This window comes from Pinus tabuliformis, chromosome 8 (genome assembly GCF_031772625.1).
Source record: "Pinus tabuliformis cultivar Carrire ecotype Pingquan chromosome 8, CPIR1, whole genome shotgun sequence".
Classification (NCBI taxonomy): domain Eukaryota; kingdom Viridiplantae; phylum Streptophyta; class Pinopsida; order Pinales; family Pinaceae; genus Pinus; species Pinus tabuliformis.
Genome location: NC_142294.1, coordinates 1496982316 through 1497270673, shown reverse-complemented (window position 1 = coordinate 1497270673; position 288358 = coordinate 1496982316). Strand labels below are relative to the sequence as shown.

Sequence of the window (288358 nt, the reverse complement as noted above, 5' to 3'; positions counted from 1 at the left end):
ACAGCCAGAGTGCCATACATCTTGTAAATAACTCTGCATTTCATTCCAAGACTAAGCATATACAGCTCAAGTACCATTTCATATGGTCAACGTTGGAAGATGGACAATTGAAGTTGGAAAATATACACCCTAGCCAGAATCCTGCAGAGATGTTAACAAAAGTTGTAACCAGGGAGAAAATGAGAATATTCTTAGTTTCAATTGCTCTTCAAGTATGATGAAGAAGATGAGAAACAACCAGGTCCAAAATGTAGTCATTGTCTAGCAAATGAAGTAGCGGTGGAGTTGCTATAATCAATCTCCAAGTGGGAGATTGTTGGGTGTGGAACCTGATTATCTTCTGTATTCAAAGGTTTCAGCCGGATATAGACAATGTCTAGGCACTTTTTCAGTTGTAATCATCTATCTAGCGACTCTATTGAAGGACGAACCTCTTGGCAACTCCACTTCATAGTTTTGGCTCAGTTTGTGAGGCATACTTGGAGAAATCCTCAGAAGTCACAAGCTGACCCAGTACCTGACCATGAAAAAATCATCAAAGAAATAAAGGTATTGTAGAAAGGAGCATGAGGGTCAGGTAAGCATAAAAAATATTCCATATCTCTTCAAGAAAATCCTGCAATAGAATAAATACATGTTGAGAGCATAGCATCTAATACTAGCAGTGAAGAAAAACTCTTAGAGATTCATAAAGCTCCTTATTCTTTAGGTTCTCCTTTTGTTGTAAGCCCAAAGGAAACCTCACCTCCTTTCCATCATACTCCTTTAGTCTTGTCAATCACTCCTCAACCCTCTGTAGTTTAGATTGCCAATACCCTTATAGCCACCACAACTATGGCAGGTCCACAAGCACCTACCAAAATGGAAAGAATCATAGCTGCTAAGTATTCACCTCTAGTACTACACACTCCTTTGAATGCCATGCCTACTGGAGAATATCTGAAATATAGGCCCAAGTTCATTGGGACTGAAGGTGTTACAGCCGAGGAACATCTTGAGGCATTCTATAGCTATGCTGATAACCTAGACATTAGTGAAGATGATGTGTGGGTGAGAATATTTATCCAAAGCCTAGATGGAGAGGCTAGAAAATGGTTCAGAGAACTGACCCCAAGATCCGGAGCAGATATTGGGGCTTTAGATGATGCATTCCTAAAGCATTGGGGGGATAGAAAGGATCTCCTCTACTACCACACTGAGTTTGGGAACTTAAAGAGGGAAAGTGGTGAGTTGTTGTCTGATTTTAATAAGATATTTAACTGCATGTACAACAAGATACCAACTGAAGTAAAACCCACCACTACCTCTGTTAAACTCACATATGCCAGTGCTTTTGATTTTGACTTCTGCCTACTGTTGAGGGAGAGGCGATGTGCTACTTTGGCTGATATGCAGGATGCAGCTTTGGAAGTAGAATAAAACATCATGGCTGTAGAAAAGCTCAAAGGTAATGTTGATAGAAGGAGACAGAGGGGCGAGTCTTCATCATCTTCAGATCCCAAGATCGATAAAATGACTAAGATGATAGAGTCATTAGCCTCTGAAATCTCCAAATTAAAAGTTGAGAAACACTCTGGGAAAGGAAGAGTTCCTAATACCTTTGCTCCTAGAAATCCAAATCCATATAGAAGAGCAAATGAGCAGTTGCAGATTCTGCAAAGAAGCAAAGATGCCAATGAAGACCAAAGGGTAAAGACCCCTTTTCAAAACGCAGTCATGGAGGAAGAGCAGTTTGAAGAAGATGATGAGATCCATTGTCTTGAAGACAAAGGCAATGCCTCCTTTTTGACCTTAGTTGCCTATGAAAAGTCATTATTCAATGACCAGATTAACCAAGAATGGGATGGTGAAGCTATTCTGCAAATTGAAGATCAGCACAGATATAATCTGAGGTCGAAGATGAATAATGCCAAGGAAACAACTGTTCAAAGAGCTGTGTCCATGCAGTACAACAAGCTAATAAGCAGAGGTGACTGACAGTTGATCCCATCATCCTCAAAGAGGTAAGAGGTCTTGACAACTATCCTTCTCCTTTTAGTTTTCAATTAGAAATTCAGAAGCTAAGAATACCTATACCTCTAATTGAACTAGTGAAGAATGAGTCCTTCAAGAAATCTATCATCGAGACCCTTGAGCCTAATGCCATCCAAGCCTCCACCGACTATGTAAATCTGCAAGATGACAAACCAGCGGTTGTTCTCAGCCCAATGATTGAAAACTATGAGGACAACTCCCCATAATTCTATGTCTCTTTGACTATTCATGATAAAATCCTTCACAACTGCCTTCTAGACACTAGAGCCAGCCATAATCTAATGCCCAAGGTTGTCATGGATGAGTTGGGTCTTGACATTACCAAGCCTTATCATGACCTATTTTCTTTTGACTCTAGAAAAGTGAAATGTCTAGGATTAATCAAGGACCTAGCCATCACTTTGTCTTAGCTGCCCATGAAAATCATGATGATGGATATTGTGGTAGCAGATGTACCCCCCAAGTTTGGCATGTTACTTTCTAGAGGTTGGATCAAGAGATTAGGTGGGTCATTACAAAATGATCTGTCCTACGCTACTATCACAGTTTTTGGAGGTGAGAGCAGGAGATTATACAAAGAAGCTCAGTTGGCTTATATCATTAGCAATGAAAGGAATCCCACTAATCATCCCATCTATGTTGTCGAAACTAATTTTGGAGCTTGTATTCTTCAGTTTGAAGAATCTCAGTTGGCCTCCATGCAGCTTAAGAAACTAGTTTACCAGATCACAAAGGAAGAAGGCCCACAAATTTGGGACATGTTCTTTAATGGAGCTTTCTCTAAGGAAATGCGAATCAAAGGCTTGAAAGTGTTTGGAGACGCAGACCTTATCATTCAGCAGGTCAATAAAAATTTCCAAGAAAAGCATCCAAGGCTGAAAGCATACAGAGATGAGATATGGAAGCTCAAGGATTCTTTTAATAATTTCAGCATTTCTTAAATCCCGAGAATGAAGAACCAGCTTGTTGATTCCCTTGATATGTCTACTAGAACGTTTATTCCTCCTTTTCCTCCTAAATTGATGTATGAAGTTCAGGTGAAATATAAACCGTCTCTGCCTGACAATGTCAAATACTGGAAAGTTTTTGATGAAATTAATAGGTTTTTACAAGTCATTGAGGAATTTTCTAAAATGCACATCGACCAAGAAAATGAAACCATGGAAGAATGTGGCCAGTCCAAGCTAAAGGACGACATTGGCCGAGGAAGCATTGTTTAATTGCCTAGTAACCGTATACCCAAAGGATTTGTGCCTCTAGAGAAGTTGTTCAATCATAACGATGTGCCTTATAAGCCTGCCGAAAAAGAAAATGAGTCTGTTGTTCGTAAACATAATATAGGGAGCCTAGCCCATCTGAAATACATAAATATGTCCACTCATTTGTCTTCTCCCTAGTATTCCGAGTATTGCACCCTCATGAAGCAATTCAATGATATTTTTGCCTGGGAATATAGTGATCTTAAAACATATGACACAAACATCATTCAGCATAAGATTCCACTGGAAGAGAACACCATCCCTTTTAAGCAGAAATTAAGACCTATCAGCCCTCTCTTATTTCCTTTGATTGAGAAAGAAATCAAGAAGCTGTTGGATGCCAAAATCATAGTTCCCCTAAGGTATTCAAAGTGGATAGCTAACCTTGTGGTAGTAAGAAAGAAAAATGGAGAAATCAGGAATTGTGTTGACCTCAGAAATCTGAAAAAATGCTCCAAAAAAGATAACTACCCCCTGCCTAAGACAGAACAATTACTGCAAAAAGTTTCAGGGGCTAGACTCATGTCTTTCTTAGATGGATTTTTAGGTTACAATCAGATTGTTGTACATCTAGAATATCAGGAAAAGACCGCCTTCACTACTCCTTGGGGCACTTTCATGTACTCCAAGATGCCCTTTGGACTGATGAAAGCTGGGGCTACTTTTCAGATGGCTATGGACATAGCCTTTGTGGGAGAGAAGGACAAGTTTGTCCTTATTTACCTTGATGACATAATAGTCTTCTCCAGCAATCACAAGGACCATTTTGCAACACTTGAAGAAGGTCTTTCTAAAGTGCAAACAGTTTGGAATTTCGGTGAACCCAAAGAAGTCACAGTTTACTCTAGAAGAAGGTAAACTTTTGGGACATATTGTTTCTGCTGAAGGTGTGAAGATTTATCCAACAAGAGTTCAAGCAATTCAGACATTGTCCATCCCAAGGTCAAAAAGGGACATTCAATCCTTCTTGGGTAAGATTAAATTTGTAAGGAGGTTCATTCCAAACTTTGCAGAGCTAGTGAAGCACATCACTTCCATGCTGAAGAAAGGATCAGAAATAAAATGGACAGATGCTGCAAGAAGCTCTTTTGAAGCCATCAAACAAGCTATCATGGAGGCTCCCACTCTAATCGACCCAGATTACACTAAGGAGTTTTGTATTTTCTCTTTTACCTCTTATGATACACTTTCAGCGGTCCTGTTGCAGAAAAATGATGAAGGCATAGAGCACCCCGTGGCCTTTTTCAGCAAAACTCTAAGGGATGTTTAACTAAGGTATGACCTTATTGAAAAACAATTTTATGCACTCATAAAATCTTTAAAGGCATTCAAAATTCATATTTTGCATTCCAAAGTGGTTGCATATGTACCTTCAGCCTTAGTAAAAGATGTCTTAACTCAGCCAGATATTGATTGAAAGAGAGCTAAATGGATTGCAAAACTCATAGAGTTTAACATAGAGTTGAAGCCCACTAAGCTTGTTAAAGGCCAAGGCTTGGCTAAACTTATGGCTGAGGAAAATTACAATTTGTTAGACATAAATTGCATGGGTCCAAATTCAGATGATGAGGAGACAGAGGAAGCAACAAAAGGGCAAAAGCAAAATCAGTCTTTAGCTGAAAATCTACCCACATGTGAATAGTATTCCAGCATAGTTCATTTTTTGCAGAAGCTAGAAGTCCCTCCAGGGCTTAGCTCAAGTCAAGCCTGAGCCATTAAACTCAAATTAGCCAAATTCTTCATTAATAAAAATCTGCTTTATTGGAAAGACCCATCCGGAATCCTCGTGAGATGTCTAGATGAAGGACAATTTGTGGAAGTCATGCACCAGTTCCATTGTAGCATCTGTGGAGGGCATCATTATTGGAAAACCACAGCCCAAAAAATCCTGAGGGCTAGGTATTATTGGCTTACTCTGTTCTCTAATGCATTTTCTTTTGTGAAATCTTGTGACAAATGTCAGAGGTTTGCAGGAAGACATCAACTAAAATCTCTGCCCTTGAAGCCAATACATGTCAATGGTCCCTTCTAGCAATGGGGCTTGGACTTTATAGGTGAGATCAACCCACATTCCAGTGGCCAACACAAATGGATCTTGGTAGCCATTGATTATTTCACCAAGTGGATTGAGGCCATACCCACTAAGAATGCCAATCATCAAGTTGTCATAAAGTTCTTGAATGAGAATATTTTCACTAGATTTGGTTGCCCAACCAAACTAGTCATTGATAATGCAACAACTTTCAAGGCAAAAGAATTGGTGGACATGACTGAATCCATGGGCATTCGATTGGTGCATTCTACCTCATATTATCATCAAGGCAATGGCCTGGAAAAATCATCTAACAAGAGTCTAGTAAGGGTAATCCAAAAATTGTTAGAGGACAAAAAAAAGTGTTGGGATTCCAAGTTGAAGTTTGCACTATGGGTTGACAGAGTTACCATCAAAAAGTCCATAGGAAATTCTCCATTTAAGCTGGTTTATGGCGCTGATGTTGTTTTCCCTATCCAGTTGATTCTCCCTATGGCCAAATTCTTGCAAGAAGAACAAGATGAAGAGAATGAAATGATAAGGAGAATGAATAACCTGGTTGAACTACAACAGATCAAAGAGCAGATGGTTGAGAAGTTGAAAGCTCATCAGAAGAAAATCAAAGAAACCTTTGATAGGAAGGCAAAAGTGGACAATTTCCAAGTTGGTGACTAGGTTCTCAAATGGGACGCGTTGAAGGAAAAGAAGGGCAACCATGGTAAGTTTGACTCCTTATGGACAGGTCTGTTTTTCATCGCTCAAATTCAGCAGAACAATACCTTTATTCTGCACAGTCTGGAAGGAGGAGATGTTTTTGGTAGCTCAGTCAATGGGCAGTTCTTGAAACTTTATTTCATTTAAGGCTTTAAAGATTTGGTATTGTAAGTATTTTTTTTCCAGTTTTTTATTTTCATTACAAAATAGACTCCATGCCCAATGAAACACTAGGAGGAAGATTCGATTTTGTTTTTACAGGAAAGGCATTGTTCTGCAGTTCCTGAAAACTCACAAGAAGGCTTTCATCCCCAAAAGGAGCCAGTGTTAGCCTTGTTGGAAAATGGCCCAAAAATGAATCCAAATATTCTCTTTAAAGTCTTTGAAAGCTAGTAAAATCATGCCAAGGATAAAAACCAACGCAGGAGAAGAACCCTTAGCATGGTGGAAATCCACTATAGGAAGGTAGGAACACATAAAAATAGTGAAAAACCATGTATCGCAGGCATAAACATTGAAACGCATAGCAGCCGTCAGATCTGGTCGATCAACGACACAGATCTAATTGGAAAATCACAAATCGGCCAACACAGAGGAGGACTTAAGGTTGGGCGGAAGACACCCCTGATCAGCGATCTTCGATAGTTGCAATCGGTAGTCGCAATCGATGGAGGAAGCTAGCAGATTAAGGGCAGATGAGTGGAACTTGCGATGGCGATCAATGATGCAATGTGGACTGTTGATCAAGCGTGCAGATTGATAGCCCACATCACATCGTAGGATCGCTATTGGGGATTACAAGGAGCGCTAACCATGGGCCTGGGGCATGAGTGATATGCGATTGCGGTCAATCACATCGGTGGATCACAATCGGGGAAACATTATGGAGTAGGCCCGTTATACAGGCATATGTGCGATGAGATTAACCGGACCTGACAATTATATAAATGATATTGCATAAAATTTCAAGTCCACAGAAAGGCCATTTTTAATGCTTTTTAGCAGTTTTTTGTTATTTAATGAAATACAAAGGGAACCTTGGAGCAGCGTCGATGCAATAAGACCTGGACCCAAAAGGGTTCCGGAATGAAAATATATAATTTTTCAGGTCCGCCAAAGCAAATTTCTCATGATTTTCAGTGTTTTTTTAACATATCCAAAATACAAAGGGAAGCAAGGGAACAGGCCACTAACGACTTGTGATAGCAACCCAGAGGGCAAACCCATTAGAGGAATAGGCCATATTTAAGGACTTTTTAAGTCTGAAATGAATAAAGATGGGCGAGATTTCTCATTGTTGCAGTGTTTTCTATTTAAAACATAAAACAATCATGGTTATCATTTGAAAGGGGCCATTGCAGGGATTTCAGAAGCTCGATAGCCATTCCATTGCAGGTACAGGTGGCCAACACATCCTTAGAAGCATCTAGCCATGATTGCTAACACCGGAATAAGAATTTGGCTGGGAGGCAGCGGCCGGCAGACAGAGGCCGGAAGAGGAAAAAGCCCAGCACAATGTAACCGAATCAACCCAAAGAGATCATGGAGCATCGCTGGCACGAGCGAGCTCCCTGATAGTGCAACAAATTACCAGCAATCGGTTACCCTGTTGTTGGGAAATAAACCTCCGAGCTCATGCGTGCTTGGTCATGGCATCAAGTTGTTGAAAAGACAAAGAGGATAGATTAAGACATTCCGAGCCTTTAAGAGCTCAGGAGAATTGTAAAGGGCCTATAAATGGCTGAAAGTTAAATGTATGAAGGGTTAAACTTTTGGGGATTGTGGATACTTTTCTACTCAAACTTCTCATCTTCATTCTAGCAATATAAGCTTCTTTTGTTGTTACATGTTCAATTTTCCATTTTCTCTTCTGTTCTAAGCTTGCACTTGAACAAGTTGTTCATGTTTTCTTTTGTGTCTAATGCCAGATAATTGTCATCTTATCTCTACATTGATAAATTAGATTTGCAAACTTCATTTACTTCCTGTAGCTAGCCATTCATATGTGTTTATATATGCATCTGCTGGTATAGTCGGTATTCTCCATCTATCCATTGAATCTACAAACTATTGAGCATTGGTGGTCTAAAGCCTTGTAAAGTTGAGGGTGTTCATGCATGTCTTGAGTAAAAACAAAGTTGAAACAGTCATATGACTTGATCCAAACCATCATCCATTCCAATAGTTCAGAGAAATATATTGAAGATTATATGTTACCAGGCATCTCCGAGCTGCAACCTAGGAGAGCTTCCTAGAGTGATACGGTACATGGAAATAAAATGTGCAAAGGGTTATTAACAATTTTCTCGTTGTCCATGGAGTTGGCACTTCAACTCGAGGATGACCCGTGGTTGAGCGTGATGAACCATGAGGTCTATGGCTGGGTGGAATGTGGAAAGCTTGTAGCCAGTTGGTTAACTTAACTAGATAAGTATCCCATCTTATGTGTCATACTATTTATATGGTTTTGTTGTTAAAACCTTAGCTTTGTGGTCTGTGTGCAAATGCTTACAATGTGAATAATTCCATTGTGCTTTTCATTTATGAGTCAAATTTTCTATAAATGAATATTTACTTGTGTACATTGAGTCACCTTATGTCAAAATTGCTTGGTCGTAAGCCTTAATTAGGTTTTTGTGCTAATATGTTCTATGCTTCCAATAAAATGATATTTCCGCTATGGAACATTATAACTTCTAGTTCATATGTGTTAAAAATAACATTATAAAAATTTTGCAACTACAATCATAGAAACCCAGAATCTATCGGGCATAGAAATGGTTGTATAAGGATTATGGTTTTTCGTTCCTACGAAGAGAATTGCGAGATTAAGTGTAATGATGGCGGTAGCATTTCCTAGCACGAGGTTGGGGATGTTACAAATGGTATCAGAGCCAAGTTTACAAAATTAGGCCTGAATTGGGCTAAATTTACATGTTGATCACACTGTGTTTGACAAATGTAGCCATGGTGGAAATACCATTAATTCCATAAATTCAAGAGCATATACCATAGAAAGATATTTGGTAGAATTGAATGGAATGACAGGTTGGAATTTGATAGATTTTGGGCTAGATTTGGCCATATTTGGGACAAAATTAAAGAATTACTGGTTTCATTTTAATTGTTTAACAAAATTACAATGTTAAGAATGGTAAAACTTCATCATAGAATTAGGTTGCAGGTGCCAAGAAAGGCCCAAAGATGGTCAATTTAGTTTAATTACAAGATCAGTTGGAGGAAATTGACTAATTTTAGCCTTAGAGGGCTAAAGTTTAAAAAATGGATATATATATATATATATATATATAAACAAAAATTAACGTTTAAAATTTATATATATATATATATATATATATATATATATATATATATTAATAAATTTTAAACGTTAATTTTTGTTTATATATATATATATATATATATATATATATATATATATATATATATATATGCCAAAGACATTAAGTGGAAGGTCCATCATGGGATGACATTCATACTAAGCTATTATATATGAAAAATGTTTTGTATATCTTGGTGGTATACAAATTTTATTTATGGTCTTATATATGGTTTTAGTTTTATAGATGACTTTTAAATATGTTGCATATGGTGCTAAAGTGTGTATGCGTGTGTGTGTCTATATATATAGACAAGGGTTACATAGTAGCTAGTACTTGCCCCTTAGCTTAAATATAGCTTAATTAAACTAAGAAAATAATAAAAACAAAATTTCATCGCAAAAATAAAACAACTAATAAAACATTGTATTGTTGAATGTCATTACCAAAAATTAACAAATATGATTAACTAATATTGTTCATCTTAACACATATACACTTTAATATATATATATATATATATATATGTATGTAATTTTTTTTAATATATATAATTTTGTATAATTAAATTTATTACAATATATTTTTAATATAATAATAAGTCATCATAGTAGCTAGTAAATGTCGCTTAGCTTAAATATAGCTTAATTAAACTAAAAAATAATAAAGACAAAGAATTCATCACAAAAATAAAACAATTAATAAAATATATATAGATGCTTTCGGATTAATCACATAATCATGAATTGGTTGAGGTTTCGAACCAGCTAATGTGGTCCATCCTCAGGACAAGGTGAAGAATTAGTCGATCTTAAGGTATAAATAGTAAGGATGCATCATAGCCCAGAATATGCTGTCAAAAACTAGGCGTAAACGCCTAGTGTTTGACAGGATATTTTGGCTTATGATGCATCCTTACTATTTATACCTTAAGATCGATTGATTCTTCACCTTGTCCTGAGGATGGACCACATTAGCTGGTTCGAAACCTCGACCAATTCATGATTGTGATTAATTAGAAAGACATCTATATACATTATGGATCACAAAAGTCTTCGATCTAAAATTAATAAAATGTTGTATTATTGAATTTCATCACCAAAAATTAAGAAATTTAATCAACTAATATTATTTATATTAACACATATACACCTTTTTTATAAATATGGCTAAAATCTATTACTGTAGCAAGATGATACATGGAGGCATTGGCCTCTGTAGTTCTTAGCTGAGGTTCATGGCATATTGCATCCAAAACATAATGAAGACTTCCCAAAAGAGGGAAACCAGTCCAATCCAAAATGGATTTGCTGCCCTCGCAGGGGAAACCACCGTGTGTACATAGACTGATATTCTATTAAAAATAGTTTCATAACTAACTATTTTTTTCAACTAAGCAAAAATAAACCCATAGGATTGGGTGTCGAGAACCTGAAACTTGAAGACACGTGCTGGTTTAATCGTCATTTGGTGTCGACGAGTGTTCTTCAAGAATTAGACATTTGTAGGCATCGAGGTCATCCGCATCTTTTGGCTATTCACCCGTGTCGTCGTTCGCAAGTTTTTCTTGCTTCTGCTCTAGTACAAAAGGCTCACCCTATGCATTATCCTTCTTCTCCATTGCACTAGTGGGACATGCTGCTGAAGGCTCGCCCTGAACAAAATTCTTCTTCTCCGTTGCGTTAGCGGGACGTCCTTCCTCGATGGAGGGTTCCTCCTGAAACATGACTGTAATGGTGGCCTTGATCAGCGGTCAATCTCGAGAGCATTGGTAAGTGAATTGAGCTGTATAATTGGATTGTTGAGGGCTGGGAGGGAGAGTAGTAGCTGGAGGATAGGTTTGCAAGGGTTGGGAGTTAATAGCGCCTGTGTGACCTCTGCCACTGCGTGTATCAGGATGACGGGCCAAGAAGTAAGTTGACGAGGGGGAGGATGAGTCAGAGACCATTGAGGGCAAAGAATGGGGCATTCTGCCTCTGCTACTGCCCCTCCTGCTATGCATTCGTTGGCGCAGCCAAGGCATATTTGCGTAGGGAGCAATGGACTGGCTGAGAGGAGTAGGCACTGAGTAGAAAGGGTCAATTTGGGTGGTGTTTTCAAAGGCGGAAGGCTCAGAAGCGATGGTCAGGTCACATAGCAGGCTCTGCGAATAGTGGTTGCCCTTCCTGAAATCTATACAGCAAAGAATATTGCATCTCTTGCCTATTGTCGTGAGAGTGCTTGGCTCCACTACAACCAGGGGGCACTTGCAATTCAAAGGCAGAGGAGCATGAAAAGGTGAGGATGTGGGCTGAAGAGCATCTGAGGCTTCCATTTTGCAGAGCCAAGGCGGGATGGCGTTGGTAGGTTGGTGTGTGTGCCTCATTAAATTGCATTTATGAATGTTGTATACGATTTTTATTATTCTGTGTGTGGGCTTACGGGTGGCCTTGTGGTTATGCCACTTGCCGTCCCTTATCCCAGCCGTCACTTCATTCGTTGTGAACACCCACATCCGGGAAACACATATACACTTTAATATATATATATATATATATATATATATATATATATATATAATTCATGAAAATAGAAATAATAGAAAAATGAAAAAAAATTAAAACAAAAAATTGATAACTAAATTGGAAGTTACTAAAGAGCTCATAATAAGACTTAACCAATCACTTTACAAATAAATAAATTTAAATAATATTAAAAATTAACAAAAATTGAATTCTTAATGTTAAATTATAGTAGAAAATTTTAAGTCAAAAACCAAAAACAAACTAATATCCAAATCAAAACAAAACTGAATGCCTAATAAAATCAAATATGAATCACAATTGGTTAATTTTGATGCGTGCATTCGATTGGTTGTATATATATATATATATATGGTGAATACTCACACCAATATACAGCTTTGAACCCCGCTGAACGCATATATTTCTTTTCATATATTAAAATGATATGTGGAAAAATGCATGCGACATTCCAAGGCATGTTAAGCTCGAATGGAGGTTGATATTTTATGTTAGTTAATGCATATGTAAAGTGTTTCACATGTGCTTTGTATACCTATGCAGTGCATATATGCTTATAATTTTATAAAATTTATGTGTTGAGGGTGGTATCTGCATGTCCCATATGGAGTTTTATATGTACGAGTTAAGTTTATGAAGCTTTAACAAATACGTGTGCATATGTTGTATGGTGCGCATATAAAGTTTTTAGGTTGATAGGCTTTCTTTTGAATCACGTCGACCGTCTACATTTTTAATGTCCATTTGACATCTGTTAACAGATTTTTAAGCCATCAAAAAACTCTCCACTTGACATCTGTGTGCACCTTCTGGTCGTGGAGGTTATGGCACTGAACATAAAACTTATGGTGCACGATTGGATTGCATTACAGCGCATACTAGGGTCTCTCATAGACAAACATGTAGGCAGGTCTCTGGAAGCACCAGTTTGTTTCTTTTCAGGATTTACGGTGGCGTTGGTTCCTCGTACATATTTTTTTAATATGGCTCGGTTTGCTTTCAGATAGTGAATTCTGTGTCAGGAAGGTAGCGCACAATAACATTCAATGGAAAAGTCTTCCAATTCAGAAGAGACGGGACCTGAATTTGGAAGCAATGTCTTTGAATTCAGTGTTTTGTGTGGGGCTAATGCAACGCATTAAACACTTTGTTAACCCCGAAATCTGAGGTCTTCCTAGGTTTCCTTTTCATCTGGTGTGGGCACTGGTTGATCCTCATATCTATTTCAATAGACACTTTTGAGATACAAGAAGTGCATGACATAGGTATTGTGGCACCTCCTATATTGTAATAGCAGTGGCAGTTAAGAAGAGAAATAGCGCGTATGCTGTCAAGTGGGCGCTGGACCATTTAATGTGTCCGGGCCAAACTCTGATTCTCTTACATGTCAGGGTGCACCTTCTCACCATTCCAACTCCAAGTATGAATTCTACCTTAGGTTGTACTGTACTTTACATGTTTAGTTGGTATCGCTGCTAAACATACTCTCAATGTTTTGAGCAAGCATCTTAGCAATTCTCAGTAGACAAGGAAATATATTATAACCCACAGTTGATTTTTCTTAGTTTTCTTCTTTGGAACAAGTTTCTTGTGCATGTGCATGCCTCGCTCTTAGCCCTTCGTTGTTGATTGTATATGCATCTGTAATTTTAATATTTCATTCATTTATTGGGTTGTATTTCAGAGATTGCCCAAATGTTTATTCCCATCAGTTAGCTTGGTTGTCCTGAGTTGTTTTTCATACATGGGAATATGAACTTTTAAATCCCAATCATAATAGGTAAGACTCCAAAGAACCTTCAGGTATAGTCTTTATATTCAGTTCATAACTAGATTGTTAAACAAAATTCTTACCAACACGTTATGAAATTCATAACTTAACAGACCAATAAAATTGATCCATGTAATTTTTTCAAACAAACAATCAAGTAAGAAAGTATATTTTCAAACAAATAGCCTGTAAATTGTTATGGGCATGGCTACCAATTTCGTAAAAAATAGATTCTTTGCTCAATTTCATGTCATTTGCTAAAATTTGCAAGAATATGGATAATTGATAATATGTTGTTTCAAAAAAAATTAATGTCTTTATTATATATAATTTGGTAATACAGAACATAATGCTTTGACAACTATACCAATTGGTGCTTAATACCAACTTATTTTAGAGGAAGCAAATTTAAAGTGTTTATCCATCTGCCAAGCAATAACTTCTGAAATTATTGTTCAGTGACAAGCAATGTTGACTTGCAGATTTTGTAGTTTGTAAATATATTTGTTGGCGTGTTTGAAAGTACTCGTTGTTTACAAGTTTTTCACATGGAAACATGGAACTTTGGTTGGGCATGTCTAGTGAAAATAATTTGAGTTTGAATATTATATCATGAGATAAAATAGTTGCATTATTTAATGTTTAAATGGTGCTTTTCAATAGTTATATAATTTAAATAATTATATATAAATATATACAAATTATTATATATAATAAAACTAAAATATCATCTCTTACAATATTTATATAAAATTTAAAATTTTCAATACATATGGTATACATATTTACAAATGGATTCTTCATATTATTTTTTCAATTTAAAAAATCTATCAGCCTCTTTTTGCACCTTTTGGGGCAACTGCTAGTATATTTTTATAAAACCAATTAAATAGAATTTATTACGTGTTGAAAGTATGCAAAATTTTTGGTATATTTATGGGGTTGAGTTGAATTGATATGAGAATCTAATGAAGGTCTTATTTCAAATGGGGCATAATTTTATGTAACAGTTATTATCGTTTTAACCATATTATCTTTGCGCTGAAGGCATAGCATGAGGTTTTGTAGGCTAGCATGTTGCAGGCCCCAAGCCAAGAGACCAAATTTGTAAAGCCAAATGGTGGCCGACCTTCGTGGAAGCAAGCTAGAGTGTCTTAGTGTGCCAAAAGCCTAGAACCTTTTCTTACAATGAAACCCTGAGCCCATCGGGTGGTGAGTAGCCCGTTAATGGGCTAGCAAGTTGTGACCTAATGGTGATCTCAGCCATTGGATTGAAGCGATCTATATCGTTGGATCCCATTGGAGCTTTAAGTTGCAGTAAACCTCGTGCTAATTGGTTACTCCATGGAATTGTGATTTTTTAAATTCTTCAGATCAGTTGTCGATCTTGTAATGGGCGTTACTAGTTTAAGTTTGAGTTGTTTTTAGTGTGATTTTTTGGAATTTTTTTCGACGAGTTTTCTGGTCTAGTTTTTTGGTTTTCTCTAAAAAAATTTAGGGCACTAAATCCATATATACAGTGAAAAAACTAGTTTAAATAACACAAATCAAAATTTCACCTCAAAATTTTCCATCTAATTCTAACACTAAAAAGTCCAAAAAATCACACTAAAACAACTCCAACTCCATTTAAGTCCCTTTCTTAAATGCGGAAACATAAATAATATATTTATAAGTGGGCACACATGTATATATTGTTTTGTTTTTATTCTATATGAGAGTGGCCCCACAACTATTTGACCAAGGCATTAACTTTTGTTGGCACCTATCGTAATTGTTGACTAATATAAATGTTATCTTATAAACGGTTAGTCTAACGAGGCAGAGGAGTTGCCCGAAAAGTTATGGAAATTTCGGTCATATTTAGAGAAAATTCAACAAGGATTTTTATAAATCTAAGTTATAGTTGTTAAACTTCAAAATTTTAGGTGTCATAGATATTTTGGATGGTGTTGAATCCATTTCCACCATCAAAAACACAATTCAAACACTGCCTCTACAAGATTTTTTTGAATTTTTTTTGCCCAGATTCTAGCTACTTTTGGCTGTCCAAGCAATTCTTCTACCTCATTACATGACTCCTCTTATAAATGTAATCACGCCCAAAAATAAATTTAAAGTATATATGTGTGTGTGTATATATATATATATAGATATATATATGTTACGAATTCGTTCTATTTATTTTGGTAGACTTGTTATGTCATTGATTCCATGTGTTCACTCTGACACTAGGAAGGATAAATTTCTTCATAATTATAGGTTATATGGTGTGCGGGTAAAAGGACCCCACACTTACTTGGTTGCCAATTGTTTTATTTTATATTTCACACTAACGCATATGGTTAACCTGAAGAGGTACACGATTCATGTAATAAAAATATGTAGTTTATATAAATATAACGTTTATACATACGTTTTGCATGTTATTGGTTATATATATATATATATATATATATATATTTATATATTTATATATTTATATTTATATTTATATTGTTTAAAATATTGTTGGTTGTGATTCAAGCATGTTAAGTATGGAGCTGAGTTGGCATGCAAAAGGTTTGTATGTCGCTGTATTTTATATATATACATCTATATATAAATTTTATAAAATGTTTTAATATATATTTATCTTCCTACACTATATATATATAAGTGTGTTAGGTTCAATTTTAGATGGCCAAAGGTATTTTTTTATCTAAGGTTGGTTTACACATGCATTGTAGTTTGTTGGTGATAAAAAAAATAGTTTATTAATTAAAATTGTTTATGCGATATTATTTTTTCTTGGTCACGTGTGTGTATAAGTCTTACAAAGTCCAATGTATGTATAAATTTATAAATAATTTTTGGATTTTAATATATATCTTTAATAGAGTGTGTATGATGCAGATTTGGATAACTCCTATATAGGTATAGTGATGATATATATTTGCTCATGATAAATGACGATAGATTGGGGGTGAAAAATTAAACAAGTGTTGTTATAGGCCATTTTTTCACATCATCCTAAAAGGCTTAAAAACAGGATCAATCAACATCCATGAACATTTTGTCGTAATCCCTTTACAAAGCCCTAAGCATCAATTCTCCAAAAAGTTTGAGCTTGTGGGTTTATCTATTGAAAAACCATACTTTTAGGCCCAACACACCCTGTGTTCTTGCCCACCAGTGTTAGGTGCAGGTTGCTCCATTATGCATCAATGTTGATCAACACCAATTGATCCCTTCTGCAGGTGCGCTTATTCTAGAAATTCAAGAAAAAAAGAATCGAAGGCTCTTCTTCTAGAAGCTTCTAAGGTGGTTTTAACTATTTACCAAGGATAGAGATCTCGAATTCCAATCTGATCCTATATTGGATACCTTATCTCTTATCCCTTTAGCTCACCCTCCCCTCATATGTGGATCTCAAGCCTAGATTGGTAAATCCTAAACTACCATGTTTACCCTATTTATTTACTGCCTCCCATAGAGTCTAGGTTGGATTTTGGAGATTGCTAGTACCCTTATGTTGTTGCTTTGAGCTTCAGGAATCATCATCCATTTGAATTAGGGTTGAGTGTGAAGGTTTTCTTTGTGACAAGGAATGACAAGTCAAGTGGTGAGACACATCTACAAAGTCAGCTTATATATATGGTTGTAACTCTCTCCTTTATTTATTAATACAAAAAGCATAATGTTTTCTTATACTTGTGTTATGCTTATGCTCTTATATTTCAATCCATGTTGACTCAATGAATAGAGATATTGGATTATGCTATGTGGATATTGTATTTCCTTTGCTTGTTTTAGTCATTGCTGCAGGTTCCATGTATAGCGTGTGGAGTTAGGATCGGAGCTTACAAGCAAAGCGAAGAGAAGGAATTGTTACATATCAAAGGTAGGTTCCTTTTCCATATTTCAATCTCTCTAAGGAAACCATTGATTTTTTTTGTCATTTTTTGTTCTAAACCAGACCACTAGAGTAAGGGAATTCATTCTTGTCCACAAAAGTGAAATTCCATATATCAAATTAGTGACTCCACTGGGGAACGATATTTCCCTTAGTGGTTTCCTTGGCCTTAATATCTTTTCACCTCTCAAAGCAACCTTAATCGACTTATTTAGACAGTGATTGGCCTTAGGAAAATGATTTTTGAGCTTCATCAAGTTTCTTGTGTCATGTTTTGACCAAAATAGCCCCAACGCTTTCTTTGTTCTAATACAGAGCACCCGAGTGCACCTGTTTCTTCTTTGTACTTGTGTTGTAGTGCACTGGTTCTTGTTACGCACCTGTGTTGATCCTATAGAATGAAAAAAATTTCATTCCTTTTCCTTGCTCTTCATTCTGATTTGGTCCAAAAAGTTTTCCTTAAGTCTTTGACTTTGCCTATGTCCCTATAAAGCCAATCCATTGAGTGAAATTGCATGTTTTTTCTCGTATTTTGTAAAAAGAACCCCCCTCAATCACTGGTTGGTGGGGTGGGGCGCTAAAACTATGTATGAGTGTTAATTGACTTTGAATGACATCTCTCTTGGTCATTGGAATTTTCACCAAATTTAAGTTTGAGTTCTCTGTTAATAAAATCTCAGATCACATTTGATTTCATTGGGTTGCATAATTTTTGTGAAATTTCCTTTACTTACACTTGAATGGTTCTTTTATTGCATTAGTGAAAGAAGGTATTGATGTTCATAAGTAGTCTTGTTATATTGTTCTTTCGCTAATTTTACATCATCTTGTATTTGTTTTGAAGAATTCTCTTGCATAGATTACATTTGCATAGTTAGAATTCTCAATTTTACAAAAGGAAAGGAATTGTGCATGGTTTGACATCTTTTAGGGCTTTGAAGATCTAGTTAGGAAGCTCTTGTTTGTTGCATTATTGTTTGAATCTCTTCCTTCTTGTAGATAGATCTTCATCGAATATAAAGATTTATCTTTATCATGCTAGTTGCATTATAGGTGAGTTCAAGTGAATTTGTTCTATAAGCCTTGAAACTAAAACATAATTCAAGATAAACTCTAAAATTCACTCAATTAACCTAAGGAGCATTTGAAACTTAATGAAACACACATAGGTCTAGGCTAGAGATGTGTTTCAATGTCTTTAAACAAAGGAGTTGCCATTACTTGTAAACATTACATTCCAGGGTTGATATCTCATTCCACATACATCTGGTATATCAGATCGTTCTCCACGTACCTTTGGGTATATTAGACAATGCTCCACGTACTCTGAGTATATTAGAATGTTCTCATCAAAGGGTTACACATTAGACAATAGTGACACAAATTTCGCTTCCATGTACCTCTGGGTATATTTTGGAAGTCTTGTATAGGTTGTTATTCCACCATAGGTAACTGAGTCGACCGCCTTGCATACTGTGATACACTGAACACAACATTCGGGGAGATTTCTTGCACATATGTAAATCCTTGGTTTACCAAGGTGGTATATCACAGTTCACAGTGACTTGGTAATCTTTTTTTCCTAGTTACCCCTTTTGTTTTTTATATTTTGTCTTTAATTTCTAAAATCAATTAACTGCGGAACAACATCCTCACTATGGAATAACTCCTTAGTAGTTCTCAGGTTGAATCTCATGGAAATAGTTCTTGAGGCTACTAGTCAACGAAACCCATCTAATGGGAATCCTGGTACTTTTCCTCCTTTTGTGAATATTGGTGCTCTTTATATGGAAACGTTGCCACTTCCCAAATTTACCATTAGTTTGCAAGTTTGGTTGTTTTCGAACCCTATGGTTTCGAATGTTCAAACTGCTCCTCAAACAAGTTCTCCTCCACATGAACAAAATTGACCTCAATTTGATCCTAAAGTTGACCCTTTTCCTTCTTCACATATTGTTGCTTCGTCCCTTTCTTCCTCCTTACCTGATGAAAGTATTGATTCTAGTAACTAGGAAGCTAAAAAGAAGAAGAAGCCAAATAAGCATCAGGGCAACCAAGAACCCATTGCTACCAATGCAACTAGTATGGAGAAACCTTCCAATCAACCCCACAAAGTTAAATTCTCTTGCAAGTTATGTAAGGGTAACCATCGTCTTAGATATTGTCCCCGTATTCCCAAGATATTAGAAGTGTGGTCCATAGTTTCACATCGGCCTTTGTCGTCAGCTTCGGAAGATCATGCTATTGATAAACCATCGACTAATGATCATAAGGTTCATGGGAATAAGGGTAAAGTTAAGTTTCCCTATAAATTATGTGAAGGGAATCATTCAATTCACCTTTTCTGTTATATGGATGAAGCATCAAAATTGTTGGGAAATATTACTGTTTCTCAACTGCAACTTCTGGTTGGCTACCATAAGCTTTCCCCTACTCCTCCACTAATTGATGAAGTGATTGATCAAAATCTGTCTCCAGTCAATCCCACTCTTTGAACGTGAATCCCATGAGTCCGTTCCCAACCAACCATTGGTTGAGAAAATGGTTGACTTGATTCCACCTTCAATTTATCGTACCTTTCTTGTAGAGAGTGAAGTTCATACTGCTCAGGTTCTTCTCATTTATTCAGGTTCCAATGAAATGGGGGGGAATCCTCTCATTTCAATGGTATAGGGGAACAATCCTCTCATTCCCACGGAACAGAGGGGAAATCCTCCCATTCCCACAACACAAGGGAGCAGTTTTCCCGTTCCCATTGCACAAGGGGGCAGTTCTCCCATTCCCATGACACCCCCTCCAAGTAGTATGGTCACTTCCTTTGATTGGAGTCGACTGGAAAAATATCATCTTCCTCCTTACATTCCTTTTTATATCATAGTACAAACTTATAATATGGTCGTACCTGGCATAGTCATAGATGAAGGCATGCATGTTAGTATTCTGTCCTCAACTGCCTGGAAAGATTTCAGTTCTTTGTAGCTTGTGCCCGTTGCCCATAATATGTTGTCTTTTAATAGAGGAACCAGTCAACCATTAGGGATCCTTCCTCAATTGCCTATTACTTTGGTAGGAAAGACTATTTATATCAATGTGATGGTAGTCCAAGGCCCTTTGGATTTTAATTTACTCCTTGGGCGTGACTATGTTCATGACATGGGAGCTCTTGTCTCTTCACGCTTTCATGTGATGTATTTCCCGCATGAAGGAAGAATCATGACCATTGACAAAATTTCGTTCATTAGTCCTAATTTGACTCCCAATCAACTATCTTCCCTAAATGGTCCTTATATGCAAGTTGTATCTCCCCCACGACAAGTTAATTATGTGGAAACCTATTCCATGCCCACGTCTATTGATGATCTAGTAGGTGATGTAGTACATCATGTAATAGGAGCACTAACGCCTAATCTTTCCATTGGATCCTTTGATATGTATCCATTCCAAAACATTGTTCTCCCATCTGATGAGAGCCTCCTGGAAGCCATGGTCTCTTGGGAGCCATGATTAATATAACTAGAGATCCCAGAGAAAAGTTTCTTTCCTTGTGTTAAGCTCCTTAAAAAATGAAACAAGGTGTCATGAGCAGAGTTCCTTTTCTTGTGTCAAGCTCATGAAAAAATGAAACAAGGTCTATAGGCATAATTCTTTTATTGTGTAAAAATCATTAAAATATGAAACAGATCCCATTTCAATTCGAGTATTTGATTATATCCATAAATTCCTAGTCGAGTCTTTCACTTAATCTCATAAATGAACCTTCTGTAACAGCCTTGGTGAAAATTCCATGTAATAAAAGTTAATAAAGGAAAAAGCAATAACCATGGTTGGTGGGACACTTATTCCAAGCTGAATGTTGGGCAAGACATCCTAGTGTGGGCATTCATTTTCTTATTAATGGCTAAGTAAATTGGTAAAGGCAATGGCTAAGGCTTTAGAAAGACAAATGACATTTTATCACATTTATATATGAAATAATGGAAATTAGGAGAAAAGGGAGGTGAAAGGTCACAGGTTGAATGTGAGGAGGAAAATGAAGGAAAATATTGGAAAACAAAGAAAATAGAGGCCTCATTCATAAAAAGGCTTCTAAGGATTAGTTGGTAACCTTTTTTCAGTTCAGTTTTGGAGCTCTCTCATTATTTTCTCTCTCTCATACTCTTGGATACTTAGAGTTTCTTGGAGCACTCTTGGAGGAGTGTGGCATACTCGGATTTTTGGAGCAAGAAGGCAAGGGAAGAGCAGGAAAGTGCAAGAGGACATCATGATCAACAACTACAATGAGTTTTTCTTGAAGGTACCGAGTTGCATGTATGTTTTCCTCATTAGTTTTGGCATGCATGGCATATGCATGTGGTTGTTGGTTGTGATTTTTCATTGACATGGAGGATGGCCAAGTTTGACAGTGGATTTCCTAGCCTTTCCATTTCCTGGATAGCCATGGTGATTGTGGATTTGTCTTCCTTGTTTTATTTTTGTTGGTTCTCATGTTTCCTTAGCTTGGATTGAATTATTAGTCCTTGAAGCCCTGGTTGGAAAAATTCTTTGGGAGCCTTGTAACAACTTGGGTTGAGTTACTAGTCATGGAAGCCTTGGTTGGGAAAATTATCTGGAAGCCCTTGGTGGGTTGAGTTACTAGTCCTGGAAGCTTTGGTTGGACAAACGCTCTGGAAGCCCAATGAAATTTGTGGGTTGAGTTACTAGTCCTGGAAGCTTTGGTTGGACAGATGCTCTAGAAGACATGGAAGGCTTGGATAGAGATCAATCTGATGATGGTTTTGTGATGTCCGACCATGAGGTGGAATCACTGTTTGATGGTTTGAGGTGTGTTATGTGGAATTTTGCATCTATGGATAAATACAATTTCCGCAGGTGTGTAGCTACACCTAGAACAAAAGATTTAAAGTGTTTATCCTTTTTCTATAGAAGATAAATAAGACATGGGACCTACTTGTTATCTTTCGCTTTCCCTTTGTCTCCTTTGTATTGCTTTCGTCGCTCTTTCTCGAACTTAATTCGTTCGACAAGTACCTGCAATCATAAACAGAGGACAAAAACCAATCAAAGCAAGAGATCTATCTACTATAAGAAAATGGAATCGAAAGCATTTACACATATAATCATCATACATAAAGACAAGAATATGGGAAAAGGTGTAAACATATTTATTAAGTAGAAAGGAAGAGTACAACCATGAAGTCCAATCCAATGTCACTCCTCTAGCTTGGGTTCCAACCAACATCACATCAAAAGCACAACACTCCGGCAACATAACAATACTTGCTTACAATCTCAAACCTCACACCAATAGTACCTCCTTACAAATTCTCAAAGTCCAGCCCCTGATCACTTAGGTGAGTGCTCAATTTATAGGAAAATGGAGGAGGTTTGGTCATAAATGAGGGTATTGAATGGCCTTCTAAACTTAGAGTTAGTTTCCATGGAGGAAGGGATGAGAGGACAGGTTGCTTAACTAATTCCCTATCCAATTTCAAATTCACCCTATAATGGGCCTACCTTCACTGAAGGGCACTTACCCTTGACCAAGGCTGCGCTGCTCCCTCAAGGAGGCATTTCTGGTGGGCTTCAGGCCAAGAAACTCTCAGGGAAAGAGGCATTCAAAGTGATGATTTGTCTAGGGCATGTAGCAACTGAATTATGGTTTGATGAGCCCCAATAGTACTAATCTAAATGATGGGAGTGATGTGTCCAAATGGATCTGTAACAACTGCCCCCTAAAGCATGAAGTCAAAAATGATAATGTCGAGTTATATGATTTACGATGTGATGAGGAGGTTCCGAAGAGGAAGGTGGCCTGCATCAATTACAATACATAATATCATGATATTTTGGATTTTTCATGAAATTTCTAAGGGAAAACATACCCATGCTCAACATATAAACTTTTCATTACATGTACATAGATAGTCATCTACAAATATAGAACCATCATGGGATGACCATCAGTGTAAATCTATCGTAAGGATGATTTGGTGCTTTCCTGAAATTGCAGTCTGGATGGATGAAACTAGATCTGGGGTCTTCTATCTCATTCAAATGTTCACTCAAGTACAAGTCTAACCATGTGAATATGTGATCTGAAGTCAAACATGGGAAGACACCATCTGATTACCAGCCAATGATGTAAGCTATTAACAAACGCGAGAGAAATCATTGATAATGCTAATTATCCTCAAGGTACTGCAGTACATTCTTCATGGTGTGAATGAATGTTTTGATGTCGAACACCATACGAAGTCTTTCGGTCGAAGGCCAATGATGTCAACCTATCGTCGGAAGAGAGAAACTTTCCATTGATGTATGCAAGCCTCAAGGTATTGAAAGGGTGTTTCTAAGTCAACTTTTTGGATAATGTGCTGATGTCGACAAGAAGTGACTCGTTGCAAGAGGGCCTTCATGTATCCCACATCAATGACATGAAACAAGTGTAATGATTTTTGGAGATGGAATGTGACTAACGAGACAAGATTAAGGAATGGCGGTCATGAAAATGAAGGTTTATGAGTATTGCAAAGGATGAATTTCACTGAGTGAATTCTCTTGAACATGCCAGCGACAAAGAATGAATTGGCAGCATTGACCCAAAACCAATGTAATGGATGGTATGATAGATCAAGGTATGATTAACATCAAGAAGATAACCCAACCCATGTAGTCACAGTGATGAAGTGAAAGTGTCATGTTCAAGAGTGACCTACTACCATAAATTAGTTTAACCCTTTTCCCATTTTCCCTAGTCATTTTTGACCAGTACCTCTTTATTTTTATCAAGCTTGAGGAGGATAACATATTCTTTTTGTATTATTACACCCTTCGGGTGAATCCATCACTATGTGATGTTTTAACGAGTCTAGCGAAGGTGAAACTCGATCTTGTCATGATGGACAAGTTTGTCGCTATTTGATGTTTTAACGAGTTTAACGACGATGATAACTCGGTCCTTTTCATGTTTAGAGAGTTTGAAAAGGGACAAAAATAAAAATCCACAAATTATTTTCTGTAAATTTGTTTCTCAAGTCCGAAAAAGCATAAAACAATATGAGAGAGAACCTATTGACCATGTTCAATCAAGGTATTCCTTTTTCGTAAATAATCTATCTCAGTCCGGAAAAGGGTTAAACTTATACTAAGTAGATGTCATTTCTAATCCGTTAACAAGATGAAAAGGACAAGCGCTCGACAATCTTTTCATATTTGAAGAGTCTAGAAAGAGTTTAAAGAGGACTCCAAGGGGGTTCCTTTTTTGATGTTTAACAGAGATCGAAAAAGAGATAAAAGTATGCCTTGCGCCATTCACAATCGTGCACATCAAATTCTGTAAGTCAGTTGTAAATCTGTTCAAAGCAACACCAAATGGATCAAACATACCTATTTCATTGGTAAAAATAGGTAAATACTAAAGTTTACTCATTTAATGATCATGAAATAAACATAAAACAAGAATTTACCATGTTATTTTCACCATTTGATATTTACCATTCAGTTTGTGCTCTGGACCAGTTTTTTACATTGATCTTCAGCAGATGATTGCGAGAGATTCTGTGGATCATTTCTCATGCTATCCGGACCAGGTAGAAGATCTACCCCTCCTCTTTCTTTTCATGTCATTATTTTACAGTTTCATGCAAGTTTTTAGGGTTTTTTAGGACCCATGGGGTTAGAATATTTCTCCCTAGGATTAGTGTAGCCTTCCATGTCGAAAAATACACTACAGAGCACCCAAACAGAAGGGTAGCTACACTGCAGTGCATTGTCTCCTTACCTGGGCTGTGCTGGGCGAGTTTCACAAACTTGTTTCACCTGTTTGGCCCAAAATTTCTCTAGTTTTTTGCATGAAATGGATCCTAACTAAGCTTATGGTTTGATTTCAGGCTTTCATTAGATCATAATGTCTATTACTTGGTGAGAAAGAGAGCATGAAGAATAAGACATGGTTTCCCTAAATGATCTGGGTACAGTTGAGGCCCTCAGAAACTGTGGGTTACTCAAATACTTTAGGTTGTCTGGGATGAGGCAACAATTAGAACTATTGCAGTTCCTAATTCATGCATTGGATCCAGCAAATCAGGATTTTCACATAAGGGAAAAATTGGTCCCTCTTTCAGGTTCTTCCCATGGAGGGGAATCAGTGAGGGACTATGTTCGACAATTCTATCAGCCAGGTACACAGCCTAGAAAAGACATAAAGATAATCATCAAAGATATTGGTGATTTTCCTTTGAGAACAATCCTTTTCACTATCACAAAGTTGGCAGGTAGTGTGACACTTCATCTGGCGAACAGATCATACTTACAGTATGCACTTGAGTGTCTTAAGCCAAATTTATTCAACTGGTGTGAGGCCATACTTTCTTCACTGAAAGAGCAGTTGAAAAAGTTAAAGAGTAGTAAGATGAAAAATTCTAGCTATGGATCACTCTTAATCGCTTTTACCTTAGAGAGAATTCCATTGATGCAACCTCAGCATGTAACACTGGGTGTAGCTGGTCCTAGAGATCCACAGATGCAAAGGTGGGTTGAATTGATGGCTAGACATGCTGGTTAGTCATTGATTACATTTTCTACTTCATTCTTCAGTTGGCTCAATCGAAAACACATTGTCATCGACGAGAATCCATATGTACGTATGGATTTTCATGGGGATCCAGAGTTGAGTTTACTATTAGGCGCTCAATGGGGTGCTATAGGTAAAACAAAATTGACCAAATGTTTTTTTTTTTAAGTTTCTACATGTTTTTGTGTTTTTGATGTTTCCAAGACTACTAAAATTTTTCTCATGTATACAGATGTTGGTACTATTCGACCTATGAGACATCAATAGGAGGTAGGTGGACCAACGTGGATAAATGTCAGGAGGGTAGTTCTCCGGGACTTGGATTTGACCGAGACACTAGTAGAGTTGCAGGATCATGTGGAGGGGTTAACCCTTGGTATTCCAAATATCCAAATCGAGGAGTTACCTATGAGGCTTCAACGCCATACTATTGGTGTTCCTGGCCATTGGATGCGGCGATTGCACATGATAGCTCAGGCTGTGACCTGTTATCATGAGCATCACTAGGTCTACTTAGGATGCTTTTTGTATGCATTTTGAGTTCTTAGGTCAGATGACCAAACATGTCTTGGGCACAAATTTTGTAAAAACTTTTAAAACATCTACCTATTTTTACTTTCAGAGTTTTATATATGGTTATGTGCAATCCTATTCAACTAATGATGTGAATTAAAAATTTACTTTTACATGTGTCACAAATGTCTGTTTAACACATAGTTTGATAATGAATCAGTTAACGTGTTAAAGTTTCTAGAAATATGTTGATATTTAATATACTCAAAATTTCTTTCCAAAATATGAACTCTAAAGAACATATGAAGAATTTTTGGGTTTCGGACGGTATAAATGTTTGTTAGTTGCAGTATGACGAGTTGTGAGTCCAGCATAACGATGATTCAGTGAATGCCAAGTGAAATGGCATCAGAGTGAAGTTCGATAAACATGCTATAATCAGCAATATTGTTCGTAGAACGACTGATACAAATCCCTTGAAAACTCACTAACTCACCACTTGGAGCAAAAATGGCCCATGCTACAGAATATAGGTTCTACGTACTACGACTAGCACCATCAGTGTAACCAACAAATGGTTCCAAAGATTTCGACATCTGCAACAAATGCAAAGCGAATTGCTTAACCACATAAAAAATCTAAAATACACACTCAAACACACACACATGAAATTAAAGCATATATACAATGATTTTACTACACTCAATTAAGCATAGTAACGTTTGAGGTACAACCCATTTTGGGGCTGCGACAATGGAATTCCATCATAATCCACCAAATAGTAGGCACCTTTTTCCAAAACACGCTTGACAATGTAAGGGCCCATCCATAGTGGTTCAAATTTCCCTGCTCCTAGTTTATCAGCTTCCTGATCATAAAGCAAGACCATGTCTCCTTCTGAGAAAAACGCAAGGCTTATTTCTGTCGTATTGCACCTTGATTCATTTCTTATGTGATTTGTTAGCCAATGCGGCTTCACGACAGGTTTCATCCAGATGGATGAGTTCTAAGAAACACGCTTCTTCATTAGAGGTATCGAGTAAGAGGTCAATTATGAGTTTAAGAGATGAAATTTCAAATTGTGTCAGCAAGACTGCCTCCAAAACATACACCAATTGAAAGGATGTGAATCCAGTTGCATTCCTAACCAAGGTTCGATATTCCCACAAAGCAGAGTATAGGATTAAATTACAGTTTCATTTATGAACCCCTATCATTCTTCGAAGAATTCACTTCAAGACTTTGTTGATGGCCTTAACTTGTCCATTATCTTGCTAATAATAAGGAGTAGAACTATCATGTGAAGTCCTAACTTGGCAGTTAACTCAGTCATCATGTGATTATGAAAATGTGACCCATGATCTATAACTATAGCCTATGGTACACCAAACCCGACACCCACGTGGTTGAAAAAGAAAAGTGTAGCCTTCACACCAATGTTGTTTAATTTAGGCATCACCTCAGCCCATTTTTTGAAATAGTCAATGACGACTATAATGTACCCATGCCCCCCGACTGAGGTGGGGTTACATGTCATGAAGTCAATGCCCCATTCAACGAATGGTCCAACAATGACGACATGATGCAATGGTGCAGGTGGTAATATAGCATTACGATCATAGATTTGGCATGCATGACATATTCTGATGGCAATAATGCAATCTTTGAATATGGTAGGCTAGAAGTAACCAGCACGAAGAATTCTCTGTGTGCTAGCATATCTGGATAAGTGTCCACCACAAGTACCTGAATGGAAATCATTCAAAATTTTCTCGGCTTCCTCATGTGTGAGGCACCTTTGTAAAATCGTATCAATACCATGACGGTAAAGTGTGTCGCCAATGATCAGATAATCTTTAGCTTGGTATTGGATACATTGTTATTGCAAGCGAGAGGTATCGGTTCAAAAAGTTTGGGTCTGGAGATAAATCAGTATATCTCCATACCATGGGTCAGATGACGAAATCAGGAATAGAGACTCATCCAGAATTGATGGTTCTAATGTTGAATCAATGGTATTCGAGGGAAGGTCACAAAGAAGCTTGGCGAAAACTAGAGATTTCTTTAATTTGGATTTGATGAATTCCAAATCGAGTTACTGCAAAATCACGATCCATTTTGAGTATTTTCCCCCCAGCAATTGGCGTGACAAAATATATGTCATAGAGTTGCAATCTGAAATGACAGTGGTCTTTGAGAGTAGGATATAGTGGAAAAATCTCTGTACTACTTAAACAACAGTGAGAGCTAACTTTTCGATGTAAAAGTACTTAAATTTTGTATCATTGAGATTGTGGCTCAAATAATATATCAAATGTTCAATCTCATCTTCTTCTTTGACTAAAACAATTCCAATGGTTGTATCTATAGCAGCGAGATATAGAGTAGTCTTTTTGATAATTTGGGGAATACATTAATGAGGCTCTAATCAAGGTATCTTTAAGAGCATCAAAGGAAGCTTGTGCAACCTGATCCCAATGGAAGGGTATCCCCTTTTTCAATAGACGAGTAAATCCTTTAGCGATTTCACCATAATTGGGAATGAACCTCCTCAGAATGTTAGCCTTCCCTTGGAGTCTCTATAACTGTAGTAAATTTGAAGGTGGAGGCAAGTCAAGAATTTCCTGAACCTTAAGTGGGTCGAGTCGAATTCCTTCCTTAGACAATACGAAACCAAGAAAACGACTAGAATTGACAAAAAACACACATTTGTGTGGATTGATTTGCATTTTGTAGTGTCGCCACCGTAAAAATATAGCTCTCAAATGCTATAGGTGATCAGTCTGCTTTCGTGAATGATCAGGTTAATCATCAATGTATGGTTGAACAATATGTTTGATGTCATGGAATGCATAGTTCATTGCCCTCTGAAAATTTCCCTATGCGCTCTTCAAACCAAAAGGGAGTTTCCTATAAGAGAAAGTGCCCTATGGACAAATAAAATCAGTTTTACATTAGTCCATTGGACGGATATTGGTTTGATTATAGCTAGAAAAATCATCCATCAATGAGAATATCTCATATCCGGCACATTCATCAATAATCTGGTCGATAAAGGGAGTGGGATAATTATCTTTTGGACAATCCTGATTAACATCCCTATAATCGACGCACACTCGTATTCTCCCTTGTTTATTCATGATAGGAACAATATTGGAAACCCAATCAGTAAGAGAAACATGGTATATGAAACTAGTATGCAAAAGTTTTTCAACTTCTGTTTTAATGGCATCAGCCTTCTTTGGATGAATAGGATGGAGGCGTTGTCACACTGGTTTGACATCAGGATACATTTTGATTTCATGTTCAACTATACTAGAGTCAATACTTGGCATATCCTCAATTGACCATGCAAATATATCTAATAATTCACAAAAGAGAGCACGATAAATATCAAGTTTTGATGGACAACAAGATTTGCCAACATGAATGTTTTCTACAACTTTAGGTTCGGTCGAAATATTGATAGAAATTGTTTCTTCGATATTTGACAGGTTTCACCAAAACTTCAATTTTAGGCTTAGAGGTGGATAATATAAGCACTTGGGAAGTGGAAGCATGGTCAGTAGCAACCATATTTGTCTTCGGTTTTGGAAAAGGATCAGTCAACACCCTAGATGTATTAGAAGTCTTAAGAAGCTTTGAGACTTCAGATTAGTGAGGAAAATCTTGCATAAAGTGCTCATCGTTATAGATTAAACGTGGGTAACGAGGTTTCCTAGCCGAAATGGAGGAATCACATGATTTCTGTTGAGGGGAATTATTTTGTTTCTTCTTGTTTTTCCGCTTCTTCTTGCTTCTTGGTTGATTTTCATTCTTTCCTTTGTTAGATGACATGAAATTAATTTTGGAAGTAAGAGTGTTATCATATGCATTTGAAGTTTGATTGGAAATGGCAAGTGTTTGACAAGATGGTCTACTTTCCATTTGTGCGCTCGAAGAACCAATCACATCGTCATCGGCATGAGAGTCCTTACTCAATGGTGGTGGAGGAACAGTGAAAGCTGGTCGGGGTGCATTCAGAATCTTGTCATAGAGTTTGCCAGACTGTGTGTAAATAAAGTCCAAATATTGGGCACGAGAAATTACTTTCTCTTCAGTGACAACACCACCTTTCATCACATCCTCAGTGATAGATGGTAAAAAGGAGTTTATAAACCACTTGGCTAAAATCTGATCAAGAACATAAGTTTTAACCATTCGACGATGACGATTACACTCATGAATATGATCAGAGATATGAGTAGTAGTAGTCTATTTAAAGTTGGTTAATAGTTCTGTTCCATTTTCATATTGTATGGGTAACTAGAAGTGGGTTAAAAATGTGGTAGCTAAGGTGGTAAGTTATCAAAAGAAGCTCGTGGTAACTCAATGTACCACTTCCCAGCCCAACCATTAAGCATTCTCTAGAAAATACGTAGTCTAACTGAATCATGATTTAAGGAGTTTGATGAATAACATAAATGAAAAGTCATGACATGGTTGGACAGGTCTTCTTCAGGGTTTCCATTGAATTTCAGAATATCGGAAGGTAATTTATGAGGAATCACTGACCACCAAGGTGCATAAAGAATTGGATCATTGGTGAGCCGATTTAGATCTAGTAATTCAAGTGTTGCAATGAAAGGAAACTATCTATTGAGGTCAGGTTGAGCATATCCAGGGTAAGATGGGATTGCCTAGGCAATAGGCCTTTTCATACTAGCATAGGGCATCTGCTATTGGTAACCTTGATAAGGGTAAGTTTGTTGAGAAAATGCGGTGTAAGGTTGTTGTTGAGCACCGGGATACATTTACTGTTGTCCAAACCCAGCATAAGCTTGTTGTGAGGGCCTGGGTAAACTTGTTGTTGACCAAAACCAACATAGGCTTGTTGACCAAGTCAAGGGTGAGGTTGATATTGCTGGAATTACTGCTATTGATATTGGGGCTGCCAAGGCTGTTGAAGCAACTATTGTTTTTTTTGACACAACGATTGTTGATTTAATGGTTGTTGCCCACCAATGTAAGCTTGACCAGGTTTTGAATACACTAAACCAGTGTAAGTATGAGTCATTCTAGTAGAAGGTAAATTGGCCTGAGGTTGTTGGATTCCAGGCACAAGTGGTTGTTGTAAAACTTCCTGAGAAGGTTGAATCTGTAAACCTGAAACTTGGGGGTCTGAGGTTGAAGGACTAGCATGCATAGGTTGAGATACAACAATCTGAGCTTGTGACTGGGTAGAGCTGTAACAACAAGCGTTGTAGGTATGGATGAGATAGATTGCATAGGTTATGATGGATACACAAGCCTAGGTTGAACGGGCATTATTGGCTGCCACTGACAGACAGTCATTCCAGGATGACCTAAAGACAATGGCATACCGACATATGGTTTCCCCCTAGAAAATGGAGGATAAGGAGAATGTGCATATTGCTCTCTGTATGGGGGTAGTCCAGTGTAAAGCAAATACATAGGATGGTAACCGAATGAACCAACTTGATATTGACTTGATGGGTCTTGCTATTCAGTATCCGTTAATGAAGAACCAGATAAAATTCTAGTAGAGGACATTGGTGAAGACTAAGGGCTAGAAGTGACACCTGAGTGGGTTCCAGATAAAGATTGGTAACCTGATGGGACAGACAGAACACCATATAAATGTGACTCAAGTGTCGTAGTAAACATCGAAGAGGTTGCGACAGAAGATTCTGCCATAGCCGTAACAGATGGTACGATCTGGGATGTTGACTCTCCCATAGTCAAATGTCCAATTAAATTTCCTAATGAATCAACAGGTGTCTGAAATTAATCAAGATCAAAAGGGGCAGTAAAATGAGGAGAATGAGGATACAAATAAAGTCCATTTCCAAAATGGAATGGAGTTCTGGGTGTTTCTACCTCAGGTTCCTCTTATATAGAAACCAAACCAGGTGGAAGGATTTCACCGTCATGACCGTAATAATTTCTGGTATTTATTCTTGAGGTAAAGAGGAAGTCTCAATAGTTACAGATGTCTGAGGATGTACCGGTCGATCTTCTTTCGATATGTTAACAACTTCTAATTGTTCAACCTCCAGATCCAAGTGTTCTGGTAAAAGAACAAGTTCAGGTTGGGCTTCTTGAACAACTTCTAGTTCAGAAGTAAATTCTAATTGAACAATGATAGGTTTAGGATCAACTTCTGGTTGAAAAGATTCAGGTTCAGAAGTAATTTCTTGTTGAACAACTTCAGGTTGAGAATCAACTTGTTGTTGAACAACTTGGGTTACCGTTTCACCAGATTCAGTTCTAGTACCCTCAGGTAATTGTGGAGATTCCACTTCAGTGACAGATGTACCAATAAATATAGGAGTAACTGGGGTCACAATACTTATCGGTACAGGTGTTTCTGGTAATTCAGATGAAGAACCAGAAGTTTGTGAAGTACTACATTCAGTCAAACAAGATAGCTTTGACCGGATAGGTGTAGCTTCGGGTGGTAAAGGTGATTTAATCGCTGTCCTCTGCAAATGACAAGGTAAGGGTTGATGTTCCTCCACGATTGCTGATTGATTTTATTACCAAAAAAAAAAAAACAAAAAGCGGTAAGCTAGGAAGAAGGTTTACCAAGCAACTGTGAATTGCAAAATACCTCTTGACGAACCAAGAAGTATGGGCAAGCAATCTCCCCGAATTTTGTGTTCGGTGTATCATAATGTACAAGGCAACTGACTCAGTTACCTAAGGATGGATAGAAACCTAGTGTTTTCCTCCCATATATACCTGAAAGTACGTGGAGGCCCAATCTGTATTAGTGTTGTCTAATGCGAAACCGCACAGTGAGAGAATTCCTTTATACTTTATGTACTATAACTCCGCCCTATATACCCGAAGGTACGTGGACGAGCTACGATATACTCATGCATGTGGAATGAGGTATCACACTCGGAATGTATCACAGACAAGTTACTGACAACAGGTATGTTTTACGACGCTGGAACACATCCCTAGCCTAGAACCTCTAAATATTTTGCTTTAGGTGATAATGCTCCATTAGGTTAACTGAGATTAATTTTAAGCTAATACTGATTAAGAATTTTCCTTTCAAGGTTCACCACGTGATGTCTTTGAAATTCCTAGAATGCAACTAATATGATAAGAATTCGTTTCATTCAATTTGAATAATGAAAACCTTAGCTAGTAGGGATAGAGGATTAAATGTTGCTTCACGTGCAACTCCCTTAGGTGGTTTCATTGTTAACTCTGGTGCAATAGGTGGTGGAATAGGATCAGACGAAGTCGAAGTTGAAGGATTAGGTTGATCAACCTGGTTATTCGATGACGACGGTTGATTTCCATAATATTTACTTCGTGTTCATACCAAAACTTCAATTTTAGGCTTAGAGGCGGATAACATAAGCACTTGGGAAGTGGAAGCATGGTCAGTAGCAACCATATTTGTCTCTGGTTTTGGAAAATAACCAATCAACACCACAGATGTATTAGAAGTCTTAAGAAGCTTTGAGACTTCAGATCGGTGAGGACAATCTTGCATAAAGTGCTCATTGTTAGAGATTAAACATTGGTAACAAGGTTTCCTAGCCGAAGTAAAGGAATCAGATGATTTGTCTTGAGGGGAATTATTTTGTTTCTTCTTGCTTCCTAGTTGCTTTTCATTATTGCATTTTTCAGATGACACGACACTGATTTTGGAAGCAAGAGTGTTATCAAATGAATTTGAAGTTTGATTGGAAATAGCAAGTGTTTGACCAGATGGTCTACTTGTCGTTTATGTGCTCGAAGAACGAATCACATTGTCACTGACATGAGAGTCCTTACTCGATCGTGTGTTGGGTTGTGTTATGTTCTTTCCATGACTAGCCCACATAGTTAACCGGGGGGTTAGAAGGGGCACGAAGCCCCCCTTTTGTTGCGCCGATTGCGTAGCGGGGGGGGGTCACAGGGGGTTTGAGGGGTGCAAGTAACCCCAATCTATGGGGCCCAAGGCAGCGACCCAGAAAAATTTGTTTTTGGACCCTATAATAGGTTGGGCGGACCTACCTATGGTTTTGTGCATGATTTTTGCACATGGTTTTGGACGCGATGGTTTTCGGTCCATGATATTGGATGCTTTTGCATGTATAAATACGTATTGTAACATTGAAAGGAACATAATGAAAAATCAAGCTGGTAGTCCTGGTTTTGGGATCCAGGGGAAAATCTTTGTGTATATGTGTTTTATGTGTTATGCTCTCACATGGTTTATTTTCTGTGTTTTAGAATTCGTATGCAGGTAATTTATGTACGGGGTTAAAACCTACATTTGGTATCAAAGTTGTTTTGGCTTCAAAGGGACACCTTTGTTGCTGAGGGATTTCGCTCAAGCCTGTGGTAGACCCTGTTCAGTGGGAGATCTGCAAGATCAATTCTGGTGGTGAAAGAAGATGGCGAGTAGTGGAAAGATAGATATCAAGAAATTTAATGGTCAAAGTTTTGAGTTATGGAAACTCAAGATGGAGGATCTGTTGGTGGATAAAGATCAGTGGACCACAGTAGATCCATGTACTAAACCAATGGGAGTGTCTGATGAAGAATGGAAGAAGTTGGATAGTAAGGTAAAGAGCACAATACGATTATGTGTCTCAGATTCAGTATTGCTGAATGTATCAGTGGAAGCTACGATGAAGGATTTGTGGGACAAGTTAGGGACTTTGTACCAATCTAAGTCTCTGGTGAATAAACTGTTCCTATGAAAAAAATTTTATAACCTGAGGATGAAATATGGAGACTCGGTGACAGAACATCTGAATGCATTTAATACTATGGTAAGTCAGTTATTATCTATTGATATTAAAATTTCAGATGAAGATAAGTGCATTGGTTTGTTGTGTTCTCTACCAGATTCGTGGGATAGTCTGGTTACTGCAATAGGTAGCAATGTAACTGCCTTACAATTTGATGAAATAGTCTCATCCTTGCTGACAGAGGAGATGAGACGGGAGAATATGGAGAGCCAGAATGGTGATGCCTTGTTTGTATGAGGATGGTCCCAGAACAGAAACAAAAATAATTCATCGAGTGGGAGGTCTAAATCTAGAGGGAGATATGAATCTCTAGGAAATCATGTAAAGGTGGTGTGCTAGAAATGCAGAAAGGAAGGGCACTACAAAAGGGACTGTAAATCTAAAGCTCCTGATAAAGAAAAGGGATTTGATGATGCTCCTTCTGCAGAGGTGAAAACCACCTCAAATGAAGGTGGGGATGTGTACTTGGCTTCTTCAAGTACACATGTACATCATGAGGCATGGTTGATTGACTCAGGTGCATCCTTTCACTTCACTCCCCATAGAGAGTGGTTCTGAGAGTATGAGAAATACGATGGTGGTGATGTCTTCTTGGGGATGATAGGAAGACTATAATCATTGGTTTTGGAAAAGTAAAGTTGAAGTTGCAAGATGGAAGGGTTGGAACACTTCCAGGTGTTCTGCATATTCATGCATTGGCCAGAAATCTAATTTTTTTAAGCAAGATGGGCGATCCAGGTGTAAAAATAGTGTTCGAGAAGGCTACTTGCCAGATGGTTCAGGGAGCAGTGTTATTGATGTGGGGAGTTTGTATTGGAACTCTATACCAGCTGCAAGGTAGCACTGTTGTTGATGGGTGCAATATTTTTGTGGTTCGTGAAAGTGGAGAAGAAAATCTAGTGGTCTCTGGAGAGAAGACCATGTTGTGGCATCAAAGGCTTGGACATATTGGAGAGAAAGGTCTTCGAATACTTCATGGTAAAGGTATGGTAGAAGGTATGAGTAATAACTCTCTGGATTTGATTTATTTGAAAATTGTGTATATGGGAAGCAAAATCGGGTGAGTTTCCCCTCTGGTGGCAAGAGGGCGAAACATATATTAGATCTTTTTCACAGTGATGTGTTTGCACCTATGAAGGTTCCATCACTGGGTAAGTCTATGTACTATGTATCATTTATAGATGAATTCTCAAGGAATACATGGATATATTTCCTTAAGAAGAAATCTGAAGTCTTTGACAAGTTTAAAGAATTTAAGGCTCTAGTGGAAAACCAGACAGAGAAGAAGATAAAGGTGCTGAGAATAGATAACGGTGGAGAGTTTTTCAGTAAGGAATTTGAAGAATTATATAAGAAGTGTGGTATAACACAACAAAAGACTACTCCATATACACCTCATCAAAATGGAGTTGCAGAAAGAATGAACAAGATGTTGATGGAAAGCGAAAGAGGCATGCTCAGTGGTGTCAGGTTAGGACAATAATTCTAGGCACAAGCGATGGAGACTGCATGTTACCTGGTCAATAGATCACCTTCATCGACATTGGAAGATAAGACTCCATAAGAGGTATGGACTGGTAAGAAACCTTATCTTTCACATCTGAGGGTATTTGGATGTGATGCATATGTACATGTTCCAAAAGATAAAAGAACCAAGTTGGAGAGTAAATCTGAAAAGTACATATTTATTGGGTATAAGGATGGTTTAAAGAGTTATAATATTTGGAACCCAGTAACAAGGAAGGTTGTGTCCAACTGAGATGTGGTATTCAGAGAGGTGAAATATGTCATTAAACATGAAGTCTAACCAAAGTAACCTGAGAAGATAGAGTTTGAGCTAAAGGAGGAAGAATCAAACTCTACAACGGAGGAGGAATCAGAAGATGAAGAGCCACAAACTCCAGGTGTGAGAAGATCAGTTCGAGAAAGAGGGCAGCCAAAAATGTATAGTCCATCTGCTTTTTGTTCAAATTTTTCTTTATCTATTACTGATGATGATCCCAGAACTGTGAAGAAAGAAATAGATTCAGAGGATGGAAAACTCTAGAAAGAGGCCATGGTTGATGGAATGGCATCTTTGCACAAAAATGAGGCTTGGGATCTGGTGGAGTTGCCGGCTAGAAGGAAACCCATTGGCAGAAAATGGGTGTTCAAGAAGAAGACAAATGCAGAAGGAAAGGTGGAGAAATACAAATCTCGGTTGGTAGTAAAAGGTTATTCCCAGGTGCCAGGAATTGATTTTGGTGATATTTTTTGTCCTGTTGCCAAGGTAACTTCTATTAGATTACTTTTATCTATTGCTGCTGCTTTTGATTTTGAGGTAGAATAAATGGATGTGAAGACAACATTTCTTCATGGGGTTCTAGAAGAGGAGATATACATGAAGGAACCTGAAGGTTTTGCGGTGAAGGGTAAGAAAGAACTAGTATGCAAGTTAAATAAGTCTATGTATGGGTTAAAACAGTCACCAAGGATGTGGCATCAAAAATTTGTTACATTTATATGGGGACTTGGCTTCACCAGAAGCAAAGTAGATCACTATGTGTATTTTAAATTAATTGGTGACTGTGTTATTTATCGAGTCTTGTATGTGGATGATATGTTGCTGGTTGGAAATGACAAAGAATTATCTAGGATTTGAAGACCCATTTTTCCTCCAAATTTGATATGAAAGATCTTGGTGTTGCAAACTATATTTTGGGTATGAAAATTAAAAGAGATCGAACAAAGAGGAAGCTTTGGTTAAACAAGAGGAAGTATGTTTAGACAATGTTGCATAGGTTTAATATGTAGGATAGTAAACCGATCAAGGTTCCTATTCCTGTAAGTGTAAATTTATCTACTGAATAGTATCCCAAGACACAAGAAGAGGAAGGGGACATGTCTCATGTTCCATACGCAAGTGTAGTCGGTAGCTTGATGTATGCGATGGTATGTACTAGACTAGACATTGCACATGCAGTGGGAGTGTTGAGCAGGTTTATGTCAAAACCAGGGAGGGAGCACTGGACAACAGTGAAGCAGGTTTTTAGGTATTTGCGTGGCACTATTGATTATGGTTTGTGCTACCAAGGAAGACTAGGATTGGACAGAGTGTTGGATATTCATGGCTTTGTTGATGTAGACTGGGCTGGAGATCTGGATCAAAGAAGATCTACAAGTGGGTATGTGTTTAACCTATTTGGAGGTGTAGTTAGTTGGATGAGTAAGAAACAATCTGTAGTGGCACTATCAACTACAGAGGCAGAATGCATGGTAGCCACTCATGCAAGTAAGGAAGCAGTTTGGTTGCAAATATTGTGTTCAAGTATGGGGTTAGTACAGGGAGCTATAAGGATAGACAGTGATAGCCAAAGTGCAATTTTCTTGGCAAAGAACCCTATATATCATTCAAAGACAAAGCACATTGATGTTTAGTATCACTTTGTTAGGGATATGATAGAAGAAAAAATGGTGTTGCTGGTAAAGGTGGTCACTTTGAAGAATACTACAGATGCATTGACAAAATTTGTGAGCTCTGAGAAGTTCTCTTGGTGTAGAGAAACAATGGGCATTGCAGGGCTAGATAAATGACTAAGCTCTCTTGTGGTCCCCTGTGGAAAGAAAACAACAAGTGGGAGAATGTTGGGTTGCGTTATATTCTTTCCACGACTAGCCCACATAGTTAACGGGGGGTTAGAAGGGGGGTAGAGCCCCCCCCTCTGTTGCGCTGATTGCGTAGCGGGGGTGGTCACAAGGGGTTTGAGGGGTGCAGGTAACCCTACTCTATGGGGTCCGAGGCAGCGGCCTGGAAAATTTTGTTTTTGAACCCTATATTAGGTTGGGCAGACCTACCTACGGTTTTGTGCATGATTTTTGCAGATGGTTTTGGATGCAATGGTTTTCAGTCCATGGTTTTGGACGCGATGGTTTTCGGTCAATGGTATTGGATGCTTCGACATGTATAAATATGTATTGTAACATTGAAAGGAACATGGTTGGACAGGTCTTCTCTAGGGTTTCCATTGAATTTCAAAATATCGGAAGTTAATTTATGAGGAATCACTGGCCACCAAGGTGCATAAAGAATTGGATCATTGGTGAGCCGATTTAGATCTGGTAATTCAAGTGTTGAAATGAAAGGCAACTATCTATTGAGGTTAGGTTGAGCATATCCAGGGTAAGATGGGATTGCATAGGAAATAGACCTTTACATACTAGCATAAGGCACCTGCTGCTGGTAACCTTGATAAGGGTAAGTTTGTTGAGAAAATCCGGTGTAAGGTTGTTGTTGAGCATTAGGATACATTTGCTTTTGTCCAAACCCAACATAGGCTTGTTGACGAGGACCTCAGTAAACATGTTATTGACCAAACCCAGCATAGGCTTGTTGATCAAGTTCAGGGTGAGGTTGGTATTGTTGGAATTGTTGCTGTTGATATTGGGGCTGCTAAGGTTGTTGAAGCAACTGTTGTTGTTGTTGATACAATGGTTTTTTATTTAATGGTTGTTGCCCACCAATGTAAGCTTGACCAGGATGTGAATACACTAAACTAGTGTAAGTCTAAGTCATTCCAGTAAAAGGTAAATTGGCCTGACGTTGTTGGATTCTAGGCACAAGTGGTTGTTGTAAAACTACCTAGGAAGGTTGAATCTGTAAACCTAAAACTTGGGGGTCTGAGGTTGAAGGACTAGCTTGCACAGGTTGAGATACAACAATCTGAGCTTGTGACTGTCGTAGAGCTATAACAATAGGTGTTGTAGCTATGGATGAGATAGATTGCATAGGTTGTGATAGATACACAAGCCTAGGTTGAACAGGCATCGTTGGCTGCCACTGACAGACAATCATTCCAGGTTGACCTAAAGACGATGGCATACCGACATATGGTTGTCCCCTATAAAATGGTGGATAAGGAGAATGTGCATATTGCTCTCCATATGCGGGTAGTCCATTGTAAAGCGGATACATAGGACGGTAACCAGATGAACCAACTTCATATTGACTTGATGGGTCTAGTTGTTCAGTATCTGTTAATGAAGAACTAGATAAAATTCCAGTAGAGGACATTAGTGAAGACCAAGGGCTAGAAGCAACACCTAAGTGGGTTCCAGATAAATATTGGTAACCCGATGGGATGGGCAGAACACCATACAAGTGTGACTCAGGTGTCATAGTAAACATCGAAGAGGTTGCGATAGAATATTCTACTGTAGCCGCAACAAATGGTACGGTTTAGGATGTTGACTCTACCATAGTCAAATGTCCAAATAAATTTCCTAACGAATCAACTGGTGTCTAAAAGTAATCAAGATCAAAAGGAGCAATAAAATGAGGAGTAGGAGGATACAGATAAAGTCAAGTTCCAAAATGGAATGGATTTCTGGGTGTTTCTACCTTAGGTTCCTCTTCTATCAAAATCAAACTAGGTGGAAGGATTTCACCATCAGGTCCGTAGTATATTTATAGTATTTGTTCTTGAGGTAAAGAGGAAGTCTCGACAATTACAGATGTCTGAAGATGTACTGGTCGATCTTCTTCCGGTATGGTAACAACTTATGATTGTTCAACCTCCAGATCCAAGTGTTTTGGTAAAAGAACAAGTTCAGGTTGGGCTTCTTGAACAACTTCTAATTTAGAAGTAGCTTTTGATTGAATAGTGATAGGTTCAGGATCAACTTCTGGTTGAACAGATTCAGGTTCAGAAGTAATTTCTTGTTTAACAACTTCGGGTTGAGAATCAACTTGTTGTTGAACAACTTGGGTTACTGTTTCACTAGATTCAATTCTAGTATCCTCAAGTAATTGTGGAGATTCCACTTCAGTAACAGATGTACCAATAACTGTAGGAGTAACTGAGGTCACAATAATTACTGGTATAGGTGTTTCTGGTTATTCAGATGAAGAACCAAAAGTTTGTGAAGTACTAGATTCAGTCAAACGAGACCACTTTGACCGGATAGGTGTAGCTTCGAGCAGTAAAGGTGGTTTACTCGCTGTCCTTCGTGAATGACGGGGTAAGGTTTGATGTTCCTCCATGATTGCTGATTGATTTTATTACAAAAAGAAATAAACAAAGAGGGGTAAGCTAGCAAAAGGTTTACCAAACAACTGTAAACTGCAAAATACCTCTCGACGAATGGGCAAGCAATCTCTTTGAATGCTATGTTCGTTGTATCACAGTGTATAAGGCATCTAACTCGGTTACCTATGGATGAATAGCAACCTAGTGTTGTCTTCCCATATATACCTGAAAGTATGTGGAGGCCCAATCTGCATTAGTGTTGTCTAATGCGAAACCACATAGTGAGAGCATTCCTTTATACTTTATGTACTATAACACCGTCCTATTTACCCGAAGATACGTGGACAAACTACGATATACTCACATATGTGGAATGAGGTATCACATTTGGAATGTATCGTAGACAAGTTAGCGGCAACTGCTATGTTTTACAACACCGGAACATGTCTCTAGCCTAGAACCTCTAAATGTTTTGCGTTATGTGACAATGCTCCATTAGGTTAATTGACATTAAGAATTTTCCTTTCAAGGTTCACCACATGATGTCTTTGAAATTCCTAGAATTCAACTAATTTGATAAGCATTATTTTCATTCAATTTGAACAATGAAAACCTTAGCTAGTAGGGATAGAGCAATTAGATTCTTTTAATCAAATAACAAAGAACAACGAACACATCTAATGCAATTTCCCTAAACTATTCCTATGAGCACACACAAACGTTTTCAATGCACAATGTAAGTTTTTCTTTTAAATTCCCTTAATGTTAAGATGAACAAAAAGAAACTAATGCACATACAATCCATAATTTTTTTTGCAAGAATGAAGACTTTACGACAGTTCCATTTCGAAAGAAATGAAGACTTTTACGACACTTTCTTTTGAACAAAGATTAATCGACTATAAACTAACTTTGACAAAGAATTGATAGTGATAAAGAAATAATTTAAGAAACAATAAACAATCAAGGCCAAAGTAGGGCTAGGAGAGGAAACATAAGTTGATTTTAGAAGTACAACAATCATTGATCTTTCAGCAAGTAGAACTAGAAGGAAATTTGGGAAAAATAAAGTCAAAGGTGGGATTTTGACCTAAGGATGATCAACATAGACCTGAATGGGAGACAATGCACTTTAGAGCACTGTCCTCAAGACAAGGATTCTCTACAATGCTCTGTCTCTTGACCAAACCTGCGCTGGTGTCAGAGAGGCCATCCTAGGTGCTTTCAAGCACAATTTTTACCAAAAAAGACTTCAAAAAGGCTAAAACAAGATCAATGGAAGCAAGTAAAGTCTACTAGGGTGTACTACGATGAAGGTAAACTACTTGGAACAATGATCGTTCCCTATTGGAGTCACCAATTTGTTATGTGGAATTTTGCATCTATGGATAAATACAATTTTCCTAGGTGGGTAGCTACACCTAAAAGAATAGATTTAAAGTGTTAATCCTTTTTCTATAGAAGATAAATAAGACAAGGGACCTACTTGTTATCTTTCACTTTCCCTTTGTCTATTTTGTATGGCTTCTATAGCTCCTTCTCAAACTTAATCCGCTCGACAAGTACCTACAATCATAAACAGAGGACAAAAACCAATCAAAGCAAGAGATCTATCTACTAGAAGAAAATGGAATCGAAAGCATTTACACATATAATCATCATACATAAAGACAAGAATATGGGAAAATGTGTAAATAGTTTTATTAAGTAGAAGGAAGAGTTACAACCATGAATTCTGATCTAATGTCGCTCCTCCAGCTTGGGTTCCAACCAACATCACATCAAAAGCACAACACTCTAGCAGCATAAAAATACTTTCTTACAATCTCAAACCTCACACCAATAGTATCTCCTTACAAATTCTCAAATTCCAGCCCCTGATCACTTAGATGAGTGCTCAATTTATAGGAAAATGGAGGAGGTTTGGTCATAAATGAGGGTATTGAATGGCCTTCCAAACTTAGAATTAGTTTCCATGGAGGAAGGGATGAGAGGATAGGAGGTTACTTAACTCATTCCCTATCCAATTTCGAGCTCATAGGAGATGATAAGTGTGGGAATATTCTAGAAATCTCCAGAAGATAAGAATATTCCCAGAACCCTATGTGGATTTCGCTCAATCTCACCCAGTGCAGGTCAAAGTGGGCCTAAGTGCTTTGAAATGCACCCTGTCATGGGCCTACCTGCATTGAAGTGCACTTGCCCCTAACTAAGGCTACACTGGTCCCTCAAGGAGGCATTTTTGGAGGGCTTCAAGCCAAGAAACTCTCAGAGAAGGAGGCATTCAAAGTGATGACTTGTCTAGGGCATGTAGCAACTAAATTAGGGTTTCATGAGCCCCAACAATACTGATCTAAATGATGGGAGTGATGTGCTAAAATGGATCTGTAACAAGGTGGATGGCCTCTAGAAGCCCTGGATGGTTTTTAATTGATGTGTTCTATGAGATCCCACATTCATTCTTGGAATATGGCACAGGAGTGAATGGTTGAAGAGAGATTTGGCTCAGCCATTATACGGTCGCGTGGAACATGGAAGTCCCATCTCGGGTTTGAATTTTTCATCATCAATATGAGGTTATTTATCCTTGTAATTCTATGAGTATTATACTGGTTATATGTGGTTCATATGGTTGTGCTTTCATTGGTATTTATGTTGCTATTATGCAGGTTATATATATGTTTTATGATAGGTTGTCATTTCATTGGTATTTCTGCTGCTATTATGCTGGTTATATATATGTTTTATGAGAGAAGCTATGTATGGATCTCATCATTTTTTTACTAGTAAATTAATGAAAAATGTATCTATAACCTAATGGATGAAATGATAGTTGATGTGTTGAGGAATCAATGTTTCTTAGCAATTCTCAACTAAATCTGAGACCCCTATGCTCAGATTTGTTATTTACACCTGTAGATTACATATTCCTGATATCTTTGACGAAATTCCTGTCGTGGCTAGTAGGGGTCCAGTCAAGGTCTTATTTAAGTAATTGCATTTGTATTCTCATTTCTCTGTTTTTTTACTGTTTTGAAAGTGTCATTAAATTTTGGGCAGTGACCTAGGCTTCAGGCCTAAAAAAGTGGCTCAAATCCCGAGGATGTTGGCACAACACTGTGCAAAATAGTCCATTGACACTGGCTTGCAAGCCTATGAGAGCGTCCAAAGGTCCTTGGATGCTGGCATGCCCATAACATGAGAGCGTCCAAAGTTCAAATGGTCTAACATATCAGTGGGACCTAGGGGCTGGTTGGCAGAAAGGTTGGATTGGTTCCTGAGGGTCTTAATGTTGATGTTGAATGTCTTTATGGTGTGTTTCCATCAGTTCCACTTCTTTAACGTGACTTAGGAGGTTGAATCATATCATAGTGTCCTCTCGTTGCATGTTGACCCCAGTTGGACAGTTGCTTGGGTAGATGTGGAAGGAGGGTGTTACAGAGTGGTATCAGAGCATGGTTCACCTTTCAGACTGGATGGGTTGTGTGTTGGTCATGCATGCATGTCGGTTGCATGTGTGTATCTTATGCTTTCATTCCATGTGCTTGTTGCATTTGCATGATGTTGATTGTGGTTGTTGTGATGTCGTCATGTGGAGGTTGATGTTGTTATTGTGGAGTGCATCATCATAAGTGTATGACTGGTTACATGTTGTTATATGTCTCTTACATGTATCATTTTGTATTCTTGGTTACATTCTCATATGTTTGGTTACATTCTTTTATGATTGGTTACATGTATCATTCTTATAGGGTTGGTTACAATTATTGTTCGTTTTATGCTTAATTACACGTGTTTATGCATGTGTGTGATTTGTTACGCATTGCTTATGCATGCTAATGTTTACATGTGGTCAAGTGTACAATGATGTAATGGATGGCGTCATGCATGAGTTCATGGTATGCATTGCTGATAAGGTCATACATTGATGACCAGACCCTAGCTAGAATGATGGTTGCATGGTTATATACTTATGTGTTATGTTTCTATATGTTGTCATGATTATGTTATGCATGTATCACGCTGATACTAAGGTATGTTGGTTTATTGTGATTTGGTTTAGCTTACATGATATACATTGCAGGAAGAAATATCAAATGCTATCAAGATGGTAGACTACAAAGACTCTACCTATGAATCATATGAGTAGTATGGTGTTGGGAACTCTTCCGATTTGGCAGATACACTGAGAAGCTTAAAGGAAGAAATAAGGAGTTGTAAGGAAAATAATGATAGAATCATACAGGCACAAGAGAATCTAGCATAGGTAAATGTAGTGATACTTCAGAGCTTGTCAGATTTGCAGCAACAGGGACCACTTCAGATCAGTCATGAGCAGGAGGAAAAACTAACAGGGCATATGGTAGTAGGTTGCATGGAGGTCACAGGTCATATACAGATGACACGATTAGAGAAGGTAGACTGTTGGACCCTCTGGATAGGAGAGGGGATAGACACAAGTACCATTCTAGTTCTGGTTATCACAGGCATGATGATCAATATTGTTATCATTCATACATGAGGAGTGATAGGGGATACTTTCTAGATGAGTTTAAGAAAGAAAAGCCACCAACATTTGATGGAGAGATGAAGAAATCATAGGATGCAAAGGAATGCTTGCTTGGTATGAATAAGTTTTTCAGGTTGCATGACTATTCAGAGAACATGAAAGCCAATGTAGCTACATTTAGTCTCAAAGATAAAGCAGACATTTGGTGGGAAGATGTGAAGAATGTCAGAGGTATACAGGAGGAGGAATTGACTTGGAATGAGTTTGAGCATCTATTAAAAAGGAAGTACCTATCAGAGAGATACTTTGATGACAGGGCAAAGGAATTCTATGAACTAAAGATGGGATCTATGACAGATGATGAGTACACTAGTGAGGTCTTATAGCTACTAAGGTATGTGCCTTATCTCAAGGAGGAGAAGGCGAAGATTAAGATATTCACTAATGGGTTACCAATGACATTCAAAGATAGGATTGAGTTCGATGAGCCTAAATCATTGGAGGAGACCATCCGAAAGCTAAAGCATTGCTATGAACAATCGAAGTGTAGACCTTAGACTATGCCAGACTAGAAAGGAAATGAAAAGAATAAAGGGAAATGGGACAAGAAGCGAGTAATACCAAAATATTTAGGTAATAAGGAGAATGTTGCACCACCTAAGAGGTTCAATTCATCTGATGGAGGATAGGGACATTGATTGGAGGAGCATAAATGGGATGTAGGTTGGAAGCCTATAAAGTGTTGGACTTGTGGCAATGATCACCGCAAGAGAGATTGTCCACAAAATCAAGGTGGTAGGCCTCAGATATATAGTGCATAGGACACACAGACTATTGGGGATGTTGGTGAGAGAGTTCCTTGTATTTATGCAGCATTGGATAGCAAACAGGCAGACCATCAGGCATCTGTCATTGAGATGGACGGTAAGCTTTGTGATCAAGTTATTTCTATTTTGATTGACCCTCGATCTACTTATAGCTATGTTAATCTTGACTTGGTGGATAAGTGTGGTTTGAGTAAGGAATTGCATGCAGAATCTTGGTTAGTGCAATTGGCTACAGATACAAAGAAGTGAGTTCATCACTGGGTAAGATCTTGTGCATTTGATTTGAATGGTATGCCTACCAGAACACATTTGAATGTATTGCCATTGGGATCATATAGTATGTTGTTAGACATGGATTGGTTGTACCTTCATAGAACATAGGTGGATTTATATGACAAGGCCATTGAGTGCTTAGATGACAATGGGGAACCAAGAGTTTTACAAGGAAAGAAGAAATCCACATCAGTTAGGATGGTGAAAACTATGCAGGAAAAGCACAGTCGCAGAAAAGTGTGTGTGTTATTTGTAGTACACATTTCTAGTAACAAGGGTAAGGAAGTCGAGGATGTAGATGTTTTAAGCAGGTACCCAGTTCTACAACAGTTCAAGGATGTATTTCCTAAGGATATTTCAGAGTTTCTACCTCACAAGGAGGTATACTTTTCTATTGAGTTGGTGCCAGGGCTAGGTCCGACATCAAAAGCACCTTACAGGATGAGCACACCTGAGTTGGTAGAGTTGAAGCTACAGTTGAAGGAAATGTTGGACAAGGTATACATTAGGCCAAGTGCATCACCATGGGGCACACTGGTATTGTTTGTGAAGAAGAAGGATGGTACTCTCAAATCATGCATTGACTACAGGAAGTTGAACAAAGTGACCATCAAGAATAGGTATCCGTTACTGAGGATTGATGACTTGTTCAATCAGTTGAAGGGAGAAACAATATTCTCAAAGATTGATCTGAGATCTGGATATCATCAGGTACACATCAAAGAGGAGGAAATTTACAAGACAACCTTTCGGACTAGGTATGGGCATTATGAGTTTGTTGTAGTTCCATTTGGCTTAAATAATGCTACAGCTACATTTATGTGCTTGATGAATAATGTGTTTCATCTGTATTTGGATAAGTTTGTTATTGTGTTCATTGATGACATATTGGTATATTCTAAAAATGAGGAAGAGAATGTCAAGCATTTAGCAGCAGTGTTGAGGTTGTTGAGAGAGCATCGGTTGCATGCTAAGATCAACAAGTGTAGTTTCTTTTAGATTGAGGTACACTACTTGGGGCATGTTGTCTCCAAGGAGGGCATTGCAGTAGATCCAGAAAAGATAAGGGCCATCATGGAGTGGGTATCTCTTAGGAATGTAGATGAGGTGAGATATTTCATGGGGTTGGCAGGCTATTATAGATGGTTCATCAAAAACTTCTCACAGATTGCTTATCCTATCACATTGTTGGAGAGGAAAGATAATAAGTTCGAATGGACAGAGGAGCGTGAAGCTATTTTTGAGTGGCTTAAGTAGTTGTTGACACATGCATCAATGTTAAAGATTGCAGATATGGACAAAGAGTTTGTAGCATGCATGGATGCTTGCAAGAAAGGACTTGGTTGAGTCCTTATGCAGGATGGACAGGTGGTATGCTATGAGTCATAAAAATTGAATGAGCACGAGCATAACTACCCAACACATGATCTTGAGTTGGCAGCGATTATACATGCATTGAAGATGTGGAGACACTATCTCCTAGGAAGGAGGTTTACATTGATGAGTGATCATAGTTGTTTGTGGTATCTATTTGACCAACTGAATCTGAATGGTAGGCAGGCTTGGTTGTTGGCTACGATTAGTGAGTTTTATTTTGAGATCAGGTACATCAAAGGCAAAGAGAATAGAGTGGCATATGCTCTTAGCAGGCAAATATAGGTAAATCACTTAGCAACTATGAGCTCTTATGAGACAGACTTATAGGATAAGATCTTACAGGTAGGTCAACAGGATGTCAGATACATGAATTTATGCATAGGTTGCAGCAGAGTACTGGTATAGGTACAAGTACAGGTGATAGTACAAGTACATGTACATGTAGAGGTACATGTACATGTACATATACAGGTACATGTACATGTACAGGTATAGGTACATGTATAGGTACATGTACATGTACATGTAGAGGTACATGTACATGTACATATACAGGTACATGTACATGTACAGGTATAGGTACAGGTACATGTACATGTATAGGTGCAGGTGCACATGATGTGGACTATTGCCTTACAACAGATGGATTAGTTAGGTTCAGAGACAAGATATATGTGCCAAATAGTAGTGAGCTCAAGAAGGTGATCTTGTGGAAGTTTCACGCAAAACCATATATATTCGGGTCACCCAGATTATCAGAAGACACTGACATCAGTGAAGATATTTTATTATTGGCCGAACCTGAAGAGGGATGTAGCAGAGTTTGTGGCTAGGTGTTTTGATTGTTAGCGTGTGAAGGCAGAATGTAAACATCCAGGTGGACTGCTACAACTGCTTACGATTCCAAAGTGGAAATGGGAAGTCATTTCCATGGACTTCATCATATGTTTTCTGAGGACAGTGAAACAACATGATTCCATCATAGTTATTTTGGACAGGTTGACAAAGGTTGCACATTTCATTCCAGTGAAGTCTAAATTCTCAACTAGTGATGTAGCATTGGTATTATTTAGAGATGTGGTTAGATTGCATGCTATTCTGAACAAGATTGTGTCAGATAGGGATGCAAATTTCACTTCCAAATTTTGGAAGGAGTTATTTGTAGGTTTGGGTGCAAAGTTGGCCTTCAGTACAACTTATCATCCTCAGAAAGATGGACAGATAGAGATGGTCAACATGATATTGGAGGACATGTTGAGGATGTATGCGATGCATCAACAGTGAAAGTGGGATGAGTATCTTCCACTGGTAGAGTTCGCTTACAACAATGGGTATTGGGAATATTTGAGGATGAGTTCATTTGAGGCATTGTATGGGCAGAGTTATAATACTCCTATAAATTGGAGTGATCCAGTTAACAAGGTGTTGATTGGACCAGACATGTTGGCAGACATGGAATAGGAAATGCAGGTGATCAAGAAGAATTTAAAGGTGACACAGAATAGGCAGAAGATCTATGCAAATTAGAACAGGTTGTTTAAGGAGTTCCAGGTTGGGGAACATGTGTACATGTGCATAAAATCAAAGAAGAGCTCCTTGCGGATTAGATCATGTGCCAAGATGGCACCATCGTTTTGTGGACCCTTTAATATTATTGAGAGGATTGTGCCAATCAACTATCGACTTGCACTACCTCCGGCAGTGAAAGTCCATGATATTTTCCATGTGTCATTGCTTAAGAAGTATGTTAGAGATGTTGATCATGTGATTGACATGTCTATATTGTAGGTGGAACCAAATGGAGAATTTCAATTGGAGCCTCAGTGTATATAACATAAAAAGGTGCTCATGCTCCAAAACCGAGCAATCGAGTAGGTTAAGTTGCAATGGAAGCACTTTGGGCCCAATGAAGCTACAAGGGAGATGGCAGATCAAATGTGGGATATGTATCCTTCCTTGTTTACCAGTTGAGGCAAAGCAGTTTTGGTATGGTGTTTTGGTAAATGTCTTGGTATATGTTTTGGTGATGTTGCTATATGTACATATGTATATGGAATGTAAATACTGCCATGAGCTATGTTATAAATCTCCAATAAGTGGTATGGGTGTTGTGTCATTATAATGTTATGTCTTCATGTTGGTTTGCTTCTCAGCACGTTGATCAATGTTAATATTGCATCGAGCTAAGTTATAAAGCTCCATCGGTAGTATATTTTTCTTACAACATTTTTGTGGTAATAGGTGTTGTTGAACACCAAGGATGATGTTCCCCCAAGGGAGAGGGTTTTGTCACAGCCCTGGTGAAAATTCCATGTAATAAAAGTTAATAAAGACGAAAATAATAACCACAGTTGACGGGACACTTATTCCAAGCTGAAAGTTGGGCAAGACATCCTAGTGTGGGTGTTCATTTGTTATTAATGGATAAGGAAATTGGCAAAGGAAATCAATAAGGATTTGGAAAGGCAAATGGCATTTTGACACATTTATTTATGAAAATAATGGAAATGAAGAAAAATAATGGAAAATGAAGAAAACAAAGGCCTCATTCATAAAAAGGCTTCCGAGGATCAGTTGGTAACCTTTTTTTAGTTCAGTTTTGGAGCTCTCTCATTATTCTCTATCTCTCATACTCTTGGATACTTAGAGTTTCTTCCAACACTATTGGAGGAGTGTGGAATACTTTGAGTTTTGGAGCAAGAAGGTAAAGGAAGATAAGGAAAGTGCAAGAGTACATCGAGATCAACAACTACAACGTATTTTTCTTGTAGGTACCAAGTTGCATGTATGTTTTCCTCACCAGTTTTTGCATGCAAATATGCATGTGGTTTGTTGGTTTGGATATGTTATTGGCATGGAAGATGGTTAGGATTGACAATGGATTTCCTAGTCTTGCCATTTCCTGGATAGCCATGGTGATTGTGGATTTGTTTACCTTGTTTTGTTTTGGTTGGTTCTCATGTTTCCTTAGCTTGGGTTGAGTTATTAGTTCTGGAAGCACTGGTTGGAAAAATGCTCTGGAAGCCTTGTAACAACTTGGGTTGAGGTACTAGTCCTAGAAGCCTTGGTTGGACAAACACTCTAGAAGACCTTGGTGGGTTGAGTTACTAGTCCAGGAATCCCTAGTTGGAAAAACTCACTGGAAGCCTGGTAAAAGATGTGGGTTGAGTTACTAGTCCTAGAAGCCTTAGTTGGACAAACACTCTAGAAGCCCTAGAAGGATTGGATAAAGACCAATCTGATGATGGTTTTGTGATGCCTAATCATGAGGTGGAGTCACTATTTGATGGGTTGAGGTGGATGGCCTCTGGAAGCAATGGCTGGTTTTTTATTGTTTTGTTCTATGAGATCCCACATTCATGCTTGGAATATGGCATGGGGGTGAATGACTGAAGAGAGACTTGGCTCAGCCATTCTATGGTCAGGTGGAATGTGGAAGTCGCTTCCCAGGTTTGGATTTTTCATCATTAATATGTGGTTATTTCTCCTTAAAATTCTATGAGTATTATATTGGTTATATGTGGTTCATATGGTTGTGATTTCATTGGTATTTCTGTTGCTATTATGTTGGTTATATATATGTTTTATGATAGTAGCTATGTATGGATCTCATCATGTTTTTACTGGTAAATGAATGAATAATGTATCTATGACCTAATGGATGAAATGGTAGTTGATGTGTTGAGGCATCAATGTTTCTTAGTGATTCTCAGCTAAGTATGAGACCCCTATGCTCAGATATGTTATTTACACCTATAGATTACATATTCATGATATGTTTGAAAAAATTGTTGTCATGGCTAGTAGGGGTCCAATCAAGGTCTTATTCAAGTAATTGCATTTGTACTGTCATTTCTCTATTATTTTACTATTCTAAAGATGTCATTCAATTCTGGGCAATGTGTGGGCTTTGGACCTGAAAAATTGGCTCAAATCTCGAGGACACTGGCACAACATTGTGCAAAAGAGTCCCTGGACACTACCTTGCAGGCCTATGAGAGCATCCAGAGTTCCCTGGACACTAGCATGCCCATAAAATGAGAGTGTCCAGAGGTCAAATGGTCAAAAATCTTAGTGGGACCCAGGGGATGGTTGGAAAAAAGGTTGGATTGGTTCTTGAGGGTCCTAATGCTAATGATGAATGTCTGTATGGCGTGTTTCTGTCGGTTCCACTCCCTTAACGTGACTTAGGAGGTCGAATCATATCATAGTGGCCTCTCATCGCATGTTTACCTCGACTAACTGATTGCTTGGGTAAATGTGGGAGGAGGGTGTTACACCTTCATTCCATCCACCCAGTAGCTAGTAGTATACTTAGGTGAATGAAATGAATCTTGTGGGGCATGTCCCTAGAAATGAGTCATTATGTTGGGGGCATCCGAACTTATTTCAAGCATAGTTTCCACATATTTCAAGATTGTGTAACAATGAAACCATTTTCATCCTACTTCTCATGATTGCCATTTTTATCATCATATTTATGCAAGATGAACCTTGGTTTTCTCATTCCATCCTCACCATCCGCCTGACCGATCATTCACTTTCACTTGGTGTTTACCATTTCATGAGGAACCGATGTAATTAATGGTATTATCAGCCTGCCTCTTAACCTATATATGTTTTGAGAAGTTCCATCATGATTAGAACAGGTTGCTACCCTTTATACCACTCGTTCCTCTAGGTGGAATCCTCTTTTAGCTCTTTTCAAACTCCCTAAACATGAAAAGTTTGTCGAGCATTTGTATTTTCAAACTCGTTAAAGTAAATGGAAAGATGTCTACCTAGTATAAGTTTAGTACTTTTCCATGTTGGGATAGACTATTTACAAAAAAGGTATACCTTGGTCGAACATGACTAAAAGGTTTTCTTGAGTATCATTTTATGCCTTTCGGACTCAAGAAACTAAATTTACGAAGATGAACATTTGGAATTTTCTTTTTTGCCTCTTTTTCAACATCTCTAAACATGAAAAAGGAGATGAGTTACACCTTCGTTGGACTCATAAAATCATCAAATAGTGTTGGACTCATCAAACATGATGAGATAGAACCACTCCTTCTCAAGGCTCATTAAAAATATTCAGAGGGATTCATTTGAAGGATGAATTTATAGATCAAGCATATGTTATCCTCCTCAAGCTTGTTAAAAATAAAGAGGTACTAACCATAAATGGTTGGGGAAATTGGGAAAATGGCATACTTAACCTATTAATCGCAATGAGTTTCTCTTGAACATGACACTATTCCACTTCATCTCCATGGCTGTTGTGTTGGGAAATCTTCTTTCCTCTCTGATTCATCATACATGTTAAAATCCTCCACATTCAGTTTTGGGTCATTGCCTCCAACTCCATGACGTGTCGTTGATATGTTCAAGAGAAGTACTTCAATTAATATCTACTAAAATACCTTTAAGTCTTCATTCATGTCTATCATTCTTGAACTAATTCTGCATCAGCATCAATTTGTCTCAAATATTGATACTTCTTTCGTGTCATTGATAGGGGATATATCAAGGCCCTCCTGTGATGATTCGCTTCCTGTCAACATCAACTCATTATTAGGAAGTTGACTTAGAAACTCCCTTTGGTACCTTGGGACTTACATACATCAATGGCAAGTTTCCTTGCTCTCAATGACAAGTCCTCCTCACTGGCCTTCGACCAGAAGATTCTATGTGGTGTTCAACTTCAAATCACCCATTCACACCGCATAGATTGTACTCAAGTACCTTAAGAGCCATTAACATCATCAATGGTTTCTCTCACATTTGTTAATGTCTTACATCTTTGGCCAGTAATCAGATGGTGTCTACCATGTTTGACTTCAACTCATTTTTTCACATGGTTAGACTCCTATTATCGAATAAACAAGATAGAAGTACCCAAATCTAGTTTAATCCATCCAGGCTGCATTTCAGGAATCATACAAGATCACAAATTATGATGGCTATGATCATTGAGACAATCATATAAGCATGGGTCCACACTCTGCCATCAATAGACAAGAATTATTAATCATTGTACATGTAATATTGGATTATATTTTGAGCATGGGTATGCCTCCCTCAACAATGATTTCATGATGATAATATGTATTGTAACAGATGATTGATCTCAACCAACTTGTTCTTGATCCAAACTTGTCACAAGGTAATGAACTTCAGTACTCAACCATTGCTTCTGACTTTGTACTTTAGGGGGAATCTGTTACAAGTCATTTAGTCACATCAACCTAAAAGGCCTAAAAACTGGATCAATCAACATCCATGAACACTTTGTCATAATCCCTTTGCAAAGTACTAAGCATCAATTCTCCAAAATGTCTAAGTTTTTGGGCCTATCTGCTGAAAAACCACATTTTTAGGCCCAACACACCCTGTGTACTTGCTAACCAGCGTTGGGTGTAAGTTGCTTCATTCAGCATCACCGCTAACCAGTGTGAGTTGGTCCCTTCTGCAAGTGCGCTGATTCTAGAAATTTGGGAAAATTAAAAATATTTTAGAAGTCTCTTCTTCTAGAAACTTCTAAGGTGGTTTTAAATATTTACCATGGACATAGATCTTGAATTCCTATCTGATCCTATCTTGGGGACCTTATCTCTTATCCCTTGATCTCATCCTCCCCTCATATGTGGATCTCAAGCCTAGATTGGTAAATCCTAAACTACCATGTTTACCTTATATATTAAATACCTCCCATAGAGTCTAGGTTGGCTTTTGGAGATTGCTAGTACCCTCATATTGTTGCCTTGAGCTTAAGGAATCATCATCCATTTTCATTAGGGTTGATTTTAAAGGTTTTCTTTTTGACAAGGAAGGACAAGTCAAGTGGGCAGACACATCTACAAAATCAACTTCTATATATGGTTGTAAGTCTCTCCTTTATTTATTAATACAAAATGCATCATGTTTTCCTATACTTTTGTTATGCTTACGCTCTTGTATTTCAATGCCATGTTGACTCATTGAATAGAGATATTGGATTATTCTATGTGGATATAATAGTTCCTTTGCTTGTTTTAGTCATTGTTGCAAGTTCCATTTATAGCGCATGGAGCTAGGATAGGAGCTTACAAGTAAAGCAAAGAGAAGGAATTACTACAGATCCGAGGTAGGTTCATTTTCCATATTTCAATCTCTCTAAGGAAAACATTGATTCTTTTTGTCATTTGTTGTTCTAGATCAAACCACTAGATCTAGGGAATTCATTTTTATTCGCAGAAGTGAAATTCCATATAACAAGTGTTTATATTAAATTGAAACTTGTTACTTATAATATGAGTAGCATATACACATTTGTAGTTACTCATGTAAGTACATGCTTGTTTATATAAATTCGTTCGTAGTAGATGTAAAAATGTATATATACATTCATTATAATTAAATTGAATTTAAATTAAATTTGTTATATATGTTTAATAAAAGATATGAATAGAATTTTGTCATATTCATTTGCTTATAGGAATTTGTAATCATTTATATATTTTTTATGAATTAGTTTATATTCACTCATATACTTGACCGATAGACTATATGTATATATGTGTGTGTGTGTGTGTGTGTGTGTGTGTGTGTTATGAGTTTGTGCATACCATGAACTATATATAAATATTGAGTAATTTGTTTTGGTGTAGAGAAGAGTATGATAGATTCCTTGCAAGTATAGTTGTGTGGTGCCACATGAGAGTTGATGAAGAGAGAGCCCATATGACGGGCATGGAATTGGATAATGCATATTGGCTAGGTTCCTAAAAGCATGAGTTTCCACCCAATAAGAATAGAGTGGGCATGGTGATGAAAGATTTAGTTTCATATTGGAAATATAATGAATAATTTGACAGTATAAAAAACTGAGAAAGGAGAAGGGAGGGAAGCAAAACTTCGGATGATCATAACTTTGCGCCCATAAATCAGAATTTGGCTCATGAGTATTCAAATGAAAAAGGATTCTAAGAAGAATGCATCTGACATGTAAAAAATAGGATTATGGGGAAGAAAATTCCTAGAAACTAAGAAGAGAGCTACAGGAGTTTGGGAAGGAGGAAGTTGTGTTTAATTAAAAATTTCGTAGGACGTAACATCTCGCTTAGGTGTCATATTTTCACAAATAGATAGTTAATAGAAATTCTTTGGCGAGGAGAAAATTCCGACAAACCCAAAATTTGAATCTGGGTGAGAATTTCATGATATAATCTCACTAGAAGCTACAAGGCTAAAAGAGTTATAAATTAGCCATTAAGTACAAAAAAAGTAAGAAATACAGGACAAGATCCCTGAGTGTTAATTTTAGTAAGCGTAAGGAAGTTAAATTAATTTCCTTGGCATTATAAGCATGAATCAATCTGACTAGTAAATGATGGGTAAAGATAAATGTGAGTATGTTTAGTAGAAGGGGTTGTGGTATAATTGTTGGGAAGACTACGAGGCAACAAGATCTAATATGCCTTGCATAGAGAAAATTTGTAGCTACATCAATTCAAGTTATTTCCTTGATTACAAAGCAATACTATTTGTTTTACTATCTCTAGAAAATAGATCAGGTTTAGTAGTTACAAATCTCTACCCATATGAGAAAATTCATGATATGAATACTATCTGGAGTGATTATAAGATTACAGGTGAATATGTTTTTTTGAAGGTGAAATTTCATGAGTTGGCTAGATTGGTTAGATATTTGATGATTACATTTTAGGAATAATGATACCCTACAAGAATTTTATATTTAAGCTCCTAACATGGGTATTATTATGGATAACTTCAAGGTAACCCTAGAAAGTATAGGAAATTGAAGAAAATAAACAGAAGAAAAGTAATAAAGGTTGTAGGGATACATAACTCATTAGAAGAGATGCCTTTAAGCATGGAAGGAGGGTGTGTGACATAAATCTTCGGGACTAACACAAGACAATTGAGGCATATACAGGTTGCATATTTTCTAAGGAATAGGGACAATAATATAAGATATAGATCACTCATATAGTAAGAGGAAAATCCTGAGGAAGAATAGATACGTTATTGGGCTCCACGAAATGAAAATATTGAGGAGGAACACACTATAAACCTTCTCGTGATGATGAATATGCATGTGTTGATGTGTGCATGATCTGGAAAGTGCGATGTGAGTAGATGCATATGGTGGTTGCAACATGCATATGTTGCATATGTTGATCATCAATAATAAACTGAGTTATACAATGATTTTTCTTCCCATAGAATGAAGTAAAAGGAAAATAAACAATGTATTAAAATCACATTGAAAGGACTAAATGGAATATCCAAAATGTTGCAGACTGCTGACATGTCTGATTTCCTGTGAGTGCATATAATTACAATTTGACATTAGATTATCTTTTGGGCCATTCCCTTACTATGATAATCTGCATGGATGTTGATTGTTATAGATGTAATATTTGATGCATGTAATATTTATGATTACTAGAAGGGCTAGAGGTTAAATATGGATGAAACCCACATGCATTAGTATGCATACAAGAGTAATGTAGTGTGTATATGCATAGGGGGTCTAGAGCATCTGCTTACTATTGCATGTTGTTTAAAGAAGGAAGGGGACAAGTGAGTCTTGCCTGTAACTTGGGAGACAAGGGATAACATTAGGGTTTATCCAGGTTGGATGTTGAGTAAAATGAAAATGTATGTTTTTGATATTATCTTTTAAGTAAAACATGGAATAATAATGCTCTTTATATGCCCTTGTTGATAAGAAGATTAACAACCTTAAAATTCTATCAGGATGCAAATGATTTGGGAATTAAGTAACAAGAAAATATCCATAATAGTATATCAAGACACACAACAACACCGTAATGGGTATTATATATTCTTTTTTTACAACACTAAAAATAATGCTTAAGGGGACAGGTTGATACTATTTTGAAGCAGGTGATTTTACATTTGTGAAAATTATAGAGAAGGAAGAGTAATGGTATCCAAATTTTCATAAAACAGTAAGAAAGGAAATTTATGGTGTACATGAACAATAGGTGTAGTTCTTCATTGGTGAAGCATGTAAATGCCAATATTGATTGAATGTAGCATAATTATTTGTGGATTGTATTTGGTATTTTTACTGATAAATGCCACTTCTATCTAGTTTCTATTTCCCTTAAAGGAAAAGTATATGTGTGTGTGTGTGTGTGTCCTTATATGATATATACTTGTAAATGTGATGAGGAGGCATGCAATTTAAGGATAATGTGTGTAACAATTGCATATTGAGTGAAATCAATGTATTGTGGTATCTGTAAAAGTATATGATATGAGGACTAATCATGATTATTGTGTTGTTGATGACGCAGATACTAAGGACAACAACCTTATGGAGAATAGGCCTTATAGGTTTGTGTTATTCTTTCATATGATAGTGTTGGAAAGATGGATCACTCGAGGGAGTGTCAATCATTGAAGGGGATCCCTAAGATGGGAAGGGTAAGTTTGACAAAAGGATAAGTGTTCGAGTGTAGTAAACTTCCCTAGAGGTGGTGGCATGAAACCCGAGGGACTGCTAGGTGTAGTGAAGGGGGTGAGCCACTTGGGAATAATCAATGGATATTGGGTATATGACTAATGGTGGTAAAATAGATGCCCATTGAATTCGACATTCCATATCCTCATACATATAAGTACACATTTCGTGTGCATGCTTTAATTTTGTTAGGAATGCATAAGTATATGTTGACATCTTTAAAAATAGAATATTCGTGGATAAAATGCTTGATTTATATACATGGATATAATATGTTCATTTTTATATAAGATATTATAGGTGTATATTGAACAATTATAACCATGGATATATATCTCACAACAATGGAAGAAATTAGGGAATGTGAATGGGTTGATTACAAATCTTGCATTTAATAATAAGCCTCCCCCCTGCTCCTTTCAGAGTCTAATTGGGTTATAAAATCCATTTGCTAGGTGATTGTTATCCCTTAACACATAATTAAACTTAACATGAGTGATTTTTGTTGCTTATTATTTTACCCTAATTAGCATTAATTCTAATAGTTTATTATCCAAGCTAGTATTCTTTGCCATTTGGATTAGGTTGGCCTTTCCCCCACCAAAATCATTGTCTCAATGCAATATTTGATGGTAATCTTCAAGGCTTGCAATAATGCATAGGTTTTTTATTTGTTGTTAGTTGAGATACGAAGAACCCATGTGAAAGAATTTTCAATTATTCCTCCAAGGCTCGTGTCAACCCCTCCCGCACCTACCACCTAATATTCCATGTATCACCTTAATGAAAATCACAAATATGTTATGGAATGAAATAGTATATACACTAAACAATAAGATAAGAAAATTTATTATTCTATTGTCATATCTCTTACATACAATGACCTCCTTTATATAGGTGCACAAAATTGGTACATTACATTTGCTTATGCCTCTTGTTTTATTTTAATATATATTATAGTTAACTACTTAATGACTAATCACTAATAACACTATTATTAAGATATTCCACTTCTTCTTCTCTTATTTCCACACCATTTCCTTCCAATTTAGATGGAAATAATCCATGCTCTCCTCCTAGTTTAGGAAGTATGCTAATTAATGTGAAATTTGTATGTCAATGCCATGGTGATAAAATTTAATTTTCTAATGCACTTTAGGAATGAAGAGAGCGATCTTTCAAATATTTTGTCACCATCTTGCTTCCATCTTCTTTATGATCATCTATAAGGAACTTTTTTATAGATGGTTCAAGCTAGTTTGAATTGGTTTCCTTTAGTGAATTTGAGGGAAACATACATTGTGTTCTTACTTGGAAATTGGGATCCTATATAAAATGGCAAAGAGTCAAAATATTCCAATGGCCCCAATGAACAATTGTAATGAAAACACATTGATTAGATACAATATATTTTAATTTTCCTCCTATCAAGATATTGAAGGATAATTCCTCTTCTAGGTACATCAAAAACCAGAAACAATCTAAAAGAGTAAATGATTTCTATTTGCATTTAGGAAGTTTCTTCCATAACTATTACTTGTATCCATCAATTATGTTTATATCACCACAGTACTAGTCCAACTTTGTTATGACATTTCAACATAATGATTGGATTTATTTATTTTTGGTGCTTTCTTAGGATACCACCTTCTATAAGTTTTTTTTATTTAACAAAGTGTTAGAAATACAATTACAAGATCCTATTATTCACAACTAACATCAATACTTTTCTTTGACCTAATTACACTACAAAGCATTGAGGATTACATTATAAAATAACAAACAATTTTACAATTATTGGTCAAATTCCCTTCATCCAAATCCAACACAATAAAATTTCATCAATATGATAATTCTTGGACTCAATATGATTGATGGCATCATAGAGTTTTTTTATCCCCTATATATTTAAAGGAATTATCTAACCTTTATTTTTATATGTAGCTCCCTCACAATCGGGGATTTGAAAAATGTTCCACCTAGGGTTCAAGGAACCTTCTTCTAATGTTAAATTAACTTTGAAAGCAATAGATTTTCATGGAGTAACATTGAGTGAATGAGTAGAGTTAAAACCTTCATTGTTGGAGAGAGGTACTAGAAAAAGTATGGTCGAGGAATGTAGGCCATATGGAGGTGCTATTTTGAAATGACTAGTCATAAATATTCTATCTCCTTGGTCAACCCATTGATAGATTGAATATGTTTCTAAAAGAATTATTGTTCCTCGGAAATTGAATCTAGAGATATGTGAAAGGGATATTTTTAATCATAAATAAATTAATAAAATTCCTTATGACAATAAGAAAATTGCTCAATAATATATAATAAAAGAACATAAAAACTTAACATTTAAAAAAATTATTACTGCATTGACCTGGATTTAAACTAGAACACAACAAATTACATATATAACCATAAATACAAAGATGCAACAGAAATAACACTTCATTTCATTAATAGAAAAATAATGAAGTATGCTTACAAACAGAATGGAAATAAGGCTAGCTCGGGCGATGGTAGCTTATCTTTGAGAAAAGATGTGGTGGCCACATGCCTCAGAATTGAGTTACATTGAGGCTCAAAGGCATATTTATTATTGAGAAACAATGGAAAACCCTAAACATCCAAAAACCTAACCCTAGGAGATGAAGTGCCAAAACTATGGGCCCCGTTTGGGTAAATTGGTACATCAACTTCTCGGGGTCATAACTTTGGCATACGATCTCTGTTTTGCTATCATAATACCTCTTTTTGAATATCTCAAAGAGAAGGCTGAAAACAAAGTAGCAAGCTAGTTTTGAACATTTTCAGTCTCTCCATTTTCCCTAAAAACGTTGTTTAGGGCCTCAAAATGGCTTTGGAAGTTCAGGACCTGAAAAACTGCCAAAAATAGTAAACTGTGCTACAATTAAGGAAATCAAAAAACTGAAAGACATAGTGTTGGGGGTCCAAGTGGAATAGGCGGGTGGCCACCAATGTCCACCTGGATCATTCATAATTAAATATGATATATTTTTCATAAAATGATATATATATATATATATATATATATATATATATATATATATATATATATATATATATATATAAGAGTTAGTTTAGAAATTGGTTTTTACTTCCTAATATTGGAAGACTTGAAGTAATATTGAAGGGGATTGAATCACCTCTTCGTGATGTAATTGTGGTCTATAAAGTCTATGTAAACAAGGACCGCTACTGCAAGCCATGAGAGAGAAGTAGAGTGGTAGGTCTATTTGCGTTGAAGGGGCTAATAAAATATGTTTCAACACATGTGAATCATTTTTGTATTCATTCGCTCTCCCTTTAATAAAAAAATGCTACCTCTACGAATAGAACATTGGTGCCAATTTTCTTATTGTCCAGTTGTGTTTTAGAGCTTGGTCATGGAACATGAGAGAAAATTAGCCTTCGATTAACACCATGGTATTAGAGAAACACCAATGATGTCATGTTCAAAATGAACATGAAATATGAAAACCTAGGAAATGGTGGTAACAACAAATTTTTTCACTTTAGATCCAACAAGACTCCACAAATTTTACCACAATGCAATCTCAGATTATGTGTGAGAATATGAACCCATAACTTCTCATGATATTTCATGATCTCCCATGCTCTATATTGGAATCCATACATCTCTTTGTATATTATTTATGTAAAGTCTACGATTAAGGTGTATAACATGTGGTTGAATCATTGGTGGATTCCCAATGTTAAATAGTTGGTGATCATTAGGGGAATTTTGAGGTCTAAAATGGGCCTCCTAAGGAAATTATAAAATAATAGTTGAAATAATAAAATAATATTAGATTACATTATAAAATTTTAGAGGGAAAAAGAAAAAAAAAAAAATTCAACTCGTATTTTCAACTTGTATCACTATGGGTTTACTCAAATTTTGAGCGGAAACACTCGTTCGATGAGATATTTGATTCCTCATCCAAGAAGTACCCATGTTTCATACTTTTGATGGAGTCTGCGACATGAAAAATGAGAAATACATGAAAAAACATGATTGCAATCACGTTTTTCATGTATTTCTCAGTTTTCGTGTAGTAGGGTCCATCGAAAGTATGCAACATGGGTACTCCTTGGATGAGGAATTAAAATTTTCATCGAACGAGTACTCCCACTTGAAATTTTATTAAAACCTTTGGGAGATAAGTTGAAAATACGAGTTGAAAAAGTACTTTTATTATTTTTTAATATTTTTACTTTTTTTACTCCAAAAATGGCGAATCATCCCCATGGTTGACATCATCATCTTGAATCCTATTGGTTCTTATAAAGTTTATTTTGATTGAACATTTTTCTTAGGAGGCCCATTTTAGACCTCAAAATTCCCCTAAAGTTAGTGGGAATTTATTTGTGCTAATTATTTATTGAATGAATGTTTAGTCACAAAGAAAGATGTATAAATAAACCCCTATAGATAGTGGGTATTGGGTCATTGACCAATTGACAAAATATTTGGGCATTCTATTTACAATTTTTCTAGAAATTCCAATTGACAAGTATATGGTTATTAATATGTGTGTATGATAGAGAGGTAGCATCAAATCAAGCAATAGGGTCACCTTTCATATTACCTAGTGTTGAAAAAAATAAATATCCTACCTACAAAAAGGGAGGTATTAACATTATGATACAATAAAAACTTCTTCAAGAATGATTTTGCCAACCAAATTTCAATTGAGTTATCAAAATTAAGTTGAAAATCTATTACTGATTATGAAAATTCCATGGATGAAAAATATAACTAGTAATAATTATGTGAAGAAATTTCAAGTACTGGAGCTTGTGGAAGATTATTAAAGTTGATGATATTATTGATCTTGAAAGACGAAGCAAGATGATTAGGCATAATAGTTGTTTGAAATTGGAATGCTTTAATTTCTTGATAAATTCTCTCGAGCACATATTTTAAATTTCCATGAATTAAAGGAAACTTAAATGGATCAAATAATGTATATTCCTCCACTAATTCATAAGGTAAAACATCAGTACTAGAATACCAACATAAACTATTAAATATATGAAGTATTATAGTCACATATACATCATAAATAATTAATAAAAAATGAAGAACATGTAAACCAAAAATGTTTGAAAATAAATTTACATTGTTATTTACACCAAATATAATATTATTACAAGGCAATGGAAGCTTATTCATAAAACAATATTCCAAGCAAGTATCAATAAAAATATTGATATCAAATTATATATCGTTACATACTTGTGAAGAGTTTTCAAGATCATCACATACCTTACCAGGTTCTTGATTTGTAAGTTCATAATTATATTTGGGAATGGATGTTTGTTATAAAAAATCGAAACCATTTTGAATTTTAGAAGAAACAAGATGAGAATTCATTATAAAATTTTATGTATTGGTATATATCTCATCTCGTACTATAGATTTCCACTTAAATTGATGACATGAGAACCTAACATAACCATCATCATAAGGTGAAGTGCCTCACTGTCATTAATATGTAGAGGTTCATCAATAATGATTCCCCTATCTTCCTTACTATATGACATGTCAAAAAATATAAGTATCATTAGATGCAATAAACATACATGTCTGTGTTTTTTAAAAGTTATCAATAGAATGATCATTTGTTTCATCATCATAAACATGGTTGAAAGAAAATTCATAATTACTCTGATCCATAATAGTTTTCTTATATTCTAAAAATGGATTTGTATGTGAAGGAACCAATAAATGAACAAAGTTATTGTAATATGAATTACAATAAGGTAACAAGTTAGAATATATTGAAAATTGGTTGTTAGAGCATATATAATTGAATGTTTCTCTATTACTAAAATGATAATTACTATTAGGGTCTAACATTTGAGTTATCGGTTTTAATTATTCATTATTCCCTTCTTCACAAACATGAAGTTCATTACAATTGAAATAACTTCCGAAGTAGAACTAATATGATTGGATACATTTTCACATCCCTGAAATTGAGTATTAAAATGTTCTAAATCGTGTGATTGAACAACATACTCATTATTATTAGTAAACTCAAAACAAGGTTGGATGTTGCTGAATTGAAATACCTTTAGAGGTTGGATGCTCCATAAAGCCTCCCTTTGTACCCTTCATTTGTGGAAATGTGTCATTTTTCAGGGTTGGAGGCCCTTTTCATTGTACATGTGGTGCAAATGCCCCTAAAAATATGTAATTTAGAATAATTTGTTCTTGAAGAGCATGTTTTTCTCATCCATAGGATAGGATCAGATATTTTGAGCTTAGAAAATTAACATTTTATTGTGAGAAAAGCTTAGCACCTTTAAAAATAAAGGGGCACTTCCTCTCATTTTCTCATTGTTAGATTTGAGAGATAAATCCCTTAGGAGGTTTGAAATTTCTATGAGTTTTGTCTCTTATAATTTTCCTAAGGATGGAGGAGTTGAATGAATTTACTTGCATGAAATTGAAATTTGATGTGATCCCTTTTCATGAAAGCTTTCGGGGGATATTGGACAATGCATTGTGAAGTAATTTTTTTTTTTTTGCATTATGTTTATTGTGATGAATGTCCATGTGCTAAGTTAATTAAGTTGGTACTTGCTTCATAGTTCCTTGTTAAGATAAACCTTTATTCCAAGTATTTGAGGAATACAAATTACTTTTTATTTTCCTTAATCATCTCGAAAATTTGAGAACCTAGATATCAAAACCTGGGTAAGTTAGTTTATTTTCCCTAGATTGTTTGTACCTAATTATCACTCCCAGAAAACCCTATAATTGTTTGATTCATTGACTCCATATGCCCTAATATATATATATGTGTGTGTGTGTGTGTGTGTGTGTGTGTGTGTGTGTGTGTGTGTGTGTGTGTGTGGGGAAACTAAGACACTAATATTCTATCTTCCATATGCCTTAAAACACATAAATATTTATTTATATATTGGCAAACTAAGGTAGTGATATTTTATACTCCATTGCCCATTTTCCTTGTAATCCTTTAAACCATTTTGTTAGGGCTTCCTCTCCATGATCATTTAGAATTCCCTTGATTGTGTGTTTGGGAACCCATGTTATCCATTATTGGTTGTTCTAAACCTTTAGACTAAGTCATAAGAGCATTTGAACTCAAATCTTTTGGAACTACCAAGCACTAGAGATTCTATCCTAGGGGGAATCTTTGTTGAGCTAGCTAAATAAATAAGGTTGGTAAGGTGACACAATGGTTCCCTTTAAAGTGTAGTGGGTTTCACACTTGAAATTTCAGACTTTCTCTCAGTGTGAGATTGTACTATAATAAATACCATGGTCGATCATAATCAACCATGGTCAAATATCATTAACCTTAGTTAGTAATAGCCAACCATGGCCAATCATGGTAAATAATGGTCATGTTTGGTTAACCATAGTCACTATAATCAATTATGGATCATAGTTTCGATGGTCAATCCATACTCAATCATGCTCAACATGGCCAACCATGGTCAAAATGGTCTCCATGGTTAACCATGGCCATACATTGTTAACATGGTCAACCAGGGTCAAAGTGATTAAACCATGTTTATACACCATAAATATGGTCAAACCCTTGTCAACATGCCCAACCATGGTTAATAATACTCAAACATGGACAATCATTGTCAACCATGTTATCACTCAGGTTGTCCTTAAAGCTCGAGGAAATGATACGGCCGAGGTAACCACAAACCAACTTTGAACTGCAGGTTCTAGCCTGCCTGCAATCAGAGAGGGCTCTCTCTTTTAGGTTTAGCTTTGTTTAATGGATGATTTTAGGCTAGATATGATGCACAAGGGTTTTGTATTGTTTTTGGTGGGAAGGAAGACGTTTCAAGTAGAGAGGCAAGACATAGTCTGGTAAGTTTTCAAACCATTGGGCTTGGAGTCAAGGAGTGGGATGGCTGGTGCGTTTTCTTGGTCACAAGATAAATAAGGAGCAAGGTAGCTGCTCATGAAACAACACTGAAAGCTTATAAGGATGGGATGAGGGATAAGGAATGAAAGGCAACAAAGAATCTCTCATTAAGCTTAAAAGGGGGAAAGTGAATGAACTCTATCTAGGAGCAATTAAGAATTCCTAGACAACTGTCAAAGATGAATGGATTAGGGGAAATATGAGCCGAAGGGAATTAATATTCATGACTGATCCAGAGACAAACATAAATAAATAGCAGAAAATGAGCATAGAGGGCAGTTAACCAATTCTAGACTATTCTTTCTTTCTACTATTTAGACAGTATATCAATGAAAAAACAGAGATAGGAAAACTTATTGAGTCATGTTGCAGCACAAGAATTCCAAATTCACTTCTTCAAACCATTAGAGACTGAGCAGACAGTCTTTCCTCCAAGCTTTTCAACAGTCTTTGATTACAGAAAACATGTCAGGTATACAGTGCGAGTCTCTACTGAAAAACTATCAACCAACCAACCCTTAAAACAATACAGAGGGTGGTATATATAGGGAATATTTATCCGAAATTATTGATTACAGCCGACCTAACAGGTACGGAAAAAAATTGATTACTTTAACCTAATCTTATCCAGAAATAAATTCCAAAAAATATCTTTGAGCTATGCTGGGGGCAGTTGTATCAAAATGAGTTAATATCTGTCCAGGTGGCTCTGTGCTTTTCATCTGTCATAACTGTGCATTGGTCTTTGCACCATTGTTGTTCGGCGGTATTGAATGCTTTTGACTGTGATTTGAGAGCTAGGATGGGCTTACTCCTCTTGATTTGACTTTCTGGGGGGCTCATCAATGTTCAAGTGCTTCGAGCCCATAAAAATCTTCGACGGATACTCTTTGGCTCTCCTTCCTCCTCTGGTACTCTTTGGCAATAAATTGATGCTGTTCTGTCGTGTTGTGGGTCTTATTCACAATTTAATGGCCATTGTTCGACCTCTGTTTCCTTTAAAACTATTTTCTGCTCCTTTCGGCAAGCTTCATGAAGAAAAATGGGTCATTCGGCGCCTTTCCGGCTTGCTGGGGGCCGTAGAATAAAAAGATTCCCTGAAGATTCCCCATTTAGGCCCAAAAAATCTAGCGATGAGCGATTTGCGCTCATCAAAAACTGCCTCAGAATTGGATTCCGGGGCTCCGAAGTGCGATTTTCGCCTCTGTGCGCAAAAAAGCTGATGATGATGTCATCATGATGTGACGCTGTATGGCGGGTGACGTCAGCATGACGTCGGCAGGACGACGTGGCGAGATGACGTCAGCATGACGTCATCATATACGGATGATGACGTGGTAGGGACACGTGGCAGGAGGCCACGCAGGCAAGTGAATCGACATGGTGACTGGGCAAAGGGGGTGACGCAAGCAGTGACTGGGCAGAGGGTGACGTGGGATGTGACATCATGGGCGGTAAGTGGTTTTGTGGTGCATCGCTTTTTGAGGATGGTGGTTTCATGAGGGGGCGCTCCGCCACAGCCCAGAGCTTGACATGTGGCGGGAGTATGGCGGCAATACCGCCCATCTCCCGGACACTAAAGCTCGGGCGTTTCGGGGGTGGGGCGGCCCGCCCACCATTGATCTGCGGAGTGGGTGATCCAACGGTTGGCGGTAGGTGCGAGGCAGCGGGAGGTTAGGACGGGAATATACGCAATATATTCCATTTTTAATAAAGCGCGACGGGGGTAAAAACTATAAATTTAGTGGGTTATGGGATTATAAACAGGCGGAGTATGTTTTTTGCGCTCAGGGCTTAGGGTAAGGGGTAAAGTATGGGTTTTGAGCGTGGGTTTTTAGCAATTTACGCCCGAAATCTTAGGATATGGGCAAAAGTGGCTTTTTGAGGGTTTTAGGGCTAGGTGAGAGGTTATTAATCTGGCCAGGTGTCAGATTAATCCCTGTTATGACTCGGATGGGCTAAAGACAGCCCTAGATGGACTGTTATTCCCTGGACTTATAGGAAATATGGCTATTTTACCAGGGAGGGGGTATTTGCATAGCGGAGTTTTATATACATGATTTTAATAGGGAAAGGGAAAAACTGATAGGGAGTTATATAATAAAGTTAATAGTTAATATGGAGATGAAAAGATGGCACTAAGGTATGAGACCTTAGGCTTTGCTGGGGAAAAGAAGGCTCGCAGATGATGAGTGAGCAGTCCTTGAGTAAAGCAAATCCTTACCAAGGCGAATGTCATGGAAATGATGAAACTGAGAGGCTCAAGCAGATCTTGACATCTTGGGGAATGTTAGTAAGTGACTTGGGGGAAATGAGAAGAAGGGGAGGTTAGTGAATTCCAGCTTGAGTACCTCCTTTGAATTCAAAACTGCCTGATAACTGTGATAAAAAATGGAATACAGCAGTGGCATTTGGACCAGGATACTTTCATGGCATCTTCATTGACCTGTTCTGGAAATATGGAACACTGCAACCTGCAAAGTATGACATATTTGGCATGTGAAAATGTCAATCATGAAAAATGAATACCTGCTGCAGTAGGAGGCTAACAGTGGCTCCACTTGGGGATGGCTTTTCCTTGTGAAAAGCCAAGAACAGCAGGTCAGACTGCCTTGTATTCAATTGCTGCTGTATTCTGCAAAATTTGCTTGGCCGGTTGCCTTATTAATCCTACCTACCTACCCTAACCAATACTTTCTTTACCGTTAGGTGAAATGAAACAGCTAATGCAGCCACTTAAGCATTATAAATATGAATGGCCCCTGCTGCTTATGCTTGCTGTTACCTGAAATGGAGATCTTGCAATCTGATATGACTTTATTAATCTTTGAGAAGATCAGGAAGTTGCTGACCTTCTTTGCTGAAACAAGAAACTGTACAAAAGGGTCCTGTAGCATATATACATTATTGCTAGACTGACTTGAAGAACTGTACAAAAGTTTGGGATAGCTATCATTCTTTGAAATTGGTGAATCATCAACAACTTGATTTTGAGATTTGCAGCCTGCTAGCGGAGAAGAGAAGTGATTTACCTCATCACACAACTTGCCCTCAGATGGGTTGTGCAACAAATGGAATGGAACTTGTAATTCTTTGAAAGCCTGCTCAGATGGCACCTGACATATTTGTGCTAATTGTTCTTTTTCTTCTTCAAATATCCGAGATGGCTGAAAATTAACAGGCAGGGAATCCAGTTGGATTTTTTAGTCACATTTTGCCGCTTCTGAGTCTTCTACAATCTGAATCTCACTCGCACTTTGGGGTTGCAAATATAGTGTTAATGCATTAAGAGCGGGGCCTGGACTCTCCTCTAGCCGGTCAACATCAAAATATGGTGACACTTAATTATAAATGGCATGATGATCTCCCCTAATAAACTGAAAAGACTTGAAACAAAATGGTAAAGTTCCTTCGCTGAACTCAACACCCTCTGTGTTTTCCTCCTTTTCTTCATAGCTAAACTGGGCCTGTTGATCATTGGGTTCAAGCAAATCAGCCTGAACAGTGCTTTCTGCCAAAATAGGCTCTGATCCCTCTGCGAAGCTGATTTGGTCATTAGGTTCATAATCATCGTCATACTGATCATATTTGGGCAGATAGTTGAAAGAAGAGAAGCTATTATATTCATATATTATATCAGGAGATTGCTCCATCATGTATGGCTGCATGAATAAGTCATCTGTTTTGTAGTAGGTTTGTTCAGGAATACCATTACTTTCCCTTTGCAAAACAGATCTTTTGTGGTGCTCTAAACCTTCAACTTCTATTGTGAATGTCTGCTTTAATTCCTCTGCTTTCTTTACCAAGGTATCCAGTTTACCCTCTTTTTCTGCTTTTAACTTCCTCTCCTTAACTTCCTGATTAACCTCTACATCTACTGCCATGTTCTGCATCTGTTGCATAGTACAGGGACTCCTTTCTCTCAGATGAAATTCTATTTCGTGATCAAATGCTGATGGATAATGTAGTAGAGCCAAATCAGGGGGAGCTCTTATATTCAATGGTATAGAGTGATAAACCTGATTGAATCGCTCAGAAAATTGTTGAATAGATTCAGATGGGATCCGTTTTAACTGTTGATATTCTTCTATGAGCATGAGAAAATTGACTTTGGTCATCCATCTATCAAGGAAGAGTTTGAATAGCTGTTGGAGATTTGAGATGCTTGCCTCAGGCAATGCTTTAAACCAAGTCCTAACTTCACTTTGCAGAGAAAGGGCAAACAGCCTAACACTAACATCCTCATCTTCTACCTCGAAAATGCTTAAATAATCTTCAAAAGCCTGGATATGCTTTTGAGCAGTAACTCCATTCTCTCCATCAAATTTTGGGAGTTTCATGGGATGATTTTTGGGTAAAGGATTGAGCACGGGAGGCAGAATGAGTGGCTTATATCTATCAGGAACCTTACGAGGCACGAGATTGTGTACAGGGGCTAAATGATTGGGTTCGGTATGAACAGGGATAGGATGATTTTATTTGACAGAAGTGTACCCCTTGACCATGAGGTGAGCATCAGCAGCATTTAGAGGTTGTTGTTCTAATGTGCAAGGAGGGCTTTCTTCAACATTTTCTAAAGGAAAAGCATAAAAGTTAAATTTAAACAATATGTACAACAAAATTTTATGGAAGAGAAAGAACATGACCTCTTGGATCAAAATCCAGGTCAAAAGCGTGATCTGCTCATACATTTCTTTTGGGTTCCTTCCTCCAGTGGAGCCTTTATTATCAGGATGATGTGGAGTCGCCAGGTGGGTATATTAACTTTGAGTGCCTGATCTCTGTCCACCATCAAAGATCAGAACTAGATTTGAAGAATGGCTGTGAAGGTTTGGTTCCTCATAGTGGAGCTTTCCAACTTTCTTCGTGAAACTTTGTGAAATTATCTGAGGAAGGTCCCCAGTCGAGTCGCCATTATGTTATCAATCAGGTTGTCCTTAAAGCTCCAGAAAAGGATACGGCCGAGGTAACCACAACTCAACTTTGGACTGCAGGTTCTAGCCTGCCTACAGTCAGAGAGGGCTCTCTCTTTTAGGTTTAGCTTTGTTTAATGGATGATTTTAGGCTAGATATGATGCACAAGGGTTTTGTATTGTTTTTGGTGGGAAGGAAGACGTTTCAAGTAGAGAGGCAAGACATAGTCTGGTAAGTTTTCAAACCATTGGGCGTGGAGTCAAGGAGTGGGACAGCTGGTGCGTTTTCTTGGTCACAAGAGAAATAAGGAGCGAGGTAGCTGCTCATGAAACAACACTGAAAGCTTATAAGGATGGGATGAGAGATAAGGAATGAGAGGCAACAAAGAATCTCTCATTAAGCTTAAAAGGGGGAAAGTGAATGAACTCTATCTAGGAGCAATTAAGAATTCCTAGACAACTGTCAAAGATGAATGGATTAGGGGAAATATGAGCCAAAGGGAATTCATATTCATGACTAATCCAGAGGAAAACATAAAGAAACAGCAGAAAATGAGCATAGAGGGCAGTTAACGAATTCTAGAATATTCTTTCTTTCTGCTATTTAGACGATATATCAATGAAAAAGCAGAGATAGGAAAACTTATTGAGTCATGTTGCAACACAAGAATTCCAAATTCACTTCTTCAAACCATTAGACACAGAGCAGATAGTCTTTCCTCCAAGCTTTTTAGCGGTCTTTGTTTACAGAAAACATGTCAGGTATACAGTGAGAGTCTCTACTGAAAAACTATCAACCAACCAACCCTTAAAACAATACAGAGGGTGGTATATATAGGGAATATTTATCCGAAATTATCTATTAAAGCTGACCTAACAGGTCCGACAGAAAATTGATTACTTTAACCTAATCTTATCCAGAAATAAATGCCAGAAAATATCTTTGAGCTATGCTGGGGGCAGCTGTATCAAAATGAGTTAATATTTGTCCAGGTGGCTCTGTGCTTTTCATCTGTCATAACTGTGCATTGGTCTTTGCACCATTGTTGTTCGGCGGTATTGAATGCTTTTGACTGTGATTTGAGAGCTAGGATGGGCTTACTCCTCTTGATTTGACTTTCTCGGGGGCTCATCAATGTTCAAGTGCTTCGAGCCCCTAAAAATCTTCAGCGGATACTCTTTGGCTCTCCTTCCTCCTCTGATACTCTTTGGCAATAAATTGATGCTACTCTGTCGTGCTGTGGGTCTTATTCACAATTTAATGGCTACTGTTCGGCCTCTATTTCCTTTAAAACCGTTTTCTTCTCCTTCTGGCAAGCTTCATGAAGAAAAATGGGTCATTCAATGCCTTTCGGGCTTGCTGGGGGCCGTAGAATAAAAAGGTTCCCTGAAGATTCCCCATTCAGGCACAAAAAATGTAGCGATGAGCGATTTGTGCTCATCAAAAACTGCCTGAGAATTGGATTCCGGGGCTCCGAAGTGCGATTTTTGCCTCTGCGCGCAAAAAAGCTGATGATGATGTCAACATGACGTCATCATGATGTGACGATGTACGGCGGGTGACGTCAGCAGGACGACGTGGCGATATGACATCAGCATGATGTCATCATATACGGATGATGACGTAGCAGGGACACATGGCAGGAGGCCACGCAGGCAGGTGACTCGACATGGCGACTGGGAAAAGGGGGTGACGCAAGCGGTGACTGGGCAGAGGGTGGCGTGGGATGTGACATCACGGGCGGTAAGTGGTTTTGTGGCGCACCGCTTTTTGGGGATGGTGGTTTCGTGAGGGGGCGCTCTGCCACAGCCCGGAGCTTGACGCGTGGTGGGAGTACGGCGGCAATACCGCCCATCTCCCGGACACTAAAGCTCCGGGGCTTCAGGGGTGGAGCGACCCGCCCACCGTTGATCTGCGAGGTGGGCGATCCAACGGTTGGCGGTAGGTGCGAGGCGACGGGAGGGTAGGACGGGAATATACGCAGTATATTCCGTTTTTAATATAGCGCGACGGGGGTTAAAACTATAAATTTAATGGGTTATGGGATTATAAACAGGCGGAGTATGTTTTTTGCGCTCAGGGCTTAGGGTAAGGGGTAAAGTATGGGTTTTTAACATGGGTTTTTAGCAATTTACGCCCGAAATCTTAGGATATGGGCAAAAGTGGCTTTTTGAGGGATTTAGGATTAGGGGAGTGGTTATTAATCTGGACAGGTGTCAGATTAATCCCTGTTATGACTCGGATGGGCTAAAGACAACCCCAGATGGACTGTGATTCCCCGGAATTATAGGAAATATGGCTATTTTGCCAGGGAGGGGGTATTTGCACAGGGGAGTTTTATATACATGATTTTAATAGGGAAAGGGAAAAACTGATAGGGAGTTATATAATAAAGTTAATAGTTAATATGGAGATGAAAAGAGGGCACTAAGGTATGAGACCTTAGGCTTTGTTGGGGAAAAGAAGGCTCACAGATGATGAGTGAGCATTCTTTGAGTAAAGCAAATCCTTACCAAGGCGAATGTCATGGAAATGATGAAACTGAGAGGCTCAAGCAGATCTTGACCTCTTGGGGAATGTTAGTAAGTGACTTGGGGGAAATGAGAAGAAGGGGAGGTTAGTGAATTTCAGCTTGAGTACCTCCTTTGAATGCAAAACTGCCTGATAACTGTGATAAAAAATGGAATACAGCAGTGGCATTTGGACGAGGATACTTTCATGGCATCTTCATTGGCCTGTTCTGGAAATATGGAACACTGCAACCTGCAAAGTATGACATATTTGGCATGTGAAAATGTCAATCATGAAAAATGAATACCTGCTGCAGCAGGAGGCTAACAGTGGCTCCACTTGGGGATGGCTTTTCCTTGTGAAAAGCCAAGAACAGTAGGTCAGACTGCCTTGTATTCAATTGCTGCTGTATTCTGCAAAATTTTCTTGGCCGGTTGCCTTATTAATCCTACCTACCTACCCTAACCAATACTTTATTTGCCGTTAGGTGAAATGAAACAGCCACTTAAGCATTATAAATATGAATGGCCCCTGCTGCTTATGCTTGTTGTTACCTGAAATGGAGATCTTGCAATCTGATATGGCTCTATTAATCTTTGAGAAGATCAGGAAGCTGTTGACCTTCTTTGCTGAAACAAGAAACTGTACAAAAGGGTCTTGTAGCATATATACATTATTGCTAGACTGACTTGAAGAACTGTACAAAAGTTTGGGATAGCTATCATGCTTTGAAATTGGTGAATCATCAACAACTTGATTTTGAGCTTTGCAGCCTGCTAGCGGAGAAGAGCAGTGATTTACCTCATCACACAACTTTCCCTCAGATGGGTTGTGCAACACATGGAATGGAACCTGTAATTCTTTGAAAGCCTGCTCAGATGGCACTTGACAGATTTGTGCTCACTGTTCTTTTTCTTCTTCAAATATCCGAGATGACTGAAAATTAACAGGCAAGGAATCCAGTTGGATTTTTTGGTCACATGTTGCCGCTTCTAAGTCTTCTGCAATTTTACACTCACTGGCACTTTGGGGTTGCAAATCTAGTGTTAATGCATTAAGAGCGGGGCCTGGACTCTCCTCTAGCCGGTCAACATCAAAATATGGTGACACTTGATTATAAATGCCATGATGATCTCCCCTAATAAACTGAAAAGACTTGAAACAAAATGGTAAAGTTCCTTCGCTGAACTCAACGCCCTCTGCGTTTTCCTCCTTTTCTTCACAGCTAAACTGGGCCTGCTAATCATTGGGTTCAAGCAAATGAGCCTGAACAGTGCTTTTTGCCAAAATAGGCTCTGATCCCTCTGCGAAGCTGATTTGGTCGTTAGGTTCATAATCATCGTCATACGTATCATATTTGGGCAGACAGTTGAAAGAAGAGAAGCTATTATATTCATATATTATATCAAGAGATTGCTCCATCATGTATGGCTGCATGAATAAGTCATCTGTTTTGTAGTAGGTTTGTTCAGGAATACCATTACTTTCCCTTTGCAAAAAAAATCTTTTGTGGTGCTCTAAACCTTCAACTTCTATTGTGAATGTCTGCTTTAATTCCTCTGCTTTCTTTACCAAGGTATCCAGTTTACCCTCTTTTTCTGCTTTTAACTTCCTCTCCCTAACTTCCAGATTAACCTCTACATCTACTGCCATGTTCTGCATCTGTTGCATAGTAGAGGGGCTCCTTTCTCTCAGATGAAATTCTATTTCAGGATCAAATACTGATGGATAATGTAGTAGAGCCAAATCAGGGGGAGGTCTTATATTCAATGTTATAGAGTGATAAACCTGATTGAATCGCTCAGAAAATTGCTGAACAGATTCAGATGGGATCCTTTTTAACTATTGATATTCTTCTATGAGCATAAGAAAATTGACTTTGGTCATCCATCTATCAAGGAAGAGTTTGAATAGCTGCTGGAGATTTGAGATGCTTGCCTCAGGCAATGCCTTAAACCAAGTCCTAACTTCAATTTGCAGAGAAAGGGCAAACGGCCCAACACTAACATCCACATCTTCTACCTCGAAAATGCTTAAATAATCATCAAAAGCCTGGATATGCTTTTGAGCAGTAACTCCATTCTCTCCATCAAATTTTGGGAGTTTCATAGGATAATTTTTGGGTAAAGGATTGAGCACGGGAGGCAGAATGAGTGGCTTATATCTATCAGGAACCTTTCGAGGCACGAGATTGTGTACAGGGGCTAAATGATTGGGTTCGGTATGAACAGGGATAGGATGATTTGATTTGACAGGAGTGTCCCCCTTGACCATGAGGTGAGCATCAGCAGCATTTAGAGGTTGTTGTTCTAATGTGCAAGGAGGGCTTTCTTCAACATTTTCTAAAGGAAAAGCATAAAAGTTAAATTTAAACAATATGTACAGCAAAATTTTATGGAAGAGAAAGAACATGACCTCTTGGATCAAAATCCAGGTCAAAAACCTGATCTGCCCATACATTTCTTTTGGGTTCCTTCCTCCAGTGGAGCCTTTATTATGAGGATGATGTGGAGTCGCCAGGTGGATATATTAACTTTGAGTGCCTGATCTCTGTCCACCATCAAAGATCAGAACTAGATTTGAAGAATGGCTGTGAAGGTTTGGTTCCTCATAGCGGAGCTTTCCAACTTTCTTCGTGAAACTTTGTGAAATTATCTGAGGAAGGTCCCCAGTGGAGTCGCCATTATGTTATCACTTAGGTTGTCCTTAAAGCTCCAGAAAAGGATACGACCGAGGTAACCACAAACCAACTTTGGACTGCAGGTTCTAGCCTGCCTACAGTCAGAGAGGGCTCTCTCTTTTAGGTTTAGCTTTGTTTAATGGATGATTTTAGGCTAGATATGATGCACAGGGGTTTTGTATTGTTTTTGGTGGGAAGCAAGACGTTTCAAGTAGAGAGGCAAGACATAGTCTGGTAAGTTTGCAAACCATTGGGCGTGGAGTCAAGGAGTGGGACGGCTGGTGCGTTTTCTTGGTCACAAGAGAAATAAGGAGCAAGGTAGCTGCTCATGAAACAACACTGAAAGCTTATAAGGATGGGATGAGGGATAAGGAATGAGAGGCAACAAAGAATCTCTCATTAAGCTTAAAAGGGGGAAAGTGAATGAACTCTATCTAGGAGCAATTAAGAATTCCTAGACAACTGTCAAAGATGAATGGATTAGGGGAAATATGAGCCAAAGGGAATTCATATTCATGACCGATCCAGAGAAAAACATAAAGAAACAACAGAAAATGAGCATAGAGGGCAGTTAACAAATTCTAGAATATTCTTTCTTTCTACTATTTAGACGGTATATCAATGAAAAAACAGAGATAGGAAAACTTATTGAGTCATGTTGCAACACAAGAATTCCAAATTCACTTCTTCAAACCATTACACACAAAGCAGACACTCTTTCCTCCAAGCTTTTCAGCAGTCTTTGATTACAGAAAACATGTCAGGTATACAGTGCGAGTCTCTACTGAAAAACTATCAACCAACCAACCCTTAAAACAATACGGAGGGTGGTATATATAGGAAATATTTATCTGAAATTATCTATTACAACCGACCTAATAGGTCCAATAGAAAATTGATTACTTTAACCTAATCTTATCCAGAAATAAATGCCAGAAAATATCTTTGAGCTATGCTGGGGGCAGCTGTATCAAAATGAGTTAATATCTGTCCAGGTGGCTCTGTGCTTTTCATCTGTCATAACTGCGCATTGGTCTTTGCACCATTGTTGTTCGGCGGTATTGAATGCTTTTGACTGTGATTTGAGAGCTAGGATGGGCTTACTCCTCTTGATTTGACTTTCTGGGGGGCTCATCAATGTTCAAGTGCTTCGAGCCCCTAAAAATCTTCGGCGGATACTCTTTGGCTCTCCTTCCTCCTCTGATACTCTTTGGCAATAAATTGATGCTATTCTGTCGTGCTGTGGGTCTTATTCACAATTTAATGGCTACTGTTCGGCCTCTGTTTCCTTTAAAACTGTTTTTTGCTCCTTCCGGCAAGCTTCATGAAGAAAAATGGGTCATTCAATTCCTTTCGGGCTTGCTGGGGGCCGTAGAATAAAAAGGTTCCCTGAAGATTCCCCATTCAGGCACAAAAAATCTAGCGATGAGCGATTTGTGCTCATCAAAAACTGCCTGAGAATTGGATTCCGGGGCTCCGAAGTGCGATTTTCACCTCTGCGTGCAAAAAAGCTGATGATGATGTCAGCATGACGTCATCATGATGTGACGATGTACGACGGGTGACGTCAGCAGGACGACGTGGCGATATGACGTCAGCATGATGTCATCATATACGGATGATGACGTGGCAGGGACACGTGGCAGGAGGCCACGCAGGCAGGTGACTCGACATGGTGACTGGGCAAAGGGGGTGATGCAAGTGGTGACTGGGCAAAGGGTGGCGTGGGATGTGACATCACGGGCGGTAAGTGGTTTTGTGGCGCACCGCTTTTTGGGGATGGTGGTTTCGTGAGGGGGCGCTCCGCCACAGCCCGAAGCTTGACGTGTGGTGGGAGTACGGCGGCAATACCACCCATCTCCCGGACACTAAAGCTCGGGCAGTTCAGGGGTGGAGCGGCCCGCCCACCGTTGATCTGCGGGGTGGGCGATCCAACGGTTGGCGGTAGGTGCGAGGCGACGGGAGGTTAGGACGGGAATATACGCAGTATATTCCGTTTTTAATATAGCGCGACAAGGGTTAAAACTATAAATTTAATGGGTTATGGGATTATAAACAGGAGGAGTATGTTTTTTGGGCTCAGGGCTTAGGGTAAGGGGTAAAGTATGGGTTTTGAGCATGGGTTTTTAGCAATTTACGCCCGAAATCTTAGGATATGGGCAAAAGTGGCTTTTTGAGGGATTTAGGATTAGGGGAGAGGTTATTAATCTGGCCAGGTGTCAGATTAATCCCTGTTATGACTCGGATGGGCTAAAGACAACCCCAGATGGACTGTGATTCCCCGGACTTATAGGAAATATGGCTATTTTGCCAGGGAGGGGGTATTTGCATAGGGGAGTTTTATATACATGATTTTAATAGGGAAAGGGAAAAACTGATAGGGAGTTATATAATAAAGTTAATAGTTAATATGGAGATGAAAAGAGGGCACTAAGGTATGAGACCTTAGGCTTTGTTGGGGAAAAGAAGGCTCACAGATGATGAGTGAGCAGTCTTTGAGTAAAGCAAATCCTTACCAAGGCGAATGTCATGGAAATGATGAAACTGAGAGGCTCAAGCAGATCTTGACCTCTTGGGGAATGTTAGTAAGTGACTTGGGGGAAATGAGAAGAAGGGGAGGTTAGTGAATTTCAGCTTGAGTACCTCCTTTGAATGCAAAACTGCCTGATAACTGTGATAAAAAATGGAATACAGCAGTGGCATTTGGACGAGGATACTTTCATGGCATCTTCATTGGCCTGTTCTGGAAATACGGAACACTGCAACCTGCAAAGTATGACATATTTGGCATGTGAAAATGTCAATCATGAAAAATGAATACCTGCTGCAGCAGGAGGCTAACAGTGGCTCCACTTGGGGATGACTTTTCCTTGTGAAAAGCCAAGAACAGTAGGTCAGACTGCCTTGTATTCAATTGCTGCTGTATTCTGCAAAATTTTCTTGGCCGGTTGCCTTATTAATCCTACCTACCTACCCTAACCAATACTTTATTTGCCGTTAGGTGAAATGAAACAGCCAATGCAGCCACTTAAGCATTATAAATATGAATGGCCCCTGCTGCTTATGCTTGCTGTTACCTGAAATGGAGATCTTGCAATCTGATATGGCTTTATTAATATTTGAGAAGATCAGGAAGCTGTTGACCTTCTTTGCTGAAACAAGAAACTGTACAAAAGGGTCCTGTAGCATATATACATTATTGCTAGACTGACTTGAAGAACTGTACAAAAGTTTGGGATAGCTATCATGCTTTGAAATTGGTGAATCATCAACAACTTGATTTTGAGCTTTGCAGCCTGCTAGCGGAGAAGAGCAGTGATTTACCTCACCACACAAATTGCCCTTAGATGGGTTGTGCAACACATGGAATGGAACCTGTAATTCTTTGAAAGCCTGCTCAGATGGCACTTGACAGATTTGTGCTCACTGTTCTTTTTCTTCATCAAATATCCGAGATGGCTGAAAATTAACAGGTAGGGAATCCAGTTGGATTGTTTGGTCACATGTTGCTGCTTCTGAGTCTTCTGCAATCTTACACTCACTCGCACTTTGGGGTTGAAAATATAGTGTTAATGCATTAAGAGCGGGGCCTGGACTCTCCTCTAGCTGGTCAACATCAAAATATGGTGACACTTGATTATAAATGGCATGATGATCTCCCCTAATAAACTGAAAATACTTGAAACAAAATGGTAAAGTTCCTTCGCTGAACTCAATGCCCTCTGCGTTTTCCTCCTTTTCTTCACAGCTAAACTGGGCCTTCTGATCATTGGGTTCAAGCAAATCAGCCTGAACAGTGCTTTCTGCCAAAATAGGCTCTGATCCCTGTGCGAAGCTGATTTGGTCGTTAGGTTCATAATCATCGTCATACTGATCATATTTGGGCAGATAGTTGAAAGAAGAGAAGCTATTATATTCATATATTATATCAGGCGATTGCTCCATCATGTATGGCTGCATGAAGAAGTCATCTGTTTTGTAGTAGGTTTGTTCAGGAATACCATAACTTTCCCTTTGCAAAACAGATCTTTTGTGGTGCTCTAAACCTTCAAATTCTATTGTGAATGTCTGCTTTAATTCCTCTGCTTTCTTTACCAAGGTATCCAGTTTACCCTCTTTTTCTACTTTTAAATTCCTCTCCCTAACTTCCAGATTAACCTCTACATCTACTACCATGTTCTGCATCTGTTGCATAGTAGAGGGGCTCCTTTCTCTCAGATGAAATTCTATTTCGGGATCAAATGCTGCTAGATAATGTAGTAGAGCCAAATCAGGGGGAGGTCTTATATTCAATGGTATAGAGTGATAAACCTGATTGAATCGCTCAGAAAATTGTTGAACAGATTCAGATGGGATCCTTTTTAACTGTTGATATTCTTCTATGAGCATGAGAAAATTGACTTTGGTCATCCATCTATCAAGGAAGAGTTTGAATAGCTGCTGGAGATTTGAGATGCTTGCCTCAGGCAATGCTTTAAACCAAGTCCTAACTTCACTTTGCAGAGAAAGGGCAAACAGCCTAACACTAACATCCTCATCTTCTACCTTGAAAATGTTTAAATAATCTTCAAAAGCCTGGATATTCTTTTGAGCAGTAACTTCATTCTCTCCATCAAATTTTGGGAGTTTCATGGGATGATTTTTGGGTAAAGGATTGAGCACAGGAGGCAGAATGAGTGGCTTATATCTATCAGGAACCTTACAAGGCACGGGATTGTGTACAGGGGCTAAATGATTGGGTTCGGTATGAACAGGGATATGATGATTTGATTTGACAGAAGTGTCCCCCTTGACCATGAGGTGAGCATCAACAGCATTTAGAGGTTGTTGTTCTAATGTGCAAGGAGGGCTTTCTTCAACATTTTCTAAAGGAAAAGCATAAAAGTTAAATTTAAACAATATGTACAACAAAATTTTATGGAAGAGAAAGAACATGACCACTTGGATCAAAATCCAGGTTAAAAGCTTGATCTGCTCATACATTTCTTTTGGGTTCCTTCCTCTAGTGGAGCCTTTATTATGAGGATGATGTGGAGTCGCCAGGTGGATATATTAACTTTGAGTGCCTGATCTCTGTCCACCATCAAAGATCAGAACTAGATTTGAAGAATGGCTATGAAGGTTTGGTTCCTCATAGCGGAGCTTTCCAACTTTCTTCGTGAAACTTTGTGAAATTATCTGAGGAAGGTCCCCAGTGGAGTCGCCATTATGTTATCACTCAGGTTGTCCTTAAAGCTTCAGAAAAGGATGCGGCCGAGGTAACCACAAACCAACTTTGGACTGCAGGTTCTAGCCTGCCTGCAGTCAGAGAGGGCTCTCTCTTTTAGGTTTAGCTTTGTTTAATGGATGATTTTAGGCTAGATATGATGCACAGGGGTTTTGTATTGTTTTTGGTGGGAAGCAAGAAGTTTCAAGTAGAGAGGCAAGACATAGTCTGGTAAGTTTGCAAACCATTGGCCGTGGAGTCAAGGAGTGGGACGGCTGGTGCGTTTTCTTGGTCACAAGAGAAATAAGGAGCAAGGTAGCTGCTCATGAAACAACACTGAAAGCTTATAAGGATGGGATGAGGGATAAGGAATGAGAGGCAACAAAGAATCTCTCATTAAGCTTAAAAGGGGGAAAGTGAATGAACTCTATCTAGGAGCAATTAAGAATTCCTAGACAACTGTCAAAGATGAATGGATTAGGGAAAATATGAGCCGAAGGGAATTCATATTCATGACTGATCCAGAGGAAAACATAAAGAAACAGCAGAAAATGAGCATAGAGGGTAGTTAACCAATTCTAGAATATTCTTTCTTTCTGCTATTTAGACGGTATATCAATGAAAAAACAGAGATAGGAAAAATTATTGAGTCATGTTGCAGCACAAGAATTCCAAATTCACTTCTTCAAACCATTAGACACAGAGTAGACAGTCTTTCCTCCAAGCTTTTCAACAGTCTTTGATTACAGAAAACATGTCAGGTATACAATGCGAGTCTCTACTGAAAAACTATCAACCAACCAACCCTTAAAACAATACAGAGGGTGGTATATATAGGGAATATTTATCCCAAATTATCTATTACAGCCGACCTAACAGGTCTGGTAGAAAATTGATTACTTTAACCTAATCTTATCCAGAAATAAATGCCAGAAAATATCTTTGAGCTATGCTGGGGGCAGCTGTATCAAAATGAGTTAATATTTTGCCAGGTGGCTCTGTGCTTTTCATCTGTCATAACTGTGCATTAGTCTTTGCACCATTGCTGTTCGGCGGTATTGAATGCTTTTGACTGTGATTTGAGAGCTAGGATGGGCTTACTCCTCTTGATTTGACTTTCTCGGGGGCTCATCAATGTTCAAGTGCTTCGAGCCCCTAACAATCTTCGGCGAATACTCTTTGGCTCTCCTTCCTCCTCTGATACTCTTTGGCAATAAATTGATGTTGTTCTGCCGTGTTGTGGGTCTTATTCACAATTTAATGGCCACTGTTCGGCCTCTGTTTCCTTTAAAACTGTTTTCTGCTCCTTCCGGCAAGCTTCATGAAGAAAAATGGGTCATTCGGCGCCTTTCGGGCTTGCTGGGGGCCGCAGAATAAAAAGATTCCTTGAAGATTCCCCATTCAGGCCCAAAAAATCTAGCGATGAGCGAGGCGCAAATCGCTCATCAAAAACTGCCTCAGAATCGGATTCCGGGGCTCCGAAGTGCGATTTTCGCCTCTGCGGGCAAAAAGATGATGATGACGTCAGCATGACATCAGCATGATGTGATTCTGTACGGCGGGTGACGTTAGCATGACGTCAACAGGACGACATGGTGAGATGACGTCAACATGACGTCATCATATACGGATGATGACGTGGCAGGGACACGTGGCAGGAGGCCACGCAGGCAGGTGACTCGACATGTTGACTAGGCAAAGGGGGTGACAGAAGCGGTGACTGAGTAGAGGGTGACGTGGGATGTGACGTCACGGGCGGTAAGTGGTTTTGTGGCATACCGCTTTTTGAGGGTGGTGGTTTCGTGAGGGGGCGCTCCGCCACAGCCCGGAGCTTGACGCGTGGCGGGAGTACGGCGACAATACCGCCCATCTCCTGGACACTAAAGCTCGGGCGGTTCGGGGGTGGGGTGGCCCGCCCACCGTTGATCTGCGGGGCGGGCGATCCAACGGTTGGTGGTAGGTGCGAGGCGGCGGGAGGTTAGGATGGGAATATACGCATTATATTCCGTTTTTAATATAGCGCGACGGGGGTAAAAACTATAAGTTTAGTGGGTTATGGGATTATAAACAGGCGGAGTATGTTTTTTGCGCTCAGGGCTTAGGGTAAGGGGTAAAGTATGGGTTTTGAGCGTGGGTTTTTAGCAATTTACGCCCGAAATCTTAGGATATGGGAAAAAGTGGCTTTTTGAGGGTTTTAGGGCTAGGGGAGAGGTTTTTAATCTGGCCAGGTGTCAGATTAATCCCTATTATGACTCGGATGGGCTAAAGACAGCCCCAGATGGACTGTGATTCCCCGGACTTATAAGAAATATGGTTATTTTGCCAGGGAGGGGGTATTTGCATAGGGGAGTTTTATATACATGATTTTAATAGGGAAAGGGAAAAACTGATAGGGAGTTATATAATAAAGTTAATAGTTAATATGGAGATGAAAAGAGGGCGCTAAGGTATGAGACCTTAGGCTTTGTTGGGGAAAAGAAGGCTCACAATGATGAGTGAGCAGTCCTTGAGTAAAGCAAATCCTTACCAAGGCGAATGTCATGGAAATGATGAAACTGAGAGGCTCAAGTAGATCTTGACATCTTGGGGAATGTTAGTAAGTGACTTGGGGGAAATGAGAAGAATGGGAGGTTAGTGAATTCCAGCTTGAGTACCTCCTTTGAATGCAAAACTGCATGATAACTGTGATCAAAAATGGAATACAGCAGTGGCATTTGGACCAGGATACTTTCATGGCATCTTCATTGGCCTGTTTTGGAAATATGGAACACTGTAGCCTGCAAAGTATGACATATTTGGCATGTGAAAATGTCAATCATGAAAAATGAATACCTGCTGCAGCAGGAGGCTAACAAACCATAACAAACATGGTCAACAATAGTTAATCATAACCTATGATAGTCAAATATAATTAAATGTGCACAATCATGGCCACCCATAATCAATTATATGTTGATCATAATAAATCCTCAACCATAATTTCACCATATTTAGCCATAGTGAACCACATTCAACCATTGTTTCCTAATCCTCCCCACTCATTTCTACTATCAACTAACACAACCATATTAATAAAAGTGATTGATATATGTGGATAGATACTATTTTTCACCTTTCATACACCAATCTACATATAAAAATGGTGTTGATTGACATATATAACTATTTTTATTAATATGACTATGATAGTTACCTAAATACCTACATATTCAAACCAACTTAAAAAAAATACATATTTAATAAAATTTAGAAAAACCAAACTCTGAACATACCAATGAAAATGTTTCATCTTAAAGACAAATAGATTTGAACATGCCAATGCAAATGTTTAATCTTGATAGTAAAGGTAGAGGATAAAATGAAGACTGCATAGAAAAAATAAAACAAATTTCATGTAACATCTCTAGGTTAAGTTTCCTTATAAATAAAAATAAGACCAAGGTCTTGGAACACGTATTCCAAGCTGAATAGTGGGCATATATTATAGTGGGGATCAGTTTTAGTTATTTATGGCTAAGGAAATTGGAAAAGGCATTGGCAAAGGCAAAGAGGCATTAATTGGAATTTATTTTTGAGAAATAAAGGAAAATATGAGAAAAGGAAGGTGAAGAGACACAAACTTGCATGAGAGGGAATTAGAGGAAAATGAAGAAAATAGAGATCTCAAAGATAGAAAGGCACTTGAGAATCAGTTGATGGCTTTTGCTCATTCTTTGATCAAGTTCAGAAAAGGAAAGAGAATGAGCACTTGGAAGAGAAAGAAGAGGAAGAAAAATGACAAGCAAAGGGAAGTGAATGAAAGAAAGTAGAAGGTTGGACCAACAACTTCAGTAGGAAGATTTTGCAGGTAATAGGTTGCATGTGTGATTTCCTAGTTGAGGTGTGAATGCATGGTACATGCATTTTTATTTGGTTTATTTTCTGTCATTGTCATGGGTTTTTGCTAGGTTTGGTAGTGGTTTCATCCTTGCCTTGTCATTTCCTAGATAGCCATGGTGTGATGGGATGCATTCCTTTGTTGAGCTTTACATTGCTGGAAGGTTTGGGAATTGGGTAAGGTGGCATCAAGAAAAATACCAAGGGTTGGGGGTGGGGATGGTTTTCTATGGGAAACTCTCGACAGGTGGGTGGAGACAAAAAAATTCTTGAAGGTATGGTGAAGAAATTCTGATGCATCCAAACTTGTTTTGGTTTTGTGATCTCTTGATCTATTTTGGTGAGATTGCAGAAGTTTGAGGGTGGAGGCGGTTTAACCTCTGGATTCCATTGGTTGTTTATGTCTTGGTTTATCCCATGAGATCCCACATTCATGTTTGGAATATGGCATGGGGGTGAATTGATGAAAGAAATATTTGGTTCAACTCAATCTATGGTGAGGTGGTATGTGGAAATCACTAACTTTGTTGGCTTTTGCATAAGTTAGTAAGAGTTATTTTCCTATTGTTATCTATGAGCACTTGTACTTGTTATTATGATGATTTTATGGAATAATTTTCATGGTTTTTATTTTTATATGTTGGTTATAGGCACGGTTCTATGATGTGCTCTAGCTATGTCTCTTGTCCATGATTTGATAAGTATATGAATGGTTGATGAATGCATGGGTTAACAAGTTTTTTTGTGGATACTTGAGAGGGAATTAGACCTTCTTGGTGATTCTTAGATGAAGTTCAAACTCTTAAGATTATATATGCATTCATGACCTGTAGCTTCTATGTTTGTCATATGTTTGACGGAATGCATGTCATGGCTAGGCATGGTTAGGTTAAGTTATTGATCAAATTATGAATTATTAGCATTGTTAGCATCTTATTTATGCTTATGGAGATTTATACACAATTATAGGCAATGATCTGGAGGCTAGCTTAAAAAGTGGCTTAGATCCGGGAACTACAGGCTAATTGGAGATGTTTGGCCATAACTGCATGGAGGTAAGCTTGTGATTGCGGCTATAGCCTCATAACCACATGGAAGCAGTATCATGGGTGCGATTTTGGGTCTAGATCAGTGAAACAAGGTTCCAGATCAGGGATTGACCACCTGGGATGTTTCTTTAGCTTCTCAGTGAACTGTAGTCCCCGTAGGATGTTAGTTTGTGGTCAGTTTGTAGGCCGCAATTCCTTAACTGAAATTGGGAGGTCGGGTCATGTAATAGTAGAACTTCACTTCACATTTACTCAAACAGATTGTAAAAGCGGGTAAATGTGGAGAGGGGCGTGTTACATTTCATGTGTCAATAAAAGCACAGAGTTTAAAACTCAGAGTAATGCATAGTTAAAAACATAGTATTCTGCAATAAAAACTATAAATAAAATTTCAAAAGAGCACACCAAAATATACTTTGATTATAATTTCATGAGAGTAGAAATACATTTACAAAACAAAACATAGTATTGTGCAATAAAAACTATAAATAAAATTTCAAAATGAGAGCACACCAAAATGTACTTTGATTATAATTTCATGAGAGTATAAATACATTTGCAAAACAAAACAAAGTTTGCAACTCCATTCACCGACTCTAAAACCAAGATTTATAGAGATTTACAAATGCTGTGGTTTTACACAATAAAAGCATTGTTTTCACATGCCCACCAATATTTTAGCTCCAAACACTCAGGAAAAAAAATAAAACTACACAACTTCACGTAAACATACATTGATCTATATTTTAAGACATGACAACTAATAAAATAAAACAGGCAAACATACACAAATTAATTTCTAGTATTTAAGACAATGTATAGTACAAACTCCTATTGCACAATAAAACCTTGCATTCAATGATCATACCAACCACACAAGATATTTCCAATGATTTATTTGATGGATGCATATTTCTTGTTATAGGTGTGTTGGAAAGATGAGAAACAAAGGTATGCTAATCAGAAACTTCATTTATGCTCATGTCACTTCAACCTGGGAAAATCTGAAACATGATTTGTCATGTACTCTAGGGATGGTGCACTATCATGTTAAATTTCTTGAGGTAGTTGGGATATCCTTCAACACTCAACCTTAATCACAACTACTGATATTCAAAATTCCCAAGTTGTCTCTTAGAAGAACAACAATTTCCTTTTCCAATGGTTTGGTGAAAATGTCTTCAAACTACTCATGTGACTTGCAATGCTCCAAAATGATTTCTTGTTGTTGATTAGCTCCCTAATAAAATGATACCTTGTATCAATATGTTTGCTTCCTTTGTGAAAAAGTAAATTTTTAGACAATGCAATTGCAGAATTGTTGTGACAACGAATATTTGGTGTTTCTTCTTGTTCATGCCATAAATCCTTTAACATTATTCTCATCCAAATTTCTTGACATGTTGCCCCCATTGTTGCGACATATTTAGCTTCAGATATGGAAAGAGAAACAATTGGTTATTTCTTGGAAGCCCATGAAGTGACTCTCGAACCCATATGAAAAACATAACTTGATGTGCTCTTTCTATCATCTACACTTCCTACCCAATCACTGTGATCAGTATATCCAACCAATGACATAAAATCATTTACTGTAATATACAAGATGTCATAATCCTTAGCTCCATTTACATACCTTAGAATTCTTTTAGCTACTTGTCAATGTGTCTCCTTTGGTCTCTCCATGAATCTTGAAACCAAACTCACTGCATATATTAAATCAGGTCTAGTTGCAGTCAAATACATCAAACTGCCAACCATACTTTTGTATAGTGTTGGATTTACATTCCTGCTACAATATTATTTTCTCTATTTCAAACCCATGGCTATTGGAGTTGGCGTAGGCTTTCTATTTTTCATTTTAAACCTCTTCAAGATGTATGATGCATACCTTGTTTGAGAAATAAAAATTACATGTTCGGTTTGTTTCACTTCTATGCCTAGAAAATACTTTAAAAATCCCAAACATGACATTTCAAATTCACTTTTCATGAACTCTTTGAAGGCAACAGTTAGAAGATCATCACTCCTTGTGAAAATTAGATCATCCATATATTAAACAACAATTAAGAGCTTACCATCAGTTTCTTTGATGTAGAGTGTAGGTTGATCATCACATTTGCTAAAGCCATTGTCCAACAAATATGAATCTATCCTACTATACCATGTGCATGGTGCTTTCTTCAGCCCATAGAGGGCTTTGTTTAGCCTATACATTTTCTTTTTGGCCTTGAAACTCATGACCAGGTGGTTGCTCCACATACACTTCCTCTTTCACCACTCCATTAAAGAAGGTTGATTTCACGTCCATTTGATATACCTTCCATTTATGTTGTGCTACTATTGCCAAAATTTTCCTCACTATCTCCATTCTTGCAAATGGCATGAATGTTTCAACATAATCTCTTTCACATTGTCATTTGTATCTCTTAACAACTAGCCTTGCTTTATGTCTTTCTATTCTTCCTTCCACTTTGCATTGGGTCTTATAGACCCACTTTACACCTATGACTTATTTTCCTTGTGGAAAATTCACTAACTCCCATGTATCATTATTTTCTATTGCATCTATTTCTTCATCCATTCTTGTTATCCATTTCTCCTCCTTAATTGCATATTCAAATTTAATTGGATCATCTACATGAGAAAATAAAGCAAATAGAGAATTCAGACTGATGTTGCTTTCACCTTCATTTTTCTCATAAATATCACTCAAATATATGAATTTTTGTCTTCTCAAGCTTGCCAAAGTTGGATTTGATGTGTCACTTGAAGTTGACTAGCTTGGAGAATGTCGAGTTGTTGATATTTGTTGCACACTTGGAGGATTATTTGCATGAATGTATGAGGTTATCCTATTTCTTGTTGAAGGTGTCACTTGAGGACTACTTTGTTGAGTTTGAATAGGTGTAAGATGAGTCAACATTGAAGAATTACTTTCTGCTACTAATTCTTCTTTTCCTTCTTATGGTACACTTGCTGCCACATTAATTATTTTCTCCCAACTTCCATCCCATGCTTCCTCTTCTATGAATTGTACATCTCTTTTGATTATGAAATTTTTGGTTATTATATTGTATATCTTGTATGCCTTAGATTCATCACTGTATCCAATAAATGTGCATTTCTCCCCCTTCTTGTGCAATTTCTTCCTTAATTCATCAGGGACATGTGCATATGCCACCACACATCCAAACACTTCCATGTGAGTGAAACTATGTTTTTTTCCACTCCATGCTTCCTCTAGAATCATGTTCTTTACACTTTGGTTAAACATCTATTTATGATGTAAGTCGTGCAAGCTACAACTTGAGCCCAATACTCATTTGGCAAATTCTTTTCCTTCATCATACTCCTTGCCATTTCCATAATTGTTTTATTTTTCCTCTCAGGGACACCATTTTGTTGAGGTGTATACCTTGTTGTAAATTGTTTATGAATTCCATGCTCCTTGCAAAAACGTAGGAAGTCATTTGAGATATATTCACCACCTCTATCAGTTCTCAAATCTTTGATGCAGTGTCTGCTTTTCTTTTCAGTAAGAGCCTTGAATTATCGAAAGCACTCAAACACTTCATTTTTATGTCTCAGAAAGTAGACCCATGTATTTCTTGTGTAGTTATATATGATTGTCAAGAAATAATAACTTCCTCAAATTGATGGTGTATGCATTGATCCACATAAATATGAATGGACAATTTCCAAAGGTGCCTTTGCCCTTATTGACTTTCCTGCTAAAAATTATTCTCTATGTTGTTTTCCCAAGATGCATCCTTCACATAATTTCTTTGGTTTTTCTATAAGTGGAAAACCCTTTACCATGCATTTCCTGTGTAGTAAGTTTAAACCTCCAAAGTTAAGATGCCCAAATCTTAGATGCTATATCCAACTTTCATCTTTTATTTATTCTTGAAAGTTTGTTTTTGTGCATGCTGCAACTTTTATTTCATCTTCTTGTGAGTTCATTGAGAGTTGTGCATGAGCACCGTATGCCTTCAAATCCATTTTTATCTTTAGGGGAAACATTCTATTGCTTTTCATTTGAACTTTTGCAATCAACTGCTTGGAAATTTATCCAAGATTGCACATTCTCCATTTTTAAAAAAGACTTTGTATCCATTTTGCACAAGCTATCCAATACTTATTAGATTTTGTTTTAAACTAGGAACAAAATATACATCTGAAATATACTTCTTCTCCCCCTTCTTAGTTAGAATATTGACTTTTCCTTTACCCATGACTAACACTTTGTTATCAGTCCCTAATGTAACTTCAGATTTTACACTTTTATCCAAATTAGAAAACATTTCTATGTTCCCTATCATGTGATTGCTACAACCTGAGTCTAGAAACCCTACATCATTTTACTTCTCTCGTGCTACATCACAAGATAAAAACATATTGTCTTGGTTTTGATTTTCCTTTGTGAAATTTTCATTTGGTTTACTAAGATCATATTGTTTCTTTCTACATTCACTTGCATAATGCCCATGCTTCTTGCAATAATGACATTGAATTTGAGATTTATCATACCTCTAACCTTGTGCTTAATTTTGGATTAAATTTTGACTTGGATTTTGAGTGTTGCCTCTTCCAATTGAACTTGAAGAGTTGCTTCTTCCACCTTTGTGTGGACTTCTTCCTCTACCTCTAGGATTTGATCTTCCTCTTTCTTTACCATGACCAACTAAGACTTGTGTTTTGAAAGTGTGTTCCAATGAAGAATTTGTTTTTCTGCTCAACCTATGTTCATGAAAAATGAGTGAGGCATGATGCTCATCCATTGAAAGCTATTAGAGATCCTTTGTCTCCTTTATGACCACAACAATAGAATCAAACCTTGATAGTAAACTTCTTAAAATATTTTCAACTACTCTGCTTTCTTCAAGTGTCTCACCATGAGATCTGATTTGAGTTACCACTCCAATAAATTGTGTAAAAAATGAGTCTATTGTCTTAGACTCCATACTTATTGTTTCAAAATCCTCTCAACATTTATAATTTTTTTGCCTTCACCTCTACCATGCCTTGATATGTTGCAATTCTTGGAAAAATACTCTCATGCACTGCCTAGAATATGTACAAGAGGGCTTTGGAGTCCTTATTATTTCTCAATAAATCTCTCTCTACTTGTGTCAATGCATTGTATGTTAAATGCATCAACATCAATTGATTCTTGAAACCCATTCTCTACTAATCCCATGTATCTTGAGAACAAAATAAAACCTTCATTGTAATTGTCCAAAAATCATAATTCTTAGCATTAAATTGAAAAATCTGTAAATTTTTCAAGCTTATGCTTGAAATTTCCATTTCTCACTTGATTAAATCTTGACTCCTTTCTAACAAACCTTGCTTCCTTAGCTTTGTAATAAGTATGCTTTGATAAACCTACTTTGATACCATATGACAATAAACATAAAAACAAAAACAAGGTAGACAAAATAAAACAAATTTGGTAGGATAGTAAAAACACAGATTTTAAAACTCAAAGTAATACGCAGTAAAACCAAAAATAAAATTTCAAACTGAATACACACCAAAATATACTTCGATTTTAATTTCATAAAAGCATAAACCAAAAACTAAACCTGCATAACTTCACATAAACATACATTGATATATATTTTAAGACAAGATAACTAATAAATAAAACATGGTGTGCATACACAAATTAATTTCATGTACTTTAAGACAATGCGCAGTACAAACTCATGTCACGCAGTGAAACCTTGCATTATACCAACCGCGCCAGATATTTCGAGTGATTTGTTTGATGAATGTAGACTTCTGGTTACAGATGGAGTTATTGTTTAGTAGTAAAATTTGGTGGAAAAATTAAGAGTAAAAATTTGATTTGTGTTATTTAAATCAGTTTTTTTATTATATATGGATTCAATATCTTGAGAAATATTAAGGCATTTTTATTATGCAAAGTTTAACCATCAAGCTTGGGATTTCAATAAATTCCTGCAAGATTTTAGAGAAATTAAACCATAAAATTCCATCCGAAAAGTTTCCAAAAAATTGCACTGAAAACAACAAATGTGTTAAAGAAATAAGAAACAGAAATACATTCATCCTAAACTTCATTTATACTCCTATTGCTTCAGTTTAAAAGAAAATCTGAAACGTGATTTGTCATATACTCTAGAAACGATACACTATTATGTTCAATTAAATAAAATAGTTAGGATTATCTTCCAACACATATTATCATTCTGAAACGTGATTTGTCATATACTCTAGAAACGATACACTATCATGTTCAATTAAATAAAATAGTTAGGATTATCTTCCAACACATATTATCATTGACGCTGCAAAATAGTTGGGATTATCTTCCAACACATATTATCATTGATGGTGTTACTTGTCTCATTGAGACTGCAAGTGACCAAAGTATCAATTGAGTTATGACGAGATAATTTCAAAATGTACTTTCATAATGCGAGAGGTGATGATTGATTAATGCAAACTATCAAGTTCATTGATTTACATTATATTATAAATATGATAATACATATTACCAATTTACTACCTATCACAGCACAATAATTATAGTACTTGATAATTGCAGTCGATCTCGTTGTGTTCACACTGGTGAACGACCAACAAACATAAGACAATAAAGTTTTGCAGTAAAAGAACGATAGCAGATGGTCACAACATGGAAAAACATGGCGAACGCTTAAATGTATATAAATCAATCTATTTGCAAAAATATCTCTTGTAAAAGATACATTTCGCTACGTAAAACAGGATGCCAGAATTTCACTAAAAGTTTGGAGCTCTAGAAAAGAAGAACGCATCATTCATCTGGCACAGTTTGATGAGGGCTAAGCCCTCGCTATGTGGAAACATGAGATGGGAGGTTGACAGGGCCGACTCGATAGCAATTGGCCTAGACACTATCAACCGTTTGGAAGGAGATCATACTCTCTCTGCGCCTATTATTCAATGTCTCAATTGCTCAGGAATTTATTATTTGGCACATATTGGCACCCATAGTCTCTCTATTCTCTCACCCCCAAGTTGGCCGTACTCCAAAGACATTGAGCTTTTGGTGTCCCTAGAGGCCGAGTTGGAGCGATACAGATATAAGCTCGGTCACGCGGGTATTGTGCTGACAGAGAAGTCTGGTAGACTTGCTTGGGCCGGGCGTGAGCTAGAAGGCAAGATTTTGGCCAAATAATCATATTCGTACATTTCTCAGGGGCACATGTTTCCACACAACGAATCTTAGCTGTTACAAATGTGGCGTTAGGAGGTTCCATTGAAACTGAAATGCTTTTTATGTGGTTTAATAGGATCCTCACGTGGGAGAACCTTTGTAGAGGGGTTGTTCAGGCGCCTAGGAAGGGTGGATGAAAAGGTGGTGAATCTTTTTCTAGCTTGCCCTTTTGCTGTGTCAATTTGGAAAGAGATTTTTGAGTTTCTCCAAATAAATGCAGAGGTGGACAGATCTTCTATTGGCACATGCCTCACACAATGGATTGAGGAACATAAAGAATTTAGGACGCTTCCCTTCTACACCCTTCGGAGGAGCCGGAATGGTAATTTTTTTACCAAGTTGTCCCTGATGTGCGGCTCACAAGTATGAAGATCTTGGCCTTCTTCTAGGAGGATATGCTCCTATAGGGAAATTGGGTCCACAATGCCATTGGGCTTTTTTGATGGGTATCTTTAGAAGGGGTATGTGGGTGGGCGGTTTATATAGTGTTGATGCTTAGCCAAGCTTATCAGTTTAGCTGGTATGAGGTGCTATATGGTGCAAGAATTATTAGTAGAGTTGAAATGTTAGTTATTTGGGTTGTATTGAGGTGTGCTTCTTGGCTGACTATTGAGGAGATTGTTATTGCTACAGACTTTAAATCTATCATTAAGTGGGCACAGGGTTTATCCACATTTTTTATTCCTTTTTTTTTCATGGCATGCAACAAATCTAATTCTTGTCAAGTCCTTCAAACACATCTCCTTCATCTTCAAAGCTCCTTTATGCCAAAACTCCTCTCAGAGTTATCCCATGTCTCGTTAGCTGAAAACCCTTCAATATGAATTTGATTTTTGACTTTTCGAAAAGGCTTGACTCGTGCTCTTTGATTTTGCTATTGCGGCAAGAAGTGTCACGCCCCTACACCTGCGGTAGTCTTTCAACCGCTTATAGCGAGGTGCGGCACCACCGAACACTTTCTTTTCACAAATACTTATGTTCATGGACTACGCCTAACATTCCATTTATCCTACTTAGTTTGTGTTTCGCAACCAAGTATTATTAATGTGTTCCTTTATACCAATAAATATCCATACACATTCATTATCAACAACATTATACAAGATAAATGCACAACAGTATAAAGGGAGGGGCAACTCCCTGCAATATGAGTCTGGCCGAATCATTATATTATACAATCTTCACTTTTACAATGTACAAGTTAGATCTTGGGAAACCCCAAATTTACACTTAGTCAATTTTCACAACTTCGGCAAACTCGGTTTGCCAGCTCGTCGGCACCTCCCCAGGGTCGTTGCATGACTCACCAACCCTTCGTTCACCTCGTCGCACGATCGTGTTGTTTGCCCAACTTGGGCGCGCCTCCAAGTCGCCACACACGGGCGCCTCTACCCGAGACACACTTCCGTTCACAACCCAACACCCCAGCAAGTCTTTGTGCACACTTTCACAATGGGCGGGCGCTCACCCAAGTCGCCAAGACACCCACGCCAAGTCGTCGCACAAACCGGGCGCCACACATCCACCGTGCACGCCTCACCCAACCACCTGGCGCTCCTACCCGCACCTTCACCCAATACCGAGTTCAACGCTTCTTCTTTGTGCGACTAGCCCAAGAATGGGCGCATGAGAAATATGCGCCTTCCTCCTTGTATTTGCGCACTTAGCACTGTGCACTACTCCTTTTAGTGAAGATGATGAGTGATCGAATGATGATCCAAATGCCTTAATGCATCTGCAACTTATACCTATGGCAGGGTGTGTTGGCTTGCCCAGCCGACTCGTCCTCCATGCCAAACGAGCCCCTACTTCACCATGAATGCACCGTTGGCCTTTCATCCAAGCAAGGGTTGGCTCCATGTGCTTTTTCCCACACTCCATGCATATATATACTCACTCTCTCCTCCATATATGCGCATTATATTGTCGCACCTCCAAGAGAACTCGCATAATACTCAAACCGCAGCTTCGCACTTCAACCGAACATTCGCACTTCGTCTAAAACGTGCGCTCACCCACGATCGCACTTCGGGCAAACGTGCCTGGGACAGCAGGTCCTTACATCCTCCTCCACCTGAAGTCATTGTCGTCCTCGACAACATATCATCCTAGTAGCCACCCACCAAGATCAACAATATCCATGATGTCAACTCCTCCACATACTACAAACATCACTGCAACATATCTAGAACCACCGTCTCCACCATGTCTTGTCTCGGCAACCATCTGTCACCAAGATCACCATACCAAGGTATACACCTCATTGGTATGTCATACGTCGGAAATCATCTCAATCCATGACCATCGATCACCCTGTCACAATCTCCACATATTGCTCTCCATCGTGGAAGGTTGGCCCCTCCATCTCAAGCTACATGCTTCCTGCAACACCTCGTGTCGACCTCATCATGTGTCTTCCTCATGTGAACTGCTACCATAATACTCAAACACAATGCTAACACATCTCTGTACATGCCACCTCCCATGTCTGAACTAGTCGGGTGATCAGTCCAACTATCACGTTCAAACCATGAGAATGCACATCCTCATGCCACCATCAGTCGTTTCTCAGAACATCCTGTCACATCCTCAACTCGATCAAGAATCCATCTCCATACAAGTATAAGCCATGCTCAGGTCCATGAAGTAGTCCTCATCTCATCTGCAACATGTTGTCCATGATGTCTAGTACTAATGTGCTAGATGAAATCAATCACATCTACCCCCACATCATTATCCATCTGCAAAATATCCATCTCCTCAAAGTGAAGAGACCATCTCATCAAACTTCGACTCTCGATGTGCCACATCCAGGTCCATGAAGCAACCTCCATCATATCTGCAATGTGCCATCCCTCAAGTCTGCCATAGAAACAAGTATGTACCTGTCTCATCTATCCATGTGCTGCCATGATCATAGATCAATCAGCTCCCATGTGTCAAAGGTAGTTGAGTCTCAGCTCAACCCATGCCCAAGTGTAGTCACCAAGGCATCATCATCGTTGTAACTCCATCACTCCAAAGTGTCTCATATCGATCCTCCACATCAAGTCACTCTTTCAAGCCATTCCCATACATGTTCTTGAAAGTATGCACCCCATCCTGCATCAAAGTCTCTGACCTCAGCTCTCCATGTAGTAGGAATGCTCCATAGTCTGTTCACAACTCCATCCAAGTCCATGGCCTTGTTGTACATAAGTGCACAATCTCTCCATTGTCTCATAATCAAAACATCTCCATGTCACATCAGTAAATCTGCCTGCACAACATCCCTGCCTTGGCACTCCTCATTGGATGCCCATAAGTGACACCTCTACAAGTGCTTCTGCATAATGTCCCTGCATAAGACTGCCAAGCTCCATGTCTCCAACCTGTTGTCCATGACTAAGTTGCCCATGTAGTCCAACCACGTAGACCCATCACAACGATTGGTCATCCTCATCCAAGTCTGCAATCTTCAGTCTAGTGAACTCGGTCACCCAACCATATCATCATCACGAGTCTCTCCATCATAGCTCCTCCACTGAAGGTTCCACCAAGACTATCTCTTGGTCTCGGCCATGAGAAGTCCACCCAAGCAACTCAAGTGTGTGCCCTTCAACCTGTTCATGTGTCATGCCAGGCACTTAGCCAATGTGACTAAAGCATGACCCATTCATCCGCAACGATCATCATGTTCCTCCCTTGTCACGGGTCTTTGTATCTTCTACCATAAGGTCACAAACAACCCCAACAAGTCATGCAACAATCAACAATCCTTGCTTCTCCATACAAGGTCTCATCATAGTCATCCATTGTAAGATGCTCCCTTGCATTGGGAAACTGAATTTGCCCTTCCCTACATATGGTCCATCTACCAAATGCTCAAGTGAAACACAAGTATCAATACTTCATCATCATCATGAGGTTCCTCCATATGAGTATCCTCATCCATCCATGTCCGCAAACTGCACGATCCTGGTTTAACTTGATCAGTCTCAAGTTCATCCTCCATCATGGTCATGTCTGCAACATCCTCGATCATCACGGCTTCCTCTTCCTTGATAGCACACTCTGCAACTTCATTTTGCTCCATTTTCCAACCAAGTTGAAGAAGTTTGTTTTCAACATTTTTTTCCAAGACTTCAAGCTTATCTCGAATCCGGGGATTCTCTTCTTTCATCCACTTCAACCTGTATAAGGTAAGCAAGAGCTTCCCTTCGCGTTCTTCCAAACTTGCCATGCCTTGTCGTTCAGCTTGGCCCAAGCACTAAGCTTCACCTTTGCTAAACCTGTTTCATCGTTCACCAACTTCAACAAGTTCCCTGCAACCATGAATCGGTCCTTGTTCCACTTGTATGTGAAACTAGCGTCCTTCACCTGCAAGTACCTGCTTCCACTGTCATCAACTGTCAAGTGCATCCACCTGTCAGGCATCCAACTGTCAAGTGCATCCACCTGTCAAGTGCATCCAACTGTCACGAATCTAGGTCTGATACCACCTGTCACGCCCCTACACCTGCGGTAGTCTTTCAACCGCTTATAGTGAGGTGCGGCACCACCGAACAATTTCTTTTCACCAATACTTATGTTCGTGGATTACGCCTAACGTTCCACTTATCCTACTTAGTTTGTGTTTCACAACCAAGTATTATTAATGTGTTCCTTTATACCAATGAATACCCATACACATTCATTATCAACAGCATTATACAAGAGAAATGCACAACAGTATAAAGGAAGGGGCAACTCCCTGCAATATGAGTCTGTCTCAATCAATATATTATACAATCTTCACTTTTACAATGTACAAGTTAAATCTTGGGAAACCCCAAATTTACACTTAGTCAATTTTCACAACTTTGGCAAACTCGGTTGCCCAGCTCGTCGGCACCTCCGCACGGTCGTCGCACGACTCACCAACCCTTCGTTCACCTCGTTGCACGATCGTGTTGTTTGCCCAACTTGGGCGCGCCTCCAAGTCGCCACACATGGGCACCTCTACCCAAGACACACTTATGTTCACAACCCAACACACCAAGAAGTCTTCATGGACACTTTCACGATGGGCGGGCACTCACCCGAGTCGCCAAGACTCCCATGCCAAGTCGTCGCACAAACCGGGCTTTACACATCCACCATGCATGCCTCACCCAACCACCGGGCGCTCCTACCCGCACCTTCACCCAATACCGAGTTCAACGCTTCTTCTTTGTGCGACTAGCCCAAGAATGGGCACATGAGAAATCTGCGCGTTCCTCCTTGTATTTGCACACTTAGAACTGCGCACTACTCCTTTTAGCGAAGATGATGAGTGATCGAATGATGATCCAAATGCCTTAACGCATCTGTAACTTATACCCATGGCAGGGCGTGTTGGCTTGCCCAGCCGACTCGTCCTCCATGCCAAACGAGCCCCTACTTCACCATGAATGCACCGTCGGCCTTTCATCCAAGCAAGGGTCGGCTCCATGTGTTTTGTCCCACGCTCCATGCGTATATATACTCGCTCTCTCCTCCATATATGCGCATTATATTGTCGCACCTCCAAGAGAACTCGCATAATACTCCAACCGCAGCTTCGTACTTCAACCGAACATTCGCACTTCGTCTAAAACGCGCGCTCACCCACGGTCGCACTTCGGGCGGACGTGCCTAGGACAGCAGGTCCTTACAAGAAGGGCGGTGAGGCCGCGCGCTAACTCCTTTCTTGATAGTGAAGGCCAACGCTAGTGCTCTAATGCACACAAGACATAAGAAACTCGTGTGTCTGCAGAACCATGTAAGTTTGCAAACTGTAATGCATTATCTGCTGAGCCCTCCCGTGTTATAACGCTTTGATGACAACTAGCAAGCCGCGTTATAACTTCCACCCGAGGAAAAAAAACTTGGCCTTCTTTTTTAGAACTGAGTTTCTCTCTCCTGCTTCTTAGCACGAGGCTTCTTCAAACTTCTACTGCTCTCTCAAAGAGTCTTACACTTTCTGCTTTTTCACTATAGTCTTCTTCAAACCTCTGTTATTCTGTCAAAGAGTCTTTTGCAGGCTCGCCTATTCTTTCTACTGCTGTCACTTTTGTGTTGGGTATTTTTAATGGGGAAAAATACCAAAACCAAAATAAAAATATTCACCACAGAGACAATGCTCTGTTTCTTCTGTCCAGGATCTTTTGCAAAGAACCTCTTAAAACCAAAATGACTCAGATGACACCATTACACAGTCACAAAGCATTTCTATTAATTTAAAAAAAACATTCTGTTACATATTTCTTCCTCTGTGCAAAGAGGGAATCACAAAAAAAACTCTGCTGCTCTCACAGATTTTCCACTGCTGTGGATACTACAAAATTAATTTCATGAAAGTCATGTATATTAACAATACCCTGTAACTATTACAGCCCCTGTTCCATTATATTCTCGCACTGTTGTGCGTTCTGTGCTTACAGGAAGAAGAACAAAAAAACTACATAAAAAAAAACTACCGCACGTCAACATACATAACAATATAAAGAAAACATATAAAAAAACATATGTGGGACGTATGCCCATAACTATATTAACTATATGCCCATAACTAAAATTAAAGCCTCCACCTAATATCTACGAAGAAAACATTAAATTCCATAAATTCTTCTACGGTGGTCAACGCATAAGTTTTTTTTACTCCATGCAAAAACTTGATTTGACGCGGGCGGAGGGCAACTTTGGAAAGTCAACGGCCGAGATTATGCGTCTAGATCGCTGAGCTGATCCGACGTGGTTCGCACACCATCCTCCAGCAAACCAAACGAACTTTACTGTCCGGAGAAAGTGGTTTTGGGCGTCGTACAAGAGACGCGTGGCGGCATGTGAATGTGTTCGGAGCCTCAGCTACGGATACCGCCTTTGGTGAATGGCGGTGCGGGGAGACCGGGTGGTTTTCTTGAACCACTGCGCGCTGTAAAATTACAAATTTAACACTCCCCTTTAATTTTAACAGCCACGCGTTCAGTCATTCCCAAGAATTTTCTCAAAAATTCGAAACTCTTCTGAACCAGTGGCTTTGTCAAGATGTCTGCGACCTGTTCTTGGGTCCTGCAATGTTCTAGGACAATTTCTCCATTGTTCACTAATTCTCTGATGTAGTGAAACCTTGTATCGATGTGTTTCGTTCTCTTATGAAACACTGAATTCTTTGACAAAGCAATAGCAGAGCTATTGTCACAAAAGACCACTGTTGCTTTTGCCTGTTCTTGGCCTAAGCTTCTCAACATCCTTCTCATCCATACTGCCTGACATGCTGCTGCTGTCGCTGCCACATATTCTGCCTATGCTGTAGATAATGCTACAATGGATTGCTTCTTAGAAGCCCATGAGATGGCTCCTGAACCCATGTTAAAAACATAACCGGAAGTGCTCTTCCGATCATCTACACTTCCAGCCCAATCGCTATCTGTGTACCCAACCAAATCTAAATGTTCTGAGGCATGATATAAAATTCCAAACATTTTGGTACCTTTGACATACCTCAAAATTCTCTTTGCTGCCTGCCAATGTGCCTCCTTTGGCCTCTCCATGAACCTGGAAATTAAACTAACAACATACATTAAATCAGGCCTAGTTGCTGTTAAATACATAAGGCTGCCCACAATGCTTTTATACAAGCTAGGATCAAAATCCTTGCTGCTGTCCTCTCTGCTGAGCTTTAATCCCATCACTGTGGGAGTGATGGCTGCCTTGCATTCTTGCATGTTAAATCTGCCCAAAACTTGATTTACATATCTTGCTTGAGATATAAAAATTCCTTTTTCATTTTGATCTACTTCTATGCCTAAGAAGTATCTCAACAAACCCATGTCAGTCATTTCAAATTCATCCTTCATGACTGATTTAAAATTCTCAATAAGATACATATCATTTCCAGTGAAAATAACATCATCTACATACAAGACAACAATTAAAATTTTACCATCCTTTTCCTTGATGTAGACTATGGGTTCTCCTTCACATTTGTCAAATTCATTCTCCAATAGATATGAATCTATCCTGCTGTACCATGCTCTTGGCGCTTGCTTCAGCCCATAAAGAGCTTTCTTCAATTTGCACACTTTGTGCTCTTCTCCTTTCTTCTCATATCCGAGAGGCTGTTCCAGATAGACCTCTTCCATTAACACTCCATTTAGGAATGCTGATTTCACATCCATTTGGTAGACTTTCCATTTGTTTTGTGCTGCTATGGACAACACTGCTCTCACTGTTTCCATTCTTGCAACCGGGGCGAAAGTCTCCTCATAATCTCTTCCATAGTGCTGCTTGTAGCCTTTGACAACCAGCCTTGCTTTATGCCTTTCAATCTTGCCTTTAGCATTGCTCTTGGTCTTGTAGACCCATTTCACACCAATGACTTCTTTGCCTTTTGGTAACTCAACCAAGTCCCATGTTTTGTTTCTCTCTATGGCATTCATCTCCTCATCTATAGCTTCTATCCATTTCCTGTCTTTAATAGCTTCTTCAAAATGAATAGGATCATCAACGTGACAAAACAAGGCAAATAAGGAATTCATTCTTTCTTCATAAATTTCACTTAGATTTCTAAACTTCTTACCTCGTTCACTTGGTGTGCAAGTGCTTGAAGATGCACTTGAATTTCCTCCTTGTGGTGTGCTTGGAGAAGCACTCTCATTGATCCTCAATGGTGTACCTTGCTGTTCTTGTGTTGGTGCTGCTGTTTGGGGATTCATTTCAGCCACCTCCTCTTCATCTTCATCATGAGACAAACAGTTTTTAACATTCACTGTTTTCTCTATGCTTCCATCCCAAGCTTCTTCTTCAATGAATTGAACATCCCTGCTTACAAAAAATTTCTTGGTAGATGGGATATACAGCCTGTAGGCTTTGGATTCATCACTATATCCAACAAGGATACACTTCTCCCCTTTGCTGTCCAACTTCCTCCTTAGCTGATCTGGAATGTGTGCATAGGCCACACATCCAAAAACTCTCATGTGGGTGACTCCTTGCTTTCTCCCACTCCATGCCTCTTCTGGCACTTTGTTCATGACTGCTTTTGTAGGACACCTGTTCAAAATATAAACTGCACAATGTATAGCTTCAGCCCAATACTCATTTGGCAAATGCTTTGCCTTCAACATGCTCCTTGCCATCTCCATGATGGTTCTGTTCTTCCTTTCAGCAACTCCATTTTGCTGTGGGGTGTACCGAGTTGTGAACTGTTTATGTATTCCATTTTCTCTACAAAACTTTAGGAATTCATTTGAGATATACTCACCTCCTCTATCAGTTCTCAATACTTTTATGTGCAGCCCGCTTTGGTTCTCCACAAGTGCTTTGAAGTTTTGGAATTTCTCAAAGACTTCACTTTTGTTCTTGAGGAAATATATCCAAGTCTTTCTTGTAAAATCATCAATGAATGTCAAGAAATATAGGCTGCCAGCTAATGATGGAGCTTGCATTGGTCCACACAAATCTGAGTGGATAATCTCTAAGGGTGCCTTTGCCCTTATACTTTTCCTTGATGGAAAACTTTCTCTATGTTGTTTGCCCAATATACAACCTTCACAAAGGTTGTCCGGCTTCTCTATCAATGGTAATCCCTTTACCATTCCTTTTCTGCTCAATAAGTTTAGACCTCCAAAATTTAGATGCCCGAATCTCAAGTGCCATAACCAGTTTTCATCCTTTGGCATGCTTTGGAAAGCCTCTTGGGTGACTGCTGCCATTTCCCTTTTGTTCTTCATGTCTGCCCTGATCGGGAGAGGGAACATCCTGTTCCTTGTCATCTTCACTTCAGCAATGCATCTTTTGCTTGGTGGTATGTCCATGATGGTGCACACATCATTTACAAAGTAAACATTGTAACCCTTTTGGACAAGCTGTCCAATACTCAATAGGTTACATCTCATTCCGGGGACATAGTAGACATCAGCTATGGTTTTCCGTTCTCCTTGCTTTGTAAATATTTTTACCTCCCCTTTTCCCATAACAGACACTTTACTATCAGTTCCTAGTGTGACCTCTGATTTCAAATTATGATTTAAGGCTGAAAAGAGGGCTATATTCCCTGTCATATGGTTGCTGCAACCTGAGTCTAAAAACCATATGTCCTCACTATGTGTTTCAGCCATGTTACAAGCTAACAGGACATTTTCTTGACTGCTGTTTTCTCTTGTAACATTTGCATTTTGTCTGCTGTTCATATCATGTTGTTTCTTTCTACAATCACTAGCATAATGTCCATACTTTTTGCAATAATAGCATTGAACATTAGATTTATCATACCTTTGTCCTTGAGCCTGATACTGATCTCTTTGTTGGCTGCTGCCTTGACCTTGGTTCTGATTTGGATTGCTGCCTCTTCCTTGTGCATTTGCTGGGCTGTTCCTTCCTCCTCTGTTCTGGCTTTTGCCTCTTCCTCTTTTGCTTCCTCTGCCTTGACCTCTTTCTCTTCCAAAGGACATCTGGGTCTTGAAGGCTTGCTCAAGGGATGAGTTTTCATTCCTACTCAACCTCTGCTCATGAGTTATCAGTGATGCATGTAGCTCATCAACTGAATAGTTTGAGAGATCCTTTGTCTCTTCAATGGTGGTGACTATGGCATCGAACCTTGAGGGTAAGACCCTAAATATTTTCTCCACTATTCTTCTATCTTTAATTGTTTCTCCATGAGTTCTCATTTGTGTGATTACACCAATCACATGAGTGAAGAATGATTCAATGTTGTCTGACTCCTTCATGTTCAAGTTTTCAAAATCCTTTCTCAGCATTTGCAATTTTGCTGTCTTCACTCTCTCCATGCCTTGATAGGCTGTCTTGAGAGTTTGCCATGCTTCATGTGATGTTGTAGTTGCTGCTATCCTTGGGAATATACTCTGGTCCACTGCTTGATACAACAAGACAATGGCCTTTGCATCCTTCTTCCTATTGAGCTTCAGCTGATCCTTCTCTCCCTGAGTTAATGCATTGAACTCAGTTTCATCTGCTGGTTCCTCAAACCCATATTCTACTAGTTCCCATATATCTTGAGAGATGAACAAAGCTCTCATGGTTACAGACCAGTAGTCATAGTTCTTCCCATTAAAGTGTGGGAGCTGGGTGTTGAACATACCCATGCTTGTGCTTGCCATTCCTTGCATCTTGAACTATGGTTTTAAATCCTTGACTGTGATTTTTTTTTTTTTAAAAACTAACTGTCTTCAGCAATAACAAGAGAAATGCTTTTGGGGAATACCTGAATCCTTCGATGTCTGAGTCTTCTTTCTGCCTGAGAAGTTTTGCTGCAGCAACAACCTTCTCCCTTCAGCTTCTTTAACTTCTTTAAAGAGCCTAAGCCTTGCTCCGATACCACTGTTGGGTATCTTTAATGGGGAAAAATACCAAAACCAAAATAAAAATATTCACCACAAAGACAATGCTCTGTTTCTTCTGTCCAGGATCTTTTGCAGAGAACCTCTTAAAACCAAAATGACTCAGATGACACCATTACACAGTCACAAAGCATTTCTATTAATTTAAAAAAAACATTATGTTACATATTTCTTCCTCTGTGCAAAGAGGGAATCACAAAAAAAACTCTGCTGCTCTCACAAATTTTCCACTGCTGTGGATACTACAAAATTAATTTCATGAAACTCCTGTATATTAACAATACCCTGTAACTATTACAGCCCCTGTTCCATTATATTCTCGCACTGTTGTGCGTTCTGTGCTTATAGGAAGAAGAACAAAAAAAACTACATAAAAAAAAACTACCGCACGTCAACATACATAACAATATAAAGAAAACATATAAAAAAAACATATGTGGGACGTATGCCCATAACTATATTAACTATATGCCCATAACTAAAATTAAAGCCTCCACCTAATATCTACGAAGAAAACATTAAATTCCATAAATTCTTCTACGGCGGTCAACGCATAAGTTTTTTTTACTCCACGCAAAAACTTGATTTGACGCGGGCGGAGGGAAACTTTGGAAAGTCAACGGCTGAGATTATGCATCTAGATCGCTGAGCTGATCCGACGTGGTTCGCACACCATCCTCCAGCAAACCAAACGAACTTTACTGTCTGGGGAAAGTGGTTTTGGGCGTCGTACAAGAGACGCGTGGCAGCATGTGAATGTGTTCGGAGCCTCAGCTACGGATACCGCCTTTGGTGAATGGCAGTGCGGGGAGACCGGGTGGTTTTCCTGAACCACCGCGCGCTGTAAAATTACAAATTTAACATTTTGCTCATGTTGTTGCTCTCTCAGGAGTCTTATGCAAAACTAGCCTATCCTCTCAGGCTAAGCTCTGATACCATGACAACAATTAAAGAGAACAAAATGTTGAAGCAAAAGACTGCTTTTCTCAGTATTACAATTCAGTTAAATAAAATTACATTAAAAACATTAGTAATAAATGACTAGAGTGAAATTTGACTAAACTAAACTTAATTGAAACGAACTGAACCACTTAGAAATAGTTTTGACACCCAACAAGTAGTTGGAATTAGATTTTCCCTCTCTCTACCGACTTGATTGGCATCATTACATTCGCAGTTTCGGCCACCTCTTAATCGAAATATCTTCGTTTCATGTCCTTCAAGAGTTTGTTTTTGGGTTCATGACGTGCTCTTCTAGAATGCTAACAGTCTGGTAATTTTTAGGTTTTGGCAATCCGCACTTGGCATTTCGCATTTCGCTTTTATAGTAGCAATGTAATTTAGTGTCTCAGGTCATATTCAGTAACATCTCCAGCAGACATTTAGCATTACTCTGTTTCTTGTTACATTACAAGTCCGCTAATCTCTGAGTTTTTGTGTTGATTTCAGGATATTGGGGACAACAGAAAGTGCATATGCAACTACTTTTGTTTTCTTAACGAAAGATAGTTGTTTTTTACTCTTGAAAAAAAACCAGGATCTGAACAAATATAAAGAATGCTGGAATAATATTTTTTTGCAACATGTTGACAGGCAAGCAAACAGGAGCTCCGACGAATTGTGGTCTGCATGAACTGTCAAAAAATAGAAGCCGGAGTATCCAATATACAATTTTAGCACAACTATCCTCCAAAATAGGTTTCTACTAAATTGTCCAGACTACTTATCTGCTCCCATCTTTACAAGAAAAGCTGACATCTCCAGAGTATATCTAGAAGTGGCGTTCAGATCTATCTGCCTCATTTTGGTCCTCGTGCACTTCATTATCTCGCGGCGATGTAATATCCGCGAAAAAATTATTGATAACGTGCTCTCATATTATTTCAACATGAGGACTTTGCACTCTATTCACTTCAGCTCTTCTGCCGGAATTTGACCTGTGTTCTGCCAGAAAAATTCAATGAGCCATTCAGGCTCTCAACCTAAAATATATTAAATATATTTATTTAAATCAAGCAATCTACACAGAACATCAACGAGTGAAATTACGAGAATTTTGTCATCAAATAATGATACAACTATAGCCTTACTGAGATCTAGGCCGGCGTAATGAGTTACCTGAAGAAGATTTCTTTCGACCGAGGTAATCCAAGATTGTAGCCACAGGAATGAATTTTGCAATGGCCGCCAGAGGCCAACTGTCTCACAAATTTACACGAAGTTATTATTTTATTTAAAGTCAATCTGTCTCACAAATTTACACAAAGTTATTATTTAAAGTCAATCAATCTACAAGAATGGAAGAGCACATGAAAGCAATGAAATACCCATCAATTACAACATAAACAAGGGGTTCAGATTTCAAACCTTATAAAACCAATTACAATACAGAGAATCCATTTTTTCCAGTCCAAGGGAGTAGTTGATGCAAATTTCCCAGCAAACTCAACCATCAAAACCTGCAAATCAATACAACTTTTTGGTAAAGCTTATAAGAGTAACAAAATAAAATGAAAGACCAACATAATTCAATGTTTAAGTATTTAGGTGAATTCTAAATTTGATGTTGGTTTGGTAACACACTGCGTCAAATGCCTGCCCCATCCTTAGTTTCAAGCAATTGGCCTACCAAGGGTTTGTTAGCAAATTATTATGAAAGAACAGCCATCAACACCACTAGCATAGATCTATCTAACATAAGCCTAGAGGGATCCAATTTGTTCACGTACAAATTTTTAATTTTTTTAATTTTTAGATTTTTAAATTTTTTTATTTTGGGGGAGATGAGCAAAATTTCAACTTTAATGATGGACGAACAAGGTTACACATCATACTGGACTGTAAAGTGAGCCTCTAAGCTTAATAACATTGCGAATTAAATTGCTTCTTACCTGAAGAACAAGCGTAATGCTTATTATTCCGATGAACAAATAGCTTGAAAATAGTCCTTCAAAGATGTTCTTCTGATCTGGTTTCCTTGAATTGAATTCATTGAATATCTGCTAATGTTACCATTTAAAAACAATCAAACCAACGTAATAAAACAAGTAAAATCATGGATTTCTGTTTGGACAAGCTATTTCAAGAAAGAGATTATCCTTTTGGAACATCTGCAGAAAGAAAAACACTGAAAGCAAAGAAACACTATTAAGAATTGAATCTGTGAACTTACTTGGCAAAATACAAAGGCATTAAAAATTACAGTGTTTCTCACTTTGTCTGCACGGCCTGTACTATCATGCTTCAACTTTAAAATGTCATTCCCCTTAAATGTGAATATAAGGAGGACTGTAACTTGGAACAAAGCCTGCAATTTTTCAAGAGCCATCAATGCATCTTAAAATTCTTTACTAACTATTATGATCTGAGATAATACTTGAATCTTTTTCACTATTATGTTTCGAAATAATACTGGATTTCTTATTCACAACCCAAAGGCAAGTGAATACATACCTGTGCTATAACATTTCTCCACATATTCTTTGTGATGAGGGGTGCCCTGCAATCAATATGTAAAGAATGGTGACAATTTGGGAATGCCAGTGTTTTCACCCTTGAAGTCAACGTCTATGGCGTAAACATCGAACCATTACAATAAAATTGCAGCATATATTTTCTTTATATATCGCATCTAATCATCTTCCCCAACAGAGAACATAACATCTTGGAAACTCTTGAATAAATATTTTTCCTTCAACTACAAGAATATCCAGAATTGCATGCATGTTGTATTAAAAATTTCTAAACATAAATATCTGCATTCTAATATAAATACAGCTACGATGCTGGCATTAAATATTCTGCATAGAAAACATAGTGATTAACAATAAAAATACAAGCCATTCAAGGCTAGTACTCGCTAAACTATTCATTTTATTCCGAGTTTATAGAGCATTGACCCATTATAACGAACCCACACAAATGTTAAATACGCAGAGTAATTGGTGAGCTTCCAACCTGCAAATTTTCCACCGCAGTGGATGAATTACTAGAACTCACTAGAGTGATTGGACTCCTTACGACGGAGTTTAACTCCTATAGTTTGTAACCATTTGTGAAGGTTTTAATTCCACATTTTCCACTGCAGTGTAACTCACGTGTAATTTTATTATTATTATTTCATTTATGCTGTCTTACTTGCCATGGCTCTGGTGCGAGATAACCTCATACCATTGCCATTTTTCACAGTGGTAAGGTTGGATGCTTGATGTGAAAACCCTCAGTCTTTCCATTGAATGAGGTACTCATTTATTTCTCTACCCCTAAGAAACCAGGTAAGCGCGGCATGTATCCTATGGGTTCTATGTAGCAGAAGCAAACTATTTGGCACATCCAATACACAAGACATTTTTATTTTGATATGGCTGCTAGAATATCAGCTGTAATTTATGTTTGTGCTTTTCTTTAAGAATTTTAAAGGTTGTTCGTAGAACTATTTGATCAATTTCTTGGAATAGTTTTTTCACAACCACCTTTACCAAGACAGTACTTCATGCAGTTTTATGCTATTGTCTATTGTCAGATTATCTTGGGGAATGTTTAGCATGTTCTTTCATTTTTATGTGATTCTTATTATTGTTGTTCGTGTATAATAAGGATCATGGTGATTTAAAATATTGTTTTGTTTTTGTTTTTTTTTATGCGATTCACAAAATAGGAGATTGGTCGTGGCTACATTTTGGCCCCTGAGCAAACTCTAGCCTCAAAAACATAAAGAAAAATTAACAAATAATCTATTTAAAATATGGTTATATAATATATGAAATTAAAAAATTATTATTTTTATAATTATATTATAATTTTATAATATAAAAAAATGATAAATTTAATTATTAAGGAAATTTTAACATAAAAATAAACGTCCAAACAAAAAATATATTAATAAAAATAACTTTAAAAAATAAAAAAAAATTAAAAATAATAATATGAAATTAAAATGTTCGTTGTTAATTATAAATTTAAGAATTCCAAAAATTTGGTATATTTCTTTGGACAAACATATCTATTATTTCAATGGCTTTTGTGGTTGATATGGTTCTCCTAGATGGGCATATTTCCAGAGTTTAGCTATACTAACCAAAATATTATCATTTCCACTTTTGAAAAAAAATCTATAATAATTACTATTAGTATTTCTGACTACTTTAATTTATTATTGGTAAAAATTGAATAAAACTTAAAAATCATTATGTTTTGGCCCTTCTTGCTAAATTTCATCTCATTAAATTCTAGTCTATCTAATGTTAAAGTTTTGACCCTTATATCTTTCACTTCTTTGACCATTGTCGTCATTCTTGTTAAATTTCATCTCATTAAACTTTAACCTAATGTTAATGTTTTGGCCCTTGCATCTTTCACCTCTTTGACCATTGTCGTCATTCTTGTTAAATTTCATCGAACTAAACTCTAATCAATTGTTAAATCTCAAAACTTGGAGCATCACAATGGGCGATATTTATTTTATTTAATGTACCAAAAGATACCCAAATTCTATAGGTTTCTTATTATTGTTAAATCTCAAAACTTGGAGCATCACAGTGGGTGATATTTATTTTATTTAATGCACCAAAAGGATACCCAAATTCTATAGGTTTCTTATTTTCTCATTTTATTTAGGATTTTATAATATTAGGGCCAACTGTCCTTATTCCAGAGGAATCTGGACTGACCAGTTAATAATATATTTTGAGGTGAGCTTTTGTAAATGTTGGCAAGTGTTTAGCTTAGCTGTAAGGTAGTTTTGGACAGTCCAATTTTCTCTCTATTTAGATATTTTCTCTTTATTTTTAAAAATTGGGTTGATGTACATAAAGTCATATAGCTCCCTAGGGAAATTTTGGAGGAAGCATTAGGACATGTGGTTTGTAGGTTTTCATAACCTTTGTGTACATAATTTTTTGAGTAATGAAAGATTAGGAGATTACGAAATGCTTCTGAGTATGTGTGAGTTTTTTTTGCTTAAATTTTGTGTTCAAATTTTATTGATTGAGTTGAGAGGTTCATTCTACAATACTACAGCCTAGTATGATGTGTAACGTTGTCAATTCGTTATCAAAATTGAATTGAAAATTTTCTCATATCTACAAAAATAAAAATTATGAAATATCTAAAAAAAATTAATACAAAACATTTAAATAATATCTATACATAAAAAAATTACAGCTGAAAAATTTAAATCTCTTTAGTCTTAGATCTATATTTAAAATAAATTTATGCTAATTTATAACTTAATATGAAAGCATAAAATCATCTCGACCACGCGTATTGTTAAAGAATCGATAAGGAAGCATATCAAATACGAAACCCGAGTGGACGGGTGGCGGTGTTTATGCGATGTTCTGAGCAAAAGGAATGAGTTACCTGATGGCATTGCATAGTTTACTTCATATTCTATAGATATCTGAATTCATAGTTTCAATACAGTCCTTGTGGTTTGTCTCAGTGGATTGTAACTCCGCACCGAGTAAATTTCTAACGTTGTGACCAGGATGGTAGTCGAGTCCTTTTACTAATAGCAAAGCGTGGTAAGTGTCTAGTTGATACTTGAAAGTCCATGCAGTTGGCCCCACACCCCGAGTTGTTACCACAAGGGCCCACAACGACCCTTATACACATACCTAAAGTTGGTCACAAAGCCATTAAACCGAGATTTTAAAATGATTATCGTCATCTTGGATTTGGACCGCGCAACCAAGGAATGGAGAAAGGTCTTCAGTCGAGAATTTTTGACCTTATAGTTTTGGCTTTCGCACTCAGTTTTGGAAAGCACCAGCGAGGAATAAGAAAAGGAATGGCCACCGTCACAACGAGGGAAGAGTCTTGAAAAAAAATAGAAATAGCAGGCCAACGAAGGGTCTGCAATCAACTTCATAAGCAATTATAAAAATGTCAAATATTTACAACACAAAACATTGAAGGGAGAATTATAGAGGGCATACACAACATATAAAGAGACCGCGTAAAAAGAGGTTAGATCAAACCAATGGTTAATATATGATAGATCTATTAATAAACGGTTAATGGTTAATAGATTTATGTAAAGTTAGATTTGAATATTATATCAACATGGTAAATTTGCATCAACAATCACATTTCTTTCTATTATTGTGAAGAGAATATTGTATAGTTATAAATAACTTCTCACAAGCTCATAGTACAAACTACTCTAAACAAAACACATTGGAAATCTAGTAAACCATGACTAGCTATTCACCCTCCTCTTTAATAGAATAAGTGGAAAAGGGAGTTTACAACTCAAGGTCGAAACCCTAGCTTCTAAAATGGAGAAATCCACCTTGGAAAGCTTGAATACAAACACTAAGAGAATGTGCCCACCCAGAAGGATAATCATTGGAAATTAATGTTCCTATAATGTGCCTAGATCCTAATATGAGACACATTACTGCTAATTTGATGACTATGATACAAATAAAAAATTGGAAACATGTAGAACATAACATAAATATGCTCATGCAACTATCAACGATGTTTAAAATTGTGAATGCATTAATAAAACACAACAACATTCAATCATATAGAACATGAATTAGAAAAGGTGTTCATATATAATGTAAAAATTATAAATTAAAATAGTGATCAAACACTTGTTTTATAATTTTTTTACACAACTTTGTAGATATCAATTGCTCCACCCAACCATAGGTGTTGTTGCACAAATTCCCTCTACAAAAAGTCACCCTCGAGCTAGGGTTTTGATTCCACAAAGGCAAACATCTCTTATGTGTGTTTATATTCTACTCACACAACCAAATACCTAGTAAAAACATAGTGACATGACTCCTACAAAAATTACAACCACCAAATCTACTCCCCAGTACAACCCAAGGGATGAGACTTCCTTCTATCCACCACAATACCTTAGAGAATCTCCATCCCTTCCAAGGCCTAGCACTAACTCGATACGAATCTCTCAACTTGGGGCTCTAGGAAATCCAACTATTATGGGAGTGTTCAAAACAACCTTTACATGGGATTTTGGGTAATTTCCTAGTGATAACTCCTCATAAGCATTCAAACCGAGTATTTAGTATCAATCCCAGCTCTAAAAAATTATCTTCAACACACATTATGATTGCAACCTCTGTAGCACCAAAAACTTTGTTTTCCTTCCTTTCTTGTTGCCTACAAAAATTGCACACATATTGTACTCAAAATTTTCCTTTAACTTCTTTCACCATGCTTTCTTGACTCTGACTACACCCCAAAGATGATTTTACTTAGTCTGTGCTATCATAACTAAGTGAGATGACTTTCCCCCAACTTCTTACATGACTTCAATAACTATGTGAGATGGATCTTTGACCAACCTCGCACATGCATTCAATGATTGGATTTCAATAAGTCAAACGAGGATCATATGTAATGACATATTACTTAGGAAAATGGCATGATATTCTATACATGTGGGATTATCCTTTGGACCCCATTTTCATCCTCCTCTAATGTGGAATCTTAGTGCCTTATGATGTTATCCATGTCCATCTATGGATGGAAGTGTATTTCATTTTATCATTTTCCATCTCCAATATATACATATTAGGACCTCAACCATTCATAACATATACAATTATACATTGCTAACATGGTAATAAAAGTGGGGCTATTACAATTCATCATGTGTAAGAAATCCTCCCAAAATAGTGCACACCTCATGTAATATAAATATGTATGTACATTCCAACTCATGCTAGGCATGCTCCTCCATGTAACTATTCAAGTAATGCATCCCCATATCTACCAGGAATAGGTAGGCATATGCCAACATGTGTCAAGCATACTTATAGACATGAATAACACACTTCTATATGTAATTACTCATGTAGTGTTCCTAACATGCTAAGAATAGGCACCAAATACCAACATATACCCAACACACTACTCCATGTGGCCTAGTACACCCCTCTATGTAACTATTCAAGTCAGTGTGATCTCTAAGCAATTTAGAAGATATTTATGGTGGTGTGATCTTTCTAAAATTCGAACACTCGACTTCTAAAGATGAATTAAGAATTGATCCTCACATAGGTTCTAAACAACTAGGTAAACTAATAGTTCCTCTTTATGAGGAACATGTTCTCCAATGAACCAAGGTACTCTCAACATCTCAAACCTCCCTTATAATATTAGTGGCTTGATAAAAATTTTGGCCATGTTTACATTTGAAGTCATAGAAACTAAGATATCTTCTCCCTCTTGAACTTTCAATTTTTCATAATATTCAAGGTATACTTCCCTTGCTCAAGGAAGAATTCATCAACAACCTACCAAAATTCTAGTCCTAATAGTAGACCATTGTCCTCCGAGTCAAGGTGACAAGCCAATTCCATCTCACACCAAAAAATGAGTTGTTCAAACCTTCTTGTAGTGATAAAATCATCTACATATATGCTAAGACAAGTGGATCAAATTTTAAAAAAGAGAAAAAAAAGATATACCATGAAAAAAATTGGATAAACCCAATTTGAGTAAAACACTCATTAATCTTGAAATATACAAATTGTTGTGAATGTGTCAGCGCATAATAGGCATTCATTAACCTCCAAACATGGGTATTTCACCTGTGTTCCTCAAAATGTTTATGACTAAATAAAAAGCCTTATCATGGTCAACCCCCTCCTTTTTGTGAAAATATTTTCATAACAAACTTGTACAAGTGCTCTCATCAACTATATGTTTGGAATTAATCACTAATTCCATAGAAGGTTTTGGAACTATCTCTAGAGCATCATTCTTGTGTATGGTGTTGTACTTCCTGATCATGGCATCACACCATACATTTTCTAGATACAACTCCTACAAGCTAGAAGGCTTTATCTCAAGGATGGAAGACAATAGTGCAACATAAGTAGGAAACTTGTTAGGTGGTTGATTGACCTAAAATGTAAATTTAGGTGCTCCCACTTATTCCTATTCATCCTACAATGTTTGGGTAATCCACATCGATTTCTTGGCTAAACCCAAGGATAACGAGGCTTGTGTTCCTCGACTAAAAAATTTCTAATCTGAATATAATTTCTCCTTCAACTTCAGATCAAATTTTGGGATGGAAAGCATTTCCCCTCCATAGTCCCATATGTAACCAACATTGTGGACTTATTTTTCCAATGATGGAAGAAAAGAAGATCCCTAGGGGATTGTGAAGTAGATAAAGGAATATATTCTTGTGTTATATAGGGTAATAGAGGAGTGTTCCATAGATAATTAATGTTTATATGAGGCCTTGAAGTGCTCAAAGTGAGTAGATTGGATTTGTAACATAGAGGCTTCACCTTTCTGAACAATATCTTATCGCATTCATTCATAAAGGGGGTTGTAAAATTGTGAAAAATAGAGTCAATATATTCTAGGTATTGGTGTGTTGTGATGGATATTGGGTAGGGGTTTTATAGGTATTTCGGGGTATAAAAAAGGTATTCGACAAAAATAAGGGATTCTATTAAAAATAGGGATTATTTTTATTAGAAAGATGTATTGGGAGGGGTGTTGAACAAAAGGATTTTGGGAGTTTTTTTATCAATTTATAGTGACATTAGAGGTATTTTTAATATCCTGTGAATGTGGGTTCTAAGACATAGGTTGATTGAGTGGAGACCCCATGATTTGTGATGAGAGAAATAGGTGGGAACTAGATTAAATTTTTCTTGGTTGAGCCCAACTAGATTATGCTTGAAAAGTCACTCCAAAATGCACAACTACTTAGCACAAAGGCCCTTGAATGACCTTGTTTCATCCACTATAATCTTGAATATTTCAATAGAAAAATACCAAGTGAGATACTTGAAGCTTGTTTATCACATCTTTTGATTCATTTAAATCTTTCATAATTTCCCTATATTAAATTAGTACTAGAATTTGAGTTCAATTTTCATGATGAATACCAAACATGGATCACGTACTTGTATAGTTGGAGTTTAGAAATGTAGAACCTATTACACTTCATATTGTTTGAAGTTGCACATTATGATTTTCATCACATTTGATTGGTCCTGTAGTTGGTGACTATGGAGCTTTTGGAAGGATTTGGGGTACCTAACTTCATGGAGTATCTTCTCTTCTTCATACCAGTTTATTTCATGGAGATATTTGGTGGCGGAAACTCATTTATTTATGGTGGATGGCCATCTAGTGCTTTAGTATTACTTTCATATATTCGCTTGATGGATCATTCTTTTGCCTTATTAATGCTTTCTACTTCATGTGTCATATATTGTTGGAGCATCCTAGTAACTATGTATGATGGTGTTATGCTATTGGTTTGTTACTAGGAGGGGCTGTTTTACATGGTCTTGTTTTGTTGAGTATATGGTGGAGCATAATGCACATAACACTAGGAGCTAGCACTTTTCTTACATTTCTCTTCCTATGGTATTGGATGTACTGTGATGATACACTTCTCCTTGGTGGGAATATTCATTTGATAATGATGGTACCCTTATTGATGTATATTGTTTCATATGAGGGCAGAGAGTGGGGGAATGGTAATAGCATGATGATCTAACCTTTCTAAGAGTTAATGATGTAATAGTCCCATGATGGACACATTTCTTACATTCAACCCTCGGTTGAGTCTAATGTTTTATTCTTATCTTAGTACCATGGTGGGGCTTTGCTAGGAGATACAACTCATTTTACATAGTACAATAATTTGATAGAGCGCACCGCTTCATTGGCACACATGTTGAGGAAAATCATATCTTTTATTATTATTTTGCTTATGTAGAGGGGCCATCCCCTTAGACTTGAAAATTTGTTCGGTTCCTCGTTGACTTGGTGAGAAGATAAGGTTTTTGATTCCTTAATTTCATTGGATGTATACAGCTGCACAAGCTTTGATGAATTGTAACCATCTTGGATCATATTTTACTATTTACTAAAAGAGTTGACATGGCCAACTTTGAGGTCATTGCACATATAAGGAATCACCCTTGAAGAATATTCTATTCTTGGATATTTTGAAAGGTTTCAAGACCTTTGACCAACATTGTGTGGAGCAATCCAATTCTTTGGTACCCTTTCACACCTTTCTATGGATTTTGGTGGTGGAATCCCTGACTCTAGTTCACATGTGTGAGGAGGTTGGCACACTTTTCTAGGGTGCATATCTATGGAATTAATTGAACACTAATAATTAATTATTATATTGTTGTTGACTCCTTCCTTGCACATATTTGGAGTGTCGTTATCCATTGAAGGATGCTCTATCGATTTTGCTAGAAGGAAACCCTTTCCCTAGTTGCTATCTTTGACATATGGTCAACTCTCTTCTTAATGGAATGCCTAGCCTTATGGAGCCTTTATTGCACACTTATTCATGCATCAGTTGGAGCAACCCACCTTGGGATTCAAACATGGAGGATTATTATTGCACACATGTTCATGGACCGCATGGACCACCTATTCTATTTTGAGGAGGTGGTTGAGGAGTGTTTTTGTGGAGGGATTATTATATTGTTTTCTTCATTCATGCATCTTGGAGAGCACACATGGTGACTTCTTCCAAGTGGACCATGTTAATATAGTCTTGATTATGTATCTTAAATGACACACTATTGAGGCATTATTTTATAATTTGAGGGAGAAATTTACATGATCAACCACTTATTTAGAGGATGTTCCCCACCTTCTTGAGCTATTTTTGGAGAATGTTTCTTAACTACTCCACTATTTTATTATTCTTTGACTTTCATGGACTTAGTTAGAAATTATTTTATTTTAATGTAAAAGAGATGAAAATCTCTATATAAAACAAAGGAGATAACTCTCCATTCATATAAGATTTTGGATTAGGAGTGAAGTGATTGGGAAGGTTGGAGATGGAGAATAGGAGCTTAGAATGGAAGGTTGATTGGTTTTATTGCATATCATTCTTGAAGGCTTAATGAAGAAGTGAAGCGTTACATTTAATGATCTTCAATTGTTGTAAATTTGTTATAGAAACCTCTTGTTGTCATGCTAATGTGAAAGCAACTTTATTTGGGAGTAAATAAATGTGAGGAACCTACCCCTCAATTTATTTTCCATTTTGTTTCCACATTTTTTTTCTTCATGTACCAAACCTAGTTGTTGAATTGGAATAACAAGTAAGCGAATAAATCAACACCTTCATATTTTTGCAGTGAGTGGCAACCCTAGCTCTCCAAGAATAGCTTTCCACACTTATTTTCAACAAAAAATTCAAGGTGAATTGTGTCAAACCTAGTCCCTATTGCTTTGAGTATATAATTAAATGATGTTAACGTATCAACATTATTCTTTTCATCTATTAACATTGAATTGTTTTTTTTAGTTCGATTGGTGAGACATGTCCAATGGGATTGAACTTCCAATCACTTGAATACATAAGGCATTGCTAATATGCCTTTTGCCAATTATGCTACCACCCGCATACTATTAACATTGAATGTGTTAAATCAAGTCATTTCTTCCTTTATAATGCCTTTCAATGAAGTAATAATTGATTGTGCAAATTACCACTTACATTTATGAAATATCTCATTATTCCATCAACCAAGTAGATTGATAGGTATTGCCTCCCTATCACATTCATTTCATTTCCTTCCCATTTCTTTATTTTTCATATTCCTTTCCCCATTTTCATTTGCATATACTATACTATAAAAACCTTTATTTTATCAAGGAATATTTGTAATTTTCACCATGAACCTTTAATCCATAGCCTTTAATAATCCTACTTAAGGGAATCCCTCATTGTGTTGAAGAAAAGCCAACCTAAAGTGTGGGGAAGAGGTAATTAGTCAATAGTGGGAAGTCTTTCTAAGTTACAGAAAGTTGTCACTATCACCTTGGTCCTTGGGTGTTTACATTTTTGTGGGTGCTATTTTTTGTTGTAACAAACCAATATCTGATCAGCTAGTTAAAGATATGGGACCAATATCTTACCACATTCACTCATAAAGTGGATTTTAAACTTGTGAAAAATAGAGCCAATATATTGTAGGCATTTGGGGGATGTGTGGTGGGGGTTTATAAGTATTGGAGGTATAGTAAAAATAGAGGATATCTATAAAAAAATTGGGGTTACTTGTATTAAAAAGATTTATTACAAGAGGATTAAAAAAAAAGACTTTGAGAGTTTTTGTATCAATATCTAACGAGATTAGAGATATTATTTAATATCCCATGAACACAGATGCTATGGCACATATTAAATTAGTGGAGCCCACATAAGTTAAGGAGGATGCTCTTTTTCTCTACCTAAAGACTTAGATTTATTTATAAGTTAAAGCAATCCAAAGTACTTGAAATTTATCATGTCATCAATTTTAATTGTAATTGTAGATCAATTTTAAACATAATAATGATATTTTGCATTTTATGATTATAGAATTCATTTATGGACCATTATTATATATATTTATATATATGTATTTTTAAATATATTTTCATATTATCCCATTTTTATTAAATTAAATTAAAGAATTAACAAGTTTGTATAAAAAGTAATTCCTCAAATCTAATCTGATAATGTCCAAACCATGGGCAGAACAAATGTCACGCATAATGTGTGAATGCACAACAATGATGCACACCAATCCCCTAATTACTGTCAAAAAAACACCCTTGTCTTCCGTTACATCATCACTCCTGTTATGAGTCTACAACTACATCATTTCATGGTAATGAACAATTTTTTTATGCGCTAACACCTTTTCAACTTGTTATCTTTCTTAGTACACAATCCAAACCTTGCCGACTCCTTTGAAAGATATTTTTTAAAGGCCAAGAAAGCAAGTCAAAACACCATTACAAATCTCAAATTTTACCGATCGTCCAAATATGCTTTGAGACTTGAGACCTTGGTTTTATGTTATGAAACCAGCTCAAGAAAAAATAGAAAATATAGATCAACGCCTTAGAATTCAGCGTCTTCGAGGGGGCAACCTCCTTTACATTACATAAATGAACAATTCTTGGATGATACAAATGAAAAGACCTCCTTTCTATATATAGGAGTCTAAGGGGTTATAACATAATCAGAGTCGACATAACAATAATAATGTAAGGGCACAATAATAACGATAGTGGGCTTCTATGGGGCACAATAGTAACAATATGGGCACTACATGGGTACATCAATATAATAAGTGGGTTATACTAATAATAATAAGGGGTTACACTAGTAGTATAGGGGCCTAACATGCCCCTCTCCTTCAAAAAGCGTTGTCCTCAACACTTGAGTAGTTCTTGATGCTTCTGTATAAAATTCTTGTCCTCCCATGTGGAATATTCAACGGGTAAGTTCTTCCACTTGATGAGATACTCTGAAATTGATCGATTTCGTAGCTGTCGGGTTCTTGTTTCTGTGACTGCTCGAGGTTCCAATATGATTTTTCCTTCCTCTTCAATTTCTGGCAATATTGCTTGAATTGTGATCTTTTGCAACTTTTGAATAAGTAGCCATACTTCTTCGTCCTTCTTCCATTCATCCCTTGCTTCGTTTATCCAATTTGGTTGGATAATATAAATAGCACAAAACAATGCTTCCACATCCTCATCCTTGAAGAGTCTTCCAGTTCGGTAAGGTTGCCATTTTTTAAGTGCATGTAGTATTGCCAACATTTCCTTCTCATAAATAGCTTGCTTGAGATGTAGCAGTAAAAATACCCAATCACCTACATCAAAAAAATTTTCACTACGATGTTGATCTACCTGTTGTTTTGTTTGATTTTGCACCGAAGTGGCGTTATCCTTTAAAAGTTGGAGAACTTGTTGTTGATGCTTGATGTGATCTTTCTCTGCTTAAACCTTTTTCTTCTTGATATGTCCTTCTATCTTTTGAGGAGTGGTAATTTCTTCCAGTCCTTTACAAGATATGGTCGAATTCATTTCTTGATGCTCGATGTGATCTTTCACTTCTTGAACATTTTTCTTCTTGATGTGTCCTTCTATCTTGATAGTTTGAGGAGTGGTAATTTCGTCGATTGAATTACAAGATATGGTTGGATTCATTTCTTCTTTCTCGATGTGATATTTCACTTCTTGCACCTTTTTCTTCTTGATATGTCCTTCTATCTTGAGAGTTTTAGGAGTGGTAATTCTTGCCAATGCTTTACAAGATATGGTCTGATTCATTTCTTCTTTCTCTGGGGTGATGTCCTGGCGTATATCCTCTTGTTTTGATGTTTCTTGATCCTTTTCTTCTTCTTCTTCATATTCTATGTAAAATAATTTCTTCTCAACACACCTATGACCTTTAGTGCATTTGCTATCACAACTGTAATAAAGCCCTTTTTCTCTTTTTTCTTCCAATTGTTGTGGTGTAACCATTGTAGGTTGTGGAAGACTGGGAGAAACAACACTTCCATCTTTATAGTTGTGAGGGGTAGGCTTCAGGGTTTCCATAATTTTACTTTCCATTATGTCACAAAGCCCTTTTACTCTTTCCAATTGTTGTGGTGTTTCTCTAAAGAAGGTGTTGCTCTTTGTATCCTCATAATGTGCTATCATTTCCTCCATGAAAATTGACCACGTAACAAGTTTTTTACGAGAACAAAGCCCTTCATACCATAAAAATTGATCTGGTTCTAAATATCAAGATGAAATACGTACTTTTTGTAACAGTTGTACACCATGTAGATCAAAATATTGCTCCATCTGAAGTATCCAATTTACTGGATCCTTGCCATCAAACTTCCTCATCTTGCTTTTTCTTAATTTTAGGAGCTTGACCTTGAAATGACTGTAACTTTGTACTTTCAGATCTTTAAGTTCTGAAATTGTGAACTATAGTAGCCCTCTGCGTTCTCTTTCTAATGCCACCAGTCTTATCCAAATTGGATTCTCTAAGAAAGAGTTATGCACAATATCCCAAGATGACCTGATTATAGACCTTTCCAGAAGAGCGAAATTGTATGAAGTACCACGTGTCACTGTTTCAACCTTTGGATCTGAAAAATGCATACAAGAAACTACAGTCCGTCCTCTTTCTGTAACTTCTTACGAAATTTCAATCCGATCCCCAGAGAGAAAGTTATGACGATTTTCCCCAGGTCACCTGTTTTGAATGTAATTCAGGAGTCTACAAAAGACCAACTTCCTCCGATCATATCTCCGCAAATGTCGTTCTAAACGCTTTGAAATTCGGACCCAAGGTTCAGCGCGATTTCTTCTCAAATGGGTTTTTTTTGCGACTTCTGAAACATCACAGAAAAAACGTTATAGCGAAAATACCACGATGACCTGTTTGGAGCAGTGAAACCCTAGAATCAAAAGCTCTGATACCAAATGTTATGAAACCAGCTCAAGAAAAAATAGAAAAGATAGAACAACGCCTTAGAATTCAGCTTCTTCGAGGGGGCAACCTCCTTTACATTACATAAATGAACAATTCTTGGATGATACAAATGAAAAGACCTCCTTTCTATATATAGGAGTCTAAGGGGTTATAACATAATCAGAGCCGACATAACAATAATAATGTAAGGGCACAATAATAACGATAGTGGGCTTCTATGGGGCACAATAGTAACAATATGGGCACTACATGGGTACATCAATATAATAAGTGGGTTATACTAATAACAATAAGGGGTTACACTAGTAGTATAGGGGCCTAACATTTTAGCAGCTGTGATTGTATGTCTTCAAAACTTCATCCTTTTTCCTTTGCAATTAGTGGTTTTCTAATACACGATTAGCAAACACACTAATGCAATGTTATTCTCGTGCACTTTTGTGTCTTACTAGAACATCAAGTAAGTGATAGCACTCGGAAGACTCATCGAAGTGAGCTGAACATTTCATTCAACACATGACAATTTATACACTAGATTAGACGTAGAAACTACAATGACTTGTTATTTTTCAACTACTCTTGTTGACTTTGCCGATTTCCGCTGACTAGCTGTTATGGGAAAAGGTGTCAAGCGACGTAATTATTATAACAAACCTTCCCTTAATCACGACGACCTAAATTTTAAAGTGCATGTTGGTCTCAGCCTCAGCTAAGACTTACAACAGTACATAAAAAACACTTGATAAAGGGGCTTTCATATTTTGCTGTTGATTTCACACAACACAACTCTCTTTAGTGAACACGGTGTTGCAGACATTCCTATTTGCCAACACTCCACTGGACATTCTCTAATCTACGCCACACAGGCGTCATGGTCTTCATCAATAGACACTCAATTGTAGACACTCCTATTTGCGAACACTCCAATGGATACCCTCTGCGCCACACAGGCGTCACGGTCGACATACCCTTCTTCAGTGCACACTCAGTTGCATACACTCATATCTGCTAACACTCCACTAGATCTATGCCACACAAGCATTATGTTTGACATAATCTTCATCGACGGACACTCGGTTGTAGACACTCTTATCTGCCAACACTCCATTGGAATACTTTCTGCGCCACATAGGCATCACGGTTGACACAATCTTCATCAGTGAACACTCAGTTGCAGACACTCCTATCTGCCAACACTCCACTGGATCTATCTGTGCCACATAGGCGTCATGGTCTACACAATCTTCATCAACGGACACTCGGTTGCAGACAATCTTATATGCCAACACTTCACTAGATCTATGCCACACATACGTCACAATCTTCATCAGCAGACACTCGTTTGCAGATACTCCTATCTGCAAACACTCAACTAGATCTGCACCACACAAGTGTCACAATCTTCATCAGCGGACACTCGGTTGCAGACACTCTTATCTGCCAACACTCCACTGGATCTATCTACACCACACAGGCGTCACAATCTTCATCAGCGGACACTCGGTTGCAGAGATTCTTACTCCATTGGGTCACTCTCTGCGCCATACAAACGTCACGGGTAGCACAACCCTCTTCAGCGTAAACTCCACTGGAAACCACGCTCTCCAATAGCCTCAATGACAGGGCATACTCCACTTGCCCTTCACAACCACCGAGCCCTCCTCTCGCTCTTCACACCACAGAGCGGTCTTCACACCACAGAGCTCACCGCTCTGCACACCATCGAGCTTACAGCTTTGGTGCTGATAGAACTGGGGAGACTCATCGAAGCGAGGTTGAACATTTCATTCAACACATGACAATTTATACACCAGATTAGCCGTAAAAACTAGAACGAATATTATTATTTTTCAACTACGACTCCGCGGCTTACCGCCGACTAGCTGCCATGGAAACAGGCGTCGTGATTATTCTAACGGTAAGTAGTGTAACGAATTCGAATCATTTGAATCATGAAAAATAAAACTATATTACTCGTAGGAATTACTGATTGCATAAGATTGCGAACCCAATGGAGGAACGCTCAAAGCTTCTAAATCATCTTCAGAATTTCCTTATGGCTGCAACCTGATGAATTGCATGAGAAAACATTTTGCAGAATCACATTTCATTCTGTTGGGAATTTTCTGCTTAAATTCCAAAACAAAAGAATTTGAACACAACAGAGAATGATGCTCTATTTTGAACGCACAGGATCTTAGCACAGCGGAAACAACAAAAGAAATGTTTTGATGGAGAACAAGGTTTTCAACAACACACACAAAAATAACTTGTATTCATTAAAAGATTGGTGTTACAAAAGATTTGTCTTCCTCTATCAGAGGGATTACAACAACACTGTTGTGTTCTCTTTTCTTTACGCTGCTGTGCTCTAACTCTCATCCGCGCTCTCTCTCAGGAAAAAAAAAAAACTAAAACATTATATCCACCAGGTTATGCGTGAGAAGGTCAAAAATGTCCACCAACCACTTTAATTCTCTGATGGAGTCTCTGCTGCAGTCTGCTGCTTTGATGAACAAAAATTGATCTTTTCTGATATTCTGTTGTACTTCTCGAGTAGGTGGAGTGGAACTCCATAACTGATAAATGCGTTGAACTGCTCGAGGCAGGTCCTTTCCTTCTCGGCCATACTTTCATGTTAAATGTGGTTGTTGAGAAGTAATGGCGCAGAATGCTGAATCAGGCGTTCTTTCTTCTTTGGGAACACAAAACAGGTTAAGGCATAAAGACAGTATGACGGAGGCGTGTTCGAGGTGGGAATAAATAATGGCCGTTGGATTAAAAAAATGGACGGCAGAGATTAACTTGGCGAAGGTGCGATATGCGATAGCTGACGGGTTGCATCGCAACATCGCATCAGCGGGAGACAAAAATGAAAACAAAACTCATATGAGAGTTGCGATTTGCGATTTACGATCGCATCGCAGAATCGCAATCGGCAAAGAACAAAGAACGTAGAAGGGCAACAGGTCGTGAGCGCGATTTGTGATATGCGGTAATATCACATCGTCGAGTTCGGGAAAAAAATCAAGAGAACACACGGAGACAATGGTTATGAGTGTGATTTGCGATCTACGATGAGATCATGTCGCAAGGGAAAAATAGTGATGCAGTTGAAATTAACATTTCAACACTCTCCTTTAATTTCAACTGTTGGGTTATCAGTCATACCCAGACTTTTCCTCAAATACTCAAAACTTTTCTGTCCCAAAGGCTTGGTCAGAATGTCTGCAACCTGTTCCTGAGTTTTGCAATGTTGTAAAACAATTTCACCATCGTTCACCAATTCTCTTATGTAAAAGAACTTTGTATCAATGTGTTTCGTTCGCTTGTGAAACACAAAATTCTTGGATAATGCAATAGCTGAGCTATTGTCACAAAAAATTACCATTCCTTTTGCCTGCTCTTGGCCTAAGCTCCTTAACATTCTTCTCATCCAAACTGCTTGACATGCTGCTGCTATAGCTGCCACATATTCTGCCTCTGTTGTAGATAATGCTACAATAGGCTGTTCCTTAGAAGCCCACGAAATGGATTCTAAACCCATGTGAGAGAGATAATCGAATGTGCTTTTTCGATCATCTATACTTCCAGCCCAATCACTATCGGTGTATCCAACTAAATTTTAACTTTCTGAAAAAATATATAAGATGCCAAATCTTTTTGTACCTTTAACATACCTCAGATTCCTTTTTGCTGCCTACCAATGTGCTTCTTTCGGCCTCTCCATGAATATGGAAATTAAACTAACAGCAAACATAATATCCGTCCTAGTTGCAGTTAAATACATAAGGCTGCCAACTATGCTCTTGTACACGCTAGGATCAAAATCCTTGCTGCTGTCCTCTTTGCTGAGTTTTAATCCCATTACTGTGGGAGTGATTGCTGCCTTGCTGTCCTGCATGTTAAATCTACCCAACACTTCATTTACATATTTTGCCCGCGAAATAAAAATTCCATTTTCATTTTGATCTACTTCTATTCCTAAGAAGTATCTCAGCAAACCCATGTCAGTCATCTCAAATTCTTCTTTCATGACTGATTTGAAATTTTTAATGAGGTAGTCATCATTACCTGTAAAAATCACATCATCAACATACAACACTACAATTAAAATTTTACCATCCTTTTCTTTGATGTAGATGGTGGGTTATCCCTCACACTTTGCAAATTCATTTTCTAGTAGATGGGAATTTATTCTACTGTACCACGCTCTTGGCGCCTGCTTCAGCCCATAAAGAGCTTTCTTCAATCTGCACACTTTGTGTGCATGGCCTTTCTTTTCATAGCCTGGAGGTTGTTCAATGTAAACCTCTTCCATTAACACTCCATTTAGGAATGCTGACTTCACATCCATTTGGTAAACTTTCCACTTGTTTTGTGCTTCTATGGACAACACTGCTCTCACAGTTTCCATTCTAGCAACCGGTGCGAAAGTTTCCTCATAGTCTCTCCCATACTGCTGCTTGTATCCCTTGACAACTAGTCTTGCCTTGTGCCTTTCTATTTTTCCTTCAGCATTACTTTTGGTCTTGTAGACCCATTTAACTCCAATGACTTCTTTACCTTTTGGTAGCTCAACCAAATCCCATGTCTTGTTTCTTTCTATGGCATTGATCTCCTCATCCATAGCTTCTATCCATTTCTTATCTTTAATTACATCTTCGAAATGAATAGGGCCATCAACATGACAATACAAAGCAAACAAGGAATTCATTCCTTCATCATAAATATCACTTAAATTTATGAATTTCTTACCTCTTTCACTCGGTGTGCAAGTGCTTGAAGACACACTTGAATTTCCTCCTTGTGGTGTGCTTGGATAAGCACTTTCATTTCTCCTCAAGGGTGTCTCTTGCTGTTCTTGTGTTGGCACTGTTGTTTGGGGATGTATTTCAGCCATCTCTTCATCATCTTCATCATGAGACAAACAGTTTTTAACATTCATTGTTTTCTCTATGCTTCCATCCCAAGCTTCCTCCTCAATGAACTGAACATCTCTGCTCACAAAAAACTTCTTGGTGGATGGGATATACAACCTGTAAGCTTTGGATTCCTCACTGTAACCAATGAAAATACATTTCTCCCCTTTGCTGTCCAACTTCCTCCTTAGTTGATCTGGAATGTGTGCATAAGCCACACATCCAAAAACTTTCATGTGGGTGACTCCTTGCTTCCTCCCACTCCATGCTTCTTCCGGCACTTTGTTCATCATGACTTTTGTAGGACACCTATTCAAAATATATACTGCACAATGTACAGCTTTAGCCCAATAATCATTTGGCAAATTTTTTGCCTTTAGCATGTTCCTCGCCATATCCATGATGGTCCTATTCTTCCTTTCAGCTACTCCATTTTGCTGCGGAGTATACCTAGCTTTAAACTACTTATGAATTCCATTTTCTCTACAAAACGTAGAAATTCTTTGGAGATATACTCACCCCCTCTGTCATTTCTCAAAACTTTGATGCGCAGCCCACTTTGATTTTCCACAAGTGTTTTGAAATTTCGAAATTTTTCAAACACTTCACTTTTGTTCTTCAGAAAATAAGCCCAAGTTTTTCTTGTGAAATCATCAATGGATGTTAGTACATAAAGGCTACCTGCAAGTGATGGAGTTTGTATCGGTTCACATAAGTCTGAGTGGACAATCTCTAAGAGTGCCTTTGCCCTTATGCTTTTCCCAGATGGAAAACTTTCTCTATGTTGTTTCCCCAAGATACAACCTTCACAAAGGCTGTCCAGTTTCTCTATCAATGGTAATCCTCTTACCATTCCTTTTCTACTCAACAAGTTAAGACCTCCAAAGTTGACATGTCCAAATCTCAAGTGCCACAACCAATTTTCATCCTTTGGTTGGCTTCGGAAAGCCTCTTGGGTAACTGCTGCAATTTTTTTTTTTTTTCAAGTCTGCCCTTATTCTGAGAGGGAACATTATGTTCGTTGTCATCTTCACTTCAGCAATGCAGTGTTTGCTGGGTGGTCTATCCATGATGGTGCATGCATCATTCTCAAAGAAAACATTGTAACCCTTTTGAACAAGCTGACCAATACTCAAGAGGTTACATCTCATTCCAGGAACATAATTGACATCTCCTATGGTTTTCTTTTCACATTTCTTTGTAAATATTTTTACTTCTCCTTTCCCATAACAGAAATTTTACTATCAGTCCCAAGTGTGACTTGTGACTTCACACTCTGATCTAAAGCAGAAAACAAGGCTATGTTTCCTGTCATATGGTTGTTGCAACCAGAGTCTAGAAACCATATATCTTCACTGTTTGTCTCAGCCATGTTACAAGCTAAAAGCACATTATCTTGGCTAATATTTTCTCTAGTAATATTTGCACTAGATCTATTATTCATATCATGTTGTTTCTTCCTACATTCATTGGCATAATGCCCATATTTCTTACAATAATAACATTGGACATTGGATTTTTCATACCTTTGTCCTTGAGCATGATGTTGTTCACTTTGTTGGCTGCTGCTTAGGCCTTGGTTCTGATTTGGATTGTTGCCTCTTCCTTGAGCATTCACTAGACTGTTCCTTCCACCTCTGTTTTGGCTTCTGCCTCTTCCTCTCTTGTTTCCTCTGCCTTGACCTCTCCCTCTTCCAAATGACATCTGGGTCTTGAAGGCTTGCTCTAGAGATGAGTTTTCATTTCTACTCAACCTCTGCTCATGTGTTATCAGTGATGCATGAAGTTCATCAACTGAAAAGTTTGAGAGATCCTTTGTCTCTTCTATGGTGGTGACAATCACATGGCACTTTGAGGGTAAGCTCGTCAATAGTTTCTCCACAATCCTCCTTTCTTCAAGAACTTCTCCATGAGTCCTTATTTGTGTGACCAAACCAATCATATGTGTGAAGAATGAGTCAATATTGTCTGACTCCTTCATGCACAGGGTCTCAAAATCTTTCCTCAGCGATTGTAGTTTTGTTGTCTTCACTTTCTCCATGCCTTGATAGGCTGTCTTGAGAGTTTGCCATGCTTCTTTGGATTTCTTAGCTGCTGCTAACTTTGGAAACACGCTTCCATGCACTGCTTGATACAAGAAGAAGAGGGCTTTTGTATCCTTCTTCTTATAGCTCTTCAACAGATTCTTCTCTGCCTGAGTTAGATTATTAAACTCATTTTCATCTGCTGGTTCTCTAAAACCATCTTCAACTATTTCCCATAAGTCTTGGGAAGCAAACAAGGCTTTCATTGTTATTGCCCAATAGTCATAATTTTTGTCGTCAAATAGTGGGAGTTGCATACTCATGCTATTGCTGGTGCTGGTGCCAGCCATTTTTGCACTTTCAACTATACATCAAAATACAGTCAAGTATTTAAATAACTGGCTTGAGGAATACCTTGGATTTTTCACTGAGTCTTCACTCTACTGGAAAAGCTGCTGCAGCAAGAATCCTTCCTTCAGCTTCTTTGACAGCTTCAAAGAGCTTGGACAAGCTCCGATACCACTTGTTGGTAATTTTCTGCTTAAATTCCAAAACAAAAGAATTTGAACACAACAGAGAATGATGCTCTGTTTTGAACGCACAGGATCTTAGCATAGCGGAAACAACAAAAGAAATGTTTTGATGGAGAACAAGGTTTTCAACAACACAAACAAAAAGAACTTGTATTCATTAAAAGATTGTTGTTACAAAAGATTTGTCTTCCTCTATCAGAGGGATTACAACAACACTGCTGTGTTCTCCTTTTTTTACACTACTGTGTTCTGCACTGTTGTGCTCTAACTCTCATCCACGCTCTCTCAGATGCTGCAATCTACTGCTTTGATGAACAAAAACTGATCTTTTCTGAAATTCTATTGTACTTCTCGGGCAGGTGGAGTGGAATTTCATAACTGATAAATGCGTTGAACTGCTCGAGGCAGGTCCTTTCCTTCTCGGCCATACTTTCATGTTAAATGTGGTTGTTGAGAAGTAATGGCACATAATGCTGAATCAGGCGTTCTTTCTTCTTTGGGAACACAAAACAGGTTAAGGCATAAAGACAGTATGACAGAGACGTGTTCGAGGCGGGAATAAATAATGGTCGTTGGATTAAAAAATGGACAGCGAAGATTAACTTGGCGAAGGTGCGATATGCGATAACTGACGGGTTGCATCGCAACATCACATTAGCGGGAGACAAAAATGAAAACAAAACTCATATGAGAGTTGCGATTTGTGATTTGCGATTGCATTGCAGAATCACAATCGGCAAAAACAAAGAACGTAGAAGGGCAATAGGTCGTGAGCGCGATTTGCAATATGCGATAATATCGCATCATCGCGTTCGGGAAAAATTCAAGAAAACACATGGAGACAATGGTTATGAGTGCGATTTGCGATCTGCGATGAGATCACGTCGCAAGGGAAAAATAGTGCTTCAGTTGAAATTAACATTTCAACACATTCTATATTTTACCCCTTAAAAAATCGAAATCACAATTTTCAATATTCTCTACCAAGAATGATTATCCTATATGTAGTTCTTTGGGTGGCAGGAAGCAGTGTAACATAGTGAGTAATCAGATATTCAAATATAGAAAACTGAACATCTGAGATTGGATTTTGGATTTGAAACTTTTGCAGTTTTCTGCTTCAAAGGCATAGTTTTAATCTAGCTGTCATCTATATCGCATTAAGTGCATGCTTTATTGATATCATTACATATGTCCTGTGGGTTTGGTACACGCATCTAGGTTTTTCTTCATTATTATCGCCATATTCTCTATTTCAAAAGTTATTTACATTTGTAATAATTATATAGCTTTCAATCCAAGCATTTTCATATTTATCGTTGCAGCAGAGCAATTGTCCTTGATAATAATGCCTCACCTGCGATCTACAGGAGGCTGGTACATTAGGCGATCAGTCGGGGATTCAGTTGCCAATGCCAGAGCTCCAAGAGTATCCATGATAAGGTTGACCCAGAGAAGCTGCAGAAATGTAAGTTGGGCCCATGCCATGAGAATAAAAGGAATAGTGTAAGTAAGAAATGCAGGTTGGGGTCCAAGCCATGAGAATAAAAGGAACAGTCAGATCGACCACAGTTCTATTGAATTTGACACTAACCTGCACAGCAGTTAAAGGAACATCTCCGGATGAAACAGCAGAAACAAAGTTAATTGCAAGTGCTGCAACATTTACAGTGAGTTGAAACTGAATGAATTTTTGAATGTTTGCATACACTGAACGACCCCATCGCACCACCTGAAAACCATGGGAAAACAACTGTAAGGAATCTGTAACTTCTGAAAAAACCCACATAATTTTCAAGGACTAAAACAAACATCCATTGTCTGTGACAAACCTTCACAACTGAGGCAAAATTATCATCTAGAATAATGATATCTGAACTTTCCTTGGCAACTTCCGTTCCCTGGATACCCATGGAGAGACCTATGTCTGCCTAGATGCCAGATAACATATAAAATAAGTTCCATCAATATAACTTTATAGAACTGGAAATATTCGTGCAAAGGAAAAACTGGCATATATAAACAGGATTCCAGCATTATGAAACAAGAAAACCTACCTCTTTAAGTGCAGGTGCGTCATTCGTTCCATCTCCCGTGACCGCCACAATATGACCTCTTTTTCTCAGTGCTTGCACCAAGTGAAGTTTGTCTGTAGGTGAGGATCTTCCCATTACCTGCAGGCAAACAAAATGGTGTCCCCTCCCATTAGAATTTTCTTTTACAAGATTCTTTTGTATGCATACTTTTTTCCATTTTTACCCTTGTGCACGTCTTTTGGGGGCAGGATTGGTACACGCATACTCACACAGATTTTTTCCACAATTTCCACTCTCTGTTCTTCGGTGTAGCTGCGAAAAACCCTGCCTTCAATAATAGTTGGCGCTTCTGTAAGCTGTCCTACCTGGAGTATGCCACATTCAACAGCTATAGCTTTTGCTGTGTCAATGTTATCACCAGTCACCATGCGAACCTATAAAAAGTAATCAATAAGAAGACCACAAAATTAAGGTTGAACAAGTCAAATAAGCCATGCAAAACATTTCAAGCAAGCATGTTTCTTGAAACTCATAAATAACAGGCAGTTGAAAAGATGAAATGATATATGAACTTTTGTTGTGCATTTGATGTCACAGAATCTACACGATCAGCTGCAAACCATCTTCTATCATGAACCCCTATATAGTTAATACCATGAACTCATATTTCTGGTGATTTTACTGAACGAGACCAATATTTTATTGGTAGTGTAGAGATTAATTATTTGCTTGGTGAATACAAAAAAAACATGCCAATTTAGTACAATATAAATGCACTTTAAGCAATAACTGTTCCAAGAACACTACACCTTCAAGCACACATGGTAGTATCTTCAATCATTACCTTCACACCAGCCCTTTGACACATTTTCACAGCTTCTCTTACATTAGGTCTGCACGGATCCTGCACAGTTAAACATCTTCTGTCATGTTGGACATAAACAAAGGTGAAAAGAATAACGAGGGAAAATTCATGGGTAAGGAGGCATGCTCAGTAGCAGCAAGAAGTTATTGACATAAAGATTGCACGGACCATCTTTAACATTCAAAAGACATTTTCTATTAACAAGTTTATACTATATTGAAAAGATCTTATTATTATAAATTCAATATAAACATATAGCTGCTACATATTTCCCTGAAAATTCAGTTTGGGCGGGTGATGAACTCATAGCCAAACATAAGTTTCAATGGAAAAACCAGCCACTGGTACATAGTTATGTGAATACAGTTTGGGCATTGTAATAAACTTATAGGAACCTGCAGAAGAAACCACAAAATTTCCCAACTTTTTCCACAACTTTTTATAACTGTTTACCGTTATAATTTATATTCTTAGAGATATCCCATGAAAAACATCTACAATAGACCTCAGCATTTGTGTTATACAGATACGATAAACAGTTCATTAATCGCAAAACTTCCCACACTGGTAGTAGAAATCTTTATTATTAGTAAAGTTTCCTACACATCCAGTTTCCAAAGTATCCTATCATAAAAGGCCTGTACTATGAGTCAGGAACATAAAATATTAAGCAATCCCCTACGTCTATAGTCATGTATTTTAGCTGTTCTCATTTTAATGGGAACAATAAGTAGTAGTTATATACAAAAATGTTGTAATAAATTAACAAGATCCATGTAATTTTATGGATCAATGGTCATGACCTCAAAACGTTTTACCTTTATCCCAACTATCGCCAAGAGGGTAAGATTTTCTTCAGGAATATTCCATGATGGGCGTTGCTCTTCATCAGGCACACTATCAAGATCATATGTCCTGTAAGCAAAAGCAATGCACCGCAATGCCTCTGCAGCCATCCCCTTAATGATTTTCTTATTCTCATCTACCTGCAATAAAGCAAGCTATTATAAACTCAGGTTGACCATGAAATTGAACAAATTAAACGACCATATTGGTATTGGATTTTTCACTCCACAAATTGACATCTAGGAGACACACCAAACCTCTTTAAGAGTCATTTTTCTCACAGAGCCAGAACTGTCAATCCACATACTGCAGAGACCTAGTATTATCTCTGCAGCTCCTTTCCAGTGAATATGCACTTCAGTTTCAGACTGCAATTATGCATTAAAATAAAAACAAAAATTTAAAAATCAATATAAATAGTCAGAGAGAATAACTACTTGAATACAGAAAGATGATATTATATTGCACAGAGAACAAGATATGTAAATCCATGAATACACCTGTTACCTTCTTCAAAGCAACACCTCCACGTTTCTTCTCCGAGTTGAAAGTAGAAACATGTAAGATGGAGGATTTGGATCTTTCGTTATCAAAATTCATTCCAAGCTAAGAAAACATCACAATTATGATCACAAATGAATTGTTGGCTGTTATGTATGTGAACGGAGAAAATATAGCGATTGAGTAGTCAGCTATACACATAGAGAAGACATAGGTGCACATAATACCTTTAATGCCCAAGAAAGAATAGCCTTCTCTGTTGGTGATCCTGTCACTTCTCTCTCTCCACCACCCTAAAGTAGATACAATCATATCAGTGGTAAATAGCATATGTAAAAGTGGTTAAGACATCAATGGAAGATCACACGTGTGAAATTGCTCAGCAGATACTAACATAAATTGTATTACAAATTTGTAATTATTAACCACACAAGGAATGTGAAAAACAATCAGATCTCATGCCTTGAAATACAACCCTGCTTTTTTGATTGAAAAGACAATGTTTAATTCAGGTAGCATGCTCATTTTTTTATCTGTTTTTACACATCCACTAACACATTTATGGGGTATTTCTGGTGTAGTTAGGAATTTGTAGATATTGCTTCCGGGAATATATTGGCAGGGGTCTGGAAAGAGATTTCAATCTCAGCGAAAATATCGAGAAATATCAGCAATTATAAATTGGACTTAACCCGGAACTATCGGCAACCTGCAAAATTCAGGAAAAATTTGGAAATGTCCGGAGAAATCAAACATAATTGCAATTTCGTACTAGATGGTCACTTTGACAAAGATGACAGTATCTGCTTCTAACAGTGAGTTCTTGTGGGAAGTTGGAATCTTAAGTTGCTGGACTTATCCTTTGGCGGGTTGTGTATGTTGAAAATATAATTTCAACTGCGATTGCCGATATCGCATCGGCAAAATGAAGTGAAGGAATTATAAAGGAGCCTTTGTATTTGCGATAAGCGATCGCCAATATCGCATCGGCAAAGTCAAAGTGAAGGGCCGATATCGCATCGGCAAAGTTGAAGTGAAGGAGTCATAAGGAAGCTCTTGTGTTTGCGATGAGCGATCGCCGATATCGCATCGGCACTTCGCTATCGGCAATATCATAGGGTCGGGGTCTTTGACATGAGTAAAGTTGCGATGCGATGGAGTGGACCCGATGGCTTCCCAAAACCAAATTGCATAATGTTTGAAATTCACCCGGCGGCAAATATTAAATGTTGCGTGGAGTAAATCTAAGTTTTGGTTGACCATACGTCTTAATGAAATGTCATAGTGGTAGGTAAAATATTAAAGTTTTACATAGAGTTCGTAAGTTTTTTTTATGAGAAGGAATGGGCGTATGTACTTATCACATAAATTCTGTATGGGATAGGTGTATGTAATTTATTACTGTGTTGACTTGTGTTTTTATGAATGGCACACGGGAAGTGAATGTTGTGTGTTCGCAGCAGCAAAAAGAAGAACCAGAGGATGTAAGCACAGCAGTGCAAAAATATATTTTGTAAATTTTGTGAGGCATTGAAAAACAGAGGTGAAGGAAAACCATGTGTGGTTTTGCAAGTGCATAAAGATAATTGTGGAGCGAGTTTTTGTAACTCTGTAAGTTTTGTTTTTACAGCAGCATGTAAAAGTGTTTCACACCAGTGAATGTAAATTTTGTTTTACAGCAGTAAGCTCATGTAAACTTTTGTTACAGCAGTAAGTTGTTTTTCACAGCAGTGAATATAAAAGGGATTTTACAGTGGTAAATCTTTGCATCAGGTTTTAATGAAAAGAATGTTTTAATGGTGGTGAAATACTTTGTTTCTTCATGAAATTTTTTTTAAGCTGTCTGTGCACAAAAATCCTGTGGAGGTAAAAACAGAGCATTGTCTCTGTGTGTTTGAATATTTGGTTTTTGGTATTTTCTCCATGTTAAAAATACCCAACAGTGGTATCAGAGCAGGCTTAGGCTCTTTGAAGGAGACAAAGAAGCTGAAGGGAGAAGGTTGTTGCTGTAGCAAAACTTCTCAGGCACACAGAAGACTCAGACAACAAAAGGTTCAGGTATTTCTCTAAAGTTTTTTTTCTTGTGTTGCTAAAGAAGCAGTGATTTGTTTTAAATACACAGTCAAGGAATGGCCAGCACAAGCACTGGTATGGGTTTGTTTAACACCCAGCTCCCACAGTTTAATGGGAAGAACTATGATTATTGGTCAATAACTATGACAGCCCTGCTTGCTTCCCAAGACTTATGGGAAATAGTTGAAGATGGCTTTGAAGAACCAGCAGATGAAACTGAGTTCAATGCATTAACTCAGGGAGAGAAGGATCTGCTGAAGAACAATAGGAAGAAGGATTCAAAAGCCCGAGTGTTGTTGTATCTAGCAGTAGACCAGAGTATGTTTCCAAGGTTAGCAGCAGCTAAGACAGCCAATGAAGCATGGCAAACCCTCAAGACAGCCTATCAAGGCATGGAGAGAGTGAAAACAGCAAAACTACAATTGCTGAGAAAGAATTTTGAGAATCTGAACATGAAGGAGTCAGATAACATTGACTCATTCTTCACTCATGTGATTGGTGTAATCACACAAATGAGAACTCATGGAGAAACCATTGAAGACAGAAGAATTGTGGAGAAAATATTGAGGGTCTTACCCTCAAGGTTTGATGCCATAGTCACCACCATTGAAGAGACAAAGGATCTCTCAAGATATTCAGTAGATGAGCTACATGCATCACTGATAACACATGAGCAGAGGTTGAGTAGGAATGAAAACTCATCTCTTGAGCAAGCCTTCAAGACCCAGATGTCCTTTGGAAGAGGAAGAGGTCAAGGAAGAGGAAACCGAAGAGGAAGAGGCAGAAGCCAGAACAGAGGTGGAAGGAACAGCCCATCAAATGCACAAGGAAGAGGCAGCAATCCAAATCAGATCCAAAGTCAGGGCAGCAGCCAACAAGGAGGACATCATCATGCTCAAGGACAAAGGTATGATAAATCTAATGTTCAATGCTATTATTGCAAAAAGTATGGACATTATGCTAGTGATTGTAGAAAGAAACAGCATGATATGAACAGCAGACAAAATGCGAATGTTACAAGAGAAAACAACAGTCAAGAAAATGTACTGTTGGCTTGTAACATGGCTGAAACACATAGTGAAGACATATGGTTTTTAGACTCAGGTTGCAGCAACCATATGACCGGAAATATAGCCCTCTTCTCAGCCTTAAATCAAAACTTGAAATCAGAAGTCACACTAGGAACTGATAGCAAAGTCTCTGTTATGGGAAAAGGGGAGATAAAAATATTTACAAAACAAGGAGAAAGGAAAACCATAGCAGATGTCTACTATGTCCCCGGAATGAGATGTAACCTATTGAGTGTTGGACAGCTTATCCAAAAGGGTTACAATGTTTACTTTGTAAATGATGTGTGCACCATCATGGACATACCACCCAGCAAAAGATGCATTGCTGAAGTGAAGATGACAAGGAACAGGATGTTCTCTCTCCGGATCAGGGCTGACATGAAGAACAAAAGGGAAATGGCAGCAGTCACCCAAGAGGCCTTCCAAAGCGTGCCAAAGGATGAGAACTGGTTATGGCACTTGAGATTCGGGGATCTAAATTTTGGAGGTCTGAATTTGTTGAGCAGAAAGGGAATGGTAAAGGGATTACCATTGATAGAGAAACCGGACAGCCTATGTGAAGGCTGCATTTTGGGAAAACAACACAGAGAAAGTTTTCCATCAGGGAAAAGCATAAGGGCAAAGACACCCTTAGAGATTATCCACTTAGATTTGTGTGGACCAATGCAAGCTCCATCATTAGCTGGCAGCCAATATTTCTTGACATTCATTGATGATTGTACAAGAAAAACTTGGATATATTTCCTTAAAAACAAAAGTGAAGTGTTTGAGAAATTCCAAAATTTCAAAGCACTTGTGGAGAACCAAAGCGGGCTGCATATAAAAGTTTTGAGAACTGATAGAGGAGGTGAGTATATCTCCAAGGAATTCCTAAGATTCTGTAGAGAAAATGGAATTCATAAACAGTTTACAACTCGGTACACCCCACAGCAAAATGGAGTTGCTGAAAGGAAGAATAGGACCATCATGGATATGGCGAGGAGCATGCTGAAGGCAAAGCATTTGCCAAATGAGTATTGGGCTGAAGCTGTACATTGTGCAGTTTATATATTGAACAGGTGTCCTACAAAAGCAGTCATGAACAAGGTGCCAGAAGAGGCATGGAGTGGGAGAAAGCAAGGAGTCACCCACATGAGAGTTTTTGGGTGTGTGGCCTATGCACACATACCAGATCAGCTAAGGAGGAAGTTGGACAGCAAAGGGGAGAAATGCATCTTCATTGGATACAGTGATGAATCCAAGGCATACAGGCTGTACATTCCATCTACCAAGAAGTTCTTTGTAAGCAGGGATGTTCAATTCATTGAAGAGGAAGCTTGGGATGGAAGCATAGAGAAGACAGTTAATGTCAAGAACCGTTTGTCTCATGATGAAGATGAAGAGGAAGTGGCTGAAGTACATCCCCAAACAGCAGCGCCAACACAAGGACAGCAAGGTACACCATTGAGGATCAATGAGAGTGCTTTTCCAAGCACACCACAAGGAGGAAACTCAAGTGCATCTTCAAGCACTTGCACACCAAGTGAACGAGGTAAGAAGTTTAGAAATCTAAGTGACATTTATAATGAAGGAATGAATTCCTTATTTGCCTTGTATTGTCATGTTGATGATCCTATTCATTTTGAAGAAGCTATTAAAGATACGAAATGGATAGAAGCTATGGATGAGGAGATGAATGCCATAGAGAGAAACAAAACATGGGATTTGGTAGAGTTACCAAAAGGCAAAGAAGTCATTGGTGTGAAATGGGTCTACAAGACCAAAAGCAATGCTGAAGGCAAGATTGAAAGGCACAAGGCAAGGCTGGTTGTCAAAGGGTACAAGCAGCAGTATGGGAGAGATTATGAGGAGACTTTCGCACCGGTTGCAAGAATGGAAACCGTGAGAGCAGTGCTGTCCATAGCAGCACAAAACAAATGGAAAGTCTACCAAATGGATGTGAAATCAGCTTTCCTAAATGGAGTGTTAAAAGAAGAGGTTTATGTTGAACAGCCTCTCGGCTATGAGAAGAAAGGTGAAGAGCACAAAGTGTGCAAATTGAAGAAAGCTTTTTATGGGCTGAAGCAAGCGCCAAGAGCATGGTACAGCAGGATAGATTCTTATCTACTGGATAATGAATTCGACAAATGTGAAGGAGAACCCACAGTCTACATCAAAGAAAAGGATGGTAAAATTTTAATTGTTGTCTTGTATGTAGATGATGTTATTTTCACTGGAAATGATATTTATCTTATTGAGAATTTTAAATCAGTCATGAAGGATGAATTTGAAATGACTGACATGGGTTTGTTGAGATACTTCTTAGGCATAGAAGTAGAGCAAAATGAAAAAGGAATTTTTATATCTCAAGCAAGATATGTAAATCAAGTTTTGAGCAGATTTAAGATGGAAGAATGCAAGGCAGCAATCACTCCCACAGTGATGGGATTAAAGCTCAGCAAAGAGGACAGCAGCAAGGACTTTGATCCTAGCTTGTATAAAAGCATTGTGGGCAGCCTTATGTATTTAACAGCAACTAGGCCTGATTTAATGTATGCTGTTAGTTTAATTTCCAGGTTCATGGAGAGGCCAAAGGAGGCACATTGGCAGGCAGCAAAGAGAATTTTGAGGTATGTCAAAGGCACCAAAATGTTTGGAATTTTATATCATGCCTCAGAACATTCAGATTTGGTTGGATACACAGACAGCGATTGGGCTGGAAGTGTAGATGATCGGAAGAGCACTTCCGGTTATGTTTTTAATATGGGTTCAGGAGCCATTTCATGGGCTTCTAAGAAGCAGTCCATTGTAGCATTGTCTACAGCAGAGGCTGAATACGTGGCAGCTACAGCAGCAGCATGTCAAGCAGTGTGGATGAGAAGAATGTTGAGAAGCTTAGGCCAAGAGCAGGCAAAAGCAACAGTCATCTTTTGTGACAATAGCTCTGCTATTGCATTGTCAAAGAATTCAGTGTTTCATAAGAGAACGAAACACATTGATACAAGGTTTCACTATATCAGAGAATTGGTGAACAATGGAGAAATTGTGCTACAACATTGCAGTACTCAGGAACAGGTAGCAGACATTTTGACAAAGCCATTGGATCAGAAGAGCTTTGAATTTTTGAGGAAGTGTTTGGGTATGATTGAATGCCCGACAGTTGAAATTAAAGGGGAGTGTTGAAAATATAATTTCAACTGCGATTGCCGATATCGCATCGGCAAAATGAAGTGAAGGAATTATAAAGGAGCCTTTGTATTTGTGATAAGCGATCGCCGATATCGCATCGGCAAAGTCAAAGTGAAGGGCCGATATCGCATCGGCAAAGTTGAAGTGAAGGAGTCATAAGGAAGCTCTTGTGTTTGCGATGAGCGATCGCCGATATCGCATCGGCACTTCGCTATCGGCAATATCATAGGGTCGGGGTCTTTGACATGAGTAAAGTTGCGATGCGATGGAGTGGACCCGATGGCTTCCCAAAACCAAATTGCATAATGTTTGAAATTCACCCGGCGGCAAATATTAAATGTTGCGTGGAGTAAATCTAAGTTTTGGTTGACCATACGTCTTAATGAAATGTCATAGTGGTAGGTAAAATATTAAAGTTTTACATAGAGTTCGTAAGTTTTTTTTATGAGAAGGAATGGGCGTATGTACTTATCACATAAATTCTGTATGGGATAGGTGTATGTAATTTATTACTGTGTTGACTTGTGTTTTTATGAATGGCACACGGGAAGTGAATGGTGTGTGTTCGCAGCAGCAAAAAGAAGAACCAGAGGATGTAAGCACAGCAGTGCAAAAATATATTTTGTAAATTTTGTGAGGCATTGGAAAACAGAGGTGAAGGAAAACCATGTGTAGTTTTGCACAGCAGTGCATAAAGATAATTGTGGAGCGAGTTTTTGTAACTCTGTAAGTTTTGTTTTTACAGCAGCATGTAAAAGTGTTTCACACCAGTGAATGTAAATTTTGTTTTACAGCAGTAAGCTCATGTAAACTTTTGTTACAGCATTAAGTTGTTTTTCACAGCAGTGAATATAAAAGGGATTTTACAGTGGTAAATCTTTGCATCAGGTTTTAATGAAAAGAATGTTTTAATGGTGGTGAAATACTTTGTTTCTTCATGAAATTTTTTTTAAGCTGTCTGTGCACAAAAATCCTGTGGAGGTAAAAACAGAGCATTGCCTCTGTGTGTTTGAATATTTGGTTTTTGGTATTTTCTCCATGTTAAAAATACCCAACAGTGTAATGAGACGAATTGCCAATGCCAGCCATTCAAAAAGGGTAAAAAATGCATACCATGGAAAATGATTCTAATAAGAATTTTAACAGCCTCTCACCTAAATTCTTTCAGCAGATAACATAGAATGTGTTTACGTAATTACTAAGGTAAATATGGATCAGATGAAACACTCGGAATACAAACCAGAGTTAATAGCTTGTCACCGACCTTCTATTATAAATAACTGACTCGGAATAAAAACCAGAGTTAATAGCTTGTCACAGAGATCACTTATTCCACTTCAAGGGAGCATTATCACTGCTTGATCATGAATCTACCCCCATACAAGAGGTGAATTCTGTGTAAAATGGAAATAAAAAGGATGATAGATTAAGGATGATAGATTGACCTGATGGGTAATTTCACATTATCTAAAGGGTATTCCACATTTTTGGAGGCATGTTTTACGGGCAAGCATATTTTGAGGCATGTTTGACGGGCAAGGACATTTGGTTCCAGGCATGTTCTATATTTTTAGACGAGAGTCATTTGTTTGAAGAAGCATCATGAGCTCCTAGATAAAATGTTAATATACTCCAAAGAAATATGAAGATGGTATGTGGTGAGTGAATCTATGCAAAGAAGAAAGAGATCCCAAGTCAAACTTGGACCTATAATCTAAATAAAGCCCAAATTTAACAATCACCTGCAATCACGAGTGCTCTCCAAGTGCATAATCTAAATAAAGCCTAAATTTAACAATCACCTGCAATCACGAGTGCTCTCCAAGTGCTCATGTAGGGTTAAAGAAGCTTTAAAGTGCATAACAAATCCATACATGGGTGCAACCTAGGTAGGAGGAGACTTTTGGTTCCAGGCATGTTCTATATATTTAGACGAGAGTCATTTGTGTGAGGAAGCATCAAAAGCTCTTAGATAAAATGTTAATATATTCCAAAGAAATATGAAGATGACATGTGGTGAGAGAATCTATGCAAAGAAGAAAGAGATCCCAAGTCAAACTTGGACTTATAGGTTAAATAAAACCTAAATTTAACAATCACTTACAATCATGAGTGCTCTTCAAGTGCTCATGTAGGGTTAAAGAAGGCTCTAAAGTGCATAACAAGGCTAAATAAACCCCAAATTTAACAATCACTTACAATCATGAGTGCTCTCCAAGTGCTCATGTAGGGTTAAAGAAGGCTCTAAAGTGCATAACGAATCCACACGTGGGTGCAACCTAGGTAGGAGGAGACTTTTGGTTCATGTTCTATATATTTAGACGAGAGTCATTTGTTTGAGGAAGTATCATGAGCTCCGGGATAAAATGTTAATATACTTCAAAGAAATATGAAGATGGCATGTGGTGAGTGAATCTATGCACAGAAGAAAGATATCCAAGTCAAACTTGGATCTATAAGTTAAATGAAGTCTAAATTTAACATCACCTACAATCATGAGTGCTCTCCAAGTGCTCATGTAGGGTTAAAGGAGGCTCTAAAGTGCATAACAAATCCATACATGGTGAACCCTAGGTAGGAGGAGACCACACTGATGAAGTCTTAATTTGGGTTGGAAAAATTTATAAATAGTGACGGTATTCATTTGTTAGATGTGTGGTTGGTAGTGTGGGAATTATTTGGGAGGAATTGCAATGTGTGGTTATGCACTTTTCATTTACTTTTTTTGGGTTAATTTAGTGGTTGGAATTTATAGGTAAAAATTTATTAGAATAATTTTGGTAGAAGAGATGTTACACAAGAAAATAAATCATGGCATGTTGTGGTTATCTTGACCTTGTGGTGAAATAAAATTGAAGAATGATATATTGTTAGTTTTTTATTTTATAAAAAATTATTTCTACCTTTTTTTACTTAGTTTTTAGTTTCAGATGTGGTTGTCCTTTAATTATTCATTGTTGCACAATATTACTTTGACTAGTTTTGTACTAATTTTGAGAAGCATCTTTGCAAATAATTTCCTTTAAATTTTTGCATATCGAAGTAAATCCATGTGGTTGGTTAGAATTATAACACTTTATGTACAACTTATTTCATACACGTTTGAACCCACTTGATTGCAAATCCTAACTCCATCACCTATTAGATAGGCATCGGTTTTAAATTGCAAAGAATATCATAAACATTTTTCTAAGATTTCCCCTCTTGCATTAGAGAAGAGGCATCCCAAAGTGAGGAAAAGTTGTTGTGATGGTAGTAGGAAACCTTCATAAGTGCCTCTAGAGTTACACTTTGTTCTAGGACTTGAATAACTTTGAGTATGGTGTATAAATTCCCACTGTAGATCAACAAATTATGCAATATACTAAAGAAAAATACAAGATCTACTTCTACAACAAACTTTGCGGAAGCTTAATCGAATATGAGCAAGATCAATAGAACACATATAACTGAGAATGAGAAAGCAATCACACATGAACATAGAAGAATACTCTGGGGAAAGCCTCAGCCTAAAACCCCGATCTCTGTAATATCATACAAGTGGAAATATGTTCGGATTACACAAAGCTTCAGCTCACAAGCCATCCAGCTCTCATCACAACCGAACAATACAACTCACAGACTAAATAGACACAACATATGCCTTCCTCCAGCCCTCCAAGCCTCCTATTTCCTTGTGCAGTTTCTCTTGGGGTCCAATGCTGCCACCTGTGTGAATTGGCCTCATCACACAACCATCAAACTCAAAAGTAACTGCGCAATCTCCAAGGAATGAATTCCTTCTGCATGCAAGAGATATTCTCCAAGGAATATTCTTGCAACTAATAGTACACTGTCCCATCACTTGATCTCAACTGGGTCTCTAACTGAACTGACATGCATGAGTTATTTATGAGAGAATATTCAGTTATCTGAAGTGCAACAGTTACATGCATGCATGCATTAACTAACTAAACTCACAATTAGTTCAACAAACTATTTGAACTAATCTAACTGGACTTAACTCAGATAACTGAGCTAACTAATTACAACTCAAAGTACAACTCATCCTGATCTCCTTTAATCAAGGGATAACTTCCTCCATCAATGGAGAAACTATTGCATGTCTTCACATAGACTTCATGTTTGATTTTCTACAACTAATTAACTCAAGATGAATTAATTAATTATTTTACAAACAGCTGCTAACATCAAATTCGAATTTTACTTCTCAATTTTAGTTTAGGGACTAACTAAAATTGGAAGGTATCGTGAAATGCTATTTATAGTAGTGCTATTTTTAGCACTTCTATTTTTAGCATTTCTTGTTGCTATTTTCAACACTTACTCTCAACAAGAAAGGGATTATTAGTAACTCCAATCTTGTCTCTGTGGAACTTGAACGTGCATTTTGACAATGCCTTCATCAAAATATCTGCATCTTGTTCCTCGGTCAAAACATACAGCAACAACATGATCCTCTCAACCACACAATCTCGAAGATGGTGATATCAGATATCAATGTGCTTGGACCTGTCACGAAAAACTGGATTCTCAAAGAGTTTGATACAACTCTGATTGTCACAGTAGATCACTGTAGGATCCATCCTCTGACCAAACAATCCCACTAGAATCTTCCGCATCCAAATGGCCTCACATGCAGCTTGACTAGCAGCCATGTATTCAGCCTCTGCTGAGCTAAGTGCAACTGATCTCTGTTTCATGCTGTACCAGGAAACTGCAGCTAAACCAAGGTTGAAGATTCCTCCAGAAGTGCTCTTTCGGTCTGATGGACTCCCTGACCAATCTGCATTTGTGAAGCCCTGAAGCTTCACTCCCTCTGTCCATCTGTACCACAATCCAAACTTAGATGTGCCAATGAGGTATCTCAACACATGCTTCGCTGCCTTCCAAAATAGCTTGGTAAGCTGAACCATAGCTCGACTCAATTGGTTCACCACAAAGCATAAGTCAGGTCGTGTGTTCACCAGATACATATGTGAACCCGCCAGCTACCAATAAACAGTAGCAGCTACTACCTCACCTGAAGTAGCATCCTCCTTCCTCTAGTTCCCAGCTAGAGGAGTCTACATGGGTTTGCACTTCTCCATATGGAACCGCCTGAGGATTTCATTAGCATACTTGCCTTGAGACACAAAAGCTTCTCCATCTCTTTGCCATACTTCCATGCCTAGAAAGTAGTGCATAAGACCCATGTCTTTCATCTCGAACTCTCTTGCAAGGTGCTCCTTGTAAGACTAGATCAGCTGATCATCACCTGTCAAAATCAGATCATCGACATAAAGAACAATTATCAATGGCTTACCTTCTACCATGATGTGGTAAAGGTTCGCATCTGCTTCAATCTTGGTGAAGCCCAACTTGGTGAAATAGCTGTCGATCATGGTGTACCAAGCACGAGGTGATTTCTTCAGCCCATACAGAGCCCTCTTGAGTCGGCACACATGCGACTCATGATCGAAGGTTTCGAAACCTTCTGGCTGCTCAATGTACACCTCCTTCTCAATCTTCCCATTGAGGAATGTTGTCTTCACGACCATTTGATGTATCTTCCAACCCATCTGAGCTGATAGTGCCAACATTGATCTAATAGATGAGTACCTTGCTACAGGAGCAAAGATCTCATCATAGTCAATCCCCTCGACCTATGAGAAACCTCGGGCAACAAACCTTGCCTTATGTTTCTCAACGCTGCCATCAACTGCTTGCGTTACCTTGTAAAGCCATCTGGAACTCACTAATGACTTGTCCTGAGGTCTTGGGACAACATCCCAAACAAAATTCTAAACGATGGAGTCGTACTCCTCCACCATTGCATCAACCCAGACTAGTTGATACACTGCCTCCTTGAATGAAGAAGGCTCGGACTCTAGAAACTCCCCAACCAGGGCCATGTAACCAGTGTACCACTCGGGCGACCTCCTCTATCTGTGCTGAGAGGATGGTTGTCCCACATTCTCCCGTGCATCCAACATCAACCTATCAGCTTCCATTTTTCCGCCCATCTCTGGAAGACTCAACATGAGTTGATGTCTCCACTCCCTGATACTCTTTGCTTCTCCAGTTGTGGCTGCTCCACAACCTCCTGAAGCTGCTTCACCAATTGTGGCTCCTCCACAATTGTCTGAGACTTCTTCTGGTGCTGCATGTTGAGAGGTAATGTACTCTCCCTCTCAACCACAAAGTCTCTAACAGTTGCCTTGCTCCTCAAGGCTTTGCATGCATCTTGAACCGCAAGAGCATACAGGTTCTTGACTCGTGAACCGATATGCTTCACCTGTCTTGTATTGATATGTTTAAGGAAAACCTTTCCCTTATCGAAGACTACATCATAGCCTTTGTCTTCCAGCATTGCGATCGATGCCAAGTTTTTCCTCAGTCCTGGCACATACTTTACATCTGTCAAGGTAATGCGAGCTTCATGCTCCCTCTGGAAAACAACTGTGCCTACTCCTGAGACACTATACTTTTCATCATTACCCATCGCTATGAGTATATGGAGATCTTTCTCCTCCAAGGTACTGAACAAACTCTTATCACCGATCATGTGGAATGAAGCTCCACTGTCAAGAAACCAACCACATCCCACCATGGATGAAACCATGCATGCGAAGAGGGTGAAATCCAACTCGAACTGTGAGGCTAATGCCTCACCTTCAGATCCTTCCTTGGATCCCATCTTGGATTTCTTCAGTGGAGAATTTGTAGCAAAATGGCCCACCTCATGACAATGAAAGCATCGCACTTTTGATTTGTCAAACTTCTTCCCACCATGGGAGGAAATCGATTTGGGATGAGAATTCTTCACCTTACTCGCTAAGGTGCAATTTTCTTCTTCCTCCTTGGATGAAGAACCATCTTTGGTGCTTCTTCTTATCTCCTCCTGCATCAGATCCGACCAAATTTGTTCCCAATCTGGCAATTTTTCTCTTCCATTTACTGAGTTTTGGTAGCTATGCCAGCTCTTAGGAAGACCGAGGAGTGCAAGACTCACCATGTCATCATTGGTTGTTGTGATACCTATGCTTCAAGCTCATCCTTGCAGGTGGTGAGCTTGTTTAGATACATAGATATCATGTCATCCTTTTCACACTTGATTTTCCGAAGCTTGTCTTTCAGTGCTAGCTTCCTCTGATCGTTGTTGTTTTCATATAGATCTTTCAATGTTTTCTACATTGAAAACAATGTATCCTTCCCATTGAGACTCGAGACTATGTGGTATTGAACTCCCTCTTGAAGGATTCTCCTTGATCTAACCACATATTTCTTCCATTCCACCAATTCTGTAGCATTAGCCATTGTGGGCTTGGGGACTTCTTGATCAATGAAGTCCTTTAGACCGTTATGCTCTAATACTACTTCCATGCGATCCTTATAGGCTATATAATTCGAGCTACCATCAAGGGCATACTCGAGTCTTAAACCGTTGAATGCCATTGGTGAAATTGAGATGTGATAAGAACTCGATTTCTATATTCAGGAACCTCAAACTTCGAACTTCTCCCTTCTTGTATATTGTTCTCTCCTTTGATCACCTTTGCTCTGATACCATGTATAATTTCCCACTGTAGATCAATAGATTATGAAATATACTAAAGCAAAATACAAGATCTACTTCTACAACAAACTTTGCGGAAGCTTAATCGAATATGAGCAAGATCAATAGAACACATATAACTGAGAATGAGAAAGCAATCACACATGAACATAGAAGAATACTTTGGGAAAAGCCTCAACCTAAAACCCCGATCTTTGTAATATCATACAAGTGGAAATATGTTCGGATTACACAAAGCTTCAGCTCACAATCCATCCAGCTCTTAGCACAATCGAACAATACAACTCACAGATTGAATAGACACAACATATGCCTTCCTCCAGTCGTCCAAGCCTCCTATTTCCTTGAGCAATTTCTCTTGGAGTCCAATGCTACCACTTATGTGAATTGGCCTCATCACAAAACCATCAAACTCAAAAGTAACTACGTAATCTCCAAGGAATGAATTCCTTCTGCATGTAAGAGATATCCTCCAAGGAATATTCCTACAACTGATAGTACACTGTCCCATCACCTGATCTCAACTGGGTCTCTGACTGAACTGACATGCATGAGTTATTTATGAGAGAATATTCAGTTATCTGAAGTGCAGCAGTTACATGCATGCATGCATTAACTAACAAAACTCACAATTAGTTCAACAAACTATTTGAACTAATCTAACTAGACTTAACTTAGATAACTGAGCTAACTAATTACAACTCAATGTACAACTCATCCTAATCTGCTTTAATCAAGGGATAACTTCCTCAATCAATGGAGAAACTATTGCATGTTTTCACATAGACTTCATGTTTGATTTTCTACAACTAATTAATTCAAGATGAATTAATTAATTATTTTACAAACAACTACTAAGATCAAATTCGAATTTTACTTCTCAATTTTAGTTCAGGGACTAACTAAAATTGGAAGGTATCCTGAAATGCTATTTATAGCAGTGATATTTTTAGCACTTCTATTTTTAGCATTTCTTGTTGCTATTTTCAACATATGGATCTCGGAGGTAACATGCTTACTTGGCATTGGGGTGGCCTTAGAAGAGGTTTTGATATTGCTTCCCATACAATATAATCCTGAAAATTTCAAGATCCTCCATAGCTAATGTGGAAATGCACTTTTCTATGATCTTAGCTTGGAAAGGACTTATGGTGGTTAGATTTATATGATGAGGACATTAGGTATGGTGGTGAGATTTATATGACGAGGACATTAGGACATTGAAGAATTGGGTAATATAGAACATGAGTTTCTATTTTTATGATTGGATGAATTTGGTATCTAAGAGATTCAATAGTTGATTCCTACTGAGGATTCTTATAATGTGACATGCACATCATTACCCCTCATTTTACATGAGACCTATACTAGCCAATTCTTTTTCTCTCCCCTTATGATTTTCATCACAAAGAGATATGGATGGTTGAGGTGTTCACTTGGTTCCTTGGATTGTTGATGACATATATAATGATTTGCTATAGCATTTGATGGTATTTTGTTTAGTATACTTGCTTATCATAGAGAGATAACATTACACTTTATAACCCTAAACCCCTTTCTAAATGATCATATATGAGGTATCGAACCCTTGGTGGAATACCCTATCACTTTTGGGCTAAGTGGACATTACATTGGTTTGATCATTTGGTTGGTGTTGTTGTGGCATAGTGTGCTTGGCATGCACTTGTTTTCTTACACATGGTTTCTTACTTAGATGGATTAAAATGGACATGATTAGGGTTCCTTTTCTCCAATGCCTTAGCTCTGGTGGATGATGTCCACATGTGGATGAGTTACTTGTAGCATAGAGCATGCAATCACCTTGAGCATTCCCCTTCCTAGGCCACATTTGTGTTGGCATTATGATGCATGTGTTATCCTTGATGGCAACTCACTTGTAACAGAACAAGTATATGGTAACTAGATAAATCTACAGGTTAGATAAGAAGTGACAGAATGATGGAACATAATGATGGTCAAAGGCTTACAGATCAAAATCAAAAGCTTGATATGGGAAATTGTTGGTATTATAAATTAGGTGTTGTCCTTGATAGCAACCTACCTGATGAGTTGTCCTTGATAACAACCTACCTGATGAGTTGTCCTTGATGATAACCTATTTGATGAATGGATTACTTGATAAAGGTATAAACATGATGTGATAGAATGCATGGCAGTTGTGTTTACAAATGTGACAAAATGCAGGGTAGTTCAGAGGAATCAGTTCAGAAGTGATGTATGATGGCAACTCACATTGTAACAGGTCAATTCAGAGGTAACAGAGTAATGAAATAGAAGAACGGGATGATGAGACAAATGATTGTAGATCAGAATCAAGAAATTGAGGAAAGATAATGTTTTAAATTGTATACGTTGTTTAACCTAGTCCAAGTAGTGTATACACGTGGGGACGAAAAATAAAAGGTGCATATACATACGCATGCAGTTTCACAGAAGGAAAAGCGTGTATGGGATGGAAAATTAAGGTTAAACAATACCAGGGGTTCCTACCATGGTATTGGTCCATAGTAATGAGCGCGGCAAAGAATATTGATCTTGTCAAAGAATACCATCGGCATAACTATGGTTTTGATCCGAGGTATTGAGAAAGGCTAAAACTATATAAGGAGGTGAAGATAAAAGTGTGAGGGTGTGAAAGTAATGAAAATATTATGAAGAGTTAGATCAAAAGAAAATATGCAAGTTATGGGTTATTGATGATTTGCTTGATCTGAACTAAGTATGCACCTAAGTGCTTGACGATGGATGAGATCTAATAGATTTGAAATAATTATGCACTAATGGTGGATTAGGATCATGAGACCTAAAATGACTTATCATGTATGATCTGAGAATGGATAGGATAGATTTGAGTACTAACACATGTTTTATCCTTTATATGCTATGATCTGGGTATTTATGAAGTCTTGAAAAGTTGTAAATTTATAAGTCATTATTTGTAGATCTATACGTAGGTTCTCCTCATTGAAGGCGAGTATACATGTAGATTTGGCACTTCCAAGTAGCATATGCAGAGGAAGGGCTTGTTTTTCAGAAATGACTGGTCTATCTGATCAGTGTTGTTGTTTTACTGTTGTCTGTCAATGATGTCTTCATTAGATCTGAAGGAAAGCTGATTGTATAAGGAGATTGAGTCTGACTAATTGAATGATTAAGTAAGAAGGGTGATCTTTGTTGCTATCTATTTAGAACTCTGTAATATGACAGTAGATCTTTAGAATGTCTCTGGTTAGTAGAGTTTTTGGTTCAAAAGTTTGATGATTTAGTATCTTTAGAGGTATATGTAGGTTGGGTGTTATGAAACCAGCTCAAGAAAAAGATAGAAAAGATAGATCAACGCCTTAGAATTCAGCCTCTTCGAGGGGGAAACCCCCTTTACATTACATAAATGAACAATTCTTGGATGATTCAAATGAAAAAACCTCCTTTCTATATATAGGAGTCTAAGGAGTCACAATATAACCCAGCCGACCTAACAATAATAATATAAAGCCACAAAAATAACAATAGAGGGATTCTATGGGGCACAATAATAACAATATGGGGATAATAGGGGCACAAAAGTATTAATAAGGGGTACAACTACAATAGTAATGGGGTAATCACTAGTATTATAGGGACCCAACATTGGGTCACAGAAAGTAGCGTATACATGTAGGTTGTCGTCATTGAAGTAGTGTATACATTATGACAGATGGTTTTTAAGGTTGCAGTTGATTCTGGTTGTTGCTACAATGTTCTAAGTTCAGTTCTATGTACTGGTTACAGTGATTTGACTGTTCCAGTTGGTTAATTGAATTTTGATTAAGTGTTGGTTGATTGAGTTTTGAGTGAATGGTTGATTCAGTTGTATTAGAAATTGATGATTGGGTGATTCAGTTATGTCAGAGGTTTCAGTGATTGTTTGATTATTAGTTGATTCAGAAATAAGATGATTGGGTTTTAGTTATGTCAGAGATTGATGATTGAGTTTTAGTGATTGATGATTCGGTTTCAGTGATTGGTTGATGCAGTTGTATTTTATGGTTGTATTACAATTGTGGTGATTGATTTTGAGCTTCAATGTTACTGATGGGTCCTATATGAGAATTTGATGAAACATGGCCTACAAATTGTGTTGTTGTGTACCAGAAGTATCTAGTCTGAAAATTTATGAAACATGGTCCCTAGAGGAAGAGTGAAGGTGGTAGCCTTCTCGAGGTTGGCGCCTATGTACTGGTAAACATATCAGCCAGTACAAGAGATAGGGGGTTATAGCTCCCTTCCAGTAGCAGTTGGAGAATGAGTGAAGGTTGTAGCCTTCTGTAGGTTGGTGCTTATGTATTGGTAAACATATCAGCCAGTACAAGAGCTAGGGGGTTGTAGCTCCCTTCCTGTAGAAGCTGGAGAAAGGGAGAAGATTGTAACCTTTTGTAAGTGGGTGCCTGTGTACTAGTATGAGTCTGCACCAGTACAAGATTGTAAACAATATTTTAGTTATATTAAAAGAAGACAAAGACAATAGTAGTAGGTGCTTTTATCCTCCATTGGGTTTCCACCTTAAATATTGGTGTTCATGTGTGTTTCTTATGTGTTATGGTTTATTTTGTTATTACATCACATGGTTATTTTTTATGTAATGTTTAATAAAGTACTGATACACTGGATGAAGACAAACATATGATGAATTAACTGAATCATAAGTTCACTGGATATACGCTAATTGTCTTAAGAACAATTGCGTACACACACATTTTACTTTCAGTAAAGTCGCGTATAGAAATCTGAATATGAAATATGAAAAGTTATTGATTTAATAATCCTGATTCACACCCCCCCCAAGTATTATTCCAAACAATTTGGAGCAACATGCAAATTAGATTCACTTCATGAGTGTTTTGATGAGGTCATCCTTCTTGTTGATGACTTGGTGGGGCTCTTGATGACTTGGAATATGGGTTCATTATATTGTTTTGACCTACTCTTACTTGGATCCACTACTCATCGTGTATTATTGGTCTACACATGCCTTTTTAAGGATTATTGTACACACATGTTGAGGCATATTTTGGATTAAAGGGGGATATCTTTTGCTTTCATGGAGATGATTGGTGTTATTGACATTCCATATGTTGAAGTATTATATCATAGATGAAATTTATTTCTTTGAGGATGACATCCACTTTGGAGGTTACTTTGCATATTTTATCATGCTTGTTGATGACACTTCTCACTTTGGGAGATGCCACAAGTCTATTGAGGAGGTTGTTCATGGTTTCATGTCCTATTTTGCGAAGAAATCCATATTGAAGAAGGTTTCTTAAACTTATAGTTGAGGACATCCTATATTGGGAAACATCTAGGAGCTTCCAAACCTTAGATCTAGGGTTCATTGCATATATTGAGGTCAACTTAGCTTTAGGAGTAATTATCTTTTGATAAGGTTCCTAGATTTCCACTAGACCAATGTCATTTGAAGTAGAATGGCCATGGAATTTCCAAAATATAGTCATGATAGAAATCCTAGAAAAAATCGACATAATTATAATGCTTTTAAAACCTATCAAGGGGAATTTTTCAACATGAATTCAAGTCACCACTTGATTGAGGAACACCCCACCTCTTTTTCTTGAACATTTTGGTGATTTGTGGAGATCAATATTGATATATGTTCATTGTGAAGAATTCCCTAACTATTGATAACACATGGCCTATGTTTTATGCACCTATTAGAGGTTGTGCATTTTTGGAAGCTTCTATTCATTGCTTCTTGGGATGTTTCACCTTGGAATGCTACAAATCCACCTTAGAGGAGATTTGTGAGGTTTCCATTACCTACTTTGAGGTTTTGGTTGTGGATCTATTTGCTTAGAGGCCTTTAGAGGTTAGAAATTACATCTCTTCTTCCTTGTTTAATGGGGATGTCCCACTCTCTTGGGAATATGTTTGTTGGAGACTTGTACATGTGGTCTTGATCACTTCATTAATATATGTATTTTTGAATAATTAATTGGATGAAATAATTCTTTACTCCTCTATAGGCTAGATTTGGGGTTTTCACATAACAAATTATTTGTTTATTGTAAATAAAGTTGAGCTAAACTCTATATAAAGATTATACCTTCCTCATTTGTACTCATTGTTGGATTTTTGGAGTTTCCTCCCCTTAGAGATTAATTAACATATCTTTATTGGAGAATATCTGATATATAAGGGATTTTTCTTTGTGTGATGCATAACTATTTTTTGTCAATTCTTGAAGCTCTTCTCCCTTGGTTACTATTGGGTGCACAAAGACTGATTGTGGATTTTTAAATATTCTACAAAGTTAACAAAATTGGCCCATTGAAGTAGTTGGGCAAATCAACTATTGTTTCCTTTCTTAGTTTGGTAAATGTTTCATTCCTTTCTTTGTCTATCCTTTTCGGAACCCCAATAAGGGTATTAATTTACTATTACCAAGCTATATTTGAGTTTTCTAGTCAAGGTGCTCATTCATCGAGGGAAATTTGGGTTCTAAAATGGGTTGTTGAAAATAGCAACAAGAAATGCTAAAAATATCATTGCTATAAATAGCAGTTCGGGTACCAGTGTTGGACATAGCAACAAGGAATGAAAAATGGATGTGCTAAAAATAGCAATGCTATAAATAACATTTCGGGATGGATTCCAATTTTAGTCATTCCCGAGACTAAAATTGAGAAGTAAAATTCGAATTTGATCTTAGCAGATGTTCGTAAAATAACTAATTAATTCACCATGAGTTAATTAGTTGTGGAAAATCAAACATGAATTCTATGTGAGGACATCCAATAGTTTCTCCATTGATTGAGGAATTTATCCATCAGTTAAAGAGATAAGGATGAGTTGTAATATTGAGTTGTAATTAGTTGGGTGAGTTAACTGAGTCAAGTCCAGTTAGATTAGTTCTAACAGTTTGTAGAATTAATTGTGAGTTCAGTTAGTTAGTGCTTGCATGCATGTAATTTCTGCTCTCCAGATAATTGAATATTCTCTCATAAATAACTCATGCGTATCAATTCAGTCAGAGACCCAGTTGAGATCAGAGGAAGGGATAGTGTACTATTACTTGGAGGATTTTTCCTATAAAGGAAACTCATCCATGCAGAAGGAATTATCTCCTTTAGGATTACACAGTTACTACTGAGCCAAGTGAGCAGTGTGAGGTGGGAATTACTGTGCAAGGAAATAGGAGGCTTGGAGGGCTTGAGGAGGACATAAATTGTGTCTATTCAGTCTGTGAGCTGTATTGTTTGATTGCAGAGAGAGTAGGATAGCTTGAGAGCTGATTCTTTTTGTAACTTGAACATATTTCCACTTGTATGATAATACAGAGTTGGGGTTTTAGGTTGAGGCTTTCCCTGGGTTATTTCTTCTGTGTTATGTGTGATTGATTTCTCCTTATCAATTATATGTGTTCTATTGATCTTTCTCATATTAGATTAAGCTTTCGCATAATTGTTTGTAGAAGTAGATCAAGTATTTTGCTTTAGTATATTGCATTATCAGGTGATCTACAGTGGGAATTTCTACATGGGTCTCCTAAGGGAAATGATAACATGATAACCAGTCAAAATAATAAAATAAGTGTTATGAATTTTTAAAAGAAAAGAAAGCAAACTATTTTTTTCTAAAACACATTCTAAATTTACCTCCTTATAGATTTACTAAAATTTCAAGTGTAGGCACTTATTAGATGCATAATCAAATAACACATCTAGTAAGATAAAATGAAAATACATGAAATATATGTATTTATTTCAAGAAACACACAAGTTTCATGTATATCAAATTTATCTCACTATGGGTCTATCAAACGTATCTAGAGTGGGTGCTCGCTGGATGTGGCATTTGATTATAAGAAACACATATGTTTTATTTATTTCCAATTTATCTCATTGTGGGTCTATCAAAACTATCTAGAGTGAGTACTCATTGGATGCAACATTTGATTATGAGAAACACTTATGTTTCATATATTTCCAATTTATCTCACCATCGGTATATCAAAAATATCTAGAGTGGGTACTTGTTAGATGCAACATTTTATTATGTGTCCAATGAGTCCCTACACTTGAAAGTTTAGTAAATCTATGAGGAGATAAGTTGGAAATATGATAACAAAATGTAGCTTTATTCATTTTCCACATAAAATATTTACCCTTGTGGTTGACATTATCATCTTGAATCACATTGGATCTTTTAATGTTGATTTAAACACATCTATTTCATGTATTTATATTTTATCTCACTGTCGGTATATCAAAACTATGTAGAGTGGGTAGGTACTTGTTGGATGTGGCATTTTCTTCTACATCCAATAAGTTCTTACACTTGGACTTTGAGTAAATCTATGAGTATATAAGTTGAAAATATAATTGAAAAACAAACTTAGTCATTTTCTCTTGGACACCTAATTCGTTAGGGTTATTGTGGAGGAATTCCAACAACTATATAAGTCCAAGAGACCTCTTGGAATATGAAACCAAGGGTCACACAAATGTATTAATATGTACATCTTGAGAATAGAATACAATAAAAAAGGTTTATTTAATATTTCCTATCAATTTTGTGTGTCTTTAACATGGTATAAGAGCAAACATATTACTTAAGTTTAAGCCATGGTGTGTGGAATTTTTAACTACGTGTTTTGTGGTCTTTGACTTGAATGCCTTTGTTTGATGTTGAGATGATAAAAATTGACATTATTCTAGTGTGGTTCACATCGCCTATATTTCTTATAGTCTTTTGGTCCATTGAAGTGTTTAAGGAAATTAGAAACTCCTTATCCATGTCTGCAATAAGTTTTTTTGAGATGTCAGAATTGTGCTCGTTGAACCTGAAGACGTAATTCTAGCCTAATATTATGTTCCTATGCACCATCCCTATGAGGTAGACACGACTGTCAAATTTGTTGTTGTGTGTCTCAGTGCCTCAGTTCCTCTATGCCTAGTTTGACTTGCTATATATGCTAATTGTTTACCTTGTCAGAATATTTTCCTTTGCTCATCAAACTTGTGTACAAAAAATTACTCTAGCTATCTTGTCATGTCAGTACTCTTCCTATTCAATGCTTGAATGTTTTGGCAAGGCTCATTCATATTCTACATGAGTTGCAATTCCCACTCTTCGATTCGTATTTGAAACTATAGAAGTAGGTGGACCCATCTCTTGTGGCACATCATTTCATGACATCTTCCAAACTCAATACATTATAGATTCCCACTACACATGTACATTCCTCCACCATTTCCCTATCTTAAATGAGCAACTCATTCACGTTGTGGAGTGACTACCTCCCTACCTTGCTCTCTTCAAGCTTGTAGCACCGTATGATGTGGAATTTATGTTTCTCCTGCCTAGAGCAGTCACACTCAAACTTGGTGATTTTGATCACTTGCGTGGACTACCCATATCGTAGGTGCATAAAGTTATGCATGATCACACTGTTGTTGGTCCAGGGGATGCTGAGGCATTTCAAATCTCAGATTCTCATTGTTTCATTAGTCTCAGGGGTGCCATGGAGACATAGGGCTTCGAAACAAGAAGGGATTTGAAGCCACCACTTATATCATCTCTCAAGTTTGTTTCAAATTCATATGCTCTGTGTGGCATTGGACGTTGGAGTCACACTCAAACATAATAATTTATGTAATGTCTTGTATTATTAATAATAATAATATTAATAGATGAAATGATATTAATATATAAATAAATAAAACGATAAATAATAAGGAAAAGATAATAATAGAAACTAATAATAATAAATAAAGAAGAAAATATAATAATAGTAAATAAATAACTAATAAATAATAAACAGAACATATATATATATATATATATATAGTAAGAATAAGTAAAGATAACAAAAAGTAAAAAGGAATAAAATAAGCAAGTTAAATTAAGAAAAATGCTGCTCGTTAAATCAAACTTGGGACAAATAAATAAAAGTTGGCATGTTGACACATGGATTGTGTGCATGTAGATTTTTTTTCCAATTCCCTTCCATTTTTGAAACAATTTGTTCTATTTAATGGACGAAAATGGAGATTCATTCATTCATTCTTTTTAGAGGAGAACGTTATGAGACAAAGGATTTCCTAGCAATAGTAGTTGATTGAGGGCTTCGGGGCGTCCAGTTGTAGAAAGATTTTGTGCAACCAAGCCTATGGTTGGGTGGAGATTTGTTCCTAAAACTTTGTTGCCGTCATCAGATTTCAAGTAGCACTATGGTTCCATAATCGACAATAAGACATATTTTTAGTCTACAAGTAAGTATTCGTTGCTCGTGGTTTTCGAAAATTCTATGCTAAATCTGTTAAATGTTTTGTGTAAATTATTAATAGCATTGTTTTATATAATTAGTTTGTATATTTTTATTCTGCATTATTACATATGTTATCAAAGTAAGACTAAAACATTGTACTCATTAAAAATTATTAAAATATTTCATATTTAATTTGAAAATAATTCATTGTACTCATTAAAAATTATTAAAATATTTCATATTTAATTTGAAAATAATTTATATATTTAGTTAAAATAATAAATAGATTTTCATATATAATATTTTTTTAGCTAATTTGGTTCGTATATTAATATCTTGAATCTATGGATGTTTTGTAATTTTTAATACTAATGTTATTGAGATTGTCAGTTCTCAAAATTAATATAAAACTGTTTTGTAATTTTTAATACTAGTGTTATTGAGATTGTCAGACATCTTAAGAAGATACCCTTGAATTCCTTTTGTGTTGATTTACTTCTTTGTTCATCTATTTCTAATGTTGTAAATTCATGTCACATTCTCTATGAATATATAGAGAGCTATGAATTCTCTGGGGTGTTTATCTCTTAAATACAGACATGGGTACTCAAGAGGTTTCAAATTTTGTTTTAGGAAATGAAAATTCCATTTTGTTTAGTTCACACTGGAATGTCTGATATATGATTAAGGTATAATTCAAACTATCCAGCCACCACTGAAACATATATTATGATTAAATATGTTGGTGTATCTTTGTTTGTTGGAATCTGTGTTAGCTTTTAGGTATTTTTTTTTAATATATAGTGCCTTTAGTTTTAAGGCAGAGAGGTCAAAAGTCTTCTCTCACATAAGTTCATGTGAAATGAATATGTCTAGCGGACCTCTCCTTTACGGAGTCACAATTTATCTGCCTTCAAGTTTAAAACAACTTAGGATATCTAGCAATTAATGTTTTTTTGTGCTTTTTTCTTAACTTTGCTTTATATCCAGTAAAGTTATGTTTGAAATTTGAGTTTCATTTCTATGAGGGAAGTGTTTTTCCTGAGATTTTGTCTTTGAGATTTTCATCATTTAAAGTGATTTATATAATCAAAAATTTTAAAAATTAATTAAAATATGAATTATTCTTTTATGTCAGATGAAAAAACATTTCGTCATTTAAAATAATTTATGTAATCATTATTAAAAAAAAATAATTAAAATACGAAAAATTAAGATTTCATCTTTAAAAAATGTCTGAATCATGAAACTTGTAAAACGGGTTGGAAAATGATTTTTATAGTTTGATGTGGCCTAATTGAATTTTTCAGTCCATGTTAAAGAAGGGATATCTGTTTATCAGTGTTAGTTGAAATTGGACATGTTTATCAGTGTTAGTTGAAATTCGACAAAGTATAGAATGGGAATTTAGAATTTGGAAGGATAAGATTTGTTATCGCTACAAAAGTAGATATATTGTTTTTTATTTTGGTAAAAAAAATTGATTTTTAATTAGTTTTAAAAATTTTAAATAGAATTTGTAAAAATTTTTAAGCTTTGCAAAAAATAAATATTAAATTGAATATTTTGAAAATTAAAAAATAATTTTTAATTTTTTAAAATGTATTTTTTTATTGGGTGATGACTATTTTTGTGTGATTTTAAATTGAATTATGATATATAAAAAATCTAAAAAAAAGGTTTTTATTGGCTAAGTATCATAACTTTGTACAACAGGATACATAACTCCCACTTTTTTTATCAAAACAATAATTCACAAGATTAGAAATTTCAAGTAGAAAAAAGAAATTGAATTTTTTTAGCTTATTTATTAGCCATAAGTCTTTTTGTATGTCTTTTCTATTTCAGCTTATTGTCTTCTCATTTTAAATTTTCTAATTTTAAAGGAATGCTTAATTACATTTATTTTCACCATATATGTACTAGTTGCAAAGAAATTTCAAAATATTTTAAAACTCTCACATTGTAAAATGTTAATAACTATAAACTTGTTATATTTCTATAATTTTAATAAAAAAAATTCATTACTCTATTGATTTGGAGTTGATAAAATTTTAAAAATTGTTTTAAATACTAATTTCTTAGCTGTATATATATAGATAGATAGATAAATAGACTTACTTAGATGCATGAACAATAGAACAAGTAATATGGATAACATCACACTTGTTTTTGTTTTCCTTGCCTCCTTAAAAAAAACTCACCAGAAATTTCAAAATATGTTAAAACTCTCACATGGTAAAATGTTAATAATTATAAACTTGTTATATTTCTATAATTTTAATAAAATTCATTCATTACTCTATTGATTTGGAGTTAATAAAAAATTAAAAAGTGTTTTAATACTAATTTCTTAGGTGTATATATATAGATAGATAGATAAATAGACTTACTTTCATGCATGAACAATATAATAAAAATCATTCATTACTCTATTGATTTGGAGTTAATAAAATTTAAAAAAGTGTTTTAAATACTAATTTCTTAGGTGTATATATATAGATAGATAGATAAATACACTTACTTTCATGCATGAACAATAGAGCAAGTAATATGGATAACTTCATACTTGTTTTTTGTTTTCCTTGCCTCCTTGACAGGTAAACCTCTTGGGGGCTATGACATGTCCTCCTATCACAGCCTGGGTCACAACAGGGGGATTTGAACCTGGGTCTTTCGAGTTTCAATGATTTCACACATCATGGATTAACCAAGTGAGTTGCCCCCCGAGATTGCATATTAGACTTTTTATTATAATAATAAATAATTGATTTTTTCCTAAATACTATTTAGGATGATTTTTATTTTTAATAGTAAAATATAAAATTATTTTTTAATTGGTTAAGAGGTTAAATATATAGGTATAGAAAAGTGGTGAATCAACCCTATAAAACAACTACAAATTGTTGTATTTTTTTTTATAAGATGTTGAATGATTAATAAGATGATATTAAAAAAAACATAAATTTTATGAATTTTTTTTTTATCATTCGTAAATTATGTTATATATATATATATATATATATATATATATATAGATAGATAGTTTTAGTTTAATTATATAATCATGATTAATGTTAAGAATATTTAAAACTAATAATGTTAGGAGTATATAATAGTAACAAGTGTTTAAAAATAGTTTAGAATTTTATTTTATTTTGATAGATAGTGTTTTTCGTGTGTATTTGTAAACTTTGCTATGCTATGTTATACAGTATAAACGTAAGATTTGAAATGATGTAGAATTGCCATAGATGAATGGGAAAAGGGGAATTAAATATTTGTTCGCTTTATAGGGGAGTGTAAGATCCCAAATGATAATTTTTTTAATAGATCTAGGACATTTCAGTGTTCTGGTTAAAACAAATAAACTTGCAACGGGAACAAGAACACAAAGGGATCCATAAATGCAGCCTCTTATTTATATTAATAGCTAAAAATGAGATACATGCCCATACAAATTAGATTGGAGCTCCTGCAAATGGCAGGCACAACTTCTTATCAAAGAGAAGACAAATGCATTGAAGCACAATCATGGACCCTGGATGGATCCACCAAACAAAATAACACCCATGGGGTTTTCGTCCCTGAGATCAAACTGGAACTGGCCACACCAAGTTCTCAAGAAAAACATAACAAGATAGATAAACCCGAATGCCCCAAATGCTTAGCTTCTATCCTCTTTTATAGGCTTGATGGACTCTCTAAAGACCCTATTTTATTATTTTACCTCGAAAACCAAAGGCAAATACCATGGACAGATTCCGTCCATTTTGACCAGATCAAGAAAGGGAATATTACAAATCCTCCTGCCCAAAGATTGCTCACCCTCAAGCAATTCACTGTTATCAACAATAGAAGCATTGATACCAGGATCCCATACAACCCAGTGGGTTATTCCATACCTTCATGCTGCATGATCCTGAAATCCTTCGATACCTAGATCCCAAACGATCCTCTGACCAATCCTTCCCTCGATAGATTCATCTAGATCCCAAACAATCCTCTAGCCAATCCTGGCCCCAATGGATTCTCCTAGATCCCAATGCCACCTAAGTCTTGGGACATGTGGGCTATGGTAACATCTCAGTCCTCCATCATTGCCCATGCCAAAGGGCCCAAACTGCAATATGCACTTGGTTGTGAGTGCCCTCCTAGGAATCAACCCATCAGTAGAGTACCAACTCATAATTTCTTGCCAGTCCATGCCCTGGGAAGGTTGAATATATGCAAATCTACTAAGTTGATGTTGCTTGATGCTCAACTCATGCTACTCCACTCGGTCACCCAACATGATGCCTTTGGAGAACTCTTCCCTACTCTTCCCAATGTATAAGGGGGTGAGGGGGGGTTGGTAGTGTTGCAAGCCTTATCTATGTACTCCTATAGAGGGCTACTCTGGAACTCCCAACTGTACTCTTCTTGCTGCCTTGTGAGGGACTTGAGTCATTCCTCAACATTAGATAACTAAATCGTTTATTCGGCACTTACCGCTATGAGCTCCTCAATTTTTCTATTCTTCTCTATGACAGTGTCTCAGATTGTCCAACTTCTTTGCTTCAACATCATAAGATCTGTCTTGAAATACATTATCCTTTCCTGGAAGTCCTCTATTGGAAATTCTCGTGCCTTGTTGAATGTATTTGTATCTGTCTACACCAGATTCCCCATGATGACATCTTCAACTTGAACCTTTGACTAACCCTCTAGAAATGGCTCATCCCACATACTATATTTGTCATACTACCCCGCATGATCATGCTCATCATGTTGGTTTATGTAGAAATTCTGAAAATTCTCTACAAATCTCGCTCTGAGACCTCTGTATAAAATTTGATTGTAGATTAACTCGATAATGCAATATACCAAAGCAAAATACTATAACCTACTTCTACTATCAATTTGCGGAAACTTAAATATAGAGCAAGATCGAGTTGAACACATATAACTAGAAGAAGAAGAATCAATGAATCAAACACATGAAAATAATTTAGAGAAAGCCTTAGCTAAAAACCCCACTATTTGTATTATCATGCAAGGTGGAAATACATCAAAATTATACAAAGCTTTAGCTCTCATAACTAGCCAGCTCTCAGTACAATCCTCTTGGATGCTCACAGGCAATCAAAGCTTCTCACAAGCCTTCTTCTCTACCCTCCAAGCTCCTTTTTCCTTACACTGTTTCTCCTGGGTGATCCTCCTGTTACCAAGTGGAAAACTCTCAACCAAGTGGAACACTGATCTCACACCCTGTCAGAATTGTGCAATCCTCAAGGAACCTTACCTTGACTGCATGCATGAGTTTCCTTTATAGGAAAACACATGCAACTGATAATACACTGTCCTTGACATTTAGCTCAACTGGGTCTTTCTCAAAATAGACATGCACGAGTTTCTGATGAAGGAATCTTCAGTTATCTGGGGTACACTGGTTGAGTGCATGCATGCATCAACTGAATGATAACTCACAATTAGTTCCTTAAACATTTTGGAACTAATTTAACTGGACTTAACTCAGTAAATGGAGCTAACTAATTACAACTCAAATATAACTCAATCTTATCTCCTTAATTAAGGGATAATCTCCTTAATTTAAGGGATAACTGTTTCATGACTTCAGAAAGACTTCTAACTTGAATTTCTCCAGCTAATTAATCCATAATGAAAAAAATTAATTATTTCCGAGCAGGTGGTGAGACTAAATTCGATTTTAATTCACAATTTTAATTCAAGGACAAATTAAAATTGGAATTTCTCAATTCTATTTTTATCATTTCTTGTTGCTATTTTTAACACTCCTTCTCAACAAGAAAGGAATTCAACTCGATCCCGATCGTGAACCTTTGGAACGTTATGAATGCAACACTTCTCTCTAGTGTTGTTGCTCCAGCAACTCTAGAAACAAAAAAAAAAACATCCAACCTGAATCAGTGTGATGCATTTGTCATCAAAGTCTCTAACTGCTATTGCCTCTATCAACTAAAAACTTTGCACTTCTGCTGACTCTGCCTTTTCTACACTGTTGTCAATCCTTCTCTATGCTCTTCAGTATCTGACTGCTCTAGCTTCTATCACTTTGATCTTTGACTGCATCAATCCCACTGATTTCTCTCGCTACTATGTGCTTTGGGCTCCTGTAGCAAGGTATGATTCATGAGATAAAACCTCTCAATGGACCCTGCCCAATTTTAGTCTTCTTGGCACTATCACTTCACATCACCCCACCTCACCCCTGGAGGTATCCCTCTGCCTACTTCTCCAATTGTGGCTCCTCCACAATTGTCTTAGACTTCTTTTGGGACTGCATTTTGAGAGGTAATTTACTCTTCCTCTCAACCACCAAGTCTTTAACATTTGCCTTGCTCCTCAAGGCTTTGCATGCATCTTGAACCTCAAGATCATAAAGGTTCTTAACTCGTGAACTGATTTGTTTCACTTGTCTCGTGGTGATGTGTCTAATGAAAACCTTTCCCTTACAGAAGACAATATCGTAGCCTTTGTCCTCCAACATCTCGACCGATACCAAGTTCTTCTTTAGTCCAGGCACATAATTCACATCTTTCAGGGTGATAGGAGCTCCATGCTTCTTTTGAAAAACAACTGTGCCCACTCCTGAAACACTATACCTTTCATTGTCACCCATATCTATGCACATCTTGAGGTCTTTCTCCTCCAAGGTACTGAATAAAATTTTATCACCGGTCATGTGGAATGAGGCTCCACTATCAAAATACCAAACACAACCCATCATCGATGACACCATGCATGCGATGAGAGTAAAGTCCATTTCGAACTGAGAGGCTAATGCCTCACCTAACGATCCTTCAGAGGATCCCTTCTTGGACTTCTTCGATGGGAAATTAGTCGCATAATGTCACATGTCAATTGAAGTATGATATGAATCCAATTTGCATCTGCAACCCCAAACTTCAAACTTTGAATTCTCTTCTCCATACACTGTTCATAGCTCCAATAAACTTGGCTCCGATACCATGTAGAAATTCTGCAAATTCTCTACAAATCTTGCTCTGAGACTTCTGTAGAAAATCTGACTCTAGATTAACCCGATAATGCGATATACCAAAGAAAAAATACTATAACCTACTTTTACTATCAATTTGCAGAAGCTTAAAGATAGAGCAGGATTGAGTTGAACACATATAACCAGAAGAAGAAGAATCAATGAATCAAACACATGAAAATACTTTGGGGAAAGCCTTAGCTAAAAGCCCCACTATTTGTATTATCATACAAGGTGGAAATACATAAGAATTATACAAAGCCTTAGCTCTCACGACTAGCTAGCTCTCGGATTCTCACAGGAAATCAAAGCTTCTCACAAGCCTTTCTCTCTACCCTCCAAGCTCATATTTCCTTGTGTTGTTTCTCCTGGGTGACCTTCCTGTTACCAAGTGGAAAATTCTCAACCAAGTGGAACATTGATCTCTCACACTAATCTCACACCCTGTCAGAATTGCACAATCCTCAAGGAACCTACCTTGACTACATGCATGAGTTTCCTTTATAGGAAAACACATGCAACTGATAGTACTCTATCCTTGACATTTAGCTCAACTGGGTCTTTCTTAGAATAAACATGCATGAGTTTTTGATGAGGGAATCTTTAATTATTTGGAGTACACCGGTTGAGTGCCTGCATGCATCAACTGACTAATAACTCACAATTAGTTCCTTAAACAGTTTGGAATTAATTTAACTGGACTTAACTCAGTAAACTTAGCTAACTAATTACAACACAAATATAACCCAATCTTATCTCCTTAATTAAGGGATAATTTTCTTAATTTAAGGAATCACTGTTGCATGACTTTAGAAAGACATATAACTTGAATTTCTCCAACTAATTAATCCATAATGAATTAGTTAATTATTTTCAAGCAGCTCTTGAGACTAAATTCGATTTTAATTCAATGACAAATTAAAATTGGAATTTCTCGATTCTATTTTTATCATTTCTTGTTGCTATTTTCAATAGTTTATTATTACTGGCTTCTCGTTTGATTTTCCTTGAATGTCTTCTTCTTGTTCTCCTCCACACAGGGGGATAAGTTGTGGACTGTTATCTATACATGATTGCCCGTGTGTGCTTCAAGTGTAGAATGACATGGACTTTCTTTGAGAATGGTCTGCCGCTTTGACCATCATTGACCATCATTTTGGTCTAAAGAAGTATTGTTGCGTAAAGGACCATATATTCTCTAGGTTTTTTCCAAGGTCTCTTCAAGATGACCCATCTTCTCATATACCAAAGTAGTAAAATATGCAAAATTACATCAAACATTACTATGCCTCCTCAAATTTGTGGCCCCACTAAAGCTCCAAGCGTTGGGTCCCGTCGGCTCTGCAATAACATAATTTGGTTCTACTGTTGTTAAATAACACTTCCACGCACACTTGAAGGGGCTCCTTGGCTAAATCAGTCCCAAGAAAACAATAATTAAAGTATGGTGAGAAGTATGGCTAATTAGATCTTCTTTTAACAAATCGAAAAGCCATCGCCAGAATAAATTTGGTTGTCCACACAAATTATTTTGAAACAAATATAGAACAACCACTAGAGAAGTACACCCGTATCCTAAGAGATTTCTTCCAACAAGCAACGGTATGAGGTCTCCCTTAAGAATGTGCTCCTCTTATGCTAGATCAAAAATGCAGGACTGTTCTGACTATTTAAGTGCTACTAAGAGACTACTACAGGAATTTGAGAGGTAAAATAAAGTCTATGCCTTCCTTGCTGCTGATGCAAAATAGAACTGAGGTAAAATATTTTATTACATTTCCTAAATAACATCCTCCAAACAATTTTCCAAAGTAACATTCTCAACAGTCTTCCAAAAGCAAGTTATTACTGTAGTCCCATTTATGTTTGGAAGAAATCTACAAAAATGTGTGATGTTATTTATTTCGAGTGCCAGGATATGGGATGACACCCTCACTTTCTTGTAATAACAACGGTGAAAATAATGAGATTAATATGGTAGGCCTTTTGTCATTTCTTGGTTGGCTCCTGTGCCCATGTCCCTTAGGTTTCAACCTGGTGTTACAGCTCAAGGGTAGGTGATCCACCTTGCTTGACCGATGTGCTCACCGATGCCCCCTGTAGATGGTCCACAATTCATGGCCCACAGGTCCTCGACCCTGAACGATTGACACGCCTATGACTTACCCGATCCACTTCCTTTGCGGTCGATACTGGCCGGATCAATCATCCATGGTCCAAGGTTGGCAGCGCGACCTGGCCTAGTTAATACGCCTGCAGCTCATGGTTGATGACTTGGTCTACAACCTTTGCTACTTATCAGTGGGTGGCTTGCACTCCTGATCTGGTCAAATTCTAGAATTCTACGCCCACACAACCACTTAACCTGGGAGCGATGAAATCAACCCTCAACTTGGCCTTGAAATGGCACATTCGACCTGTCAGTGGTTGCTCCTCCGAGTGACGAAATTATGATGAACTGCCCGATCGAATCTCGGCCTCCCTGTATGGCTTCACAGCCCTTGCAACCCTGCCCTTCGTCGACGGTCGTACCCACAATCTTCGGCCCATTGATTTCTACCTCGCGACTTGTTCATAGCCCCCCTCCGACAGCTCGACCACACATGAATCGACTGCTACTGTAGGTCTCTATCAAATTAATCTTTGATTCTATTACAACAATTATATCCCTTTGATTCGGCCACGAATTTGTCAATAATCCTCCTGCGGCGATAATGCTCTCAGCTCGATCAATCAATCCACAATCTGCTACAGACTTGGTAACAACCAAATAGCACTGATGAACCCAGTAAACCAACCTCGTGCTCGATCAATGCGACCATTGTTTGAAAAATTGACCCGATCACCTGCCGTTGATTCTTCCCAACCGATGCGACCTCCCAGGTAGCCTGTCTCAATTCAAATCGGTCAAGAATTAATTCAGTCTCCTCATAATTTTGCCTGCAAAAGTTCTATTTCTGAGATAATTCGGCCTCCAACAATTTGTGAATTATATCCTTCTCAAACCAGAATGATCAACTCGTCCAACTATAAATGGCCCACACTACAGCCCACACTGTATGCGGCAGCAAAGATTTGACTCGTGGCCTATTGACAAAGTCGATAGATCGACCCTTGAGTCTTTACCTAAAACAATGCACTGTGATAAGAAAATCGGCCACGATATGCCCTAACACTGCTTCAAATGGCAGTGCAACCTCAATCCTGCAATGGTAAGTATCATGGAAATAAATCAATAAACCGGTGCCTCAAACCACCAAAATGATCGACGCCAGAACTCCACGAATTTATTTTAAACGAGAAACTCTACACCCCAATACAGATTTAGATCTGATTTTTGAACTGGCAGTAGGAAAACTTCAAAATTAACTAAAAAGTAAGAGACCAACTAGGGTGATACCAGATACCACCGAAGATGGAGACTGTGGGCTAGGGTGAGAAGAATCCCACCGAAGTTATGACGATTCAGCAAACAAAAAACGATAAGTTTTTTAATAGATCGAAGACATTTCATTGTTCTGATTAAAACAAATAAACTTGCAACACAAACAAGAACACAAAGGGATCGAGAAATGCAACCTCTTATTTATATTAATCGCTGAAAACAATATACATGCCCATACAAATCAGATTGGAGCTCCTGCAAATGGCATGCACGACTGCTAATCAAAGAGAAGACAAATGCACTGAAGCACAATCGTGGACCCTGGATGGATCCACCAGACAAAATAACACCCACAAGGTTTTTGTCCATGGGATCAAACTGGAACTAGCCATGCCAAGTTCTCGAGAAAAACATAACAAGATAGATAAACTCGAATGCCCCAAATGCTTAGCTTCTATCCTCTTTTATAGACTTGATGGACTCTCTAAAGACCCCATTTTATTATTTTCCCTAAAAAATTGAAGGCAAATACCATGGGCTGATACCATGTGAAAATACCATGGTAAATAACATGGACAAATTCTGCCCATTTTGACTAGATCAAGAAAGGGAATATTACAGATCGTGTCTCCTAAGCGTTGAAGACAAACCTAAGTCACCCATAGGGTGGAAACCCCACTCAAGTCACTATAGATATTAGAACCCCGATCGAGAAAGCTATATTATGTTCCCTAGAAGAAATGAAAAACATCTTTAAGGATTGGTCACCAGTGAAGGTCAACATCAAAGATATGATCACAGTCAAGAAATGGAGTTGGAAGAAAAATAGAGACAAGACTTAAATTTTTAGTTCAATGCCAAGGATAGACAAACAATCCTTGATATTGTGAAAGAAGTTGAAAAATCCAAATTACTGGAGTTGATAGGTCAAGATGGGGGTTCAGTAGCAGAAGCTTGGTTGATTGGTGTCAAGAGAGAACTTAGCTTTAAAGCATACTTTTTAGGGGAAAAGGCCCAAATAGTAATGAGTCTACTAAAAGGAGAAGATTTATTATGGTGGGTAAATGAAGAGACTAAAATGAAAGTCACCCCATTGCAAGTTACTTAGGAGATGTTTAAGGAATCCTTTAGAACCAGGTACCTATCAAATGAATACAAACACCAAAAAATAGGGGCCTTCCATGTAGTACGACATAATGGTAGATTAATCAAAGGCTATGAAGCTTAATTTTATGCACTGGTCCATCATGTGGACTATATGGTAGATGATAAGCATCAAGCTGAAAAATTCCTGCATGGGCTCAATCCTGGTTTGAGAAAAAGTCGCCATGTGGAAACCCACCACTATGGTAGCAACCACTAGTTTTTCCAAACAATTCTAAAGGATGATAAATATTAAAAGCCAAGTGGTGGCTCATGAAAATATAGAGAAGGAATTCCCCAAGGATGGTGCAAGAAAAAAAGTGGGGCATCAATATAAGTTCCATGAAATATGAAATAATTTTGCTAGGATTGCTAGTGCAACCTTTGGGTTGCCTCCAGAAGAACGTAGGGGTCAGCCCTACTTGAAAATAACTAATACTAGAGCTAGAGGTGTTGGTGGCCAAAGACAAGGAAAGATTGAGGATCGAGGTCAATTAGAATGTTGGGAATGTGGTGGTCCACATTACAGAAGGGATTGTCTAAAGTATCAAGCTAGGATTAGACAATAAGGACACAAGGAAAAAGGATAAAAGCCACAAATGCAACATCGAAATCATGTCGTTGTAAACCATTGTTAGGATGACCACGAAGCCACCATTTTGGAGTCCATATATTTTTGGGGAGGGAGTCCTTTAGGTTGAACCATTTTGTCTACTAGATCGTCGAGTTCCTCAGCTCAGGAACTGTGAGTTGAGAAAGTCTAGGTTCAATTGGACCAATATAGCCCTGGGTTAGCTATCTAGGAGGATGCATATGTTATTCTTCATGACTTTAATTATATATATTTTTAAATTGTGTGTTGAACCAAATAGGATTACATAACTTAGTTTATATAGATACCTATTCTACATGGGAATTTAAAAAAAAAATCTGAAACATCTAAATCATGTCATATTGTTTAAATTTTATTGATACACTATGGTACTATGTATGAGGTTATGGTTTCAATTATTTGTTATTTCAACATAGGAATGTTGAAGTATAATGTTCTGATGATGTTTCATGATGTGATGGTACGTGGTGATTGTACATAGTTTTGATGAGAGGTTAATGATGCTTATGTGGTGCTTATTCATTTATTTTGTTATGATAATGATGATGTATACTCATGATGGATATGGTATGCATGATGTGACATATATATTATTTTCTATGATGTTATGATTATAACTAATGCAATGGTTACATGTTGAGATGTGGTGATTAACAAAAAATCCACAAATGGGCCGTGAGGTCTGGTTTATTTGATGATCTCTTGGGAACCCATTCTTGCGAGGGAGAATATGTAACATGAATGGGTTGAGGATAGATTCGAACAACACTACATATGCTAGTCGTTTGTTTGCCTTGTATAGTTCTTGATGGATAACTCTTAAGGGGCTACGAGACCATCTTGAGGAGGTTGAGTGCCTGATATTGGATTGGGATGCCAAAGTATAGAAGTGTGTGTAGGACTTTGATGCATGCGGTTGTGCACCTTAGTGAGTGTGGAGGAAGTTAGGCCATCCTTTCAATATGCCTGGAGTATTGGGGCGGGTGCTTGCCTTGGGGCAGATGAGGCCTAAGCCTTGGGGCAAGCCTTGAAGCTATGGTTTAAACTAGTGAGGCTTTATGCCTAGTTCTAAAAGTTGGAAAAAAGAACTTGAGGTTCCTTGGGATTACCTCAATGTTCTGTAACTTTCAATGCCCGCTAGTATACTAGTTCAACAGAGGGTGAAGGGAAAATGTGAAGTAATAAATAAAAAAATAAAAGAATAAAAAGTTAAATGATTAAAATTAACTTTGGGACAATGTTCCTTAAAGAGGGGGAGTATGTAATGCCCCATAATAATAATAATAAAAATAGATAAATAAATAAATAAAACAACAAATAATAAAGAGAATATAATAATAGCAAATAAATAATAAATAAAGAAGAAAAGATAATAATAGTAAATAAATAAAATAATAAATATTAAAGAAAAATTTGGTATATATATAGAGTTAACAAAAAGAAAAAACGAATAAAATAAGCAAGAGGTAAATCAAGAAAGATGTTGAGTTAAGTAAAACTTAAGACAAAGATATAAAAGTTGGCATGCTAACACATGGATTGTGCGCATGCAGATCCTTTTCCAATCCCTTCCATTTTTGGAATAGTTTGTTCAATTTAATGGAAGAAAAGGGAGATTCATTCATTCATTCTTTCTAGAGGAGAATGTTGTGATAAACGATTCCCTGGAAGTAGTAGTTGATTGAGAGATAAGGGGTGGCCAACTGTATAAATATTTTGTGCACTTGAGCCTACGATTGGGTGGAGAGTCATCCCAAAAATTTTGTTTCGGTAAATAAGATTCAAATAGAACCATGGTTCCATAGTCAATAGTAAGAAATGTCTTTGGTCTACAAGTAAGTATTCATTGCTTGTGGTCTTCAATTTTTTTTATGCTAAATCAGTTGAATGTTTTGTGTAAATTATTAATAGCACTATTTTATGTAATTAGTTTGTATATTTTAATTCTGGGTTGCTACACTTTATGCCTAGTTGAATTTGTCATCTCTTCTCACTGTTTACCTTGTCATGAGCATTTTATTTTCTCACCAAACCTATGTACAAAAATTGAGTCTAGCTATCTTGTCATGTAAGTACCCTTCCTATTCAACACTTGAATGTTTTGGTAGGGCTCATTCATATTCTACATGAGTTTTGATTTCCACTCTCTATTTCATATTTGAATCTTTGAATTAGGTGGACCCATCTCTTGTGGCACATGATTTCATGACATATTCTAAACTCAATACATTACAAGTTCCCACTATGCGTGTCCATTCCTCCATTGTTTCCCTATCTGAAACAAGCAACTAATTCATGCTATGGAATGGTTGCCTCCATATCTTGGTCTCTTCAAGCTTGAAGCACCATATGATGTGGAATTTATGTTTCTCCTACCTAGAGCAATCACACTCAAACTTAGTGATTTGACCACTAGTGTGTACTACCCATATTAGAGGTGCACAAAGATATCCATAATCATAATGCCATTGGTCGTGAGGATTCTAAGGCATTTCAACTCTTGAATTCTCATTGTTTCATTAGTATTAGGGATGCCATGGAGATATAGGGATTCAAAACAAGAAGGGCTTTGGAGCCACCACTAATGTCATCTCTCAATTTTTTTACGAATTCAGATGCTCAGTGTGGGATTAATCCTTGGAATTGCTTAATTCAGTAACTAGTCCTTGACCTTATACGAGAGCTACATATTATAAATTTATCTTAGAAGGATAATATGTTGGCTACTAGTTTGGTGGTGTATATGATGGGGTCACATTGGTAGCTATTAAGGTTTTAGTAATGCTAGAGAGCATTGCAAAGGAAGAAGTTATTGTGCTTGGATCCTAGATAAAGCACCCCATTCTTCTTCACTCCTGTATCCATTACCTCTAGATTCATGTGAAATATCAACGATCATAGTAAGAAGAAAATAAAACTCGTATGATCAACTTGTTAGGGTTTGATTTCTTGAGTTCAAATCATTGGTTCAAGGTGCATGTGAGATTATCTTCTACCTTTCATCGCCCTATTCAAAGCAATTGTATTTCTTTGAAAATTGACAATATATGCCACATCCATTGCTCCTTCCATGATTTGTGAACCCATCATGAAGACATGAAGCATCGATTTTTTGTAGATGTGGATGTTTTGAAAGCTTAAAGTTCTTGTCTTGGTCGTATTAACCATTCAATGAATCCTTGCTTTGAATATTTGTTTTTCATATAAGTACAATTATATCAATAATGGAAATGGGTACACATGATGTCACTCTTTCAAATTCAATAACGATGATTAAAAGTTGATTGCAATACATATTATGGTGTAGAAAATTTTGAAGTCTTGATACAATTTTCCCACATTCAGGTCTGGTCTATTTTGTTGAAGAAAACTACATTAGCCCTTGAATATCTCAGTTTTCAGTACTGTTAAGAATGTGATATTAGATATAATTTGAAGCTAGTGATGTTTGTGGTTTCTGTAGAATTCTCCATTGAAAGAGAGAGAATATTGAGCCATTGTTTGCAGTCCCTTGGCTAAAAAGCCAAGGTAATATATGTTTTTTCTTGAGTTAGGTCCTCCATAATTTGAGTATTAGGGTTTGCCCATTGGGTATTTCGTAGTTGGAAGTTGAGTCAAAACCAAGTTTTCTAGTAAAGGCTTCAAACTTGAATAAATATTTGCATAAAGTCACTTGTATTTTTCTTAAAGTAATTTGAATTTCATTGTAAACAGGTGCATTTTTAGTTAAAACTGACACCCATCATTTGTTGAGCTCGAGATATTAATAAAATGGCCAAAACTACTAAGTTATTAAAGTTGTTGAATACTTTAATACAATCCATTGTTCATGATACAATCAAAATTGACAAGGCCACTCTCTCTAATATTCAACCTTGTGTACAAGCTGCTCAAGAAAAGATTGAGCTTTTGCAACTCAAGTCTCAACTACAACAAGATGAGCTACAAAAAAATAATTATCATTCTGAACTAGATTTTGTTTAGAACAGTTCTATATTTGAGTTTGAGACAAACTCTTATCAATAAGCAACACTTGATGAGATCACTGAGGCCATTTCAAGAGCGGATTTGCATGAAGATGTAGAAGTTTAGGTTGCACTTCCCAAGCCCATCATCAGAACTTAGGAATAATTTATCAACAATAAGAAAAAATTGATCTTGGATTTGACCAAGATGTTTCTTTCACATTCCAGAGTTCTAAACCCATCAAGTTATAAATTGTTAGGTTTCTTCAAGACATCTCAACTATACTTTCTCCCTTTCCACAACCACATTAAAGTGTCAAATACCAAAATTGTAATTGAGTTGGCCATGTGAATGATCAATGTTTGATCTTCACCTTGTAAGCATTGTGGAAAACACACTCATCATTCAAACATATGCTCTAGACATAAGACTCCAAAAATGGAAAGATTCACCTTAGATGGATCACTTCTTGACAATGGTCTTCAACTACCAAGAAGATATATCAGTCATATGTTAGAGTTCATTCTTAGGTATTGACACATATTGTAGTGGATATTTCTTCATAATTTTCTCAGCTTTTATCTGATGGGGGTGGAATTGATGGTGAGCTATTAATTTCAATATTTATCAAGCCACCTTGACCCATAGCCTCAACAAGAGCTTAGAGCCAGAGTCAGCGATAGCTAGATTCATAGTTGTATCTAGAGATAGATTCATGCTCCATGAGATTTTTTTTGTTTAGTGGTTTGTCTTAAGCCACCACCATCGTAGGAATTTAGTTTTTGCTACATCTGCTTATGGTTATATTTAAACCATCATCAGAGAGCATTTCCACTTTATAGAAAACTTCAGGTTCTAGCTAGAATCAAAATTGTTCGAGGAACTATTGTGAGCTTTAGTTATAGAGTTCATGGTCAACCTTAAATCACCACCAGTGGAAACATCAGTTTGGTCTATGGTCTTCCTTAAACCACCTTTTCAGAGATCACATCCAACCATTGGATTCCATGCTTTTTTGTATTTCAACTCTCTTCTTGGACTCATATGCACCCCTTTAGATTAAGGGGAGGAATGTTGGACACCTAATACATTAGGGTTGGTGTGGAGGAATTCCAACAACCATAGAAGTCTAAGAGACCTCTTAGAATATGAAACCAAGGGTGAGACAAATGTATTAATATATACATCTTGTGAATAAAATACAATCACATGAGTTTATCTAATCCTACATATCAATTTTGTGTGTGTCTAATATTTTCCTCCAAAAGTATCTACTCTGATGGTTGACATCATCATCTTGAATCATATTGACTCTTTTAAAGTAGATTTTTCTAGTACATTTTTTTTAGGCCTACTTTGACCTCAAAAGTACCATAATGTTAGAAACCTTTTTTTGTAGCGATTTCATCTTCATTTTCATCTTTGATTAGATAGGAGACTATTGAATCACTGACCCTAATCCCCTAATCCCATTCTACAAAAAAAAAAATCCTTTTTCAAAAGGTGTTTCTTCTTAACCCCATAATCCCTCTTAAATTCCCCTTGAATTCATTTGTGTTATTAGATTTGACACTAACATTTATTTCCTCTGATCACCTATTTTGTATCATGTAAATACATTTTTTTTTTTACTAAACTACTCTCATATCACTTCATGTTTCATTGCTTAGGTTTAATAATCAAACTACTAGGGATAACTAGCTTGAGTTATAGTAGAGATGACCTAAAGTGAAGAGGATGGGTTATTTAGATGATAGTGGTATCCATCCTAGTAGTTCCCTTTTCAGTTGTGCCTTGTGGATTAGGGGCTTATACCATCAACTACAAATTAGGAGGTAACATTTATGCACCATTGTCGGGAATAAATTATATTCTCTCGATTTTTTTTTTTAATTGGAACAAGATTTTTTAGAGAATCAGTAACTTTGAAAGATCAGTTGCCACTGTTACACCAAATACAACTATTTCATAAATTCTTCAAATGGGTCAGATACAACATGTCTAAAAAGAATTGAACCATGCATCTAGGGAAACAAATTGTTCACCAAACCACTCAAGTTAAGATCCATTCTCTCAAAAAATTTGAAGATTATGCTTCATGACCATTTTGTGAGAGAGTTGTATTGAATATCTCTTTCCACGAGATGACTACCTTAAGGGACAAAACCCGTGTCCTTGCAAATTTAAAGGATTTTTTTTATACAAAGGTGAGCACATACACCATATTCAAGGAACTTGCAAATATCATATTCAAAACTCAACTCATTGGTATTGACATGAGGTATGAATGGCATGAAATTATCAAATTTAAAAAATTAGTGCCTTCTATGTTTCAATATTTGAAGAAAAAAGTAATGACTTTTACTAAAGGAAATTTTTGGGAAGATTTGTTTGCCTGGTTTTGTAATGCATTCAAATATATCCATGTAAGTTCAATTAGGTGCATGGAATTCCCAATATCCCAAAGCTTTACAGAAATCCTTGGTTGGATTCAAGATAACTTGCATATTTAACAGGTTACATGGTAGAGACTAACATTGTCCATGAACATATCTTTATGAAATTGTTTGCATATTCATTGCAAGGAAAAAATGCATTGAATTGGTATTGTGATTTGAATTTTGAAGAGGTAAATTGCTTCCACATTTGAAAAAATAATTTCAAAAGCATTGGATTTATAATTATGAAGAAGTTGAAGATGCATGTACTCTTGCTAATAATCAAGATAGAATAGGGGATCAAATTTATGATTTGATAATGGAGTATAATGATAATTTCAAAAGCATTGGATTTTTAGTTATGAAGAAGTTGAAGATGCATGTATTCTTGATAATATTCAATATAGAATAGGGGATTAAATTTATGATTTGATAATGGAATATGATGATAATCCTTTATTGTACTGTTATATTAAGAAAAACATGATGATCCTCCTCCATAAGAGCTTCAATATGAAACACATAGGGATCACTATTCCTCTTCTTCTCATCAACCATTTTTAAAAGAAGACAAAGATGACAAGTCCATTGAATATCTTGTTGCACCTCCATTTGAAGAACACATTAATGAATAATTCCCTTGTGATGCCATTGAAGATAAAGCACAACAAGAAATTCATAAGCACCTGAAGAACACAATTATGAAGAATCTTTTCACATCTCCATTAAAAACCAAGCACAAGAAGAAATCCTCAAGTCCATAAATAAGTATCTTGTCCTCCCATGGAAAATTTTGATGATGATATTACCCATGCATATATTTCTCCTCCTCATGGAGTTGAGGGTTTGGTAAGAATTGGAATTTCTCAAATTTTTAACTTTTGTGATTTATATTGTTATGATCTTGAGAAGGACACTTATGAAGAAAAACCCTTAAATGATGATGAAATCACAAATGCATTTAGCTATATACTTAATGAGGATAATGGTAGCCTATAGAATGAAGATATGGAAATAACTTTTCATATTATTATATCACTTTCCACCACCCCACGCTGTGGCGACTTAAGTCCACCATGCGTGCTATTGGCACCGACGTAATTTCACTTTTAAAATTACTCTCGCCTGGACTACACCTACTTCCAACACTTATTCAATTTTATTTGTATAAAAACTCTACTCTTTCCCAAATGTAGAAGAGTTCACTCTTGTTCATGTTTATTATCCATTCTCTAGCTAATTCTTGAAGAGCCTACTTCATCGTACACAACTCTCTTTTTCTGTTTCTAATTCTTTGTTGAAGTTCTTAAATAGTTTGATCATATCTTCCAATGGTAGTGACCATCATGCCTTTGCCTTCAACTTTTGTTAAGTGCCCATCTTCACAAATTATCCTCTCTAGAATGTATGATGGTTTTGTTGCTCACCAAGTTTTTTCACAAAAAAATTCACACGAAAATATATCTTCATGCTAGTTCTTATCATTTTATGGAACAAAAATTCAATGTTATTAACACTCTTGCCACTCGTGCTCCAAGGATTTCTAATGAGAATCAATTGGAAGAAGAAAAATCTCAACTTCTGAAAGTTTTTAAAAAATAATGGCTATAGTAGGCAACAAGGCTTGAGAGCATTTCAAAGAGCCAGTAAAGAATCGAGGGTTAAACCGACTCGTGATGATCAAATCTCCAATGTGAAATTGTCGTTTTCCAAGGGACCACTAATAAGATTTCTCATATTATTGAAAAGAATAAAGTTTCTACTACCTTCAAACCCCTTAATACCATTAGAAATTATCTTAGATCTATTAAAGACCCAATAAACCCTAAGGATGTGAAAGGGTTCTACTCAATCCCTTGTTCTTGTGGGTTTCCCTACATTGGGGAAACTGGTTGCTCCATTAACTAAAGAATCCAAGAACATGCAGAAGACATTAAGTACAATTGTTCTCTCTCCTCAACTTTAGATGAACATGCGGAGAAATCTAAGCACCATGTCTGCATTGAGGATTCTCAGGTCATCGCAAGGGTTGATCACTTCCATCATAGGAAGCTAAGAGAGGCCATTGAGATTGAGAAGCATGCAATCAATCTCAACATGGACGATGGTTGGAAATTAAGTAGGAGTTGGATTCTTGCCCTCTCTTCTTGATTGCCCCCTCTTTTTTCTTAAAGTCCCTTTTAACTTTCTTAATTAATTATTCCCCGCTATTTTAATATGAAATAATAATGTTTAAAAGTAATGGTAGAGTAATATTAAACTTATTTTATAATTAGTATACATACATAACTATATAAATTCTTAATCTATAATAAAATAATATTTTTTTATTATTATTTCAATTCTTCTAACAACTAAATCCTAATGACTAACTCCTAACAACTATTTCATAACTGATAATTATTATTTTATAATTAAATATTAATTTAATTTAATCTAATTTAATACCAAAATAATTATAATTTTTATTATTTCAATTCTTCTAACAACTAATTCCTAACGAATAATTCCCAACGGCTAACTGTGGATCCAGATGCATCTTTGCTAGTTAAACTTTTGGATAGATTGATCTTTTCACCTTTGTCTAGAGGATGAACCACATTGTATGGTTCGAAACATTGATCAAATCTTAATGATGTGATTAATCTGAAAGACAATCTCATTATTAGGATTTGAGATTGTTGGAAACATTGTGAGTTCCTATTTATGATGCATACGGTGATGTGTTCATGGAAGAAAATGTATATTTGGAGTATATGAGAAGATCAATATAGAAAATTTTACATAATCTTTTCTAACCATATGTTTATATGTATGATAAAGATTTTGGGTAGCCTTGTGAAGATATTTGTGTCGATAGTTTACAATATGTACTCTAAGGAGGATTTGTTGTAACAATTTTAGACATGTCATATGAGTTTTTGTGTATACCTTTTCCAACACAAAGAACATATTAGTGTTGCAAAAAAACATAGAAATTTTTAGCCATATTCTTCCTCATATATTGGAGAAGTCATACTTGATTTTTCAATTAGAAAAAGTGATTTAGTTGTTGAAAATTGTATGGTACAACGGGGTTAATTTTTTTGCAGAAATTTCTGACCACCTACTTCTTCATGTTCTTCTTCTTTTGCATGCACTTTCATCTATAAATGATATTTTTGATGAAAAATATTGTATGGGCAAGTAAACCTTTCATGATAAGTTTTTTTGCAGAAAATTATGATGATCAAAAGGAGGATTCCAAGTCCAAGATGAGGGATTTGTTTTTTTTTAAAGCTATAATTTTGTCTCACAGCTCAGATGCATCTTACTTAGATGATGGTCATGACATTTCGAATGATTTTTTAAAGCCTTCTAAGCCTTTATTACCCAATGGAGGTAATGATGATGCGTAGGAAGATAATATGGGTTTGTCCCATGAAATTTATTACAACAATGATACCTGTACTAGCCCTAACCATGATTGGATAGGAGAGTCTTGTAGTGATGCATGTCATTGTTGGCATGACTTTGATCATGCACATGATTTCATGCTTAATTATATTATCCATCATCTTATGAATATTCAAGAATGTATGTATTTCACTTTTGATGTATTCTTCTTTTGAATGATGACCAAACATAAGGGAAGAAGTCATGGTGTTGATGAGATGCTAAGGTGGTTACATTGGATTTATTATTTCACTTAGCATACTCATTATAAATGCTAAAGTAAGCTAGGAGAAAGATTAAGCTCCCTTGAGCATTATTGTAGCATGAATAAACTCAATATTTGAGGATTAGATTTCATTTCACGTGTCATTGACATTGTTGGATTATGCATTGTTTTTTAAATCCAATTTTGAACTATTGATGTAATGGAACATGTAAATATGTGATATGGTACTTAAGAATGTTGATGTTGATCCAACCTACCACATATTTTTTTTATGACAGAGGTCATCTATAACAAGTACAATATATAATTCTAAGGTTCTCATGCACTCTCAAGAATGACACATGTCTCTATGTTGGAGGCAATTGTTACTCATTTTTCATGAGGTCTATACAAGTGCAATTTTTCACTACCCTTGTAATTTTCATCACAAATAGTTTTGGATGGTTGGGGTGTGTTGGAAAATGTAACTAGGTTCGGTCTTCATTAATGTATTTGAGTCATCATGTAATGTACTTGTCAAAAGAATAAAGAAAAGAATTTTTGTTATTATTATTATGACTTATTAAAGCATGGGTTTCATGCTTGGGTCATCATGCTTCAGGTGAAAGTCTCCATTGAGGACTTCTAGAATTTATTTTGAGTCAATAGAGTCATTGTACTTCTAAAGAGAACCTTCTTGGGCTTTTGAATCATGTAAAAAAGTTAAGTATTGAGTCAAATATGAATTATGTTACCTCCACACCAAGTCGGCCTTAAGATGATCAAGTCGTCCTCAAGGAGGGATATTCAGCCTCACCTAAAGGCTATAAAAGAACCAAGTAGAATTCATTTGAAAGATAAAAACTCAAGCAAGTTCGATTTCTTCTTGAAGCTGGGCAAAAGTGCGAAATAGAGGAAGGAAGAAAAAGGAATGTGGGTTTTTTCTAGGAGAAGGAAGGAAGGAAAATTGAAGTTTTGGTGCATCTCTCTCTCTCTCTCTCATGCCCTAGTTTATAATATCGAAGTTCTCTTATTGATGTCATAGCCAGTTGCTGCATGTTGCTGCTACCAGATCAAAGTATAGATTGAAGTTGTTGTAGCTAGGTGTTGCTACTTCTAGAAGCTGTATTGCACCAAGATCAAAGTTTCTAAGAGAAGATCAAAGGCTTTTAGTGAATATCACAGTCTCCAAAGAAAGGTCGAAGTTGTTGGATCCAAGAAAGTGTTGCTATTGTTGTTGATTTCTTTATAATAAATGTTTATTCATTTGAATAATCTATTACTAATATCATTATGTCTAGCTGTATTGAATCACAATGATTCTTGTTTTGGGTAATTCATCACTTGATAAATCTACCCTCCTCATATTCTTAATTGATTTTATAGAACCCTAGACAAGTTCTCTGAAAAACCCTAACCTAAGGGTATGATAATGTTAATGGTTGAAACCCTAAAAATGCTTAGGGTTATTGGGAAATGTTATTTAAAGATTTTGTTGATGATGTCATGTTTGGGGTTTTAGTAGGGTTTACTTTGCTATGTTATGAAACCCTATATATATATATATATATATATATATATATATAATATATATATATATAGATAAATATAGATATGTCCATTTGGTTCAAACCCTAGCTTAGTCTAGGTCGGTATATGTCTAATATGTTAATATTGTCTGACATATGTTATGCTTATGATTGATAAAGAATTCATAAATATGTGTGTTGACCTAATTATTCTTGGTCATAAGTCTTAGGGTTTAATATAATCTCTTGTCTGAGTTTGATATTCTAGGATGATGTTGTTTGAGAAATCTGGGGTTTGGCAGCTAAACACTAGTAGTAGTTAAGTCTCTCTAGTATGTGAGATATGAAAAAATTAAATCTATGAATCTACATAGTGATTGTTGAAATAAGAAAATCTAGGGTTTTTGGAAAACCCTAGTGATGATAGTCATGCTATTAATTAAGCTGTAATTGGTTCTTGGTTGTTAAAAACTTATATATTAAATCTAGGGTTTGTATGAAACCCTATTAGGAATTCTAACATATGAATTCTGAAAGTTGTTAGATGCTTTGTAGATCTATATTTGTTTGAATTGTTTCTAGGGTTTTCTATATATTATAATAGGGTATGTTATACCATTGGAAGAAAAATTAAAACCATAGATGTAATAAAATATGTTATGAAATAAGCCTTGATGAAGTAGTCTAGGGTTTATGACAAAGTACCTAGAAATATGTTGGAGAGTTTGTGACTCTTGTTTGGTATCTATCTCTTCCTCTTGATTGAGGAAGACATGCCCAAGTTTCCTATGACAAGGAACTTTCCAAAGCTCCATTGTAGTTGGGAACTTGTTAGAACTCCCTCCTAGCTAGGGACTTGTCCAGTCATCAAAAACTTCTTCTTCGTGGGTCCTTCAACTGCTTGATCTCCTTCTTTCCTTTGATGTCATGAAGTCTTTGTTTGAACTTCTTCTTGGTAGGGTACCGACCATCGATCACTTTCCTTCCTATTTCATTATGTCATTGCTCCATTCGTGGAAAGTGGCCTTCTTGATATATATTAGGTCCTTTTGTCATCTAGCTACTCCTTTTTCATCTTGTCTATGCTTCATAATACTTATCACATGGATGCTTAGTTGTACTTTCTTGTTCCCATACTTTGATTTAGTGTCCCTTCATGACTTCATCATGATATTTCTTCAACATCAAATGGTGCTTTTGCTGGGTTCCTTTTTCATCATGACACCTTTGTAGATTTGAATCGGTTATCTGCACCTTACTATCTCCAATGCCTTCATAGGTGTCAAGGGTCCTCTGATATTTTTCTTCCTTTGTCAGAGTTGTCATGCCTTCTTTCGGGAGATGTTAAGGAATCTTGTCAGATAGTGATTCTTTGTGACCACGATGTTCTTCACATGCTTGATCTCTTTCTTCATTTTGTTCTTCTTGGATTGATTAGTCAACCACCTTATACTCCTTATGAGAGCACTTCTTCATGTTTACTTTTATTGCGTTGTAGTACATGCCTTTGAGCATATCGTTGGCGAAAGAGATCCTTTTATTCTTGATCATGCTTCTAGAACTTTTCCCATGACCTTATATATACAATGACATGACTCAAACTTTGATGCATACATACTTCATTTTGATTATGATTTTATCATCTTGACTTTATTTGATAGTTCTCCTCAATTGGTGTAGCCTTTCTCACTTCATCTGCTCTTGCCTGTATATCATCCTTTCTTGAATCCCATAAATGGGACTCCCAATGAGACATATGCCCTTATGTATGAACCTTCTTTTGAATATTCTATCAGAGGATCTTGAAGACCCTTATCTTGCAAATGCTTCTTCCTTTGATGATGGAGGCCTTCTAAGAATTTTAATCATGATCAATTATTTTTTCATTGTGGATGAGGTCCTATAATATGTATGCTCCTTCTATATGAATATATTGAGCTATATCTACACCACGCTCCTATATTCTAGAAGATATATTTAACCATGCAATCTATTCTATTTCTATATGCTCCTATACTACTCAAAAATTTGAAAGAAGACTTTAAGAAAAGAGGTTGACTTAGTCATAGTAGAGATCTGGAGGATCACCCTTTTTTCTTCTTCTTTCACTTCTTGAGTTATATGAGCTTCTTCCTTTCTTATCTTGTTGTTGTTGTCCTTCTTAAGTTTAGGACAATTCCTTTTTTGGTGTGCATGTTCTTGGCATCCAAAGCATTGGACTTTGGACATATCTCTATTGCTTGATCTTTGTGGACCAAATTTTCCAAATTTTCCCTTTTTCTTGGCCATGGTAGAAATGCTTGCTCCTTTGATCCCACGTCCTCTTTTTCTTTGAGTCTAGTTTCCTGTATCTTGCATAGAGACCATAGTCCACTTGGTGGGGTAGTTTCCTTCTTGGCATATATGCTTGATGTGAAGTTACCCCAATCCTCAGGTAAAGCATTGAGTACTACGATTGTCATTTCTCTATCAGACATGACTTCCCCTAGCTCTTGAAGTTGATCCCTCATCTCAGAGATCTTCATGATTCTGATATGGCTAAATTCATGTTTCTATAGATTTGGTTGTACTTGCTATCTAAGTTGTGTAGGTACACAATATTCAATATGGTGAAGATGTTTGTTGATGTGATAAGCATGATTTGGATAGTGACGGTAATGATAACTCTGATGAAATGGTTGGAAGCCACAAAATATTCTCTGATGTCGAAGAGAATAATTTGATCTCCCTGGGTTAAGAGGGAGCCTGAATAAGAAATATCTCCCTGAGATTAAGAGGGAGCATGGATAAAGGGAAGCTCCTAGATTGAGAGGGAGGGCATATCATAATTTTAATTGGAGAATGTTTTTTTGAAATATATGTTGTTGTATATGAAGTAGGAAAGGAAAGTGTATGATTGAGGAATCTTTTGTCAAAGATTTGGTTGAAAGTCCTACTATGAAGCAACATATGATATTTGAAAGACCTTGAAGTTTTGTGCTTATTTATAGATATTTGAAAGTATATTGTTGATTGGGGTTGTGTTTATACAGGTAAATCTCTCAAAGGTTTTGATAGCATGTTGGTTACCAATAAATTTGACCAGGAGAGATTTGTTGAGGCTTTGTGAGTGAAGCATTGCCTAAGAAGACATCTGGCTAACACTTTATGTTGATGTCTAGGTCTCGAAGTTGGAAAGGCGGTGTTGGTCATAGAGCTCTGATCTTAGATACACACTTGGATCACTAGGTTGATGGTTAGCAAGTTAGCCTGATGGTACCTAGAGAGGCTAAAAGCTTGAGTCCATATTAGTCCCACTTGGATATATTCCCTTGGTCAGGAATCTAGTCCATGGAATCACAATGCATAAATTGTTGAGAGACCAATGGATAGATTTCCCTCGTGAAGAATCTAGCCCATGGCATTGCGGTGCCTAAAATTCTTCATGGTTCGTTTAGTTGAGATCTTCCTTGTACTTTCATATGATTAATACCTCCCTAGTTAAAAGGGAGTGTTGGAAAATGTAACTAGGTTCGGTCTTCATTAATGTACTTCAGTCATCATGTAATGTACTTGTCAAAAGAATGAAGAAAATATTTTTGTTATTATTATTATGACTTTTTAAAGCATGGGTTTCATGCTTGGGTCATCATGTTTTAGGTCAAAGTCCCCATTGAGGACTTCTAGGATTTATTTTGAGTCAATAAAGTCATTGTACTTTTAAAGAGACCCTTCTTGGGCTTTTGAATCATGTAAAAAGGTTGACTATTAAGTCAAATATGAATTATGTTACTCACACACAATGTCGACCTTAAGATGATCAAGTCGGCCTCAAGGAGGGCTATTCAACCTCACCTAAAAACTATAAAAGAAGAAAGTCGAATTCATTTGGAAGAGAACAACTCAAGAAAGTTCGATATCTCATTGAAGTTGAGAAAAAGTGTGAAATAGAGGAAGGAATCAAAAGGAATGCGAGTTTTTTATAGGAGAAGGAAGGAAGGAAAATCAAAGTTTTGGTGCATCTATCTCTCTCTCTCTCATGCCTTAGTTTGGAAGATAAAATTTCTCTTATTGATGTCGTAGCCAGTTGTTGCATGTTACTGCTGCCAGATCAAAGTATAGATCAAAGTTGTTGTTGCTGGGTGCTACTACCTCTAGAAGTTGTATTGGGTCAAGATCGAAGTTTCTAAGAGAAGATCGAAGGCTTTCAATGAAGATCAAAGTCTCCAAAGCAAGGTTTTCATTGTGAGGATAATTTTGAGGTCTTCATTGCTTAATATAAGGAGTTATTTGTTGATCTATCCACTTAGAGGCCTTTAGAGGCTAGTAGTTTCACCTTTGACTATTCTTCTTACTTTTTTGATAGGGATTTCCCCACTCTCTTGGGTATACATGTTTTCTAGTCTTGTACTTGTGCACCTTGACCACTTCATTATTTTATGCATTGTTGAATATTGGTTGAAGGAAATAATTCTTTACTCCTTCCTAGGCTATATATTAGGTTTTCACATGAATAATAATTATTTTTTTTATAAAATAAATGAGCTAGGCTCTATATACAATGTATTCACTCCTCATATGTACTCATGGTTGGGTTTTTGGAGCTTCTCCTTGTTGGAGCTTCATTAGCATATCTTTCTTGGAGTGTAAATGATATATAAGGGATTTTTTTTTGTGGGATGTATGAATATTTGGTGTCAATTCTCGAAGTTATTCTCCATTAGTTGCTATTTGGCACATAAATAATGATTATACATTTTCAAGTCTTTTACAAAGCTAGCAAAATTGATCTATTGAAGGGTAAAGTTTTCCACTTGAATGGAAATGATTTTATTGTAAATTTTATCCTATTCCCTTGCTTATTTTAGCAAGCCTTTAATTTCTTAGCATTGTCTACTCTTTTAGGAACTCTAGCAAGATTTTCAATTACTATTACTAAGCTATAGTAGTTGAGTTTTGTAGTTAAGCTTCTCCTTTTAGGACCCCTTCTTTGTCATCATTTTTATCTTGATTAGATAAGAGACTATCGAGTCATTGACCCTAGTCTTCTCATCTTAATCCATAGAAGAAAAAAAAAGAAAGAAAAAGAAAAAAAGAAAAAAAGAAAAGAAAAAAAAAGCCATTTTGAAAATATGTTTATTCTTGGTACCATAAGATCCCTTAATTTTTTCTTAACTCCATTTTGATTGATTTGACACTAATGTCTATTTTTTTCCATCACCTCTTTTATATCTTAAAAATACCAAAAAAATATTGTTTTACTAAAGCTACTCTCACACCACCTCATGCCTCATTGCTTAACTTTAATAATCCTACTAGGGATATTCTCTTGGGTTTTGCCTTATGGATTAATAGTTTTATCATCAAATACGATTTGGGAGATATAACATACTTTAGGTCCTATTTAGTGAGATTGGACGTGATTTTTTGATAAACCCATTTGCGTGTACAAACCTAAATGATGTCACACATTCTTTTAAGGTAATTTAAATAAGTGCTAAGTATTTCAAATGCATAACAAAAGTAAGTCCATAATTTTTAACTAGTTTGGACTTGCAAGCTCTCTTATAAAATGATGATGTTTTCTTGATTGTTGATTTAGCAAGATTTAATATTCAATAAATGACACCCAAGAACGGGTGTAATGAATGAATTGTGTCTGCGTTGTGGTGAAGTTAAGACACATTTTCATTTATTTGAAAATTTTAGATATGTACGAGACTACTAAAACTTTGTTTGGGATATTTGGGGTCATATTTTCTTTAACATATTTTTCTAAATGGATACTTCTAGTTGATGTTGACTCCATTGGACCTTTTAATTTCTTCTTATTAAAACAATTTCAAATTAAGAACAATCTTTTATTAAAATGTTTTGTTGAAATACAATTTAGCTATACATTAATTGTATTTATATTTGTATGTTATTTATATTAATATATGCGCAATATCTCCCCCACCCAAACAAAAAACAAAAAAACTAGTTAAGTTGGCAAAAGCAACTTTCTTGCTCAAAGCATCTAATAACTTTAATTTCATCTTCTCATATCTCAAATATTGTAACACACATAAGATTGAAAGATGAAAGGAAGCACCAATGAGACATTGGTTCACTGGAAGTCACCAACGTTCAAAATTGAACTCATCCCAACCCTTCCCGAGGCTTCTGACTCGTCCCAAAAGGGCTAAAAATAAGTTACCTTTTGAAACAAATTTAAAATATCAAAATCACTTGTCAATCGCGAACGTTAGATAAAATTTATATATTTCAAAAGAAGGGAAATATTTTTAATAACCCATCAATGTTTTCTAAGTTTACAAGAATGTAGAGTCTAGAACAACACATAAATCACTCTTACTAGTGACAATTTTGTGGAGGAGACTAGTCAGAGTCTGAATGACCTCATACAAGTTAATAATTATGTCACGATTTAGGGACACTTTTTCAAGGTCCCTAACTTACACCGACATGATGTAACCTGCAACAATGAGACATGCAACACTCATGGTGCTATTGCACTTGATGTAGGGCAGAAGAGCACATTAAATACCCATTAAACAACTTTATGTGTGCTCTCATTCCTTCCTGATTGTCCTCTAGTGCTCTTTCCCTATGTCCATTTTTTCCATTTTCATTTGAATTGCAACCCATCATCCATAGAAGGAAAGTTATCATATGACGCTAGAGTGTTAAGGTATTCTTCCTTATCCTCCTCATATCTTCATTTGCATTTGGTTTTTCATTCTATGGATTCTTTAATATAACACTCCTTGAAGTAATGACATCCTTCATGGTCACACAATGTATCTTGCACACCATAGAATCCACGCCCCAAGAAATCAACATTATTGCAAGAAACCCTGAATGAAACTGCTTTTCATCCTTCCATCACATGCATGGATGTTGGAGTCGTGTTGTACATTAAACTTTTTAATGGTGGAAGTTTTATTGTCACAATTATACAAATCTACCAAATGTAAAAACTCCACAACTATATCGCTCTCATTCGAACTCTTGCTTGAATAACCTATCAAGAAATTTTTGGTCAAATGCTATGGCATCTTGCTATGGTTGAATTTTGTCTGCCATAATGTTGTTAAGGGATTTTTAGTTTATGTATTTATTTATTCTATTGTTTTTATTTATTGAATAGATGTAAATGTTAAAAAATGTATCCTATCAGTTGCCCTAAGAAACATAAAATGTAATTGTCAATTGTTGATGCATTTGGTTTCCCATAACATTCTAATCAACCATGTAGTCTTCAAAATGAACTTGATGCTCATCTACATGAAGATGAAGAATCAGACAGTGTAGAGCTTGTTGAAAGAGAAAACCCATCAAAGAAACACAAAAAAAATATTCAAATATAAATGGAAGACAACATTTCCATGGGCCTATGTTGGAAAATATTGTAATGGTAATGAAAAAATAAATGTTCTTGGTGTGTTAAATTTAAAAGAGACACTCCATTTGCAAAAGATGGAAGTGCCACTCTTCAATTTAGTGGTCAATTGGCCATGCAAAATTAAAAGGTCATAAATTATTTTTACAACTTTTGGAGGGAGAAAAAAAACAAAGTAATAATGCAATCGCTAAGCACGTTGAACTAATGGTAGATGTTGAGAAAGAGAGAATGTTAGGTCCCTATAATATTAGTGATCCCCCCATTACTATTGTCATTGTATCCCTTATTGTTATTATATGTCCCTATTGTCCCCATATTGTTATTATTGTGCCCCATAGAATCCCTCCATTGTTATTTTTGTGCCTTTATATTATTATTTTTAGGTTGGCTTGGCTATATTGTGACCCCGTAGACTCCTATATATAGAAAGGAAGTTTTTTCATTTGAATCATCTAAGAATTGTTCATTTGTGTAATGTAAAGGAGGTTTCCCCCTCGAAGAGGCTTATTTCTAAGGCATTGATCTATCTTTTCTATCTTTTTTTTGAGCTGGTTCCATAACATTTGGTATCAAAGCTTTGGATTCTAGGGTTTCGCTGCTCCAAATAGGTCATCGTACTATTTTCACTATAACATTTTTTTGCGATGTTTCAGAAGCTAGAAAAAACCCATTTGGGCCGAAATAGTTCTGAACTTTGGATCCAAATTTCAGATCTTTTCTTGCTATATGTGCGGAGATATGATTTGAGGAAGTTCACGTTTTTGCAGACTCCCAAATTACATTCCAAATAGATGACCTGGGGAAAATCGTCATAACTTTTGTTTTGAGCATCAGATTAAAATCTCGTAAGAAGTTTCAGAAAGAGGAAAGCCTATAGTTTTCTGTGTATCAGTTTCAGGTACTAAAGTTGAAATAGTGACACATGGCACATCGTACAAGTTCACTCTAGTGAACTAGTCTATAATCAGATCGTCGTGGGAGATTTGGCATAACTCTTCCTTGGAAAATCCAATTTTGATCAGAATGGTGGAATTGGAAAGAGGATGCAGAGAGCTACTGCAAGCCACGATTTCAGAACTAGGAGATCCAAAATTATAGAGGTACATCAAATTCAATATCCAGCTCCTACAAGTGAAAAAAGGTGTGTACTTTTTAAATTTTTGCATAAGCTTGGTTTGAAAAATTAGTTTGAAGGAATTCAAAGGGCATAGTGAAGCATTATTATCGATAATTGATGCCCCAAAGAAAGAAAATGGAAACACCTAGTAAGAAACCTGAAAGCTCTAGCATGACTCATGAAGAAGAGGAAGAAATGCAACATGATATATCATTATTATGAAACCAAGTGCAACAAATTTCACTCGCACAAAAGGTAACAGAAAATAAGATGGATGGTTTAAAGAAAGATGTAGAAGCTAAGATGGATGGTTTAAAGAAAGGTGTAGAAGCTAAGATGAATGACTTGGAAGCTAAGATGGATGGCGTGGAAACTAAGATGGACAGCGTGGAAGCTAAGCTGGATGGCATAGATGCTAAGATGGATGCTAAAATGAATGGCATGGATGATAAGATGGAATAATTGAAGATAAATTTGAATAAGTTGCTACAAGAAATGGTCACTAATGGTGAAAGGGTAGTAAAGGAAACTCATGATGAGAAAAAAATAAATGTTAATCATGATTTCATAGACTCTAATGTTGGATTGAAGACCCACCATGTTCCAAAAATCGATATGAGGAAGTTTGATGGCAAGGATCTTGGAACATGGATACTATAGATGGAGCAATTTTTCGATCTCCATAATGTTCAAAACATACAAAAGGTACGTATTGCAACTTTATATTTTGGAACCAAATCAGTTTGTATGGTATCAATGGCTTTGCTCTCGCAAACAAATTGTCACTTGGGCAATTTTTATGGAAGAAATGATAGCACATTATGAGGATACAAAAAGCAACACCTTTTTTAGTCAATTGATAAATCTCAAACAAAAGGGTTCAATGGTAGAGCACATTGAGGACTTCCAAAAGTTGAACATATTAAGGGTAAAAGATATTCCAGAGGAGCATAGGAATGATGTGTTCATAGGGATTTTAAAGGATAATATCCAACATGAGGTTCACCTTTGGGAACCTGAATCATTGGAGAAGGCATTCAGGTTAGCAAGAAAAATGGAAAGCAAAATTATGACAACCAGGAAGCCTACCACTCACAACTATAAATATGGAAGTGTTGCTGCCCATAGCCTTCCACAACCTACAAGGTTGAAACCGCAACAATTGGAAGAAAAAATAGCAAAAGGGCTTTGTTACAATTGTGATAGCAAATACACTAAAGGTCATAAGTGTGCTGAGAAGAAATTATTCTACATAGATTGTGAAGAGGAGGAAGAAAAGGAACAAGAAATGTCAAAAGAAGAGGATATACTCCAAGAACAAATCTTAGAGAAAGAAGAAATGAATCCGACCATAGCTTGTAATGCATTGGCTGGAATTACCACTCCTCAAACTATCAAGATAGAAGGACATATCAAGAAGAAAAAGGTAATAGTGTTGATTGATTCGGGAAGTAGCCATAATTTTATTCATTGTAAGATAGAAAAGGAATTGAATTTCTTCCTATATCCAACACCAGATTGTCAAGTGATGGTTGCAAGTGGAGGAACCATAAATTGCTTTGGAAAGTGCCATAATATCAAGTTATCCATGGGAGAATATGTATTGAATAGCCTAATGCTTTCTATTCCAATGGGTGGTTCTGATGTTGTACTAGGAGTCCAATGGATACAATCCTTGGGTACAATAGCTTTTAATTTTCAAGAACTTTTCATGAAATTTTCTGCCGAAGGAAAAGAAGTTGAATTAAGGGGTATTGCAGGGAAACAGGGAAAGATAATTAGCTCTAACGGTATGACAAATCTTCTAAAGAAGGAACAACGAGGTGTAATTGCACAATTATGTTCGCTAGAGGTTGCCACATCGAAATCATCTATTTCTCCAGATCTCCAAAAAGTCTTGGACAACCATTCCAAGGTATTTGAGACTCCCAAAGGTCTCCCACCTATTCGTGATCATGATCATGCTATTCATTTGATTCTAGGAAGTGTTCCTCCAAACATGAGGCCGTACAGATATCCCTATGCCCAAAAGAGTGAAATTGAACGTATGGTTGCAGAAATGCTAGAGGCTGGTATAATTCAACTTAGTCAAAGTTCTTTCTCTACTCTAGTAATATTAGTTCACAAGAAAGATGGCTCATGGCGCATGTGTCTAGATTATAGGGAGCTCAACAAGCTCACTATTAAAGATAAATTTCCCATTCCTATCATTGAAGAATTATTGGATGAATGGCATGGATCAATTTACTTCACCAAGTTGGATCTTCGTTCAGGATATCATCAAATTAGAATGAAGACTGAAGACATTCCAAAAACAACATTTAGAACTCATGAGGGTCATTATGAATTTTTGATCATGCCTTTTGGCCTTACTAATGCACATTCTACATTTCAAGGTTTGATGAATTCCATATTCAAACCCTTAGAAAATTTGTGTTAGTATTTTTTGATGATATACTAATCTACAACAAGTCTTGGAAGGATCATGTCCAATATGTTGACATGGTGCTCAAACTATTGGAGGAGAAATAATTATATGCAAAAATCTCCAAATGTTTCTTTGGAGTACAAGAGGTGGAATATCTAGGTCATATGGTTTCTCATGAAGGTGTTAAGGTAGACCCTAGCAAAATTAAAACCATTAAAGAATAGAAAATCCCCACATCCATAAAGCATCTACGAGGATTTCTCGGGTTGATAGGGTATTATCGCAATTTTTTTAAGAATTATGGGAGAATAGCAACACCTATAACAACATTATTGAAGAAAGATGCATTTTCATGGACTCTAGAAGCAACAAAGGCCTTTGAACATCTTAAAGAGCCAATGTGCCAAGCACCAGTCTTAGCTACACCGAACTTCACAAAAACCTTTATTGTGGAATGTGATGCCTCAGGAAATGGAACCGATGTTGTTTTAATGCAAGAAGAAAGACCTATTGCTTTCAAAAGTCGTCCAATCAAAGGAAAGTATTTACACAAAGCTATTTATGAGAAGTAAATGTTGGCAATACTACATGCACTTAAGAAGTGGCGACCCTACCTAATGGGAAGACACTTCAAGGTAAAAACAGATCATGACAGTCTTAAATACTTTTTAGAACAAAGATTATCTTCAGAAGAGCAGCAAAAATGGGTCACAAAGATGTTGGGTTATGACTTTGAAATCATCTACAAAAATGGAAGCAAAATGTTGTGGCAGATGCACTCTTAAGAAAGGATGAGGATGTGGAAGAATTTCTTTGTGCCATTTCTATTATCCAACCAGATTGGATAAACAAAGTAAGGGATGAATGGAAGAATGACGAGGAAGTGTGGGCACTCATTCAAAAGATACAACAAGATCCCAGTACATCTGATACGTTTATCTGGAAAAATGATTCGTTATGGTACAAGGATCAAGTATACCTATGTAAGAATTCCCAACTCAAACATAAGATTCTTAGGGAATTGCACACCTCTCCCTTAGGAGGGCACTCATGATTTCTAAAAACCTACCACAAGGTTAAGAAGGATTTTTTTGGGATGACCTTAAATCGGATATTCAAAAGTTTGTGGTGGAATGTTTGGTTTGTCAACAAAATAAAGTTGAAACAATTAAGACTCCAGGACTATTACAACCTTTATCCATTCCAAGCTAACGTTGGGAGGAGGTTTCAATGGATTCTATCATAGGTTTACCCGAGTTCGAAGGAAAGAGTGTTATCATGGTGGTAGTGGACAAACTTACCAAGTATGTACACTTTTGTGCATTATCTCATCCATTTAAAGTGAGTACAGTTTCTACTGCATTTATGGAAACAATTCAAAAGCTACATGGAAGCCCAAAGATTATTGTAAGTGATAGAGATCCCATTTTCACTGGAAATTTTTGGACATAATTATTTTCTTGTCTTGGTACTCAGTTATCTCATAGCTCATCTTATCATCCTCAATCTGACGGGAAAACTGAGATAATAAACAAATGTTTGGAAGGATATCTTCATTGCTTTGTATATGATAAATAGACACAATGGGTCAAATGGTTGCCTTTGGCTGAATGGTGGTATAACACTTCCTTCCATACTACAACAAAAATGACCCCATTTGTGGTACTTTATGGATATCATCCACCATCCATCACATCATATTTAAGAGAAAATTCTAAGGTTCAAGCAGTGGAATATCACATAGAGCATCAACAACAAGTTCTCCAACTCTTAAAGGATAACCTCACCTTGGCACAGAATAGAATGAAACAGAAGGCAAATCAACATCACAACAAAAGAAGTTTTGATGTATGTGATTGTGTATTCCTACGGCTACAGCCATATAAAAAAATGTCCCTCAAGCAAGCTAAGAAGGATAACAAATTATCACCAAAGTATTATGGTCCATACAAGGTGTTGCAAAAGATAGGTACTATGGCATACAAATTGTAGCTTCCTGCAGCTTCTTGACTGCACCCAGTTTTCCATGTTTCATATTTAAAGAAGGTTATAGGTGACAAGCTTCCAATTTAGACAATATTGCCAGAACTTGATGAGGAAGGAAAAATCATATTGGAACCTGAAGCAGTCAAAGAAACAAGAACTCGACAGCTACGAAATAGATCAATTTCAGAGTATCTCATCAAGTGGAAGAACTTACCTGTTGAATATTCCACATGGGAGGATGAGAATTTTATACAGAAGCATCCAAAACTACTCAAGCGTTGAGGACAACACTTTTTTGAAGGAGGGGCATTTTAGGTCCCTGTAATATTAGTGGACCCCCCATTACTATTGTCGTTGTATCCCTTATTGTTATTATTGTGCCCCTATTGTCCCCATATTGTTATTATTGTGCCCCATAGAATCCCTCTATTGTTATTTTTGTGCCTTTATATTATTATTGTTAGGTCGGCTTGGTTATATTGTGACCCCGTAGACTCCTATATATAGAAAGGAGGTTTTGTCATTTGAATCATCTAAGAATTGTTCATTTGTGTAATGTAAAGGAGGTTTCCCCCTTGAAGAGGCTTATTTCTAAGGCGTTGATCTATATTTTCTATCTTTTCGTGAGCTGGTTTCATAACAAAGAAATATAATAGTGGTTCAAAACATGTGTTTTCTTACTATACATGATTTATATCTAAATTATATAAGTTAATATATGACTTGAATAGGTATAAATACACTCCACACATGCCTCTAACAGATGAATATTCTACATACATAAATACAATATCAGGAAAATAGTTTGTTCAACCGACTAAAGAGGCGTATTGGAACAAATTAAAAAAGGAGATTTTACATAGTCCATTTTACTCAAATTTAGTTGATGAAAGTACTGATCGAAATGTCGAACACCGTTTGATTGTTTATATTACATATTTGAAAAATGAAGGAGGAGGTCAATGTGCAACAAAGTTTATACATTTTCTTGAAATAAAGGATGGAACAACTCAATGAATGCATGATATAGTGAGAACTATTTTAGCAAAAATGGATATATATTTGACAAAGTGATCCAAGATCTTTTACTTATAGATGCATTAGAATTACATATAAAATAGCTTATTAACCATTGTACTTAAAAGCAGATAAGACAATGCGGAAATAACAAGATAAGCATGAAACCATGATACAAATATTTGATTACAAAGTTCATTCAATTTGGACTACGTCTCACAGCCTACTCAATAATGGGGAGGCCTTCATTCATTAAGTGGCATAAAAAGAGATAAAAGTACAAGCAACATTCATCTACAACCCTTATACCTCCAAGATGGAAGATGGATGAAAAATGGAGAGCCCAACTTCAGAAACTGACAGTACCACTGAAATCCTAGCAAAAAATCGTGCATAATCGCCTATCTGAACACCTAATTCAGAGAAATGAAGCTTCCATACCCTCTCAGAACTTCCTTGCTGCTCAAGGTGAGGTTCCAACCTATTGTTAGGTTGAGTTACTATTGTACACAATAGTTTCAGAACTTCTCTGCTAGTATCCCCCTTTTTCCTTATGCAGATCGTCCATTATATAACCTTGATTAGTTGATTCTTCAATCCTAGGCAATTCCAACAGAGGACAAGTTTAGCAACAGTTCATTTCCATTAGAGGATCTCGGGCCTAGAATAGTATGTAGTAACAACCTGTTTAAACATAGCATAAACCTCTTAACCACATGTTAATCCCTTAACCCGGTGGTTTTAACATCGGCGACAATAATCCCTCAGCGCAGATAGCTTCATCACAAATCACAATCGTTTTTTTCAATCGGCGGATAGTCTTGACTTTTGTGACAAGTGGCCTGTGATAACAGCAGACCTGAAGACCTATTAAACACAGTGTATAATATATTAGATCTGAAAACCATCGCAAATTGCAATCAGTGAAAACCAATGGGTCTTATGGTTTGTGAATGTAGCGTGTGCGTTATATGATTGTGATATCACAATTGCATCCCTGACTGTTGGGGGCCGATTCTACAACTCTTCCCCTTTGTGATGTGCGATCGCATGGCAACCCTGATCCTATCGGGGCCAATTCTTTACCACTGACCTCTTTCGATCTGCAATTGCGAAATGCAGGACCAATGGCGGCCTTCCACTTGGCACTTCCCCATTCACCGAAGAATTCTTCCACGTCACCTTCTCCTGCCAACTGTCCAAGTCAAGCCTGGACTTTGAATTGCTCTAACTTCTTCATATGAGCTTGGATTCAAGTGTCATTCAGATCATTAGAATCAGGATGACAAGCACTTTGATCTGATGCTAATTTTATCTTATTTCTACTGCTTTGAACTTTGAGCCTTTTTACCATGCAACTGGTACTTTTTAAAGATCCACTTGGATCAATCCTCCCCACTAAGATCTTTTGGACCATCAAAATCCTTTTCAATCAATTGTCAAGTGAGGAAATTAGTCCCTCACTTTTTCTTTCTCCATCCACCGAGCTTTACTCAGATGCATTCCTTTGAAGCCAACATGAATGCACTCCACATCTCCCCATCGTGAAGTTCTGCTTCTCCTGTCGTGTATGATATCTTTGGGTAACTTGTCTAGATACTATGGTGCAAAATTTCCCACTATAGGAATTTGTGCAACCTCTTTGGTATCCATAATCAATGGAGGTCCATAAAGCTTCATATTTTCAACATTTACTACTAAGTACATTTTCATATAAGAGGGAAAGCTAAGATGAAAAGCATTGTCTCCAATCTTTACCAATATGGTGAAGGGACCATATCGAATGGATCTAAATTTATTCCCTCCTCCCTTCATTCTATCCTTGCTGATTTGGAGCCATACCTTGTACTAAACTTGAAATTGATGGTCAACTCGGTGCTTATCATGTCTAGCTTTATACCAAGCTCAACTCTTCTCCAACTGCTCCTGTACTGCCTGATGAATCACCTGTATCCACTGAATAAACTTCCATTCTTTGTCCCTATCATGTCATCCATTTCCATATTCATATTTCCCAAAGACCATGTCTAAGGGAACCCTTGGTAGATAACCAAGACATGTCTTCAATGCTGAGCTCTGTGTGGATGAATGTGATGCTTGATTGTATGCATGCTGCACATAAGAAAGTTGTTAATCCCACAACTTGGCATGTTTTCCACAATAGCCTCGTAACAAGTGTACCATGGTGCGGTGGGCAACCTATGTTTGTCCATTGGTCTATGGATGAAATGTCGTACTTCTTTTCAGCTTTGTTTCCATCATTCTCCACAAGCTATTCCAGAACTCTCCAAGAAAGTGAGAGTCTCGATTTGACACAATAGATGTGGGCAACCCAAAATGGACCCAAATGTGCTGAAAGAAAACATAAGCAGTATTCTCAGCAGTGACCTGCATTTTACAAGGCATTAAAATACACATTTTACTAAAACGATCCATGATGACATACAAATAGTTGTGACCTTTCCTAGACATAGGAAAACCACCTAAAAAATCCATGGACACACTTTCCCATGGTCGACTCAGAATAGGGAGTGGTGTGTAGAGCTCAATTTTTCTATTAGAGGGCTTTGAAACAAAATAAAACACACAACCCTTTACAAAATGAGTCACATTGTTTTTCATATGAGGCCAAAAACAAAACCTTTATAAGTGACATAAAGTTTTTTCAACCCCAAAATGACAAAACACAAGAGAGGTATGAGCCTCTTGATTACATGTACCCTTTCATCAATGGGTATACACAATTTTCCAAGGTGATACAATAGTTTTCCCTACAAATAATAATTGTCCACCTGCGATCCACAAGTCATTTTTGCATAAATCTCTTTAAAATCATTATCGTTAGCATATTGTTCAACATAACTTTCTAACGATAAAGAAGCATTTTGAAAAACTACAGATGCAAAAATAAGAGGGCGAGAAAGCATATATGCTAATTTGTTGTTGGCACCCTTCTTGTATTTTATTACCAGATGAAACTGCTGTAGGAATCCCATCCATCTGAAATGACAGGCTTGTTGAAGCTTGGTCTATGCCTAACGGTACTTATAGGGTTGATGATCCATATGGATGATGGTCTCCTTGCCGAGCAGGTAGTGTTTCCACTTATTTACACTCTAAACCAAGGCATACAAATCCCTATCGTACGTGGGATAATTCACAACAGCTTGGGAGAAAGTCTCTGAATGGTAACATACAAGCTTCCTTTGTTGCATCAATACAATGCCCGTGGCATATCTGTTGGCATCTGTCTCAATCTCAAAAGTTTGTTGAAGGTCTAGTAAGGCTAGCACTGGTGCTGTGTTGATCTTCTCTTTCAGCGTGTCAAAGGATTTCTGTTGCTTTCCTCCCCACTGAAAGGCATGCTTCACACTTGTCAATGTGTGTAAGGGGGCTGCGATAATAGAGAATTTTGCAATGAACCTTCTCCAATACTGTACCACACCCAAAAATCTTCAAACCCCTATAACATTTGTGGACTTAGGCTAGTTCATAATCACATCTACTTTATAGGGAACTATTTTCAATTGCCCATTACCGACTATGTGACCTAAATAAACCAAAGAGGTCTTCCCAAACTCACACTTTGACAATTTTACATATAATTTTTTATTTTTCAGAACATCAAGAACTTTCTTCACATGACATACATGTTCATCCCATGTCCTACTACAAACAAGAATATTGTCCAGATATACAAGCACAACATTATCAAGAAAAGGCCTAAAAAAATCATTCATTACCCTCATAATCGTGGCCAGAGCATTGGAAAGTCCGAATGGCATAACCATCCATTCAAACAATCCCTGCTTGGTTTTGAATGCAGTCTTCCAAATGTCTTGTTTTGAAACTCTAACCTGGTGATATCCACTACACAAATCCAATTTTGGAAAATAGAAATCATTTTTAAACTGATCTAATACTTCATCAATGTAAGGGAGAGGGTATCGATTCTTCACCATAATTTTCTTTAGCACTAAATAGTCTACAAACATTCTCCATGTGTTGTCCTTCTTTGGCACCAACATGATTGGTGAGTCTCACAGAGAAGAAATCGTTCTGATGACCCCTTGACTTAGAAATTCTTGTACTTGTTTCTTGATCTCCTCCATCTCGATAGAAGTCATCCTATACATGCCAATATTCAGTAAAGGAGTAACTTGTTGTAAATGTATCTCATGTTGGATTTCCCATTTTGGGGGCAATCCTCTCGGTACCTGAAACAATCCATCATAGCTAGAAATAATTTCAAGCAATTTTTTTTATCATGAGGATCACAGCCTTTGAAAGCACTAGCCATCTTGGCCTCTTTCGCTCTCATTATCATGAGTAGGCACCCTTTACTGGAATTAACCAGTTTTTTAATTTGTCTTGTACTTACAAGGCTAGCACTAACTTTCGTATGATGAGATCTGACTATATATTCTATCCCGTCCTTCATGAGGTGGTATTTATTTTCGTGCCGAAAGAAAACTTCCTTTCTGTCATATAGATACAGACTTCCTTAGATGATTCCACAGATATCTAAAGGTAGAATATCTAACTCTACCTAATCAACTAATTTGGAAGCCATAAAAAATCTGGCCCTACACTACTTGGTTACTTGTAAATTTGCTTTATCACTTACCCAACCAAGCCGGTATGGATTCAGATGAGGCTTAGTTTTGAGGCCTAACTTTTTAACTAAGGACTATGAGATTAAGTTTTCTTGGGAACCTGAGATGAACATAGTTTCCACCTTTGTTTGTTTTATAATAACCCTAATGTGGAATAATTCAATTCTCTTTCGCTCATTACTTACAGGCTCATTCAAATAACTAGTAATTACATTTGAATCAGAATTATTACTAACAGAAAGAATACCTCTTGCATCCACAGCTATGATCAATGTCTCGTTGTCGGAATCTAATCCAAGGTCCTGCTGCATTGTTGTCACTGTCTTCTGCTTCCCCTTTCCACTGAATCTCTTTGGTCTCAGCTCCAGATGTAGATTCCAACAATGGTCCTTGTCATGACCTTATCTCTTGCAATGCGTGCAAGATAGTGTTGCTCCATCCTCTTTCTTGGCTATGATGGTCTTCTTATCCTTCCCCTTACCTTTCTTCTGGAATTTTCCATGTTGAGGTTTGAACGATGTTTTCTTATATTGATCATATCTGTCATTCTTGCCTTAGATTTCAAGATGAATGGCCTTTACGCTAGTCACATCAATCGTAGTAGGCTCAAACAATAACAGTGAGTGTCTTATGTAACTATGTAACGCACCAACATACTTAGTTATAGTCTCGGGCGAATCTAATGAGATGCTCAAATTCAATGCTTATTTCCAAAATTCTTCAGTGAATCTTTGCACATTTTGGCCTTTACCTTGCCTTAGATATTTCCATTCCATTAGTGCCTTTTGTTTATAACCCAAAGGGTAAAATTGGTCTTTCAATGCAGAAATAAAATTGGACCAAGATGAAAGAAGGTTACCCAAATTTTTGCTGCCCTTACGCAACTTTCCCTCCCACCAAATGAGAGTGGTGCCACTCAGCCAAAGAGATGCTAACTTGACCTTTTCCTCATCTTCTTCAATCTATTGAATACGACAGTAAACCTCCATCTGTCTTATCCAATTGTTAATTTTTTCTACACTACACTCTCCATTGTACATGGGTAGGTCAAACTTTAAATCTAGCTTGAAGAATGGTTTCTTAGATGTATGGTTGGAATCACGATTAGAGTGATGAGAAATATCACTTGAATAAGGAGATTGAGGAGGCTCTTCTCCACCACCTTCATGATTTACTGATCCATTGTCATCAACATCTTACTTGTCGTGCCCAAGTGCCTTCTCATACTCTAAAAACAGCTTGTCCACATTCTCTGCCATATTGTAGAATAACTTGTAGTAATTCTATTCCTCTTCCCAATGAGCTCCTTCATCGACCATGTTTCTTCTTCATTGTGCATGTCCTACTTTGGGATGAAAGGACTTAAGCTTTCCTTCACCTTTTCACAACTTGTTTTGAGTTAGTATATACTCATGCAATTCACATCGATAAAGACCAACTCTGATACCAAACTTGATCCAAGATCTTTTACTTATAGATGCATCAAAATTACATGTACTAGAGCTTATTAACCATGGAACTTAAAAGAACATAAAGCAATGCGGAAATAACAAGATTAGAATGAAACCATGACACAAAGATTTGATTACAGAGTTCATCCAATTTGGGCTATGTCTTCAGACCTTTCTTAACAGTGGGGAGGCCTTCATTCATTAAGTGACATAAAAAGAGATAAAAGTACAAGCAACATTCATTGAACACCTTTATGCCTCCAAGCTAGAACATGGACAAAGAATGGAGATCCCAAATTTAGAAATAGACAGTACCACTGAAATCCTGGTGAAAAATCATGTAGAATCGCCTATCCGAAGACCCAATTCAGAGAAATGAAGCTTTTGCACCCTCTCAGAACCTCCCTACTACTTAAGGCGAGGTTTTGGCCTACTGTCAATTCGGGTTACTATTGTACACAATAGTTTCTGAACTGCTATGCCAGTCTCTTCCTTTTTCCCTGTGCAGACCATCCATTATATAACCTTGATCAGTCGATTCCTAAATCCCTGGTAGTTCTAACAGAGGACAAGTTTAACAATGGTTCATTTCCATCAGAGGATCTCGGGCCTAGAATAATACACGGTAAAAGCTTGTTTAAACATAGCATAAACCTCTTAACGCATGTTAATCCCTTAACTTGGCAGTTTTAACATCGACAGAAATAATCCATCGATACCCATAGCCTCATCGCACATCACAATCAATGTTTTCAATTGACGGATAGTCTTGACCTTTGTGACAAGCGACCTACGATAACGATGGACCTGATGGGCTATTAAACATAATGTATAATATATCGGATCTAAAAACCATCACAAATAGAAAAGAGTGGGAACCGACGAGTCTTATTGTTTGTGAATGCGACATGTACAATATGCGATTACGAAATCACAATCGCATCCCTGACTGCCAGGGCCTGATTATGTAACTCTTCCCCTTTGCGATGTGCGATCACATCGCAACCTTGATCCTGCCGGGGCCAATTCTTTACCACCGACCTCTTTCGATCTGCAATTACAAAATGCGGGACCAATGGTAGCCTGCCACTTGGTGCTTCCCCATTTGCCGAAGAATTCTACCACGTCACCTTCTCCTGCCACCTGTCCAAGTCAAACCTGAACTTTGATTTGCTCTAACTTCTTCATATGAGCTTAGATTCGAGTGTTGTTCACATCGTTAGAATCAGGATGACGAGCACTTCGATCCAATGCTAAGTTTATCTAGATTCTGTCACTTTGAGTTTTGATCCTTTTTACCATCTCACTGGTACTTTTTAAAGATCCACCTAGATCACGAAGTTAGTTGGTTTTGGCTTAGATGGTGCATCTTCCCTGAGGGGTATTCATGAAGGTTTGTCTTATGAGCTTCATCGAGCTTGTCTTCATTTATTAGATATCTATTACATAACTCATAGGGAAGCATTAGAAGCCAATGATGCTTCATCTCATTTTTTAGAGTTGCAATATATTGACAAATTTGTAAACAAAATTTGTTCATGGCTTGGGAAATCAACTAAAAGACACAGAGAATTAAAAGAGGTAATGGAATCATTTCAAATCAATAAGTTAGAAGTTTTACAAATTTATCAAATTAGGTAGCTCTATAGATGAAAGGTCATGGAAAGACTTGTTAAGCTCATGCTTTGTTTGTTAAATAATAGGGAGTTAGGGGAGAAAAACATATATTAGTTGGAAACAATATTTTGTTGGAATTTGACAACTAATTGTGTAAATATGTGTAAAAATTGTATTTGCTGCCAAGTTGGTTTTATACCAAAACAACAGTTATGTAACGGAGGAGGCTCCTATAAAATGATGAATGCCCAAACTATTGTAAGTGTGGAGAACAATTGTTGATTTAATATAAAATCTAATCCCTTGCCACATGGATGTTTCCTTGACACCCTGTAAAGGTTTTACCACGTAAAAAACATTTTTCTTTTTTAATTGTGCCTTTGCATTCAGTTTTATTTTTACATTTCTTGTTTAATTAACTGCTTGGCGAACAAGTCGTATAAGAGCCATTGAGTTGAGTTGAGAAAACTAGGAGCCCTCGAAGAGAGACACTGCGTGGAAATTGCTGAAGAAAAAGAAACCCGTATTTATTTTTTATTTTTTATTTATTTTTTTTTGCAGCAACTAAAGAAAATGAAAACTATTTTTTTGTGCAGCTGTTGAAGAATAAGAAACCTGTCATTTTTTGTTTAAGTTGCTAGTTCAACAAGGAGCAGCTGCTGAAGAATAAGAAACCCGTCATTTTTTGTTTAAGCCGCCAGTCCAACAAGGAGCAACTGCTGAAGAAAAAAAAGGGTTCATTCCCGTCATTCCAACTGGTTGAAGAGTTTGAAGAGTTCGAAGGGAGAAAAGGCTTTTTCTTTATTAGCACCGGTTGAAGAGTTTGAAGGGAGTGACGAGCACCGTTTGGGTTTGGAATAGTGCACCCAAAATCGAAGAGCTCATGCCCACGTTGAAATTTTCCACCTGAGAAAGCCATTAAAATAATTTGAGCCCATTTGGAAGTTTAAAAAGCAGAGCCGTGATGCTGGAGACAAAAAAAAATGTTGCCATTGTCAAGAGAAGGAGCCTGATCGGTTTTTGAAAGGAGAAGAGTTGTCATCGCTGCTGCTATTGAGGAAGAAGGTTGCCGCAAGAGTTGAAGCCACCATTTTTTTTTTAAATCAGTCAGTGCTAGAGACAGAGCCATTTTGTTTGCCTACCTGAGTCCGTTGAATTCCACTGGAGGAGCAGCCTACTGTCTGAGGGTTTGGTGAAAACAGAAAGAAAAGAAAAATTTGTTGAATGCAAATTTTTTTTTTTTTGGTAGGGTTTCTTTGGTTGAAAAAAAAAGGAAGGAAATTTTTAAGGAGCAGTGAAACTGATTTTTTTTCCTAAGTAACTGGAAAATTGGAAAGGGTTGAAGTGGGTTTGAAGTTTTTTTGGTGAAAATTCTGGAAATTTTTTGGGGTCAATTTCAGAAATCAGAAATGTTTTTTTTTTAAATAATTGAATCAAGAAGAAGGAAGAGAATCAGGATTTGTTTTGAAATAGAAATTGAATCTAAAAGTGAACCCTTAGTTGGAAGAACCCTAGGAAGAAAATCTAGAAGCAAATTCATTTTTAACCCTATAGGAAGAAAATGGCCAAGATGACGAAAGAAAAGTTCGAGGTGGAGAAATTCACTATCAAGAACAGTTTTTCTCTATGGAAACTGAAAGTTAAGGATTTGCTGGTGCAGCAAGGGTTGCACAAAGCATTGGATGGGGCAAATAAGAAACCTGTTAGCATGACAGATTCGGACTAGGAGGACTTGGATGCCCGAGCTCTCAGTACCATCAGGTTATGCCTGGCAGATGAATTTCTCTTCAACATTGTTGAAGAGAGCACAATGACATGTTTATGGGAAAATTTGGCAAAACTATATATGACAAAATTGTTAACCAATAGAATTTATTTGAAATGACAATTGTATAGTTTACGGATGAAGGAGGGTACAAAAGTTGCAGAACATTTAAATATTTGTAATACACTTATATGCCAATTATCAGATATGGAAGTTAAAATTTAGGAAGAATACAAAGCTATAACCTTGTTGGGTTCTCTTCCCGAGTCATGGGACCACTTCATAAATTCAATCAGTTTGAGCACTACTGATTCTTTGAAATTTGAATCAGTTGTGGGAGTTCTCTTGTCTGAAGAAGTATGAAGGAAATCCAATACTAAAACAGCTACATCAAAAGCCATGGCAGCTAGAGGATGGTCAAAGGAAAGAGGAGAAAAAAAGGGGATCTTCCAGATCAAATAAAAGGGAAAGAAGTGTAAGGCAAAATGTTGGCTCTGCAATAAAATTGGAAACCTTAAGAAACACTGTTGGAAACGAAAAGAGTTTGATAACCCGAAGAAGGAAGAAAATTAGGTTGATTTAGGTATGATCAATGAAGTTTTATCTGATGAAGAATTATATATGATAGATGAAACTTTACCTGTATGTAATGTCTCTCATTGTTTTGAAAGTTCACTGTTAGACTCTGGTACTTCTCATGTTATATACCTAGGGGGGATAATATGGGGTACCAAGGGAGGTACCCAAGGTAATAATGTAATAATGGGATGGGCCATAGTAATAAATAAGGTGGTTAACCCATATCATGTAAGGGACCACAAGTAGTTAATAATAATGTAATGGGCCCATGGTATTAGTTGATGGTATGAGGGAACCATGGTAATGACCCATGGTATTGTATGTATGAGGCCTATATAGAGGCTAGAGACTCCACATGGAGAATAGTGAAGGAATATTGTATGAACAGGCATATGGCTTGTGGAGTGTTCTTCTTCCTTAAGGAGTGAATGTATGGTGTTGCCCTACCTTAAGGGTTTGATCTATAAAGAATCATTTCATATTATTTCTGGGTTTCTTTGCATTATATTATATCTTCATATCAGATCTATAATATTCTTGGGTTAGATTAATAAAGAAGCATTTATCTATATTCGATCCTGTTATTTTTGGGTTTATTTCTATTCTCATATACTTTTGGGTTAGATCTATAACAAGTGGTATCAGAGCATTTTCTTCACAAGTGGTATCAGAGCTATAAAAAGTGGTAGCAGAGCTACAACAAGGGGTATCAGAGCTACAACAAGTGGTATCAGAGCACTTTCTTGGGCACAAAAGTGGAGATTTTTTTTATTTTTTGCAGGGTTTCAGGGGCGGCGACTTTGCAGATCTGATCTGTACATTTTGGTGCAAGATCTATAAAATATAATTATAGATCTGGATTCTTTGTGAAAAAATAGTCGAATTCAAAAAAAAAATCAGTTGAATTGGAGTTCGGATGAAGGAGATACCGTTGATCTAAAAATCAGTGGGGTTGCAGACAATTTTTCAGGGCAGCGAGTTTGCGGCGCAGATCTGGACGTCTTGGTGCATGATATAAAAAACATAATTGCAGATCTAGATTCTATGTAAAATAATACCCGATTTCAAAAAAAAAATCGGTCGAATCGGAGTCCGGATGAGGGAGATATCGCTGATTTAAAATCAGCTCTTTTTTGCAGAAATTTTGGGGACGGCGAGAGAGTTGCAGCGCAGATTTGAAATTCTAGTGCCTGGATCAGGATTTCTATCACATGGGCAGATGCAGAATGGTTGTTCCATTTCCAAAAACAGGTCATAATAGGGATTCTGAGCAATATTAATAGAACTGTGACAATTTCAAATTTTCTCCAAGTAAGTGAATTTTTTCAAAACCCTCTTCATGGCGACTCTATGTTTTACAGGAAAAGATAATGGTCCTACTATTGAAGAATTCATACAAAGAATAAAGTCCAAATATGGGATATGTTGGAAAGCTATAGTACGGCTTAATTTGACAGAAGAGGCTGACAAATGGTGGAACTCACTTGGCATCAAACAGTTGGACGACTTGTCGGATAAAGAATTTGAAAAACTCTTTGTGGACAAATGGTCTTGTGCTATAAAAAAGAATGAGAAACGTCAGGGGTTATGTCCTACTGGTATATCCTTATTGCAGGTTCATGGATTGATTCAGAAAGAGAAGATCATTGTTTCTATCAATCCTAGTGGTAAACATAATTTTATCAATGTTAATTTGGCAAAAAAATTGCAAGTCCCAGCAAAACATATTGAAAATACACAGGTTGATGATAAGGATGTTCAAATTTATAAGGATTTGAAACTTTCTATGGATAAGTATGTGTTTCATGGTGATTTTTATGCTTCAGATATGGATAACATGGATGTTGTTTTGGGATACCCTTGGATGGAATTAGTGGGTACTATAAATATTAATGTGCAGAAGAAATTCCTGAAGCTCTGGTATAAAAAGAAGAAAATTACATTACAGGATATTTCCATTAATAAGCAGGTAGAGTCCAAGGAGGTTGAAGCAGAAGATGTTACAGGGACTGACATATCAGATGATGAGCAGTTGATGGTCGACAATCAAACACAAACAGAGGTTGAAGCCGAAAAGGTAACAGGTGCTGACACATCTGATAAGGGTTCAGTGGTTGAAGTCATATTGGAAAAGAAGACACAACAACAGGCACCACAGCAGGGTGAATTAAAGAAAAAGACATCGTGGATTAAAACTTCAACATATCATCACCCACATCACCCCGCAAGACAACCATCAATATGGAAACCAAGTAGTCACATGACGGATAGCGAGGAGAGAAGATCCACCCACTACACATCAACACAGAAGAGCTGCCACGGTCAACTTCCATCTCAAGCGAGCGAGGCACCAGCGAAATCGAGGGTTCACCTTTCTCTTGGATGGCTAGATGCACGTGCATGGTATCAGTGGACTACTCTTTTGAGTAGATCTTATTATTTGTGTTCTTCCCATGTTTCGGGGATGAAACATGCTTAGGGGGGTGGAATGTTATATACCTAGGGGGATAATATGGGGTACCAAGGGAGGTACCCAAGGTAATAATGTAATAATGGGATGGGCCATAGTAATAAATAAGGTGGTTAACCCATATCATGTAAGGGACCACAAGTAGTTAATAATAATGTAATGGGCCCATGGTATTAGTTGATGGTATGAGAGAACCATGGTAATGACCCATGGTATTGTATGTATGAGGCCTATATAGAGGCTAGAGACTCCATGTCAAGATAGTGAAGGATTATTGTATGAATAGGCATATGGCTTGTGGAGTGTTCTCCTTCCTTAAGGAGTGAATGTATGGTGTTGCCCTACCATAAGGGTTTGATCAATAAAGAAGTATTTCTATCTATTTCGATTTTGTTATTATTGGGTATATTTGTTATTTCTCTTATATTCTGGGTTAGATCTACAACATCTCATCAGATGCGTCCACACATAAATTGGTTTACTTCATATGGAAATGTAAATGGTAGTTATGTGTTTATGGGTAATAATGTCTCATGTCAGACTGTTAGGATGGGAAATATCAGGATTAAGATGTATGATAACACAGTTAGAACATTAACTAGTGTTAGACATGTACCTGAGTTGAAGAAAAAAGTGATTTCTTTGGGAGTGTTGGATTTGGATGGTTATAAGTTTATAGGTTAGAATGGAGTGCTAAAAGTCTCTAAATATGCCCTAGTTGTTATGAAAGCAGAAAAGGTTGGAAATCTTTATAGAATCAAAGGAAGTACTCAGGTCAATGAAGCAACGATTGTGTCAGCGAAAGAAGAAGAAGGTACTTGCCTATGGCATCAGTGATTGGGTCACATGAGTGCAAAATGTCTTTAGGTACTGATGAAACGTAAATCACTTCCTATTTTCAAATCCTTGAAGTTGGATTTCTGTAAAAATTGTGTGTATGGAAAACAGTGTAAACAAAGATTTAAAATTGGAAGTCATAATAGTAAAGAAATTTCGGACTATATTCATTTTGATTTGTGGGGACCAACTCTTGTTGTATCATATGGAGGTGCTTTATATTTTTTAATGTTTATTGATGATTTCTCCTGTAAAGTTTGGGTCTTTATGTTGAAAAAGAAAGCTGATGTATTCAATGTCTTTAAACAATTTAAAGCAATGATAGAAAAAAGAATAGGAAAATCAATTAAATGTTTAAGAACTGACAATGGTGGTGAATTTACTTCTCTAGAATTTGAACAATACTGTAAATATGAAGGAATTGTTAGACACAAAACTATTGTTTATACTCAAAAAAATGGTGTTTCTGAACATATGAATCTGACTCTTATGGAAAGAGCCAGAATCATGATCATAAATGCTAATATGCAAAAGGAGTTGTGGGCAGAAATAATATCCATTGCTTGTTATTTAGTTAACAGGTCACCTTCAGTAGCAATTAATTGTAAAATTCCTGAAGAAGTTTGGTCAGATTAGTCTTGTGATTATTCACGTTTAAGGATATTTGGTTGTGATGCCCATGCTCTTATTCCTAAAAATCAACATTCAAAATTAGATCCAAAATTGAAATGTTATGTCTTTGTTGGGTATGACTATGCAGTGAAAGGATACAGGTTGTGGGATCCTATGTCGCAAAATATAGTCATTAGTAGAGATGTAACATTTGATGAATCTTCTCTTTTAAAATCAAATGTTGAAAGAATTGAACATGAACAGGTATCTCCAAATCAACAAATTCAGTTGGAGGCTAGACCTTTTTTTGAAAGTCAAAAAGAATGAGAGACTTCTGGAGGAAAAGGTGATGAATATACAAAGGAAGTTGTTGAAGTTTCTGAACCAGTTCAGCAAACAGTCACTCTAAGAAGGTCTACAACGGAAAGAAAAACTCCCAAAAGGTATGAATATTATACTTCATCTTTTTCTTTGATTACTAAAGATGGGGAACCTTCTTGTTATCAGGAAGTAGTATATGATACAGATAACGGAAAATGGAAAACGGATATGGAAGAAGAAAAGGATTCCTTAGCCAAGAACAATACCTGAGATCTTGTAGAACATCCTGAAGGGAGAAGAGTTGTTGGATGCAAATGGGTCTTCAAATTGAGACAAAACGTTGATGGAAGTATCGAAAGGTATAAGGTGAGACTTGTAGCAAAAGGTTATTCTCAGGTTTAAGATATTGACTTTCATGATATTTTTTCACCAGTTGTAAAACTTGTTTCTATTTGTACTGTGTTGGCACTAACTGCATTACTTAACCTTGAGTTAGAACAGTTAGATGTTAAAAAAACTTTTCTATATGGTGATTTGGATGAAGAATTATATATGGAACAACCATAAGGTTTTGTACAAGGTTGCAACAGAAGATTAGTTTGCAAGCTCATGAAATCATTGGATGGCCTGAGGCAATCTCCCAGGAAATGGTACAAGATGTTTGACTCCTTCATGGTGAGCCAAAACTTTATTAGAAGTGAGTATGATCATTGTGTATACTTCAAGAGTTCCAGTGGCATATTCAATCTTAGTTTTTTATGTTGATGATATGCTTATTGCAAGCAAAAGCATGGAAGTGATCAATAGGTTAAAGGCTCAGCTCTCTAGGACATTTGATATGAAGGATCTTGGAGCAGTGAAACATATCTTGGGCATGGAGATACACAGAGACAGGAAAAATGGTAAGCTTTGGTTATCACAACAGAAGTATGTGGAAAGAGTACTTGAAAAGTTCCGTATGAACAGTGCAAAACCTATTAATGTTCCACTAGCTTCCCATTTTAAGATTTCTTTGGTTTTGAGTCCTAGAACTGATGAAGAAAAGTAGTGTATGTCTCATGTACCATATGCAAATGTTGTAGGAAACTTAATGTATGGAATGATATCTACAAGACCTGACACTTCACATGCAATTGGAGTTGTCAGCAGGTTCATGGCAAATCTAGGTGAAGAACGTTGGCGAGCAATGAAATGGGTGCTACGATATCTAAGAGGCACAAGTGACCATTGCATAATCTCTAATGGTAGTGAAGGATCATTCTGCGGATATGTAGATGCTGATTATGCAGGCGATTTGGACAAAATGAGATCTACTACAGGTTATGTCTCTACTCTTGCAAGTGGAGCAATTATTTGGATGTCAAAGCTTCAAGAAACAGTTGCGTTTTCCACTACCAAAGTAGAATATATAACTTCTTCAGATGCTAGTAAAGAAGCAATCTAGTTAAATGGTCTACTTGATGAGATTGGAAGGATGTAGGGGAGAGTGAATGTACTTTGTGACAGTCAGAGTGCTATTCACTTGGCTACAAATCCAGCTTATCACAACAAGAATAAGCACATTGATGTAAGGTATCATTTTCTGAGACATGTGATTGATGGCAAAAAAGTAGCTCTTAAGAAGGTCCATACACGGGAAAATTGTGCAGATATATTTACGAATTCAGTTACAATAGAGAAGCTGTGATGGTGTTTAGCTTCTCTTGGCTTGCAGAAGAGATGATGAATGGGCATGGGCAAGGGATTAGGAAAATTGTTGTCAAGGTGGAGTTTGTTGGAATTTGACAACTAATTGTGTAAATATGTGTAAAAATTGTATTTACTGCCAAGTTGGTTTTATACCGAAACAACAGTTATGTAACGGAGGAGGCTCTTATAAAATGATGAATGCCTGAACTATTGTAAGTGTGGAGAATAATTGTTGATTTAATAGAAAATCCAATCCCTTGCCCCGTGGATGTTTCCTTGACACCCTGTCAAGGTTTTACCATGTAAAAACATTGTGTTTTTTTACTTGTGCCTTTTCATTCAGTTTCATTTATACATTTCTTGTTTAATTAACCGCTTGGCCAACATATTTCAAGGGCATTTTTGCATCCATCTACTTGCAGATGTGCTCATTGAATTAAATAAATTGAATCAAAAGTTCCAAGAGGACCCTATTGATATTACATCCATTAGCACTACTTTAGATGTTTCTATTAGCATGTTTCATAAACAATTTTTGGGAAACCTTTTGGGTTAGGTGCAATGTGCATATCCTCTTTCTTAGTTAAAGCACAAGGAGAAACTTTTGAATTTGTAGATAGCACACGTATGGTACATTTACATAAATTGAGGTTTGAAATGTTTTCAAAGATGCAAAGATTGGGGAAACTAAATAATTGTATTATTTTGGGAAAATGTTTTTTTGTAAATGTGATTGAATCTTTAGATAGGAGATTCACAAATTTACATATATTTAATGTTGCTAAGTTTTCTAGTCCTTGACATTATTATGAAGAATTGACTATTGGAAATAGCAACAAGAAATGCTAAAAATAACATTGCTATAAATAGCATTTCTGGATATACTCCAACTCTGTTGGAAATAATAAAAAAATAGAAATGCTAAAAATAGCATTGCTATAAATAGAATTTCAAGATATATTCCAATTTTTATTTGTCCTTCAATCAAAATTGAGAATTAAAATTTGAATTTAGTCTCACTAGTTGTTTGAAAATTAATTAATTAATTCATCTTGAGCTAACTAGTCAGAGAAGATCAAACATGAAGTCTTTGTGAAGACATGCAATAGTTATCCCTTTGATTGAGGAAGTTATCTCTTAATTAAGGAGATAACGATGAGTTGTAATTAGTTAGCTCAGTTAACTGAGTTAAGTCCAGTTAGATTAGTTCCAAACAGTTTGTGGAACTAATTGTAAGCTCAGTTAGTTAATGCATGCATGCACACAACTAGTGTTGTCCAGATAAATGAATATTCTCTCATAAATAACTCATGCATGTCAGTTCAGACAGAGACCCAGTTGAAATTAAAGACAGGGACATTGTACTATCAGTTGGAGGAATTTTCCTATAAAGAAAACTCATCCATGCAGAAGGAACTAACTCCTTCAGGATTGCGTAGTTAATTCAGAGGTCAGTGTTGTATGTGAGGTGAGAATCACATAAGTTGCAGCTGGAGGACCCAAGAGAAACTACACAAGGAAATAAGAGGCTTAGAGGACTAAAGGAAGACACAGGTGTTGTCTATTCTGTCTATGAGAAGCAGTGAAGGATTGTACTGAGAGCTGGGTAGCTTGTGAGGTAAAGCTTTGTGTAGTCCTCAGATATTTCCACTTGTACGATGATACAAATAGCGGGGTTTTTAGCTAAGGCTTTCCCCAAAGTATTCTTCTGTGTTTCATATGTATGATTTCTTCTTCTCTGTTATATGTGTTCCAATTGATCTTTCTCAAATTGATTAAGCTTCCACAAATTTTGATAGTAGATGTAGATCAAGTATTTTGCTTTAGTAAATTGCATTATTAGGTGATCTATAGTGGGAATTTCTACATGGTATCAGAGCTAGCTGATCCATAGAGAAATTTCTACATGGTATCAGAGCAAAGTTGATCAAAGCAGAGAACAATATACAAAGAAGGGAGAAGTTTGAAGTTTGAAGTTCTTGATTGTAGGTACATAATCAATTTCCTATCACATTTCAAAGTTCATGAATGGCGTTCAATGGCTTGAGACTCGAGTATGCCCTAGATGGTAGCTCGAATTACATAGCCTGGAAGGATTGCATGGAAGCGATATTAGAGGACAATGGTTTGAAGGACTTCATTGATTAAGAAGTCTCCAAGCCAGCAGCAACTAATGCCCAAGAATTGACGAAATGGAAGAAATGTGTGGCGAGAGCGAGGAGGATTCTTTTGGAGGGATTTCGAGACCACATTGTCTCAATTCTACATGGGAAGGAGACACCATTTTCAATGTGGAAGATATTGAAGGATCTATATCAGAACAACAACGACCAGAGGAAGCTAGCGCTGAAGGACAAGCTTCGGAAAATCAAGTGTGAAAAGGGCGACACGATCTCTACATATCTAAACAAGCTCACCACCTACAGAGATGAGCTTGGAAGTGTAGGAATCACGACAACCGATGATGATATAGTGAGTCTTTCTCTCTTCGGTCTTCCTAAGAGCTGACATAGCTACCAGGACTTAGTGAATGGAAGAGAGAAACTGCTAGATTGGGAACAACTGTGGTCGGATCTGATGCAAGAGGATATCAGGAGAAGCACCAGAGATGGTTCTTCATCCAAGGAGGATGAAGAAAATCTAGCCTTAGCCAGTACAGTAAGGAAAGGGAAGGAGAAGGATTCTTATTCCAAATCGAGTTCTTCCCATGGTGGGAAGAAGATTGACAAATTTAAAGTGTGATGCTTTAATTGTCATGAGGTGGGCCATTATGAAACTAATTGTCCATTGAAGAAATCTAAGAAGGGATCCTCGGAAGGATCTGAAGGTGAGGCATTGGCCTCTCAGTTCGAATTGGATTTTACCCTCATCACATGCATGGTTTCATCGATGATGGGTTGTGGTTGGTTTCTTGACAATGGAGCCTCATTCCACATGACCGGAGATAAGATTTTGTTCAATACCTTGGAGGAGAAAGACTTCCAGATGTGCATAGAGATGGGTAATGATGAAAGGTATAGTGTTTTAGGAGTGGGCATGGTTGCTTTTCAGAGGGAGCATGGAGCTCTCATTACCTTGACAGATGTGAAGTATGTGCCTGGACTGAAGAAGAACTTGGTATCGATCGTGATGATGGAGGACAAAGGCTACGATGTTGTCTTCAATAAGGGAAAGGTTTTCCTTAGACACATCACCACGGGTCAGGTGAAACAGATCGGTTCACGAGTCAAGAACCTGTATGTTCTTAAGGTTTAAGATGCATGTAAAGCCTTGAGGAGCAAGGAAAATGTTGGAGACTTGGTGGTTGAGAGGGAGAGTACTTTACCTCTCAACATGCAGTGCGAGAAGAAGTCTCAGACAATTGTGGAGCCACAATTGGTGAAGCAGCTTCAGGAGGTTGTGGAGTAGCCACAACTGGAGAAGTCATGAGGAGATCGAGTGGAGGCATCCACTCATGCAGATACCTCTAGTAGGGGGAAATTTTGAGCTAACTGGGCAGAGGGATCACATGTAGCCATACCTCTAAGTGTGAGGTGGGGCGATATGAAGTGATAATCCCAAGAGGGCTGAAATAGAGGTAGGATCCTTGAGGTACCCAACCTCTTTGATTAGACCTTGCTATGAGAACCTCGACGAGAAGTATTAGTTTTGGCTAAGTGGGTAGAGACAGATGCGGATGGAGCAACAGAGGGAGCTTCAGCATCAGAGGGTGTTTCTAGCCTAACAGGGAGGTCAGATGGGAGATCAGTCACTTACTTCTCAGTAACTGAGTTGTAGTGCAGCAGTGGGCAGCATGATGCAACATGATGAAAGGAGGTGCAGTGCAGATGCATGCTAGGAGATAGAACCAACAACAACATGGATGCAGCAGGAGGAATCAGTGGGATTGATGCAGTGAGAGATCAAAGTGATAGAGGCTAGAGGAGTCAGATAATGAAGAGCACAGAGGTGCAGAGTTTTCACTCGACAGAGGCAATATCAGTTAGAGACTTTGATGACAGATGCATCATACGGATTCAGGTTGTATATTTTTTGTTTCTAGAGTCGCTGGAGCAACAACACTTGAGAGAAGTGTTGCATGCACAACATTCCAAAGGTTCAGGATCGGGTTTAAGTTGAATGCCTTTCTTGTTGAGAGGGAGTGTTGAAAATAGCAACTAGAAATGCTAAAAATAGCATTACTACAAATAGCATTTCAAGATATACCCCAACTCTGTTGGAAACAGAAAAAAAAATGCTAAAAATAACATTTCTATAAATAGCATTTCGGGATATATTCCAATTTTGATTTTTCCTTGAATCAAAATTGAGAATTAGAATTCGAATTTAGTCTCACGAGTTGTTTGAAAAATAATTAATTAATTCATCTTGAGTTAATTAGTTGGAGAAAATCAAACATGAAGTCTTTATGAAGACATGCAACAGTTATCCCTTTGATTGAGGAAGTTATCCCTTAATTAAGGAGATACGGATGAGTTGTAATTAGTTACCTCAGTGAATTGAGTTAAGTCTAGTTAGATTAGTTCCAAACAATTTGTGGAACTGATTGTGAGCTCAGTCAATTAATGCATGCATGCATGCAACTAGTGTTCTCCAAATAACTGAATATTCTCTCATAAATAATTCATGCATGTCAGTTCAGACAGAGACCTAGTTGAGATTATAGACAGGGACATTGTACTATCAGTTGGAGGAATTTTCCTATAAAGGAAACTCATCCATGCAAAAAGAATTAACTCCTTCAGGATTGCATAGTTAATTCAGAGGTTAGTGTTGTGTGTGAGGTGAGAATCACACAGGTTGTAGTTGGAGGACCCAGGAGACACTGCGCAAGGAAATAAGAGGCTTGGCGGACTGAAGGAAGGCACAGGTGTTGTCTATTTTGTTTATGAGCAGCAGTGAGAGATTGTACTGAGATCTGGATAGCTTATGAGCTAAAGCTTTGTGTAATCCTAAGATATTTCCACTTGTATGATAATACAAATAGTGAGGTTTTTAGCTGAGGCTTTCCCCAGAGTATTTTTCTGTGTTTCATATGTATGATTTCTTCTTCTCTGTTATATGTGTTTCAATTGATCTTGCTCAAATTGATTAAGCTTCCACAAAGTTTGATAGTAGAAGTAGATCAAGTATTTTGCTTTAGTACATTGCATTATCAGATGATCTACAGTGAGAATTTCTACATTGACTGATAGATACTGTCAAAGAAAAAGAGGGTTGAAATGTTTATCTAAAAAATATAGTGTTGGGAAATCATTAGTGATTGCCCAACACTGCTAGATGTTTGTGTAAAATGGATGAATTTATTGAATGGTTTGAAGACTTTCCATATTTGATGCAATTAATTAAAACAATTAAGGAAAACTATTCACATTATCTCAACAAGCATAACAATGTATGAAAGAGGCTTCTAAAAATTAAACAAGATAAAAAATGATGATAGATCAAGACTTTCATTAGAGACACTAGATATGGATATGTTATTGTTTCTGTCTCTTAGTGCACCTCATGCTCTAAATGAAGTAGATTGGAATGCTATTTATGGTGTATGGAAACAAATGAAAACTAGAAACCCTTTTCCATTGGGCAAATAGATTTATATTTCCAATGATGCAATGATGTAAGGCTAGATACTTTTGAAGATCATCCAATGAATAGAAGAAACATATGTTTACCTTTTTTTAATGGAATTTGAGAAAAATGCTTGTTTATTTACTAAGTTCTATTGAAATTTTATAGTGTTTCAATGTAGTTACTCTTTAAATTTTTAAGATTTTATAGATTTAGAAAGACAAATCATTCAATGAATAGAAGAAACATATGTTTACCTTTTTTAATGGAATTTCAGAAAAATGCTTGTTTATTTACTAAGTCCTATTGAAATTTTACAGTGTTTTAATGTAGTTATTCTTTAAATTTTTAAGATTTTATAGATTTAGAAAAACACTATTTCATTTTGGCATTTTTTTATGAAGGGTTTATTTAATACGTACACTTGTCAATAGAAAGGCAATTTTTTGTTATAACTTTTCCTCTTCGAAGAGTTAGATGAATATACGAAAGATAGTTTTTTATAACTTTTCATCTTTGAAGGGTTAGATGAATATATACCCTTCCAAAATAAAATGACTAAACCACAATGATTTAAAATTAATTCTTACTCATAATATTTACGAGTTGAAAGGAATAAGCCCAGTTTGTAAATTCCAAGTCATTGAATTGAAAGGAATAAGCACACGTGTAAATTCCAAGTGACTTTATAAAAATAGATATCTTCAAATTTAACATTTTAGCATATTTAGTCGTACGGTTCTTGACAGGTGTATAATTTGAAGCTTCCAAGAAAAGATCAAGACAGAAACCAAGAAAGTAAGAGCTCACATGAATATCAAGTGTGAATTTAACAAACATTCTTAGAAGAGTTGCTTGTTTTGTTCACAATGCAATAAAAAACGAGCAATGTTGCAATGTTGATTTTTATCATCTTTTGGCCTCCCATTGTTTCTAATCGTAGATGTGTGCTTGGAAAGGTTTTACCTCAGGTTTAAAGACGCTCCCTGTAGTATTGTAGGAGATCCCCTCAATAAGAATGGATTTTACAACAGTGGGAAAACTTTCTGAACTGTCTGGTGGGTCTCTGATGTTGCCACCAACACATGCCTTAACAACTGTCATCTGCACACCAAGTATGATTTCTTATTTGGATGGGTTAAGGTTCACTTATAATTAATAACAAGATTGTAAACTGGGCCATGCCATTTTTTTAATATGGAAAAACACTAAAATGAGAAAGAATCACGCTCATGGATATTAAGCAATGACAATGACCCACCTGATTCATGGTCAGTGTCCCTGTTTTGTCACTACAAATTGTTGTAGCAGAACCCATAGTCTCACAGGCTGACAACCTTCGTACCTGCAATTCGTGGAATTTTTAAGATGCTGAAAACCAAGTAACCCATCAATCCATAGTAATAAATTATTTTGATTCAAATACTAACCAAAGCTTTGTCAACCATCATCTTCTTCATTGAATAAGCTAGACTGTCAATAAAATGAAGAGAAGACATGTTAAGAAAAGAACAGTAGCTCTCAATATTGCAACTAAATATTGATCTGAATAAGCTAAATCTTAAAAAATTCTGTGATGAATCCTACGTCAAGGTCACTGCCAATGGAAGTCCTTCTGGAACTGCAACAACAACAATGGTGACCTAGAAACAGATACTTTCATTAGTACTTCTCTTCATTACATTTTCATAAAATTCTTGGAAATGATTTTATAGAAGCCATCCATTCAAGCATAAGACTGACAAGATATTGAAGGTAGCGCATGCTGGCTTACCGCAATTGCAAAGATTTTAACAATTCCATCAATTGCATCTCCAACCTTAGTCTTTCCTGCTTGAAACATGGGTTTCCCATTGGAGTCTTCTGTATGTCCTGTAAAGAATCTGATAAAACAAAACACAAAGTACAGTCAGTACAGGGAACATATGACAGTGGAAAACACAAACAATTTAGAATAAAAAAATCAAGGGTAGTATCACTTACCTAATCAAGAGGATAACAAGGACTACAACTGCAACTGTAAGTCCAACCTTACCAATAAAAGTCGCAACACCATTGAGATGGACCTATTATAAACAAGACTCTCTGTGAGTGTTGAAGATGTGAAGTACCATTCACGGCACAGAATAGAATGCAAATTAAACGAGTTGGAGACGACAGACCTGTAAGGGAGTTTCTTCAGCATTATCCTCTGATATGCTAGCCATCAATACACCCCACTCAGTATTTAATCCCACACCAGTTACCTGAAATAAGGCATTATAACTTCAAACCAACCCCCTACTATCAAACAGAACAGAAAACAACATTGGTAGAGAAAAGTAATCCTTTCAATCACAATCAGGAATCATAACTATTTCCAAACGATTAAACAAACATATAAACTCACCAGCATGGTACCATAGCCATCCGCTACCTTACAGCCAGACAACATAAAGGGATTTTTCTGATTTTTATTGACCTATTAAGAAAAGGAAAGAGACAGTCATAGACTGATGCAAGTGTTACAAACTTTGCTTTGCTAATAGGCGAAGATGCAAAGATGCCAGCAAGAGAGGTACATACAAAGTTACTCTCCCCAGTCATACTAGATTCATCAATTGACAGGGAATATCCAGTAATAAGAATGCCATCTGCAGGGACCTGTAAAGAAAAGATGCGTCTTTCAGAACATGGTTATTCAATTTCTCAAATGAAACAAGGCATTGATGGCATTAGTACATTTTAAGATACCTGGTCACCAATATTGAGGGGTACAACATCACCAACAAGAAGACTGAATATGGAAACTTTATGTCTTCTTCCACCCCTTATCACCTAAAGACGCAATACCAAACAGTGTTTAGTTAGTTACAATACCAAAAAGCAAATCTCAAGCATTCTTTACGTCTTCTTTCTCCCTTCATCACCTAAAAAGGAAATACAAAATAGTGTATAATCACAATACCAAAAGGCAAATGTCAACCATTCCACGTATGTATATAGACAAAATCTGAGGCGGTTGGTGACAGGAGATGTACCTGAAGTTGAATGTCTTTCTTCACTTCATTCAGAGTTTGGAAATGAAGAGATTGTCTGTAATCACTGATTGCTGCAAAGAAAGAGACAAAAATATCAATGTGTTCATAAATAAATAAGTATATAGTGCAATAAGCAAGCATTGTGAATGAAATAAGATAATCTAATTCTTAAAAATAGGTAAATACAAAGTATACATTGGTACTGTTTATTCTTTGGAGATGACCCTAACATTCATAGACTTCTATATTTTTACCCTAGAGAAAATTGACTGGCTATTCCATTAACATATGGTACATGACACTAGTAAACAATGGAATGAATAGGAAAGAATCCGAGCCACTCTGTTACCAGTGATGTTGTAAAGAGTACCATGGCCATGATAGAGTTTGATTTTATAGCAAAACTTTTCAATACCTAAATGATAAGAATTTTCCAGACATATTACCATTAGAGGTTAATTTTATAACAAAGTTTTTCAATGCCTAAATGATGAGAATTTTCCAGACAGACATATTAACATTAGATGTTGATTTTATAGCAAAGTTTTTCAATGCCTCAGGGATGAGAATTTTCCAAACATATAACCACTTTGGGAACGGGTAATTTAAAAATGGAGTAAATTGGTATTGAAAGTCATGGATTTTCGGGTGAGATTTTGGTAAAATCTAGTAATTGTTTTGGAAATTCCATGTACAGTTGTCAAGTTTTAAGATTTTGGGTGTTCTAGAGGTTTTTGATAGTACTGAATCTCATTTTCACCATCAAAAATAAGATTCAAACACTCCTACCATCATATTTTTCAGGAAAAAAATCTGTCATTCCGGTCTCTGGGCCAATTTACTTCATGGGTAGACAACTTCTTTCCAAAAAATCTCATACTATTGTCTTTTTCTAAGATTTATATTTTGAGAATAAGAATCGGAAGTCAATTTTTTGACCTCTCAGCTAGTTATAAAATTCTGAAATATTCTTAAAATCTACCATTAATATAAATTCAAATTCCCAAATATTCTAGAATTCGAAAATGCCCCTTGTTTTTGAGTTATGATTTCTGGTAACTGTAAAACTATTAATAGACATAATTAACAAAAGTCTTATTTGGTGAGCTGCGGTGTGTTATATGTTTGTGCATGCGTGTTATATGTCAATAACATTTCGCGGCTTTACCTTCGAGGTTGGTATCAGAGGTCCGAAAAAACATGAACTTGTGTGAGCATTGGAGTGATCACATGCCTTGCTAAGTTGGGAAGGATGGTCATAAAGATTGCTAGGATCATGCAGGAGTAGATCCATGATGTTGTGATATTGTGGAGTAATACTAAACCAGAGGTGAGGCTTGGATTGCTACCATAGTTTGCAAAGAAACACTATAAGACCAAGAGATCACTCACTATGTAGATGTATGAAACAATGTATTGTTGAACAGTAGAAATACTCAATACACAACAGACTGTATTTAGATATATGTCCCATATATAACCATAACCAAACAAACATGAAGGCTAAGAAGATTTTGGAGAAGGTTGTGTTGCCCATGGAATCTAATTATTGTCGATAAATAGACATGGTGATGAGAGATATATTTTACCATCTTCTTATCAGTTGGGAGAGTAGAAACTCTTCATAGGCTTCAAACATTGTGTTGCAGTAGCACTCTGAATCATAGCTATCAAATTTGGTCGTATCGATAAAAATAATTTAGTGATTTGATTAGTGTGATGGTTTTTGATGGTCCATCAAACATATATCGACAATTTTCAGTCTTCGCACTTACTCCTCCCTCAGTAACTGCTCTAGATATGCATGGGAACACCTTTCCATATAAAAAGAAAGAAATCTATCATTGTTTTCTATAATCCTCATGCATATCTTTATTTCCTGTAATCTGAATGAATATATAAATATTAATATTCTGTAATAGAATCATCTAAATGAATATGTAAATATTAGTATTCTGTAATAGAATTGCTTTTTTATTACTCATATTTAAAAACCAATTACCAAGTTGATGCTTCATTTGGTAATGTCTCTATTGTCATAATTTTTTGAAAACCAAATGGAATATATGTAGTAATATGGATATTGAAAGCTTACCAAGCCTAAGCCTAATGATATATATGTAGCAATATAGATATAGAGAAAGCTAACCAAATTACCAAAAATACAAATTTTAATGTAATTAGTTATAAGAGAATATTAAAAATAGAGATAAATTTTAATAGATATGAATTTTTTTTCAATCCGAAGTTGAACTTGGTAACTATGTTATGAACTACTTTGTGGCTAAACAATGTTATTTAGAAATGATCCCTGACCTAACAGCATAAATGATCCCTAAAACATACGAGAATTAATAAGCTAAAAGTGACATTTATGGAGACTGCAAACAAATATGTGATATTGTTCTGTATTGCAGCAAAATACATGAGGAAATCAAGTAGCAGATGCAAAAAGTATCATCATTGTGTCGCGATTGACATAAGTACATGGTTTTTAAGGGTGTTATGGTTAACGTTGGTAGCATTAACTATTCATAGGGGACAATTACTGCATAGAGGCGATTTCGATTTAAATGTATCTAGAAATAATATGTAAAGATTTTCTGTAATGATAATGCATATAGATGTTATTCTATAAAGCGAACAACAAGATGTCAAAAAGACTCAAAATGTAGAATCAAATTGCAGACAAGATCTGGGAACACATAAATAGGAAAGGTATATTAGACAAGATAGATATAAATGATAGACATAAGAAGAAATGAACACAGTTAGGGGAGGGACACCATTTGTTGTGCATCCTCCCTGCCACAATGGCATTTGATGTGGAAATCGACTTAGCTGTAGTACGAAACCTGTCCAACAGATTGTGCCACATGTATAGTTTGGTGAGTGCATTAAATTGCCCCTTTAATGCTCTGTCTAGGGTTTCCTTCAGCTCGTTTTTTTCCATGACTTCGCCACCCTGTGCTATCTTGTTCGGGCCCGATGTGTGGGCACTGCACTCTGCCAACTATGGCTCCTCTTGTCTTTAGTACTAGTTCACCTATACTATCATTCTAGCACTGCTCACCAAGCATTGTTGTTTGGATAGGTTCGTTTCTTGTTTAGGGTTGCACCTGTGGTTGCTTTGCCTGGTTCGAGGGGGTTAAACAGTGTGCTTGAGGCCATTCATTGTGGTTCGTGGGGGATTTACAAATATGATTGTTGTTGTTTAGATTGTGCGGCATGTTGTTTGTGAAGGAGTCCTTGGGAGATTCGATTTAGTTTGGCAGTGGGCATGCAAGTTTCAAGGTCCATTCTGATAAATGGTTAAATTCATGGAGTTTTTTTGGGATTTTGCTGTAATTATTTTTGGGCTTCTGCCAAAATGCTAATTTTTTTGTGTTTGTGTTGCAGGTAATCTTTTTGGCTATCGCAGAAGCGGTATCGTGAGCTTTGAGGCGGGGTTTGGACATGGTGGTGGCTTCTACGCCTCTCCGATAGGATTCTAAATCCTACCAACGAAAAACTTTGTGTTTTTCAACACTTGAATTTGTTGTTGGGAATTTAGCTCTTGTTGCACTATTCAGCAGGGTTTATGGATTAGGGTAGGGTTCAAAAGGGTTTATGGTAGGGTTTATGACTAGATTTGACTTGTTGATGCTTTATTTGGCTTAATTGGCTTCATTTGGCTTAATTGGATTCATTTGGATTCATTGGGTTGCGAGGGTTTTCCCGGATACAATGGTCTCATCGCCCATGCACTTTGTTTGTCTGGTTTGTGGGGTCTTGTTTGTCTGGTTATTCATGAAGTTGTGGCTCAGAAATAAGTTTGGTTATTCTTGGCCTCATTGGTCTGTGAGGATTTTCTCAATGTAATGGTCTCACCACACATGCACTTTGTTTGTCTAGTTTGTGGGGTCTTGTTTGTCTGGTTATTAATGCATTTGTAGCTCAGAAATAAGTCTAGTTATTCTTGGCTTCATTGGGTTGCGAGGGTTTTCCTAGCTACAATGGTATCACCGCACATGCGCTTTGTTTGTCTAGTTTGTGGGGTCTTGTTTTCCTGGTTATTCATGCAATTGCGGCATGGAAATAATTCTGGTTATTCATGCAGTTGTGGCTCAAAAATAAGTTTGGGTCACTGTCAGCCAAAGACGTCACTGACTATAGCTTTTTGTCAAAAGAAGAATGTGTAAAGATAGGTTTTTTTCAAAAGAAGAATTTTTAAAGATGATACTTTAACTGTAATGCTCTGTTTCCAACATAACAACAATGTCTAGTTTTTACAGAGTGATAGAATTATTTCAAACATGTTTTATGCTTTGTGATAACGTTCTTGCATGGGATTTTCTCAAATTTGTTTTGATCTTATATGGAATCTTGCAGGAAATTAGGAATTTTTTTTAACATTTTTCATATCATATGAAATATGTTGTGCAATTGGTGATCTAATATGTTTGATTTTATATGAAATTATATGAGAAATTTGGGTTTAGGTAGTAGTTGGAACTATGATGGGAATCGAATATCAGATACCTTCTCTTTTTGTTTTGGTGATAATCTCACCAACATGCAAGTATTTAGTCTTTCCTTTTTTAATTTGGGAGTAGGAGATGGATTGTAGTTGCTTGGGGATGTCTCTGGTATTCTCTTGGCTTGTTGATGCTTCATTTTCTAATAAGGATTTTATACTATCGGAAGTGAATTTGTTTTCTTTTTTGTTCCAACATATCATGTAAGGTTCAAAAAATTCTTTTGGTCAATACTATATTCATTTGTTTATGTTTCAGCATTAGCTTTTTGTAAATTTGCAGTTTTCTTCTTTCAACAATTGTTTTTATCTTATATGGAATCTTGTAGGCAATTGGGGATTTTGTTTAACATTTTTCATATCATATGAAATCTATTGTGCAATTAGCGATCTAATATGTTTGATTTTATGAAATTATATGAGCAATTGGGGTTTAGGTAGTAGTTGGAACTATGATGGGAATCAAATAGAAGATACCTTCTCTTTTTGTTTTGGTGATAATATCACCAACATGAAAGTATTTAGTCTTTCCTTTTTTAATTTGGGAGTAGGAAATGGATTGTAGTGCCTTGGGGATGTCTTTGGTATTCTCTTGGCTTGTTGATGCTTTATTTGGCTTCTTGACGCTTCATTTTCTAATAAGGGTTTTATACTATCGTAAGTGATTTTTTTTCTTTTTGGTTCAAGAAGATCCTATAAGGTTCAAATAATTCTTTTGGTCAATACCATATTCATTTGTTTCTGTTTCAGCATTAGCTTTCTATAAATTTGCAGTTTGCTTCTTTTAACAATTATTTTGATCTTATACGGAATCTTGCAGGAAATTGGGGATTTTGTTTAACATTTTTCATATCATATGAAATATGTTTTGCAATTGGCAATCTAATATGTTTGATTTTATATGAAATTATATGAGCAATTTGGGTTTATGTAGTAGTTGGAACTATGATGGGAATCAAATACTAGATACCTTCTCTTTTTGTTTTGGTGATAATCTCACGAACATGCAAGTAATTAATCTTTCCTTATTTAATTTGGGAGTAGGAGATGGATTTTAGTGGCTTGGGGATGTCTTTGGTATTCTCTTGGCATGTTGATGCTTTATTTGGATTGTTGATGCTTCATTTGCTAATAAGGGTTTTATACTCTCAGAAGTGAATTTATTTGATTTTTGGTTCAAGTAGATCCTGTAAAGTTCACACAATTCTTTTGGTCAATACTATATTTATTTGTTTATGTTTTAGCATTAGCTTTCTGTAAATTTGCAATTTGCTTCTTTCAACCATTCTTTTGATTTGATATGGAATCTTGTAGGCACTTAGGGATTTTGTTTAACATTTTTCATATCATAAGAAATATTTTGTGCAATTGGTGATCTAATATGTTTGATTTTATATGAAATTATATGAGAAATTGGGGTTTAGGTAGTAGTTGGAACTATGATGGGAATCGAATACCAGATACCTTCTCTTTTTGTTTTGATGATAATCTCACCAACGTGCAAGTACTTAGTGTTTCCTTTTTTAATTTGGGAGTAGGAGATGGATTGTAGTGGCTTGGGGATGTCTTTGGTATTCTCTTGACTTGTTGATGCTTCACCGCACATGCACTTTATTTGTCTTCCAAGTTAACTTACAGTAAATGAGGTTTGATATGAGGTGTGAGGTTAGGTACTTTTACTATTCATTGTTTTATGGAATTTTCATATTAAAAGAAGTGACTTGTTCAACATTTTATTATTATCTAGTTTGTCATTTAATTAACAACTTAGTTATAAATGTGTTGTAAATCATTTGGTGTGTAGAGGCATAACAGAAAATCCCATTTGCATTCTCAGGTAATATTTCTCCATTATAATAGACTATTAATGTTCCTTCTAAAATGGATTTTGGTTACAATGCTGCAAACAGTATGAAATAAAACAACCTAGGTTATAAGCCAAAATCTTCCCATGACAAGAAAAAGAGACAATCCATCCAAAATCCACATCATAATTTGGTTACAACCGAAAACATATGACACCCCTATTATTTATGGCCTTGAGAATCTTCAGTGCCAAAACTCCCTGAGTTGCCTGCTTAAGCCAGGTAGGTTAGCCTACCTAATAATGGTTGATTAGGATGTGATGGATTTTTTCCGTATGATTGAGTCCAAGTTTCCCCTTCCAACCATGGAGGAATTGAGTACCCACACCTCACACTTGCACTACTAAACCCTCCATTAAGTGGAGGTGTCTGATGAGCATACATAGAATTGACATCTACTCTGGTAGGAATAAAGAAAGTGGGTAAACCCACTTTTTGATAGTGATGGACTTGAATGTTTATGAGGTCTTGGAATACTAGTGTGTATCTGCAATATTTTCCGATGTGTTTGACATAATCCTGGTTTCATCAGCTATGCTTGCATCATTGTCAACCATAATGGTCATCCCTTGTTCCTTTTCAAGCATTTGTTTAGCCTTTCTTGCTTCCGTTACCCGTCTTTCCATTTGTTTTTGATGGTACTTCTCTTGCCTTACTTTCCCTTTTTCAAGCCTTTCATCTACTTGACGTTGTGCTACAAGAATCCTTGATACCTTCTTCTCCTTGGCTAAATCCTTCTTTTTCTGTTTGTATTCCTGAATTTCGAATTCCATTTTTTTAGACTTAACTAATAGGTTTATATAGTTTTCTGAGGTGAGTAACTATGAACTTTAGCTCAAACAAAGACTACCTAGTGTTCCTTGCTTTTTTTTCATTGACACTCTCTCTACTGGTAGCTTTAGGAACCGACCAAGTAAATTCTCCACCCGTCCCACTTGCATGTCATTTCTTGGAACTTTCCTTTCAGTATCTAAGAAAACCAATTGAATTATATTGTTATCTTCATTTGATGCCTCATTATGTGCACTATCTTCTTCCATTTATCTATTGTCCACAATAAAATGAACAATTTCATTATTTAATTCTGTTGGTTGTGAAGGGCCAAGGCATGTTCATGCTTTGTTCATTGGTTCTTGAGACATTATGTTTATTCAAATTAATCATGGCTTTTTCAAGCCATGATGGCGGGGTTACTTAGCTTGGTAATCTCAATTGGTCATTGTTGCTTCCTAGTGCAATATCAACAATGCCATTTTAAACTACATTGTCATTGTCAACTGCATGTTCAACAATGTCATTAAAAATATTAGCAGCAAAATTTCATTGTGCTTCAGTTGGTAGAACGACCTCCATGTTACTATCAATTGGTTCATGATTATACTGTGTTTCACTTACATGTTCATAATCATCACCATATAAGTGTCCTTGAGAGAGGGAAATCATATTATCAGTTGCAACCACATCATCCTGTTCATCTACTTCTTCTTACACTTCAACACTTGTTTGGACATGCCCTTCTTCTTGACCACCCACATGAAATGCATGGCTACAATCAGTATCATGCATAAGAGAATCATAATTCAGTGGCCAAATTCCAGTCCTCCTAAATCCAGCCTTGATATTTGATGGTGTCAGAGCCCTTTTAAATGCTTTACTTGCAAGCTCTGCTAGCTCGAACCTTTTCACCTCAACCCCTGGATTATTTTCCATCCATGCAACACGCTCTGAACTGAAATAGTCCTTGAAAGGATGAAACGCACTGGCATCAAGGGGTTGCAATCTGTAAGTGGTATGAGCAGACAATGTTAATAGGTTGATGCCCAAATTGTTTTCTTCCTCAATTGTTTGCGCGACAATGTGGCTTCCCCAACCATATGATATCAATAGGTGTCTAGTGTTAGGTGAGACACCACATTGTATAGATGCAGCAAAGTGAAAAAGCCAATTTAAAAAAAATTCTTTAGTTATCCATGCATGGGGATGTGCAACCATGCATGCACTTTGTTCATAGTTTTGTATATAGATTTTCAATTGATTTTTACCTTTGAATAGATAAAATCCTGGGATTGAAGCACCAATTACATTGACAAAACATAGAATAGTTATCAAATCCTTTCTCTTAGGAAAAATATTTGGCATGTTTTGGCTCCCTCTCTTGGCAATTACCCATGTGCCACAATTCCTTCCTAATCATAAACCTGTTTCATCACAGTTCCATATATGGTCTGCACCATAAGAATTCTTATTGTATGCACTAGAAAGAGTGTCATAGAAATTACATACAACTACAGGGTGCAAATTTAATGCTTTGTCTTTGTCAAGGCCTTCAATTGTACGCAATACAAGGTTTGGATGCCTTTTTTAAAACCCAAACCACCATGAGTTACCAGGAAACCCATATTTGAATGGGTTTGGCCTCCCTTGAAAAATTTGAGCAACTATGGATTTGAGTTGTATCAACTCTAGCCCATCTCCCAATTGGGCCATCTCCTTACACCACTCAACGATCCTAGCCTCCTCCTCTTTAGTCATTTCTGTAAGAGGCCCTCTACATTTTGTATGAGTGAGCCCATTTATCCAATAATATATTGATGAGGGAGGAATACCATATTTTTTTCAGATTCCCAAGCTCAATATCCATTAAACTCTGTGTCATCAATTACAATGTACGTGTGTGACAACATCAACTTCTGTCGCATGTTCATCCTCAACAACATTGATCAGAGCATTGTTGATATTCATATAACCTGTCTTGTCCTCATCTAATGAAGAGCATCGTAGCTAGGCACCCATGGTCACTCGCCTGCCACTTCTCCTTGTACAAGAAACATAACTAACTCTTTCCATAGATGCAACTACCTACAGATTTATTGCATGAATTTAGTTAATAATAATTGAAATTGTGCTTTCATACAAGCTAATAGTATTTCTTCTTTCTTGCAAACAATTAACAAAATGTATGTTAGTAGCATATTAATATATTTTCATACATATGCCTTTTTGACAATATCCTTGAAAATCAAATCTACAGAAGGAATTTGTTGTATGACTTCAAATATATCAGTGATGGTTTTTTTGATAACTTGTTTTTACACTTAAAATATCATGACTGTATTTTCACTTAGAAAACTACTGCTAGTGTGTTGAAATTGACTTAGAATTGGTTGTATGTCTTCAATTATATCAATATATGTTTTGGATAAAATGTTTTATGTATTATAGGAGGAATTTCAACTAAAAAAAGTGACACCTGGTTCCTTTCTAGGTTAAGATGTTGATCTGGTCTAGTTCTTTTTTATAAATTGTTGTTTGACTTAAATTGTTTAGCCTCATGTTTGTCAATATTGTTATTCCTAATCATCACAATCTCCAGGCATGAAGGAAGTTGTAGGCTTGCCTTGCTAAAGGAATTTAGCAGCTCAATATAAGCTCTAGGCTTGCCTTAGTAATGGTTAGTGATTCTCCTATTTTGGGAATGGTTCTCAGTTTATCAATATTGTTATTCCTATAGATAACACTCGTCAGGCATGAAGGAAACTCTAGGCTTTCCTTAGTAAAGGCTTGATTGAGTTGTTAATTTCCTTTTAAAGTATTGAGCCTCATACAAGTTGAGTTTATACAAGCTCCCTTGGGAAAAAAATAAAAACTAGTAAGGTGCACTGTGATGACAGTAAGGTGCTTATATATGTTGTTTATACACACCTATTATTCATGACATTATTTGGTAGTGCTTATGGTAGTAAAACTCGATCTACAGGGACTCGCTTTGGATCGATTTTCTTTCACACTAGATATAGATCGGTGCCTTCGTCTCAATTTGGGAACAACTCAGAAGACATTCTCTGATATGCTACCTTGATCGAGGGCAGCATGTTAAGGCATATGAGGATATCATATATTATAGATAGATTATATATATTAATGATATAATGATCTTACATATTAGTTCCATCATGATAGGTCTTGATTTGATCTTAGATATCTATTGACACTAAGCTTTGTTATGAAATTATTCAATATATGTACCTCCCCTTGCATTCACAAGATGTCCTTTCTTTAAAAGGTCAATTTTCTTTTTATCCAAGAAATATACTTAGTGATATTTGTTATCATTTTAGGTGTCAAATCATGCAAATCACTCACCTTCAGCTTTCACACTTTGTTAAAGGTATTAACATCAATTATTTTCAAAGGGATATTATATAGAAAAAACACTATGAAATATGTATAACTAGAAATGACATTACAACAAGGGAAATGATTATGGTGGTCTCAAAGAGGTTGGCCTTCAACTTCTTATCTCCTTTTGGACATCAAGATGCTTTAGTATTCGATTTTCCTTCACAATTTCTTCAGTTTTATAATAGTTGAGTTGAGTTCCTAAACCACTTCAACCATCTGTAATCTAGATTCCATCCCCACCATTGTATCCAAACCATGGATTGATTCTATGAGTTATAGTTAACTCCTCTATCTATCTAGTATAGAGTCGAGGATATCCATATTAATAGATTGTGGTTTCACTCTACTATTCTTGTTAAGAATAAATAAAATACTCCTTACTGTAAAAGAGGTTTACTCTTTCTTCCTCCACTACATTTCTCCATAGGATACTAATATTTCTTTCTCTTATAATTATTACTAGTTGATCTATTAGACAATTTTTGCTTCTTTCGACATGCTCCAAATCAATCTTCTCAAAGTTAATGTTGTAACTCAATTCTTCTCAATGAAATACTTTTCCTAATTCAAATTGGCCTCAGTTTGCTTTATGTTAAATTGATAACTAGGAGTCCATTTTCTCCTTTAATTTATTTATCCCCATTGTGAGCTCCATTTTCTTGATAATGTGGCTGATAAATTGTTCTCATTATATGGGATCTTATATAATTATATTCTATTGGTTGAGAATGTTTTTGTCTCCATCATCTAATTGTTTTGTAATCCTTAGATTGTCACAATTTTGTATCCTTGGATTTCACATGGATTTCATTCCTCTTACGAATGGATAAAACTTGGTTCATTCTAAATGGGTTTACAAACGAAATCTAGAGAGTATTTTTTTATAGTTCACACTAAAAACTCTTAGCTGTGGAGTGAAAGTAAGGTCTTCCCATCCAGAAAGAGTTAAAGCAAGAGTCCATGCACTCACTTAGTTCTATGGTAAGAAAATACCAACTGTTTCAATATTATAGACTCTCATCTCATCCATTTAAGGTATTTGAATCAGAAAGTAAGTGAGGTGGTTACTCTCAAAGTGGTGAGGATGTTGTTGGGACTGGATTAACTACAGTTCTTTAACCACTGTCTATGCTACTATTCGAGCTTATCGTGCTCTAGTTGCTTTTGCCTATATGTATGTTGCCAAGTCAAATTGTCAATTGCATCTTATCTAAATCCATTTCCTACTTTTGTTCAGTCAATGAAGTCAACTAGTTCTTTAATAGGATATGGATCCGTTGCTGGTGGGATTGGTTAAGTCCTTGAATTATATCACTGGATTTCCCACTAATGTAGAAAATGAGTTTATTGACAAACTTAAGGCATGTATTGTGGCAAAGATATTTTCAAAAATTAATTAAATTATGCAAAAAACTGAAATAAATAACTTGAATATATTGTGAAATGTTCTGTGATCGAGAAATGAAAATAAAACATTAAGAAAACTCTTTAGAAACTAAAATAACTAACTTGAATATACAGTGAAATGTTATGTGATGCTTTGTCTCGAGGGAGGGTTAATAGTTTGAATTTTAAACATGCAACTTCAACAATGGTTTAATTTCTTTTATAGTTTTTTGCACTTGAATTTAATTGGTGGTAAGGATTGACATAGATTGCAATGGATTCATCTTGAGTGTGTGATTTGGATTAATTTGGATGTGATCCAATGGTTGGAAATTTGTTATGGTTGATCCATGTGCTTTGATATGTTTTAGTGGGAAATTTAATGGCTTATGTGTCATTTATTGAATTTAATGGGTTGGGTGTCATTTATTGAGCGCAGTGGGTTTAATTGTTGAATAACACAACAATTATGAATGACATACATCAACTTTAATTATGTGCAGGTATGAATATGCATTTTGGATACATAGCTTCAGTTCATATCAATGGGGGTTGAAGTGACTGCTACTTTGTACTTCTGTAATAGACCATTTTGGAAGGATTTATGGTTTTATTTGTTTTCTAGTTGGGACAAGATGATTTATACTGTTGATATTAAAAAGACTATTTATGTACAACTGTGGGCCCAACCAATATTTTGGGAAATTTTGGACATAAATTAAAAGATATTTGCACTTAATTTTTTTTTTTTAATATTGGTTGCACATCTCTTAGTTTCTGGTGGCTTGGTGGGACTAGTACTATAAAAACTACTAGTCCCTGCACAACATTAGACATCTCTCCCCTATATGTACTATCTTTTTATTCTAATATAAATATAATGTGTTTTGCTCTCTTAAAAAAATTTGTCGTAAAGCAAGCACACAACTACAGATGCACTTACAGTGCATTGAGGAAACCACAATGGAAGTCAGGCGGTGGAAAGTGCAACAAATTTCTGTCACAGTTCATGGTACTACACGGAGATCTATGCGTATTGCAACGGAATCATGCGTTCTTTCTATGCTCGCTGAAAAATAGAGTCGTGATTTCTTGTTTGATTCTCTGCACATCATGGCACAAATATGTGGTGACCTCTCACAGACTATTTGTTGGAGTATGCAAATCTGATTTATAGGCCTTCTTGAAAGTTACATTAGTGGTTAATTCGGTGGCACTGAATCATGGCGACCTTTTACACTAGTGTTATGTTAGAGTTTGCAAATAGGATTTCTTGACTATATTTGTCGTTAATTGGGTGGACATGATAAGGATCTAGGGTAACAAAATTGTCGACATCTACTTTTTTTGTTTGTTTGTTTAAGTTCAGCAATGGTGAGGCTACGTCATGGTCATGGGCAAGAATAACCCCCGAATAGGGTAGGGAATTGAATCAATTTCTTAACATCTAAGAGTGCCTTGACAGTGCACCCAATCACCATCTATCTAAATCTCTGTGGACTCGACAAAACCCCTACATTTTAGAATAACCTATTATAATCTTTATATTTGTATACAAATGTGGATTAAGCTATTGTGTTAGAAATGTGAAAGGTGTATTAGGCTCTTGTATTGAAAGGTGTTATTTACAATTTATTATTATAAATCATATTTTTATTTTTGTTTGTTTGAGTATTAATAAGATGTTATTTAGTGTAGTCTAACTTATATATAGGTGTAGTCTAACTTATATATGAAATGGCCTTCTCACCGGAATCCAACAATACAATCTCAAGCAAGATTGTGATTTTTTGTTGTTTAAAATACATTATTGAATGCATACATCGATTCATCACCCTGAAAATCCCTTGGGGCATTAGAATTATACAGGTTAAACAACTTAAACTCAAGTTTTTAAAATCTCTAATGGCTTTTTGAATGAAATTAACCAGAAAAATGCTCTTAAAAAGGTCATTTTGTCTATAAGATAGACTACGTAGCATAGTTTAACTTATAGATGAAATGCCCTTTTCACCGAAATCTAGCGATGCAATTTCAAACAAGATTGTGATTTTTTGTCATTTAACATATATTATTGATTGCATAAATGGATTCAATACTCTCAAAAATCCATGGTGCGCTCGAATTCTACATGTTAAACAACTCAAACTCAAGTTTTTAAAAATCTCTATCTTATTTTTTATTAAAATTAACGAAAAAAATGTTTTGAAAAAAGATCATTTTATTTATAAGTTAAACTACACATTTGTCTATGTGTGTGTGTATATATATATATATATGATAAAAAAATAAATCAATTATTAAAAACATAATTCAATAATATAATTTAGAAATATTTTAACTATGTACATAAAGATTCAAGTTCTTATAATTTATTTCTTGTATACTATTATTAATATCAACCCCACACATATAATTTTATTTTCAATACACTGGCTACTAATAAGATATGTAATTCTTTCTCTATAACATAAAATTAATATATATTATTTAAAAATATTAAACATCTATTTTTTTAATGTCAATGGTAAATAAAATATTTTAATATCTATTTTTTAATATTTTAATAATTATATGTATAATTTTTTCTGATATGCATATTATTTTAATAAACAACTATATAATTCTTTTTTAACTTAACATAAATCAACACAATAACATAAATCAACCCACAACCCAAACTATTTAAAAGAATATTAATAATAAAAAAATATTTCAATATCAACCTTAAATAAAATAATTATTACTCCTAATCGAGTATGAGAAAGATTTTGTAATGTCTTATCTTATTTATGCTATTTAAACAATTTATCTCTATCAAATTAACATACCCATAATACCGATATATATAAAACCACATTTCCACATTATATAGTCATCCTATTTCCCAACGATTTTAAAATTACAATGCATATCATAACATGCCAAGTAAATCTTAATTCAACGGGAAAGGGGATCTCTGATATACCACCTGGTGATGTTACAACATATTTGGCGCTCTTGGTGTGTGTGAGACTCCCCGTGACTCACTCATTGCTCTATGCAAACACTTGGGCTCATATATATATAATTTTCTTCTCTTTTATAACATCGTTTAATTGGAGAATTTTTCTATGTGGTTTCCCCTTTCATAGGTATGCACATCGGTCCTTTAAGTGACGTTATCAATGAGTTAAAAAGAATTGTGGAAAATTAATAGGTTCCTACTTTTTTTTCATTGATTTATGATGTCAATTTTCTAGGAAAGCGCATTGTCTAAGTGTGGAAGCCTTTAAGGTATGGGGTTTTTAAAAATCCTGCACGGAGATGGTCTCTTTTTGTTAAAACAACATATTTCCTCTATAAATTATCTAAGTCTACTCACACCCTTGACCTTATTTATCTAATATGTGCTCTTCAAGGCTTTATGAAAAGATTTCACTGTAAATTTAAAATTCCTTAGTTCTCTATTTAAAGAGTAAAGATTGTATTAAAGTTATTCGTAATCTTTGGACAATTGCATGTACTGAGTTTTGTCGATATTCTAGGAAAAGATAATGAAATATATTTATAACTTGCTTTATTCAATTGCTATTCTTGGTTTTTTTTGTTAAAGAAACACTCGTAGTTCTTAGTTATTAGTCCCTACCTCTAGCATAGCAGGGACTATAGCGTTTGCATCGACGTTGATTGCCTATTAGTTCGAGTTGACCAGAGCATTTAACTGATGTTTTTCGCTTTTATCCAAACTTTTATTTTCGAGTTTTGATGTTTTTTTGCTTTTATCCAAAGTTTTATATTGGAGGTCTTATTACCAGGTTGTTGAATATGCAGATTTGAAAAAAGGTTTTAACCAAAGTCTGGAAGCCGGGTTGTTGAATATGCAGATCCGAAAAAGAGTTTTAACCAAAGTCTGGATGGCTCGTGGAAGAGCGCATGGGAATAAAGTATGGATTGCTGCAAAGCTAGCCACCTGCCACCGCAAAGCCAACAACTCTAGCCACCTGCTACCGCAAAGACTTTGGTTCATCTGTGAGTGAATAACCATAGAAGAAAGAACAATCACACTTTGAGCATTTCAACCACTGTCCCTGCCTCTGGCATAGCAGGGACTATAGCGTTCGCATCGGCATTGACTGCCTATTAATTTGGGTTGACCAAAGCATTTAACTGATGTTTTTTTCTTTTACCCAAACTTTTATTTTCGAGCTTTGATGTTTTTTTCCTTTATCCAAAGTTTTATATTGGAAGTCTTATTGCCGGGTTGTTGAATATGCAGATCCGAAAAAAGGTTTTAACCAAAGTCTGGATGTTGGGTTATTGAATATGCAGATCCGAAAAAAGGTTTTAACCAAAGTCTGCATGCCGAGTTATTGAATATGCAGATTCGAAAAAAGGTTTTAACCAAAGTCTAGATGGCTCGTGGTAGAGCGCATGGGAATAAAGTATGGATTGCCGCAAAGCTAGCCACCTGCCACCTCTGGTTGCCACCGCAAAGCGAACAACTCTAGCTACCTGCCACCACAAAGACTTTGGTTCATCTGTGAGTGAATAACCATAGAAGAAAGAACAATTGTGCTCTGAGCATTTCAACCACTGGCCCTGGCCCTGGCCCTCGCTTGTAAACCCTGGCCCATGTAGAAGATAGGTCCGTTGGCATCTGTAGCGGTTATGTTGGTATGTGCCTGTACAGAGATGCAACAATCAGAGAGAGCTCATCGTTGCTAGTGCTGCAAGTACAATACAGAAAGGTAGACATGCAATAATCAAAGAGAGCTCATCGTTGCAAGTGCTGCAAGTACAGTACACAGGTACAGTACGCGGCAACAGCTAGTTGCAACCTATTTTTTTATCAAGGTTTCTCCATCACCACCCTGTGAGAGTGCCTTATCTACATGCCATCCAATTCAAATCTTTTGCTTCCTGCAGTTCATACATATACAAATACTTCAAAATTGTAGAAGTGGATTCATGGCTACGGACTCACCTGTAAAAGAAGCAGTGGATTTCTACAGATGCACTTGTAGAAGAAGCAGTGGATCCTAGAAATCGCTCAAAAGTGTTCAAAGCAAGCTCAAGGGTGTTTAGAGAAAAAACAGAAACTAACAAACAAAAATCAACACACTGAAAGGTATTTTCAAATTTCAAATTTCAATAATTATTCAATGCATGGTAAAATAGTTACAGTAAAAATAGAACAAAAACAGAAATGATTTCCAAAATCTTCTCAAGTTTTTAACACTTATCCATGGCCGCCTAATTCAATAAATGGGAAAGGTCGATTAAGTGAATCACTTAGAAAGGTTGATTAAGTGAATCTCATCCAAGTCAATATGCCCAGAAAAACAATGCATTGTTACAGGATACCCACCTGACAAGAAACTCTGTTTATGGGGCTGCATGGTCTGGATTTATATATGGTCATGGAAATGTATATGAACGAAAGAAAACTAAAACCAGAAAGTTGTGAATGAAGGAATGCTGAGATCAGTTCAAAATTACCTTTCGCAACCTATAGTGACCTCATTTTGCATTTCTCTCATACCAGAAATCGGTTAGGTGGGCGGTGCATGTGAAGAGAACGTGTCATGTTATATGATTGTCTGGCAAGAGCTTTAGAAAATTATAATTTGTGCGTCGGTGTCATATATGGGATGCCCGGCTAATAAATTACCCGTTCTTTAAAATGTTACAAAAGTAAAGTTTTATTGATTTATTTTAATATGTAAATTATTTGTTTTATATTGAATATAAATGTATTGATTTATTTTAATATGTAAATTATTTGTTTTATATTGAATATAAATGTATTATTAATTAGGCTTAGACGAAGATATAACAATTGACATTTCTTCTTTTAATCAAGTTTTTCCACGTATAGTCGTCTTGCAGATATAGTTGGTACTTCTTATAATCTGCTAGCCACCGTTGTACTTTTTAAGGGGTAAAGGTAATGAATAAAATAGAAAATATGAAGCACACACAGGCAAACCATAAGTTACCAAATCCAATTTTAATTCGCACAAATTTCTTTCGGGGTATTGATCTAGCGATAGATGGCTAGCCTAACAGCTAATTCTATTTTTGGTATCTAGTCAAAGGCCCAACAAAAGGAAAGCGACCAGGCGAGTTCCAGGAGAGCAGATCGTCAAGTGTGGAGTTGCAAAAGAGAATATCTAAGAGGGGTGCGTTGGAAAAACAAAAACCAAAAAACCAACATAGTGAAAGGTATTTTCAAATTTCAAATTTAAGCAATTATTCAATCAATGTAAAAACAAACACAGTGAAATGTATTTTCAAATTGCAAATTTCAGCAATTATTCAGTCAATCTATATAGTAAAAGAGCGAGAGCAATTTCAGCAATTATTCAATCAATGTATATAGTAAAAGTCGTAAATTTGAAGTACAATTTATTTCCTTCAATTTAACATCTCGTTGTTGTACTCGGCTTCCAAGCAATCACTTTCCAGAAAATTGTTCATTCTATATATTGTTGGGGTCATTCATTTTTGTAATCTCTACTGCACAAATCAGGATACACTAGATTATTAGCTCTCAGCAAGGGACCACTAATTATTGGCTCTTAGCATGGATATGCAAGGGCACTGCAAAAACTGTAGTAAAATTCATCTACGAAATATGCATTTATAACAGAGCCAAATGCTACTAATGACATCAGCCTTGTGCAAGGTTATTGAGATCGATATTCAACTTCACCGCCTTGTCCATGTAGTGATATAGATCCAATGTTTTAAATAAAAGAAAACTACCTATTCGAATCGATAGATACAATCCATGGCTACAGGATACCCACCTTGCAAGGCACTCTGCTCACCCTAAATTCCTTTACTTTGTTTATGGAATAGGGCAGATTCAAAGTTTATGTGAGAGTTATCATCTTGTCCAATTCTATGTGATAATGATAAATATTAGTTTGCAAAGCCAGAGGCATATCCCTAATACGCGGTGGATATCTTCTGTCACATGCCAGCCAGAAATTGGTTACGTGGGCAGTGCATGCAAAGAGATCTTGTATCTTCTCTCACATGCCAGCCAGAAATTGGTTACGTTGGTGGTGCATGCAAAGAGAACGTGTCACATTATATGGTTGTGTGGCAGGACCACTATAAAGTTATCAATTAATACTTTTAAAGTTAGGGTTATGTTGAGTTGAGCTGTTTTAAGTTGCAACTATGTTACTATTTACTCTATATTATGCCAAAAACACACGGTCAGACAAGTTGACAGTCAGACAAATAATTTATATGTGATGATTAAAGAAAACCAGGAAAACCTGGAGGTTATCTTCAATTCTATAGTCGGCATTGTCGTTTGAAAGCGATGCTGGATATGATGTTTTCTTTTTCATTTTAGGGCTTGGATCTGGTAAAATGAGCTCGTTTTATGCATTCCAGGGCTGCGAAAGTGTAAGAAAATATTTTACTGTTACTGAAGAAACAGTTGTATGACAAGTCCTTGCAACAGCTAAGCTTGAGATCATGGAAAATTTTAGGGGCGAATGTTCGCCCTTTGGCGAAATTAAGGGGTTTTAAATTTTTAGTGGGCGAATATTTTGTATCATAGTACATTTTTACAAATCACCTCAAATAGCCCACTTATTTTAAGGGAGAGGGTAAAAAAGGTAAATTTAGCCTTTGAATTTAGGAGTTATAACCTTCCATTCGCCCTAATTTTCAAGAATAGGTTTTATTTAAGTGAATCCTATGGGCCAAATACCATATTTATAAAAGAGGTATGGTAAATTAATAAAAATATAAATAAATGATAGGTATGGTAAATAAATAAAACATTTTTTATATTTACTCCATGAATCACCTTATATACATACAAGGGTGCAAACAAATAAAAATATAAGTAAAGTGGAGGTATGGTAAATAATAAAACGTCTTTTTATACTTACTCAAAAGGTATGGTAAATAAATAAAAATATAAATAAACTAGACGTATGGTAAATAAATAAAACCTCTTTTTATATTTAGTCCATAACCCTGTTCTATTTATGAAGGCTCAAAAAGAGATTTTATTTAAGTGAATCCTATGCACCAAATACCATATTTTTAAAAGAGGTATGGTAAATTAATAAAATGTAAATAAACGAGAGGTATGGTAAACAAATAAAACATTTTTTTTATATTTACTCCATAAGTACGAACACTAAAAAAATGTGTTATATTTAGGTGAAACCTATGGGAAAAATACTATGGGACAAATACCATGGGCTAGATTATTATTATTACCATGCAAAAAATATTATTAACCCTAATATTAGTATTAATAAAAATAAAAATGGAACATGGTATTGACCCATGGTATTCACAAAAATGGCACATGGTATTGACCCATGGTATTCACCTCGAATGTAGCCTATTTAAATGGGGAATTAAACCAACATAGATCCATCTTTACTCTGGATCACTAACCCCCGAGAGGTATCAAATATCGTGATATGCAAACTAGCATATAGTGAAAAAATATTTGATCCCTCTTGGGGCTTGGTGGATCAAGAGTAAAAATGGATGTTGTAATTTAATGTATGTTAAACATTTTAGCTTGGTTAAAATAAAAAATAAAATAAAAATCAACTATTAATTTTATTAATTTTTATAAATTACTAGTAGTAATTTTTAAGCTCCAGGTTTATGATAACCCATGGTATTGATCCATGGTAATACCATGGTATTCATGTGACCATATACTATTTAAAGGGGAAATTCTATCATCTTAGATCCATCTTAATTCTGGGTCTACCAAGTGCTCAGAGGGATAAATAGATTTCATCCCCCTAAGAGTGGTAGATGTGGAGTTAAGATGGATATAGGTTGGTTTTTATGATAATGAAGATATTAAATAGGCTTAGGAAATTATATTTTAAAAACATCTTAAGGTGAATGGTTAAAGCATAGACATTGGACAAATATATTTGTATACTTCTATTTTAAACTGAAACAAATCCAGGGCTAAAAGGAATGGATTGATTGCACTAGTCATCCTTCTATAACTTTCCAACATAGGTTGGAGTAAACAGATTGTAACTTGGGTAATTTTTCTAACTGCAAACAGGAACATACTTGTGTATTGGCAGGGTGGTTACGAGGTCCCTAGAAATGATGAATTTGAATTTTTCTTGGTTTTATATATAGTATTAGTTTTTTCTCATGCTTTCTGTGAATGACACGAGTGAATTTTATCCTACACCAACTAGGTTATCGATATGTAATTTGGGTAATTTTGATTTCAAAAGATATTTTAAAGAAATGCAATGATTTCATTTGTGTATTCAATAAACACAATATTCTAATGGAATTTTGCATTTGTGGTTTACCTATATAGATTCCATGGAGAAGTATTAGTGGTGTGACATCAATTGTCCTCAATCAGAGGCTTTAGTTTTACTCTTTTATGGAAGCAAATACTTTCTTCCAACATTTTTTAGTTCCATGAAAAATTTGAAAGTCCTAATAGTATTCAATTATGGGTTAAAGAGATCCACACTGAATGATCTATTAGCCTTATCTTCACTTAGTTTAAGACTATTCACTTGGAGAGGCTGCATGTGCCACCAATTCAAGAGCATAGTAAAGTCATGTAGAACTTAGAGAAGCTATCTTTAAGCTTTTAGTGAAGATTGGAAAAATGTCTGGGTTCAATAACACCTAGTTGAGCATTAAGCTTCCAATAATGCTAGATTTTAACCTGGAGCACTTTTGTGATTTGGAGGAGATGCCCCCTCGTCTCTGTGACACATCTTCAGTTGTGAATTGGGCTATTACTAACTGTCATTTCCTTCAAAAGTTACCTGATGACTTGGGGAACCTCAACTCTTTAAGAATGTTAAGGAAGGAAAGAAAGTACATTATGCTAAGTTCTCTTATGCTTTTCAAGTTTTTCTTGGATATCTACAATGTTTCAGGTAGGAAAGTACATTATGTTAATGAAAATTTATCTTGATAGAAAGGCCCAATTTCAAATTCTAATGCTTTCAAAAAACATTGTATAACTGTAATGTTTCTAAAAGGAAAGCATATTTTTTCAATTTAAGTATCATGATCCCATATTCCAACTTATTTTTCAGTAACCCATTATGCTTTGTAGCTTTGAATAAATCCATGTCTTTTGATAAGATCCTCTTCCAAATTAGAACGCAGTTTCCTTTTGGCAATAACCACATACAATGTCTTGATTTTGTTATTGAGAAAATAGAGGTTGTGAAACAAGCCTGTGCCATACAAGGACTTGATTCATTGATTATGTATCAATTATGGCTCTTGATGTAACAATGTCTTGATTTTGTTGCTTGAAAATAGAGGTTATGCTTTACTATTTCATAGAATTTCTTACAATCTTTCCATAAGTATTTATTTGTAATCTCAATCACTGAGGGATGACAGTAATGACAAAGGTAATATTCCATGGTTTGAAGTTCCCCTCTTACTAAATATTTAAATATCACCACAATTTAACTGTTAGTTAAAGGAATTGTATTTGATTTGTAAACAATTCATTGCTTGATTTATAGATTTTGATTTTTTCCCTTTTTTATTTTTTTCTCAGATTTGGTATGAGATATCTTCCAAGATTTGGGTTCCCTAGTTTCCCCACCATAGCTACTAGGTTCGGATGCTATCATTAAATATTCTCGGAACGTTACAACTTTTCCAGTAAGTGTGCTTTGACACATTGTTGTTGCTTTTCCATGGTGTTAATGCAAATAAACACTGCAACTAGTGCCATTATTTAGATTAAGTGCCCAAATCTAGGTGGTCTTGTAATGATGGAGTGGTTGTTTTCTAGCTACTAATGCCATATGCATTTTTATCTCTTATGTTGTCCTGAGATATTCAAATTCAGAATAAGAATTGAGGTCTCATTTCCACTGTAGATTGCAGTCAGTTTCTTGAACATAATATAGAGTAGATTATCTTTTACTAATCAACTGTGGATGTGATCCCGCGCAGGAAAGGAAATTCAAAGTGACTTTGATTTCACATTGATTTGTCAAAACATCCACACAAGAAAGGAGATTCAAAGTGACACTGATTTCACACTGATTTGTCAAAACGGAGGCAAGAGAAAAGGAAACTTTGTATTCAACAATGCTCGTAATTTCATATGTACATGCACAGACATATTAGTAGAAAATATTGAAGGGTTGCCTAAGTAATATTTTCCATTCCACTACATTCTTTACAGCTTGTAAATACATAACTCAGAACAATTCATTACACTACTTTTTATTCTTTATTAATTAGTGGTTAAGATTTTGATATTGAACTGGCTAAGATTTTTCTTCCTTCTTTGAAATTGTGTGTTCTATAATGCTTCTTTTCCATTCACTATTTATAGCATATAAAGTGTGTCTAATGGAGTAGGAAGATTGGAAAGTCTTGTGATCCTTGAACTATGTTACAAGGAAGAAATCCAACGGGGCAGGGTAGGTGCATCCCCACAAAGGGGTCACCAATACCAAAGTTGGTATTGGCTAGTGCCTTGAGCTAGAAAATTTCCTTTACCCTTGTATTAAAAGTGAATCTAGAGAGGATTTTAATATTATCTTTATAAGATTTATATCAGTTAAGATTGATGAATAAAACTCATGAGACATGAGCTAGGATGTCCTTGCAAGGTGGTTGTTGATTATTGGAAGCTATGATGGCCATTATGTCAGGCCAGGTGGTTGCACTCCCTTGATCTTGAGCACGATTGTGATCAAGATGGAAGACTCATAGTCTAGATTGATTGTTTAGCAGTGATAGTTAGTGGGCTCATTCACAAAAGCTTCTATTTCACTAATCCTTTTTAGAGAATTGTCAGATTCAATTTCCAAAGGTTTTAATTACACTATAGAGTTGAGTTCTGGGAGAGTTGTGATTCACAGTGTTAAGTATAGCAGCTATGACACTTGAATGAAGACAAGCATAGTAGAGGTATTAGACTCTATTATAAGCTTACCTGCATATTATAAGGGACTTGGTTGGCTTTTTTATAATTCTATAAACAAGTTCCATGTCGTGGAAATGTGAAAAAAAAAACAGTGATATTGCCACCATGTGGCTCTTGTCATATATGGTTTTATACTTTTTCAAAAAATTCTCTAAGAGTCCACAATGCTAAGATTCATTAGGACTTTACAAAGTTTTATTATTTAGTGAAAGACTCGCCAAGATCTTACAAGAATTTATAATTGAGTAAAATAGTCGCCATGCCTCGTGAGAGATTCACCAAAAAATTATATATACATTTAATATTATTGATAAAATCACCTTCCATTTTTCCTATATAACATGGAGATTCGCCCATTTATTATACATATAAATTTGGGGGGGTTCTTAAAATTTTCCCTGCTTGAGATATTACAAAATACCTGAATGACTGTATAACCACAAGACCACTATTGAAAGCAACTCCATTATTAATAAAAACCATGCTTTATTATAGAATCGGTGCTTACTGCATTAACACAACAACACACTGTGGGAAGACTTTGGTGAACTGCATTATCTAGGGGCATTTGTGCTTGGTAGTGGTGATAAAGTGCAACACCTACCTGCAGTTCCCCATATCTACCTTAAGGTTCTGGGTAAAGTTTTGTGGCAAGGGAACCTGGAAAATGGTATCTGCCTTAAGGATATTCATTCTCCCCTACATTTTTTCCTATTATTTACCCAATACGAGCATTTCTGATCAACTGTTATCTTTCTGGAGCAGTCTTATTTGACCTTCCTTGGGAACCATTTTTATCTTTTTATTGCTGCCAGAAGTTTAAATTCTAATGACTTTTTTTCAAGAAGTTTTATGATTTTTATGGTAAAATTAAATTTTGTATTTTCCTATCTTTTTAAGTACAATGTTTAAGTGTGAACTTTCTAATTGTTTCAACGGCAGAACATGGAAGGATCAAGTGACGATGAGGATGATCTGATGAGGAAGAGGGTGATTCCGAAGATGAAAGTGACGAAGATAAGAACCAAAAGGCACCCAAGATATGAGTGATAATAAAGCTGAATCACCTATTTATATCAAAATTTATTCTGCTTTATAGCTAATTCTTTATCTTTTTGAAAAAAGGTTGAGTCCTCTAGGAAGAAAAGACCTTTACCAGATTCCTCTACTAAGTCTCCCGGTACTGATAAGAAAGCAAAGGTGACACTTAACTGTGGATAGTGTGAACATGTTTTGAGAGTTCTATTGGGGATTTAAACAATATGTTCTTTCTTGGAAAGTAAAATTCAGATAGTGACTCCATTTTCAAATATGTTTGAAATAGTTGTAGGCATAATAATGTTTTTGGTGAGATTGATGATGTTGGTTTTGAGTTGAATATTAGAGGTATTTGTTTTGTACAGTAGATTTTATAATGTTGCATTTGACAACTAACAACAACAACACTTTGTATTGATATTTGGCTCTACCTCTGAATTTATCATATTGAATTTTCCTTTTCAGGTACTGATGGAGGCAAAAAAGGTGGAGGACCTAAAACATTTGTGTCCAAGGAGCAAACTCCTAGTAACAAAAGGCAGACTCCTAAAGCTAAAGGAGCAGTAGCTGCCAAAGAGGTATTTTTGCGGCTTTGCAGCATCCTTATTTCAGTTACTGAGAAGCTTAGTTGCAGAAGCCAGGGAACTTGCTGGTTTGCAGACAACTTGAACAAAGCTCATTTAGACTACTTTTATTGGCTTCTAGCCTCTCTGAGTGCAGTCAACCTTTGCATTTACATGTTCTTATCTAGCCTAGAATAATATTTCCAGAATAATAATATTTCCTATCGGGAGGAATCGTTCAAGGCAACAACACTTCTCAGTCCATGAGTATATGTCGAGATACTGGAAGACAACGGTTTCAGGCTTTGCACTTGTATGTGTTAAAATAGCAACTAAGGGTCTCAATTTAATTTTTTTCAGGGACGGGAGAGGTCAGGGGCAAAGCGTTTGTTTGTAATCTATTTCATGATTAAAGAAAACCGTGAGTGCTCATTTCTCCAAAGAAAAAACAAAATATTGTAGATGCATTATTGCTGATGGAGTCAGCATGTCAACTTCAAAGCAATTTACAACCAACATCAAATTTGCATGCTTCTACCACCCTGACAGGGACTACGCTATGACAGTCGCTCCCTTGTTTTATTTGGGTTCGTTGAAAATCTGTATAAATGTTGTAAAAGTAGAACATATGGATAATTAACCCTTTAAGGGTTTACCCGACATACAACACTGGTATTTGTCATTTTTTTTCTTCTTATGGGTACCTCGTGTTTTGTTTTTGCACTCAATTAATATATTATGCTCTATTGATTATAGCCAGTATATGAAAGGATAAATAACTTGTTTGTATTCCTCTTAGAACTCTGTTTATGTTGATAAGATATTAAAATCTATTTCAGAAGATTCAAACCAATGGCATAGGCACATCGCACATACAATTTTTTTATATTTATCTATATTTTTAGGAGTATTTATACTTATTTAAAGTCTAGTCTGTGGACAACGTGGGCCTACATTAGGGCTTGCAATAGTCCACAGACCTATGGTCCAGGCTGCAGGACTAACACCCTTAAGATGAAGGACTCTTAATTTATTCATTTTTTTGGGTGACCAACCTAACCCTAAGAAAACAAATTCAAACCTATCTATAAAATTCCATAGTCGACAAGTTCCAAAACATAAATGCATTAAACATCCACTGAAACAAAGACAAAAATAGAAAGACAAAGACAAAAATACATATTAAATTATGTTCACTTTTCTGAATAAATCTCTTGGCATGCTATGAAACCACATTGACTGGAAAGATGCTCCACCCAACCAATGAGAAATGGAACCTCTTCCAGCACTCTCGCCAAGCCAACTTTCACACCTAAAACAACTTTTCTTGACAGAGACCCTTCCTGGTCTAGAGATGATTCCTCCTAGCAACGTCATGCCCTCCTCAATATAATGTCGTTTCCTTGAGGAATATAGCTCCCTAGCTACTTATATACTTGGGCTTCCTCCTACCAGGCTCCAATACAGAAGATTTCCTCCGAATTTCCCCCTCTCACCCTCTTGGACAACCTTTTTCCCAAAATTTGGGATAACCTATCTATGGGAAGAAGGAATCTAGGTAGACAATTTCCTCTGCCCTTTGCCCTTCTTGGGCTTTCCTTAACTGTCTTTTAAACTTTTTGGGTGTGAAATTTTTCTCTAGCATCTTTCCCCCACCATATTTTATATAGTTGGACAAATGTAACATTTTATTAATATAAAATTAGAAAAAAAGTTATTTACATCACACATTCATACCTAACCCTTAGCATGGGACCATAGTCCGTAAATATAAATTCACAAGAAGGTAAATGAGATATTTACAAGTCACTAGGGGGTATTGCATCTCACCCCCCCAAACAAAACACCATCTTGGTGTTTTCCTAGTCCTTGAACATATTAGGATATGCCTCATGGATAAAAATTTCATATTTCCAAGTAGCCTCTTCTAGGATGAAGTGTTTCCATTGCACTTTAACCTAGGTGATTACTTGCTTCCGTAGCATAGTTTCTCTCTGATCTAGTATGCACAGAGGCTCGACAAGGAATTCTTCATCTTGTTCGGCCTACATCCACAATCATTATGACAACCGTTAGCTTCTATCAATTATCGTTTAAGAAAACATATATAATCACTCCAAACTTCATTGCAAGCACCATTAGTTGTTATTTATGTCCAACAAGGGTCATATTCATGCATCGTAACCCCAACATGGGTTAGAAACATGTGCTCAATAACAGTTAGCAACATCATTGTAAGCTCATCAACAATAGCAATAAATCCTTCTTACTTACCCAATGGCTCGGCCAAAAGACAAGGACCCCATTGCGTGGTTCTACTGTAAATTTCAGACCTTGGAAGTACCAATTCCTTTTACACTATTACATAATGGTAATAATATTTCATAAACCATTTGTTGTTCTTGCCTTTATGATAAATTGCAACTAATGTCTTTTCATACTAAGTAGCATTTCTAGGTTTTTATCTTATTTTAAAATGGTGTATATGTATCAGTCATGCATGAGTAAATTTTAGAATAACCTCATTTTCCTACCATGTTCAAGGTGCCTATATTACTATCTACTTTTCCAATTTGACTTAGCTATGCCCATCTCAGGATACCTTACTATTCTCTTTTAGTGCAAACTAAGAGTTCACATTGCAAAATTCCTTCAATTTTGGCCCTTTGTCATCTTGCATTACAGGTTGTTGTTGAAATTTATATGCAATTTTGCTTCTATGTACACCTATGGGATTTCTCCCTTTTCTACTCGTATGCATATTGACTGTCTCACACTCACTATGTTAATATAGTATAGTTGTTCTCATCAATTTAGGAAGTTTTCTCAAGATTTCTAACAATCAACAAAAGCAATATCTCAGCTAGCAAAAGTTAGGTTTAGAGTTTATTTTCATAGTTATGGATGTGCCTCTCAACAATAACTTTTGGTTTCACACTAATTTGTTTCAATTCATAGAATTTTGCAATTTCGTTGAGTCGCTCCATGGAATCTAATCAATCATCCACTTGTTTTCATATAGCATCAATTCAATTCAATCTTTAGTTAATTTTTTTTTTTTTTTTTAATTAACCAACACTTCGGTTCATGTTGATTCCAATTGAACTTAACTCTTCTCTTTATAAAATAAATCAGTTAACTTGATTTCCCATAAGTCATTAATACCAATCTTTATTCCATACAGAGTGGATGATCCTTTCATCCTTAATATCCTAGCCAATCAAAGATTGTTGGCCTCTCTGAGGGTTTGTTGCATTTTTTTAAGAATTGTATATTTCCATTCTTAACTTTAGTCTTGATCAATTTCACAAGTATCTATGATTGCATAAAGCTATCATCATATGAATTTTTTCTTCATTATTTCTACGTGCTTTTGCATTTCTTTGTCTTCGACACATTCAAAATACTATTATCATCCCCACTTTTAATTGAGGCGTCTCAAATTTTTTATTTTGTTTTGTTATCTCAAGAAATTATTATACTATTCTATCTCGACTTATCAACACTTTGCGGGTTTTGATAGGTATTTTTTTAGTAAGCTGGAATTATTTTTGTATCACACAATTGTTTGTTTCCACACACTTCTTTTCCTTAAAAATGTCGTTGGTCATGCTTGTGCCATCATTCTTTCGGTTATTTTGATAGGCGGAACTAAAGTTATAGACTACCAATAGGCCACATTCCTCAATCAAGGAGATCACAAAAGATTTATTTTGAAATTTTCAGAATTTTTTTTTCTCTCTTTTTTAAGGAAGCATGTGATCAATTCTTCCATTGTCATATCAGTACTGAAAACCAAACCCATTCATGATAGCCATGAAAACTCACAGTCACAAGTCACCACATATAGCGTGCTCATACTTGAATTATCTTTCTATTATGTTTTTTCCATTGATGTAGATGTTCTATATATATTCAATTCATTCGTAACACATGTTAACATTGGGTTCGTCCTGTGTTTGTATTGTATTTTACCTTACATAATATAGAGTTATCCTCCCTCTTCTCAGCACTTTTCCACAAGTATTTACATTTCTATAGAGCATCTTGCATACTTTTTTTTGGTATTTATACTCTCAATCCTTGGTATCCATAGAAAAGATTCTTAAACCTTTTTAGTTTTTATGGTGCACTAGAGCTTTTGACCAGGCTCCCATTCATGAAATTAAGAATTCTTGTAATTCATAATTATTTGGCATACAATACATCTATCAATATCTACTTTAGGGCTCATAATGCTTTCCTAGCTAGCAATACAATACCTCTATGGTTCTTCAGGAACTTTTAAAAATAAAATACAGATTGTTAGATACATACTCCCATATAAAACATTTATAAGATATGTTCAATTTTCAATTTTTTCTGTGCGAGGTTTTTTGTACAGTTTAACTTTTGATGCATGCAAATCATTTCAAATTGTAGACATCATCCTTTCTCTAAGCCTCGACAATGTTGATCCCCTCTCTATAATTTATCACGACTTGTTATACCCTCTTAAGTGCCACATGCATGCACTATTCCAAGCATTACTTGTCATTTACTGGATTTGTTGGTTATTTATCTACATAGTCCACTTTCACAATTGCTATTAGAAATTTTATTTATAGCATTATTTTACTAGCAGTCTCTTTTTTTTAATAATATATTAACTTTGTACTTCTATCTTTGCTTGTCCTTGTTTCAATGATGAGCATGACTTCTATGCACATGCTTGGGAATCTCTAGGGAACCACCTCCCTCAAGTAATTTTTTCTTTTCTTTCTTCTAGTGCTTTTGCTCTCCTAATTCTATAGTTATGTTGGTGCAAATGTGATAACTTAGAGTGTTTCTATTCTAGTTTGCTAATAATGTTCCAGTTATATTTACTTCCATAGGGGCACAACTTTTTATTCCTTTCATGAGATCAACTGCCGGTAGCGGTTACTTTGTACTCCTACAACTAACTGTTTACTCACCTAGATTATATGGATACAATGATTGATACATACAACCAACAACTGCTTATTTCCTTCATAGGTACAACAAAACCTCATGTATTCCACATAATTGGTTCATGGATCTCTCATTAATGAGGCCTTATAATTATATAGGTGTCCAACATGGGTTCAACCATCCTCCCCCCCACCCTCTTTGGATTCTTTTAATTATACATTTACCTACAAGAGAATTTTGATTTGTTATACTAATGTTGTTGTCACTATTACATCCAAGGCCACAACAAGTGTTTTCTCAATATAAAAATTATTAACAATATGTATAGATGGCAAGTCCCTTCAAGATAAGAGTGATAATCATTATAATGAAAAGCCTTCATCATTTATTCATACACAAATCTATAAAAAGGCATAACCTTACAACTATTAAAGAGTATACATCTTTTTGTTCCATCACCCTTTTCTCCTTCAAAGACCTTAGTTAGAGATGCCTACTTTTGGAAACCTTGAACTAAGTAACCAACACTCAGATTCTTATTTTCAACAACTTGTGTTTTATCCAAAAGGGATTGATGTTGGGCATGAAATTCCCCCACAATATGTTTTGGGGCTCAAAGCCCAAGTTTTGGTCAAAGATGTTGTAAGACTTCGCAAATTGTGGGCACGAAGCGCGAAATGTATGTTGAGTCATAGGGTTGTTAGCCCTATGTTTTGTAAGGTAATGTTATGTTATGTCGGCCTACCCATGGTCTACGCACCATGGGATTGTATAAATAGAGTGAGGCTCTAAGTTGTAAAGAGGAGGAAGAAAAATGGGAAATGGATAAATGTAAATGATCTAGTAGCGGATAGAGAAGAAGTTTAAGTGTCTTGGGTCGTAGTAGTAGGAGGAGGCTCTACAACTGAGTGCGTAGAGGCCTAGGTCTACAGCTGAGTGCGCGGACCCCTACAGCTGAGTGCGTAGGACGAAGTTGTTTCCGTAACCCCAGAAGAGGAATAATAAAGAGAAGTTTGATTCCAAATAATGTGTATCTGTTGTTGTATTATTTTCCATGCATTTATACTGTTTTGTTTATCGCGCACGCTTATAATACTGAACAATGTTAAGTATAATTGGGCTCACACAGATAAGTTAATTAATCGAGTAATATCGGGTTAATTATAAGGACTTGGGTAATAACACGGATCACACCTCGAACAAGACTGCGCGAAGGCAGCATTGCAGGCTGCGAGGTACTGATAGGTGCGCATAGCAACGCACGCGCAAGATTAATCTGCGGGCCACTAAAAACCCTCAGACATATCTAGGGTACAAAAACCTAGTTCTAGCACCCTCCCATACTACTTCGAGTGAGTCTTCAGTCTGCGGTTCGCAAATTGTTGCCAAAAGAGCTAGTAGTAAAGGGATTTGTTTAGCTAAATCATCTCTTAACATGGGTCAGGCCCATACAAGGCAACAAATGGTTCCATTGCCAGGACTGGAATCTGCATAAGGGATGTCCGATGTCATGTCACTGGAATCCAACGAAGAAAGAAATTGAAGAGTGGTTGGACAAGAAGATTCACGAGTTCGCGGCATAGGAAAAAAAGAATCCGAGAGTATCTAAGGAACAATGGTTAGAGCGTTACTTATATACGGAAATCCACGAATTTTTTTTTGCATCCTTTCCTTCTGATCTATATGAGTGGATTGCGAAGCTAGCAGAAAGTCAAGGAAGCTGTAGGCTTGACAAACCAATCATGTGGACTCCAGAATTAGTGCGCAGACTAGAAGCATCAGGAGATAAGATCGCACGAGCTATAGACCATTGGCTCGACTGAATTATAGGAGGATTTATCACTGAGTTCACGGTAGATATGACTGTCAGCTACAGTGAGGTAGAGCGATGCTTCCTCAAAAGACCGCGAGGTAAGTATATTAAATCTTTGAACACTTCGATTAAGATGCTATTGTGTGAAAAGTAGGTTATGTGAATAAATTAATGTTTGTGACTACGTGAAGTGGGAAGATCTAGAGAAGAGGAGGTAATGAAGAATTAGAAACCAGTCCCTTAATTTCACCCTTGCAGGAAAGTGAGGAAGAGCTCGCGAAAGTTTCTCTGAGAAGCGCAGTCAGTTTGATAAGGCAGTGAATTCCGCGCTTACCACCTCCACCTACACCACCACCCATCTCACCCCCCTCACCTCCATCTCCACCCACCCCACCTCTGCCACCACCACAGTTCAGTATGGCGAGTGTGATCAAACTACCGGTATTTAGAGGAGTAGGGAATGAAGATTCAGACCAATTCTGGTTCGTAGTAAGGGTAGTATGGGAAGCACAAGGAGTCGTGGATGACAATATCAAAAAGGCTACACTGGTTAGCGTGCTGCAAGATCGCGCAATAACATGGTACATCAAGCATTCTAATGATCATCCAAACGTTGTAATCGCAGAAATATAGATCGTGCTGAATAGGGAATTCAGCAGGCCAAAGCTGGAGACACAACCAATTATCAGGTTTAAGGAGATCGCGATGCTCCTAGGTGAGACCCCTTGGGATCTGGAACAAAGACTGAAGGGTATGATTCGCGAAGCCAATATGACTTTGATGGATGGACAACATCGTGCATGGTTTGTAGCGTCACTAACACCGCATCTAAGGATGGCGTTGTCACAGCAAAAACTTTCCACCCAGGCTGAAGCTTTGGAGATAGCTATGTGATTGCATGAGACCCCTATACAAGACCCTGGTCTGGGAGTCCAACAAATCCACACGCAACTGCAAAATTTGTGTCTGGAGATGCAAAGTTTGAAACATGACAGAACACCTCAGCCAGAGGCACGCGAGGAGGTATGGTGCATAAAATGCAAAGGCCAAGGGAATGACAAAGACCATTGTCTAGTGTTTGCGAATTACTTGGTGGGAGGAGGGCCGATGCCGTTAAGACCTGATGTAGAGCCTTGAACCTGTACCTCCTTACACACCCTCTCAGCCTTCTTTTCCCATTCATTTCCTCCTTTTCCCACTCATTTCATCCACTAAGTTGATTGAATCATTGTATTTTAGGACTTTTTACATGATTTTCTAACTATGCTAAGTGACTGTTGTTTGGTTTAGAATTTTGGTTCAGTGTGCTGCGTTTCCGCAGCCAACACAGGTTCCTGTAGCTGATCCAGGTTTCTGCAGCTAGCACCGGATTCCGCAGCTGTTTTATTAAACGATATGTTACAGGTGTCCTCAGAGAAGATGAGCCACATGGGCAAGTTCCAGGGGTCAGGGACATGGTACGTGTCCCTCCAGATCACCCAGAATAGCCATAAAAGCCCGCAGTCAACGAGGAGGAAAATACCGGTCAAAAGAAGTGTTCAGCGGTCGCACGGCTCTGCGTTGCTTTGTTTTTGGGCACGTGAAGCTAGGTGGCATCATCCTCAGCCACAGAGACAATCTAGAAGCACGAATCCAACAGCCATATTCCCCAGATTGAATGAGCACGATGACAGTTACCTAGATCCGGGGACGCAAAGGATTCACGTGTTTTTAAACAGCTGGTTGAATAGCATAGATCTCGTTAAAGTAGTTTGCTTTTCTCCTTATAAATAAAGCGTCCTTGAACACTGTAGAGTTAATCGTTGTTGTAATCATTTTGTATGTAATTTTGAACTCCCCACTGTACTTTACATTTGCTGTCAATACATGAGAAGACTGTTTTGCATTTAAGCGTATAACTGTTCCTTGAACCGGCTAAAGTAGGTAGAGGGCCCCTGTTTGCTGAAGTCCTGTACAATAACTTTTAATTTCCTGCATTTCTTTTCTTGTTTCATGTATATTAGTTGTACAGATGTCTTTTAATTGCTGCGTTTTCAACATGTATATTAGCTGTACATAAACTTTGATTTCTGTTGATTTACATTTCTGCACTTTTATGTTCATGACAGATCAGTATGTTATGCAGGTTTCTTAGGCAAGCCCGAGACAGTTTTCCTTCTTTTCTTTTCATAACTAGTGGCATGCGTGATCATCTTGTCTATGTTGCTGACCTTCATTATTTTTCAGTTTTGATTTTCCTTACTGTCATTTCTTTAACTTGCACATTTACTTTCTGCTCGTAGATATCAAGTTGATCATCTATTGATGGTTCCTTTTCCATAATCAAATAACTTTATTGAGAGCCAAAATATCAATTAGTATAGCTTGATTTAGTTTGCTTTAGAACTCACATTACTTGACTTATTCATAACTGTTTCTTGCATGATAAATTCAGCTGGAAGGCAAAAGGTTAAGAGAAAGTTAAAGTATTGTGATTAGTCTTTTATGTAGTTTCATTTAGATTTCACATTGCTTAACATTTCATGGTATCTTTTCATAGAGAAGATTAAGTTTAAGAGTTGAAATAGTGTGAGATAGTTGTTCTTACTTTTAGTTGGATTTAATATAGATTTCATTTTCATTCAGCAGCAGAGATACTGGGCCGATGTCATTAGTCTTTTATTTGATGTGTTTATTTTCCTTTAAGAGTTGATTTTATTGCAATTGTTGTTCAAACTTTCTTGTAGAATACTTTTTAAGTTATGAGAAATCATTTAGAGATCACCACAATCATCCACATTTCACTTGTTTTATTACATTCCCATCACATCACAGTAGGAAAGATACATTTGAAAACAAACTAAAAAACTAAAAACGACAAAAGACTAGAAAAGGGTTATCTAAGTACAGATAGTACACCTCACTTCATCAGCTTACGAGCCCCGGGTTGACATTTAAAAGTTTCAATTTAGACTTCACTAAATTGACCAAACATTTTGGCGCCATTGCCGGGGAAGTGAAATTAGGTAGCCAATTTCTAAAAAAAAAACAAGAAAATTTCAAGGAAGGAAAATTGATAACCTTTCAAAGTATGCTCTCCTCTTGCACTTAATGTGATCTAGAGGATCAGAAAAGAGAAAGTTATTGGTTTAATAGTTTCTTGAGTATGCTCTCTTCTTGCACCTAGAGTGACCTGGAAGATCAGAAAGAGAATTATTACCTCAACTTGAAGAAAAATAAAAAATGACATGCATAGAGCAAGAGATTCTAGGGGAAGGTTTTTAGCTAGAGCCAAGAGTTCGATTTTTACAAGTCCATCTACTTCAAGGAATAGACAAGAGACACCTCCATCATCTCCAACTTACACTCCTAGCCCTAGGATTCCTGGAATTCAAGAGGCAGGGGTCGACTCTCCCACACCTTCCATCGAATCTGAACTAGAAAGAGACCCTTTCCTTCCTTCTACAAAGAGACAAATTGTAATAGAAGAAGTAGAATCATCTGAAGAAGAAGAAGGAGAAATTCCTTCTCATACACCCTTAGTGGAAGAACCAGAAGACTCTGAAGTCTCTAGGGAAACTACCATGACAGAGGAAGGAGCAACTGGATTTGGTAGAGGTAGAGGTAGAGGAGGAGGAGGAGGAAACAATGGAGGAGGTAGAGGTAACATTGGGGGAAATAGGGATGGAGATAACTCATTTGGATTTCCTATAGTTGATGAGGACTCCCGAGCCACAATGAAAAACATCTCACCATCTGTCCTCCCAAACTTCCATGGGTTAAGGAATGAGGACCCTGAAACATTTCTATTTGAGTTTGAAGTCGTGTGTCGAACTTATGATTATTTGGAAGACTCTCAAAAACTCAAATTGTTTCCTTCAACATTGAAAGGAGCAGCCTTGAAATGGTTCATGGGATTACTCACTCAATCCATTAGGTCTTGGAATGATATGAAACAAGCATTTTTGGATAGGTACCTGGACTATTATATGCCCACCAATCACAAGGATGAGGTATTCAAAATGGTGCAAAAAGAAGATGAAAACTTGGAGGAGTTACTTGAAAGATTTCAATGCAACCTGAAAAGAGCGAAAATGAGTAACTTAGATGAGGAGACCTTGAAAGCCCTTCTATTAAAAGCCATTAGAGATGAATGGATAGATATTTTGAACATGATGGGGAAGGGAGATATATCTCAACTTTCACTCAATGATATAGCAGAGCTATGTGTCCATCTCTCAAGGCGGGAATCTAAAACTCAAAAAGGGCCTAGAGATCCTTCTCTCATTAGAGAAAATAAATCTGCAACTGGATCGGTAAGTAGGGTTGAGATTGGCAACATGCTTGATGAATTCAAAACTGATATCTTAGGGAGTCTTAGTGAGCAACTAGACACCCTTAAGATTCACAATAAGCAGAAAGAAGAAGCTGAGGCTTTGGCCATCTTTTGCCCAAAGTGTAGGAAGAAACATGCTCTAAGGGAATGTCCCTTGGATGCAAAAGTTGTAGAAACATGTGTAATTTGTTCAGAGAATCATGAGACCAAGGATTGTCCTTCAATTCCTGGGCTCAAAGCTGTCTTTCAAGAAGATCCAAATACAAACGAATCTCTCTGTTTTGTTGCAAGGAGACCTTGGCAGGGGTAACAAAATCAAGGGTTTAGCAACTCTATGAATTTTCAACCCCCACCAAATTGGAATCCTTGGCAAAAACCTTGGTCCCAACCTCAAAATCCTTTTCAATCATGGGCACAAGGTATGCAAAATCCTTATGGGAGATTTGCTCAATTTTACCAATATCCTCCATCTTTTCAAAACCAACAAGCTCCACAACTTCCAAATCAAAATCCACAACTATCATTGCCATTTCCACAACAACAACAACCTTCTCAACAGAATCCAAATTCTCAACTCTTGCTTCCATTCCAACAGAAGTCAAATAAACTTCCTTCTCAGCCATTGCCAAACCCAATAATAAAAACCCTCAAAATGCTTACATGACGGAAGGTCAACAATTTCCTACCTATATGATTGTTCCTCTCAATGAAGTACAACTCATATCAGGTAGAATCCTAGATAAACCTTCTATAAATGCTCAAAAGCAAAGCATTTTTGAGGAAGAGTTTCTTGAAGCTAATAAGGGTTTTGAAGCATCTCTTCAAAACCCAAATACTCAAAAAGAAAAAGAAAAAGAATTAACCCCCACAACTCCCATAGTTGAGCAACCTGCATCTTTATCCACACCTCCTTTTCCTGAAAGATTACAAATTGACAAAGTAGTGGAAAAACAAATTTGGTTGCCTGACTATAATTTTCTAGATGAATTGAAGAATGTCTGTATCAATATTCCCTTGTTACAAGCCATTAAAGAGATTCCTATTCTAGCAAAAACAATAAAGGAGTTGAGTCTTAAAAGACCAGGAAGGAAACCAAGAGATACCAGAAGGATCCACCTGGTAGGGAAAATTGCTGATATCATGATGGGAAAAATTACTATGCAGAAATATGTAGACCCCGGTAGTCCAATTGTCAAAACACATATCAATGGGGTAGAAATACCAAATACTTTGATTGATTTAGGGGTTGCTATCAACATCATGAGTAGACAGACTATGGAACAACTAAAACTTCCTAATCTTCTTTTTACACCTACTTTATTGCAATTGGCAGATCGATCAATTATTAAACTATATGGTGTATTAGAAGACATTCCAGTCTCCCTAGACTCTTGAGAATATCCAGTGGATTTCATGATTTTAACTCCCAAGAGTAATCTAGGAGGACATCCTCTTATTTTAGGAAGACCTTGGCTAGCCACAGCTGATGCTTTCATAAGTTGTAGGTCTGGGGATATGTATATTTCTGATGGTAATTCGACAAAGAAGTTCAATCTGTATCCTCCAGCAAAAGCAATTACAGAAATAGGAGATAATGAGTGGGTTGATGATGAAGATACTATACAACCTGTCTTTACCATTTCTGAGATTAGTGAAGATAGTCAAATTCTGAACACATTAGAAAACTTTGAACCATCTTCAGAATATGACCACACACAATTTCATTTGGATTCTGACATTGAGTGTCTATCATCTAGACAAATGTCTCTTTTCTCTATGGAAGAGTTTGGTAGTTCTGCCATTGAGATTTTTCCAGGAAAAACATTGAATATCAACAAAAACTTGGAAAAATCACAACAGGAAGAGCTAACCAAAATCTTACAAAAACATTCTACTGCATTTGCATGGGAGTATACTGATATGAAAGGTATTGACCCTAAGACTTGCATTCATCACATCTACATTGAGGAAAACAGTAGACCAATCAGACAATCTCAAAGAAGGATGAATCCAAACCTTAGGGAGATAGTGAAGGAAGAGCTCCAAAAGTTACTTAATGTAAACTTCATTTACCCCATTTCAGATAGCCGGTGGGTTTCCCCTTTGGTTATAGTACCTAAAAAGAATGGTAAATGGAGGGTTTGCATTGATTACAGGGAATTGAACAAGGCAACTTTGAAGGATCACTTTCCTTTACCCTTTATTGATCAAGTATTAGATACTTTAGCAGGCAAAAAGTATTTCTTATTTTTGGATGGTTTTAGTGGTTACAATCAAATTCAGGTAGCACCTGAAGATTAGGACAAGGCCACATTTACCTGTCCATGGGGAACTTTTGCTTACCGAGTACTTCCTTTTGGATTATGTAATGCACCCGCAACATTCCAAAGGGTAGTACTAGGAATCTTTTCTGATCTAATTCATGATTGCGTAGAGGTCTATATGGATGATTTTACAGTTTATGGTAATTCATTTGAAGAGGCATTAGAAAATTTGGAAAAAGTCCTTATAAGATGTAAAGAAACAAATCTTTCATTAAGTCATGAAAAATGTTTTATGATGTTTACTGAAGGGATTGTTTTAGGACATCATATTTCAGGAGATGGAATTAAAGTTGATAGATCAAAAGTTGAAGTCATCTCCAAGTTACCTATTCCAAATTGTCAAAAAGATGTTAGAAGTTTTCTTGGATTTACTGGATATTATAGAAGATTTATTGAAAACTTCACCAAGATAGCATCTCCGCTCTTCAAATTACTTACAAAAGACTATGAATTCAATTGGGATCCTGACTGTCAATCTGCATTTGAAACTTTAAAAACAAGAATATCTGAAGCACCCATTTTGAGAGGGCCAAATTGGAAACTTCCTTTCCATATTTCTACAGATGCTTCAGATACAGCTCTAGGAGCTGTGTTGGGTCAAAAGGATTTAGTTCCTTATGCCATTTACTACACCAGTAAAAATTTGACTCCTACTGAGTTAAATTATACTGTGACTGAAAAAGAGTTCTTAGCTGTTGTGCATGCAATTAACAAGTTTAGACATTACATAACTGGCTATGAAACTTTTGTCCATACTGATCATTCTGCAATTAGATATCTCATGAAAAAACCTGTTACTAATGGCAGAGTTACAAGATGGCTTTTACTTTTACAAGAATTCAATATTACTGTGTTAGATAGACCAGGAAAACAAAATACAGTAGCTGATTTCTTGTCTAGAATCCAAAATAGTAACGAAGATTCTCCTGTGGAGGATAAGTTTCCAGATGAATATTTGTTTGCAGTAACTACTAAAACTCCTTGGTATGCAGATATTGCTAACTATTTGGTTACAGGGAAGCTACCTCCACACTTATTTCCTAATGAGAAAAGGAAAATCATTTAGGAGAGTTCAAAGTATTCATGGATTTCTAATGAATTGTTCAAAACAGGGCTAGATTGTGTGATCAGAAGATGTGTTCGGGAAGATGAAATGCCTGACATCCTTAAGGCATGTCATGATGAACCGCGCGGTGGACACTTTGCTGACAAAAGGATGGCCTATAAAATCTTTTCTTTAGGATATTATTGGCCTTCTCTCTTCAAAGATGCAAAACAATATGTTAGAAGGTGTGACAGCTGCCAAAGAATTGGGAGACTAACTCTTTCAAATGAAATGCCATTACAGCCACAGGTACTCATCGAACCCTTTGAAAAATGGGCTTTAGATTTCATTGGACCTATTAATCCACCATCTAGACAAAAGAAGTATATATTGGTTTGCACTGATTATGTTACTAAATGGGTAGAAGCTAAGGCATTGCCTTCTTCCACTGAAAATTCAGTTGTTCAATTTCTTTTTGAGGATATTTTTACTTGTTTTGGTGTCCCAAGAGAAATTGTAACAGATCAGGGAAGTCAATTTACATCTAACTTGATGGAGAAGCTGATGAAGGAATACAAAATCAAGCACAAAAAATCTACTCCATACCATCCGCAAGCAAATGGTCAAGTGGAATCCACAAACAAAGTTCTTGAGAGCATCATCACCAAAACTGTTCATCTCCACAGAAGAGATTGGGTAGAAAGGATTCCTGAAGCCTTATGGGCCTATAGAACTACATGGAGGAACACAACAGGACATTCTCCCTATGAACTTGTTTATGGGAAAGAAGTCTTGCTCCCCATTGAGTTTCAAGTCAAGACCTTCAAGATGGCAGTTCAGTTGGGGATGAATCTATCAGAAGCCCAAAAGCACAGAATGGAGCAGCTGAATGAGCTAGATGAAATAAGACAAGATGCAATTTTAAGGACTGATCTAGTTCAGCACCAAAGAACTAAGTGGCATGACAGATATATCAAAGAGAAAAAGTTTCAAAAGGGAGATTGGGCGTTACTGTTTGATTCCAAGTTTAAAGACTTCAAAGGAAAATTTCAGACTCATTGGCTTGGACCATATGAGATTGATGAAGTCTTTAGCAATGGAGCAGTTCGAGTCAAGACTATTGATGAGTTTCAAACTCCTCTCATTGTGAATGGCCACCGATTGAAAATTTATCATAATCCACTCTCAAAAGAGGACTTTGTCAAAATGTTTCAAGAAAATTTTGCAATGAGGCTGGTGGAGAAGAATTCTTCTCCTCCATCAGCCTAATCTTTGTTTCTTTCAGTTGAAAAAAAAAAAGGAAAAAAACTAAAAAAAATCTTTTGTATAAGCCTGAAAACCAATCATAGATTGGCAGTCTTATACAGAAAATGTAGAGTGAAAATCAGGGACACCTGACACTCTATATTTTCCAAAAAAAAAATATCTCTTCCTTTCCATCCTCACTCCACCTCACTTATCATTTCCATCTTCACCTCCATCTCATCTTCATCTCCATACCACTTCACTTCACTTCATTTCCATTTCATTCCATTCCATCAATAAAAGTCATTCTCAGGACTATTTCATTCAGTTAGTTCTTTTTCTAACTAAATTTGTGTAGTTAAAAGGGTGTTGTCTCAGTTTCCGTATCTGGGAACCGTTTCCACATCTAGCACAAGTTTGCACAGCTCAAAATGATTCCGCAGCCATCATCACTCTGTCTCTACAGCAGCACTCTGTTTTCAAAAGAAAATCACAGTCAAAGGTTAGCATCATCATCACCAAAGGCAGCAAAGATATGAGGCACCTGCAAGATCAAAAAGCAATAATGGGTCAGAAGCCTTAATCAACAAATGGCAAACTTCCAAAGGTATGATCAAAATCTATACCAAATAACAATTTAATGTCATTGTATGCATAGTTATTAGATCATGGAAATTCCACTAAATACAATGATTTGATACGACAAGATCCATATCACTCCTCTTCCACGATGATAATCCATCCACCTCATTCCTTTCTAATGGTTCCATAATCACTATTAATTCAAACTCGAAATGGGGCTGCTCTTTCATTTATTGGCCGTACGTAGAAGAAGTGACCTACTGTACTACGGCTCTCCTCCACCATAACTTCCGCAACCAATGTTGAGACATGGCGTAAGCCAACCGATTCGAAACGACTCCACCGTTATACTGCCCATTTACTCCACTCCCGCATGCATTTGATGCTAAACCCGCGACTGTTGTTTACCTCGTGCTCATACCATTCTCTGCTCTCCATTTCTGCTGCAACCTCCATAGCTTTGCTCTAAACCCTGATTACAGTCACTGCATACACTTTGCATTTCGACTACGGCCACTCCACTTACCTTACGAATCCCGTAATCAGCTTTTTTTTCCTTTGAACATCCACACACAGTAAAATTTTCATCCGGGGTTGAAAGCCGAGAATGGGAAAGTTACTCAGAGCCGAACCTGAGGGCCCAAAATACCTGGAGGGGTATCCACAGATGAAGGAGTCATTGAAGAAAGCAAAGTGGCTGAAGTTTATTCAAAAGTTCAGAGGTTATAATAAAGAAGTCACTAAAGCTTTTGCTCGGTCCTTCAATGGACACGTAGTGGAGGTAGGGGACTTGAAATTCACAATAACAGAGGCCATAATAGTAGCAGCAACCAGTTTACCACAACAGCGAGACAGATGGTTTAAAAACAGAGGCCTGGATGATCAAGGATGGAAAGTCATGCTAAAAAACATAGGTATGGATACTTCTATATTTACTAAGGGAATTCCTGTGCATGTAATCAAAGAGGAATGGTCTGCGCTGTTATTACTTGTTCAAAAGTTTATTACATGTGAAGGTCGTTTTGGCACCATGTATATGTATCATGCAAGGATTATGATGAATTTTATGGAAGGCCATGCCCTTAATTTACCTTACTTTCTGCTAGCAAGTCTAAAGAAAATGAGCTCTGCCGTTCAGAAACATGTAGGCCATATTGAATCCCACCTTTACCATCACGGGCTCATCAAAATTCTCATTGAGGATCAATTGAAAAACAATAACGATACTTGGGAAAAGTTTTTGATCAGAAATCACTTCCAAGAAGTGACTGAAGCCTCTGCCAGCAGTTCCCCAAAAATCCCAAAAAGAAGTAGGAGGAGAGAAAGAAATGTTACAGCCCAAGACCTTCCTACAGTAGACACTCAGGAAACTGTTCATGAGGAAGAAGAAAAGGGAGCTAGAAATAAGAAGCAGAAAAAGGAAAAAGGTAAAGTCACTATTCAAGAGACATATCCATCCCCTGAACCATATGTAGAAGAAGAATCTCAAACTTTGGTCGAAAGGTTAGAACATCTTCAAACTGCTGCCTCAGCAAAGAAACAAAAAGAAAAACAGAGTGCCCAGAAAGAGAGCACTAGTCCACATGTGAGGAGAAGCAGTAGGCTCAAAGGAAAGAAAGTGACCCAAGAAAAACAATCACACTTTATTGATTTAGGTGAAGGAACACCTGAAAAAGGTCCAGCTCAGCAAGACATTGAGGCAAGTCCTCCACGTGAGGAAAGTCCTTTTCAGTTGGAAAGAGAAAACAGTCCTCCTTTTCAAGAATTTGAGTTCAGGCTGAGACAAACACCTGAGGTAGACTCCACCCAGCAAGAAGCATATAACTACTTAGAGTCCTTGGAACGATCAGTTGCAGGACCAAGCACTACCTTGCCACTTGATGCACAAGTGCAGTCTTTAAAACAGGAAGTGTTTGAGCTAGAAGTCTTAAACAGGCACATTAAACAAGAAAATGAAGCATTAAAAGAGCAAAGTAAGGTGGACAATATTGTCCATGACAATACCATGCTTCACTTAGGACTGTGGCAGAAGAAGAATAGAAAGTTGAAGAAAAAGTGTAAGAAGCTGAGCAGGGCATTGATTAATTTGAAGTTCAGGTGTCTAGTCAAGAAACCAAGGACCATTTTGGCATCAAGGAGAAAGAGAAGAAGGTTGGATGTTCTTGCAGAAGCATCAGAGCACATGGATTGAGGAAAAGAACTAAGTTTTGGTTGCATGAGGACATGCAACACCTTCACAGTGGGGGTATGTAGAGCCTTGAACCTGTACCTCCTTACACACCCTCTCAGCCTTCTTTTCCCATTCATTTCCTCCTTTTCCCACTCATTTCATCCACCAAGTTGATTGAATCATTGTATTTTAGGACTTTTTACATGATTTTCTAACTATGCTAAGTGACTGTTGTTTGGTTTAGAATTTTGGTTCAGTGTGCTGCGTTTCCGCAGCCAACACAGGTTTCCGCAGCTGATCCAGGTTTCTGCAGCCAGCACCGGATTCCGCAGTTGTTTTATTAAACGATATGTTACAGGTGTCCTCAGAGAAGATGAGCCACATGGGCAAGTTCCAAGGGTCAAGGACATGGTACGTGTCCCTCCAGATCACCCAGAACAGCCATAAAAGCCCGCAGTCAACGAGGAGGCAAATACCGGTCAACATAAGTGTTTAGCGGTGGCACGGCTCTGCGTTGCTCTATTTTTGGCACGTGAAGCTAGGTGGCATCATCCTCAGCCATGGAGACAATCTGGAAGCACGAATCCAACAGCCATATTCCCCAGATTGAATGAGCACGATGACAGTTACCTAGATCCGGGGACGCAGAGGATTCACGTGTTTTTAAACAGCTGGTTGAATAGCATAGATCTCGTTAAAGTAGTTTGCTTTTCTCCTTATAAATAAAGCGTCCTTGAACGCTGTAGAGTTAATCGTTGTTGTAATCATTTTGTATGTAATTTTGAACTCCCCACTGTACTTTACATTTGCTGTCAATACATGAGAAGACTGTTTTGCATTTAAGCGTATAACTGTTCCTTGAACCGGCTGAAGTAGGCAGAGGGCCCCTGTTTGCTGAAGTCCTGTACAGTAACTTTTAATTTCCTGCATTTCTTTTCTTGTTTCATGTATATTAGCTGTACAGATGTCTTTTAATTGCTGCGTTTTCAACATGTATATTAGCTGTACATAAACTTTGATTTCTGTTGATTTACATTTCTGCACTTTTATGTTCATGACTGATCAGTGTGTTATGCAGGTTTCTTAGGCAAGCCCGGGACAGTTTTCCTTCTTTTCTTTTCATAACTAGTGGCATGCGTGATCATCTTGTCTATGTTGCCGACCTTCATTATTTTGCAGTTCTGATTTTCCTTACTGTCATTTCTTTAACTTGCACATTTACTTTCTGCTCTTAGATATCAAGTTGTTCATCTATTGATGGTTCCTTTTCCATAATCAAATAACTTTATTGGGAGCCAAAATATCAATTAGTATAGCTTGATTTAGTTTGCTTTAGAACTCACATTACTTGACTTATTCATAACTGTTTCTTACATGATAAATTCAGCTGGAAGGCAAAAGGTTAAGAGAAAGTTAAAGTATTGTGACTAGTCTTTTATGTAGTTTCATTTAGATTTCACATTGCTTAACATTTCATGGTATCTTTTCATAGAGAAGATTAAGTTGAAGAGTTGAAATAGTGTGAGATAGTTGTTCTTACTTTTAGTTGGATTTAATATAGATTTCATTTTCATTCAGCAGCAGAGATACTGGGCCGATGTCATTAGTCTTTTATTTGATGTCTTTATTTTCCTTTAAGAGTTGATTTTATTGCAATTGTTGTTCAAGCTTTCTTGTAGAATACTCTTTAAGTTCTGAGAAATCATTTAGAGATCACCATAATCATCCACATTTCACTTGTTTTATTACATTCCCATCACATCACAGTAGGAAAGATACATTTGAAAACAAACTAAAAAACTAAAAACGACAAAAGACTAGAAAACGGTTATCTAAGTACAGATAGTACACCTCACTTCATCAGCTTACGAGCCCCGGGTTGACATTTAAAAGTTGCAATTTAGATTTCACTAAATTGACCAAACACCTGAGGCGCAAGAAGGACCCAACACGGTGCCTGCACTATGGTGTGCGATCTGTTAGATAGGAGGAAAACGCACTACAGATAATTGTCATCTATTGCAGAAGTATACGTAGATGTCCCAACAATTGTTTTGTAATTTCTACAGGTCGGTAGGCCGTGATGAACGCACCTGCAGAAGCTATGAACTAATGATGGATCAGACTCCTGACTATAGGGTGCATACCGAAACACAAACCCTTAACCCAAATGTAGGAATGGCAGACAGTGGATTTCAGGGGCGCGGATGAGGTCGAGGTGGAATGGGACCAGGAAGAGGTAGCAAACAACTAATTTGTTACAATTGTGGAGGGCCAGGGCACTATGCCCGCGATTGTACAAACATGACAAGGACATCATGTTTGTATTATACTAAGTTTGATCATGAGGCAGAACACTACCCTTCATTGATAGTGAGGATGTGCGAAAAAGGGATACTCCAGCCCCCTCCAACTCAGAATTTGCACATGATGAGGTCTGAACCGCGCAAAGAAGACCCAAATGTAAACATGATGCCCAGGAGCGGTATGACCACTAGTGATGATAAAGGTAAGCAGTCAGAAGAAAGTGCGTGGGTTTGCAAGGCTCCTACAAAGGATCCCGAATTTGATTTAGAATGCGCAAAGGAGACATTCATGGAAGCTAAGAAGAGCTTCACGGAGGCCTCCACTTCAAGTAGTAAGGATCAACTAGAACCAGGGATGGATCCTTCAATGCTCACTACCTTTCTGGAGACATGCATGAAACTGCTACGCGACAACAAGGTAGTAAAAGGACTAGAGGAACTTATCACTAGGTGCGTGAGGTTAGGAGAACCACATGTGGTCCAGAAACTATGAAAGCATGCATTGCGCATAGGAAGGGAAATGAGGTTGACTACGCAAATTTTCGAATATGAAATGAATCAAGTAATCCTAGACCTCGGATAGGATATGAATGTACTATCGAAACTAAAATGGGAATGCATGGGTAGACCCGCGCTACAATGGTCTCCTATTCAGTTGCGAATGGCAAACTAGCAGAAGATCTTGGCCATGGGAAGATTGCAAGTGGTCACGGTGGATATTGAAGGTGCGAGCGCGTAGGTGGATTTTGAAGTAATAGAGATTGTCGATGACAACAATCCATATCCTGCGCTACTAGGAATAGACTAGGCCACTGATATGAACAGAGTCATAAACTTGAAGAAGCGCAAAATTATTTTTGAGAAAAAGTCACTACTCATAGTAGTATCGCTAGATCCAGCCAAAGGAGCGCGATACACTAAACCGATGCACGATGATGATAGTGATGACGATCTAGATTACATCTACAAGATTAGTGCGTGAGAACAATATTGGGTGAATCCAACTGCAGATGGAAGGATTTCGTGGGAGCGCGAAATCTCCTGCACTTCGGATTTAGACGAAGAAATAGAGCACTGGCAGAATTGATTGCACAAAGTAACAATGCTTAATTGCAACATGATCGTTAGATCACTGTGCTGCGTAACAACATATGCAAGGGATCTACCTATATATGATGAGTTGATAGCGGTGGATGAATTTCTGAACAAATTTGAAAGCACAGTACCAGAACAGAAGCAGTTAAATGCTCTGAAATGGGCACTACGCGCAATGCCAGCAAGATGGTGGGGTACACATCAGGGAAGTTTTGAGGATTGGCACGGATGCAAGAGAATGATGCACCTATGATTTGGAAAACCCTAGATAAGGATGAGAGCCAGTTACTAGGGAAAGAACAACTTGCGTGCCCACCTTTCTTGATGGGTACAGACATATGACATGCAACCCACACAAGCGCACACCACTCCTAGAATAGAGAATTGGAACAAAATGCAATAGCAAGAAAGGTGAAGCGTGCCAAGAACTATCCACGGAGAAGCCTTCGACAGGGTGTGTGAAGTGTTGAACAGGGTTCACCAGGTGAAATGTATTGACTGGGACCTGCACGTACCAGTGGTTCGATGGGCCTATAGGATGATGTGCAAAACCCTGACCACGAAAACAATTCAATGGTTGAGGAACAGGGTAGGGACCGTAATGTCTGAGGGACATGCAATGATGAATCCACACGTAATAGCACCTGGAAGTGTGACAGTGCGCGAAGCCCAGAATGAATAAATCACACCGCTACGTGAGGTATAATACCTAAGGCTTCAAGAAGCCATTCGGCAAGGGAACATTAGACTTCGCGAACTCGAAAAAGGCCGGGTACAACTAAGGAAGAAAAGCATTTTGATGGACGCAGAGGTCAAGAGGCTGGAAAACGAGATCAAGCAAGCATGTCTCATCGATAAACCAAGGATGGCAAGGTATGGTACAAATGATCATACCAATGAATTAGAAGACTATCACCAAGAATTGATTAGTCTGCTGTCATGGTTAGGGCCACATATCACCATACACAGTGACCCGGGGAACGCACTGCATACAGTAGAGTGCGCAGTGCCGACTATCACAAGGGAAATTGAGGATTTTACGTGGACTATACTGGAAGGTGAGATGGAGCCTTGCATGGGTGGTGCGACCAGCTGACTAGCCGTAGGAATAATAGTCTGAGCGCTCTAGGCAATTGAAAGGGAGTGCGGGACTATAAAAGAATCTGTTGGAGAGCTGCATGATAAGAGAGGTGCGCGCAGAGTTAGCATGTCACAAGGTTTGTGCCTATGCATGGAGAGCTGCGCTGCCGTGCGGGTAGGCTAGGAAGTGACTGTTGGTGTCACTGTTCAGAAAATCTGCCGCCAAGAAAGCATTGATGGCCTAGAATTGGGGGGAACAGTGGAATTTTAATTGAAAAGGTACTATAAAACTCCAAGGGCCAGCCACAAGACAACAATTGTACACTTGAGACTTAAGCAATTGAATAGAACATAGAGTGTTGAGCGCCAAGCGATATTCGAGCCCCTAAGTTTGCGAAAGACTGCATACACTACAGACAAGATGACGGATACCAGGGGAGGTTTGGGCTTTGAAGAAGCAACTGTCGGCGAGGCTGTGCCGACCCATATGGTACACAATATTCCCAAAGATACTGGGATTGAGTTAGAAATCCTGAAATCACCTCGGACGCCGAGACTGAAAAAAGATAAGTAAGCAATGGGACCAGTCTACATGTCCTCGAGGAATCCACAGTTCGGTAAGCTATCAGTGGAGGAAAAGGGAAATGATGTGACCATTGAGATAGATGAAGAGGAGTAGGACTTACAGGCACTGATTGCCAAGGCAGAGGAAGAATAAGACATGGAGGTGGACGTCCAACCAATGCACTCTATAGCAAAATTACCCGAGTATGTCCCTCTGCGAAAATGGAAAGCTAAGGTACAAAAGGAACTGGGTGCAATGGAGAGTGCACTCCAGACCCCACTCCTCCCTGATGGAATTACCTTTGAGGATCTACTCATAGGACGTGTGCCCACCCTAAAATTTGAAGACCAGGATCTCGCAAATAGCGAGAAGTTTCCACACTTAGAGATGGAGAGCCTAATGAAACAGAATAAGGAGGGGCCAATGATCACATTACAACCATGAAAATGGTTGCGTGGTGTGGAGAAGGCTAGGTTGCTTCATCTGTTGTGCATACCACACTTTAACCGCGCGCCCATCGCCATTTTCGTCATCAGGCAGCTGCTTTTCCTGGTGCATTATGGGTACTTATGGCTGGAAGATCCTATTCCCATCATGGCGGATCTCATCCACAAAATTTCTCGGCTTCCCTGTAAGGGAATGGACCCTATGACGATAGCAGGAAAAAGCAGTGATTTGGCTCTCGCAAAAGCCATGAAGAGAAAATATAAGCTAGAGAAGAAAAAGAGGGGGTACACTATCAACAATATCAGGGATAAAGGGGTGCGCGTATCCACCCAGCTCCTGTCAGGTAAAGTAATGAGAAAATGTTGCGGCGATGAAGTACCAGCGCCGGTAGATGCGTTGGCTGAATAATGCGCAGAAGGGGTCTAGTTCAACTGGGCCAAGTTCCTCTGCGAAGAATTTTTTATCAATTGCAAGGAGGCCCAGGATCAAGGTAAGACCTTCCACTATGTGTGGTTGCTCTTGTCCATCTTGCTGGTAGCGGGAAAACTACCAGAGGATAGTCAGTTCCCAAGCATTCACTGTGACTTACCAGAGGCCACGAAGTACGCGTCGCTTTGGGCTACCAAGGATGCGAAGTAGATTCGCGATACAAAGATTTTTTGGGTGCTCATGGAGGCAAGCATCTGGATGTGGATTAATAGGAGGCCACGCTTGTCCCCCCTAGTGCACAATAGTCTGCAGGGTTTTGCAGACTTCAAGGAAGACATGCACAACATTTACATGAGGGCGCGAAAGGATCCGACGCAGAAGTGGGAAAACTCCTGTTCATAGCCACTGACGAGGCGATATTTATAGTGTTAGAGAGATGGTCTTTCGAGTGGCGCACCCCAGATTTGGCAAAGTTGGAGAAGATAACATCGCGTCAACTAGCCGAGAAAAGGCGCAACGAAAAAGCGACAGCCGAAGTCAGGGAAGCCCACGAAGCGGCACAAGTAGCCATGGAGCAAAAGAAGGCCGCCAAAGCAGTAGCAGCAGTAGAGGCTGCAACAACGCAGGCAAAGGAGGGCCAGGAAGTGTCTACAGGACAAGAGACAGAGGGCACAGACCTTGCAGAAGAGGGAGTGGACCCAGGAACCATGTCGACCCAACTCAAGGCCTCAAAGCTTGCCATCGACCCGATTACATTAACTGAAGGAGACCACTACGACATCGGCGAGACGGTTCATGATGTCACCAAGGAAGCACTCCAAGAAGTTATGATAGAGCAGCAGACTGTGTTGGGGGCCCTAAGGGCACAGCTGCAGGAACTACAGGTGCGACCCATGCAGGAAGGTCCGTTGTCCTCCTACGTTGCAGTAGGTACATCAACAACAGAAGAGATGCTAGGCGCAAGGATGGCCAATAAAATAGTGTTATTGGACGAAGCACTGGCAGCAGCAAATGAGATCGACATAGCTACGGTTGGCAGGATCAAAGGACTTGGCCTCAATTTGGCTTCCCTTCTGCAAGAAACATTGTACCAACTACAAGATGGAATAAAAACAAAACTTTGCGCTAGGGAGGGCCATGCGATATAGGTTCTGAGTGAGCAAAAGATACACATCGAACAACTCAGCCTCTAGCGTGATGAACTAGTATCACAGAATCAGCGTTAGAACAGGTGGTAGACGACGCTTGCAAATGTGTCCTAGAGCTAGACATCCCAGCAGATATACCAGCAGCAGATCGGATCCACCGGTTGGTGACCAGCGTCTATGAAGCCAAATCAGAAATGACAAAGGTTCAGATGGAGCTGAATCTTCAAATTGTTGAGCTGCGGTTGAAGGTGCAGCCTTCCACTCACCTGGAAGTTAGAGAACAGCGTGTTAGCGCTATCCAAATAGGGCTGGAAGAAATTGGATGTGCAGTACAAGACTGTACTGGTATGTTGGAACAAGCATGTGTGGTCCTCACATCTTTGCAGGAGGACCCCAACATACAGTGCCTAGAAATAGAGGCGCGTGAACTTCAGGAGTAGTATGATAGTGTCCAAGGAACTGCATAGATAGTAGTCCTCACTCAACGGCTTGCGAAGATGCAGCAAGCTAAGGCATTGAAGGAGCAGGTGGATGTGGCGTGATAGAAAGAGGCAGTTCTCAAAGCGCGCGTCCAGCCATGGAATGATGAGGCCTTCACCATCACGGCAGATATCAAAGGAAAGCTTGCACAGAAGCAGGGGATGTATGCGCTAAGGCAGGGATTTTCTCCTTGCAAAGAGGCTTTGGAAGAGCGCATGAAGCAGGTCCAGCAAACTGCAGAGAAGTGTGCTGCGGACCTCCGAGCAGCACGGGGCCAGCTGGAGGGACTCCACGCCAAGATCATCGCGCCGATAGAGTGACTCGAGGGCAAGTCACGATGTTTGTGTTGGGGGCCTGTTGGGCATGGAATCCCCCCACAACATGTTTTGGGGCTCAAAGCCCAAGTTTTGGTCAAAGATGTTGTAAGACTCTGCGAATTGCGGGTGCGAAGCGCGAAATGTATGTTGAGTCATAGGGTTGTTCGCCGTAAGTTTTGTAATGTAATGTAATGTCATGTCGGCCTACCCATGGTCCATAGACCATGGGATTGTATAAATAGAGCGAGGCTCTAAGTTGTAAAGAGGAGGAAGAAAAATGGGAGATGGATAAATGTAAATGATCTAGTAGCGGATAGAGAAGAAGTATAAGTGTTTTGGGTTGTAGTAGTAGGAAAACGCTCTGCAGCTGAGTGCACAGAGGCCTAGTAGAGTCCTGCAACTGAGTGCGTGGACCCCTACAACTGAGTGCGTGGGACGAAGTTGAGTCTGTAACCCAAGAAGAGGAATAATAAAGAGAAGTTTGATTCCAAATACTGTGTATCTATTGTTGTATTATTTTCCATGCATTTATACTATTTTGTTTATCGCGTGCACTTATAATACTGAACACTGTTAAGTATAATTGGGCTCACATAGATAAGTTAAGTAATCGGGTAATATTGGGTTAACTGTAAGGACTTGGGTAATAACACGGATCACACCTCGAAAAGGATTGTGTGAAGGCAGCATTGCAGGCTGCGAGGTACTGATAGGTGTGCGTAGTGACGTGCATGCAAGGTCAATCTACAGGCCACTAAAATCCTTCAAACATCTCTAGGGTGTGGAAACCTGGTTCTAGCACCCTCCCATGCTACTTCAGGTGAGACCTCAGTCTGCGCTCCGCAGACTGTTGCCAAAAGGGCCATTAGTACCGGGATTTGCTTGGCTAAATCATCTTTGAATCTGCGTCAGGCCCATACAAGCCAACAATTGATTATCTGAAAATCACCCCTATTTTATTATTTTGTTAATTTACAAACACCTAGAATTACTTGATTCTCAATACTTGGTTTGGCCACAACTTACCAGTTGTGTACTGTAATGTAGGTTTTAACTCCATACATAAATCACCAAAACCGAGACTACCAGATTGATTTTTCATTATTTTCCTTTCAATGTTACAATACATATTTATACATGCCAAAGCATCCAATACCATGGACCGAAAACCATAGAGTCCAAAACCATGGACATCGCGTCCAAAACCATGTGCGAAAACCATGCACAAAACCATATGTAGGTCTGCATAACCTAATATAGGGTCCAAAAAAAAAATTCCTGGGGTGCTGCCCCAAACCCCATAAAGGGGGGCTACCCACCCCCCTCAAACCCATTGTAACCCCCCGCTGCATAATCGACGCAGTGAAGGGGGGGCTCCACCCCCCCTCTAACCCCCCGATTAACTACATGGATTAGTCGTGGAAAGAATATAACACAACCCAACATTCTCCCACTTGTTGTTTTCATTCCACAGGGGGCCACAGGAGAGCTTAATCATTTAGCCAGCCCTGCAACGGCCATTGTTTCTCTACACCAAGAGAACTTCTCAGAGCTCACAGATTTTGTCAATGCATCTATTGTATTCTTCAAAGTGTCAACCTTTACCAACAACACCTTTTTGTCTTCTATCATATCCCTCACAAAGTGATACTGAACATCAATGTGTTTTGTCTTTAAATGGTAAGCAGGGTTCTTTGCCAAGAAGATTTCACTTTGGCTATCATAGTTTATCCTTATAGCTCCCTGCATTAACCCCATACTTGAACACAATATCTGCAACCAAACTGCTTCCTTGCTTGCATGAGTGGCTGCCATGTATTCTGCCTCTGTAGTTGATAGTGCCAATATGATGCAAGAGCATTCAGCTCAAGAAAAATCATTGTATTTTAGTAGACATAGGGGGTCTTGTATTTTAAGGAAGTTGGTCCTAAGTGTCAAATTAATGTAATTATATACGCTTTTGAGTGATTTGAATGAGAATAGGAATTAATTAAGTATTGTGAGGCATATTGTAAATGTTCTTGAATGTAGGAGAACATGAGAGAATCAGGATAGTTAAGAGTTCATAGGGATTGATATCTTTGGAAATTAATTGTAGATCTTGAATTAGGAATTACTTCATGATTTATAGGATTGAGAGGATTCTTCGGTTTTAGTTGAAACTATTAAGGACCTGAACCAGAATTGGTTCACAGAGCCTTTTGTATAAATGTAAGCCTAAATGGCATAAAAAGAGTTAGTCAAGTTAGATAGTTAGCTAGTTAGCTAGTTAGAGGTTGTGAGTTAGAGGTTTGATTGTAAGCCTACGGGCAGGTAGGAAAACAGAGGTCACTGATACAGAATATCAGGCCAAGGAGAGAATTTATGTGTAAATACCTGTTTATTAATACAAACAACTCGATTCTGAGTTATGTGTGTGTATGGAGCAATTTAATTATAATTGTGTGTGAATTAGAAGTTTTTGCATAGTATATGTATGTAGGTGGAGTTCGATTAGAATGCAGAGAAGAAGGGGAGTATGTAGGATTGGGGTTTGATCATTGAGTCTGATTAGAGGATTCAAGTGAAGTTCGGGAGTGAAAATGATTAAAGAGTACACAGAGTTAAGCTCAGGAGAGAGTTTGTGGCAGAACAACTAAAGACTAGAACCCTGGAAAAAACCCGATCCCACAGAAGAACAATGAAGAAACAACATAAAAACGAAGTAAAGGGAAGAACGAAGAAGTAAGGTGTCGATGCATAGGAGTTGTCGTAGCCATTTGATGGACGAAGATATATGGTCATTGGGTGCTAATAAGCTTGTATGTTAGTCAAGGAAGAAAGGCGATTTTATAAGAGAAAGTGGGTTATATGGTGGAGAAAAAGTAGTAAGTGGTAATAAGGAGGAGTCACCCGATTCCATTAATCAACTGACACGTAGCATGTCGAAGGAGAGAGGAAATCGCTTTATTGGGCGGGTAATCCTCATGCAAGTGGCTCACCTAATATCATTGTTAACCATTGGATCAAATGGGTTTTTGATCAATGGTGGAGGATCGCCGAGCAATTTTATTAATCGGGGAAGTCATCAACCATCGGATTAAAGGTAAGATCAACGGTGGAGGCTAAAGCCAATAAGGCTTAGGAAAGAGTGGACCCGAGAAGTTTATAGACTAGAGTGAAGTGTGTTTGAGTTCGGGAGGATGAACGGACATCGCACAATGGCTTTTGATCTGGTGGAGTGAAATCAATGGTGGAGGTTGAACGCGATAAAGGTAAAGCATCGAAATATGTGCCAAAGCCATGGAAAGGTGGAAAGGTAAAGTTAAGTGTGTTTATGTGTATTTCTATTATATGGGGGGTTGATCTACGGTCATCGGGCGTTAATAAGCTCGTATGTTAGTCAAGGAAGAAAGGCGGGTTTATAAGCGAAAGCAGGTTATTGGGTGGAGAAAAAGTGGTAAGTGGTAATATGGAGGAGTCACCGAATTCCATTAATCAACCAAGACGTAGCATGTCGAAGGAGAGAGGAAACCACTTTATCGGGTGGGTAATCCTCGTGCAAGTGGCTCACCCGATATCATTATTAACCTTTGGATCAAATGGGTTTTTTATCAACGATGGAGGATTGTCGAGTAGTTCTGTTGATTGAGGAAGTCATCAACTGTTGGATTAAAGGTAAGATCAACAGCGGAGACTGAAGCCAATAAGGCTTGGGAAAGGGCGAACCCGAGAAGTTTATAGACTGGAGTGAAGATTGTTTGAGTTCCGGAGGATGAACGGAGATCGCACAACGACCTTTGATCTGGTGGAGTGAAATCAATGGTGGAGGTTGAACGCGATAAAGGTAGAGCATCAAAATATGTGCCAAAGCCGTGAAAAGGCAGAAAGGTAAAGTTAAGTGTGTTTGTGTATTTCTATTATATGGGCTATAATAGAAATAAAGTGGGTTAATGAATTATGGTTTAATTCGAGTTTAACCAAACTCTGAGATCATGGTATGATTAAGACGAGCGGGTAATGAAAACAACCAGAGGGTTAAGTAATAAGGGTTAAGGATTAATCAAAGTTTATGAAGGGTGTATAAGGTCCCGATTAAAAGGTTTATTAAACTTAGACTTGGGTTAGTTATTGAAACGTTTCCTCATGAAGATTAATTAAGAGCCTAAACCTTAATTTGTGAAGGTTTTTACCATGGATCAGGTGATTAAGGCCTCGGACCAGTGACATGCAATTTTAATTTGCATAATGTGGGTATAGTTGGCTTAGGCTAGCATCATTTTGGTATCAGAGCAGAATTGTGGTTGAAACAATTGATATCATAATAGAATAAGGAAGTTCTATGTAAAATGTCTTTGAGAAATTTAGAACATAGTTATGTTTTAAGATGTGTATGCAGGAAAGAGGAGATCAAATTCAAATTTGACAAGCAACAGGCACACAAAGATAATGTGTAGCAGAACTTGCAGACGCAAGGGAATAGAGGACAATCCATTCAAAGTGCAGGTGAATGGTAGAACAAGATCATGCAGAGATCTTGAAGGTGAGATGATATGTTTTGTTATAAGTTGATTTGAAGATTAGAGAGTTTGTGGTCTTTATATTGTTTCACAGGTAGCAGCATAAGAAGGTGAGAAGATTGCATCAACCTAGAGCAAGGAGTGCTCAATTGGTTCCAGAGGAAAGAACCAGATAAATGCTAAAAGACTGAGCTCAGAGGAGAGAAGCTTAGTGAGGCATATGTAGCAAGAAGGAGACTTGTTACTGCAGAGGTATTGTTGCAGCTCACAAAGGCAATTCCATAGAGGATGTGGGTGGAATTGCTAGGCAATGAAGGAAGCTGGTAAGAGTTTCTAAGTGAAAGATGAGGTGGTCAGAACCAAGTATTTCGTTGTGATTGAAATACAAGAGGACAATTGTGTTCTTAGAAGACGCAGATGAGTTGAAGCCTATAAGGAGCAGAGAGAAGTGCTCAAAAGAGGTTCCAGAGATAGAGAACCAAGGGCTTGCCAAAATACCAAGTACAGAGGAATGCTTGGTGAGGTAAGTGGCAGTAGGGATGACTTGCTATTGTAGAGGCTTTAATGCAGCTCATAGTAAGTATGGAGATCATGAAGATAGAAAAGGAGAAGATGACTACTAACAATCATAATAGAGGTTATGAGGAAAACCATAGTAGAAGAAGAGTGAAGAAAGAGAATGCCAAGGTAAATGGCAAGAGAATGAGTCAAGAGGAGAATTGACAAAGAGATTGTTGAGATGAAAGAACAACTCAATGTATTAATTATGATACTTGAGGAAAACCAGAGACTAGGTTGGGTATTAAAGAAGAAGCCAGTGAAGTGGTCTAAGTTACAAAGAAGGCTACAACAGAAGCAAGTAAAGTGGCTGATGGAAAAACTCAGAGGAGCTAAGTTGGAAATGGAAGTTTCTATTTGTGAACCAGAGCAGGCTGAAGTTCTGGGTGAAGATGAATACTTGAAGACTGAAACTTCAAGTGAGACCAAAGGGTCACACGATTTTAAATCTAATGATTTATGTATGTTTGCAGGTGAAACATGTGAAGAAGGATAAATTTTTGATATTGTCATTAAGGAGGAAGAAGACAGGTAGAATCTAAATTCTGTTATGAAAGAAGAAGTAGAGAAGGATATCAAGCAATCAAGTGAAGGACTTGATGAGATTGAAGAGAAAACAATTGAAATATTTCTGAGTTTTGTAGAAGACTTGGAACAATAGAAGGTCTTGGTGATTGAATCAACAAATGAGATCATGAGGTCTCATGGTTTTACAACTGACAAATTGTGTGTGAATGCAGGTATTACAGAAGACAAACCATTTTATGGAATTGTCTTGAATGAAGATGAAAGTTGCCAAGCAAAGTATGATGATGACTGCCTTCAAATGAAGATCAAGTTGAGTTATTACAGCAAAAGGAGTTCATAAATTCCTTGCTTAGTGGAGGAAATATCTTCAGTAGAGATGAGATAGTTATGTCTTATGATAAGGAATTTGGTATTGATGAGGACAAAGAGGAATTGATTTTCTTAAATGGCCAAAGGGAGAGTGATGAACATACATCTAAAACTATCATAGATATGGAGGATCAGAATGAAGAAGTAGTGTTAACAAGAAGTTATACTTGTGACAAAGAAGAAGATAGTGAGGATTGTATCGAGCTTTTAGGAGAAATTCCAAGTGAGATGGAAAATTTATGGCATGAGTTAAGTATTTTGGAGAAAAATCTAGAAAACCAAAAAGTAAGTGTTCAGGTTGTAAAATTAGAACGGAATGAGAATGAAGAAGTTCACTACAGTGGACAAGGACAGGAAAACATCATTGAAACAGATGGTGTGGAGGAGAGGCTAGCTGACAATCTCGTGAATTCTTTTGAGAATTCAAAATAGCATACTGATGTGCTAACAGAGGAGGAAGAATTAGAGCAGCAAGCTGAATTGTTGCCAAAGGAAGAAAAGGCATAGAAACCTTATGATTTTTATTTTAATAATTGTTTTATGATTACAGGTTTTGTTGCAGACAAGGAGCAGAAATTAAATGTTGCAGAGGAAAATATCTTCAAGGATATTCAGGAAATTTGGGTGGAAGTAATATCTACAGTAGTACCTACAGCAATATCAAGAGTAATTAGCAGAAGCTAAAGTAGAAAAGGTTGAGGAAAGTAAACAATAGTTTGAATATGAATGGACAATGTGTAGTGAGATGTAGAATGCAAAGGTGTCGAAGTTAATGGACAACAAAAACAACCTGAAGCAGAAAGAAAGAGATAGCAGTAAATGGCAGAGTATGGACCAGTCCAAGGATGTGCTAGAAATGGAGATTGAAGAAGTATGGTAGTTGAAGATGAAACAGTCTAGGTTGAGGAAAATGACAGCAGGAAGTGTGATCAATCAGAATTTGAAACTGGTTGAAGAGAGGAAGATGAATCAGAAGACAACAAATATACAGCAACAACAAAGATGCAAGGAATTTGGGCAGTTACAAACTACAGTTTGGGACCCTGGAGGTTTTCTATCAACATATGAAGACACATGATCAGGAGATCATGGATGTTTTCTACCTTGGGAGTCTGATGTAGGAGCATTCAGCTCAAGAAAAATCATTGTATTTTAGTAGACATAGCGGGTCTTGTATTTTAAGGAAGTTTGTTTCCTAAGTGTCAAATTCATGTAACTATACAGGCTTTTGAGTGATTTTAATGAGAATAGGAATTAATTAAGCATTGTGAGGCATATTGTAAATGTTCTCGAATGTAGGAGAACATGAGAGAATCATGATAGTTAAGAGTTCATAGGGCTTGATATCTTTGGAAATTAATTCTAGATCTTGAATTAGGAATTAGTTCATGATTTATAGGATTGAGAGGATTCTTATGTTTTAGTTGAAATTATTAAGGATCTGAGCCAAAATTGGTTCACAGAGCCTTTTGTATAAATGTAAGCCTAAAAGCCATAAAAAGAATTTTTCAAGTTATATAGTTAGCTGGTTATCTAGTTAGAGGTTGTGAGTTAGAGGTTTGATTGTAAGCCTATGATCAGGTAGGAAAATAGGGGCCACTGATACAAAAGACTAGGCCAAGGAGATAATTCTTGCATAAATACCTATTATTAATACAAACAACTCGATTCTGAGTTATGTGTGTGTATGGAGCAATTTAATTATAATTATGTGCGAATTAGAAGTTTCTACATAGTATATGTATGCAGGTGGAGTTCGAGCAGAACGCAGAGAAGAAGGGGAATATGTAGGATCAATGTTTGATCGTTGAGTCCAATCAGAGGATTCAAGTGAAGTTTTGGAGTGACAATGATTAAAGAGTACATAGAGTTAAGCTTAGGAGAGATTTTGTGGCAGAACAACTAAAGACCAGAACCCTGGAAGAAACCTGAACCCACAGAAGAACACTGAAGAAACGACATAAAAACGAAGTAAAGTGAAGAATGAAGAAGTGAGGTGTTGATGCATAGAAGTTGTTGCAGTCATCTGATGGATGAATATTGATGGTCATCGAGTGCTAATAAGCTCATATTTTAGTAAAGGAATAAAGGCAGGTTTATAAGCGAAAGCAGGTTATCGGGTGGAGAAAAATTGGTAAGTGGTAATAGGGAGGAGTCACCCGATTCCATTAATCAACCGACACATAGCATGTTGGAGGAGAGAGGAAATCGCTTTATTGGACAGGTAATCCTCGTGCAAGTGGCTCACCTGATATCATTATTAACCGTTGGATCAAATGGGTTTTTGATCAACAGTGGAGGATCGTCGAGCAGTTTTGTTGATGGGGGAAGTAATCAACCGTCGGTTTAAAGGTAAGATCAATGGTGGAGACTGAAGCTGATAAGTCTTGGGAAAGAGTGGACCCAAAAATTTTATAGACTTGAGTGAAGATTTTTGAGTTCCAGAGGATGAACGGAGATCGCACAACGGTTGTTGATCTGGTGTAGTGAAATCAATGGTGGAGGTTGAGCACGATAAAGATAGAGCATCGAAATATGTACCAAAGCCGTGGAAAGGCGGAAAGGTAAAGTTAAGTGTGTTTATGTGTATTTCTATTATATGGGCTATAAGAGAAATAAAGTGGGTTAATGAATTATGGTTTAAGTCAGGTTTAACCAAAGTCTAAGATCATGGTATGATTAAGACGAGTGGGTAATGAAAACAACCAGAGGGTTAAGTAATAAGGGTTAAGGATTAATCAAAGTTTATGAAGGGCGTATAAGGTCCCAATTAAAAGGTTTATTAAACTTAGACTTGGGTTAGTTATTGAAACGTTTCCGCATGAAGATCAATTAGGAGCCTCAACCTTAATTTGTGAAGGCTTTAACCATGGATCAGGTGATTAAGGCCTGGGACCAGTGACATAAAATTTTAATTTGAATAATGTGGGTATAGTCGGCTTAGGCTAGCATCACACTACAGATTGTTTCTTACTCATCCAACTTACTACACCTTGAAATAGGTTAAACACATACCCACTTGTAGATCTTCTCTGATCCAGATCTCCAGCCCAGTCTGCATCAACAAAGCCACGAATACCCAAAACTTTGTCCAATCTTGGTCTTCCTTGGTAGCACAAACCATAATCACTAGTGCCACGCAAATACCTAAAAACCCACTTCACTACTATCCAATGCTCCTTCCTTGGTTTTGACATAAACCTGCTCAATACTCCGATTGCATGTGCAATGTCTGGTTTAGAACAGACCACTGCATACATCAGGCTACCGACTGCACTTACATATGGAACGTGGGACATGTCCTCTTCCTCTTCTTATGTCTTGGGACACTGTTTAGTAGATAACTTCACACCTACAGGAATAGGAACCTTCACTGGTTTACTATCCTGCATATTAAACCTCTATAGTATTGTCTTGACATACTTCCTCTGGTTTAACCAGAGCTTCCTCTTTGCCCAATCTCTTTTAATTTCCATGCCCAAAATATAGTTTGCAGCACCCAAATCTTTCATGTCAAATTTTGAGGGCAATTGGGTCTTCAAATTTTGGATAATTTCTTTGTCATTTCAAACCAGCAACATATCATCCACATATAAGGCAAGATAAATAACACTGTCACTAATTAATTTAAAATACACATAGGGATGTTCTTTGCTTTTGGTAAAGCCAACTCCCTGTATAAATGTATCAATTTTCTGATACCACATCCTTGGTGACTGTTTTAAGCCATACAGAGACTTTTTTAACTTGCATACTAGTTCTTTCTTACCCTTCACAAAACCTTTAGGTTGCTTCATGTAGATGTCCTCTTCCAGATCCCCGTGAAGAAATGCTATCTTCACATCCATCTGTTCTACCTCAAAATCAAAAGCAGTAGCAACAAATAGAACTAATCTAATAGAAGCTATTGTTGAGCCCCAAAGCTACCTCTTTTCCAAGCATTTTCTCAACCCTTTTTCCTCTGTTTTCCTATGTCAGTTCATCCTAAGTCATCAAAAAGCATTGCATGTTGATCTTAGGAGTATATTTTAAGTGATTTTCAAATTATGTCATTATGTGTGTTATTTGAATTAGGTTTTGTTCTTCAGCCACGGAATGTAACAAGATTCCACAACTAACTGGCAATTCCGCAGCTGTTTTGATACTTCTACAAGTTACAAGTGTCCAGTAGAGAAATGAGCCACATGGTCAGCTTAGGAAATGTCGACACATGGACAAGGTCCTATCCACTTGGTCAGATTCGGAAGGAAAGGCCCCAGTCAAAGGGGAGTCAAAGGAGGTGTTATATGCCATTTAGAACTCTGTTTCTACACATAGGAAGAGTCCGAAACTGTTCCTGAACTTGTGGACTCGTTTTGCCATCTGCATGCCACCTGCGTAACTAAATCCAACATCCACCACACATAGATTTACTGCCTGTAGCAACCAGGAGGCTGAACCTGCAGACACATTTTTTGTTTACGTGTCCAACACTGAATAATTTTCCTCTTAGAACAGTTAGCAATTTCCTCTATAAATTCCAGTGTTTTGTAATGCAGACTAGTGAACATTGTTATGTTATTTGCATAGTGTAAATTATGCTTTGTGGACGAGACATATCATACTCTGTTTTTATAATACAAGACTTTGTTTTTATATGGATTTTTGAGTGCATTGAAGTAATCTTTGTGTGTTAAACTGAAGCTGTGTGGAGGGCCCCTGTGTAATTGAGGTTCTTTCATTTCATTCTGTACATTTTCATTTATGTCTCTTTTCGTTCCAGTTGTATATTGATTGTGTTTTCTTATGTTTCTAATCGTTCTAACCCTGTACAGGATTTGCAGCTTGTTACTAATTTGATAGATTCATTTCAGAGTCACAGTAGGTCTTGAATTAGTTTATGCTTGAGCTTTTTGTAGTTTTGAACTTGCATTTTTGGGAATAACTCCTTTTGCTATGCTTCAATTTTCAATTCAAAGTTGTTTATGCTTTTTGCTTAGTAGGATTTTCATTACATAAGTTCATGTTTCCTGAGTCTTTTTAGTTCCTTAAGAATGAAATTGGCAACATGTGAAGTTATGAATGGGACTTGATTCGTTTACTGTTCAGTACCTTTTTTCTTAGTAGGATACTCATTACATAAGTTCATGTTTCTTGAGTCTTTTTAGTTCCTTAAGAACGAAATTGGCGATATGTGAAATTATGAATGGGACTGGATTTGTTTACTTTCCTTTCTGCTTATTGTAGTCTTTCATTCTCTCATGATTATATGATGATGTTTTTAGAGCCAACATTTGCGGAATGTTATGATTATAAATGAGATGACTTGCTTTCCATTAGTGTAGCATTAGATAGTTTAGTGTCACTTTCGCATCCCATATAATGATGTTTTTAAAGCGAACATTGGTGGAATGTTCTGATTATAAATGAGATTGTTGGCTAGTTTAAAAGCAGTTTTAAATTTTCTTGCCTTTAATTTCAGTTGCGATAGTTTATTATATTTTAATTTTACAATTAGAATGGACAACAGAGGTAGCAGTTTCATTTCTAGTACTTCATTCTTAGTTTGATTTATGTAACTGCACATTCACTTTCTTATTCAAGGTATGATTTTATAGACAATAGTTTAAGAGTCTTTTGAGCTCATACATTTGGGGAACATTACAACAAGGAAGAGAATCCGCTTTGTCTTTATCTTCTTAACAACTCCACATCCAAATTTGACCTAAAAGAACTTTTAAACTCTCATTTTAGCAATAAATTAGGGTTTCAATTGCATTATAGCACTTTAGGAGATTAACAGAACAAAACACCAAAACGACATAAAATTGAAAATAGTGAGGTATGACAAGGATTATTTAGCACATATAGTGCACTACACTTCATCAGTCTACAATTCCTGGATTGATAATTTATGTAGAAATTTAGGGCACTAAATTGACTAAACATTTTGGCGTCATTGTTGCGGAAGTGTAACTAGGTAGCCTATTTCTTACATTCATAAAGAAAAAAAGAATTAATAATTTCTCAAGTATGCTCTCCTCTTGCACTTAGTGTGATATGGAGGATCAGAAAAGGAATTATCAGTTCAATTAAAACACATCAAAAATAACAAAAAAAAATGACATGCATAGAGAAAGAGATTCTAGGGGAAGATTTATAGCTAGGGGCAGAAGTTTGATTTTCATAACTCCAACTACTTCACCAAGGATTAGGAATAATACACCTCCATCCCAGACTCATACTCCCAGCCTTAGGATTCCTGGAATTCAAGGGGCAACAATTCAATCAGAGGATTCTTCCACTTCATCCACCAAAATAAGAGAAAAACATTTTTTCACCTCTATAAGGGAACCTATTATAGTTGAAGAAATAGGAACTCCTAGAGAAGAAGAGGAAATCGAAACTCTCTCTCGTCAGACATTTATAAAAGAACCTGAAGGTTTTGAAGAAACTATCTTGACAGAAGAAGAGCAAGAAGGAGAATTTTCACTATTTGGAGGAGGGAGTAGAGGTAGAGGTAGAGGAAACAATGGAGGAGGTAGAGGTAATAATGGAGGAGGTAGAGTAAATAGGGAAGGAGATAACTCATTTGGATTCCCTATAGTAGAAGAGGAAACCATACAACAATGAAAAACATTTCAGCATCTGTCCTCCCAAACTTTCATGGGTTAAGAAGTGAGGATCCTGAGACATTTTTGTCTGAGTTTGAAGTCTTATGCCAAACCTATGACTATTTAGAAGACTCTCAAAAACTCAAATTGTTCCCTTCAACACTGAAAGGGGCAGCTTTGAAATGGTTTATGGGATTAGTCACTCAATCCATTAGGACTTGGAATGATATGAGGCAGGAATTTTTGGATAGATACTTGGATTACTGTATGCCTACCAATCATAAGGATGAGGTATTCAAAATGATGCAAAAAGAAGATGAGAACCTAGAAGATTTGCTTGAGAGGTTTCAATACAACTTGAAAAGAGAAAAAATGAACAATTTAGAGGAAGAGACCTTAAAATCCCTTTTGTTGAAAGCCATTAGAGATGAATGGATAGATATCTTAAATATGATGGGGAAGGGAGACATCTCTCAACTACCATTGAATGACATAGCAGAACTATGTGTCCATCTCTCAAGAGGAAAATCTAAAACTGGGAAAGGGCCTAGAGATCCTTCTCTTATTAGAGCTAACAAATCTGAAACTGGAACTATAAGTAGGGCAGAAATAGGAAATATGCTTGATGAATTCAAAACTGATATTTTAGGGAGTCTTAGTGAGCAGCTAGATACCCTCAAAATCCAAAACAAGCAGAAAACAGAAGCTGATGCTTTAGCCATCTTTTGTCCAAAATGCAAGAAGAAACATTCTCTAAGGGAATGCCCCTTAGATGCAAAAGTTGTAGAAACTTGTATGATTTTCTTAGAAAGACATGAGACCAAAGATTGTCCTTCAATCCCAGGTCTTAAGGTTGTCTTTCAGGAAGAAGTAGTTCCAAATCTTGTAGAACCTCTTCTTTTTGTTTCAAGGAGACCTTGGCAAGGGCAACAAAATCAAGGATTTAACAATCCAATGAATCTTCAAGCCCCACCAAATTGGAATCCTTATGGGAGATTTGCTCAATATTATCAATATCCTGCATCTTATCAGAGCTATCCTCCCCCACAAAACCAATAGCAAAATCCACAACTACAACTTCCAAATCAAAGCCCTCATCTTTCATTGCCATTTCCACCACAACAACTTCCTCAACAAAGTCAAAATCCTCAACTCTTACTTCCATTTCAACAAAAGCCAAATCAACTACTAGCCAACCATTACCAAACCCCAATAATAAAAGCCCTCAGAATTCTTACATGGTAGAAGGACAAAAATGTCTTACTTACATGATTGTTCCTCTAGATCTTAATGATGTTCAACTTAGATATGGTAGGGTTTTAGAAAAGGAAAAGCCTTCTATAAATATTCAAGATCAAGATGCTTCTGACGAAGACTCTCCAAAAGTTAATAAGAGTTTTGAGGAGACATCTCCTCCAAACCCAAATATTCAAGAAGAAAAACAAAAAGAATCAACTCACACAACTCCTATAGTTGAGCAACCTGTATCTACATCCACACCTCCTTTTCCTGAGAGATTACAAATTGACAGAGGAGTGGAAAAACAGATCTTGTTGTCCAATTATGATTTCCTAGATGAATTAAAGAATGTCTATATCAAGATTCCCTTGTTACAAGCCATTAAAGAAATTCCTATTCTAGTAAAAACAATAAAGGAGTTGAGTATCAAAAGACCAGGTAGGAAACCAAGAGACATAAAAATAATCCACTTGGTAGGGAAAATAGAAGATATCATGATGGGAAAGATTACCATGCAGAAATATGTGGATCCAGGAAGTCCAGCTGTCAAGACACACATAAATGGGATTGAAATTCCAAATACATTGATTGACTTAGGGGCAACTATAAACATTATGATTAGACAGACTATGGAACAACTTAAACTTCCTAATCTATTTTACACACCTACCTTACTGCAACTTGCAGATAGATCAGTAATCAAACCAGATGGTATGTTAGAAGACATTCAGTCTTTTTAGATTCTTGGGAATATCCTGTGGATTTCATGATTTTGACTCCCAAGAATGATCTAGGAGGACACCCCCTCATCTTAGGAATACCTTGGCTAGCCACAGTTGATGCTTTTATTAGTTGTAGATCTAGTGACATGTACATTTCTGATGGTAGTTCAACAAAGAAATTTACTTTGTATCCCCCAGCAAAATAAATTATAGAAGTAGATGACAATGAATGGGTCGATGATGAATATGTTATACAACCTGTCTTTACTATATCAGAAATTAGTGAGGATAGTCAAATTTTGAACACATTAGAAAATTTTGAAACATCTTTAGAATATGATCACACACAATTTCAGTTAGATTCTTGCATTAAAAACTTGTCATATAGGCAGATATCTCTTTACTCCATGAAAGAATTTGGTAGTTTTGTGATTGAAACTTTTCCAGGCAAAACATTAAATATCAACAAAAACTTGGAGAAGTTACAAAAAAAGAGCTAACCAAAATCGTACAAAAACATTTTGCTGCATTTGCATGGGAGTATACTGATATGAAAGGTATTGACCCTAAGACTTGTATCCATCATATCTATATTGAGGAAAATAGTAGACCAATCAGACAACCTTAGAGAAGGATGAATCCAAATCTTAGGGAGATTGTGAAAGAAGAGCTCAAAAAAATACTCAATGTGAACTTCAGTTACCCAATCTCAGATAGCCAATGGGCTTCTCCCTTGGTAATAGTGCCTAAAAAGAACAGTAAATTGAGGGTGTGCATTGATTATATAGAATTGAACAAAGCAACCTTGAAGGATCACTTTCCTTTGCCCTTCATAGATCAAGTATTAGATACACTAGCAGGTAAAAAGTACTTTTCATTTTTGGATGGTTTTAATGGTTATAATCAAATTCAGGTAGCACCTGAAGATTAGGATAAGACCACATTTACTTGTCCATGGGGAACTTTTGCCTACCGAGTGCTTCCTTTTGGATTATGTAATTCACCCACAACATTCCAAAGAGCAGTACTAGGAATTTTCTTTGA

General features: G+C 37.1%; 1 protein-coding gene across 1 annotated transcript; it reads right to left on the bottom strand.

Moving 5' to 3' along the window:
* Positions 1-107211: 107211 nt before the first annotated feature.
* Positions 107212-270509, bottom strand: LOC149241497 (calcium-transporting ATPase 8, plasma membrane-type-like). The gene is made up of 28 exons (XM_089370565.1): positions 270482-270509; positions 221023-221093; positions 220736-220819; positions 220568-220645; positions 220392-220463; positions 220165-220248; positions 219986-220068; positions 219777-219885; positions 219590-219645; positions 219433-219475; positions 219264-219347; positions 218969-219106; positions 134875-134940; positions 134654-134752; positions 134404-134514; positions 134119-134286; positions 133280-133339; positions 132705-132869; positions 132457-132573; positions 132232-132330; positions 131994-132131; positions 131757-131857; positions 109099-109144; positions 108818-108952; positions 108537-108644; positions 108013-108104; positions 107764-107843; positions 107212-107589 (listed from the first exon to the last, which is right to left on the bottom strand). Exons 1-28 carry the CDS (start codon positions 270507-270509, stop codon positions 107519-107521), a joined length of 2586 nt encoding a protein of 861 aa, XP_089226691.1. The 3' UTR covers positions 107212-107518.
* Positions 270510-288358: the final 17849 nt, after the last annotated feature.

Coding starts and splice junctions, on each gene's coding strand:
- LOC149241497 (XM_089370565.1), bottom strand. CDS start 270,509: ATGGCGATGGGCGCGCGGTTAAAGTGTG. Junction 221,094..270,481: donor GGGCGCGCGGTTAAAGTGTG/GTATGCACAACA, acceptor CTTTCTTTGCAG/CAATCAGTGATTACAGACAA. Junction 220,646..220,735: donor CCCTCAATATTGGTGACCAG/GTATCTTAAAAT, acceptor TTTTCTTTACAG/GTCCCTGCAGATGGCATTCT.